Below are 288,358 nucleotides of genomic sequence, written 5' to 3'. Positions count from 1 at the left end.
TGCAGTAGCCCAACTATTGACATCAAATAATTTAAATACTTCATGGATTCATTGCGCACTCGATGACAGGAAGGGAAAGTTACTTCAGTCAGGATGTAAGTCGTATTCGGTTATGACGTTTTTTTTGGAAAAAAGACTTTATAGTTGGTTTTTGACGTTGAATACAGAAATAAACTTATAAAGAAAAATAAAGAAACATTGACAAATTTAACTTTGTATCGTTTCTTGTGTGGCTTTAATGCATAACTGTTTTTGAGTGACACGGTATTAACATAAATAACTCATGCTGATTACCATATTGTTAGTGTTTTGGAAGTCAAAGTCAGATTTAATTGTATCAGTCTGAGACATGATTTGTTTATTTCGCATCTTTTTCATTATGTTTTTGAGTGAATGTTGCCGTTCTGTAAAAATGTGTTCATAAATCACTCGGAGTTGCCTTGAAAAAAGTTGGATGTTTAAACAAAAAGGAGGATGTGGTATGATGCCAATAGGATAACTGTCCACAAGAGACCAAATAGCACAGAAATTAACTGTAGGCCACCTTACGGCAAAGCCCATACATACCGCATAGTCGTCTATAAAAGACACTAAATGGTAAACGTAAAACAATTCAGACTTGAAAACTAAGAGTCTAATTTATTAACACAAAATGAACGAAAAAAAATATTTTAACACATGAACAACAGAAGGGTAAATCATACCAGAGGGATAGTCAAATCATAGATCAAAAGAAACTGACAACGCCATGGCTAAAAATGAAAAAGACAAACAAAAAATTATTGTACACAAGACTCAACATAGACAACTATAGACTTAGCAACCCAAAACCCATCAATCACTGGGGGTGATCTCAGGTGCTCCGGAAGGGTAAGCAGATCCTGCTTCACAAGTGACACCCGTCGTGTTGCTTATGTTATTACAAAACCGTTAAGTAGTCTAATTTTACAACCACTGAATAACAGGTTCCTGACTAGGGACAGGCACATACATACAGAATGTGGCGGGGTTAAACATGTTAGCGGTGTTCACACCCTCACTTAACCTAGGACAGTGTTGTAACAATACAACATAAGAATGTACTATGAAAATAAGTTGAAAAAGGCTTAACTCATCAGATTGACACAAATATAAATACATCTAACAAAACCACAGAGTGAAAGTGACCGGGTACTTGTATATCCCAGCATAATAAATACACTATGTACTGATCTGAGAGTACTCACAGTTACTGACAGCCAGTTCAAAGCCACTAACAACAAATACAAGAAAATGCATATAAGACGTAATCATCAATCAGTACACATAGATCTAACATCCAAAGGATTTTGGGTAAAAACGTCATAAACAGTCACACAAAAACATGACCTTGTGCAATGCCAAGATACAGGAATCGACAGATTGTAGATCAAGGAATATGTATATGTATACAACAATAATATCTAGTTGACTTACTGTATAACTATGTTCTTCAATATTCATTGTTAAGATGACATGTTAAAACTGGATGTCAGTAATCATATTGATGTAGTGCTTTCTTTGAATAGACGAATAAACTATTTGAGGTGTCATTTTCAACAGGTATCTAATTAAAGTATACACATTTAACCCCCACATAGTCTTTCGTCAAGATACTGCCGAATCTAAATAGTAATTACAATACTGTAAACCAACTTATTTTCGCGAGCGATTTATTTTCGCGACTTTCGCGGGTAGAAAAATAGCGCGAATATAAATCGTCGCAAATACGTCAATCTTTGATCTTTCCTTAATAATCTTCATCAAATAAATCAGATAATCGCGAAATTAAATTGCCGCGAAGTGGTCAATAAAGGGTAAAACGCGAAATAAAGTATCCGCGAAAATAAGTTGGTTTACAGTATTGTAATGTACATATTAGACTATACTTAATTGTTCAGGGAGAATGTTCACTGCTGAATCAGCTGTTCCGTCTGAAAATTTGTATATTTTTTTTAATATTGTTGTAGCTCCTCATGTTTTTTTTAAGAACGATAAAAATTGTAATTTTGGCATAACATATGGAATCACTTATGTTAAGTCAACATTAGGACTGAAACAATTATCACCAGGAAGACCTTGTCTGTCCACATAAATGCGTATAATGTTCTGTGTTACTTGAATTTCCAATAATATCCGGTATACGCTTTCATTTGCCACAGTTCTCCTATATACCTATGCGGGTTGTAACTTTCAATTTTATCGTACTGAATGCGACGTCAACAATTGTTATGCATAATAATCGAAACCCACTAGTTCATGGTTAAGCAACTTCGAATTAATTATCAATGTTGCTGTTCACCCGATTGTCTTTTATTGAACCTTTATGCCGTTATGCGAGACATATTCCTGTGCCTACAGTTTATTTCACTCCTCCGAGATGTATTGCATGCAGAAACGTATGTGCAAGGGTTATTCGACAATTATATTCCATGTTTTGCAATTAAACTTCGTAGTGGGAATTCATATATAACAAAAGCATATATCTTATGGCCGTTAGTTTTCTCGTTTGGATTGTTTTACATTGTCTTATCGGGGCCTTTTATAGCTGACTATGCAGTTTGGGCTTTGCTCATTGATGAAGGCCATACGGTGACCTATAGTTGTTAATGTCTGTGTCATTTTGGTCTCTTGTGGACAGTTGTCTCATTGGCAACCATACAACATCTTCTTTTTTATATTGACAACATAGGTTAACATAGAAATGAGACAAAGCAAATGCGTATCTGCACAGATGAGCATATCCTGATGACAAAAACCCAAAATGGTGGGGGATAGAAAATTAATGGAAAACTCGATTGAAATCACTAGTTATACCAATTGTCTGGAAGCAGTGCATAAAATTAAAATAGAAAAATTCCTGAACTCCAAACAAATTTCAAAACGTAAAGTCCCTTAGCAAATGGCAAAATCAAACGCTCAAATATACAAAACGAATTGAAAACAACTGTCACACTACTGACCCGGCACAGTCATCCCAATATCATCAGCATAGAACAATACTAGGGAGATATGCCGACCTATTTAAGATGGAGCATTTTTCCCTGTTTGAAATTTAAAAGTATGTAAAATAGCAGAACCATGATTAACCAATTTCAGTGGAAGGCACTACACAACGTTAAAAACCCCTTGAGTGACTATTTGACTGTACTGTCGTTTGCTTGTTGAAGGCAAATGTTGGGCTCTTTATTCAACACAATCTCCTTTTCCAGTCATTATATATATTATGTTTGCATTCATCCCGGGTCATCCACTTTGCTGTAACTACATATACTACTTGAATGAGTGTTTCATTTTTTAATGTATGACCGTATGTTGACATCTCGATGTTTGTTTTTGTTTTTTTGGAGGTTGGGGGGGGGGGGGTCGTTGTTTATTCTGTCGTGAGATGCCGTCTCAATGTATAAACTTAATATAAGCATTAAATATTTGCCGCAACACAAAGAACAATCAATACATTTAAATGGTGTTTATCCTCAAGAAAAAGTAGTATAGAAGTAATTTATGAAACGCGCGTCTGGCGTATTAAATTATAATCCTGGTACATTTGATAACTATTTACTGATATCATTGTTCAAATTTAATAAATGATATGTTGGTTTTTCTAATTTTTATTATTCATGTTGTCAAATTGATCACATACTGGTCCCAACAACTAATGAGTCTTTCGATTGGTGTTCTTCGAACTTTATTAGAGATTAAAATAAAAAATAAATAACTATGTATAGATAAAAATACAACAATGAAATTTGCAAAACTATATAGATATAAAAAAAAAAGATAAACATATATTAAGTACTCCACTTTTTTATTCACAGTCTTTACCACCTATACCATACTGTTAGTCGTTTAGGTTTTACATATGGAATCAATATACTCTTGAGGTGCCGGTGATATGAAATAAACTTCAATATCACAATGCGCTATGTGGATTTTCTGTCTCGATCCTGGTATCTATGATGAGTTTATTTATATTGTTTAAGATTCACATGAGGAAAATAAACGAGTTCACATTATATAAAATGTTTTAAGCAACAAGAAATGATAAAAAATTTATATGCAAATATTTGGAATTTGGTTCAAATCGGAAACAAACGACATTTCGTGCATTTATATAAAGGTGTATATAAACCCACACAAGGATCTGAGAATCACAATTCACCTCCATGTTGTTCACATTCACCATCACAATAATCGAGAGGTTTGTCTTGTTCTTCTACGAAGTTAGGAACTTTAAAAGATACTTCTGGACAATCTTCTTTTAAATTTTGACAAAACAGTTTCTTTAATGTTGCTGTATTAACTATTTCCCAGCCTATATCTCCTCCAAAAGTAGAAGGTTTCCAATACTTAGGACTACATATTGGATTGGCCATCATTCCTTTAAGAGCATATGGCGCACCCATTTCAACTATTGTTTCGCCAAATACAGCTTTTGGGCGACGTTTCTCAGTTATAAGTCCAACATAAAACTCAACAGCATCGACATCTCCATAAATGTTTTCTAATACTTTGGCTAACTTTTTATTGCCTATGAATAGAAATCAATACTTACAATTGCATTAAATCTTAACACTTTCATAGCTACAAACGTACAATAGGGATGCATATATCAAGTAATGAAAAATTATACTTAATAAAAACATAAGGGAGTTTATATCATATACATTTTTATTGTTTAACTATTGTTATATAACATAGATACATAGATCTAAAAAAAAAAGTTTGGTTAGGGTGCTGTCTCATTGACGTATGTTATGCAATTATTTAGGAATTACTTTTAGCCAGGTAATTTACTCTAACGAAATACTTTTATCCTGTTTTTTTTTTTTAAATATACATATAAGTATTAACAAAAAGTAAAATCACAAAAATACTGAACTCAGAGGAAAATCAATTTGGAAAGTCCATAATCACATGGCAAAATCAAAAAACAAAACGCATCAAAAACGAATGGACAAGAACTGTCATATTCCTGACTTGGTACAGGCATTTTCAAATGTAGAAAATGGTGGATTAAACCTGGTTCTATAGCGCTAACCCTCTCTCTTTAATAACAGTCTCATCAAATTCCGCTACATTTACATGATGCGTTGAATAAACAGTCACAATTAATAAAATAGTCAAAATATGGGTACATCAGCCATCAAGCGGTTCAATTATTTGAGATCGTAAGTTTTCTTGATGAATTATATTTTTTATGCATTTACGATTAACTTAGTAACAAAATTTATTTAAGGATGTATACCTCTGAGAAGCCAAAAAGTTTTAGAATTAAACTTTTTTTAACCTGATTTTAAGATTTATATGACTGAAAAAAAATAATTGGTGAAGAAAAAATCATATCGTGGTGCAGTTCTTTTTTTGCTATGACCCTTTGAAAATACCTAATTTTGATAATTTTCCTATTTTTTTTATCAATTTTTACCTTTTTGTGGATATTATCGTGAAACAAATCACAGTTCCACAATTAAACTTTTTTCCTACTTTCAATAAAGATGAAGTAAACCAATCTGAATAAATCTATCTTTATAAAAAAAACTATCGGTCGGTGTTAATATAAGAAAGTTTTATCACATGTTGTTGATGTCTTTTTGTGTCAAATTTGCAGTGCTGTCAATTTTGTAAATGTGTGTTTTTTTTAAGTTTTAAGAACAAAATGCATATTATTTCATCTTTATTGTTATAAATGATTAAAAAAAAAACATATCTAAGAAATTTGATCAGACAAAAATGATATAACATGTACATGATTCTTGTAAAATTGTTTTTGTATCCATCACCCATTTTCAAAAATTTTGGCAAAAAGACTTACTTGATTGGTCGTAAAATTTGAAAACTTGATTACTCAAAAACCATTCATTCTACATAACACATGTTTTTCACAGAGTTATGTTTGATTATATTTGTTTTTTTAAATTTATTGATTTTTCACTAGTTTTGGAAATAATTCCAGAACGAAATTTCAATGAGCCTGAAAAGTCAGAAAAATATATCCTTAACTTATACCGAAATAAAATCATAGCTATCGAGATCTAAAATAATGTCAATCGTGTATATGTTACCCCCTTCGACAACTTGAAATAGGAACCAGCTCTAGTTCGCTACTAGCTCTAGTAATTCTTTCATTATTAAGTATCTTTTTTTTTACATATCATTTTATAAAAAACGTGTTTTTTTTATTACACGGTTTGAACCTTTAAATTATTTTCTGTTCTATATTTAATTTTGCTCACATTTACTTTCGGTATTGCACAAGTTTTTTATGTTGCTTTCAGTATTTTCAAATATTTATTAATGTGATATCATTCAGTCAAATCTTTTTAACTGTGTTGTACAGTGTGCAATATTGAAGAGACTATTGTTTTTCCGATATCTGATTTTTGACATAATTTTATTTGTTTGTTAATTTGTACAATTGTTTAAAAATCGAGATATAGTTGATACAGCCATTGCATTTTGGGTTTTTTTAACATGTTTTGGTGATATTTTATATATATTGGTGAAGGATACATCTTTAACTAGATAAATGAAAACTTACTTAACTTACCTTAATGTTTGGTATTATACTCAACAATAATTTATTATTAAGAAACACAAATAATAAAAATAAAAGATGTAAATTTTTAAACTGACCTGTTAATTCTTGAAAAGATTTATGCGCTGGTAAATTAAAACGTTTTCTATAATTATTAAAAGATTGCAAACGTAATGTTCGGCCATGTTTCAATAATTCCTTTGCAACAGCCAATGTATATTTCCCATGATTATTCACAGTGATCTACAATACAAAAATGTAATTAACTTAATTCAAGCAACAATCAGATAAAACACTTTCCAGTGATTTCGTCAAAAGTTGAATACACATGACCTTACCATTGAGTTTAATGCTCAATGAATGAATGAAATGAAAACCGTGTTACAAAATTTTGTATCTTACACAGTATAAAACATTAGCGTCCGTACGAATTGTCATGGAAATAATACAATACATTTACTTACCTTTTGAAGGGACGTGAAAATGGATTACATACGTAACGCATTCATTTTCGATTGGTATCCGTCTCTCGTCTCTCGTGCATTAAATTTTATGGGTTTATATTCACTAGGAACGATTACACTTAAACAGTCAAGAGTCTGCAGGGATGTATAAGTATATAGAAAAAGCAAGAGCACCTATCATCAGACAAACCGAATAAATGCAATCAAGTTTGTGTCGATATTTGGTTGACCGTTGTGGAATAACCGTTTCACAGATGTTATCTGATATGTTCCAAATGTTGTAACTTCAATCCCCTTCCTTTTCATAAATGTGACCTACCGAAGCAGACTATTTACCGGATTTGTTATAACTTGAGCAACAAGACGGTTGCCACATGTGGAGCAGAATCTGCTTATTTTTCCGAAGCACCTGAGATCACCCCAAGTTTTTGAAGGGATTCGTGTTGCTTATTCTTTAGTTTTATATGTTATGTCATGTGTACTATTGTTTGTCTGTATGTCTTTTTCATTTTCAGCCATGGCGTTGTCAGTTTATTTTCTATTTATGAGTTTCAATGTCCCTCTGGTATCTTTCGTCCCTCTTTGATACTGTTATCTGTGCACATAATACGTAATTATGATACGTTATGAAATTGAAATTATTCACACTTACAGATCCAGCATTTTGTTTCGACAAGGAGTCCACAAAGGTAGCCATTCCATGTTTTATAACAAGCTTCGGGTTGACCAAAAAGTCCTTTATAGTATAATTTGTCCCTCCAATATTAAAATCATCCGGCATCAATGGATGCCAATGATACAAGTGATTGAATTCCAATGCAATACGATTCTGATACTGGAATGGTTCTCCAAATAACAAGGTAGGATCGAAAAGAAGTTTGAAGTTGTAATTACTCAACTGTTGTACATATTCCTCAACCGTTATTCTTATCATTGACCCTACAAATCAAAAAGATTTATTAAAAATAGCTTCAGCAAACTTCTACATTTGTGGGAAAAAAATAAACAACACTTTCATATTGATATACATCAAATGGATATACATCTTTGCCATACATTTTTGCTCGAAAAACCTATCCTACATTCCGTCATCAGCGGCGTCCACAAATATTCACTATGTGGTTAAAGTTTTTGAATTCTTAAACTAGCGTGTAATTATACAAAACTGGGAAAGAAGCTTGTTTATTATCAAAACAAATCTTTCTTAAAATAAGTCTGCAGGATTTTTTTTAATTTTTCTTATTAGATTCATAAACCATTCTGGATGTTTACCAAACTTTTAAGGATACGTCTTCCTATCAAAAGATAATGTCTAGAGGCAAACTGTCACTATTTTTTTTTTCCATTTCTGTTAAGCCAGCGACTTTTGTCACAAAAACGTTCTGCTTAACTATTTGTTCATTTAATAAATTTATGTTTCAACTCTTTTATAAATCTATAAATTTTATTGCATTCTGTGTCCATTTATTACAAGCATAACTTTTTTCATACATTTCAATCGTGTTATTTAATTAACTGTAAATCTAGTATGTGCATTCCCCTATCAAACCAAAGAATAGACCACAGCAAAAGTAGTTGAGACATTGGGTTCCACTGAACCCTCACGCATTTTCACAAGCATTAAAATATGTAGCATATCCGGTTTTCATTAAAGAGGTCACGCTAATAATAGTAAAGTTGAGTTCGAACGTTTTAAGGACACCATCGTCAATTGCTATGCCTTAATACAATATGTATTTCACCATGAGTATATTTTTCATTTATTTAACCAAAATTGATAAGTTATAAACACTTATAATTTCATGGAATGCGACGAGTGACATTGGAAGAGCAGGTTTACATTTACGGGGCAACTGTCAACTCATATTCTGTTGGTATTCGTGTTGATAAAAATCAATAGTTTTTATGCAGTGTTTTGTAAATCAATGTTTATGCTTTCTTCATTCATTTTTAGTCCAGTCACGATGTCTTTCCCCCTCGATATATAATCATTTGCTCCCTTGCTATCGTTCTTTTTCTTTTTCACAGTATTGAACAACCAGTGTCAAGAGATATATTCGTTCATATAATTTATTTCATTCTTTATATCTGTTCTGTTGTGTGTTTCCTAATAAAGCATTCTTGATGTTGAACCATTTCTTATACTTTCGGTCAGTGTACAACCATCCATATAATGCTAGTTTTATTTATAGAATGATAACTTTTGAATTTGCCCAACATTTTGTTATGATAGATTATGAATAATGAAAAAATAGATAACTCCCATGTATAAAAACAGTATTTTTTTCCCCATCCAAGACCAAGTAATATTCCTGTCTATTACCTTTATCTTATCAATTTTTTGAAACACTCTTCATCACGATCCTTGTGAGCATATTGTTAGACAGACATGTTGTGTATCAGTTTTGTCGAGTCTGCGATTTTTGTCGCAAAAAGCAAGATATATATATATATAGCGATTTTAAATTTCGACGTCGTCGTTATCGACGGCGGCGGCGTCGACACATATTTACTTTGTAGTTCAAGTTTTTAAGTTTTAATAACTTGCTTTCACTATCCTGGATTTCTGCCAAACTTGTTTATGATCATAAGATAGTATCCAGAAGTAAAATCCTGTTATTATGTAGTTTACTTACAAATGGACTTTGTCAGTTAACATTATACATGTATTCACTGTGTTGTTGTTAATGTTTTAAAATATTTTAATATAACTTTCTTAAAATATCCGGATTTTTATTAGTTTTCTCGTTTGAATTGTTTAACATTTGTCATTTCGGGACTTTTTAGACCTGACTATGCGGTATGGGCTTTGCTCACTGTTGAAGGCCATTTGGTGACCTTTAGTTGGTCCCTAGTACCCAGAAGGAAATGTTGTGAAAAATGTATTTTCTGTTTTTCCGTATATCACATATGAATGAACTTAGTTTTTCTTCCCGTTACCATTCCATATAGTGTGCAGTTAAATCCTCTATAAGATTCATAAACCATCCGGTGTGTTTACCAAAATTGGAAAGAAGCTTCTTACCATGAAAAGATAGTATCTAGAGGATTGTTTTGTAATTAGTTTGCAACTAACAGGAAAAGTCATGGAAAGAGTTGTGTTTAAGCATTTATACAATCATTTACCTTCTTATAAATTAAGTAATGAGTATCAATGAGGATGTCTCCCTAAAAATTCAACTGCCAATTAACTATTTGAAGTATACAATTGCATATCAAAATCCTTGGAAAATAAAGATCTATTTGTAAAAAAATTGTTTTGTATTCTTTTACTTCTCTAAAGCTTTCGACAAAGTTTGGCATATGAGTCTTATATATAAAATGAAAGCTTATGGCATTGACGTTAACTTATTTAATTGGTTTCAGGATTATCTACACGACAAAAAACAGAGAGTAGTAATACAGAACTCGTCTCCTTCCCTTTGTAATGTTTCAGCTCGTGTTCCCCATGGATCAGTTCTGGGCCCTCTTCTCCTTGTCTTATATATTAATGATATTGCTGCTAAGCTTACTTCACTGTGTCGACTATTTGCTGACGACACATCATTCAATTATTCTGGTAACGACGGTGATCAGATTAAATCTGTTATCGATCGCGACCTGAAAGAGATGGGTGGTTGGTCTTCTAAATGGCTTACGTCATTTAACCCAGTTAAAACCGAAACTATGATTTTTTCAAATATTGAGATTCCAGACCTCAGCTTTTCCTTAAATGGTAAAAAAATATACCTTTAAGTACATCTCATAAGCACCTAGCTATGACTTAATCTTTAGCAGTGACGCAAAATGGAACAATCATATCGAAAGTATAATTACAAGTGTAAAGAAACACTTAAATTTTTACGTAAACTTAAATACCGATCTCGAAATAATTCAGAAAAATTATATACACTTATGTGCAGCATATTTGACTTTATGGTACAATGAAAGACTAAATTTTAATTGTATTCAGTCTTGTGTTTTCATGTGTTGTAAATTTTAGAAATATGTAGAAATTAGTTATGTACGGTACATATGTGATTATCTAACTTGAAACTCTTTGGAATTTTGTATTTGATAAGGGGGCGCTACTCCAAGCACATGTTTTAATATCCAGCCTCTTTTCCAAATTAGCTGCCAAAGGAAGAACACACAGAAATTTGGTGATATTAAAATTCATAAAATATTTAAATCCCCTCCCCCTTCCCCTTCTTCCACTTTGAAAAGAGGTTTGTTAATTGTTGAATGGAATCAGGACAATAAGAGTGGTATCCTGGGCGGTATCTGCGCCCAAAATTTGAAATGTTACACTATTATTAACAAATTTATAGTTAAGGGGAGATAACTCTAAATTGATTGACTTTTCAAAAAATTCTATTTCAATAATGGATGACATTTGTCTTTTCATTTCTTACAGAATATGCTCATTGGTTCAGGCCGTCATGAAAGTATTATATATCTAATTCATAATTGGTACTTATAATTGTAGTGTATGCAAATTTTATACATGTATCTTTTGATATGATTAATTTTGAAACATAAACTGTCACATCTGTGGCCTGCATTATCATAACATGTGTTAGTTGTTATTTTGACTTTAGCGGACCATAAACTTAGTTTTTATTCGACCCATTTTGTAATATGCCACGGAAGTGTGGGATAATTGTGGAATAGGCTACTCAAATCGATTAGAAAATTTGCACTTAGAGTTTTTAAGACTAGTAACCGGTCTACCAATATTTACTAAAACTGAAACTTTATATATTCTGAGGTTGGATGGGAATCTCTTTTTGAAAGAAGAAGGAGAAGAAAATTACAGACGTTTCATAACATAACCAAAAGCATGCACCAGAATCTTGTACCTCCTTGTGTACAAAGTACAACCAACTATCCGTTGCGAAATGACCATGATATTATTGTTCCATTTGTAGACTTTCCCTTACTACTGAATCGTTTGTTCCATCCACAACACGTGAGTGGAATATACTTGATCCAAAAGTATGAAGTGTCGACTCTATTTTTTAATTTAAGAAAGAATTAAAAAACGATAGGCCATTAAGTAAAATTGAAACGTCTTATTTGAACGGCTTAAGGAAACTGAATATCATCTTAAAGCAATCGAGATGTTCCGCTTCATTCTTAAACAATTACCTATTTAGAGCTAATATTATAAATTATCCTTCTTATATTTGTGGGTCAGATACTGAGGATATCTACTATTACTACTTTGTTTGTCTACCAGCCCAGTAGCCAGTACTTCGGTACTGGCATGAAAATACGGTTTATTTTGTTATTAAAATTTGCTGTTACAAAATATTAGAAATTATTGAAAAATTAAGGAATGTATCTCCCTCATGCAAAGCTCTGATTCCTTTCACGGATTTGGCTATACTTTTTGGACCTTTTGGATTATAACTCTTCATCTTTTATTTAAGCTTTGGATTGCAAATATTTTGGGCACGAGCATCACTGAAGAGACATGTATTGTCGAAATGCGCATCTGGTGCAAGAAAATTGGTACCGTTCATTTTAATACACATCATATAGAAAAAACTTATTTAATAATCTTAACTGGCTGTCATTAGATACAAAACTATTAATTTGCAGACACTTGGAACTTTCGAATGAACAATATTTTCAAACATGTTCACAATTTCATAAAAAAGTCAGACAGATTTGTAATGCCTTTATAGAGCGTTCTTGTTACTGACACGGAACGTCATCGTCATCATCAGTACACACGTCATCGTCACAGAATCTTATAACTTTTCAAATTTTGTTTTTCTCTATTTTTCTCTCTCTCCTCTTTTTACCTATGAAAGCTAGTATTATATTCTATGAACTGCTTTATATGCATGTCCATTATATTATTCTATTGTTGTAATTTTATATTGTATTATGGGGAAAACTTCATAAGTATGATTTCCTTGTGTCTAATCCATTTTGCTTTAATTCAGCAAATAAAATATGTCTAAACTAAACTAACAACAAAAGTAGATGAGATACTGATTTCCGTGGAAACCTTACGAATTTTTGTTATAACACTGACCAATAAATTCAGGCATGCTTCTTTTGTGTGACAACCAAACAAACCAAAAAGTTAAAATGAGTGGTCATGATAATAATTTTTAAAAAACTTTAGTTATTTGCTTACCTAATAATATCAGTTTTCCTGTCTGAAAGAGTCTTTCATCATCCCAATCTGGATGTTCCTTCCTCATAACATCACACACACGATTATGTTCTCTCATCCAAATTGTAGCATACATAAAAAGCCCGGGAAGGTTACCAAAAAATGAGTGACCGAGGGCAAAGTCATTGTCTTTTTGGACTGGCAGGATGTATTTCATTTCAACCCCGACATCCTTATTAAATTGTGGCCAATCTTCATCCTTTATAGTCTGCAATTTAAAACAGGTTTAACTATAAATAATTATCTATTTCAGCACTCACTTGTGTAACTAAATCTTTTACAAATAAAAAAAAAATTAAAGAGGACCCTCCTGCAGGTCCGGTTTTTTCGGGTTTTTTTCTGATTATGATTGGTTTCCATTATTTTCGAAAGTTTTAATATTGGAGATAAAAAGGTTATACAAAGTGTTAATAATTGTTTATTCATTATGTTCATCAATTAACAGCAAATTCAAACAACTGAAAATGATGAGATAATTTGATTTATCTGACAATATTCAATATTTTCAAAAGAATACTATGATAACTTTTAGTTAAGAAAACTGCAAAGGAAAAAGAAGTATATTTCATTTTTTGTGATTTTTTTTTATAATGAATTAGTATCACATTGTCATTGAGTAGATTTACTAGCATATTACATTTATAGTTGTCAAAAATGAATCATTATCATATTCATAAACATAATATTTTCATTTAAATGAATTTAATGTCTTCATTTTATAAATATCTTTATGTTTGTGAATTTGATATTTTTATTAATGTTATAATATATTTTACTAAATTTGATAATTTACATAAATAAGATTTTTTTCATTCTATGGAATTGATATCTTTTTGTTTATGAATAAGATATCTCAATTTTACAAATTTGATGTCTTTATTCTTTATTAATAAGATATCTTCATTTTTATTCAAACATATTTGCTTTTTCATTTATAGCATATCTTCATATTCGTAAATTAAATATCGTCATTGGTATTAATGAGATATATTCATTTTAATTAAATTGATATCTTTTTTATGCATGAGATAATTCATTTTTTTTATTGGAGTATTTTCTCTATAATGTTTAAGATATCTTTGTTAATAATGGATCTTCAGTTTTATGAGTCTAATATTTTCATTTTCATGATAGTGATAATACTCAAGGGGTAAATTCAGTAAATAAATATACGTCATCAGGGACCGCCCATTTAGAGGAGAGCTTTCTGTATAACACTGAAGTTATATGCTCTTCTGATTGGCAGATAATGTTTGTAATGAATATTTTTTGGTAGATGGATCAAAACTAGAGTGGAAAAAAAATCAAAAATAAATGCTGAATGTACTATTTTTTTTCCATTCAGGGTTGAAAAGTAATGGGGGTCAGTATAGACATTCAGTGCGAATCTACATTGTTTATAAACAAGGCCATGTGAATGTCCAAAAATGCCGCATGACCCTATGTTTTTATTGTTGCAAAAGATAGGCCTACATTTGTACTTTCATGAATGATATATGAAAGATTTTAATTTCTAAAGGTAAATCAGGTATAAATTTATTTCCACACATAGATTAGCATTAAAGTCAATGGGAGTTTTTCACTGAATTTACCCCTATATATACTCACTTGGAATTTCAATTTTCCATCTTTATGAGATCTCAGTAGATGTTCATCGTGTTTGTCTTTCCCGTACACATGTGTCATATCAACCTGTAAAACAGACAAAGTGGTTTCAAAGAAACTTATTTAACAAACAAATTACAAATTCTATGTGTTATACTTAACAGGCAAAAAGCTTCAAGTTGAACTTTATCACTCATAAGTCAAAGAGAAACTGGCTATAATCTCATGTGCACTATTACCTATTTACTGTTATTGATTGCATGTCAATACACACACCTCTAACTCTCTGTGCAGAAGCAAACCATATTATGTTGAAACTTTGAAAAATTGTTCAATTGAAACTGCACAAATTAAAAAAAAAAAAGATAGATTATTGATACATGTATTCCTTTTGAATATCTTTAACACCATTGTCACTTGTAAAATTGATAAGAGGCTGGATAAGAAAAAAACTACAGGCCCTAGTAGCAAATGGAAATTTTTAGAATATAATTACCCCATGACCTCCCCATTGATACTGTGGTCCACGTTCGATATCGGTTTTAAAAAACTGATGCGTGAAGTGTTGAGCATAGAAGCTAAACAAAGCACTTGTTCCGCGTGGTTCTGGCTTGAACTTCTCCCTGACAAATATTTTTTTAACCAGTTCATCAATGTCTGGTAATTTAATCATTCCTGCAACGCCCATTGGGGTTGGACATTCAATAGGGACTGGTGGTAAAGTTCTTGTAAAAAACGATAGGTTGTAATTTGCATCAACGGTGATGTACGAATGTTCGTTGTCATATGTAGGAGGACTATCAATTATGTCTGATCGAACTGAAACAAAGTTGCACAAAATTAGTTATGATTTGAAGATTTGTAATTCACACGTTTGTTAAAAATAATAAAAAGACTAAGACAGTTACAACAAACAATGGTTTGTGTGTACATTTCATTCAGTCACGGAAACCTAAACAATCGTTTGATTCAAATATAAAATCAGAGGTATACATTTGCCTTAATAAAAAGTCCTTGATATTTTGTTCTTTCAGTTATTTCAGTTGAAGTTATTGTTAGATATAACAGATAAAGATAACCATAAACTTAGCCTGTACCAAATTTGGTATAAACTGTCTTCTCGATAAATAAATATATACATTTATATAATTAACTTACTGGTATAAACTCTCTTCATGATAAATTTCCTCATGAAGGGTATACTATTGACAATGTTCCAGAACCATTTATTCCCTACCAACAGATTGTGTAATGTTGACGGCGAAGGCTTCAACCATAACTTTATCCTCTTTAAAAAGGTAGCTGAAAATGATAATTTAAATATAACGACACACAGATTTCCCTTCAGAATTACAGTAGATGAATAACAATCCTGATTACCATGCTCGTGGTATACATTACCCCAATTGTTATGGTCACGCTCGTTTTGCGAAAACATACCATATGTTCCATACGTCATTGGTATGTGATATGAATGGTGAACTTATATTCATCATTTAAGTTATTAAATTAATCATAAGATACGGAACCGAATACAATTGTACAAATAATGTTACTTGGAAGGTTATCCATCTTAGACTACCGATTTGACAGCTCCCATCCATCGGTAGACTGAATTGTAGAAATAACAAAAAACAAACTGAACACCTTAAAACGTTTTCCACATACACTATTTGAAATAATGATAAATTAAAAAGACACGCTATATGATACAGATTCGTATGCAGGTCAGTTCCAAATATATACTTCTTTTGACTGCTAAAGGGATATAAGATACTGACAGTGAGGGAGTTTGGCGATCAATGCATTTGAATAGGAATATATGGTTGGAATTCCCCTTTCATCCTTTTTTTAGAACTCCCTTTTTTAAATGGCTGGATCTGCGCCTGTGTCGGATCGTCAGGTTTCTAATCCGAACATACATAACCCTCGGTGTGTCCGAATATGCATATTTGTTTGTTTATTCTTGAGAAGAGGTTGGGAGGGGGGTTTATTATAAAACCGTAACATGTTAAATATATCAAATGATTAATTACCATCATCCCTTTGTATATTAAAACAAATGTTACTGTATCACGAGTTATGGAATTTTGCACTTAAAACTGCCTCTTAGTTTTAGATGATATTGTATTTGTTTATATCAACAGTTTGATTAGTCGTTCTTCTGTTAATGAACGCCTAGTATATCAACGAATAATAATGTAATGCCCTTTTAAATATGTATCTTTTTAAGTTTTAGTGAAACTCTTATAGTGGTTGCCCCTTTGATATTTTTATTAAGTGTTTGAATATGCTTTTTTAAAAGTTTGTTTGTCATATATACAGTGTCAAATGGCAACTCTTATCATTTGTGTCATATAAAATCCATGTCCATGTCAGATCTATGATGTAGTTTCTTTTTTAATCTATTTAAAACTTTTTTGAAATCGACTCGATTTTGAAAATGATATGTAAAAATAATTTGTCTATCGTTGGTTTCATAGATTTCATTCAGATTTCGTATCTTTCTGTTTGTCATTATCATACATTTATATCATATATGTTGTATAATATTATATCAGTGTGTAACAATCAGAACAAGGTTTGCACCCACATGCTACAATAACATAATGATACACCCACTTGCCAGATCACAAGTTTATATTGGTAGATAAAAGAAAGGAACGTACGAAACAACTCTTGCGACATGCTTCTTATCTAAAACTAGGAAAAACAAAATATTTAATATTTTTCATTGCATATGTTCAACATTAGAAATCAAGATAAAATATAGAACTTTGCACTCTAAACTGTCTATCAATTTAAGAATATACCGTATTTGTTCAACAGTTTGACCAATAGTTCTTCTGTTACTGAACTTCCTTGTATATCAGCGAATAATAATGTCCCGCCTTATTTAATATACTAGTATGTATCTCCCAAGTGTTTTAGTGAAACTCTTATAGTGGTTGCCCCCTTTGACATTTTTATTTAATGTATAAATATGCTTCTAGCGTTGTTTGCCTTATATACAGTGGCATATAAAACGTTTGATAATTTCTTTTATTGCCACAGTACCAAATTCAGTCCAAAATGTGACGTGTCGTCCCCGAGGGTATCACAAGTCCAGTTGTCAGCGCTTCGACGTTAACGTGAATATCAATTATGGGGTCATTTTTATTAATTTCCAGGCACCACTTTTTGGAATTTTGGGTCCTCAATGCTCTTTGTACTTGTTTGGCTTGATAATTATTTTGATATGAGCGTCACTGATGAGTCTAATGAAGTCGAAACGCGCGTCTGACGTATTTTAAAACCTATATGCATGTTACCTTTGGTTACTATTTACACATCAGTTAATACTTACGGTTTTCACAATATCTTCCAAAGAAGTCAGTGCTTGTACAATCACACTCATAATCATTAAATCCCTTTGTAAGACACACTCCACCATTTTGACACGGGTAAGAACAACATAGATTTTCTGTAATGAACATGAGAATTTTATCAAGTATAACAAATGAAAAAGAAATTTCATTGTAAATTCAAAAAGGGGAAAATCACAAAAATTGATAAATTTAAAAGTTAGACATTATCAACCAGCAAAACGAATGGAAAGCTACTGGGGTTATATTCCTGTGTTGATAAGCATTTTACGCAATGGTGGGTTTAACCTGATGTTATAGCTAGCTCAACCTTCCACCTGCATAACAGTTGTTAATAATTCCGTTATATTGACAAATTTCGATCAGCAAAAGTGCAATAAAAAAATCTTGAATATGTACACATGTTCATGTGTCATAATACAGACATTTTGTTCAGAGTCTTATAGACGACTGTCTCTGATGGAACTAATTTAAAAATATAATGATCGGGCTACGGTTTCTTATTATTGAAAAAAATATCAGTTGTTGAGTAAGAAAACGTCACGGAAAATTTCGACTTGCTACTTTTATGAAATGGAATGCGTTTAAAACATTACCATTATACGAGTGTAAAACATTATGAATAAATATAAATATATGTCAGATCTGCTTATATTTATATTTATTCATAGATAAGAAGTCGATTTGCATCATTTGATCTGATATATGCAATTTGACATAGTCGAACGCACCTTGATAAGCAAGGACGTTAATTTCAACAGGAAAACAAATCTCCAATATATGTAGGATTTCCAGGATTTCCAGGATCCGTATTCATATTTTGGCAGCAGAGCTTACTAGTTTAAAGTAAGTGGTGTTTCTGTGTTGAAAACTTTGATGTCCCTGTTTCACAAAGACATTTTAAGCCGATTAATTATAACTGTAACATCCACCTAGATATTAACCTTGAGCAGTTGAGCAGTTGAGATTTATTATCAATATGGATAAATTACCTGTTTATTTGATGAAGTCTATAGAAAATGCATGTAGTATATTTGACCATTTAACATTCACAATACACGGGGATGAAGGTAAAGCACGAATATCAATAATGTTCGGACAAAGTGATAATAAACAAAGTAAACGAACATCAAAATCTACGGAACACCGAAATAACAAAAGAATGGCTGAATATATTCAAAAAGTTACAAAAGTAGATGCAAGTCAAGATAGAAATAAAGGTATTTTACAAGAAACTGTCAATATCGATGATACTCAATTAATGGAAAATGAAAGCGCAAATATAAGGGGCGCAAAAAATAATACTAGAGTAGAGAATGGTAGCCTTACATTACAGGAAAAGAATGCACTTTTTTCAAACATACATTCCAAAAAAGTTGAATTGGAAAATTTAAACAAAGGAACAAAACAACAGGAAATTAGTGAGCATCAATTATTCGAAACTGTGAAAACAGATGATAACGATACAACAATACCAACTCGAAATGAACATGATGAAAATCCAGAGCAGTCAGATGAATCTGATAAAAATGATGATGGAGATGATGATGATGGTGATGACGACGACAATGATGCTGATAATTATGATGATGATGACGACGATGATGAAGACGATGATGATGATGATGAAGATGATGATGACGACGATGGTCATAATGATGATATAATTGCAGTTGAAATCGACGATATCATTTCTAAAGCGGTGATAAAGAAAAGTAGACTGTTTTCTGATAAATTCATCGCGAAATTGAAAGGAACCGGAAATATTATAAAATATGATCGAGGATCTGATGAAGTAGAACAAGTGAATCCAAACGATGTAGATTATCAAATATATAAGAAAAATGTAGAACATGACTTTATGGACGTGAGAACTTATGGATTCCGTCCGAATGATACTAACGATAAACTTTTGTTGATGGCTAAATTTGCTTTTGACAAAAACTATGATTGATGTTTATATTAGATAAATTTTAAATTTTGAGAATATTGATTTCCATGATTTCGAATAACTTTCTTTTCTGTAATATTTCCACTAACAAGTCTTTTAGTAAACGGCTTAGAATGTAAAAAATAAAGTTGATATGTGACGGAATTGGAAAACCATCTGCATATATATATACAATATTTATGTTCATGCTATAATAACCATTGTGACTGAGAGTAATGTTGTGAAATATAAATGCCATTGATTGTTGTTGTTTTTTAGATAGTTTTTTTTTATTTTACTTCATTTAAATTTAAAGATCAGAAAAAAAAGATACAAATTCTTAATGAAAATGATGTAATGTGTGAGAGTATGTATGTATGTAGTGTTGTTTGGACTATCTTCATAATATTGATAATATGATGTGTATAACGATTGTATCATGAGTATGTATAGATATGTAGTATGATGAATAAAAAAAAAATTTAAATTTTAATATTAAAATAGATATATTTTTTACATTTTAACCCCTTTCCTAAAATGTACAATATACGGTAAAAGGGATACAATATTGAAATACAATCAGAAGTTTCGGTAGAAGTTTAGCAGACACGAAATGTATTAAAAACAACTAAAACAGGAGTAATGCTTTGATTTGTATGGATGTAAATCATACAATCTAAACATCTTGCATTATTTATTTACATACCTGCATAAGAAACCGTTGCTAGAGATATAAGGAAAAATATCAATGTGCTCTTCATCGTCATTTCAAGATAACACAGGTGTTATTACATGTGTCTGTAAACGAAAATATTATAGTTGTTTTTTGTGATATGTTATACATCGCTTCCTCATCAATTACAAAAAAAAAATTGAAAAGCTGTCCTTCTGTTATGGACAGAACGAAAATAAACTTATAGTTGCCCTGAAGACAAAAGAATTAATGCACAGAGAAAGACCAACAACAGATGGGTAAGGCAGTTAAAAAACATTTTCACATAAACTTCCTAAAATTTTCAGTTTTCATTTTTAGCCAAAAAAAAAGACGATTATATCTCATTTGGTCAGATCCTTTCCGTTGTGAATTTCCTTCCAGTTTGGTATATTTTCTATGTAAATTTTGTACAACCACGTGGTCGATACCACTACTGGAAGAGGTTTCCTCCCCCAGGATATCACCAGACCAGTACTCGGCACTTCTGTGCTGACATGAATTATTATTGATAAAGTCATATCTATAAAAGAACTGTTTACAAAACTTTTAACTTTTTAAAATACTAATGGTTTTTCTTCCTCATGAATAGATTACCTTAGCTGTATTTGGCAAACATTTCGGAATGTTGGTCCATTTTGCTTTTCAACTGCGTACTTTATTTGGCTTTTTTTTACTTTTAGGATTCGAGCCTCACTCATGAGTCTTCTGTAGACGAAATGCACGTCTGGCGTAATACCAAATTTAATGCTTGTATCTATGATGAGTTTATTAACAAACGAAATACACGTCTAGCGATGATTTTTTTTAATCCTGGTAATTCTGTTGAGTGGATTCAGAGTACATTCAATCTGTTTCTTTTTTCTTTTAAAAGAGTAAAAAATTGAACTTTCTTCCGTCTACATTAATGTTACCCATCCTAAACATTCAACACTAATTGAAAAAAGCAAGTTTTGTTTTATTTCTATCTTGATTTAGGGAGGGATTATTCATACTTTGTATGGTTAGGGTTCCAAGTGGTAGAATTGAAGTCATCTTTTAAAAAGTTTCAAGCACTGCATTTTTATTTACCTTTAATGAATTACGGTTCAACAGATGACCACGGATATATTTCAATGGTCGATTTCCCGATCACGTTCACAGTTCCTCGATTTAACCACACTAAATGATTCTTTTCATCAAATGTGTTGTAACGATGGGTAACCTGGAAGGTGCCCCAGAGGAGCAGGATCTACTTAACCTTTTGAAGCACATGAGATATCACCCAGTTGTTTGTGAGGTTCGTGTCGTGTTTCTAAGTTTGCTATGAAGTATTGTTATGACTTTTTATATAGATATAAGAAGATGTGGTATCAGTGCCAATGAGACAACTCTCCATCCAAATAACAATTTAAAAAGTCAACCATTATAGGTAAAAGTACGGCCTTCAACATGGAGCCTTGGCTCACACCAAACAACAAGCTATAAAGGGCCCCAAAATTACTAGTGTAAAACCATTCAAACGGGAAAACCAACGGTCGTTGTCGTCGTTCGTCTTTTTGCCGCAGTGTTGTCAAATTTCTTTCTACTTTTGAGTTTGAATGTCCCCTTAGTATCGTCCGTGTCTTTTCCTATTGTCTATATATTTGCGTGAATAAGACAATATCCATAACACAAAAAATGAAATTGGTAAACATAGATTTTTAAGGTTATCTTTTATCTTTTTGATGGAAGGTAAATTTATAAAACTACATTGATCATAAGATGAATGTGGCTAATGTTAATTTCTCAAAAGACGTCGAATATCAAATGTGACAATAGCTGGCACTGTCTCTTTCAAAAAAATAAACTAAGGATTCATTATTCTGATAAATGTTATTATTGTGTGAATATATACCAATGTATCACTGTGTCTAAGAAACTAGTGCTTTATTTAGTACATTTGTGGATTATAAAATTAGATTTTATTGAATCATATTTAAGATGAAGTACGGGTCGAGGCTTAATACAGAATCATATAGGCACGTTAAATTCAACATTTACTATCCTTTAAATGAACTCATCATAGATACCAGGATTGAAATTCTATATTAACATTAACTTCATAGGTACATGGCAGTGTAACGTTAAAACAAGGATATAACGAGTTTAAACAAGCTTTACGGTTTGCTTTGTGTGTATTATCGGAATATCCCTTCGTGTTGAAATACTTAGTCATGTACAACAAACAAACATGCAGTAAATATAGCCGTGTCTTATCGTTTTGAGTTTTATTTAAAATAAATCAGTGGTTCATAAATCTTATCGACTTTTAACCAGAAGTTAGAACCATATGAAATGTACATGCAATTATAAACACTTGAATGAAACCCAATCCACTTGAATATAAAAAATATGGCCATCATTGGATACTTCCCGTCTTGCAGTAAAACAGTAAGGCTGTGCAGCATGTATAATTGTTATGTCTCAATCATCATTTCTATATAAAATAAGTAAACAATATTTTCACTTTTTTTCAATTGCAAGCGTTGAACTATTTGACCGATCATCGCTATGTGTCTGTTGTCTTTTACAAATTTCAAACTGAATATTGGTTAGCTGTGTCGTTCATTTCTTGGCATAACTTTGTGTCTATTGTCTCTTTCAATATAATAAGACACCTCGGAGTTCAGTATTTTTGTGATTTTTTTTCCCTTTTCCTACTGGTTATTCGTAAAATAGTAAATTTTTAATGTCCCCTCGAATACAACTATTGACCTCGGTTACGCCTCGGGGAATAGTTGCACCTTGGTAGACAATAAACTTACTGGACTCATACCCAGTTAATGGGTATACAATATACAGCTACGTAAAGTCAGAATGGGTTAAATAGTCAACCTTTTGTAATTTGTGATTCACGCTTTCTGCACATTGTCCATCAGCATTGATCCTTTTAACAGAAACTATGTTTTTCATATATTACTATTTTTAATTTGTTCTCTTCCGTAATTGGTATGCAATATTCGTCACGGGCCGTGAAGCACACGACTATTATCAATCAACGTTTTGAATGATCATACCTGTGGTCTAATGAAGTTAATATACAACAGATTATGAATAAATATCTACGTTTTAAAGTTTGAAACGAAATATAAATATCAACACATGTAAATAAATGATAAGTCAATACAGTTTTTACAATGTTTACAGCATATTCAATGGGATATATAAACCACTTCCGATATGAAGTGGTCGTTAATATTATTTTGACCGGTCCATAAGGAAACGTAAACATATTCTACGTAAGATATAGGTTTAACGTCTAGTGTCCAATAGTTCATACATATTCAGGGCGTGCAGAAATAAACAGTTAATACAAAAGCTATATTATCTTCAACATATACCAACCAGGATGAATGGCAAAAGATATTTGATAATAGGGGCTCGTTTAGCGAATATTTGTCTTTAATTTTATTTTTTTTCGTATTTTCTGTCTACTTGAACTTCATTATGAACGTTGGCAAAATATTTACAATTCATGTCTGTATGTTTATATCAATCTTTTTGCATTTTTTTCCCCAATATCTTGAATAAATTCAGGACATGTGTGATCTTGTTTTATATAGTTTTTTATGTTATGTAGAGTAAATTAAAGTTCATTCAACCATAACTGCCGCGACTTACCCTAACGAAAATATTAATGTCCTCTTCAGAAAATATTATATCAACACTACCTAGGTCTTGAAGAGGCAATCATATAGCATTGCAAATGTTTATATGATACCAAAATTAAGTATGAATTCAAGGATGATCAGTTAAACAATAATAACCAAAAAACACTTAGAGGTGGACATGCAAGATATGTTATTTAACGAATTATCTTAAATATTATTATGTCAACATTTTTCTTTTCGCTTGTTCAGATAATTTCGCTGCCCGAAGACTGGCGATGAAAGTTCAACAAAGAACTTTCGTTGTTTTCATTCACAATCTAATATGAATTTTAGATTGTTGCATACAAAATATGTACTTTTATACAAAAATAATGTCCACACATTTATGAATATAAGTTAACTTAAATATTATTACGTTTACCTTGTTTTCGTCTCCTCACTCTGCTGGTTTTAAAAGTTAGTAAAGCATCTCCGTTTATAAGGTATGCAACAAAAGATTTAAAAATAAATGTTAAACTTTCAGATTTATTGAGTCAAAAATTAAGTTAAATGGTTATGTATTTTTATGAGATGTACATGTACCAATAAAACCTACATACATTACATGAATGATGTATACGTTTAAAACACCCACATACATTAGACGAAGTTTGTAAGAATACAATTCCTATAAATACAATGTATTATAAATTTTCTATTCTATCATAAAAACAATACAGTTATAATTGTAAAGTGATAACGCTTGATTGTCTCACCTACTCCTTTTGTTTCCGTTTTTTTTTCATTTTTAACAAAACGATATATTCTTTTTGTTCTATCTCTGCCATTGTGCATTAGTTATATTCAACAGATGGGATAAATGGTGAAAACAAAGAAGATCCTAGTGGAATTTACTATTTAAGAAGCTATTATTTATATATTGATAATCTTAAAAACTTTATTCCTGTACCAAGTCAGGAAAATGGCCATTGTTATATTATAGTTCGTTTCTGTGTGTGTTACATTTTAATGTTTAGTTTCCGTTGTGTCGTAATTCTCCACTTATATCTGAGGCGTGCCCTAAGTTTTAGTTTGTAACACGGATTTGTTTGTTTTTTTCTCAATCAATATATTAATTTCGAACAGCGGTATACTACTGTTGCCTTTATTTATTTTGTTATTGATATATTTCTTTTGTATTAGATCTTTTAATAGGTAAAGCAAAGAAAATTGAATATGCGTTACAAAAAAAAACAACAATCATCATACATTATATGTCAAAACTCTTCTTCTCCATTTAAAAGCTGCTGCACCTAGATTTATTATCTTCTACGTGGTGCCGAATCAATACCCTCTCGAAACTGACTTAGAATAATTCTATTTTCTTTTAGAGAATTACTAGTATGGCATATTTGATAAGAATAGACAAATGCAAAACAAGAAAAGTCTGCTACATTATATAAAAATAATGATATAATCAAAATATGCTGTCTTATCTATTTGCTATTGCTAAAATAACCGATAAACTATTGCTGAAATCAAAACTATCGTATATTATGTATAAACTGTTTCTGAAATTAAAACTTTGCTTAAATAATTAAAAACTTATGCTGACATTAAAACTGTGCTTAATTATTTATATACTAGAAATTCATAATATTCAAAGAACCGTTTTTTTCTGATTACTAGTATATTTAAAGCATTTCCATTGAATTTGGTCTATCTTAAATAAAAAGCGTTCAATAGAATCTGGTTATAACAGAAAAGCAATAATAAATGCTGTTTATTACATTTTTGACATGCCATTCTTATCATATCATGATGTTAATCTCTTCGTTTTCAATATATTTTGACAAATATCTTTGATGGTAGATCCAACATTGCCGGTCCATTCTTGTAGAAGTTGGCCAATTCATAACGATAAAAAGGACACCGTTGATCACAATTATTTGACATTTCACAATTATGTAATGTGTTATTTTTCAAACAAAACCATTATACCGGTATATAAACTAAAACCAATAATCTCTCGAAACTATCATTATTCAATACACATTCAATAGATTATGTCTGTTTTTGTTCATTTATTGTTGATAATAAAATGGACTTTTATGCGACTGTCGAACAAGTGATTGGTTTAGCTAGCCATAAAATCAGGTTAAATCCACCATGTTCTACATAACAAAATGCCTGACTAGTCAGATTTATCATTATGAAAGTTGTTTTTAATTCGGAGGATGAATTTGAGCTTTTGGTTTTGCACTTTATAAAGGTCTTTCCAAATTGAATTGTCCTTGTTATTTGACGACAATGGGGTATAAAAATCATAAATTAATTGAGTGAAAACAGATCCGGTTACAAGCTAAATCCGAGGAAACACATCAACTATAAGCTTAAATGAACAGGAACACTTAAATGCAACAAAAAACAAACGCCAATATACATAGAAACGAACTATTTGGTTTTATTTATAACAACTGCCATATTCCGGACTTGGTACAGGACATTTTAAGAAAAACAAGAAGGGGTGAACCTGTTTTAGTGGCTATCCAAACATCCCGATTTATTAAAATGTCCCAAAAAAAAAGCACTGAAACGACAACACTATTTGAACTTAAATACAGCACAAGCACATACAACAACATTCATCACAGAGAAACGCACAAGCAAATAATATACCGGTAACAGTCGACACAACATGCAAACTGCAGAACAAAAACAGATATGTTCCACCAACAACAACAAACACCATAGGGTCTCAAATACAGTGACACGCCCACGTAGCTATCATGCAATCTCTAACTTTCCTCTTCCTTTTTTTTAATCATTTAAAAGAGAGGAGAGGTAAATTCTTTTTTCTATTTAAAGGCGAGGTCAACATTAAACAACTATTCGAACTTTTCAAGATATAAAGATGGGTTATCTACACAGGTTTCCAAATCCTGAAATTTCATAGTACATTTTATTTATAATAAAACAAATAAGATTAAAAAGAAATATATTGCATTCAAACCGTGTTTTTTTTAATTGAATGAATATTGTCATCTACTGATACCAATAGCTTAGTACCCCAGGAGTAGATTATCTTAGCCGTATTTGGCACAACTTTTTGGAATTTTGGGTCCTCAATGCTCTTCAACTTTGTATTTGTTTGGCTTTTTAACTATTTTGATGTGAGCGTCACTGATGAGTCTTATGTAGACGAAACGCGCGTCTGGCGTATACAATTATAATCCTGGTATTTTTGATAACTAATTAGTATGCAAAATAAAATCCTTTCTATCATTTATATAAATATATTGTTGGGCTTAGTTAAAGACGAATTATATAAATATAAGCATGACTGCACAACAAGCTGAATAACAAGCTTTAAAGGGAGGACTGCCTTAAAAATACGTATTAAACAGTGAAGACAGTTTATGTTTTTGTTGTTGAAAATGCTATGACTTTAATATATATATGTACGTGCAGACCTGGGGTAATGGTAATTTGTAATTGTAATGCATTGTAATATTACATTTTTTTGATGTAATGCAAAGTAATTTGTAATGCACATTTTCTGCATTACAATTACATGTAATGCAATGATTACTTTAGATAAAAATCGATGTAATGCCTCCATTACAATACATTACTTTTCATTACAAATTGGTAAAATATATAAAATTGAAGAATATTGTATAATATAAATAAAATATTGACAAAAACAAAAAAAAGTATGGAATAAATGTTTTATCACAGTTAATTACTGTATTAAATAAATTACATCAATCTTTAAAACACACATTAAGGTAAGAAATATAAAATGAATATAATTATTAAGTCTTGATCTTGGTTTCTGATATTTTTATAAAACGAGATTTGGAATATTTTGGTTTTTGGTGGTCAATGAAAAAACTTATACAAAAATTATCCAACCATCTATATAGATAAATGGAAAAATATGAAGATGAAATATTCATATTTCTATACACACCTTACATGTATTTCAATGAAAGATTGAATTTGTCAAACAACATTTGTAAACCAAACTGTGGGTTGGGTCCTGTCTGTGTTGTTATTATTTCACCTAATTAATATCACAATGTTTTTATTGCAATCAAATCTTCTCAACTTGTTTTTGTCCTCACAGAGCCCTTGGGCATTTCAGAAGATAATCCTTTAATGACACATTTATTATATCCCTTTGAAATCCCTTAATGATGTCTTAACGATTAAGTGATCAATGTTAGAAAATTATATGATATTTTTTTTATTTTTTACCACAACCTAAGAAACTTAAAAGTGACTTTTTCAGTTTCATGCCTCCTACTACCAATCAAATAGCATAGACACAGGTATGGTGCAGTACATGATGTTGACATCTACTTGTCTGAGCTATGTGAAGAAATTTCAATCAATGCACTGGAATAATGGTAGTCAAATTCAGTGTGCCTTTCTTCTTTGGCTACAACAGCTATCAAGTATTTAGCCATTTCCCACAAATCAGCTTTTGTAGAAAGATTGTTTAGTATAGTAGGAAAGATGTACAGAACTGATTGCTGTTCTCTTTGAACCACTTATGATGATAAAGTGCAATGGACATATTAATGAAGTCTATGCCACTAACACTGTATATATATATGTATATACCCCTGTAATATTTATCAATTTCTTATAAAAATATGTTTTTGAAATGTGTTTAGCTGTTATATTGAAAAAGTAATGTGTAATGTAATGCATTACAAAGGCAAAGTAATTGTAATGTAATGCATTACATGTGAGAAAAAATGTAATTGTAATTGTAATTGTAATGGAAGAATCACAAAGTAATTGTAATGTAATGCATTACATTGCAATGTAATGGCCCCAGGCCTGTGTACGTGGCGGAAGAATTTTATCGTATGATAATTCTATTTATACAACAATATAATTGTAACAGGTTTTATGAACTCGAGTGTATTTAAATACGGTGGACTCGATTTGAAATTATCGATATGGCGTTGACTATTCGCATGTACACACGTAGTTTTTGTTAGTTATACTTAAGCACATATATATTCGAAAACAGTATTAAATACTTTTTGTAACATTTTTTGTTTGGTTTTTTTTTTAGATTGTTGAGACAACCTTTTTTAGTTTATTTAAACAGATGACTTATTCTGAGATGTGGACTGTATTTGCACAATTACAAACCTTTGCAATTTGTTATCATTGGATAAACATGTATTGCAATTATTTGATATTATATAAAAGAGAATGGTCATCGTCATGATGATCGTGCCTGACAAGTTTTAAAACTAGTGTTTTAGTTATTTATATTATGAATGTGATAAAAAAAAAACAGATTGGGCCGAGGTATATAGAAATTATATCGTCTAGTATATAAATAATTTATGTTCGTTTGAACGAAGAGAATTTAGAAAATAAGTTTATTTTTTTCTATAGTATAGGTGGTTTTATTTTATCTATTGATCGTTTATTATTAATATATTTGAAAGGGTGAAACATTTCAAATTGATATTAATTGACTTCAACCCTCAAGATGTGTTAATGGTGCTTGACCTACGAAGATACATAAAGAACGATTACTTTAACTTGTATTAGAACTATGAATAAACAAAATAGGTGTTCATGGTCCGATTGCACTACTTCTTTTCAATTTATGAATCGAAAATATAAGACATGTTTTTGTGGAGGCGAACCGCTAACAAACAACATCAAATAACATTTAGAACAGTTTAAACATTTAAAAAAAAACAGCGTTTAACCTAAACAAACGTCAGTAACTTCACTGGGAGAAAGTGGCTGTTGCCCAACATTGCAAATCCAGATAAGATTGTATATTTCCTGAATACTCTTGATCTAAAGCCTTGTTAGTCGAAACAATTGGTAAAAGTCTGTATAATATGTAGGACAACACGAATATCAAGCGTTCTTGAGCTATAATATCGAAATAATGGATTTATACGACGATTAAAAAAAAACAGGAAGCCGTACGTAACTTTAAGTTATTCGTAAAGGATTGTACGGCCGTACGTCATATGCTCAAAATGTAATTGATTTGTCAACTATATACTTTTAAATATTTATCATTAGCCTGCCCACTGTCCCATCCCAATCCTTAAGTTATTGACATGTCAATTGAAAATGTGCATTTTTACATACTTCTGTGTTTTTTTATCGTTATTATGTTATACTGTTACACCACTGTCCCAAGTTAGGGAGGGTTTGGATCCTGCAAATATGTGTTTTAAATCAAACAAAAAAATACTGAACTCCAAGGAGAATTCAAAAAGAAGAATCTCTAATCAAATGGCATAATCAAAAGCTTAATCACATCTAACAAAAGTATAACAACTTCAATACCCTTGACTTGGTATAGACATGTTTCTATGTATGTAAACCTCTCACTTGTATGACAGTCTCCTCAAATTCCATTGTATTGATAGTGATATGTGAGCAAAACAAACAGACATGATAGGTAAAAATATCAAAATTGGAGTACAGCAGTCATTATTGTGTTATAATCTTATTCACTATAAAAATAAACAAATATGAAACAAAGAATCACAAAACGGCATATAGACTAAGCATATTTGCAAAAATTAATGATTATCAGAATACACAAAGTTACCATAGTACAATAACACAATGACGGAAGTATAGATTCACGTCGTATTATATGTATCATATATAAAGGCAACAGTAGAATACCGCTGTTCAAAATTCATAAATCGATATAGAAAAAAAAAATTGGGTTACAAACTAAAACTAAGGGAAACGTATCAAATATAAGAGAACTACGAGACAACACCGAAACGTAACTCACACAGAAACAAATTATAATGTAACAATGGCCATTTTTCTGACTTGGTACAGGGCATAACATAAAAATGCATTTATGTTAAGAAAAAAATGCATATAGACAAAGAACATTCTATATGCATATGTCTGTCCCTAAACAAGGGCCTGTAATTAAATGGTAGTCGTGTGTTACTGTGTTACATATTTGTTTTTCATTCATTTTTGTACATAAATTAGGCCGTCAGTTTTCTTGCTAGGGTACCGGTAATCAATGTGTCAAATAACAGATGTAAAATTTTCAACAAATATATAAAAAAAAAAAATTTAAAGTTTTCTCGCTTGAATTATTTTGCATTTGTCATTTTTAAGAGTTCTCTCATTGGTAATCGTTTTTTCATATTACATAATAAATAATATTATAAATAAAGCCCAATACGGTTGTATTTTTAGTTCATTTGTTATTTGTTACTTGTGATTTTTTAATCTATCCTAGTTATTTACTATGACATTTTGACTGAGCGAGGAGTAGTTATTGACTCTGACATTTTGGCTGAGCGCGGAGTAGTTATTGACTCTGACATTTTAACTGAGCGAGGAGTAGTTATTGACATTGAAATTTTGACTGAACAAGGAGTAGTAATTGACTCTGACATTTTGACTGAGCGAGGAGTAGTTATTGACATTGAAATTTTGACTGAACGAGGAGTAGTTATTGACTCTGACATTTTGACTGAGCGAGAAGTAGTTATTGTCTCTGAATTTTGGCTGAGCAAGGAGTAGTTATTGACTGTGACATTTTGACTGAGCGAGGAGTAGTTATTGACTCTGACATTTTAACTGAGCGAGGAGTAGTTATTGACATTGAAATTTTGACTGAACAAGGAGTAGTTATTGACTGTGACATTTTGACTGAGCGAGGAGTAGTTATTGACATTGAAATTTTGACTGAACAAGGAGTAGTTATTGACTGTGACATTTTGACTGAGCGAGGAGTAGTTATTGACATTGAGATTTTGACTGAACAAGGAGTAGTTATTGACTGTGACATTTTGACTGAGCGAGGAGTAGTTATTGACTCTGACATTTTGACTGAGCGAAGAGTAGTTATTGACTCTGACATTTTGACTGAGCGAGGAGTAGTTATTGACTCTGACATTTTGACTGTGCAAGGAGTAGTTATTGACTCTGTCATTTTGACTGAGCGAGGAGCAGTTATTGACTTTGACATTTTAACTGAGCAAAGAGTAGTTATTGACTTTGACATTTTGACTGAGCGAAGAGTAGTTATTGACTCTGACATTTTGACTGAGCGAGGAGTAGTTATTGACTCTGATATTTTGACTGTGCAAGGAGTAGTTATTGACTCTGTCATTTTGACTGAGCGAGGAGCAGTAAATGACTCTGAAATTTTGACTGAGTGGGGAGAAGTTATTGACTTTGACATTTTGACTCAACGAGGAGTAGTTGTTGACTCTGACATTTTGACTGAACGAGGAGAAGTTATTGACTTTTGACTGAGCGAAGAGTAGTTATTGACTTTGACATTTTGACTGAGCGAGGAGTAGTTATTGACTTTTGACTGAGCGAGGAGTAATTATTTACTCTGAAATTTTGACTGAGCAAGGAGTAGTTATTGTTTTTTGACTGAGCGAGGAGCAGTTATTGACTTTGACATTTTGACTGAGCGAGGAGTAGTTATTGACTTTTGACTGAGCGAGGAGTAGTTATTGACTTTGACATTTTGACTGAGCGAGGAGTAGCTATTGACTTTTGACTGAGCGAGGAGTAGTTATTGACTTTGACATTTTAACTGAGCGAGGAGTAGTAATTGATTTTTGAAATTTTGACTGAACAAGGAGTAGTAATTGACTCTGACATTTTGACTGAGCGAGGAGTAGTTATTGACATTGAAATTTTGACTGAACGAGGAGTAGTTATTGACTCTGATATTTTGACTGAGCGAGAAGTAGTTATTGTCTTTGAATTTTGGCTGAGCAAGGAGTAGTTATTGACTGTGACATTTTGACTGAGCGAGGAGTAGTTATTGTTTTTTGACTGAGCGAGGAGCAGTTATTGACTTTGACATTTTGACTGAGCGAGGAGTAGTTATTGACTTTTGACTGAGCGAGGAGTAGTTATTGACTTTGACATTTTGACTGAGCGAGGAGTAGTTATTGACTTTTGACTGAGCGAGGAGTAGTTATTGACTTTGACATTTTGACTGAGCGAGGAGTAGCTATTGACTTTTGACTGAGCGAGGAGTAGTTATTGACTTTGACATTTTAACTGAGCGAGGAGTAGTAATTGATTTTTGAAATTTTGACTGAACAAGGAGTAGTAATTGACTCTGACATTTTGACTGAGCGAGGAGTAGTTATTGACATTGAAATTTTGACTGAACGAGGAGTAGTTATTGACTCTGATATTTTGACTGAGCGAGAAGTAGTTATTGTCTTTGAATTTTGGCTGAGCAAGGAGTAGTTATTGACTGTGACATTTTGACTGAGCGAGGAGTAGTTATTGTTTTTTGACTGAGCGAGGAGCAGTTATTGACTTTGACATTTTGACTGAGCGAGGAGTAGTTATTGACTTTTGACTGAGCGAGGAGTAGTTATTGACTTTGACATTTTGACTGAGCGAGGAGTAGTTATTGACTTTTGACTGAGCGAGGAGTAGTTATTGACTTTGACATTTTGACTGAGCGAGGAGTAGCTATTGACTTTTGACTGAGCGAGGAGTAGTTATTGACTTTGACATTTTAACTGAGCGAGGAGTAGTAATTGATTTTTGAAATTTTGACTGAACAAGGAGTAGTAATTGACTCTGACATTTTGACTGAGCGAGGAGTAGTTATTGACATTGAAATTTTGACTGAACGAGGAGTAGTTATTGACTCTGATATTTTGACTGAGCGAGAAGTAGTTATTGTCTTTGAATTTTGGCTGAGCAAGGAGTAGTTATTGACTGTGACATTTTGACTGAGCGAGGAGTAGTTATTGTTTTTTGACTGAGCGAGGAGCAGTTATTGACTTTGACATTTTGACTGAGCGAGGAGTAGTTATTGACTTTTGACTGAGCGAGGAGTAGTTATTGACTTTGACATTTTGACTGAGCGAGGAGTAGTTATTGACTTTTGACTGAGCGAGGAGTAGTTATTGACTTTTGACTGAGCGAGGAGTAGTTATTGACTTTGACATTTTGACTGAGCGAGGAGCAGTTATTGACCTTGACATTTTGACTGAGCGAGGAGTAGTTATTGACTTTTGACTGAGCGAGGAGTAGTTATTGACTTTGACATTTTGACTGAGCGAGGAGTAGCTATTGACTTTTGACTGAGCGCGGAGTAGTTATTGACTTTGACATTTTGACTGAGCGAGGAGTAGTTATTGACTTTTGAAATTTTGACTGAACAAGGAGTAGTAATTGACTCTGACATTTTGACTGAGCGAGGAGTAGTTATTGACATTGAAATTTTGACTGAACGAGGAGTAGTTATTGACTCTGACATTTTGACTGAGCGAGAAGTAGTTATTGTCTCTGAATTTTGGCTGAGCAAGGAGTAGTTATTGACTGTGACATTTTGACTGAGCGAGGAGTAGTTATTGACTCTGACATTTTAACTGAGCGAGGAGTAGTTATTGACATTGAAATTTTGACTGAACAAGGAGTAGTTATTGACTGTGACATTTTGACTGAGCGAGGAGTAGTTATTGACATTGAAATTTTGACTGAACAAGGAGTAGTTATTGACTGTGACATTTTGACTGAGCGAGGAGTAGTTATTGACATTGAAATTTTGACTGAACAAGGAGTAGTTATTGACTGTGACATTTTGACTGAGCGAGGAGTAGTTATTGACTCTGACATTTTGACTGAGCGAAGAGTAGTTATTGACTCTGACATTTTGACTGAGCGAGGAGTAGTTATTGACTCTGACATTTTGACTGTGCAAGGAGTAGTTATTGACTCTGTCATTTTGACTGAGCGAGGAGCAGTTATTGACTGTGACATTTTAACTGAGCAAAGAGTAGTTATCGACTTTGACATTTTGACTGAGCGAAGAGTAGTTATTGACTCTGACATTTTGACTGAGCGAGGAGTAGTTATTGACTCTGACATTTTGACTGTGCAAGGAGTAGTTATTGACTCTGTCATTTTGACTGAGCGAGGAGCAGTAAATGACTCTGAAATTTTGACTGAGTGGGGAGAAGTTATTGACTTTGACATTTTGACTCAACGAGGAGTAGTTGTTGACTCTGACATTTTGACTGAACGAGGAGAAGTTATTGACTTTGAAATTTTGACTGAGCGAGGAGTAGTTATTGACTTTTGACTGAGCGAGAAGTAATTATTGACTCTGACATTTTGACTGAGCGAGGAGTAGTTATTGTTTTTTGACTGAGCGAGGAGCAGTTATTGACTTTGACATTTTGATTGAGCGAGGAGTAGTTATTGACTTTGACATTTTGACTGAGCGATGAGTAGTTATTGACTTTTGACTGAGCGAGGAGTAGTTATTGACTTTGACATTTTGACTGAGCGAGAAGTAGTTATTGACTTTTGACTGAGCGAGGAGTAGTTATTGACTTTGACATTTTGACTGAGCGAGCAGCAGTTATTGACCTTGACATTTTGACTGAGCGAGGAGTAGTTATTGACTTTGACATTTTGACTGAGCGAGGAGTAGTTATTGACTTTTGACTGAGCGAGGAGTAGTTATTGACTTTGATATTTTGACTGAGCGAGGAGCAGTAATTGACTTTGACATTTTGACTGAGCGAGGGGTAGTTATTGACTTTTGACTGAGCGAGGAGTAGTTATTGACTCTGACATTTTGACTGTGCAAGGAGTAGTTATTGACTCTGTCATTTTGACTGAGCGAGGAGCAGTTATTGACTTTGACATTTTAACTGAGCAAAGAGTAGTTATTAACTTTGACATTTTGACTGAGCGAGGAGTAGTTATTGACATTGAAATTTTGACTGAACGAGGAGTTGTTAGTAACTCTGACATTTTGACTGAACGAGGAGTAGTTATTGACTCTAAATTTTGACTGAGCAAGGAGTAATTATTGACTGTGACATTTTGACTGAGCGAGGAGTAGTTATTGACTCTGAAATTTTGACTGAGCAAGGAGTAGTTATTGACTGTGACATTTTAACTGAGCGAGGAGTAGTTATTGACATTGAAATTTTGACTGAACAAGGAGTAGTTATTGACTGTGACATTTTAACTGAGCGAGGAGTAGTTATTGACATTGAAATTTTGACTGAACAAGGAGTAGTTATTGGCTGTGACATTTTGACTGAGCGAGGAGTAGTTATTGACATTGAGATTTTGACTGAACAAGGATTAGTTATTGACTGTGATATTTTGACTGAGCGAGGAGTAGTTATTGACTCTGAATTTTGACTGAGCAAGGAGAAGTTATTGACTGTGACATTTTTACTGAGCGAGGAGTAGTTATTGACTCTGACATTTTGACTGTGCAAGGAGTAGTTATTGACTCTGTCATTTTGACTGAGCGAGGAGCAGTTATTGACTTTGACATTTTAACTGAGCAAAGAGTAGTTATTGACTTTGACATTTTGACTGAGCGAGGAGTAGTTATTGACATTGAAATTTTGACTGAACGAGGAGTTGTTAGTTACTCTGACATTTTGACTGAGCGAGGAGTAGTTATTGACTCTGAAATTTTGACTGAGCAAGGAGTAGTTATTGACTTTGACATTTTAACTGATCGAGGAGTAGTTATTGACTTTGGCATTTTGACTGAGGAAGGAGTAGTTATTGACTCTTGTTATTAAGTTTGACATTTGACTGAGCGAGGAGCAGTAATTGACTCTGAAATTTTGACTGAGTGTGGAGAAGTTATTGACTTTGACATTTTGACTCAGCGAGGAGTAGTTGTTGACTCTGACATTTTGACTGCACGAGGAGTAGTTATTGACTTTTGACTGAGCGAGGAGCAGTTATTGACTTTGACATTTTGACTGAGCGAGGAGTAGTTATTGACTTTTGACTGAGCGAGGAGTAGTTATTGACTTTGACATTTTGACTGAGCGAGGAGTAGTTATTGACTTTTAACTGAGCGAGGAGTAGTTATTGACCTTGACATTTTGACTGAGCGAGGAGTAGTTATTGACTTTTGACTGAGCGAGGAGTAGTTATTGACTTTGACATTTTGACTGAGCGAGGAGCAGTTATTGACTTTGACATTTTGACTGAGCGAGGAGTAGTTATTGACTTTTGACTGAGCGAGGAGTAGTCATTGACTTTTGACTGAGCGAGGAGTAGTTATTGACTCTGACATTTTGACTGAGCGAGGAGTTTTTATTGTCTTTGACATTTTGACTGAGCGAGGAGTTGAATAGCGTTGCATGTATGTATGTATGGTAGACGCACCAGTATTGTTCAGTTTTTGTTTAAGTGGCCTGTATTTTTTTTTTTTTTTAATCAATTCATGAGTTTTGAACATTGTTAAACTACGGCTGCCTATTATGCTTTCTGTTAATTTATTCTTGTTCTGTATTGCTTAAATAAATAGTGGTGTAACTTATGTCGTGGAGCCGTTGATGCTTCTGTTGTCATCTATTGTAAAAATAAATTAAAAAAAATATCCCAAAACGTATAGTTAATAAACAAATGGCTAAATCAAAAGCTCAAACACACCAAACTATCATATTTCTGACTGCGTACAGGCATTTTCTGATGTAGAAAATGTGGTTTTATGTATTCTTGTATGACATTCGCTTTATAGTCCATATTCAATCTTTATAAAGAAAAAGTTTGATGAAATTTAGACATAAAAGCAGCTACAATCAATTTATTAATCAAAACACACGTAAGTAATCAAAAGAAAAAGAAAACATTTGTTTGGATCAAAAACTTCTCATCAACTAAAAATGTGTGAATAATTGCAATATTTACAAAAGGACGTTCCTTTTTCAATGTTTCCTCTAGATTTGCTTCTGACCTTTTTTGGATTAACGTAACTGGTCGAAGGTGATTAAAATTGAAGATATATGTATAGATCGATATGTACATGATGTAAGTAAGGAGATAGTGAGATAAATTTTGTCACTGCGAGAACATGCAGAACATGCAGAAGAAATATAGGAAAACGAAGTAAGATATTACTTTTTATGACTTACCATATGATATTAAATGTTTAAATTATGCATGCTTACTACACGGTGAAATAAAACATATCACATGTAGCTAATGTAATTCGAGAAATTCATAAACTTTAAAACTAGCTGAAAAATTAGGAAATATATGTTTGAAACATTGTAGTTAAAATATATTAGATTTATATAATATTATTCAAACCAGGTTTAATCCTCCAGCTTCTACTTAATTGCGACAATAAAATACCACATAAAAAATTTACACATTGCAGTTGTTCTTTAAATCAAGGTGGTGTGACTTTCAGCGACTATTGAACTGCACTATGTTTAGCAAATATTCTCAAATTAAATAAATATTCACATTTAGAGATTGAATGACAAGGTTACATTACATGAATTTAATTCTCGGATTACTAGTTGTTATGAAACCAAACACCGCATATGCAATGTGATTATTTGGCAGTTTTATCAACAGAACACACAAAATATTCGAATTTATAAATTATTATAGATATATTGTTATAAGAAAACATTTCTTTTGGAAGAATTCTTAACACCAGGAGGCGGTTATATACAGAAATGTGTCTGAATGTACATGATGTAGTCAACAAGCATTTCGTACTTGAACGTGTGTAACAGTTGACCTATTATAACTAATATGATTGATTCCATGTTTCGCCCGAACTACACAGGAAAGCATGTATCCGTACACATTATTCACATGATACTTCGATGTCAATAACATTATCTTAAATCAATTACTAGTACATGTATATATTTACAGACAAAATGAATAACTTTGGAAAACCTGATTACACCATAACTTTAGATATATATCAACCACTATAATGTGATAGTAGTAGTTCAATATATGTACAAAGACATTTTCTACGCAGTTTGTTAAATTTGATATAAAGAATATTCTGCAATTTTTTTAATTCCAATAACATATACCTAAAGATATGTTCATTCATAGATAGCCTTTATTTAGACTGTTGAACCACAACAAAATTGTGTAAATGATAGTAATACTGTTTTTGGTAAATACATGCAACAGCAGTATACCGCTGTTCAATAAATCGATTGAGAGAAAACAAATCCGGGTTATAAAATAAAACCGAGGGAAACACATCATCTATAAGTGGGAAACAACGAAACAACAGAAAAACGGAAGTGCAACAACAAAAAAACGAGTATGCAACACACAGAAAAGGACTTTAAGATAACAACTACCATTTTCCTGATTTGGTATAGAACATTTTAAGAAAAAATAGTGGGTTTAAGCTAGTTTTGTGGCAACCCAAACCTCGCACTTTTTATGGCAATGTCAAATATAACGCTAAAATGACAACTTTACATGACAGGAATACAGTAGAAGGCAAGAACATTCAGGACAAAGATGTACACAAATAAACAATATAATAGTACATTTCGACATGCTAATGACCATGATGACTTAATAAAAACAAACACGTAAAATAACCTAGGACAGCACACAAAAACAGCACCACAAACTGTCGGTCACACGACTGATCAACACATCAAAAGTGGTGTTACCGGTTACATTCTAAAAAATTTATATAATTCAAGATTAGGTTTGTAATTATGTTATTTAATGTATTTCATAACAATTACAAGAATATTGGTATAGAATTGTATAAGTAATTGGATAATTAATTGCATTATCTGGCTATGTTTGTATTTTTTCTAAATCAAACTGAAAAACAAAAAGATTGCGAACATATAGTTGCTTTAAACATGTTAAACTAAAATCTTATTATATGAACTGACTGGTTAATTATCTTTACTTTGACATACGAATAGAAAATAAATATAAAAATTACAACTTCAAACGATTTCAAATTTAACAATATCCGATCAGAATTACATATACAACATCACAACTAAATACATGAATGTTGGATAAACAAATACCGTGACACGTCTTATATCAATGCGAATTCACACTCAGCAAACGGGTCATATTCGGAAAAGGCCATTATCGGTACTTAAAAGACCAGACGATGTAAATGGTAAACCACAATATAAGACTTGGTTAAAGAGTCCTTAGTTATTTTAGACGCAAACACTTCGTATGGATTAACCCATTCGTGATGGTGTCCATAACATATATGGAGTTTTATTTATAATCTTTCCTCCTCATAACTTTGTTGGAGCAGTTTCTGCGTAAGGTCACACTCTTGTATATATGAAATCAGTTTAGTGTGAACATGCACAATCATAACGTATCAACTGACATGTGTAAACACATTATAATGGGCAGAGGGTATGTTACTGCTGAAAAATGGGAAATTGATTATTGGGAAGTGGAAATCGTCCCGTTTGTCATAGATTTTAGTGTGAAGTCGTCCATCTGTATCAATATTGAGGAAAATATCAAGGTATGAATAAACTCATTATAAATACCAGGATTAATGAAGTAGTCCTTCTAGTATCAGTAGCATCTTTATTTTCAAGATCACTTTCGCAGGGTTCTTTTTCTTTTTGTCTTTTAGGAGGTTCTGAATAAATTCTGATTCACACGACTACACGAACATATCGTTTAGTAGGGTGGACAATTAGTATACATTAGAATACCGACTGTCTGTTGAAATATCAATCCTACAAACTCAACAAATGTATTGTCAATCAAAAAGTCCAGCGTTTTGTTAATATCATCTTCAGTATTTTTTGGTTGATTCAGTGTGGTTCTCAATTCGCATATATTATAGAAAAAGCTCCGTTTAAAGAGATGGTGAAGTCGATCTTTCAATTGAGCATCATGAGAAATAGTAGTGCAAAGCGTAGTTCTAAAATCAAAAGTCTCAATGTTGCTGCAAAATTGCAGAGACTGTGATCTAAGATTAAGCAATAAATTTTTGAAATTTTGAGAATCCACATCTGATTTATACCACTGGAAGAATATCTTTCATCACAATATTTTTGAAGGCCATCTTTTGTTGCGGAAAGAATTGTAGTCAGGTACTTTAGAAACAGTTTTATGATCCAGTAATTTATCGATCTTTATATGGAATTTTGTGAAGTTTCTGGTATCCAGTATAATTTATGACAGTAAATGTTCTTCGTTTTCTTTGATATATTGATACCAAAAGAAAGAACAGACTTCTAATTTTGTAAAATGTCATCCTTTAAAATTGATTATAAAGAAATTGAAGGATCACCACTTGTGCTGTTTATTCCAGGCTCTGTTGTGAGACATTTTAACTAATGGCTTTTTTAATGTCATACAATAAAGATAAAGCATCCACAACCTCCGGATTCTTGAAAGGGTTATACACCTTTTTGCTCATAGTATATCGTAGTTTCTGAATACATGATCCAATAGCTTTGAACCATTCAGACAAAGTGTCCAATTCCTGTCGTCTGGTTCGCGCTTGACCTTTTTTCTAGCATAGTCCTCAACTGCATCCTTCAGTAACCTGAAGTTCTTTTTCCAGTTGATGGGCTAGGAAATTGTATATGTTGGTGCCTTGTCTAACAACTCTTTTAGTTGTTCATTGGTACCCATGCCAAGATCGCCAGTAATAACATGACCAGCTGGACTATAGTTGAATTGTGACGATGCACAGTATTAACAGATGTTCTTCATAAATGAAAATTTCAATTTAAGAATTGTTTAATCAGCAGAATAGTCTGATTGATGTTTCTAATTCATGTACAAGTATGAAAGAAGTGAGTACTTTTAATGATTTTTTGTTGATGAAACCTATTTCATTTCAGGAAACAGTACATGCTTTTGAAAAATACAAAGGGGTTGACCTTCTAGCAGAATTCTTCTCTTATTTTATGCAATTCATTAAATGTTTGTTTTAGATATGGTAGTGTTACCGATCTATGGAATAGAATTATAATTATTAATACTATTCCTGATCTAAAATGGTAGACACAAGAGACCCCCTTTGTTATAGAGGGAGCCATTGCAGCAGTGTCTTACAAATTGTACTGTAATATACTGAGCGATAGATAAGATTACCGGGTAGATGATAACAATGTTCCGGTTGACGAACAGAATGGTTACCGGTAACAAAGTAGACCAACTATCTATTCATACTAATTTGATTGATGTTAGAAAAAAATCAACCTTTTGCGCTTTTTTAAATTTTAAAAAGGCTTACGACACTATACAAAGAAATATTTTATGGTATCAACTAATGAAATTGTTGTTGCACAGACATTTTGTTCTGTTATTACAAAGTAAAATCTTAAAAAAAACATAACTCCGAGGAACTGATGTCCCTAATCGAATGGAAAAATCAAAAGCTCAAACACATCAAACAAATAGACAATATTCCTGACTTGGAACAAGCATTTTCTTAAGTAGGAAATGGTGACTTAAGCCTAACCGTATAGCTAGCTTAACCTCTTTTTCGTATGACAGTCGCATAAAATTCAATTTTGTTGACAACGATGTGTGTAGAAAACAAACAGACATAAAAGAATAAAATGTAAAACAAAAGTAAATTTTTACAAATGTTTTATGTTCTGGAAGAATAAACGATCATTTCAGACTGCACATTGTGGCTTTAAACAAGGATGCCCCTTGTCGTTCAATTTTGTTCAACTTGTATATAATGATTTAGTTTATATTTCTTTAGTCATTTGACAGTGGAATTAAAATAAGCGATGATAAACTGTGTATTTCAATAGTATATGCTGATGACGTTGATGTTTTATTTTCCTGGTTTGAATATAAAAGGAAGATGTGGTATGATTGCCAATGAGTTGGCTCTCTACAAGAGATAAAATGACACAGAAATTAACAGCTACAGGTCACCGAACGTACTGCTTACAACAATGAGTTAAGCCCATACCGGTACCATAAGGTCCGCTTCCTGTATACATTCCATACATATTATCGGACCACAGATGAATTATCACGTTGTGATTGGTTAAACGCCGTCACGTGGTGACCCCCTATGAGACCGTATGGGGTTAGTATGTTTCATATGGGGTTCATGACGCGTTAATGGCCTCACCCCCTTTGGATTTTACTAACCCTCTATGGATCCGTATGGGGTCAGTAGCGAACCATATAACTTATAATAGGGCCTGTAGATTGTTTTCTTAGATTAGGAAAATTTGCACCAAATGCTGCTGTAACTCGAGACTTAGGTATAACACGTGTTTTTTATAAACAGTGGAGACATAGTTATCCCTTGTGGTGTACTTTATATAACATGAGACTAAATTATAATCATGGTACCTTTGATAACTGTTAAACCGGTTTAATGCAAAAATTTATACGTGAGCTGATAGTTGGAGTATTAAGTAATAGTTGCGTTAAAGATCGTTAAACACGGGAACATAAGGACATTATATATGTTGTTAAACTTGTTACGTCAACATTACACGATACAAATATCGATAATTGGCATGCTGTTTTAGGTGAGAGGGTTAGTGCTATAAAACCAGGTTTAATCCACCATTTTCTACATTCGAAAATACCTGTACCAAGTCAGGAATATGACAGTTTGTGTGCATTCGTTTTTGATGAGTTTTGTTATTTGATTTTGCCATGTGATAATGGACTTTCCGAATTGATTTTCCTCTTAGTTCAGTAATTTTGTGATTTTACTTTTTACATTTTGATAAATATGTGTCGGGTAAAGGTGGCATAAAGCTACGAATATAGCTTAACGAAAATTCTGAAGATGTGGTACACTAAGTGTAGTAACTGGGAGATATGAAAATATTGCATTATATTGGATATTATATATTATACGGACATCTGAGTGTCTGTCCGTGGGCAAATGTCCCCGAAATGGTATTATCGCACGACAACCAGTAGCGATGAGCCGATCTCGAACAGTTCTTGTTTAAAAGCTCATGAATGGTCATCATTTTCTTTTTAGGATTGTATTGTTTGCAATTGGTTTCCTTCTGACCAACCTTCAATATGCTTTATTTTCCCCAGCTGATGTTATAGGGGGTCTTCTTGACCTCAGAATGTTTTTTCACATCGTTTCTTGCCTTGATATTTATTCTCAAAACCACTTATAGTGGAATGGTGATGACCAACAATGCGTGCAATTATCACAGCGACTTACCTGCTTCCCTCATGCTGGATATCTGCCATCTTGCTGCAGTTATGAGTTGTGGATGACCAATTACAATGAGTCAATAACATAAATTTATAAACTTGGTTATTTTAAGTTTTGAAAACAATGAAAATAAAAACATCTGATTTAGTGTTGACGAATACAGTAGCTGCATGTGCAGATAAGAATTGATAGAGTCAATATTTATTGATTTAACTCAAGTGATATTTAAATAATATTTAACTATTTCTATTTCAACAAATTATTTAACCAAAAAAATTAAAGTGTTTTTTAATTTGAATTTCAGTTTGGTGTTGCAATACTTTTTTCCATGTGTATATTTACAAAATATAAGGGCCATCATATTGGTAGAAGTAGGGAATAGCAATTGGACTTTAACTTCAATGCAAATACATCATGTATTCATAAAAAAAGGGACGAAAGATATCAAAGGGACAGTCAAACTCATAAATCTAAAACAAACTGACAACGCAATGGCTAAAAATGAAAAAGACAAACAGACAAAAAATAGTACATACGACACAACATAAGAATTGTTTCAGATACCAGATATTTTTAGAAAACAACCTATTCTCATGTAAACAACTTGCAATATACAGGTATAGTCCTTGATTTGTATCAGTACTTTAGAAAATTAGTGGGCTGTATGTACCTGGTTTTACACAACACCAAATATCCAAATCATACGACCATTTCAATACGCCAGTGTCATTACCACGTATAAGATTTCAATTGCTATAGATAACATTGGAGAATATTTCTATCAGATTAGAGACAATCCTTAATGATTACTTGAGACTACACCCTGGCCATCGTAATGTTTTGTTATTGTACAAGATTGTGATTTTCTCAGATGATTAATGACGTATTTACTTTGTTTATTTATTTTGTGTGTGGTATGATATTATGATTCAAGTCCTGTTCAACTGATTTTTAAAACATGTCCAATGGAAACAAATTGTTCGCCTCTTTTTGCTGACTTGTTCCTTTATTATTATTAGGCTGACTTAATACAGGAACTTCTTAGGAAGAAAGACAATAAGTTAGATATATCCTTTAACTCTACTTTCTGCTATATAGATGATGTTCTTTCACTAAATTGTTCAAAATTTGGTGATGGAGTGAACGCATTTATCCCATCGAACTAGATATAAAGGATAAACAGATACAGTTAAGTCGGCCTCATATCTTGACTTGCATCTAGAAATTGACAATGAGGGTCGGTTGAAAACAAAACTTTACGACAAAAAAGATGATTTTAGCTTTCGAATTGTGAACTTTCCATTTTTAAGTAGCAAAATTCCAGCAACACCTGCATACGTTGTATATATCTCCCAATTGATACATTACCGTGCTTCCATTTCCTATCATGCTTTTCTTGAGAGGGTTGCTGTTCAAAAGGAACCTATTAAACCAAGAGTTCCAAATGGTCAAGTTGAAATCATCACTTCGTAAATTTTAAGGATGCCATCAAGAGTAGGTTTACCATTATTGAATAACCGTTTCACAGATGATATCGGATCCGATATGTTTTTTATGTCGTAACTACAATTCCCTTCCCTTTCATGAATGTGACCTAAGGAATTGGACCGGATTTTTTATCACACAAGCAAAACGAGTGCCACATGTGGAGCAGGATCTGCTTATCCTTCCGGAGCACCCGAGATCACCCCTAGTTTTTAATGGGGATTTTGTTGTTTAATCTTAAGTTTTATATGTTGTGTTATGTGCACTATTGTTTGATTGTCTTTTTCATTTTTAGCCATGTGGTTGTCAGTTTATTTTTGATTTATGAGTTTGACTGTCCCTGTGGTATCTTTCGTCCGTCTTTCATGTTGTACCTTTAACTCCATAATAATTGATAACATGTTTGAACCTGCCACATGTTTAGGTGTTTTTTTATTCAGTGGTTGTTGGCTGTCACTATCAAAGTTTTTGTTCATTATTATGTAAATAAACCAGGCTGTTCTTTCATGTGTTAAAATTGTTTTACATTTTGCCATGAAGTTAACTTTTCCAGCTTCCTATTTAACCATTGTTGAGAGTCATACAGTGACATATAGCTCCTTATATTTATCTCAATTGAATCTGTTAGAATGTTGTTTCAACAGCAATCAAACCCACTCCTGTTATTTTCAAATTTGTTTGGTTGTTGTCCATTCTTTTGATGTGTTTGTTTGATGTCCATTGTCCATCCTTTTGATGTGTTTGAACTTTTTATTTTGCGATTTGATTAGGGACTTTCTATTCTGAATTTTCCTCGGAATTCAGTTTTTTTGTGATTTTACTTATTTCTATGAGTATTGCATGGCAATACACAGCACCCTACCTGTCTTTCATTATACTTGAACAAAACGCTTAACTTGATGATTCCTTGATCTTTAAATTGTCAAGGTGTAAACTATAAAACAAATACAAAGTCAAAGTCTTCAGGCATGGCCAAAACAGGCTGGAAAACTGATTACTTTGGTGATATCTGTGTCTTGCCATGATAACATTATACCAATCTTCAAATCAATATCTTCCAAGCACAAACAAAAAAGTGCAGAATAGTAATATTTGAGTGAATTTATAAAGTACATGGACCATAACTCTGGACAAAATCATAAGAACAGAACAAATTTCAAACTTGGCATGATGAAAATACACCAATATCAAATCAATACTGTCAAGCAAAGTAAAAAGTGTGGAAAACTCATTTAACACTTTGGCAGACGGACGGATAGAAAGAGTGCAATCCTAAAGTCCCCTTAGACTTTGTTGGTAGGGACCTAGACTCCAGTACATTCAATAATAGAATTGTGTCACTGGCAACATTTACCAGTCTTAATTAATATATGGAATTTCAATATATAATGTATCTTATTCTAGAACTGTTTTGAAATTTATTGAATCCTCTCTGGAATGTTTTTGTCTGATGCTTGGTCCGTTTCTGTGTGTGTTACATTGTAGTGTTGTGTCGTTGTTCTCCTCTTTTATTTAATGTGTTTCCCTCAGTTTTAGTTTGTTACCCCGATTTTGTTTTTTGTCCATGGATTATTGAGTTTTGAACAGTGGTATACTACTGTTGCCTTTATTTGTTGATATGCTTAATGGATAAAATGATGGAAACACAAACAGGGTGACAAATGGGGTTCAGTAGAGAAATGGAAACCAGCTCAATTTTAACATGTGCTTAAGTTTAAACTTGTTTTATTCAAATGCATGATCTTCTGCATTTGGAATGCAAAATGAGAAACAAAAAATGCACAGCACCTTAAGTACAGAAATAGACTATTAACATATCAAACTTACAAACAATAACAAAATTGCTGTGTAAAAAGTATACCTTACTATGCAATAGTTTTATAAGTCTCTCTTATAACAATTCAAAATAAATACAAATTCACATGATCACATATAGTTTACATTGTAAAGATTAATAAATAGCAATAAATATCTTATTACTAGTTGGAAACAAGCAGTTTGAATATTATTTAAAACATTGTCTTTTTAAAATTGTCAAAAATAAAAAAGTTTTTTTTATAAATTTGCTCTAATGTAGAAAATATTTTAAACATCAAATATTTTGCACCAAAAGTGAATCTTAAAAACAATTCAATTTGAAATGTTGTATTCAAATTAAAACTAATTTGAAATATTGTATTCAAATTAAAACAAATGCAAATGTACAAAAACTCTGAGGTCAAAGTGCAAAATTACAACACAATTCCCCATTTTTATTCTCTATTTTACTGTCTTTACTTTCTTTGAACATTGTGTTCTTAAACATGAAAAAATCCTACATTTGTGTTAACATTAAATTTCTTGTTTCTTAACATTATTTGTATTATTGCCCTTTTGAAACTTTGCTCACTGTTTATGCATGTATACATTATTATTACAAAACAATGCTTTAAGAAAAGAATCACATATATGCTTGAAAGGTGGGATTTTTACAATACATTGTAATAGAATGAACATTTGTATGAAATCATAGACAAGACCTGACAAATAAATAGCTTCGGCAGTTTTACAGCCAAAATATATATATATCTTGAGATGTTAATATGATGAAATTGTGTGTTACAAAAATGAGTTAATGGATTTTGCTTATGTGAACGGAATTATCCTATTATCACTTATACCATACACCTTATCGCTATTTGACCGCCATTATTGGACATCAAACAGGTTCCTGTAAAATTTTGACGTCATAAAGCAAAATATCTGACGCCAAAATGGAGAAGTGATTGTTGTTTGAGTCCAAAAGTTCAAGCGGCCGGGTCAGCCGGGCTTAGCGATAAGTTGTATTGTATTCTTACAGTTTGAAGTTGCTTTATATATATACACCCAAAAAGTCAAATAGATAACTTATGACTGAATTAAGTCTGTTATCGCATAACATGTATCATATGAATATTTTAATCATCCCAAACAATTTTCCTGAAAAAGTTATGGTCACACTTAAAATCTAATTTAATAACAATGATTAAAAGTCTTCATCTCAAAGGAAATTTATTTTCCAAATTATCTATATTATTTTATTCTAAAATCTTGTCAAACTAAAATTTTGGAATGAAAAGAAATTTATAGTTTCTTTTTGGAAATGTGTGTCACTCATTGACATTCTTTGCGAAATATATCTAAATATAGTTTTCATCATGTTCATATGAAGTTGTGATTACTAGTGTATTTGTTCAGCCTTACACAGTACATTTATTTCTACAAAGCATAATATTAAAAACATTAGTTATGAAATTTTATGATCTTTTAAGATCATATAAATTAAAGGGTATACAATGTACATAAATCTAAAAAAAAATTCATATGATCAATATTTGATATAAATGGTCTTCTTACATTCTTAGGACAACGTTTATGATAAGTAATTGAAAAAGATTTTACCACATAAAAAGTAGACAGTTTTTATAAATGAGCAATATAGACGTCATAATACATCATTCAAGATAAACAAATTCAAAAAACATTAAAAAAAAAAGTAAAATAACAATGAATTGGAATGGTAAATTGAAATATTTACATGGTATTATCTAAATGATCTAAGTATCAACATGATCTTGGGAGCTTCAGGGCGGAAACAAGTATTAACTGTTTTCTCCATAAAAGCGCTTTTAGACGTCTCTTTTTATTATACATCAGTTAAAACGCTTTGATTAAGTAATCAAAATAAAAAGTATAAACTTGTGAATACTGGCGTAAATTTTCTTAATGAAAGAATTGTTCATAAACCTGGATAATAATTTCAAACATGTTATCTTTTTTTTAGAACTGTCTCTTTGATGACTTTTCAAACAGTTGAAATTGCAGTAATTACGATTTCTATTCCAAAAAGTACCAGTGTGTAAGAAAATTCATGGAGGAAAAGATTTACATGAGATTCCCTTATGTTCCGGGGGGTAAGAGAGATGGCAAAAAAATAATTTATCACCTAGGCCTGTATATCAATACTAGTTGATATTAACTATCAACATGACCAATGCATTACTTTAACATCAACTAATCTACAATATATTTGACATCACAATTTCTAAAGGCATTTTACAAGTAGTGAAAATAGACTTTTGAACACTTTGTTAATGTATGCAACAATAATAACAACATGTACAATATTCTTTGAATACTTTTAACCAAACATTAATATAAATGCTCAAAACTTTAGTGATTTTCTACACTGGAAGATAATTACAATAAACTTCCTGATATGAACATTGATACATGTAATTCCACTGGAAGCCAATGTCGGTCTTTAACAAATATTCAGACAGGCATACGGTATCAGCCATTCTAAAACATGACTTTCGTTTTTAAAAAATGTGAAAAAAAGGTTCTGTCCTCGTGGTCATATAATACATATATGTCGAAGGCGGAATCAGCCCCCCCTTTTAAAGTTTCATTGGAAAAATTGGATATTACTGAAGTATGACTGGAGCCCCTTGGGTCAGTCAGTGCATCAGCTTCACCCCACCCCCTCTTATAAAAAGTTCTGAGTCCGCCACTGTATGTTGTCTGAAAAAATAGTGCTTCTATAAATTCAGAAATTTTGTGATGTTCTTATCCACCGGATTAATGGACAGGGTGACCATCACATTAATTAACATTGAAACCTCTGTTCAACAGCCCTATTTCAACATTTGTATAATATTTAACGCAAATAATGAAAGCATCAATAAATATGTGCAATGATTTCAGAACTACATGTACAAAATGTACAGTAATAATAATATCAAAGTTTTAATCTGAACACAATTCAAACATGTATTTGTAAAAGATAAATAAAGTTACATGTACACATGTATCTCTTAGAGCACTTATATATAATTATGACACATATGTGTAATTTTGTTGCAAATCCTTGATAAAGTTCTTAGCCAATATATACCTAGTGATAATTTCAATTACATTTTTTTAACACTAAAGTAATTTCATGAATAAACGTTGTAAATGAACATAAAAAGACATGTGAAGTCAAGAAATTAAAATGGTTACAAAAAATAAAATGTCTTTCCCATTATTAAACATGCTTGAAGAGAATACTGGCATTTCATGTCATATCAGTCTGCTAGTATATGCTCTTAAAAAAAATTTCGGTGACAGTTATAGTTTTTACCAAAGTTTAAGGTGATATGAATTTTGTACATAGATATTTGGCCAAAACTGAGAAAATCAATTCTTTAAAAGTAAATATACAGAATGTAGTTGAACATATAAAATCATCCTGATTATGTAAAAGATATTTAAAAAAAACATGACCCCATTAAAACCAGAACAAGATACATGTATGCTCATGACGTTTGGCTGGGTAAAAACATTTAAACAAATGGTAACATGGTTAATATATAAACTTAATAAAATAAAACAACTTAAAAAAAATATACTTTTGGGTTCATTTTTATTAATTCATGACTGAATGTGTAAAAAAACCTGAAACTCTTTAAAAAAAATAATGATAAAACAACTCCAGTTTGATTGCTAGCTTATGACATTAGGGTAACTTTATCAGTCTTTTATCATTTAAACAGCTTCATATACATTTTGTACTTAATACATGTTATGATGTTACCAAAGTTGTCTCCCCTATACCATAAGTTATGATTATGAGGAGCTAGCTAGCTATAGAAAAATACTAGTATGTTTTAAATAAAAATTTAAATTCTTTAAAGAGAAGTTTTCTTTATAAAAGGTATATATATAAAGTAATTTTGAATCTTTATCAAAGTTTGGAAAATGTTGGATAAATCCCAATAGGTTTAAAGAAGGTCTTGTCAAATATTGAATAAATAATATATATATACTAGAAAATGACTGACAGCTGTCAATTTAATCATAATTAATTGAGTTATACAATGTAGTAGTATAAAAATTATATTAAGGTGTACATTAAATTACATTTATTTGTTGAAGCAATTGGTTGACATCCAGAAACAATTTGATTATTTTTATTAGATTAGTGTTTTGACACGCTTAGTGAACAAATCATGATATTTGCAAAAAATACATGTACATGAATTTGTAAATTTGTACATGTGGCACAAATTATTTACTTTAATAGTAGTAAGTAATTTTTCAAATTAAAGACCTGTTTACATTATCATGTACAGTATTAATGCATAGAAGTTAATTAGACATAAATAAACAAATGCCTAATTCTAATTAGAAATCACAATTCTTTCATTTTAAGATTATTTGACCCAAACACCCAAAAATCTTTGACAATAAAAAATCAGGATAATAATTACAGACATACATGACATAACTGTGCAACTCGTAATATCATTTACAGACAATACTGCGAAAAATCATTATAACATTTACTGACAGGACTCCCTATATATATAAAGTTTGAAAAAGACTTCGCTCTACAAATGTACATGTACATGATTTCATATCTTAAATGACAAACAATACTATAAACTATCACAAAAGCCATGACAGCACTTGAAATCTTAATTCAAATAATAACGGGCTTTAGATTAAAACCTCCCTTGTTTTGTAAAATATTACTTTTATGAAGATGTGAAAATCTATGAACAAATGCATCTACATGTATATAATCAATCACAACTAAGACAAGGACATGTACAGCTTAACATGTTTAACAATAAATATTGTTTAAGACCAAATCAAAAATGTATGTACTAACAAAATGTACTTAAAGCTACATGTACATCAATGGTGAAGACATTTACAAGATTTCTTTGTTTACATGTTCAGTTGTAACGAATACTTCATTTGTGTTTAATTCCAAATTTGTTAAATAAATAGACTGTTTACTGTACATTTTACTTAATAATTTTTTGAGTAAGAAAAAATAAATGGTTTTGAGATATTTCCTGTATCAATATTTTTCATTTGGCCTTAATACATTGTACATGTAATAAACATTTAGTAATGCCTATAAGTTATAACAATTATGAGAATGTACTACTTCTTGGTTTTCCTCTACCAAGATGAAATCCTATAGTTCCATCAGGTCCTTTAGGTTGACGTACCACACCTTCCATGTCATGCATGCGTTTTGGTCCATTACTTTCATTTGATGCTAGCGGACTCTTTTCTTGTGCAGCTTTTAACATCCTCCTACGGATCCATGGACTTGATGGACTACCCTCCCCACCTGAAGAGTAATCAGTGTATTGTTTGCGACTAGTTTCTGGACTACTCCTAGGACTATGTCTAGGGCTCAAGTTTGGACTGTTATCTGCCAATGGAGATTTACCATGCTGAAACTTACTCCGTTGCATCCTTGGACTAGTCATTGGACTTGACCTTGGACTAGATCTCGGAGAATTACCTGGACTTAGTTTATTAACGTCTAAATGATTTGGGCTCAGTGACTTTTGATGAGACTGACGACCACGTCCTGAACTTTCAACCTCTGAGCCACTACTGTAGCAAGATGAATCATTGTTTTTAGCAAGTTCATCAATTCTGTTTTTCTTTCGTCGTTCACGTCTCTTTTTTAGTTTTTTTGAATCTTCATCATCATCTTCTTTTCCAGTATCATTACCTTGACCATTCTGATCTTTTCTATCTTTCTTCTTTTGAGCAGAAAGGAGTACAACTCGCATCCCTTTTCTCCAATCATCAGTATTGTTCAATCTTTCCACAGCTAATTTTGCATGTTCATGTTTTTCAAATTCTATTACGGCACATGTTGTTGTTCCTATTTCAGGATGTTTATTTGCATGCTTCTTAACGTCTTGAGGAATTGTCTTTCCAGGACGTAGAATTCTAATCAATGAAACTTCTCCACATTTTGAAAAAACTTCTGCCACATTTTCAATAGTTGGATTTTCCATTGGTAGGTTTACAGCTACAATGGACCTTGATGGTATTGTTTCATCATACTCTGGAAGTGGATCTTTTCTGCGTACTTTTCTACCCTCTTCATTTACATCAAGCTTATCAGAGAGTCTTAAACTATATGCAACTACTCGGTAGTCTTTTGTTAATGATTTCATTTTTTTGAAAGATGTAATTAGTTTAATGCTAACATATCCTTGTTTATTTCTTCGAACATGTTTCAAAAGAAAAGCATCCTTCAGAATATTTGCATCTGAGAAATAAAACTCTACTTGTTTTACGATTTTGTCACGTAGTTCATCGTCTGGGGCGATAAATTCTGGCTCAGGTGATTTCGAACGATCATTTTCATCAGACGCATTTCTGCTACCACCTTCTTCTTCGCTCGTATAGACACTACTATTTGCTTCGTCATCAACTTTTAACTGGTCCAGTCGAATGTTTTGAATAGACGATAAGACCACGTTTTCGTCACCGTTCTGAACATCTGGAGAGGATGGAACAGTCTCCTCGCGGATTTCGGGGATAATTGAACTTACAGTACAGTCACTCATGATGAAATCTTGCTTAATTATCTTCGGGTGGATATTTTATACTTCACAACTTAAGCCAAGGTGGTAAAACTGTAGGAAATCCCACAGAACTGCCGACCTCAGTTCCTAACTTCTAAAATATCCTAAAATGACGTCGGTGGTATCGTCTTCCGCTTCCGGTTTACAAATATAAGGACGGTTTCAAAGTTTCCATTGGGAGAGTTTCATACACAGATAAGCATAAATGAAATCATATCGCAATGATGTTTGTGATACTTGCTGTCAAAATAAAAATCATAATAATTTAATGACAATTATAACAACAACAAACCCAGCCTTTTCCTTTCAAGCCACTGATTATATACTGAGACTACTATAACAGTAGTCTCAGTTATATACAATGGCACTTGTTTCTAAAGCATAACACTTTTAAAAGTAGTTAATTGTAACATTAGTAACATATTTGGGACTTTTATACTGATATATGAGTATAATAGTCCCAGAAAAAAGTAACATATTTAAAGTTGTTTTTTTAATTTGTATAATATGTGAAGTGTGTTACCATGGTGTGTTAGTGACTTGAAACATTATACTTTAAACTCTTGAGTGTAGTACATTTACTTTTGATAATAATTGTTTATGCAGAGACATATCATACAATTATATGTCTCTGGTTTATGTAAACATTAGTACCGGCGTCTCTGGTACCGGACTCCCCATAACAACTAATTAATCAGATACATTTGTTCTTTTCGATGGAGCCTTTTTGTCACAGTTTGTGGAAGGGGCTATAAAAAGATCGGATTTATGCCGGTAGTGATGGCCATGATGGGGCGTTAACATTGAAGTCCACCTTAGTTCAAATGAAGAGGACTTAATCAATTATACCAAGCATGGCAAAGAGGTCAACTTTATGTCATATTTTGATATCGTTTTAGGAGTTTTCCGCCGGTTTTTTTAACATGTTGAAGCTGTCAATTTTAAAAGGCGTTTAAACCTCAGCCCCCCCTCAAAATACTAGTACCGCTTCCATTAAGAATTAAAATTTGTAGCAACTATTTTGATCTGACAGATACAAGAGGATATGTCCCTAAAAACCTACACACAAATAACAAAAAAAAAACATTTCAGTGAACGGCTATTGACTCACTTGCTAGAACTTCTGTATATACTACAATGAATATTCGAGAAAGAATAATTAATATTTTCTCAAGGTCTTCGCTTATTTTGTTTTTAAATTATTATAAAAGAATTTAATCGTCTATTTCTACAGATTTATAAGATTAAATTTTGTTTTTAAAATATGCTTACCTGTTGTGATAAGAATTGTAAGAACCTTGACATTGCACGTACATAGTCTCCGGGCATAATCAGTCATAAAGTTGTTTTTCTTGTTTGTTTATATTCATAAAATCTTTCTGTTTAATATTTTATGAATGTGGCGTCACAAATAAACCACATTAGAAACACGGACCTAATTAGTATTTATAATTATCGGTTATTTTTAATATTAGGTATGAGTCATCAGTGTAAAAGTTTAAAACTTGGGCTGGACTGGATATGAAGAGACTGTCGGATCACTAACCTGGACTATATTAAAGGGAGCTACCATTTGATTTTTAGGGGGGCTAGGATGAAACATTTTGTCCTGCATTTTTTTTAGCTGTACTGATCTCTGTCCTGCCTTTTTATTTTTCACTCTGTTCGATCCTGCCGTTTTTTTTTAGTTTATGCTGACTTTTTTTTACCTAAATTGTCGTCCTGACTTTTTTTTTTGGCAAGTGTCTCATCCTGCCTTTTTTTTACTCAAAACTCCTGTCCTGCCTATTTTTTTTTTAATTTCATCCTAGCCCCCCTACAATGCGTGAAGTCAAGACACGGTTTTAATGTCACGGTACCTTTAAACTGGCAAGATTCACGGTAATAATTAAATACAACATAATTATGTATATAAATACATTCGTGGCAGATGTAAAAGTTAATATTTTCATATTAGTCTTACATACACAGCCTTCTATTATAAGGGGACGACCATTTGACTAATTTTCTGAATCTCAGTGGAAGTGGAAAAGGGGGGGGGCGAATTTTGTATAAGAAAAAAAACATACTTGGACAGGTCATGTATAGTATTGAAAATATATATTTTGCACAAGCCAGGATGAAAATGAATGTTCTGCAACACACAAATCAGGAAAGAGCAGAGAAACCCTCCCACTTCGACACTGCAGCGCAGAAATCCAAGCATGCATTTCTGGTTAGATGTATGTGGTATAATTCGCATTTCCTTTACAATTACTTTTTCAAAGTTGAAACTGTTTTCCCCGCCACATCCTTAACGTGTATTCGATCTTGTATTGTTTACATTATGCTATTGGATTTCTTATCTTTTTCTAAATTGTGACACCTTTTGTCATGCCAGACTCGGTCTTTTTAGCTTATTATACTGTATGGGCTAACCCCCCTGCTCATTGTTAGAGGCCCGTTGTTACAGGCAGAACGGTTTACAATAGTTATTTACATCCTTTGAGTCCTTTTGTCTCTGGTGGATAGCTTACTAATTCAGCCGACAATCAAACTACACCTCCTTATTTTAGTATAAATATTATAAAGCAAATGAAACTGCATGATTTATCATGTCTTTTGACTATATGTAAATTTCGTTTGACTCTGTAAAAGAGGGACGAAAGATACCAGAGGGAGAGTCAAACTCATATTATATAGAAAATAAACTGACAACGCTATGGCTAAAAATAACAAGACAAACAGACAAATAATGATACAAAAGACACAACATGGATGTAAATGTGGCATTCGGAGAATACGTTACATTTAAAAATAAAAGTATACATAACATAAGGACAACATACACATACAACTTTTTGTTTTCTTTACAGCTGAGGCTTATAAGTCTTGTAATGCATGTCAAAATACAAATAAGGTAAGTTAGTATGATTAGACAAATATCAACCGGAGCCCAAGTGACGGGGTTTGATGAACTGTAGGTCACCGTCTTCGACTAATCTCAGTGAAGGATTTGTATAGTGTACAGTTTACCAGTTATGTTCTAATTCGCCAGACTTAAACGAACATAAATTATTTATACAATAAAACTCAACACATGTATCAGAAATGAGCTCTCCTTGTGAGGGTAGCATACTAATTTTATTAACGAATGTATAATAAATTTATCAAATCAAACAGTTCGCTTCAAATGCCATTCAAGCACACTACTGCTTATTCTCATTATTGAGACACTAAAAAACAGTCATACTGGCTCAGTCACAGTCAGCCATCCATAATAAATGCAAAATATATACACCTATACACCAATCTACAAAACAAGAAATACAAGTTAAATAAATCATAGTAACTAAATTACTACTTTCGACATGAAAAACAATATATAGTCTTGTTGATAGTGGTTTGGGGGGGGGGGGGGTAATACAGGCAATGTAGTAGTACGGCGTATGCTATCCAGCGTAAGGCAGAACTTCGAATGATGACATTATAAATTCCATTTAATTTATATCAAACAACAAGCACGAGAAACACGGGCCAAAATCATACGATACCTAGAATACCTGTTTTTAAGTCGCAATGCGACAAAATATTGTCCAATGGAATATATTGTAAACATTACAGGTATTCTAAAAAACACGTGTTGATGTAAATAATAAACAAACACACGTGTTTTACCAAAACAAATACATGTGCTCCCGTACTATTAATAAATATATTTATGTTCTAATTCGCCAGACTTAAACGAACATAAATTATTTATACAATAAAACTCAACACATGTATCAGAAATGAGCTCTCCTTGTGAGGGTAGCAAACTTTCGAAAGTGACAAAGAAAGAAAAAAGGGGGGTCATATGCCAAGGTTTTTAGAAACTGTTAATTTTTCTGATATGTTTTCCTGAACATACCCATCTTTTGCAGTTTCAGAAGCCCATCTTCCATGTTTCTTGAATAACCTGTCATTTATACCAGCAGATGCTGCAGCCGTCGCACCACCTGCTCTCAAACTGTGTAGACCAAAATTAGATTTTTCTAGACCTAATGATCCAAGAGCGTCTAACAACAACTCTCTCGCCCTTGTATAAGATAGAGGAGCATTTCCCCTTAAAGCATAAGTGTTGGTTTTCTTACGAAAAGATACTGCTCTAAAAATGAATTCATTAGAATCGATTGCTATGTTAGCTTGTAATAAATACGTGTGTAACATAGATACCGGACATGTTATAGAACTAGTCTTCGCAATCAGTACTCTACTACCTTCTCTGTGTTGATCAGTCTTACTTTTTTCGATAAATAAAGACACATAAGTAGAATAAAACTGTATATCTGATCTTTTCAAATTAACAAGTTCGGAAAATCTTAAAAATCCTGCATAACTTGTAAGACACATACAAGCGATTCTTCTATGATTTAAAGTGCTAAATTTGTTACCGTATTTTTGTACAATCTGGTACAGAATTTCAGGTGTAATAGGCTCCTTCTTTTTTACAATGTAGTGACCGATTGACCTATGAACTCCCTCTTTAATAGAGGTACATAAAAAAGAATTACAAGGATCGGCAAAACCGGCTAGTTTATGTGACCAACTAATTGCATAGAAAGCTCCTTCAACAATAGATGCAGATTTATGTTTTTTACATAAATGAATCAGGTATAACGAAACATCGTAGTCTGATGCTGGTAAAGAGTTAATATTAAACGAGTTACACCATCTACAGAAATTATTAAAGGCGTACCTGTACTTCTTTCGCGTATTTTCAGCTCTGGATTGTAGACAAAACTCAGGAAGACACTTTGCTAAATTTTGTAAGTGCTGATGTTGTGTAAGAGTGTCCGATGACCACCTACCAACGCTGAAAATATCTGAAAAATGTAAAAATTCAAACAAATAGTAAATAAAAAAGTATATACATGGCAAATGCATTTCATAAATAATAATTTCTGACCTTGCTCTGTACTATAGCCTTGTCAGATTTCTAAAAAAGACCTCGCTATCTTTCTATAGCCTATCACAGAAAAACAAAAACAGTTATTTTCATATTGTCCTTAGCCTAACTGCTAAAACATCAGAATTAAATTTCTTAAAAAAAAAAATGGAATTCTTGTTGTTCCCTTGAAGAAATATGCATTGCTCACTTGAAAATTCAATGACTTCCAATACAAATTGACGAAATTCCATGTTTTTTCTAAATAATAAAGTCCAAAACGATGAGGACGGCCATTTTGGTACTATCAGGGTACCTTCTGCTTTACAGAGTATTAAATGGTTTATACTTTTAGAAACTAAATCAATTGGAGGTACTATCCAATTATTTTCATTTTTCCAATTTTGTGTAAAAGCATCAATAGCTTCACTCCCGGGATTCCAAAATTTTGAATTAAATCGCTTCAATTTTGTATTAGCAAAATTTGCAAATCTATCAACGGTATAAGGACCCCATAGATTATCCATGAATTCGAAAAACTCTGGAGATGTTTGCCAGTCATCTATATCGATCATTTTAGACAAAAAATCAGCTCTACTATTTTCTGATCTAGGTACCCATATTGGTTGTACAATGACTCGTTCATTCGAACAAAATTTAAAAATGTCATATGCGAAACACTGTTAATGCATTTTTGTGCTACCTCTATTGATTATTTTTACACAGTTTTGATTATCTGTGTGCCATTTAACAGTACTATTTTTTAAAACAGATTTACATGAATACAAAGCTAATTGAATAGCCCTTAGTTCTCGCCGAGTTGAACTCATGGTTTTCTCATATTCGCTCCATGTGGAATGAAAAACTTTTTCATTCACTTCTACAGTAAAAGCACCTGCGGCTACATTACTAGCATCTGAATACACCACTATGTTCGGTAAGGTGTCATTCACAAATTTCTTCTGATTAAGATTTGTCAAACTGTCTGACCAAAATCTCAACTCTGCTAATACACACTCAGTATAAGCAATATCTAAAATACTATCCCATGACTTTCTGTTCTCAATTGCAAAATATAAATGCCTCATCATCAGGCTCGTGACATTTCCCATAACTGGGGACATAGAAATAATTCTGCCTGTGAACTGTGCTAACTGACGAGCACTTATAATGGGAAATTTTTTCAAAATATCGTCAAGCGATTCTTTTGCATCATTTAATCTACGTTCGGACACTGCTAAACTAAAGTTTACCGAATCCCAAATTAATCCGAGCCATTCCAAGCGTTGAACTGGATCAAAGATAGATTTTTGTTCATTTATCAAAAACCCAGCTAATTCTAATGAGGACTTTATGAATTCAGATATATTTTGACATTCTGAATAACCTTCTGACATACCTAAACCATCATCTAGATAAAGCACTATATCTACACCATTTTCACGCCAGTATTTAACCATAGGTCGTAAACATTTTGTAAAAATGTAAGGCGCTGAACTTAAACCAAAAGCTAAAACTGAAAAACAATAAAACTTTCCGTTCCAAGAGAAACCTAAATATGTTTGTTGCTCTTTGCAGATATCCAAATGAAAATATCCAGATCTTAAATCAAATTTTATCAGGTATATATCTTTCTTAAAAAATTGCTGGGCGACTTTCCAATCTTCGAATTTTATTTTATTTTTCAAGACGTATACATTTAATTCAGATAGATCCAATATCAATCTCTTTTTCCCTGACTTTTGAATGGCAACACTCAATGGATTTACTACAAAAGGCTGGAATGGTACTTCGTGTACGCATCCGTTATTCGAAAGTTCGAGAACAGCTTCGTTTACAAAATCAGTATTATCAACTGCAGATTTATTATTGCGGAATTTCATAGGGGGTGGTAAACTCACAAAAGGAATCATATACCCTGATTTTATAGTATCAATAATAAATTTGCTTGCTCCAATGTGCTCCCAAAATGCTACATTTTTTGATAAACTACTTTTGACGCCTTTGGCCAATTTTGAAAAATCAACTTTATCAAAATACTTAACGTGCTCTAAAAGTATATTCATGTGCCCATGTAACAAATATTCATCTACTAAATTAAGATACTTATCTTTTATCTTATGTGGCTGGGTTGTTTCTTGTAAATGGCTTGTTGCTTCTATTGGGACAGTTTGTCCTCCAGTGACCAAACTGGTGGCATTCATAGCACATGTCATAGGAAGTCGCCTCACGGCGACTGTTCCTCCGAAAGGGCTGGTTGTATTGTTGATGAGACATATCTGTAGAATTAGTAGGAGGTCTGGAAACAGTAGCTGAAGGCTTAGTGTAAGGTTTTGTACGGCTCTTCTTCTCTTTGATGGTTTTGAGTGCTCTGCTTTCAGCTTGACGTAGTCTTTTCTCATCATCGGAATCTGATGCTATTTCGTCACTCTCATACTCACGAACTGTGGTCCAACCAGCGGGAGATTTATCGGCTATTCTGATTAGTTTATTACGTTTGTTTAACTTTAAGATAAGTCCAGAAATTAAATTGATAGAAACGAAATCTTCCTGCGAAAGGCGTTTTTGCAGCTTGTTTAGGTCAGAAAGGACTTCAGAATTGAAATTAAACTGGATTTGGTTACCTTCACTCTTTAGTTTCACCGAAGCTTCCTTCTTCAACTTGGTGGCTAGGGAGTCGTTGCCCGTCACTAACTCGTTCTTCAGTGCTGAAATCTTGGAATCAAAGTACGACGTAAACAGTTGAAATGTGCCGTCACTTATCTGTGGCTGTGGTGCTCTTTGTTGGTTTGCTGTCGACGGTACTTGTACTGGCAAACTAAAAGGTGCAGATTCTCTGTTAAGAACGGAAGGAGTTGAGGACTCGTGTAGTAACAATTCGTCTTCGTCTTCGGAACGGTGGTCTGTCATAGTGTTAATACAGGCAATGTAGTAGTACGGCGTATGCTATCCAGCGTAAGGCAGAACTTCGAATGATGACATTATAAATTCCATTTAATTTATATCAAACAACAAGCACGAGAAACACGGGCCAAAATCATACGATACCTAGAATACCTGTTTTTAAGTCGCAATGCGACAAAATATTGTCCAATGGAATATATTGTAAACATTACAGGTATTCTAAAACACGTGTTGATGTAAATAATAAACAAACACACGTGTTTTACCAAAACAAATACATGTGCTCCCGTACTATTAATAAATATATTGCATGTGAGCCAGTTATAAGGTAAAAACAATTAACGCCGCATATAAAGATTTCCCATGCAGCTTTTCACCACATGCATTGATAAAGTGACTGATATTACAATGTAATAGCATCCATCATTGTATATAGGCTATGTACTGAAAAAGCATCCTAAAAAAACTTTCCCGATATATATTTTTTTTGTTTGGGCTTTGTATCATATTTTCCCTCCGGTTTATATGATCCGTTCATCCCATATTGACTCTTTAAATTCAAGAGTTTATCTAAAAATGAGGGTACTTTTTCTAAAAATGAGGATACTCTTTATATGGCATTCCAAATACCGTTTCGATGATTCGCCAATGGCAGTCAGCAGGGTTAAAGAACATCATTTGTTCGACCTGTTAGTCAAATGCGTTTGTTTAAATATACTTTTTCACTTTTCTGGTCTTTTGGAAAATGTTGTTTGTGCTGTTTTTAGACCCTTCTACAACGAAATTTGTTTAACATGCACACGTATAAAAATTGCGGTTTTTATCCAACGCAATCAAAGGTTTGAACGTAGTTTTCAATTTAGACTCGTTTATATATATATATATATCTTTATTCACAATAAACCACATACATAGGTATAGAGAAGACATGCAATTATGTACAATATTTACAATAAGACAAAACAAACAAAATAGTTGCTAAGACAATATATGAAGTCCATTTTAGCCAGGAGCACATACGCCTGTGTTAATAATCTTTATGAATTAACATACTAGTAGTTTAATCAATACTGATTTGTTTTTTGAAGACATAATCTGTTTTGTCTCATTGGATATCATACCACATCTTCTTATATCTATTCATTGGTTTTAACTGTACATACATGACAGGTTTTAGTTATTCCTCACTGGACTTAATTTTTACTCAAAATGAGTCCACTCGTCGACGGAAAGTTTAACAGATATTCATGTAATTGTTTTAATCTTATGTATTAAATCAGAGACATATAATACAATGTATCCAGAGGCTGGCTTCAGCTGACCCCTAATCAAATACGTGTCCTAGCTCTGAAAAAATCATGCAAGTCAAACTGAACTCAGGAAAATGCAAATAAACCAAAATTTAAAAAAATCAACTTCAAGATTAATAAAAGAGCACTTAAGGCTTTTGAAATGGGACAGGCGCAAATTTGCTATTTTATGATTTCATCTACCCCCCCCCCCCCCCCCCCCAAAAAAAATCAATAAACAAACACTAGCAATACGTACAGTAAAATCAGTTTAAAAGAAAGTCCAAATCCAATTTGTTAGAATACTTAACAAGTTAACAGAAGAGAATACGCAAAATAATGATACATACATTGAAATTAACAACGAAAAGGACAATCAAGCTCCAGACCTCAGTTATTAAATTGACTGAAAGATTATGTTTTCGTCATATAAAAATGTTTTTTTTATAAATAAATATATATATTGCTTTGCTTTATATTTGTAGATATTTGAACACAGGCGCTTGGCCATGATACAATTTTTTGTTGTTGATTACAATATTCAATTTTCGATATTTATAATGCATATCTATCACTTCTGTGCATGTCTCATCTAGTTTCGAGTGATTTAAACGACTTAGTGAAAATACCAAATTTTACCATAAATACTGTTTCTTACACAGGCACTTGTCTAAAAAAAAAATCCTATATACCTTAATATTAAGGTATATAGGATTTTTTTTATAGAGACAAGTGCCTGTGTGTTTCTTAGTATGGATAGTAAAATTTGGTATTTTCACCAAGTTGTTTAAATCACTCGAAACTAGGTGAGACATGCACAGAAGTGATCGATATGCATTAAAAATAAAGAAAATTGAATATTTTAATAAAAAAAAAATGTATCATATACCCAAGCGCCTGTGTATTTGATGCTTTCAGTTGCGGATCCAGAACTTTTCATAAAGGGGGGCGCTGATTGCCTTCAGAGATTCCCTATATAATCCACCAAGTTTTTCCCACGAAAGGCACCCGGTCCCACTGGATCCGCCTATGGCTTTTATTGATTGTATATATGTGTATTCAACGATTGATCCTTTTATGTTATTACATAGATATAGGAAGATGTGGTGTGAGTGCCAATGAGACAACTCTCCATCCAAATAACAATTTAAAAATTAAACCATTATAGGTTAAAGTATGGCCTTCAACACGGAGCCTTGGCTCACACCGAACAACAAGCTATAAAGGGCCCCAAAATTACTAGTGTAAAACCATTCAAACGGGAAAACCAACGGTCTAATCTATATAAACAAAACGAGAAACGAGAAACACGTATATATTACATAAACAAACGACAACTACTGTACATCAGATTCCTGACTTAGGACAGGTGCAAACATTTGCAGCGGGATTAAACGTTTTAATGGACCCAAACCTTCTCCTTTTTTCTGAAACAATAGCATAACATCACAACATAGAAAAACATACGATAAAATATCAATTGGCAGACTTAACTCAATCAAAAAACGTATGATTACACAATGAACGAATAAATTTGATCTGCGATATCTGAATACAAATGCACAGTTAATTAAATATTAGAGACAAACATTCATGACCAAAAGGCTAACAAACAAATTCAAACACACTGAGAAATATTTAACCAATCAATGTTCACTTTAGAAAAAAACCGGTTTTTTATAATCTTGAAGTTTATACAAATGTTGTAAGAATAAGTGAAAAATTGAAGATATCACAAATAATCAAAGCTGGTATACAGACAAGATCCATATAAATAAAAAATGACAAAAAAGCATTATAAACAGTATCAACAGGTCGAATTAACAAGAAAATACGATTTGAGAGTACTCGCAGTTATGTATGTAATCAACTACGTAAACTACTTTGAGATGACCCATATTGTTACACGATGTCCATGTACAAATATGTTTTGGGGCATATAAGTGTTATGCCTCTACATAAATTATTTGATGGTAAAATAATTATCGATAATACAATTTGAAATTCTTGCCCTTGTCAGAACTTATTTGTCATAAGATATTTGGTTATCTAAATTTTTGTATCTAGAACATCTGTGAACAAGGAAAATGGCCGACGAAAATCTGGAAACTGTGGAAAAAAGAATTTCCTTACTTGAAAATCTTGTGTTTGGGACTTCTGAAAAAGATGCTCTCTATCCAAAAGTATGACTTCAAATAATGTTTCTTTCTATATGTTTAAGACAAGATCTTGATAGACATGAGATGTAAATAAGATGTGAACTTGAGGATAGACTTTAATATGAGGCAGGCATAACCTGTGAATGGGGACGAAGTCTCTATGTATTATTTTCATAATTCAATCATGTTGATAAAAGAAACCGAAATACCGTACGTAACGTTCCCGATTTTGGTTCTGTTGTTAGGGAATTAGCTGTGACGTTCTTTAAGTTATGACGTCATATTCGATGTAAACAAAAGAAACGCTTTCATCAGGAAACGTAACGTTTTTTTCATATCAAACAATTATTAAAATTGAATTTGTATTGAGATCCAATCTTATGTTTTACTAGACTGGTAAATATAAAAAAAAAAATCAAAGTCTCATGCAAACAAGACAGATTTCTGCGCAAATGCGGGAAAACCGGAACAGGAACTAGATCTGAAAAAAAACGTTAACGATTTTGAGTTCATTAGTACAATGAAAAATTCGGGAAATTTTCCTAGATTTTTTTTTTTTTTTTTTTTCATTGATTTTTCTACCGTAATTGGGGACGAAGTCCCCATATTATTTATAAATTTATAATTTGTTTTGACTTTTGTCAATACATGTAGGTCATTTCTGGAATCATGTCTTTCACCAGAAAAGATCGTCAATTTCGCACGCCTCTATGATGTCATTTACCAGAAAGAAGGCTGGCCCGTATCCCTGCTCTATTTAAAGTTTCCAGCACTTTCATAAGTAGTACTTCATTTGCCACAGCGGCTTAGCCCGGTTGACGCTTCCGGTATAGGCACAGTCGCTTCATTTGCTGTAAAATCAGCCGCCGGCGCAAATAGGCATACGCCGCTCTCGCCGGTGTACACTAACCGGCAAGCAATCAGCCGGTCATAAAAGTATGGCGGAAAGTGCAATTTTAGATAAATTAGCGGAAATTAAAAGGTGAATATTGATTTTTGTCAATCAGACTAGTATGATACATGATACTGAATTAGTCCACTACGACGATATTAAATTATGCTATATTTTATTTTCAAATTTATAAAATTATCTCGCAGAAACGTTTTTATTATGAATAAGGCCTCAGAAAAAAAGACTGCATCTTAAAAATATATATTTATTGTTAATAGGTTTATATTTTATATTCCCTAGCTAGCTTAGAAAGCAAAAAAGTATAAATTTGAACTTCTGTCGCCATCTTTAAATCAGCCGGTTCCACTTGTTTTATTTTCAGCCATATTTAACCTGGTCACGTGATAGGGCGCAGTGGCGGATTCAGAGGGGGGCGTAGAGGGCGTACGCCCCCCCTTTGCCCGGACTTTTTTTTTTTTTTTTTTGTAAAATGATTAATCAGACTAGACTTCGTGAACTTTGCCATTTCCCGAGTAATTAGTTTCTATACGACAATTTTTTACTTATAAAGGTATTTTTCGCTGGTATTTACTGATTGTCAAAGTCATGTGATTTGCTATGGTGGAGTTGAGCAGAACGTTGAAAAAACGGCACTCGGTCATTTTTAAATTCAAATTACAGTAATACACATTGCTTAGGCGGAGGATGTCATGACAATCAGGAAACCTTCAAGAGACACAGGATTGAGCAAGAACGTATTGACTTCTATTTCACTATTCCATCAAACAGAAATCAATAGTTAATACTCTATAGACTATTAAACTCTCATGAAAAAAAAAGTTCCACAATATTCATGATATTACTTACCTACGAAAACATGTTAAACACCAAATGCCCCAGCTTATTTTATAAATAACAAAGTTGAATAATGATCCCCTGTCACCCCGCCGCATTTTTGCCCATTTTTTTCCCAAGCCAGGAGCCTCTGGCCTTTGTTAGTCTTGTATTATTTTATTTTTAGTTTCTTGTGTACAATTTGAAAATTAGTATGGCGTTCATTATCACTGAACTAGTATATATTTGTTTAGGGGCCAGCTGAAGGATGCCTCCGAGTGCGGGATTTTCTCGCTACATTGAAGACCAGTCCTGTTCGTGACCTTCTGCTGTTATTTTTTCTATGGTCGGGTTGTTGTCTCTTTGACACATTCCCCATTTCCATTCTCAATTTTAGTATAAGCTCTAGAAAAATTTCAAGTCGCAGGTACGAACCATTTGATTTGAGAATGCAGTCTGAGATATTTGAGAGAGAAAAAATCGACTCTGATTCTTGCCTTAAACAAAATGTTCGCCGTATCTGGATTGACAGCAATAGTCTTGCCCACTTTTTTGCTATAAAAACGGAAATTTCCAACAAAATTATTTAGCATGAAATGAACATGATGAATAAAAACGGGCGTATTTTTTTGTGGCCGGAGTTTGCATGTCTGACTAGAATGTCTGTTTCGCCGGACTTATATATATTGAATACTTTTTTTCAAGACTAGACTGTAACCTGCCTGCTGGGTGTGACCTTTATATCTCCATTTGTTGACAGTCATTCATAACTTCATTGTCAATTCAGACACTTTTGTAGTCTTTGAAACCACAAACTTCGGTTTTCTTAGTTATGTTGGGTGAAACATATCAATCAAAAATTTTGATAATAACTGCTTGTTTGTCTTTTTTAACTCGTGTCGGTCGTATTGTAAATTTCATCGAATTTCCATGTCTATTTTTCACTGACGAGTCCTACATCAAATATATCAGTAGTACATAACTTTGGATCAATACTATCATTTTATGATAGACAATTAATAGGGAGAATACAGCATAAAAAATGTCCAACCCTTACACTTTACAGCAACTATAAAATATACATGCCCTAAGCCAGGAACCGTTTAAATAGTGCATATTACACTTATTTTATGTTTTTTAGCCTAAAAATGGTCCCTAAATTTTTTCGCCTCGCTGCTCTCGGCGAAATTTAAAATCTTCGCCCCCCCTTTCCAAAATCCTGGATCCGCCCCTGGGGCGAACCGGGCATAGCCCGACCTAAAACAAATGAAGCAGCCCCATTATCTTCATTCTGTAGGCTAGTGAGTTTAGGGTAGTAGTCCAAATAATTATGACGTCTGGCAAGGCTCTAGCCTGTTTCAGAAAGAAAAAAAAATAGCTTTGCTAGACGTCATTATTATTTGTACTAGGTTAGTACAGAAATATTAATTAAGGTTCATCATAAGGAATTGAAAAATATGGCTGTGTTTACACCTAAAAAATTACTATGAGTACAGACAAACTGGTACATCCAGGAAAAATTTAAGGCATGGCAGGAACTAGATTTTTTGGATGGAGAGTTGTCTCATTGGCACTCACACCACATCTTCCTATATCTATATAAAAGTTATACGAAGTCTACGTTTCAGAAAATGAAAAACTTACCTGGATTTTCATGTCCAGTTTTTTTCAGTCTGCAGAAGATAGCAAAATAAACATACACCCGAGTTTCATTTGATACGGTCCACTCAGTTACACAGTTTAAATCACCTATTGTTTACAGGTGTATATTGTCCATCCATTGTCCATTTAAATCAATACTACTCACAACATTGATTATATGAGGGGAGCTTCTTAATTGTTTTCACAACTTAGTTAATTTTTGCACCTTCTGCAGGAACGAAAAAACTGGAAGTCAAAATCTAGAAAAGTTTATAATTTTCTAAAACATAAAATGCATTTAAAATTTATATATCAAGTTCCTGCCATCCCTGAAAACTGTTGCAGGTGCATAGGTTAGTCTGTACTCAAGAGTGAAATTTGGGGTGTAAATACGGCCATATTACATGTATTAGCCAAAAGGTTATGATGAACCTTAATACACCTTATTGCTATTTGACGGCCATTGCAGGATGTCACACAGGTTCCATTAAAATTTTGATGTCATAAAACAAAATATCTTACGTATATACGCCACAAAGGAAAAGTGATTGTTGTATGTGTCATCATCGTGGTCGTCCGTCTTTGTTAAGTTTTATAAAAATCTTCTCCTCTGAAACTACTGGGTCAAATTAAACAAACTTGGCCACAATCATCATTGGGGTATCTAGTTTAAAAAATGTGTGGCGTGACCCGCCAAACCAACCAAGATGGCCACCATGGCTAAAAATAGAACATAGGGGTAAAATGCAGTTTTTGGCTTATACATGTAACTCAAAAACAAAAGCATTAAGAGCAAATCTGACAGGGGTTTAACTGTTTATCAGGTCAAGATCTATCTGCCCTGAAATTGTCAGATGAATCAGAGAACCCGTTGTTGGGTTGCTGCCCCTGAATTGGTAATTTTAAGGAAATTTTGCTGTTTTTGGTTATTATCTTGAATATTATAGATAGAGATAAACTGTAAACAGCAATAATGTTCAGCGAAGTAAGATTTACAAATAAGTCAACATGACCAAAATGTTCAGTTGACCCCTTTAGGAGTTATTGCCCTTTAAGTTAATTTTTAACCATTTTTCGCAAATTTTATATATCCTTTACAAAAATCTTCTCCTCTGAAACTGCTGGGCCAAATTAATCCAAACTTGGCCACAATCATCTTTGGGGTATCTAGTTTAAAAAAATGTGTGGCATGACCCCCCAATCCAATCAAGATGGCCGCCATGGCTAAAATAGAACATAGGGTAAAACGCAGTTTTTGGCTTATAACTCAAAAACCAAAGCATTTAGAGCAAATCTGACATGGGGTAAAATTGTTAATCAGGTTAAGATCTATCTGCCCTGAAATTTTCAGATGAATCAGAGAACCTGTTGTTGGGTTGCTGCCCCTGAATTGGTAATTTTAAGGAAATTTTGCTGTTTTTGGTTATTATCTTGAATATTAATATAGATAGAGATAAACAGTAAACAACAATAATGTTCAGCAAAGTAAGATTTACAAATAAGTCAACATGACCAAAATGGTCAATTGATCCCCTAAGGAGTTATTGTCCTTTATAGTCAATTTTAAACAATTTTCATAAAATTTGTAAATTTTTACTACCAGTAACATTTTCCACAGAAACTACTGGGCCAAGTTCATTATAGATAGTGATAATTGTAAGCAGCAAGAATGTTCAGTAAAGTAAGATGTACAAACATATCACCATCACCAAAACACAATTTTGTCATGAATCCATCTGCTTCCTTTGTTTAATATTCACATAGACCAAGGTGAGCGACACAGGCTCTTTAGAGCCTCTAGTTTAATATTTTTTAAATTTTTTTTAAGGAAACCCATGTACACATTTATAATATAAAGCATATATATTCATGATATATTTTATTTATAAAGTTGGACCCTTTCATAGCTGACTATATAGATTTTGACCATTGCTAAAGGCCATATGGTAACCTACAAAAACATGTATAGGCTTTACATGTAGTTGCCTACATCCATATCATTTTATAAATTAATTCAAATTTTGAATCAGCTACATAAAACATACATGTAACAAATTATATGAGAGTAAAGACCAACAGTATAAACTCATGAAACTTACAAGTATAAAAGTATGCACTGGAGCTGTTTCACCTGTCTGTCAGATTAAATGAAAAGTTTTTTTAGTGCAACAAGCAGATTTGTTAGCATGTTATATTAAGCTGTATGCTAGATCTCACAAAAGGATTAACTAAAATTCTCAAAATACATGAATGCATATAGATCAGCTTGCACAGTATTGGCATGATGAGCTTCATTTTTATGCCCCACCTAGGAAAGTAGAGGTGCATTATGTTTTTTGGTCTGTGTCTCCATTCGTTCTTTCATCTGTCTCTGTCCCACTTTAGGTCAAAGTTTTTGGTCAAAGTATTTTTTGATGGAGGTTGAAGTTCAATCAACTTGAAACTTAGTACAAATGTTCCCTATGATATGATCTTTCTAATTTAAATGCCAAATTTGATTTTTGACCCCAATGTCACTGTCCACTGAATATATGAAATGATAGTGTGAGTTATAGGTTAAATTTTTTGGTTAAAGTTTTTTTGGTCAAGGTAGTTGTTGATGAAGTTGAAGTCCAATCAACTTGACACTTAGTACACATTCAGATGGTCCCTAGGCTATGATATGATCTTTCTAATTTAAAAGCCAAATTATGACTTTTGACCCCATCTTCACGGTCCACTGAACCATGGTGAATATAGAAAATGATAGTGGGAGTGGGGCATCTGTATACTTTGGATGCATTCTTGTTTTCTATGCAATATTTTGAATATATATATATATTATGTGTATTAATTTTGTAAACATGTCCCAAACTGTTCTAACTTTAGCCAAGCTTTCCATTTATTAGAACAAAAAATAAAAAAAACAACTTCCATCATTTATTTTCACTTTGATATTAAAGGACAAGTTGGACAGCCAAAGAAAAAATAATAAAGAAAAATTAGGGTTTTAAATTTAAAATTCTGATTATTTTTTAAAGCAGAATGAAAGGGTGCACATGTAGAAATAAGATTTGACCAAAATAACCAAGCTGATAATCTTCTTTATCATTGTTTATCATGCTCTTATATATATGTTGTTTATCTATCACTTATTGTGCACATTCATGTACACATTATATTTTGAGCACATGAATGTTAGATGTTCTGCATGATGCATGTTGTGATTGAATGTTTGTCTTTCTATTTTCCACAGGACTCCAAATCTAAAGACCAGGTAAATAATATAACAAGAAGTTACAAATTATAATCAAAATATCTGGTGGCTGGTCAAATACCTTTACTGTAGCGGGTCAAACATATTTTATAATCTTGTTGAGTTATAACACATGTACATATTATGATAATCATTTGGTTTGGGTGAAAATTTTATATACTCATAGTTCAGTCTTTCCTATATTACATGTTATTAAGTATCATTTATAACCTGATAGACATGATAGAACATATATACATGTGACAATAAATATATGTGTAAAATGCAAAAGTGTAAACAATTATTTATGATGGTTGGCTAATGATGGTTGGTGAACTTGAATTAGTAATTCTTAGATTCTGCCACTACATGTAGTGCCATTAAAGAAACATGAATTAACAAACTTTTTGAATCTTTTGAATAGTTTTACAAATGTATATCGAGAGTTAAAAAAGGTACATGTATATGTACCACATTTTCAGTAAATCTAGATGGTTTATAATTTCATTGAACATTTTGAAATATATATAGATTCTACCACCATGACCACTGTATCAAGTGTGATACATATAGATTTTTACATTGATACCAGTGGATTATTGGATTTATCCAATCGAGATAGTTAAATTATCAATTTTAAAGTCCGAGCCGCCTCGGCGAGGACTTTAAAATTTATAATTTAACTATCGAGATTGGATAAATCCGATAATCCACGAGTAACTATGTAAGAATCTGTTTCTCTAATGATTAAAAAGACATTTTCTTTTTTTGTTAACCGAAAATCCCCTTCTAGTGCCTTTCACATTGCACGAAGTTGTCAATTTCATTTACACCTGTTATCATATTTTGATTCATTCAGTTAGGTAAAAAGGTCATGACCCTTAAAATCATCCAATGATCTTTTGAGATCACCAGCAACCACACTTTGATTAAAAAATTTTATACAATGGGTTGGGAAAGGGATAAATTTCCATAGAGTTAGAGAAATTGTATTATATTTATTCACTAGTGTGTAAGAATTAGAGAAATGTACTTTTTATCATTTATTCTTTATTTTGCCTATAAATACCATCTATTACTTTTAATTCCAGTCTGCACCAAAAACTTTTTCAACTGCTATTCCAAAACCAATATTCTGACATTTTTCTTATTGGTCCAAATAAAAAACTTACTAGTCCAAATTAAATTTTATTAGTCTGGGCCATCGGACTAGCGGCTTACTGTGCAGGCTGTAATTCTGATAAAAATGCAGAACAAACACAAACCCTACAGCTATCTATTCATGCAGCAAAAAATCGAATGAAGGGCCGCATGAGTGTCAGCAAGCCAAAGATAACATTTCATATTCTTTATGAGGTCCTAAAAATTGAGCTTTAAGAAATAAAGGTTATTATCTTTGAGGGGAAAACTGTCTCTTAATGTTTGTAAAATAGATAATACTGTGCACTCATTCATTTACCAGTTCCAATTTTCGTGGATTAAGTGAAACATGTTAGTGGCTATTTAATTTCAGGGCTTTGCTGAAGTCTGCATACAAGTACATGTATTTATATATAATTGTTTTCACTGAATATTTAATTTTGTGGTTCACCTGTACCCATGAAATCCATGAAAACTGGCATCTAACGAATAATAAATCCACAGCACATTTGTAGTTCATTTATAATCGGGTTCCAATTGAAAAGTGCATGTATTGTACTAAAATGAACTTCATTTTGTATTGATTTTAACTTCTAATTTATTCCTTATATACCACAACAATAAATATTATATATTTGTTTGAACCTATAGAAAACCACATACCAAATATAATATATATGATATTAAAACAAGTATGGTATGTTTATAAAAGAACACTTTGATAAATATACTAACCGATGACATGCACACATGTAGCTATTACTTAAAAACTTAATTAAACTGTCGTTTAAGTGGTTAAACATGTATTTTGATGTCATTAGCAATTAGTACATGCTTTGTTTAAATATATGTGTTAATGAAATCAAAAATTATGTTTTGTCAATTAAGCAAAGGTTAAAAATGTTGCTCTGTAAATATTTCTCAGCATGACAAGGACTGATACATATACATTACTTTTCTACATTGACTAGATGTATAGGGGGGAGGGGGGAGATCAAATAAACATGTTGAACCCCCCCCCCCCCCGCAGTTTTGCGCCTGTCCCAAGTCAGGAGCCTCTGGTCTTTGAAAGTCTTGTATTATTTTAATTTTAGTTTCTTGTGTACAATTTGGAAATAAGTATGGCGTACATTATCACTAAACTAGTATATATTAGTTTAGGGGCCAGCTAAAGGACACCTCCAGGTGCAGACATTGAAGACCTGTTGGTGACCTTCTGCTGTTGTTTTTTCTATGGTTGGGTAGTTGTCTCTTTGATACATTCCCCATTTCCATTCTCAATTTTATGATTTTGTAAACATTATTACCATTTACATGTAAGACTAAAGCTTTTGTTTTAAAAAAAAATAACCATCAACTTGGAACATAGAACATAATATTATGTTCATCATGTTTTATAATGTGAATAACTTAGCCAAATTATAGTTTTGACACAGAATTTTTGGTCCCTGAATATAGAAATGTGATAATGTGAGTATGTTATGGTGTCCTATAAGCACCTATTCTTGATTAATTTTTATTAATGTATATGCAATTTGTGATGGACTGGCCAATATATTCTGATGTGTTTTGTTTTGTTTTGTTGTCTTTTTTTTTTTTAACACGTTATGATTTTGAAAGCATCTATATCTCAACTTGTTCTAAGTTGGGTGACCATTGCCTTATGTGATTGATTAAAAAAACAATGGAATCTTTGAATCTCTAGGTATATTGACAGGGTAATATATGAATGTGTCTAATAAGATTAATTTTCTTCATTTTTCAGTGTATACACAGTCTACTGAATGCCAATGCCGAAGTTAAGAAAGCAACAGTAGGAAAGAAGGCTATTCCTAAAGTCTACAACAGATGTAAGATATGGGAAATACTAGTACATGTAGTAATATCGTAAGATGTGGGAAATACTAGTACATGTAGTAATATCGTAAGATATGGGAAATACTAGTACATGTAGTAATATCGTAAGATGTGGGAAATACTAGTACATGTAGTAATATCGTAAGATGTGGGAAATACTAGTACATGTAGTAATATCGTAAGATTTGGGAAATACTAGTACATATAGTAATATCGGTTTTGAAGAACTGCTACATACATTGTATACCTGGTTTACATTGCAAACATATGATTTTAAATTTTGACTTGCAATTCAGAGGTCACTACCTTCTCATACATCATTATAATTATGTGAAAACCGTATGTTTAAGAAAATATGGTATAGAAAAATCAGAATTTATTTATTTAACATTTTTCAAATCAGATTTTGTCTATCTTAGTTCCATTCTATGAAAGATGAATCTACATGTATGTCAACGTATAGTTACCTATAGCTACATAAAATATGATGTCAGTGATAACTCTTTAGGTATTGGTTGGAATGTAATCAAACTTTATAAACAAACAAAAATTGAGAGCAAAAAAAGAAAATCTCCATCTGCAGACCACCCTCTGATAAGAAGGACAATTTTCTGTAATAAATGACAGAATAATATTTAAACATTGTTTGATTTATAACCCAATTTACTATTCAACTAACATTGAAGGTTATTGAATTATTAATCAATGCAGTAATTAATGTGATTCAAGAAATATTACAAACATAAATTATTTATCACCAAAAACATTAAGTGGACTTCAATTATGAAGTTTAGTTCTTATGTAGATAATTATTTTTTAGTTTCATTTTTTAGTTTCATACATTGTATGAATACCACATCGTCTTATATCTATTGTAGTTCAAACTGTAGGGGAAATATATATGTATTGAAAAGTGAAAATGATAGATATAAAATGACACTGTATTGTTGCAAAAGGATACACAAAATGACACACAGAATTTTGCAAATTGATGCATAAAATGGTATTTATTGTTTCAAAAGGATACACAAAATCTAAATGACATACCGTATTGTTGCAAAATGATACACAAAATGACACACAGAATTTTTGCAAATTGACACATATAATGCCATATCATATTGCTGCATTTATATCATGCAATGACACATTTTTAAACTATCAGATGTTTACATTTTAGTGACAGAACTGAGGAAGTATTTAGATCCAGGTTACACAGATGAAATGACCTTGTCAGATGAAGCTGTTACAGATATTATATTAGCTGGTAAGTTTAGTTTCGATAGTGCAATGAAATTATTGATAATACATGTACCACCAAATCATAGAACCTCATATCCCATTTCATACAAAAAAAGTGATGAACAAAATATTCCCTTGTTTTTAACAGTAGTACTAAATAAACCTTGCATTTCATTGTAGAAAATATGTCTGAGTCTGACATACATATATATTTTGGGTGTTTAAAAGCATGATTCTGTTTCTCTTTGCTGTTTCTTTAAAACATATTTGAAAATTTAAGTAGCATCATGCCATGCTTCTTAAACAATAGCTTGTTAACAGGAAAAAAGGGGTGAAAATGTTATTTGTTTACTTCTGATGTGGTTATTATCTTATATGCATTGAAATGTTATGTGAAGTTTATACTGTAGTACTGGACAGGATAAAACTTAACCCATGCTAAGTATTTCTTAACAGAGATTAATTTTGTAAAATGTTTTGAAAAATGACAAACTAACAGAGACTAAATTAATAGTTGAAAATCAATGGTGGTATCACTTATTTGAAATAACAATTATTCATATGCCCTATGTTTTCTGGCCCGTGAGTCCGTTCATCTATCTGTTCATTTGTATGTCGTACTATTCATCTGTCTGTCCCGCTTCAGGTCAAAGTTTTTGGTCAAGGAAGTTTTTGATGAAGTTGAAGTCCTATCAACTTCAAACTTAGTACACATTTTCCTTATGACATGATCTTTCTTATTTTAATGTTAACAAGTTTTGACCACAATTTTACAGTCCACGGGAACATAGAAAATGATAGTGAGATTGAGGCATACATGTACTATGGACACATTCTTGTTTCATAACAGCTATGATCATATCATTTCAGAGGAAGATTTTCTGAATCAGCAAGCAAATAGATTGGAACAAATGGAAGGATTAAAAGAAATTTTAGACAGTGCTCATATAAAGGGTAAGGTAAACATATGACTATGCCGTATGGGCTTTGCTCATTGTTGAAGGCGGTACAGTGACCTATAGTTTTTAATGTCTGTGTCATTTTGGTCTTTTGTGGATAGTTGTCTCATTGGCAATCATATCATATCTTCTTTTTTATATAGTTTTTATGTTTAACTAATTGCTTTTTCAATAAATATCTCTTTTTTTGCATTATTATCAAAATATTTATTCTGCATATTGTAGGAAGATTGTCCACTTGAGGTAAAAACATCATACTATCCAACAATGACTATTTAATTATTCAATAATTTTAACCTTTGTTTACAGGCATGCCTTCACATTCATCAAAACTGCAAGAACTGAGTAAAATCCAGGTTGACCAACAGGTAGGTTTAGAGATTAATAACATTTCTTATTTATTTATTTTTTATTCAAGTATAAAAACAGAGTTAGATAATCACACTAGTCAGGTAGTATTTCAAAAGACTGCTAAAAAAAAATTATCAAACAAGTTCTAAGGGAATCACATTGAATTTAATGTTCTTGATCACTAGAAATACTCTTATTCAAATAATCAATGAGCTTACATGGATTTTATAAAAAAAATGTACTGGCTCTAAAAATAACACTGAAAAATCAAGAACAATATCTATGATATAAAAATGAGAAGATTTGATATGATTGTTACTTATATAACTATCCACAAAAGTTCAAATGAAGTGAATACAAACAATTGAAGACAACTCACTCACCACTGTACAACCAAACTTCCGAACCTAATTATTGAATCTTTAAAAGATACTTGTAAGTAAAAGATTTTTTTTAGTAATTTTTGTTAAAAAGAAATCTTTTACAAGATCTATACATACATTTATTACTTTAATTGAAATATCTAACAATACTACAGACATGGTCATAGCAAACAAGTTGGGATACTAACTCTGTAAGATGTAGTAAAAGTTTAGAGTAAATATGGACAACCTCTCTTCATCAGTTTATATTATAGACGATGTATATATGGATTCACTTATTTTCGTAGTTATCAATTTTTATGGTTTAAGGAAAACACATGTTCGTGGATATTTAATTTCATGGTTTTAATGAGGTTTAAATTAAATTGAGAATGGAAATGGGGAATGTATCAAAGAGCAACAACCCGACCATAGAAAAAACAACAGCAGAAGGTCACCAACAGGTCTTCAATGTAACGAGAAATTCCTGCTCCCGGAATACAAGCCACAGAAAATTTATCATTCGCTGAACACATTTTATATTGTAGTTCACCTATACACACGAAGTCCATAAAAATTGGTATCCAATGAATAATAATGAATCCACAGTAATCATAATGAACTTTCTGTCAAATTAATTCATTCTGTTAGTAATTATTGATTGTTAATTGCTAAACATTACATATTGATAGTAGATTGTGTTGTATTATACATTACATATTGATAGTAGATGGTGTTGTATTATACATTACATATTGATAGTAGATGGTGTTGTATTATACATTACATATTGATAGTAGATGGTGTTGTATTATACATTACATATTGATAGTAGATTGTGTTGTATTATACATTACATATTGATAGTAGATTGTGTTGTATTATACATTACATATTGATAGTAGATGGTGTTGTATTATACATTACATATTGATAGTAGATATTACATATTGATAGTAGATGGTGTTGTATTATACATTACATATTGATAGTAGATTGTGTTGTATTATTCATTACAGGATAAGACCGGACTATTTACAGATGATGTGAGAGGTCTGCTAGAGAATTATAATACTATTGTATCCTTTATAAACATCTACAAAAAATACCAGGCTTATAAATTTATATATCAGACAAGCAGTTTTGTTGACAAATTATCAACAATGCTCAGATCAAAAAAGTTAAACGGTTGAATAAAGTACAATGTTGATGTGCACTAAAATTTTCCAGAAATAACAGACTGAAATTTAAACTTACACTTAGTGTCCCTTGAAAGATTTGAACTTAAAAAGTCTTCATTTGACAAATATTTGCAAGTGTAAAAAGCCAACAGTTGTGTTGTTTTTATTCCCATTTAATCCAGTTTGATTAACAGTTTTGACTGTTAAAATTGACTGCTGTATCCAGGAGATTATTTAAAAGTTACAAACAATGAAGTATTTTTCTTAACTAGAAATCAGGTATCATTAGTTTCCAAACAACTTATACAATGGGACCAAATGGTTACTAAAGTAGAAAAGGCCAAACAGAAATCATAGGATGACTGAATCTCACAGATACATTTAATAGTGCAATATTTATTAATTTATCATGTATATTTTGACATTTTTGTGGAACAGGAATAATTGGGTTGTAAATGTGCTAACAATAAAGGATTAAAGCTATTTATAGTCTCTTGTTACTAGTATTATACTTCCTGATATTTGACATTCCCTTGCTTCATTGGAATGAATCTTATACAAATGGAAGGTATCTATTGAGAACAGGAAGACATCTAGTGATTTTGGTGTGAATAGGTCAATAGGCCAAAGGTCATGGTCATCATTACAACAAAGACATAAAAATGAATGAAAAAAAATTGATCCTCTAAGCTAGTTTTGTCTCGCCTGTGACAAAGTCTGAAGTATACAACACATAGGTTTTACTACACAGCTGTGGTGTAAACTATATATGTGTAAATCTTGATTGTCCAGCAGCTAGAAGATCTGAATGCTTCATAACTTGTAAACTATGCAGATACCTTATGTTCAGAAGTTTACATCTGTCATATGTCTGATGTCCTTGACCTCATTTTCATGGTTCAGTGACTGCTTGAAAAAAGAGCTTATTTTGCAATGTACATTTCTCACTTGTGACCAATTTTGCAGTCCATTGAACATAGAAAATAGAAAAGGCGTTTACTATGGACACATTCTTGTTTTTGCCAAATATAGATGTTGTCAGTCAACTGATGTTCAGTTCTTGGAGCATGATTTTTCAATGTCAGCTTTTTTTTTTAATTGTTTCAACACCATCTTTTCCCAAAATATATTTCTAGAGTTATGCCCCTTTACAAATGGAAAAAAAAATCTTTTCCGTTCTCTAACTTGAGTTTGCCTCAATTAAATTTTATGAAATTCATACACCATGCATATTACAACAAAACACAAATCAAGTTTGAATTTTGGTGGCATTCATTTTTGATTCTAGAGATGTGTGTGTCCTTTTACAAATGGAAAAATTGCTGAATATTCGTTTCTGTTCTTAAACTTTAGTTTGCCTCAACCAAATGGTATGAAACTTTTACACAATGCTTATTACCACAAAACACCGATCAAGGTTGAATTTTAGTGGTGTTACTTTTACGGTTCTAGAGTTGTGCTCGTTTATAAATAGAAAAAATGCTGAATTTTTCGTTTCTGTTCTCTTACATTAGTTTGCCTCAACTAAATGTTATGTAACTTATACACAATGCCTATTGTCACAAAACACAGAACAAGTTTGAATTTTGTTGAATCACTTTTACAGTTGTATAATTATGTCCCTCTACAAATGGAAAAAATGCTGAAATTGGCGTTTCAGTTTTCTAACTCAGTTTGCCTCTACCAAATGTTATGAAACTTGTTCACAATGCTAATTACCCTCAGATTTAGTATAAATTTTGTAGGCAGTGGCGGATCCAGAACTTTTCCTAAGGGCAGGCCGGCTGACTGACCTAAGAGGGGGCCCGCTTCAGTCATGCTTCAATGATTCCCTATATAATCAACCAAATTTTACCCACAAAACAATCCATATCGAGATACCACAAAACACAGATCAATTACAAATTTAGGAACCGTCAGTTTTACAGTTCTTGAGTTATGTCCCTTTATAACATATGCAAGCGAGGCATCATCTGTGTCTCATGGACACAGGGACACATTTCCCATTTATTTGTTTCTTATCTTTTGAACCAAATGTTTAATTTATATTGTGCATGGTTTGATAATGACCCATGCGACGAGAAGCTTCTTTAATGTTTACTGGCCATTAGGTTAAAGGTCGAGGTTGCAGCAACAATTGATATGCGGAAATCGAACAATACTCTGAATCTCACTGGGATATTTTCTTTTAAATCATATACATGTATTTAATTTCATAATTTGTCCAAACCTCTTTTGGAAAAAGATCTTTTTGCACTTGAGTAATTAGGTTCAAAGGTCAATGTCACAGGAATTTTTGATAACCTGAAATATAAGATTAGTTTTTGGTTCCGATTGATATCTCAGTTTTGGACCATATGTCCAAACTTTATCCTCGGATTTATCAGTTTAAGCTGTAAACTGTTAACATCTTAATTTATATTTTTCTCTGTGGAACAGTCATGGTGCAACTAAAAAAATGAGGTATTTATTGGCAGTTAAATTAAGTACCTGAAGTAAGATATCACAAAAATATCATTACATTCCATTTAGTTCAATTTCTTTTTTGTCGAACTATTGAGGAAAGATGTATTTTCATTCCTGGTGATTTATTTAAGAAATTGGTTTTGTTTGAATGTTATTTCAATTATTCATACCCACGACTGTTTAATATAATTTTAATGAACCAAAAAAGCTGCAGACATTGGGTTTATTCCAACATTGTCTCATTGTATTGTTTTGAGATGATAAAAATAGAGACAATGATACTACTTTTTCTTAAACCTTTGTATTAGCATCTGTACTGAAAGTTTGGAAGCTTACATTTTAAGATCATTTGAAATATGTAAATTTGAGCGAACATTTGATTGGAATAGATTTTGAATACGCTTTATCAAGTTACAAAGAATTTGGAATAAGGGAATTCGCTGATTGTGGTTACATTGATTTAATTGTTTCATGTTCTAAGAGCCAGATATTCTGAATCCAGTTTGATGGATGCAAAAGTCAGAAAGGGGTCCTTCTGACATATGTGACATTTTGGCCCTGATGATCGAATGACAGGAACCTATTTGTTTCTGCCATGCAAAAAGAGAGTTGGACGAAAACAAATTTTAACTATGTACAAGTAAATCATCAAGTTAGTTTTGCAGATTTTGAGATGAGGTTGCCTATACATACATTTCCAATTGACGCATTTTTACTTATTTTCCGATGCTAGATTTTTTAACAGGATATTGATATTTGTAAGTCAAAGGCTGCATTGGATACAAATACTTTGGTAATCACATATCCCAACACCCCAAAGTATTTCCACATGAGGTATACCAGATGGTGCTTATTTCCGTGTTTCGGCAGCTTAATTTGTACTGAATCATATATAATTATTAATAAATAAGTGGCCTGAACAAAAAATAAATTGTTGAATCTTCTGTAAAATCGCCTAGATTGATACTTTAGTCTGGGGAACCTGATTATCTATTGGTTGTAATTGACTTTTTCCTAATGCTTTCAGTGAGTACTGACTGTAACTGTGCGTACTCTTATGGTATTTTTTTGTGTATTGTTTTTATCTTGGATGTTTTAGTGCTTCGTACCGATCTATTGTGTTTAGCCATTTGCAGCTAATTTTTACAGTTTGTTGTCTCACCACTGTCACAAGATAAGGACAGGGTTTAACGCTCTGAAAAATGTTTGACCCCGCAATATGTTCAATGTGGTCTCTCGTTTATAATTCTACAAGGACATCAACACTTCCAAACCATATGTTTGTATCTAAGTAAGAATTTTTAAAACATCCCTAATGGTACATAATTTCTTACATCAACTTCGTCTGGAATCTGGGGGCTATTTTTCTCATTGGCAATCATACCACATCTCTTTATTTTTATAAGATAAGAAATCACGACATAGAAACAAACGTATTATCATTAGGATGTCAAGACACTATTCCCTTTCAGCTTTTGTTGACAGAATAATTTCTTTAAAAGCTATTGACCTTTTGTAGCAGACGTTCACACACATCTGTGACATATCTGCTATAAACAACTGTCAAAGTTTCACACAGTAGAAAGAATAAAATGTCGTACGAAGTCCATTCCTTATAATTGTTATATTTGGTAATATCTGTGTTCCATTAATCATATTGTCATGTATAGAATTTAGAAACAGAATAAGCAAGGACACTATTGTAATTTTGTCATACGTTCAAACTATCACTAAATGTTTTTGTAATCTTACTAATTTGATTAGAATTAAAACGTTCACTCTGTTGCTTCAGGTTTGTAATCTAACTGAGCAGAGTGAATGGTTTGTAATCTAACTGAGCAGAGTGAATGGTTTGTAATCTAACTGAGCAGTGTGAATGGTTTGTAATCTCACTGAGCAGAGTGAATGGTTTGTAATCTAACTGAGCAGAGTGAATGATTTGTAATCTAACTGAGCAGAGTGAATGGTTTATAATCTAACTGAGCACAGTGAATGGTTTGTAATCTAACTGAGCAGAGTGAATGGTTTGTAATCTAACTGAGCAGAGTGAATGGTTTGATTTTAATCAGACCGGTATCTATACAAACAGAAATGATATAGGCCATGGGCAACACTTCTAGACAATTTGATCATCAAAAAATAGTACACTCAATCTTTAAACACAACGTCATTTTTTTTGTATTTGGAAGCGGCGAAATCGCCACAGGAATTCCATGTACCATCAAAAAACAAATCTAAATGTAAAATAACATTTTTTCCAGGACAAACAGTTGATGTTAAATGGCCTTTAGCCGTAGGGTTCAATATATTAGTAGTACCTGGTCGATGGCTTCCTATTATTATTAGTAGTATTCAGTAACTTGGTATAACCTGTTTTAATGACTTATTCAGTAAATCGGCATTACATGTTTAATGACCTTCTAACCGTAGTATTCAGTAACTTGGTATGACCTGTTTAATGACTTTTTAACCGTAGTATTCAGTTACTTGGTATAACCTGTTTAATGACTTTCTATCCGTAGAATAATTCATTAACTTGTTATAACCTGTTTAATGACTTTCTAACCATAGTATAATCCATTAACTTAGTATAACCTGTTTAATGACTTTCTAACCGTAGTATTCATCAACTTGGTATGACCTGTTAAATGAATTTGTAACCGTAGTATTCAGTAACTTGGTATTACCTGTTTATTTGACTTTCTAACAGTAGCATTTAGAAACTTGGTATAATCTGTGTAATGACTTTCTAATCAATGTACTATGTATAACTTGTTTACTAACTTTCTAACTGTAGTTTTTTTAGTAACTTGGTATTAACTGTTAAATGAAATTTCTTACCGTATTTTTCACTCACTTGGTATTACATGTTTAATGACTTTTTTACCGTAGTATTCAGCAACTTGGTATAACCTGTTTAATGACTTTCTAACCGTTACTGTAGTATTCATCAACTTGGTATAATCTGTGTAATGACTTTGTAACCAAAGTACTATGTATAAAATGTTTAATAACTTTCTAACTGTAGTTTTTTTTAGTAACTTGGTATTAACTGTTAAATGAATTTCTAACCGTAGTGTTCATTCACTTGGTATTACATGTTTAATGACTTTTTAACCGTAGTATTCAGCAACTTGGTATAACCTGTTTAATGACTTTCTAACCGTAGTATTCAGCAACTTGGTATAACCTGTTTAATGGCTTTCTAACCGTAGTTTCAGCAACTTGGTATGACCTGTTTAATGGCTTTCTAATTGTAGTATTCAGTTACTTAGTATTACCTGTTTATTTAACTTTCTAACAGTAGTATTCAGTTACTTGGTATAACCTGTTTAATGACATTTTCACCGTTGTATTAAAGTAACTTGGTATTACCTGTTTAACGAATTTCTAACCGTAGTATTCAGTAACTTGTCCTTACCTGTTTAATGACTTTCCAACCGTAGTATTCAGTAACTTGTCATTACCAGTTTAATGACTTTCTTACCGCCGAGTTCTGTAACTTGGTATAACCTGTTTAATGACATTTTAACATAGTATCAAGTAACTTGGTATTAGTTTACCTGTTTAATGACTTTCTAACCCTAGTATTCACTCACTTGGTATTACCTGTTTAATGACTTTCTAACCGCAGTATTCAGTTACTTGGTATAACTTGTTTAAAGACTTTCTTACCGTAGTATTCAGTAGCTTAGTATAACCTGTTAAATGACTTTATTACCGTAGAATAATTCATTAACTTGGCATAACCTGTCTAATGACTTTCTAACTGTGTCGTATTCAGTATCTTGGTAAAACCTAATTTCCGGCTTTCTAGTCGTCGCGTGTATGCAGTATTTTGGTATGACATGTCTTATTGCTTTCTAGTCGTAGTATATTATACCTTTGTACTACTTGTTGTATTGCGTTCTAGCCGTAGTGTTCAGTATCTTAGAATTTACATTTTAATGAGTTTCCAACCGCGTAGAAACGTACAGACGAAACACGCGTCTGGCGCAAGTACTAGATTTCAATCTATGATGATTTTATAATGCCTTTTTAGTCGTCGTGTTCTGTCTCATTGTAGTTAAACTGTTTTGTGTCTTTGCCAATTTAACTGTTTACCAAGGCAGTAGAAAACAGAAATTAAGTTATATGATTTATTTAAAAATAAATAATAATATACATAACAAAGTATAAGAAATTGTAATATTAAATATTTCACATTAAAAATTATGGCTTTGTGAAACAATTAACGTCTGTGTTTGACCAACACATATCATGGGTATTTTTCTTGTTCTATGACTTACAAGTATTTTTTAAAAGTTAGTAGAAATTCGCCGTTTTTTTCCATATGTTTAATAGTATAGCATACGTAAATATATTGAAATAAAGTGACATTTTCCATAAAATCATGTACTTTGGCCCCTTTCATTTTTTTTTAGCTCGTCTTCATTTGTCTTTGAGTGACACTATTTTCATCCTCCCCAAATATAGTATGTATAAATTGGAGTATAATTCAGTTGACCTCTGGTATATTCGGGGTCGTCTTCTTCCTTTATATTAACACTTCCAAGGATATATTCTGCATTAACTGTTTGCACTATTAATTAAAATAAAACAATTTATATTGCAATAGTAAATTAATATCAGTTAACCTTGATGACATTTCTCACATAACGGTGAAATGATATTAGCATTACAAAGAGAGGTGAAATATACCAAAGGGACATTCAAACTCATTAGTAGAAAATAAACTGACAACGCCATGGAAAAATAAAAAAAAATAATACTAAATTTCAATTCTAATATATAATTTTCTTAGATGGTGTTATCGTGTATTTCAAATAATGATAGTTAATTTGATTTGTTAACGTCATGGATATCAATGCAATCTTTGTTATTGGATGTAGGACAACCACGTATAAAATGGTTTTACACTAGTAATTTTTGGGTCCTTTGTAGCTTATTGTTCTTATTGTTCGGTGTGAGCCAAGGCTCCGTGTTGAAGGCCTTACATTGACCTATAATGGTTTACTTTTATAGATTGTTATTTGGATGGAGAGTTGTCTCATTGGCACTCACACCACATCTTCCTATATATATACAAAGAATAGTTGGAAATTAAAGGATTAAGCGGTTTATACAATATATATACTGATTACAGACATAAACGTTGTACAGAATGAAAAAATAAAACATCTTGTTAAGGAATTAATATCAATTTAGTAAAATCCTGTTCATGAGAATTGTACAGAATTCGCGTTGACGCATGTTTTTGTTATTATATAAAATTAGAGAATACAGAAACAAACCTCCATCCGTACGTTTATGCTATTTATCTTTTACGTTGGGTGTTAGATAATCTGTGGGTTATCAATCTTTGCCATTAGAAGTCATAGAAGGCTTTCTTCTTTTTTTCAAATTCTGAATTGTTTTGTTTTTTAAAATCAAGTTATATTTCCTAAACGCAAAGCTAGACCTTAGACATTTTAAGGTTCTTCTTGTCTCGCTCTATGTACATTTTTGTTTGTATGATTGCTTTCCTTCTATGTTATTTTCTTTGTTTATACAATACAAAATGCGTGTAAGCTGTTGAAAAGCGTCCGTGACTTTTGATATTAATAAATAACTTGCTTATAACTATTTCCGTTGTTATGATCAGAGTGACAGATCTATGTAAACCTTTTGCTTTAACATTTTATCAAAACTAGTCCTGTATGTATAGTAAAAAAATCCATATATTATTCTACTTACAACTCAATCGATTCATTGGCATGTTATTAGTGGCACCATAACCATTTGACGAATGTGGCTGTTGAAATCTTAAATAATGGTTAACGGATGAACTAAGAGGTATTGTACCTATAATTATATTGACAGGAATGTATAATTCCAGTGCTGGTCCTATAGGGTCGACTCGAAACTGAAATAAAATGGAGACATTTTGTAGTACAAGTACAATAAGATTGTATAAGTCAATGAGGCAGCAAAACAAATTCATAGAAATCTAGATGTCAACATACTGTCTTAAAAAATAAACTAATATCTACACAAAAGTTCGTTTTCATAAGCTTTGATATCTCCACAAAAGTCCGTTTTCATAAGTTTTAATATCTACACAAAAGTCCGTTTTAATAAGCTAATATCAACACAAAAGTTCGTTTTCATAAGCTTTGATATCTCCACAAAAGTCCGTTTTCATAAGTTTTAATATCTACACAAAAGTCCGTTTTAATAAGCTAATATCAACACAAAAGTTCGTTTTCATAAGCTTTGATATCTCCACAAAAGTCCGTTTTCATAGGTTTTAATATCTACACAAAAGTTAATCCGTTTTCATAAGCTTTGATATCTATACAAAAGTCCGTTTTAATAAGCTAATATCTACACAAAAGTCCTTTTTAATAAGCTAATATCTACACAAAAGAACGTTTTCATAAGTTTTAATATCTGCACAAAAGTCCGTTTTAATAAGCTAATAACTACACAAAAGTCCGTTTTTATAAGTTTTAATAACTACACAAAAGTCCGTTTTCATAAGTTTTAATTTCTACACAAAAGTGTTTTCATAAGTTATAATATCTACACAAAAGTCCGTTTTCATAAGCTTTGATATCTACAAAAAAAGTCCGTTTTAATAAGCTAATATCTACACAAAAGACCGTGTTCATAAGTTTTATTATCTACACAAAAGACCGTTTTCATAAGCTAATATTTAGAGTTCGTTTTTATCTTCACATTCGTATCTCGTTTTGACTGCCGTTCAAACTTAACTTAATTAATGCTTTAATTAATATGTATTTGATATCTATAACGCAAAATGTGACACACACACACACAACAAACACATTATCAAGGTACATTAAGTGGTATAAAAAAAAATTGCTTGTTTTTATTACTAAACAGGCTTTTTAAGTAGCAGAAGACATGCTTTTCATAACTAGAGGCTCCAGATAGTCTGCGTCTTTTACCTGATATTTTGGTTTACAATTGATGCATGAAATAATCCTAATAAATGCAACCATTATACTTTATTTAAAGGAAACTAAAATATAATCTTTCTTATGGACGACGGACTACAAGTGATAAAACAATTGACAATAAAGGGTAATAACTCCTTAAGGGGTCAATTGACATGTTTAGTCATATTGTCTTGTTTGTAAATCGTAAAAGACAAATAAAACATTTACCACATCAAAAGCACAGGTGAAATAATTCGTTTTCAAAATTATAGGCAAACAAAAGTGATCGCATTATCATAAATATAACCAATACCTCTAAAACATAGTTGATTTCAATGATATTACAGCCTAATAGATAACTGGGAGGTATAGCGGGTACAAACATCTGTTCACCATTCCATGTGTCTGTTTGTCCCTTACCAATACAGCTATGTCTTAACTGGGTAATCACTGACGATGTAGTTCTTGTTTGTTGGGTTGTGTGGAAGGTTGTTTTCTAAAAGTAGAAAATAATGAAATTAATTTGCAAAAAAAATCGCAAAATGTAAAATTGAGATAAAAAGGGGAAAAATCAATTAACGCATCCAAATTTCAACCAATATGATAAAATATTATCGGGAAATAAATGATTTAACCAAGGATTGTGTCTTCTCTTGTAGTCTACAATTGCATGGTTTATATGCCGTTTTAGTAATTTTGAAATAAGTAGGTTTAACAAAGAGAACAAAAAAAAGACTCATTTTTAGATTTTATCTGGTATGTAAACATTCTTAGCGTTGGTATAATAGAAAACATACCATTTTAAGTGTGACAGATGAAGATCTTATTTTTCTCCCAGATAAATTTTCTATCTCAGCATTTATTGTGATTGGTTCTCCTGGCACGAAACCATGGCGATCAATAGAAAGGAATGTGGTGATTGGTCCACTCGAACAACACAAACAACATAACTGTTTTGTAGCACTTTTTTGAATGGATTTCTAAAAGAAATAATATTTAATACTTATATAGAATAGTAAATCAATGAAAACGGACCATCAAATTAAATTTGTCTAACAGTTATTATTTGTATTAAATTTGAATAAGAAAAAAAACCCGGATGATGATGGTGAAGACGTTGATGATTATGCTAAATATTCATTCAGTATGAGAAGAACATCTTATTGTGATATGAATATATGTGATACCTGCTCTGTGCAACATCAACATGCTGAGCCGGATGTTTTACGGCTTATAAAGTAAAAGTCCGCAGGAAGATATATATATCACCTACCCGTACACATTATCGGGACCCCGAGTCGACCAGTCTCTGGCAAATTGCCTTTACGCACAAAAAAAGTTGTAATACATATAACAATACAACATATAAGTTCTGTACAACTTTTAACCAACATACATATATATATAAGACAATTAATATTTCTGGCTAAGCAGAGAAGTGGCAATTACCAATTTTTAAGTCTTCGTTTCGACATGGCCTGGGAACGACCCAAAAACGTCTGCGTTCGAGGAAATATAGAAAGCTATCTTCCAAAAATAACTCATAGAAAACCTCATCATCCCCATCACTTTAGTTTTAATTTTAACATACCTTTACTTTTCTGCACACTCCATTTAAATTTTATGAGCAGTTAAGCATATACTCTACGTAATGTACTATAACATTAATTAACAATGCGTCTGCATTTTATTAAATACACTTACACTTGCTTGAGGCAAAGAATTCAAATCTAGAACACTTGAAACTGTGAAAGCGGTTTTCGTCACATGGTCCATTCTCCAGGGCTTCATTATGGCTGCTTTGATATAATATCTAACGTATCCATATTCCCCTTCATATGATGACGGAAGACTTGAGGGAAGTTGAAATCGGAAAGGATATGAATATTTCCCAGCTGGCAAAACAAACTTTTTTCCACATTTATCTACAAAATATTTTTTAATTGAGTCAGGTTACAGTCGTTAACAAGCTGACATATTAGTATATAAGAAGAAGATATAATAGTTTTGTTGCATAAGTTCCTTTTTACTAGGAAGTTTAGTTTTGCCTAACACCAATTTCTACATTTTGTTTACTCTCATGAATTTTATTTCTGAGTAAATCTCTTATAGATTGTATCATGTACAAGGAACACCATTGTTGTCATACAACTGCATGATACACATTGTCATCTAAATAGAAAGAACACCTGTGTCGCCTACAATTAAGAACACGTACATTGTCGACTACAAGGAACACCGTCGTCGTCAAACGAGGATCATATTGTCATCTATCAGGAACGCCATTTTCAACTTTAAGGAACACTATTTTCATGTTAAAGGAACACTTGACCTTAACAACACCGTTTTCGTCATGCAAGGAACACCAGTTTCGCAATATAATGACTATAACTGTCGGCAACTAGGAACATTATTTTCTTAAAGTCAAAGGAACACCATTGTCGTCAGACCAGGAACATCGTTGTTGTCATACAACATGTACAAGGAACATCACTGACGTCATTGATATCATACAGGGAACAGCTTTGTCTTCATGCAAGTTTAAACTTGCCATCTACAAGGAACATGAGCATTGTAGTCATAGCCAAAGCATATCACAAATATCTTCTTCTGACGTCTCAATATAGTCTGTAATTATACCACACGTTTTGTTTGTAACGCTAGCTTATCTAATAAAACTGTGTTTGTTTTGTTTTGCTTTCGTTTATTTTTTGTTATTATTTTCAATGTAATATAGTCTTCCACTGTGATTAATTTGATGAAATACGTCACTTTGAATGTTATTTGAATTATTCATAGAGAGCACTGCGTGTTAGCTGCGGGTATTGGACTAATGCCAACATTCTGTCACCGGTTTATACAGCATTAATCTTTGATACTTGACACAGAACTACATATTATCTTTGATACTCCCTGATGTTTGACATATAAAACTATTCTCTTGAACCGATGTTGAAAAACAATTTAAAAACAATTGTAGGAAGAAAACGTATGCTGAATGCTACAGATAGTATATATATATATATTGAAGAAGGATATCTGTTATCCGTAATATCTAATATTTGTTCATTTTATAGTTATTTAATGGTGATGTTGTACCCTTTTTGACTTCTTATATATTAAATTTTGTAGTGTACAGAATCATATTACATGATCCATCGCCCTGTATATTAATCGTTGACCATTTATTCAGTCATTTTATATATATTTTTTTTCGCATTTTCAACGTCTAATATACATATAAACACTAATGAAATGAGAGACAAAAATAATACCAGAATAGCATCATTTTATTGCCATTCAAATGATAAAATAATCTATTTTAAATGAGATTGTAATATTTTCATGTTTTAATTTCTTTGAAACATAATGATTGATTAAATTCTTGAGTTTCAGGTAAACGCAACTGCTTTGATTTTAACCTATAGATATAAGAAGATGTGGTTTGAGTGTCATTGCCTGAGACAACTCTCCTTCAAGTCACAATTTGTTAAAGTAAACAATTATAGGCCAAAGTACGGTCTTCAACACGGAGCATTGGCTAACACCGAACAGTAAGCTATAAAGGCCCCCAAAGTACTTTAAAAGAGTTTATTAAATAGAACGAAAAAAACCATCGCCCTCGTGTTTAACGTTACACTGCTTACTAGTAGATGATGGCCTCTCCCTAAATAATTCAGTTTGGTGAGTATACACAACGCATCTGTAGATAACTATCGAACTTGTTTAAATTATTCAATAAATACAGTTTATCTAAGACGTTGGTATGCAAGTCGAAGTATTCTTACCGTGATTTTTTAAGACGGTGGTATGGAAGTCAAAGTATTCTTCTGTTGCATGGTGATGTTTAATGTCTTTGTACCGAGATTGCCCTGGTCCCCTCATTTTCTGTTCTGTCCAGTGCACAAAAGCTTTTCCTTTGGCAAAAACCCGAATTGCTGTAATACAAAGAAAACTCACATTTAATAAACATGATTAAATTTTATACCAGACATAACTTCATAACATCTGTTTTAAGATTTTGAAAAGTTTCTTCTTTGTCCTCTTCTAAACCTTTTTTTTTTATTGTCTGTTTTCGTTTATTGTCTTTACTATTAATGTATCTTCAAGGCTTCAAAACGCTTTGTTTGAAATGCTCCTGTTGTACATGAGCCAGAATGTTAATAAAAGGAGAAGTGGTGGTGTCAGGTTTGCCCAGAATGTTAATAAAAGTAGAAGTGGTGGTGTGAGGTTTGCCCAGAATGTCAATAAAAGTAGAAGTGGTGGTGTGAGGTTTGCCCAGAATGTCAATAAAAGTAGAAGTGGTGGAGTGAGGTTTGCCCAGAATGTTAATAAAAGTAGAAGTGGTGGTGTGAGATTTGCCCAGACTGTCAATAAAAGGAGAAGTGTTGGTGTGAGGTTTGCCCAGAATGTCAATAAAAGGAGACGTGGTGGTGTGAGGTTTGCCCAGACTGTCAATAAAAGGAGAAGTGGTGGTGTCAGGTTTACCGAAACTGTCAATAAAAGGAGAAGTGGTGGTGTGAGGTTTGCCCAGAATGTCAATAAAAGGAGAAGTGGTGGTGTGAGATATGCCCAGACTGTCAATAAAAGGAGAAGTGGTGGTGTGAGGTTTGCAAGTCAAGGCGATAGCCAACAAACGACAAAGCTAAATCAAAGCATTTTCATGTTAATGAACGGATAATGTTTGGCAGATACTCATCCGTCCGCTCGCCGTACATCCCCAAATCAATAACTAATTTTCTTCCGAAAATCTGATTAAAAGGGAAACATCTATAGAGAGCAGCATGAATCTTGAACAAAACACCAATGCCTAACAATATATTATGCTGTAATTCGTCCCCAGTATAATACTGGTATATAACTTGATTTACTATTAGTATGCAAATTACTCTAGCAAGTTTAATTAAATGTAAATCTGGTTTGTTTCACTATTATTTTCTACCATGTGATATAACATATACAACCTAATGACTACGATTTTTAAAACTGTACAGCAAGTTGTGTCTACCCTATGAAACATTGGCATATAAAAGCAGTGTTGAAATGAAATGAAAAAACTGAAATAAAATAAGACACAAAATAATAAACAAAGAATTCGGAATGAAACTAGTCTGAATATTAGTATTATATTTAGTGTTCTTGAAACATGTACTAAGATGGTAATTCGGAGTGTTGATACTATTCAAGCTACTATGTAGTTTTAAGTAGAATGAGAATTATTAACGCTTTTGAAACAGCAACCGGAAACAATACGTTCTACTGGATATCAAATATAGCTTGTGATGTGAAGATTTTTTGCAGTTATTAAACTGTTAATAAGATAGACAAATCTGAATTGTGTATATTGCTTAATTTATGACATTTTAAAGTACAAAATAAGAAAGAAGTTGTATATATCTGCTTAATTTCTTTATAGCCTTACACGGGAAAAGCTTTCATTTTCATCCATTTTCTTAGAAATTTTCACCTATATCATCTTTAATTCATGTTTATATGTTACGCTACCCCTCACCCATTAAAATTTTGGATGAAAAGTGAAGAGTATGGTATCTTAAGAATAATTCAGCAAAAAGGAATTGTGCCGAATGCAATCAATATAATTGCATCAGTATTAGCGCAGGTCCATTCTAAAACATATCTTTCTTACGATCAAGTGGTGGTGTGTTTTTTGCGTCAGTTCACTGTTAAACTAAATTCATTGATTTATGGTTAATTGCAATCTAATTAGTTGACTCGAACGTTAATAGTTTGTGACAATGTCAGCTTTGGTTTTCTTCTTTTTCGTATGTCAAGCTCAAAAACAGTTACTACCATTCCGATATTGACTTTTTTCAAATCCCAAGACATTTTCATAACATATTGAAAACTTTATTATGTCCAGTCTAATATTCTTTATTACCATAATAACAAAGATAGAACTGAAGAAACATAATATAAAAAAACAAAAACTTTTGTATCTGAATAATGTGACGATCATAATAAATAAATGGGGAATGTGTCCATGGGCCACAGATGGATGATACCGCTTGCATATAAATTTATCAAGAGACATAACTCCAAAACGGTATAAGTGACGATAGCAAAATTCAAATTGGTCTGTGTTTTGTGGTAATATGCAGCATATGCATATATAAATTTGTTTGACATGCACACGTATAAAAATTGCGGTCTTTATCCAACGCAATCATAGGTTTGAACGTAGTTTTCAATTTAGACTCGTTTATAATATATATATATATATATAGATTAATAACATTGGTTGAGGCAAACTTAAGATACAGAACGGAAAACTATTTGTTAAGGGGCATGATTTGGGGATTACATTTTTTTGTCAGCATACAGTAAACTTTCTGAGGCAAGCAAGCATTGCCGAGCTTCATGTACATGTATTTGAAAAGTTTGAACAGACAAATGGACAATATTGATGTGAAAATTAAAATAATGTGGTGCCGCTTGTGTATACATAGAAGAACCAGTCCATATCTTACAGTATGCCTAACTATACCTCTGGACGACTGACGTCACGAGGACTCCCTTCTACTTCCGCTTACTATATTGAACACATGTATTATTGTATTATTGCTGTCTGCTGACTTATATATTCACCAGATGACAGAGATCAACAGATATTAAAGGTATTCTGTTTATCACACATACACTTTACTTATTTGTACCATATCGCCACAACATTGGCGTCGTCGACAAAGAACGAATTATTTTTAGCAAGTGAGGCGGACTCCACGAGGGCGCCTTTGCAGATTTGAAAACTTTTGGTGCTTCATTTTTTTTTGTAAATTTATTACGTAAGCATTACAATAAATTTACTTCATATTGATTGTAGATTAAATTGCATCAAATTTTTACAGTTTATCACGTATGAAATCTTCATATTTGATATTTTTCATCAGATAATACTAGGAGCTTCCGGTTATCGCCATTAGGTCCTTCTTCACGGAAGTCACTTGTCTGCATTACTCCATTGCGCAGACGCAAACCGGAAACAGTCTTGATTTCAGTAATTATTTTACACTGAATTTAGACTGATATTTTATATTAAAGAAGGTGTATACACTCATAAATATTTATGAACAAAATCTTATACACCGTATAATAAAGTACAGTGTGTCAACTGAGTCTCTGTTCCAGTTCTATCCTATTTTGTTGCCTGCATTTTTGAAATTGTAAAAGTAGTAGCTTTTATAAAAAAGCTGCATTGTTTATGTCTTGAGTCACACATAAAAGTTGTGATTTTGAGATTTCTTTGCCTTGAGTAATTACTCAGTGCATATCATATTGTTTTGAGTTGCAGAATATTGCAATTTGAAATATTTTATTGCAATTTGAAATATTTTATTGCAATTTGAGAATAAATTGTGATATTCTATTAACAAATTAAAGGACAAAATGGCAGGAATTGGGGATGATAATGAACTTAGTCAGAAGGAAAACCTTGATGATTTGACACAGGTAAAGATATTAAACAAAAAACAAATAGCTGACAACACTCTAACTGAACACAAAAACAACATGTCATTAGAGCAGCTTTACCAAGAATTTAAGGAAGAGAGAAAGGCAAACGAAAAAAGAGCTGCTGAGATTGATAGCAGGGTTAAACAAAGCGAGGAACGCATTAACCAAATATTCAATGGTTTGTTGAATTTCAAAGCAGAACAAAGGGAAGCAATGAAAACTTGCTCAGAAAATATTGGAGCAATATCCCAGCAAGTCCAACAGTCGGAACATAGAATTGACCGGAAGATAGATGACAACGCTAAGCATTTAGAAGAATTAACATCTGAAAAGTTTAATGCCTTAGCAAGAAAGTTGAACAAAATGGATCCATCGGAGGAGGCGAGTACAGTCCAATTTAAGAGTGCCTTTGAGCAAACAGGATCATTTCAAGAAATGACATCAGTGGTTAGTGATTTGGTTACCAAGAGGAACAAAGAAGTCAAACTCCCACCTATGGATACCCCAGTGAAACAAAAAGTTGAACCCAGTCAATATATTGCCAGGACACAATTAATGCAAAATAAGCCTCCTGCTTTTGGCTTCTCAACAAGCAGTTCAATTGACCATACAACTACACTGCCTGAATCCAAGGCAGGTGTACTTCCACTTTCAAGTGCCAAAGGTAATGTGTTAGGGCCCTCGGCACTACACAACACAGTGTTGTTTCCACAGCCTCATGGCAACGACATGCTAGAAAGTGTTGGTACTGAGAAGGAAACTTATCACATGCAAGGTTCGCTGTCACTACCTAGTAGCAAGGGTAACGTGCCAGGGCCCTCGGCTCTGCACGGGACTACCTCAGGTATGCTAACACAGCCTCCATTCAAAGGCACAGATGGAGCATCCACAGAATATAGACCGACATATTATACTACTCCAGCAATGGTTCCTTTAACATCGTCCTATGTTGGTACACCATATGTAGCTCAAGGTACACATGTTAGTAGTACACCATTACACATAAAACCAGCTGCAAGTAGCGAGTCACATACAGCTTCCTTGGTGCTGAATAGACCATCAATGTACACTAATATGGAATCAATAGTACAACAACCCCCATTCGCGTTCATGACCCCTGTGATGACTACAGACCAGTCACCAAAGCAAATTGATACAAGAAGGTCAAGATCGCACAGTAAAAAGGAACAGAAACGAAGCCATAGCTCTTCCTCAGATTCCTCTCTTGATAGGGAGTACTCAAGATGGCATGACAATTCTGGGGCTAGGGACAGAAGCAGAAGTCCTCAGCTTCCGAAGATGCAAGTCTTTACAGGAAGAGGATCCCTTAATTGGGAAGCATTTGTTTATCAATTTGAAAGGACTGCAGGCCGAAGACAGTGGGAGGATCGGAAGAAGGTTTGCAGACTGTTAGACTGTTTAGCAGATGTGGCATTAGAATATGCCCGCAAAGTTAATATCAGTGATGATTACAAGGCGCTACGAAAAGCCCTTAAGCAACGTTTTAGCCGAAAGGATGAACCAGTTTCAGCAAGACGTCAGTTACAGTATTTAAGGCAACAGGACAGTGAAACCCTGGAAGAGTTTGCCGAACGTGTCCATTTTATAGCCATGGACGGATACAATAAATGTGACAACTCGGTTATTGATCAGATCGGTACAGAGGCATTTCTCAGAGGTTGCAAAGATAAGGAATCTGCCCGTCACGTAATAGAAGGAAATCCAGAGTCTATCAACAAGGCATTGAAACATATGAAAACGTCTATTGCAAACCAAGAAGCTATATATGGGTCAAGAAGTCCGAATTTCGCCCATCGACAAGTTTCATTTGCTAGCAGTATCAATAACTTGACTGACATAGTACATGTCGATCACAGCCCATTGGAGGATGAAGTACAAAACTTGACAGAGCTTGTGTCTAAATTATCAGATGTAATGCTTTCCTCAGATCAATCTGCCTCTAGAAGATCCCCAAAGTTCAATGTATATCGAACAATTACACCCCTACACATTCAAAGGTCACATAGTCCTTCACAGCAACGATCACCATCACCAGGACCAAACTATAAGAATTCAGGATACTCCAGACAACAGTCTCCGTCATCCAATGGCAGTGTTAAGCATAGCCCTAATCCTTCAGCTGAGTCTTTAAACATCAGCGGGAAGAGTGGGTAGGTCAACGCTCGACCCTTAATTCTGGTGGCCAAAATGAAATGACATTTGACATATCAGAACAGAGGCCCACGGCCTCGTCTGATGTTGTTAGAAGTCGTGTTTTGACAGGAAGGGTTACATCGTTAGATCCAAATGAAAGTATAATTGTGAAGAATGCATCGACAATAACACTGATGAACAATACATTAAGGCCAGCAGAGATAGGCTATGAAACTGTTACAGTGATATTTGGCTTAAGCAAGAAACTGGTTATTAGCCAAGTTGGAATGAAAACACCCCTAAATATTGATAGAATACATATATATTTGTGCATGACATTACTGCTGTCACGCTGTGAGGTTGAGTATTCCTGGCACATGTACATATGGGACATAACAGTCACTCAGAGATGCAATCTGGGGCCTTTGGTCCCGTTTGAATGTTTATTTATATAGGAACATTTATTGTATGGACTTTGTAAATATATTTGTTTTTACCAGGACGGTACTGCAATTTGTAAAAACTTAATTGTTTGTATTTATATTCTGTTACTTGTGAATCTGCTTGAATGTTCAAGGATGTTTCTAGTGGCATCCTGCACTTTGGGGTGCAAATGTAGAGGGTAATGTACTTATGTTTTCGGTAGTGTTTTATCTTGTTTTTTAGGTTTATTTTATAGTTTAAATATGTGACTGATTCTACATGAAGGGGACGAATGTGGTGCCGCTTGTGTATACATAGAAGAACCAGTCCATATCTTACAGTATGCCTAACTATACCTCTGGACGACTGACGTCACGAGGACTCCCTTCTACTTCCGCTTACTATATTGAACACATGTATTATTGTATTATTGCTGTCTGCTGACTTATATATTCACCAGATGACAGAGATCAACAGATATTAAAGGTATTCTGTTTATCACACATACACTTTACTTATTTGTACCATATCGGCACAACAATATTTTACACGTTTCTCAAGCGTTTCTGATTTTCGAATGTTGAGCAGAACATGTATATTTACTGTAAAGAAAAAGAGCTTGAATTTGAAAAACCCGCTATCTAATGTCATTGCAGTTGTAACTGGTCGTTAATTATACAAACAATCAAACACATTTATCCTCAGTATTTATAAATTAATCAATCATTCTAAACAGTAAGCAATGAAGAATAAGAAACCGACAAAAATCTAAGTGCTCCGGAAGAATTATTTTTTTATATTGATGTTTTGGGAGGCGACTTTCCTGATATGGAACTTGCGCCCTGCGCTCCGGAAGAATGGACAGTCCCTGCTTTAAAAGCGGCATCCTATCAAGTGTCAGATGTGTAAGTGTCATAAAGGAGTAAACGAAAAAGAGGCAATGTCTTTGAGAAACGGAACATATCTGTGGCATATTATAATGATATGAATAACAGTAAACCAAGTCCCGATGGTGTCCTCGGAACTTTCGAAGAGATGACTCTATTGCAGGTAGCAACTCGCGTTCAAATCACGTTCTGATAGGAAATTTTAGACCAGGAATACCGTACAAACTGGGAGGATATAATCGCAATATGCAGGTGCTGCACCAATTTGATACTTTAAACATCTGGAGTAATCTCTTGTGTCATAAAGTCTAGTTCTAATTCGACTCTCTAGTTCTAATTCAACAAATACATTTAATCAATTAAAGATGTTTGAATATAATGGAAAGAAAATAAATAGACGAGATGTATATGCGATATCCTTAAGTTTATGACCAACCGGATAAGTGCGGTCATAGAAGTCATTAAATTTGAATTTGAATTATTCAATAACTTAGTTGATTGCATCATCTTTATAGGATCTTTATACTGTATAGATAATGTAAGCTTCTTTCATTTTTCCTGAGAAGCCCTTTGGTACGTATATGAGAAATTTTATCTATAGAATTACACAGACAAAAAGTGTTTGACGAATTTTAAATTATTAATATTTATTGTAATGTTAGCACAGAAATAGGCTAGTATGGACACAACATGCAAGCTTGAAACAGCTCTGAATTTGGACTGTGATTAAATATTTGACAAAGTAGAGGTTTCTGACGCAGAATGAATATGGCCCTAGAATTTCAAAATCTTGAAATCATATATTGTACATGTACCTATTACGGTTAAATATTTCAAAATCTAAATACATGGTTAGTTTCAGCATATCAAAGAACCACAACATTTATAACAGCGCTCCTTTTTTTTGGATTTAATCGAAAATATTAATGCATGGTAAGAGTCAGCAAATGATGAACCATAAGAAAACAAAGTTTAATTTTGAACTCTGTGGAACTAAATGTGAACCGATTTCATAAAGATATACCGGTAGTTTTTCACCTATTCTGAAATTATTGCCTGGAAACCAAATGTCTTCGGACAAATATATAAACATATTCATTGAAATATGATTAAAACATTGAGCAACTCTAAAGGCTTAATTGGTGTAGATTTGAGGGTTTTAGCAGGCCCACTAGTTTTCAAGTATTAGTACGATTTGGAAAAAACATATATATACATACATGTTTATACCAAAGAACTGTATATCCTTCCTGTAAAGTCTATTATTTCATTGTCATGTCAGATATATTGACATTAATTCCAGTCGTATTTAAGGCAGATGTTTCTCACACAGAAAAAAGAACAATTCATCAATATTCTTTTATCATACTATATTGGCTATGGAATTAGCATCAAAAGTTTTAAATGAATCCACAGATGTACTATTAATATTAATTTAGCAGGTGTTGTCTCATAAATTACATATAATTCAATTTAAATATGTGCTGTTCTGGCTATATTGCATGGGTAGTTCAGTCTTTTTGATAACGTGTGCGACTTTAAATTAGCGATACCGAGTATTTTCATACATCCTTGCTGATTTAATATGGCGAATGGATTCATGCAAAGTGCAGTCTTATCGACTTTAAATATGGCGATACCGAGTACATTCATATCGATTCTCAATATGGCGATAGCGAGCACATTCTTACCGACTAACTCACTTTAAATGTGACTATACCTAGAACATTCATATCGATTTAAATTTTCAATATACCGAAAGCGAGCACATTCTTATCGACTTTTAATAAATGTGTCGATACCGAGAACATTCATATCGATTTTCAATATACCGAAAGCAACCACATTCTTATCGACTAGAAATGTGTCGATACCGAGAACATATTCATATCGTTTGCAGTATGCCGATAGCGATGCCGATATGGAATATATTCATACCAACTTTTAATGTGCCGATACCGAGCAGATTCTTACTGACTTTTAATGTTTCGATATAGCGAGTACAACTTATTCGTCATAAAGTTCCTAGAATTGATTGAGATTTTTATGATCGATTTTTCAGGACAAACCCTAGAATCCATGTAGCAGTAGCCATTATGTCAACTTTGCAATGATTCTGGTACAAAAGCAGCGATAAACCTGGTGAAAATATTTGCTTTCAAATTTACGAGCAATAAAATGATGGAATTATCGATACTTTTACTAACTCAACTCTCTCTTTCTAAAAAAAAATGTGTAACCAAATAAAGAGGCAACCAAATATCTTTAATGATTGACATTAAGTTGAAAAACGCAAATGTAAAATCTTCCATGAGTGTGTGACAGTGTACTCCAGCCCTAAACTTTCATTATATCAGGAGTTTGTAAAATGGTGAAAAATATGTTTTTGTACAATAATAGCTGACAATCAGCAGAAAGTTTAATTTTTGAAGACCATTTTACTCTCCCTAAAATAATGAATTCGTTCTCGCTAAGCTAGTACGTTAACAATTGCTTAAGGAATTTTAATATATTGTGAACGAAAATAATATTAGGATGAGTGGTATGAGAGACCCACGTGTCATGCTTATTCAAGGTTACATCTGTAAAGATTGTTAAAACAGTGTCGGCTATCTGGAAAATTATCTAGATTAAATTTATTGGGTGGGCGAGGGAAGAGAACGTGTTGGCATTATTAAATTTGTATGAAATTTTTCTTTTATAAAGATAGTACTTCTGTTCAATCATTAAACTCTTAAGACAGAAAAATCAGATTGGAAATGAAAACACAGGCACTTGGTATATAGGAAAAAAAAATTCTGAGACAAGTGCCTGTGAATGAAAAGGATAAATTCATGTTCAAAATAATTATTCCTGTATTTTATTGGAAAAACCATGTCTTTGATTATAGCGAAACAACGTTTTGACCGAGAAGAAATAAAATGCCCCTCCGCTACTCGCACAGAACACACACGATGTATAGTCGGATGTGGCTACCAACTTGTGGTTTTCTTAAACTGAGGGTTTTGTTTTACAGAAAAATGTCCAGATGGTTGATCTACTTGTAAACGGTCAAAAAAAAATTGTTTGTTTACAAAAACACGTGTTTGACATATTAGCAATTCTCTCCTAGTTATATATATGAAAACAAAACAAAAATATCCTAATTGGTCAAATTCAATAAAATGAAAGTACACGCATCAGTACGGTATGACGGTTGGACTCTTACTCAAAATATTTTCTTGTGTAGATGTAAAATTGTACCTGGGTCATGTGGGTATACACCAATGGGAATGAAACCAATAATAAACAAGAGAGGGGGGTTAAATGTAGATGTAGAATGTTTGCTTATGATGGTAAAGTACAGTTTAAAAAGTGTCTTTCTTTGTGGAATGAAACCCAGGAAATTCGGGTTGGGTGACGAAACATAAATGACAAGACAGAGGGTCGTAGTAAAACATCACTGCTGCATGCCAAACAATAACCGGTTTAACAAAAATGTACATCATCTAAGACTACAGCCTCAAAATCAGAGATAAAGCTTTCTGTTCCTGTTCTTCTCCCACGAAATGTGATAAGTTAATTAAATCAAGAATAAACAAGGATTAATCTTGTAGGAGTATCTGTAGATCAAAAGAAATTGACAGTTTTGATTTAAATCAACAATATCGCGTGCTATGCACGTGTTGTATCTTGTTAACTGTCTTTAGACTATGTTTTTATTCAACTTTAACACAGTCATAAACCAACGCGTAGGGTAGAAAGTAAACATTTATCATAAATTATCAAACTCATCTTTACTTGATTTGAAAACTAAGGCATTCGCCTATTTGTATTTTTTTAATTCTAGTTTGGAGTTAAGGAGTTCCAAAGCGAAACCTTTAATATGGTACATGTTTATATCTTTTTTTATGTTATTGTATCTAGACAGCATCGACTTTTCGGCTTCATGGCTTCATGTCTAATAATTGAAAGCATATTTCCACCAACTAAAATATGTGTCAATTCATTTTTTTTGTAACCTGCTTGTTCATGTAAGGTTCATTTGTTCATTTAGATTTGTATAATATCACAGTAGTTCCTGACATTTTAACATAAAAAAAATAGATTTATAGTTCTGCGTTGATTATCACGATATGTAACATATGTATTTAAGAGAAGGTTCCCTGTCCGGCGTTGGTATATTTAACTGTATAAAACACAGCTTGAACGCTTAAGCAAAGACGGTAAATATGCATTTAATTGAAGCTATACGAAGCAAACCGAAATAAGTAATTTCTGGGTTAAAAGGTTTAAGTTGTTATGTCTAGATCTAGGAGAAGTAGTATTAATTGTAATTGGTAACGTAGTAGAGGAATTTATTGTTCTTCTCTTTTTCCTACTAGCAAAATTCGTTTTTAATACTTTACTGTTTTTTGTTGTCTTGTAACGTTATTTTATATATATATAGAACGCCTTTTACGAATAAACTCATTTGATTCACGAAAGGTATAGCTTTGATATACAGAAAATGAATGCGATATAAGCATTTCATATTTATTGTAAGTATAATATAAGTACGACCATGGGTGCATGCTCTATGGCGTGTTGATGCAAAGATGAGAAGAAGTGGTATAATTACCAATGAGATAACTCCAAACCAGAGACAAAAACATTTTGACTTTAACAACAAAAGTCATCGTTCGGGACTTCAGCAATGATCAAAACCTAAACAGAATATTTAGCCATTATTTTTTTAGGCCCCAAAATGACAAGTGTATTAAAATTCTAACCGGCCTAATATATTATGTTTTTTTTTGTGCCAGTCAGATTTTCTCTATTTATAACTTGCATTTTACCCCTATGTCCCTATGCACTTTTTTTTCAACTATTTCAGCTATCTTGGTTGCATGGAAAGCATTTTTAAATTAAATACACCAATATAGTGAGTGTGGCCAAGTTTAGTTAAATTTGACCCAGTAGTTTCAGGAAAGATTTAGTAAAAGGTGTCCTTAGCATGAGCAGTTAAATATAATTGTAAATTGCTCAACACGATCCTAGGTTTTTATGTTTAATGGGGACCAGAATTGTTTGAATGTAAATGATGTATGTGTGTTACAGCTAGACCAATTGAAAGAAATTTATGTGTTTAAAGCTAGACTAGTTGAATAAAATGTTATATGTTTAACAGCTAGACAATTGTATGAATTATTATACATTTAACAACTAGATCTATTGAATGAAATGTTATGTGTTTAGTAGCAAGATCCAATTGAATGAAATGTGTTTAATAGCTAGATACATTGAATTAAATGTCATGTGGTTAGTAGTTAGATCAGTTGAATGAAATGTTATGTGTTTAATAGCTAGATCAATTGAATAAAATGTTATGTGTTAGATAAATTGAAGGAAATGTAATGTGTTTAATAGCTAGATAAATTAAATGAAATTTTATGTGTTTAACAACTAGATCAATAACTTTGAAAATTAGTCAAATTAAAATCATTTTGAAGCCATTTTGAAACTTCATGCTACCGGTATAATAATTGACTTAAAAAGTGAGAATTCCAGGGCAATCTGACAAGAAATTAATGCATAAATCTATTTGACATTTCTGTCAATAATAAATAAATGTATTTACTAGTTTACAAGTCGTGATCACTCATTATAGTAAAAACTTTACTTGCATGAAAATATGGGACGAAATATATAACATTAAATTTTAATATATATCAACGAATAAAATAAGAAAGGATGGTTCAAAATTGTAGATTTCAGTTTTTGGTGAGTAAGGACCCTTAATCTAAGCTAGGGTTGTTGTGTTAGGTTTCTTGCAATTTTTAATTTATTCTTTTTTATTCTGAATTTTTTATTGAATATCTTGAGATTTTAAGTATGAACCTGCTCTAGAGTTTTACTTGATTTTGATGTTTTTGAGTTTTTTCCAGTATATAAAAAGTATGTGCTTTTGTATTCGTTTACATTTCTCTCCACCTTTTAACCCAACATTGATCCAGATCTCAGGTTTTACTGGAATTAAATTCCATCAACAGACTAACAGTATCAAGTGAATAAATATTTCAATATTTGTTCTGTTTAGTAAAACTCTAACGGCTATACCACCAGCGGGAATTTTATATACGATCTCGATATCTGACAAGACGTGTGTTGATAACATCATAGAACTTGTTTTCACTTAACATACTAAAATGTCTACTATGAAGATATTATGACTGTCAATTTTAATTTAGAAATATGGTTTTATTTACGATGTGGTCAAACGATAGCCCTTTGAGTAAGAGAAACTGTCAGTATTACTAAACGTGAAAGATCAACTAACGCGACCTATTATATAAATAATATCGTACAACCGTTTTCTTATCCCCCTTGTGATGAATTAATTTCTGGTCCAGACATTCTGCGTCAGGGTTAATTTTCATTGTTTTAAAACAGAAAGAAATTAACTTTGTTTTTCACGTACTAAAAATTCATGATGGCCTTTTACAATAGTATATGAGCAGCAGTGTAAGAAGATAAATATTGTAGATATTTTAGGGGGTTTAAAGGCGATTTTTTTTTTTAATATTCAATCATAAAATAAGGATTGTTTTATAAAAGTATCAATTTAGGTAAAACAATCACCATGATTGTAATAACAATCCGTTTCATTGTAAAGTTTGGATTCAAACCAAACGCAAATAAAAAAAAAATATAATAAACTTACCTTGCATTTTCATTGGGTATTTTAAGTCAACTGTCACATACCCCTGTAAAATTTCTCCCGCCATAAAAAATCCATCTGATGCCGAAAGAATAATTTCAAAAGTTTTTAACTTCACCATGGTCGCAAAGGCATGAAACCCTTCTTAAATCCTGGCAATCAATGTACTCCAATCACCAGATGCCCATCTCGGTAAGTGGGAATGCTAATCTAATTTTAACGATGTTTTCTTAAGAGGAGATTAAAGTATTTATCTTGCAGGTGTATAATGTTGCATATCCACTTTCCTTAGCCAATCACTGATCATCACTGGATATCGACTGCTGTTGGCTGCAGATGGCATATGCTTGTCGTCTGGATGTAAGGCTATGATAATAGTGATTACACTGGACACATTGATTGGAATAACAATTACCCATTAAAAATAGGAGGGAGGTTTATTTATTGTCTGTTTCGGTATAATTGATTATCAGGGGAATTAAGTTCTCGAATGGAAATTGAAGCTAATTTCTGGCGGGGAAAATATATTTTATCTTAATTATCCAGTTTAATGTTCCGTCATCAAATTATAAGATCATTTGTGAATTGATCAATCATATTTGGTATTTAGAGACCTATTTACTGAATGTATGGATAAATGAGTTGTAACTAAATGGGCCAATACACTACATGTGAATCCATGCATTCCTCTTTCAACGTTAAATTGAATTAGGTATATACCTTAGAAAAGTTCTTTTGGTTCAAGTGGTCTTTCGGGGATATTCGGCATGAAGTTGCGGTGTAGGACATTAAACACCGACTTTTCTTCTTCAGTGTATTGCCACAATCATGGTAAATGTTTAAATGGTTAATGACAAAAAATAAAATTTAATTGTTAATTTTTTTAACCATCATTCATGCCTGTGTTTTTTTCTTTGGATTGTTTCAAATTTGCCAAAATGAGTCCTGTGATACCATTGTGTGTTTCTTGTTAGCATTTTCACCGTTTGGATATTTCTTGCATGACATTTCAATATATCAAATCACGATTTTTAAAATTATCTTTTTGATGTTAACGATTACAAACTATAATTTGGTTATTCGAAAAAGTATTGACAATGGACTTCTATGAATCAAAGCGCGAAAGCGCTGTAAAGGCAGTTAATTACAGGTTGTGTGTATTTCTAGTCCAGTTATATCATTATCTTCCATAGAACAGAGGTGGTTTGTAGAATTTAAGATTTAGAGTTCTTTTGTACCTTAGTTCACCTATACATGTACATGTATCTATAGTCTACTGTTTACAGTATTTTTTCTGTGCCTCGCCATGAAATGCATTTTTAGCCATGGCCTTGTCAGTTTGCTTTAAATTTATGAGTTTGACTGTCCCTTTAGTGTCTTTCGTCCCTCTTCTTTAGACATATAAGAACTTTTCCTGTTCAATATAAATAGACTATTTTTAATTATTGATTGTATACGCATATTCTATGACTCCCATAAAAACCAGATGCTCCGCAGGGCGTAGCTTTATACGACCGCAGAGGTTGAACCCTGAACGGTTGGGGCAAGTATGGACACAACATTCAAGCTGGATTCCGCTCTAAATTTGGATTGTGATTAAATAGTTGACACAGCATAGGTTTCTGACACAGAATGAATGTATTCAAATGAACTTAAAATTTTTGTTTTCTCTTAGAGCAATTCACTATGCTGTTGAATATTAATCCTCTCAAAAAAATGTTTGAAGAAATTTTCTTTTTATTAATGAAATTTCAAATGAGAAAAATTGAACCCAATTTTTTATTCACATCCCCCTTTCCCTTATTCCAAAACTAATTTCAATTAAAATATTCTAACGGAGTTTGCAACAATTACTACTCATTTAAATACATCATAAAATATTAAGATGTAAAAAAACTGCTTGTTATCACTGAATGGTAAAGATTATTTAAATTTATCAGTTGGTAGTAAAAAGTGAATATACATTGTATATTGTATATATAACAAAGATTTAAGTTGATTCTGGACAAAGAAAGATAACTCCAAATAAAAAAAATTCTTACAATTAGATATTTCTTGCTTACTATACTGGACAAAGAAAGATAACTCTTAATTTAAAAAAAAATTTGCTATTTCACAATATTGTGAAATTAGATATTTCTTGCCATTGCACAATACTGTGCAATTGAAAAGACTTGCTATTGCACAATACTTAATATAATAATTTTAGATCCTGATTTGGACCAACTTGAAAACTGGGCCCATAATCAAAAATCTAAGTACATGTTTAGATTCAGCATATCAAAGAGGCCCAAGAATTTAATTTTTGTTAAAATCAAACTTAGTTTAATTTTGGACCCTTTGCACTTTAATTTAGACCAATTTTAAAACTGGGCCAAAAATTAAGAATCTACATACACAGTTAGATTTGGCATATCAAAGAACCCCAATTATTCAATTTTTGATGAAATCAAACAATGTTTAATTTTGGACCTCGATTTGGGCCAACTTGAAAACTGGGCCAATAATCAAAAATCTAAGTACATTTTTAGATTCAGCATATCAAAGAACCCCAAGGTTTCAATTTTTGTTAAAATCAAACTAAGTTTAATTTTGGACCCTTTGGACCTTAATAATGTAGACCAATTTGAAAACAAGACCAAAATTTAAGAATCTACATACACAGTTAGATTCGGCATATTAAAGAACCCCAATTATTCAATTTTGATGAAATCAAACAAAGTTTAATTTTGGACCCTTTGGGCCCCTTTTTCCTTAACTGTTGGGACCAAAACTCCCAAAATCAATACCAACCTTCCTTTTATAGTCATAAACCTTATGTTTAAATTTCATTGATTTCTATTCACTTTAACTAAAGTTATTGTGCGAAAACCAAGAATAATGCTTATTTGGGCCCTTTTTTGGCCCCTAATTCCTAAACTGTTGAAACCAAAACTCCCAAAATCATTCCCAACCTTTCTTTTGTGGTCATAAACCTTGTGTCAAAATTTCATAGATTTCTATTAACTTAAACTAAAGTTATAGTGCGAAAACCAAGAAAATGCTTATTTGGGCCCTTTTTGGCCCCTAATTCCTAAAATGTTGGGACCAAAACTCCAAAAAACAATACCAGCCTTCCTTTTATGGTCATAAACCTTGTGTTAAAATTTCATAGATTTCTATTCACTTTTACTAAAGTTAGAGTGCGAAAACCAAGAATAATGCTTATTTGGGCCCTTTTTTGGCCCCTAATTCCTAAACTGTTGAAACCAAAACTCCCAAAATCAATCCCAACCTTTCTTTTGTGGTCATAAACCTTGTGTCAAAATTTCATAGATTTCTATTAACTTAAACTAAAGTTATAGTGCGAAAACCAAGAAAATGCTTATTTGGGCCCTTTTTGGCCCCTAATTCCTAAAATGTTGGGACCAAAACTCCCAAAATCAATACCAGCCTTCCTTTTATGGTCATAAACCTTGTGTTAAAATTTCATAGATTTCTATTCACTTTTACTAAAGTTAGAGTGCGAAAACTAAAAGTATTCGGACGACGACGACGACGACGACGACGACGACGACGCCAACGTGATAGCAATATACGACGAAAATTTTTTCAAAATTTGCGGTCGTATAAAAATAGTTCACAAAGATTGACTAGTCTCTGTACTATGTGTATAGCAAGAACATCAAGTAACATAATGGTAAATGTACATAGTAACATGTCAACTTTTTTGATGACCATACCTGCCAACTGTCAGTATTTGCAGAGTATTTCCCCCATCGAGCTCGAGGCTCCCAAATGGAAATTTTGTAAGAGCAATTTTGTCGACTATTTAAAGAAAACAATTAATTCAACAATGGCTATAAGCTTGTTAATGCAAGAAGAAGCCAAAAACCACATTAGAATATATTTGAAGGGAATCCATGACAATCGCCCCATTAGCAAATAGCTCCACTTTTTCACTAACTCGCCCCACTTTAAAAAAAAACCTGCCCAACCTGGATTACCAAATCGCCCCACTTGTGAACTGTGTTAAATCCCGTTAATATTACTCCTGCCAACTCGCCCCACCTAATAGAAAACGATAATATCTAGATAAATATATTATTAACCAGGTAGAATTTAGTAATGCCAACTCGCCCCACTTATGTAAAAAGATGTTATCCCATTGTATATAAGTTAAATTCTGTTAATATAACTCTTGCCAACTGGTCCCACCTAATGGAAATCGGTGAAATCTAGATAAATATATTATTAACCAGGATGAATTTAGAAATGCCAACTCGCCCCACGTATGGAAAAAGATGTTATCCCATTGAATATAAGTTCAATTCCTTATATTGCATTATGATACAATTAACAGGTTTCTTTTCAATTGTTATGCAAATAACTAAGCTTCAAAACTTACATTTATTCTTCAGTATATATCAATAATAGTAATTAAATTAATTTTCGGTTTGTTTGTATTCTGTGTAGATTAGTTTTCATTAAAGTGGTGCGAGTTTTTATTTTTAATTATATATATACAGTGTATATATATTAATCTAAAAATTACCGTTTTTTATAAGTAGGGCGAGTTGGCAGGAGTAATATTAAACAGGGTTCTCGCTAAGGCGAGTCCATGAGTCCTGGACTCAACAAAATCTGTCTGGACTCACCATTTTCAAAACTGGTGAGTCCACAAATACATCAATATTGAAATATTTTGTATAAACTGAACACAGTTACCATGACTCACCGTGGCCAAAAATGACGAGTCCCTGGACTCGCCTTCAAAAATCCTTAGTGAGAACACTGATTTAAAATGATTTAACCAAGATGAGTCCCTGGACTCGCCTTCAAAAATCCTTAGTGAGAACACTGATTTAAAATGATTTAACCAATTTCACATGTGGGGCGAGTTGGCAAGAGTAATATTAAACATGATTTAACCAATTTCACATGTGGGTGATTTGATAAATCAGTTTGTGGTGTTTTTTTTAAAAGTGGGCCGATTAGCCAGTGGGGCGACTTGTCCTGCTTCCATTTGAAGGCCCCCTTGAAGGTTTTGTATGACTTTATGAACCATCTTTCACGTAAAACCCCCATGTGCATTTTGAAAAGTTGGCAGATATGTTTCTTACTCCAGGCAAAATCTACCGGTATGAATGAAAAAGAAGTTTTCAATTAAGGCTCTGTGGCCATAACAGCTGTCTCATTAGCATTTTAACCACTTCCCATATTTGCAATTAAAACAATAGAAGAAAATTATTCAACGCAAAAACAAAACTTACTTGTAAATATGAAATTCTCTTTACGGTATGAGTTTTTCTCCTTGTTTGAGATTGTACAGTAGTACCTGTAACTGCTTATACCTATTTCTTATTCACTTTTGCTTGATAAACTCACTAAATATCATATACATTGTACCACATCTCCTTATTTTTATATGCATTCCAATAACATGAACAATTGTAATTCAATTCTATATACCAAAGCAAAATGAACTGCACCACTTTCATTCACTAGTATGCATCTTTTGGCAAAATACAAGACTTTGTCCTTAGACATGTAATTAGATGACACAATTAATATAATATATATTTATTGATAAAAAAATAAAATTTGGTATACAACTCTTTAACGGTATAAAAAAAAGCACAGCTGTGTCATAAATTGTGAAATTTGTGCTGAAAACATAGACATTGATGGTATTTGAGTAATTCCATATGTGAAGCTCAACATTAGCTCGTCAGTTGGTGGTGGACAGTTATAGTTCCTTTCTGCAGGCTAGGATGAATGACTTTTCAGGAAAACCAATTTCACAAATCAAAACTTTCCTCTAGCATGTCTAGATTTCTCCTACAATATTCATCCAGTTTAGTTCTTTTGTTTTAATTGGACACCGTCCTGATTTTTAATTTTGCAAACCATTCAGTCTCTTGCTTGCAAATGGTGCATGAAAATAGGATGGGTATGGCAGTAGACAAGTCTCTTTAAAGTGTGTTTGTGCCCTGAAAAAAAGTTTTATAACTTAAGTTTAATTGAAACTTGTGCAACACATATACCTAAATAACTATATAACATAGAAGAGAGCATCATTCGTGTCAATGTTTTGTTCCTGTTTACATTGTCATTGATATTTTTTCAGAAAGCCTGAGGCATAGCTCATGAATTCCTGTCATTAGACATTACATCCTAAATTAACATAATTACTGCTAGAATGATTATCAGTATGATATACGTACACTATCATTGTACAGCCCAAGTCTTCAGTATATATAATTGTTGCATTCATTCACTCCTGTGTTCATTCGTTCAAAAATTTCTAAACATCAACAAATGAACTTTAATAACAACAAGGAAACACTAGAAAAGATACGTACATACAACCCGTGTTTAAGTGTATTTGAAAGAGAAATAAATCTGGTTAAACGATGTAAAAAGGAGAAATATATCTGGTTAAACGATGTATAAAGGAGTGAAAAATTGTAGATATTGCATTACGATGCGTTCTACCTAATAGCACGTGGATATGTGTTTACATATTTAGACTTGACCCAGTATGACCCGTACCTTGTAAGTCACCGCCGTCGTTTAAACACTTGACTACAGTCGTGTATAAGCTAGACAATAAAAAGCTTAAGCCTGTACTATTTGTGTGAAGTAAATGTGTTTGTTCTGTACATTTAAATTGTTTTACCTGATAGCAAGAACGTATATCTATCCGTTTCCTTCTCAATTCACTTTGTCAAATTCTTCGAGCTTCTTCAAAACATACGAATTACTGCGCCGGAAGTGAAAAAAATATGAGAAATCCTCGTAAAATAATGCTATTTTCAATTTTGTGGAATCCATTTTGTTATATTAATTATACAAAGATAAAAAAAGTTACGATTAATTATGAATTTGCATATCATTATACGGAACGTTTATGGACTATTTTTTAAGTCGGTCATTTTGGCGGTAAATCATGTACACATACACACGTAGATTGGCTGGTACCCGATTGTAATGTTACACATCAAATATATCAAATAGCTAATACCCGGAACGTAGTACCGGGAACCAGGATAATACGTAGTTAACATACATAACTAATACCGAAATTGAAAACGCTTAACGGTTTCTCGTTCATAAACCGAATTCCGCTTTGAATTATAGAAGATGCAATATTAATCATGTTCAGTCGACTTTTCATTGTTATATCAACGTCTGAACTAATTAAAGAATCTTTAGATGTCAGATAACACTTGAAATTGACCCGACCTCTTTCCACACGGAATATACAACTATTGATAGTTTGTAGTCAGGTTGACTGCTTATAATGCAAAATACACACTTATAACAAGTTCTATAAAACGAACAGTACACACTGATCGTTTCTTTAGTCCCCAATGTAAATGAAAGAAACAAAAACCATATCATACCATAAAAAGAAGAGGAGAAATTCGAACATTTCCGGATCTATTTCTGGCCAAAAGACCCCCAGCATGGATTGCGTATGAAAAGATGAACCTCATGACTTAAAAGTCAGGCCTTAAAGCACTGCCTTTAAAAAAACCGACTGAGTTTACTTAAAGAGAGATTGCAAATTCTGTCACAATATGCACCATCAAATTTCATTAAGTATGGAAGTGTACTTGAAGTGTCTTTCGTTATTATACTTTTGTCAATATGCATTGATTTACTTCAGAACTAATAAATCCTATCCTTGATACTAATTTCTATAAGATTTTATTGATGGTTGCCTTCCCGAGTGAAGATGACATTATTTTTTTTTATCCCATTTGCAAATAAATTAGAAATAAGAAGATGTGGCATGAGTGCCAATGTGACAACTCTGCATTCAAGTTTTTAACCATTATATGTCAAAGTAGGGTCTTCAACAGGGAGCCCACTCCAAACACCAAGTTTAATTGGACCCCAAAGATAACTAGTGTGAAACTATTCAAACGGGAAACTCTATAGTCTTCATAGAGTAACATGTATGACCACATCAACAAACAACAACCACTGAACATCAGATTCCTGACTATGGACAGGTGCAAACAAATACAGCGGATTTAAACTTTTGAATGTATGTTTATGTCTTATATTGTACTGTTAAACTACTTTCCAGAGTTAATGAGAGGGTTTGAAGCCAGTAAAACATGTTTAACCCTACCAGATTCTGTATTTGCGTATCCCAAGTCAGTTGCCTGTAATTCAGTGGTTGTCTGTCATATTTGTTTTTCGTACATTTACAGGGCCTTTTATACTTTACTATGTTGTATGGGTTTTACTCATTGTTGAAGACTGTACAGTGACCTCTAGTTGTTAACTTGCATTTTATGTTGTTTTATGGTAAAAGAAATGTATCATGGAACAATAAAAATTAGCTCAAGTTCATATAAACTCTGCCAGATATACATGTACATATTAGTCATTCAATACACCAAATTAATTATTATATTGCTTGTAGTATCTGAAAAATGAATGTTACCATGAAAACTCAAATTGACAAATGGACCACGAAAATGAGGTCAAGGTCAGACGAACTCTACCATATTTGTAGTACATACATCTTACAATCATTCCATTCACCAAATATAAATCCTACTGCTTATGGTATCACTGATCCATGAAATGAGATTGAAGTAAGTGAACCCTTTCTGATGAACAAGTAGACCTTGCAAGGATCCCATATACCAAATATAGTTATCCTATTACTCATTTTAAGTGGAAAATTCATGTGGCAACCATGGAAAAGAGGTCAGCTCAAGGATTGGGACATATCGACAGACAGAAACTTCATATTAGCATTTAACATTTGTATAAACAATCTGATGCATCCAGCTCTTCTATATCTTAAGATATTAAGGTTTATACAAATAATCAACAGATTGTTGAAGGAATTGGCTGGACAATCTATGTACCTTGTACACCTTATACAACAATAAAATGAGAAATTTCAGCAACCAGTCATTTGTGGTAATTTTGAGTCAATCCAAATCCTTGTACATATACACCATGAGTATATATGTACTTGCAATCTACATTATATTAAAGGTTGTGATTGAAATTTGCTGAAAAACTATGAGTAAGTAGAAAATACAATATAACATATGCCAGACAAATTGTTGAATGAATTATGTCCCCTTACATTTTATCACATTGGCATAAAAACAGAAGCCAAGACTGCAATTCCATGTCTTATAAACTTTTAACTGCCATTAAATAATCTTGATCACTTCTGTGGAGACATAGGTCTCCCCAAGTGGCCCTTATCAGATCCCCCCCCCCCCCAAAAAAAAAAATACTCATCAGGAATACTAAAGAAAACTATACTACAGATTTTTGTTTCTTCCCAGATTCAGAAGAAGATTTTTCTATAATATGATTAAATACAGACCAGATAAAAACATTGGACTTGGTATACTTTTAAAACTATAAACTGTACAAAAAATATAAAATGACTACTGTTCAGATTGAAATTATTTTATTTCCCATATGTACATGATTCTTTTTCTTACAAACTTAAAAGTTTACATTTTTAATTTCAGTCAACAGGAAATTTAAAGCAAAATAAGAAGCCCAATGTTCTTTATGTTGTACAAAACCAATAAGGCTATACTTATCCAATGTATAAAAGATCTAGCTAAGATTATATGCTGATTTAAACCATAATTTTATTTTACTTAAAATCCAGTATTTCAATGAAAAATTCTAGAGATTTTTTTTTTGCTTCTTTTATTTTCATGAAATCTGATTTCAACATTAATTTTTAAACACATAAAAATAAAATAGAAGATAATATATTCTATAATCAGCAGCAATGATTTAATTGTTTGCTACTTATTGTGCATTAAATAAGCTGACATATTTAGGGTTTTACATAATGTTCAAGGGCAATAACTCTCAAAAATCTATGTTTAAAACTTCAGTATTACAGCATTTCATTTATAACATACAAGTTTAATATACCCTGTTTTAAAATTGTCTGTTTTTGAAATCTGGTGGCTTATAAAATGTAAAAGAATTAAACAGTATTTTTTTAAATAATTATTGAAAACAACATTATTATTTGAAGTTTCAAAAGTGATCTTCTTTTTGATGGTATTTTTCTTTCATTTCAAAATAATGCCAATTAAATAATAATAAAAGTGTACAGGTAAAATGAATGAACTCAACTACTTAATATGTGACACAATGTTCAAATAAATTATTTATTATTTTATTATCTTTTGATACTTTAATGATGGAAGAAAACTAAGTATTTTGCCACCTGAAGATCTAACTTTAAAAAATTAATTACCAGTAACACTAATTTCTGAGAAAATGTAACAACAGAAGATTGATTACACGTCTTTCACACACATTCTCACAGCAATGTAAACAAAAGAAATCACAAATCTTTGACTTCTGGACTAGATGTATAGAATACTGTCTGTATCCAGTCAACAACAACCTTGTCATCTTAACTGGCAGGATAATCATTTATCTACTGTAAATTCAGAAATTATTGCGTGCATTTTTTATTGGGATTTTGTCATTTAAGACTTAAATGCGATTTTAATTATTACGATTTTGAGAAAAATCCTGTTTAATTCATATAAAATATTTCAAAATGCGAGTTAAAATTATTGCGTTTACAACTCAGTCGCATTTTTTGCAATAATAAAAACCTTGCATTAATTTCTGAATTTACAGTATATAGATTACCTACATATACCCAGGTTAGGAGAAAAAGACCATTAACTGGCAGGATAATCATTTATCTATATAGATTACCTACATATACCCAGGTTAGGAGAAAAAAGACCATTAACTGGCAGGATAATCATTTATCTATATAGATTACCTACATATACCCAAGTTAGGAGAAAAGACCACACTTTTTTCTTACATTTGTTTTAGAGAAATAAATGTATTTTTCACTAATCTTGTAGAACAAGACATGAATCACAGTATATTGAAAGCTTATTGATTATAATTGATAAAAAGATTAACCACAAAACAAATTATTTACCTAAATTATGCAATGTTGACACTACATATTACAGCAACTACCATACTTGTCTAGCATTTTTCATTGTAAGGCCCTCTAACTGATCAAAATTGCAATTTGTAGAATGGTATAGTAAATCTATGAAATCAAATATTTTTGTTTTATCTTTTATTTTTATTTTTAGGTAAGTTTTGTTCACTTTTTACTTTTCCTTAAGCACATGCATCTATTATTCTCCTGTCTTATCTTTAGTTTTTTACTTCTTACTTGCAATATGAAAAGGCAAACAATAAACATGTACTTATTCAATCACTAATATGAAGAAAAAAAATAATAAGCAAGCTAAAATACCTCATTTTAATAATAAAAAGAAAAAGTCTGCCTTTCACAATTTCAGACCTGCCAACTTTTGAAAATCTCCATGGGGGATTCAGCGCGCGACAAGATTTTAAAGGGTTACAATTTTAGCGACTTTTCTGTGAGCATTGTTTCTTACTCCTAAAATAGTCTAAGTTTTCTTCTTTTTTCTTTTGATATACTAGTGATGACCTTATAGGCCTTGATTTCTTTTATTTGCATGATTCTTGTACTTTTAAATTATAAAATTGACAAAATAACTAAAGAATAGAAAAAATGATTCAAAGGATTCAAAGTAGAGACCCCCCCCCTTTTCCCCCTCCAATGACCTTCTCATCTATGAACCTTGACTCAAAACACCTTAAACTAACTGTCCTAAAGTAAGAAGGATGAAGACAGATTTTGATTTAGTCTTACTCATGGCCTTATCAGTATCAATGAGAAAATGGATAAAAATTTGAGTTATCTTTCTTTGTATTCAGAGGTGCTCTTACCGGCGGAGGCTTATACAGTAACACAGTAGAGGTGTATACAAAATGGCGTCGATTTTAAATCAACAGACACACGGAGGATGTCTGGTTTCACAAATTAAACAGATTGTCATAATATGTCCCCAGGTAAAATGATTGATTTTTTAAAATTGATCAGAAAAACTTCAAAATCGGTAAACAATATTTTTTTCGGGTATATTTGTTGAAAATCGGGATTTTGACTAATTTTACGATCCCGATATCGGGATTCGGGTTGAGTGGTAAAAATCGGGATGATACCGCAAAAATTGGGATAGTTGGCAGGTCTGCAATTTTTTTTCTTCATGTCTGCTTCTTTCAATTAATATCAGTAAATTAACATGAATGTATAAAGTGTGTCCTTTGAGTAATAAAGGAGTTACTGAGGTGACCAAATAAATCTAGGAACTCCACCATACCAAAAAATAATTAAAAAAAAATAATTCAATTTTATAATAAAAACAATTATTATTTATTAAATATTGATGTGATCGGACTAGAAATAAAATTATCATGTAGACAAAATTACAGAAATGACAAAGGAAGAAACATGTCAAATACATAATGCTTTTTTTTTTAAATTACTGTTGAAGAACAAATGAACAAAATATGAGAAAATGTTAGGTGGGTTTAATTTTGATTTTGATGAAACGCTTTCTTTTATGTATTCAAACAATGCCATTTTTGCATGTAAATGTATCTGTTGGTTAATCATTACATTTGCGGTTTGTTTGAATATTCATAAGAAAATCTTTTAATGTTAAAAAAGTTATGCCCAGGTAGTGTTTACCAATCAAATGAGATAATGAAAAAACTATTACAAATGTAAGCAATGACTGAAAATAAGAAGGAAGTAAATGAACTCTTATTTTGATTTTTCCCCTGAATATTTTTATTTCTATGGTCAATTAATATCAAGAAAACCAGGCGTTGACTGTCAGATAAGGAAGATGATTTTCCAGGAAATAAGTATCAACACCATGTTACATTAATCACTTGTATTTTGCATTAAATATCAGGACAAAATCTAGTGACATGAATAACAAGGAATGAAAACTGAGCAAGGTTTTTTCAGCTAAAAAACTACTGTTTGTATGCTGTATTTACAATGAAGCAGTCAAAATATATACAAAATATACAATAAAAATAAAATTGCATTGCATTGTAGAAAATATTGGCTATGTACAAAAGTATAAACATATGATTAAATAAATATATTAATTTAATAATGTATATGGACCATCACAGTATAGCTACCACAATGAGTATAAATGGAACTTCAGACTACCATATACCGCCCTCCCCCCCCCCCCCCACCCCCTTTTTTTTAAAAGTAATTTTGCTTAAACAATCTTGTTCAATCATCATTTTGAAGAAATATTAAATATAATGCCACAATCTGAAAAAAATCTGTTTATTCAGTTCATAATTTTCCTTGTCTTTGAAAAATGATTCTTTTACAAAATTCCTTATAAAAAAAAATAATGTGTAGAATAACATGACTATTTTCAATCATGACTCAAGGACTGAGTTTCACCAAATATATATATTCTAGCATTGATTTGGTATATACCAGTCTGAAATCTTAATGATAAATGGTTTTATTTTTCATATTATGCAATAAAATCCTGACATTCTCATAACAAATAATTTCCATTATATGTCAGTCATATTTTTCCTGTAAAACTTAATGCCACCTCAAATTAAGGAATTCAAATAATGTACAAGATTGGAATAGCTAATAAAATTATGTATATACATTATCAAGTTCATATGCCGTCATTTGAATACACAAACCACACGTAAACATCCAATTATACATACACACACCTTCTTATAACACACAACTACACACATACTCATGTACACAACATCTCCAAACGCAGATCTCCTCCTATCATTAACAAATATCCATTAATAAACAAATCTTCTGCAATTTCACTCAATCAATTAATAGTACTAGCATTTTTATTGCACAATCACTGTTTCCATATGAATAACATTTATCCAGATTAACATGTATCCTGACCTAGAAGTACAACAGGGATCCAGATCTACATGTATGACATGTGACTGGATACACATGTTCATTCAGACAAAATGTGTGCTCTGCTTTTATAACTTAAAATCACAGTAAAAATATTAAAGCCATGTGTGCATTTGATAATATTAGTTACACAGTGTTCAATTGTCCTAATACGAGAATTTATTGGGTCAATAAAATTCATATTGGGTGAGGCGAAGCCAAACCCGATATGAATTTTATTGACCCGATAAATTCCGTATTAGGACAATTGAACACTGTGTCCTAATACGAGAATTTATCGGGTCAATAAAATTCATATTGGGTGAGGCGAAGCCAAACCCGATATGAATTTTATTGACCCGATAAATTCCGTATTAGGACAATTGAACACTGTGTAACGAATTTATCCTGATTTTGTTATATTACATATTATTATATTCAAATTCAATTTTAGGACAATATCAACCAAATATATTATAGATATTTAATCTGAAACTGTGAAAATTTTTAAATATTAAGACTATAAAGCAACTATTTTTTTTTATTATTTTCATTAGGTCAATGGTATAAGGGAGATAATTCCAATTGACGTAATAAATAAGGGAGATAATTCCAATTGACGTGATAAAAAATTGTACTGAAATTTATTAGGACAATATCAGCCAATCAAATTGCGAGAAATTACTCTAAATCAGGATAAAATAATTTAGCTGTCGAATATTATTACAATTTTTTTTCTTTTAATTTTTTGTAGTTATCAGTCTTCATATTCCTTAAATATTTAATAATAAACCCTAAAAGTAGAATATATGGCTGAAAAAATTCAACACAATTCAATATTTACCTTGAAATATAAACAATTTATTAGTTACTGTTGTATGAATTTCTAAAGTAAACTGAATTTAAAATCTAAAATTCATAAAATTAGGAATCTGCCACCTTCCATAACATGTAATCAGACTTTTTAACACAACATATTTCTCTACTGTAAAACCAGGAGTTACAAATTATGTCTTAAGTTACAATGATTGTTTTACTATGATTTAAGTAAATAGCTTGATTATCAACATATATACCGACACTGTATAAAAAATTGCACCAACATACCATACATTTCAACAATCTATCCAAACTCAAAAATGTAAAGTTTGGAAATGAACAAGAAATCATGTCAATATCAAATGATATATTCAACAACTAAAACTTTTAACCGGAACAGAAGGAATCATGTTAAAGCAAAAATACACTACTATGTATCTAAAATTTAAGGATTTCTAACAGGGAAAATAATACATAAAGTTAATTAATGATGATAACTCCATTTTAAGATTAACAATTTGTTTCATTGATAAAATTTAGACATTGTCCATAAAAATATATTCTCTAAAAAGGCACCAAACATGAAGGTGTAGTGGAATTAGAACATGATAGGCTTATTAGCTGTTGCTTTCTTTACATATTCTGTGAATGTCTTAAGAAATCTTGGATATTCTCTCTTGTATACTGCTCTTAATACAGAAGACGGTACCCAGCCACCTGGATTTACTGTAAAACAAAACAACATCATGATAATCCACATAATTTAAAGTGTTTCAACTACACAACAAAGAAATGTCTTTCATTCTAAAATAAAAGGTTCTTTTAAATGTCTTACAAAATAAAATCATAATAGTTATATCATTTTTTACTTCACAATAAAAAAAATGTCTTTGATTGTAAGACTAAAGGTACTTTAAAATTTATCCCCCAATTGTAGCTGAGAAACACCATCTCATTTGAAATATCATTAATGATCTATCAATTTGGGATCTTGTGTTAAACTAGTTAAATTTAGCATATTAAAGAACCCCATACATACATTTTTTGTTGAAATCAAACAAAGTTAAATTTTTGACCCTTTTGACCTAAATGTGGACCAATTTGAAAATAGGGTCCAAATTCAAAAAACTTAACACATGATTACATTCAGCATACCAAAGAACCCCATAAATTAAAATTTTATTGAAATCAAACAAAGTTTAATTTTGGACCCCGATTTGGACCAACTTGAAAATCTAAAAATCATAATAAACAAGAATGTGTCCATAGTACACGGATGCCCCACTCGCACTATCATTTTCTGTGTTCAGTGGACTGTGAAAATTGGGGTCAGAACTTTAATATGGAATTAAAATTAGAAAAATCATGTCATAGGGAACATGTGTACTAAGTTTCAAGTTGATGTAACTTTAACTTCATCAAAAACTACCTTGACCAATAACTTTAACCTACACTTCCCACTATCATTTTCTATGTTCAGTGGACCATGTAATTGGGGTCAAAACTATAATTTGGCATTAAAATTAGAAAGATCATATCATGGGGAACATGTGTACTAAGTTTCAAATTGATTGGACTTCAACTTCATCAAAAACTACCTTGACCAAAAATTCTAACCTGAAGCGGGACGAATGGACGCACAGACATACGAAGGAACGGAGGCACAGACCAGAAAACATAATGCCCCTCTACTATCATAGGTAGGGCATAAAAATCTAAATACATGTTTAGATTCAGCATATCAAAGAACTTCATAATTTTTTTATTTTTTTTAAATCAAACTAAGTTTAATTTGGATCCTTTGGACCTTAATGTAGATCCATACACTTACACACAAGTTATGTTCTGCAAACTAGAAAAATGCTTATTTGGACCCTTTTTTAGACCCTTAATTCCTAAACTGATGGGGCCATAACCCCCAAAAATAATCTCAACCTTTCTTTTGTGGTTTCAAACCTTTGGATTAAATTTCATAGAGATCAATTCACTTAAACTAAATTTAATGTCTGGAGACTTAGTGTCCTCAGACGACATGATACCAATATAGGACCGCAGAAATGGTTGTATAATAACTAAAAGAACTGAATAAAATTTTAAGGCGCATGTTGCTGAAACATTACAATTATACTAACCATCAGCTGTATAACTTATTTTACATGTAATATTATCTCTGGTTATCTCCCCTTCTGATGGTGGCTCTATAATGGTTTGACAAATCATTCCAACATTCATTGTAACTCGCACATATTTTCCATCCTAAAAATAGAAATGAAAATGAAGAAATCATATACATATCTATATATATAAACAAAAGTTAAATGATATTTTCTTTGGTTCACATCATCACAGCAAGGCTATAGTGAAATATTCTAATAGGAAGCAAATGGTGACATTTAGAGTGTACAACAAACACTGTTCTTTAAAATGTTTGAGAATTTAAAATTTGAAACCAGTATGTCCTTTGAAGCCTTGTTTACATCTTTTTTTGCTACATATTTTACATGTTGAATATGGTCTTTCACAGATTCAGATATTTTACTTGCAGTCAATTAAGCACTGTTTCAATATACAAACTGTTAATTAATTTATAGTTTTGCACAGGAAATAATATCCCCTGAACAGTCTGAAAAAAGATTAAACTGATCTTAATCGACCACAAGTCTGAACAGTACCTAATTAATACCTAATTAACGTGTACTGAGAGACTAAAAATGACAATTACATATTGTTTTGTCTAAAGATCAATTATTGGTGTTTTAGTATGTGTTTTACAGTATATGGTTCTTACAGGTGTTTTAGTATGTGTAAACAAAATGAAGAGAAATCTAAATTTTCTAAAATCTCTTTGATCCGAGTATAAACAATTTTGTCAACTTTCAACGACCTAAATAACTCTAAGATGGAAATTACTCTCTTGAATAAAAGCCAAAGGAAAAAATTGTAACTGAAAATTAAATAAGTAAAAATAATTTTATGATACCAGAATATGGATCCCCTTCCCATATTCATCCCAATTTATTTTAGCTTTACCAAGCTAAGCAAGAGTTGTGTCCCTTGGTCTATCAAACAGTCAGTTTTCGTTAAGAGTTGAACCATGTGTATCTTGAAATAATTCTCTGGCCCGACTGATTTTGCGATAACACTGTATGTGTTGAACTGTATATGATATGACAGGTAAATTAGAATGGGTTGAACTGTATGTTGACTGAAAGACATTTCAGAATGTACTGTACTGAATATTATTCTAGACTGTAGTATGTGTTAGACTTACAGATATTTTAGGATGTTTTGTACTGTAATTAACAACTATCCATCTATCTGGTGTTTCATCTGTTTGTCCAGGTAGGTGTCGTTTATGAGACCAGAATAATGCATCTCTTTGTGAGGCTGGCCACACCCGTTTAATAACATTGTGTAAAATAACTGTATCTTCTGAAGGCCATTCTACTGCTACAGTTGAGTCTAAGGTCACTGTAAATGTAAAATGGTCAAAAAGTTAACTCCATGTCTCCCTACATTCATACCATAAGTAATTATTTTACTAATAATGCTTAAGTCTTTCAATTCAAGATTTGTTTTATTTAATTTATTGGCTAAAATACTTCAAGAATCTTTACTAGTATATAGCTTACATTCCCAGTTGATGTCTTATTCTAATTCTGTCTAGTGTTTAAACCTGTTTGAACGATTGTGAAGAAACATACATTAGAATTTGTGTGTGCAGGACATGTTTCCAGAAAAACTTTCATCAGGTATGCTTTATAGATAATACCAAAAGTTTTCATAAAAAGAATTCAAACATTTTGACACTATGATGTGTAAATTTACATATTTTTCAAAATATTCCCTATAATTGTCAAGTATGTGGACAACTGATAAATAAGTGAATATTTGAATATAATATATTATTTTCTTTTCTGTAGCTAATTCTTTGTAATATAAACTTACAATCCCAGTGCATCTTGACATCAATGTCCCAGAAATGGTGACAGACTTCATGACCAGTAAATCCCTGAAATGAAAAATCAGGATTAACATTAACTTTTATGGTCATAAACCTTATGTTAAAATTTCATAGATTTCTGTTCACTTATACTAAAGTTATTGTGCGAAAACAAAGAAAAATGTTTATTTGGACCCTTTTTGGCCCCTAATTCCTAAACTGTTGGGACCAAAACTCCCAAAAATAATCTCAACCTTTCTTTTGTGGTTTCAAACCTTTGGATTAAATTTCATAGAGATCAATTCACTTAAACTAAATTTAATGTCTGGAGACTTAGTGTCAATCCCAACCTTCCTTTTATGGTCATAAACCTTGTGTTTAAATTTCATAGATTTCTATTTACTTTTACCTAAGTTATAGTACGAAAACCAAATGTCTTCAGATGACAGGGACGCCAACGTCATACCAATATACAACCAAAACATTTTCAATTTTTGCGGTCATATAAAAAGTAGAACTTTTGTCTTCACAGGTATTAATTAAACAGCTATATACTTAAACATGGGACTTCCATCGACATTACACTCAACATTCTTATGATAAATTCCCCTTTTACAGCATAGGCTATTTTATTTACAGATTAATTTAATGAGTGTATCATTTCTTTTTTACCAACATACCTTGACAGTATGACAAGCCTTCAGTGGATCGCACACTACACCATCTATTTCTATGGTATATACTATCAGTCCTCAGACTACATACCTTGACAGTATGACAAGCCTTCAGTGGATCACACACTACACCATCTATTTCTATAGTATATACTATCAGTCCTCAGACTACATACCTTGACAGTATGACAAGCCTTCAGTGGATCACACACTACACCATCTATTTCTATGGTATATACTATCAGTCCTCAGACTACATACCTTGACAGTATGACAAGCCTTCAGTGGATTACACACTACACCATCTATTTCTATAGTATATACTATCAGTCCTCAGACTACATACCTTGACAGTATGACAAGCCTTCAGTGGATCACACACTACACCATCTATTTCTATAGTATATACTATCAGTCCTCAGACTACATACCTTGACAGTATGACAAGCCTTCAGTGGATCACACACTACACCATCTATTTCTATAGTATATACTATCAGTCCTCAGACTACATACCTTGACAGTATGACAAGCCTTCAGTGGATCACACACTACACCATCTATTTCTATAGTATATACTATCAGTCCTCAGACTACATACCTTGACAGTATGACAAGCCTTCAGTGGATCGCACACTACATCATCTATTTCTCTGGTATGTACTATCAGTCCTCAGACTACATACCTTGACAGTATGACAAGCCTTCAGTGGATCACACACTATACCATCTATTTCTTTAGTATATACTATCAGTTCTCAGACTACATACCTTGACAGTATGACAAGCCTTCAGTGGATCACACACTACACCATCTATTTCTATAGTATATACTATCAGTCCTCAGACTACATACCTTGACAGTATGACAAGCCTTCAGTGGATCACACACTATACCATCTATTTCTTTAGTATATACTATTAGTCCTCAGACTACATACCTTGACAGTATGACAAGCCTTCAGTGGATCGCACACTACACCATCTATTTCTATAGTATATACTATCAGTCCTCAGACTACATACCTTGACAGTATGACAAGCCTTCAGTGGATCACACACTACACCATCTATTTCTATAGTATATACTATTAGTCCTCAGACTACATACCTTGACAGTATGACAAGCCTTTAGTGGATCACACACTACACCATCTATTTCTATAGTATATACTATCAGTCCTCAGATTACATACCTTGACAGTATGACAAGCCTTCAGTGGATCACACACTACACCATCTATTTCTATGGTATATACTATTAGTCCTCAGACTACATACCTTGACAGTATGACAAGCCTTCAGTGGATCGCACACTACACCATCTATTTCTATTTCTCTGGTATATACTTTGAGTTCTCCGTCCTCTGCTATACATCTCCATAGACTGTCTCCGTCTGATGATTGATCAGACATTCTAGCTATATGTTCATTTGTTATCTTATTAATCTGAAAAATACCAGACACAAGAAATATATAAAAGTCGGAACTTATTGAAATGTTTTTGAAAGATTTACTGAAACAGCTGAATAAATAACATGTAATAATTAATATGTCCTTAATTTCTAACATCAAGCTTAAATGATACACTCAGGTTTCTTAATAAAATACTTTTGTAATATTCGCGAATGTTATTTCAAAAATATAAAATTTAACTTTAAAAAACTTTACTCAGGCCCTGTGTCTATTTCCACACTTGAAACATAGGTACATTAAAAAAAATAAAAAATTCATTAACAACTGAAAAATATTTTAATTAAAAAAAATAAACTCTGTTTGTTGAACGCCTGTGTGCATCCTTTGGTAGAGCAGATGAATTTTATAACATTAAACTCAGAACAAGAAATCTAATAAACTTTTGCCTTTGATTTCCTGTATTAATATTGGTACATACCTCATCATACAGTCTGTGACTTGGAGCTAACAATATCTTTGGTTGACTGACCAGTCCTATCTGTACCTTCAAAATATCAACAATGTCTAAAATAAGATGACAAGAGGAATCAAGTGCAATCCTAAACTTGTTAGGCATAAGTATGAAATAGTAATATTTTTTTGTTTTTTGTGGGTAAATTAAAAAGAAATTCAATGAATTTCCCAGCTAATTATTTTTTCATAGTAATAGTTTCTTAACCATATTTAGCTTTTATTACTAATTATTATCATCAATGTCATAGATTGATTTTTTCAGATAAAATTTTAGAATATTTAATTCTATTTGATTTTTTTTTCTCTGCCTGCCAATAAAATATACAAGGTATACAGAATCTTTTCTCAAAGCTCTAATTACAGATGCTTAAACAACACTTTAATAACTGTGAATAAAATGACTTATTGTTACAGCTGATATTTAAATATAATACAAGTTTGTATTCTTTAGACAGAACAACTAGTGTACCTTCTCATCATCTTTCTGTTCTAGTTTATCAAGACTAGCATCAACAGCATCATAAAATTCATCTTCTTTTATCTGACAGTGTGGTCCTTCCTGTAATTAGTGACAATATATTTATCGTACCTATATAGAGTTGACAAATACGCTAAACTTATATCCACAATTCAGGTTAAAATTCCTGTAGACAAGAATGTACTTCTCAAATGCATTTATTTATATTGTATTAAAATACTATCAAATAACATATTATATCAAGTATACTCAGTTGAAATATAGACAATAAAACCATATAAGAAGGGTTGCAATCCAAAATTGCAGTGTCTATTTGGAAACTACAATAAACTATGTACAAGGACTTATTTTATGACTAAAGTGAAAAAAATATTTTCAAAGGGGCATTATTCCTGTGAATAGATATTAACCAATGTGATAGTGGTTTTATATCCTGATCTTTTTTCTTACAAAGTTTAAAGGATATTGAACAAAACATCAAAGAAGATTGTCCAGATAAACAGCTGATATGTATATAGTTTGAAGGGTGTATTAAGCATTATTGAAAGACTATTTTCAGAGTATCTGAGTAAATAGAAAATATCATGGATTATCTCTCTTTGTTTTGTAAAAATTAATGCGTACTTCAAAATCTGGTCCCCCTATTACAAGTCTTGGTGGCTGTTTCATTTGCTCTGCTGAGAGTTCCTTAAATTTTTCTTCAGTTTTCTTCCGTCTTTCATTTTCCTGTAATATAAAACAAAATACTAATTATTTTATAATCAATTATGTTTTAAAATTTGTTTATTCATTTTTCTTCTGTACTTCATTTTCCTGTAATATTTACCACTACTTATAAATCTATATTTTACAATACTTGAAGCACAAGTAAAAGTCACTTTTGCATTAAGTTATTTGCTATGTTCTGCTTTAAAATACACTGTAAATTTTGGCAGTTTTGAATGTTAAGTAAAAAGTCTCATAACCTGTTGTTTTTAATAGCAGTTTGCCTATAAATAAATAATTCACAAACTAATGTAATCAAATACCATTTATTAGAAACAGGGTCTTCAAGTGATTTCACGATGAAGATTAAGAAATTAATATTTAACAAACAGAAAAACTATGTTACCGATGAGAGATCTTAACAGAAAGTAACAAGTCCTAAAATAATACTATGTTGAGTTTGTTTGGTTCATTTTTACTTCTTTTATATATCTGTTCCTAGTCATTAGGGTTTTTCATACTGGACAACTAAATGACCATGGTTATCCACCAAATTTTGGCTGACAAACAAATTCTAATAAACAATAGATCTAGTCAACCTTGCAATTTCTTCTGATTACTGTGACAAGACTTAACCAGTTTCATTGTTGTGATAAGCTGGGAACCTGTCAAAGTAAAAGATGACAATCTACAGGGTCTGACTGACCACATTTTCATCTGAGGTTGGAGAATATATTAATTTTGATGCCTTGCCTTGTCAAGTTTTTTCTTCCACGCTTCCTCTCTCTGTCCCATGAGATCAATACAGTGAGATAAAGTAGCGATGATTCCAGCCGTCGTGGCTTTAAATGTGAAGGCTTCTCCTTTAAAATCCACAGAATGGCCTCCATGCTGCTGTAATATGGAAGCTGAAATCAAATTAATACAAACAATTTATTTTGCTATAATTTGAGCAGTGGTAATTTTAAATGAAACTATTGTGGATTCATTTATTTTCGTGGGTATCAATTTTCGTGGATAAAGGAAAACTTGCATTTTTGTGGGTATTTGATTTCGTGGCTTAGAAAATCTATGAATAGAAAGCCTTTAGAAAATGTGTGATTCGTTGAACATTTGAATTTGTGTTTCATCTGTAACCACGAAAAAATTGATATCCAACAAATAATAATGAATCCACAGTATTCTTTTTCTTCAAAATGATTCAAGATCATACATTGACCTCTAAATGCCGTTTATATTTCATTTGTGAGTTGTGCCTTGCTGTTTAATTTCAGTATACCAATAAGTTTCCTTTTTTTTGTATTTTTATTAAGTTTTCAAAGAGAAATGCATATCATGGATTGTTAATTAGCTGAACAAATCTTGCCGACATCTGCCAAATTGGTACTTTAAGGGGTTGTGGATGCTTACTAGTTAGACCAAGGTCTTGCATAATTCTGCAGCTGTACAATGTTGGTCCATTGAAGCAATGTTGATAATAATCTAGTGGATCTGAACCTTAACTAACCTATACCCATGTCTATTAAAATAAAGGCAATACTTTTTTGTTAGCAATGTTACCTAAATCTGTGCCTGTTGGTCCGTTAAAATGATGTGGATGATGATGGCTAGGTGGATGTTCAGAGGAAGTGTCACTGATGTCATCTGGGTCACCAATGTCTTCTTCTGATACTATAAATGTATTGAAACATTTTAAATCTTACATTCTAACAGTATTTAATTAATTCGTTTTGTTTTTCTTTCTCATTCAAACACATTATATAATGATTATGTTCATTGCAACTATCAGATTGGGCATGGTTTTGAACAAAACAAAGGATTTTTTAATTTGTTGGTTTACGGATCCGCCGACCCGATTTTGACGATTTTCACAATAAAAATAAAATTGACTTTTCGGTCTTTTTTTTATTCCCGCCGACCCTAACAAATACATTAACACTGAAAAATAATTAAAATGATCTTTTTTTATGAATGAAATGCATTAATCACTAACAGAATTGATAACACTTTCTGTTGTGAAAAAATAAAACTTCCAGTTTACGTTTCTCAAATCAATTAAAACTGACCTTGAAATGTCGTTTGAGCAAATAATTTTGCGGAACGAAACCTGTGTTTAAAACCAATTACACAATAACTTTGTTTCCCTCATTTGTCATAATTATGCAAGATGCATAATCCTATGGAAATAGACTAGTCCAAATGTGGACAGGTGGAAGTTCAAGTTAAAATACTGAATAGTAACCAATTATTTGAAATTTTGTTGTTTCATAGAAAATTAAAAAAAATATCGTCCATGTGGATAAAACACGGAAATGCATGACAACAGATTAATCCGATATTCTCGTTTTTCCAGTGGACGAGTCTATTACGTTTTTGACACGTGTGTTGGAACATATTTTCGTACGACGTTTTTACATTTTTCCTTTATCAGTTTTCGTGCTTGAAGATCATTTTTAACCAAGTTTTCTGAAATTGATTAAGAGCTACGCGAATCTGTTTTTCTTGTTTGTGAAATGACGATTTAATTTCGTCTTTGTCCGTGCACCCCCTTTTTTTTACGGGAAATTATTAGACAATGTCATGCGATGTTTATGACAGCTGACCAATAATATTTCATCGAACTAAAATTTAAGAAATGATGACAAAATAGTATAACAAACATATTATTAGAAAGGTGAAATATATATTTCATTTTGCATTTTTTTCAGTCTTGAAAGATTTTTTTTTTTTTTTTCCCGACCGACCGACCCGACTTTTTCATGGAAAAAAGCTGTAAACCAACAAATTAAAAAACTGTGGCCTTACATGATAAAATAAACATTTAACATATAGGGAATGGTTTGGTGTTTTAAAATAATATTACAATAGATGATATATTCATTTGGCCGAAATCCAATTAGGTGGAGTCTTCTGAATATCATTTTTTTAAATATTTTCCACACTCGATTATTTTCTTATAACTAATACCACCCTTTTAAGTTATATTTCTACTATAACGACAGTCATATAAAATTGGCTAAAATTATAAATAAATTTCTGTTTATGTGAATTTATATATGGATATTTGAGTAAAATTTATAGCAACACTTCTGATCTATGTGTAAAATTAATCCACATTTCCTACATCCTTTGAAGTTATCCCATCTAAATGCCTGGAATCATATTTAACCATTTGCATTGAATTGAATTTGCTTGAATCAAAAACACATATGGAGCATTGCCATTTGTAACACATGTAATTCCAAAGATATTTACAGTCATGTACAACATTATGTGTCACTGCAGATGCACAAGTATCAAAGTAACTCTGTAACGTATCTATCTGTCGACAAAGTATATCACGGAACGTTTCCATTTCAGCCAATTTTTCTTTTAAACCTCTTCCTCGCTGCAAAATAAAGTATAAAGATTCTCAAAACAAATCATTACAAGATGTGTACAGTAAAAGTGGATATTTATGCAGTTTATTATTTTTAGGATTTGTATGTTTTATCATTTGGCTTCAGTTAACATTAGATTTTCAAACAATAAGTCATGTAAGTGCGACTTCATTAATTTTGTTGTTATCCTGAACAAACTTTTCATGCTGTGGATATTTTTCTGCACTTCAAGTGATTGTGAAATAAATAGAATTATCTCCCTTGAAAACCTTTATAATTAACAATATAAAAACCTTCAGTGAATTTTCTTTTTTTTATTACACTACCAGTAATTATATTTTAATGTTTTCTATGTTTCCCCAACCTCTTTTAGACAGGTTTCCCTTTCATGACTGTAGACGGTTTCTTATTCCTATTAAACCTAATTTAATACAAGAACATTTGAATTGCCATAGATAGCAATTTTTTGAACAACTTCGTTTAGCATCATGTGGAAGTTTCTCAACAAAATTCATAATGGGAATATGTTTATCGCATACAAAGTAACTGTAAAATTCATACATAGTTTTATAGTCTCAAGGTATCTAGAATTCAGTATATACTGTTGATGAAGTGTGTATTTTTAACTCCAGACGTCCCTGTATTCATATATACCTTCTTTCATATACTGACAGCTTGAACCAGATTTTTGTGTTAGCTAATAAGCTGATAAGGAATTAACAAAAACATTTGTGTCTCTTCCAGGACATATTTTCATTTTTGTCGAGCCTTCGACTTTAGTCGAAAAAGCGAGACTAAGCGATCCTACTTTCCGTCGGCGTCGTCGTCGGCCGCGTCCACAAATATTCACTCTGTGGTTAAAGTTTTTGAAATTTTAATAACTTTCTTAAACTATACTGGATTTCTACCAAACTTGGTCAGAAGCCTGTATATGATCATAAGATAGTATCCAGAAGTAAATTTTGTAAAAATAAAATTCTATTTTTTCTGTATTTTACTTATAAATGGACTTAGTTTTTTCTGCGGGGAAACATTACATTCACTCTGAGGTTAAAGTTTTTAGAATTTTAATAACTTTCTTAAACTATCCTTGGTTTGTTCCAAACTTGGACAGAAACTTGTTTATGATCATAAGATAGTATCCAGAAGTAAATTTTGTAAACAAATAAATCCATTTTTTCTGTATTTTACTTTTAAATGGACTTAGTTTTTCTGCGGGAAACATAACATTCACTCTGTGGTAAAAGTTTTTAAAATTTTACTAACTTTCTTAAACTATCCTGGGTTTGTACTAAACTTGGACAAAAGCTTATTTATGATCATTAGATAGTATCCAGAAGTAAATTTTGTAAAAAGACAACTCCATTTTTTCTGTATTTTACTTTTAAATGGACTTAGATTTTCTTCCAGTGAACATTACATACAGTCTGCAGTTAAAGTTTTCAAAACATTTATTAGATTCATTAATTATTCTAGATTTTTACCAAACTTGGACAGAAGCTTCTTACAATCATAAGATAGTATCAAGAGGAATATTTTTATTGATTTTTTTCCTCATTTTTGTTTAGCCTGTGATTTACAGCAAAAGTAGGCGAGACACTGGGTTCCGCGGAACCCTTACAAATTTTTTAAAGATGATGTTGTTTTATCTTTACTATTTGTTTGGATCATTGATATTCTAGTAAAAAAAATCATTTTGCTTTATTGGAATGATGGCATGGGTTGCTGTCTTGGTAATGTTTAAACCACTTTTTGTTCAATTTACACCAAGAATGTTTTAATTTTGAAAACATACCTTAAAAGATGATGCTGATAAAGTAGATAAACTGGTACCAGATTGTAAAGACAGCAGGGAACCATGTCTTCGTAGATTGTTTTCACTACCATAACCAGATTCAGCTTGCTGGGAAAAAAGACAAAATTTACTGAAAAATGATCTCTCACAACATTTCGAGAAATTTAAATGACATGAGATGAAAAACATAATAAAAAGCCACAAAATGGTAAATGATGGTGTATGTGTTTGTTTATTGAGAATTAAATATACAGGAGGTACATTTAAATGTTTTTCAGAGGTTAACAATTTATTTCAACTCATTTGACATATTTGATATGCCCTGACTGTAGAGTTGATATTGTTTCAATGAAAGTAATAAACGTATAACTGGTAAATAATTAAGTCAGGCATTGATATTCTTGCTAGCTGGGAAAGCATAAATTGTTTATCATTTGAAATCATAAGTATTTCTATAGCAGTACTTCGAGTAATTTTTGTTTTGTTGTGCTTCGTGTTGATCTGATTTATAAGTCAAGTCATTTCGTACTGATTTTTACAGGTTTTTTCTTATGTTGTGCTGTTATTAAATTGAGGTGAACACAGCTTCATCTAAACAACTTTAAACCAAGTCTATACTAAGAAAGATTCATGCACAGTTTGGAAAACATATTGCTTAATGTCAGTTGTTTTTGTGATTCCTGTTATCCTTTCAATATCTGATCAATTGATTGACAAATTGTACAAAAAAACAAACAAATACGAATATAAATAAGTACTGTTGTATTAGGAACAAAGACAGTAAAAGGTAGGGAAATGGTTGTCAATTTAAAAAAGCATTGGATTGTGAAATTAAAGCCTCTTACAATTTAGTTTTTATTGGTATGTTTTACTACAGGGTTTAGCCTGTTATGTCCAAACTAGAGGTTTTTCTCATAACTAAACAACCAGTTAATTGTCCAAATGTCCTAATCTTCAATTATACAAAGAAGTAGAAAAATCAAATATTTCTTTTTTACTAATATGTATATGAAGCTTCAGGCAGAAATCTTGAGGATTAAAATCGACCTTATGGTAACAGATTCCACTTTTAAATGAAATTCAATATTGCCTCATATTTAAAAATAACTTAAAAGTCCATAATGAACTTAAAATCATTTCCTTAGTAAAGATAATGGTTCATTTATACTTCCTTATGTTTTGAAAAGTCTTAAATAAGATTTTAATATAATAATCAATAAAATATATTTGGAATGAGTCCAGTTAAATACTTTTTTTACAAACTTTTAAATATTCTGTACACAAAGCATCAGTTTTGTTGTTTCGTCAAATTGAAAGATCAATTAACATGATACTTAAATGAGAATTGATTCGAAACTTAAGTTAACAAGCATACAATTTGAAGATTCCTTTAGAGATTTGATTATGTATTGTCCACAGGGAACAAATTTCATAAATAATTAATTATTTATTATCCCTTTATCTCATTAAATTTCCATTTTAACCTTCAATAATATATATCTCAATCAGTTGAAATTGGGGTCAAAACTTTAAGTTGGCATTAAAAATTAATAGACAGATCATAGCATGAGCAACAGATGTTTCAAGTTGATTGGACTTCAAACTTTATCATGTTTTGCAAAAACGACTTTGACCAAAAACTTAAATTTGAAGTGGGACAGACAGACAAACAAACAGACGAACGGATAAACTATAAAATTTAATGCCCCTAAGTGGGACATAAAAAATCAACAGTAATGTTCTTACAGGATCTTATTTTCCGGAATACTCTTTTATTCAATGAGTAAAAATGTCAGAAATGTTCCTGTAAACACAGAAAAGACTATTTACTTCTTTTAAAAAAAGATTGCTTGCAGGAAACAAACAAGTGATTTTTATACAATCAAAGCACATTAGTTGCACATCTATATGTTAAGTTTTCCTTTTACAGTGGAGTCCCCATTATAATACCTCAGTACTACAAAATACCCTATGTAATTCAATAGCGCTGATCCATCGATTACGGTCATCTTCACTGGCAGCTCGGAGGTACCACATACAATCATTTACACTAACATCGAATCTACACTCGTCAAACTGGTGAGGCTGAAAAAGTAAGGAGAATTTGACTAAATAAACATCTCATAACAGGTGATTTCTGTATACAGAATCTACTTCTAACATGTCTTATATATACAAATGTTTTTAAGAGAGCTAACAGTCATTTATTACAAAAAAACAGATCAATGTAGAATTTTGTGCTGGTGTATGTTATAATGTGTTATTTGTTCAATTATGAGCACATTACAAACCAGGTGCTTTGCAGGGCGCAGCTTTATAAGACAGCAGACGTCAACCCCTGAACAATTGGGGCAAGTATGGACACAACATTCAAGCGTGTTACAGCTTTGTATTTTGATTGTGATCACAATTTTAACATAATATGAGTTTCTGACACAAAACAAATGTCAAGATCTTACAAATCTATTGCGCAATATTGTACAATACAGGTTTCTTCTTCCAACTTTTCAAAAATTTGAAAAAAAATGAAAACTACTACTACCAACCCCCTTTTTTGCAATTAGTCCAAAACCTGACAATCCTTTTACATAATTTACAAGAAGTGTAAGGGAGGTATATCTGAACTTAACCCAACATTGTATGTTAAATGTTATTGAATTACCTTTCTTAAACTGCTTTTAAATTGTCTAAAATTGTCCATAAACCAGAAAAACCTAGTTTTCCCCCCTTTTTTGCCCCTAATTCCAAAACGTTTTGAGCCTTTATCCCCTGAGGCAATACTAACCATCTCTTTATGGTATGGAAACTTGTTGAATAATTTCAGAGAGATTCATACACTTAAACACAAGTTATTGTTTGAAAACTGCAAAAATGCTCATTTTTGGCCCCTAATAACTTAACTATTGGGACCATAACCAATAAAATCAATCCCTACCTTCCTTTAGTGGTATTGAACCTTCTAGCAAAAATTTATAGAGATCCATTTACTAAAACTTAAGTTATTGTCCGGAAACTAAATGCGTCTTCGGACGACGATGACGCAGACGACGTGATAGCCATATGCGACTCCAAAAAATTTTTGCGGTCGTATGATAAAAGATTTTTCAATCCTACACAAGAATACTATGGTGAGAGTTGCCTCATTAGCAATTAATAATATAGGCTAGGGTTATTGCATGAATATTGGGGAATATTGTCACGAGTAGAACTTTATATTGCCTGAGCTTGCGAGTAGAATATATATTCTACGAGGGACAATTTTCCCCAAAATTCATGCAATAACCCTTTTATTGTATATATATTTATAGCAATATAATATTTGAAAGTAAAAAATTGTTTAAACTAAGATTTTGTCGTTGATGACGTCATGAATTTTGCACTAGTGCAATATTAGAATTTATTGCACGCTAACTTTTGGTTACTTTCTGTGGGGAATATTATATTGCTATACAATAATACCACATCTTCTCTTTTATATAATAAATAGGTTAAAAGAAAGATTTGTCAAACATATACAAAAATACCAGGTAAAATTTGTCAATCATACACAAAACTACTAGGTCAAAAGAAATATTTGTCTATCATATACAAAAATACTAGGTCATCAGAAAGATTTGTCAATCATTCACAAAAATTCTAGGTCAAATAACAGATCTGTCAAGCATACCCCAAAATACTAGTTTGAAAATACAGACTTGTCATGCATCCACAAAATACTGTTGAAAAAAAATTTGTCAATCATACAGTAAAACAAAAATACAAGTTCATTCTTTTACATTTTCTACATGTTAGTTTTAATTGTTTGTTTACAATGTATTATAACTTTGTTAAAATTTTACAATTTCATCCAACCATGACTTTGTGACATCATTATACATGTACTGCTTGAGACAATTTGAGTGGGTTAAAACAATATATAATACCTATTGTAGGATGAAAAGCCTAATAAAACATAACTTATTTTGTAAAATATGATTCACAAGACAACGCTTTTGAGGAAATTTGTAATGTTAATAAATCCACCTACAACTGTAATATCAAATTAAAGTCCCTTAAATTATACCAAACCATTTGTTAAAAGTTCAGACTTGCTATTTTTTTCAATTCAGATAACAAAAAAAATATAAAATCTATTCTGAACTGCCTTCTTCACTCCTATTTATAAACAAATTCATATCAAGTACATTGTACATGGTCATCATTCTATGCATGTAAATGTATTTTTAAATGATTAAAATGTTATTTTGTTTGTACAAGATGTAATAACTTATCAAGTGCATGTAATCTGACATATAAGATCATATGCATCTACATGTATATATCTTATTCAGTTTTCTCCTTAAAATATTACTCCTGAGCATATTATAAATACTTTTGGAGCAATCACGTACAAAGATTCATACTGTGAGGTTTAGTCTGTGTTGAGTGGCTGACATTTTACAACATCTTTTTCATCAATTATTAAATGATAATCTGTTGAAGTTTGTTCCTCTGTGAGTGTTATCTTCATTCACAAAGAAGATGTTTCAAAGGTTTTGAAGCTTGAAGTCATACTGTGTAGTCAGTTTGACATAGTAGCTGATAATACAGATTAAATATAGTTTGAGCAAGCTTTTACAATGTTCGGTGTTTGACATTTTACTTTTTACAAGCGTCATAAGGACACTTAAACCTTGAAAGTCTTGTAAGTTGTAAGTTGCCAGTTGGGATTTTCATAATCTCTGATTAAAAAATATTAATCAAAGCAGATTGAAATAGGGAAATACAATGCAAGTTGTTAAATATGACTTGTCAATATTGCCAAAATTATTATATATGGGGAATAAAAGGCCCTTGTCAACATAACAATTTCAATGATTAATTAAGAACCCATGTAAATCAATTTGTTGACAGAATTTATGAAATCATCAAAGGAAGAAAGTATGTGTGTAGGTTCATTGTATGTGTAACTTAAGAAAACCCAACAGATACTATCATAGTTTTCCATCAATCATTGAATCAAACATAAGGTAAATTACAATGTACATTCAAATTCATTGAGATAAAAAAAATTGCTTATCAAACTCAAGTGTGACTCAGAATCTCCTACACAAAAACATCTGTAATGATAAGAGGTTAACCTCAAGTTCAATGACATTAGAATAAATTGAACAATGTATCCTATTAAAACTTACTTATATTATAAGTATATCTTCATGTGACAAAACAAAATAATCTATTTATAAATCACCATTAATAAAGTAAATGTTAAGACTTCTTTTATAAAACCTACATACATGTTGATAGACTTTAAACTAGCACCTTTTCAGATTTTGATTATATAATAGGTCTATTAGGATCAGCATCTCAATTTAACTTTACTGAATTTACAACAAGAAGTTGTTAAATAAATTTGTTACCCTGCCTTTTATCATGCTTTTCAATGTCATATGGTAAAATCACTGAAAGACCCCCCTTCTCAGCCCCAGATCCAGAGGGGGGGGGGGGGGGGGGGGGTTCCGGGGGTTAGAACTCCCCTTTTTTTTGGACGATCAAAGCATTTGAATGGGGACATGTAATTGGAACCCACCCTTTGTCCTGGGGTAGGACCTCCCCCCTTTTTAAAATTGCTGGATAAGCCCCTGCTTCTTAATTATTGAAAACTATCATTCTGCACTGACAATAATATATCTTGCAATTGGTGTTAATAAGAAACACCCCTTCAGGCTAACACACTCAAGGTGAATCTAATACTTAAATCATAATGTTGTCTTTTAATTTTATTTGTGTGGGATTTGATTTAAAATACAAAAGGTACATAGATACATGTAGTGTATCAAGTCTTTAAAGTTAAACTTACTGAACTGGTAACAATAATATTGTTCCAGCTTGAATCTCAGGGCAGAAGGGTGCTACTTGTCTGAAAGGGCACTTTAGCGCAATAACCCAAATTGTAAGGGCACTGTTTGGCAGTGTATTAATAACCTTGAATACATGTATATATATTGCTAGGCTCAGCGGCAGAACATTACTTGTATTTTAACCTTATACAGAAATTAATGTGTTCCAAGTGTTGGTTCCAGTAAGATTTTTTTATTATCAAATTATCATACCATGACACAAAGCATATCATTTTAATTGATGTTAATTTATGCAAACTGTGCATTTTGATCAGGAAAAAAATCCTTAGAAAAATCTTTATAATTTATATAACTTAATTATACAAGTCTATAAAAATAAACAAGTAGTTCTGAAAGATGGAGCTAAACAAAATTGAATTTGTTATGTAATTAAATTATCTACATTAAAATTACTTGTTTAGACATCCATGTATAGTATTTGTGTTATCATGGTTATTGAAAGTTACCTAACTTGTAATCCTTTAAATTGTTACAAAAAAGTATTAAGAAGTGCACACCAAAATATTATATTTTTGAGTGGGTTTAAGTTTATATCTGTGCTATTTATCATGCTCATAGTTTTATTCGATAGGTGTTTTGCTAAATGAGCTCGAGTAATTTCATACATGTTTTACAATTTATTAGCATGCTCAAATGATGCTGTTGTAAAGCTTCTTTCTTGACTTTTGCAGAGCCTATTTAAACCAAACAGTTGATCAGACAAAACAGATGGGTGCAACTTCATGTCTCTTAATAAGCATAATATCTGCAGAACAATTTGGTATTCAATAACATTGAAAATTATACAAACAATTAGAAAAGGTTCAACCTATCAACAAGTAACATGATCAAACTTTCCTAATTTTATACATTGTACATTATATATATTTCTTTAATCATGATTATTTCCAATTTTTAATCATGTAATAAACCATTAGTATCTATGAAGTTTCACAATAATCATTTACCCTAATTTACATACATGACCTACATGTATGGTATACATGCATGTATGACATTCTATAAATTTTTTAACATGTTTGCATTTTTCAATAACAATACATGTACATGTATTTAATGTTTTTATGGTGATGGATTTACTGTGATCATTTTCTTGTAATTGACAATGCTGATATAAAATGACACCAATATATCTGTTATCTGTCCATTAAATATTTATAATCACACATGAATTATTAATGTGACAAAATGTATACAGCTCTAACAGCAAATATACAAGTACATGTACAATATAAATTTTGTACATGTACAAATGTATATATTGAATGAGTTGAGAGATCAGCTTTTCACATGAACCAGAGATTACCAAACCTTATCAACTACATGTACATACATGATACATGTAATGGGCAGTGTTAGAAAGAACAAACATTTTATCTGATATATCTATTTTTTTCTTTATAAAATTAAAGATATATACATGTACAAAAATGTAGATGTACAATGTACATATGTGTAGATGAACATATAAATATGGTATGGGTAATGCATATTATTGAAGCTCTGTGTTGATTCATAGGAGAGTTACATACAATGTACTACATATAAATGTTGCAAGACTTCCCTTAAAGGACTTTCCATCTGCAGTCTTTTGGTTGTTGTACAGGTAACATAATTGAGTCAGTTACATATACATGTACTTGAGGTGAAAAATCTTTTTTTACAAAAAAAAATGAAAAAGCACCATATTAGGACAAAGTCCAAGTACATGTATTTATAACGAATATCTGCAAAATTAACATGCATGACAACAATTACATGTATTCAGTTCTCAGTAAGAAATAGCAAGCATTTGGGAATAAAACAATTATTATTTCAAACAAAAACAAGAATGTGTCCCCAGTACAGGGATGCCGCACTTGCACTATCTTTCTCTATGTACAGTGGACCGTGAAATTGGGGTCAGAACTCTAATTTGACATTAAAACTAGAAAGATCATATCAAAAGGAAAATATATACTAAGTTTCAGGAAATTCAGGTTGATTGGACTACAACTTCATCAAAAACTACCTCGACCAAAAACTTTAACCTGAAACTGGACAGATGAAAGAATGAACTAACAGACAAACAAACGAACACACAGACCAGAAAACATAATGCCCCTCTACTATCGTAGGTGGGGCATAAAAATAACAAAATACATACATAAAATTGATAAAGGAAATAGGGAATGTGTCAAGTATATTAAATGTTCTATATAAATAAACATGTACCACTGTCATGCAGCAGTATATTAAAAGTATTTTCAATATTTCAACTGAAAGCAGCCTTCACACTAAACCACAGACCAACATGACCAAGCCACCCAAGCATGTGAAACACATTCATAAAATCATCTCTACAGGTCAACAGAATCAAACTAAAATTAAAAAAAAAAAAATAGCTTCAGGGACTAAAAATAAAATATTCTTTCAAGGAAATAAATTTCATTTTTTTAAGAATATATTCTTGCTGATTAAGATTGATCATATATTTTGTCTAGCCCAAAGTATTCGTTTTTTTTTTAATCAAATGTGGTATTTCAGCATGTTTAGCGTGAGACAATTTTTAGATTCAACTGATCATTTATAAAATATAGCTGATCATGATCAATTGTTAGTTATAAGGCAAAAATAATAATTATGCATTTGTTTCCATTAACACTACCTACATGTACCCTAACACTTCTAAATTTTTAATGCCATTTTGGAACAAGCACAGTAAAATTCAGACTGATAGCAACCAGCTTAAAAATGTTTGTAAAATAACAGTATTGCCTAGATGTTGTAAATGCACCTACATGTACATGTACAACAATGCACAGTATCCTATTTATTTCAGTACATAATAGCATAAACATATGTATAATCTTTTTTGGGTCTCACTAATTAGCGACAACAAGCGTCAAGAAGCGACAACAAGAATTATTTTTAGCGACAACAAGCGACAAGAAGACTATTTAGCGACAAGAAAACATTCTTTTTTATTAGACATAAAGAAATTTGTATGTAATGGTTTTTTTTTTTAAATTTGAGATCAGATGTCTAATTAAAATGTTTTATTATATAGATAGATGAAGAAATGAAACATTTGTGAGGAAGAAAAAGTTTGTGAAGTTTATATTAGTATATTGGTAGATGAAGATATTAAACATTTGTGTAGAAGAAAAAGATTGAGCTTCTTTTTTTTATTTTTGAAATATGAAGACTATATGTATAAGATAATGTATCGTCGCTGTTATGCAAAAACCTCGTATCTCAATTTTTTGCGGAAATCTTTTTATCGATTATTAAGAATTAAATATGTATGTTCCACTGAATGCGAAAATATCTGATCTTCTAACCAATCATTAACCCGAATTCTGACAAGTGACGAAAAAGTGTAGTCGGATTGGTGAGACATTTTGTTGTGCGAAAATATCATATCTCAAAAGAAAAAAAAGATGTCACTAGCAGCTGAGATTATAACAGGTACAGTTTTGTCAATTTTTTGTCTAATATATATTATGTATAGCTTAGAAATAATGAAAAGCTTTGAAAATACAATATAGGTGCAGAAATTTTTGCTCGCCTTGGTAATTGATTGGTTAGAAGATACGATATTTTTGCATACATTGGAACATAAATATTTAATTCTAAATAATCGATAAAAAAAAATCAGTTTTTATTGCCTGGTGTAAAATTATGAAAACCTTAGATACGAGGTTTTTGCATAACAGCGACGGTATGTTTCTGTTTTCATCAAAGTCAAAGTATAAATAAACGAATGGAGATATATATGGAGTGTAAGGAAAAGTGATCTCACAATACAATAATTAAACGTTATACTGGCTGTTATACATAATAGATGATAAAATAAATATGTAAATAATATTTCATTTTTTCTATCAAATTAACTTTCTTGTCACTAAAATCGTTTTCTTTTGCATATTCTTTTAATATTTATTGCAATAATTAATCCTATGTTTTCTTGTCGCTAAATAGCTTATTGTCGCTTGTTGTCGCTAAAATAATTCTTGTTGTCGCTTCTTGTCGCTTGTTGACGCTTGTTGTCGCTAAAATTCTTGTTGTCGCTAATTAGTGAGACCGATCTTTTTTCATGTTTTTGGTCTTACTTGTCATCTTAAAAAGAACATCTGTAATGCAACAATTAACAGAAAAATGGTACAGAGTATGAAATAGGAACAAAAACTTGAACTTTACATACATGTATAAAGCAAAAATTAATTGCAGCCGAAAAGTCAACTATCATTTTTATGATTTAATTTTTAATATAATAATAATTTGCCTCTTTTTTTATATAAATTATCTTGTTTTAATCAAATGTAAACTTTCTCTTTGCTTAATTTTTACATTTGTCTGAAATAAATGTAACTGCAAACACATGTATCCAGAGTAAGTGTGATAACAAATTGTGACTGATATAATATGTTATACCCCCTTTTAATTTTTAGCAGGGTCAGAAGGACAAATAACAGTCTATACATGTATGTCTATGATTAACTGCTTCAAAACTGGATAACCCTTGCACATATTTTTCAGCCTGTGCACTATGTGCATTAATGAGTGATTTGCGTCTGATGTGTCGAACAGGTCAAAGACCTCCAAATGAAAATAAAGTTCAGTTCTTTTGTGTATTCGTCATGTAAACAAACCAAATCGACAAATGACAACATGTCTTGTGATCAAGAAGTTTATTAACCTACCGTGACATTAGCCTTTGACAGACTGACAGCACCTCTACAACCAAATGCAGTATCATTTTCAGATTTATAATAACTTAAAGTTCCTTCTTTTAGCACAATATAACGGTCTTGCCAACCATGTAAATAGTTAGTCCACTTTGACAGAACACCCTGCAACTCGGGTAAGCCAGGTTCGTAGTCCGAATCTTCGTTTTCTTCATCGTCTGTTAAGCTGAGAAGGTCTAACTTCTCTTCTACCATTCCTGTAGAAACTGACATTTTCTTAAAACCAACAAAAACTTCTTTTCTAAGCCGGTCTTCATGTGCCGTAGGTGGTTACGGGTTGTAACTTGACTAATCAGACGCCATAATGATGTCATGAAGGAAGTGGATTTAGAAGCGCCCTCTCGTGAACAGGGGAAGCTACTATACAATTATTATCATAAACATGAGGCCTACGTTAGTTCTTCTTCTAAAACGGGTTTTAGAAGTCCTTCACTATCTGAAAATTATATACTGGTTTGCGCTGCGTGGCCTATATATATATTTACAAAAACACAAAAATAATTGAAAATGAGTTTGGAGTGCTAAAAAAAAAAATTGAAATTGTGATTAACACTATGCACCGTGATAGGTTAATAATGAGTTTAATAAATGAATTTGTGGAGAACATTTCAATGGCGTAAGCTGTTCTCTGAATGTGTCGACTTTGGTTACAGCGACTGTGTGGACTTGTAGTAAATTCCACTGAGTAATGGTGTACGGAAAAATGAAAATTTATATGTATCTTTTTTTGGTAGAAATGTGTCTGAAAGTGAAACTATGATTTTTGCGGGTTCTACTGTCTGATGGTATGAGGATAGCAGATGTGATTGCTACGATTTGATGTACTATTTTGTTGAACATTTATCAATCTTGTGCATCATCTTCTTTCATGTAGTGTTGGTCAGTTTAGTGAGTTTATCATGTCTGTAGGACTGCAGATGTTATGGTACCTGTTACAGACATATCTTGCAGCTCATCTTTTGACCATCTCAATTTTAGAGGTTTGTTCAACTGTGTGAGGGTCCCATATACTGAACATGAACATTCAAGCTTAGGACGAACTAGTGCCAGATATGCCTGGGTTTTGATGTCAGTCTGGCATGATGTTTTTAAATATCTTTTTAAGAAGTCCAAAGATTTGTTACCATTAGCTATGATGTCTGTATGTTTTGACCATTTTAGGTTTGCTTGTAGTGTAATGCCCAGATATTTAGCAGCTATATCCTGTTGAACTAACTTTAAATAAAGCTAATACTAACAATGACCACTGCCCTTTCCCCGATCTTGATATCTATATCACTAACGGAAAGCTAAGTACTAAAATTTATGATAAAAGAGATCATTTTTCATTTCCTATCGCTAATTATCCATTTTTAGATGGTGATGTTCCCTTGTCACCATTTACGGTGTCTATATATATCTCAACTTGTACGATTCGCTCGTGTATGTAACAATGTTATAGATTTTAACGAGAGAAAAATTATTACACCAGGGTTTTCGATATCACAAACTAGTCAAAACATTTACTTAATTTTATCATCGGTATAAGGACATCATTCGTAAATATAGCTCAACATGCAGACTTCATATACGTTTAGGTATTTCACATCCAATTTTTTTTGGTAATATTCTTTATAAAGCACAAAAATGTCAGTATTCACCGCAGAAACTAACAAAACCTTTCCATAGACTTATTAAGAAAAGATATAGTTACGATATTGTTGTCAGGTCATTAAAGATTGCATATTTTGGCGTTTATATTGATTCGCTTATAGGGTCTTTGCATCGGAACTAAACACATTTATTCGAAAACCAGTTGTTGGCATGACACGGATTATGTTCTGCTCATATATGTTATGATGGTAATATGATACTATACCCCTTACGGGAAGGATTGTGCCTGATGTTCATATGATGAAATCATAATCTTTCAATCAGTTTAATTGAAGTCTGGAGCTGGCATGTCAGTTAACTACTAGTCGTCTGTTATTATTTATGTATAAATGTCATTTTTTTCATTTTCTTTGGTTACATCTTCTGACATCAGACTCGGACTTCTCTTGAACTGAATTTTAATGTGCGTATTGTTATGCGTTTATTTTTCTACATTGGTTAGAGGTATAGGGGGAGGGTTGAGATCTCATAAACATGTTTAACCCCGCCGCATTTTTCGCCTGTCCCAAGTCAGGAGCCTCTGGTCTTGTTAGTCTTGTATTATTTTAATTTTAGTTTCTTGTGTACAATTTGGAAATTAGTATGGCGTTTATTATCACTGAACTAATATATATTTGTTTAGGGGCCAGCTGAAGGACGCCTCCGGGTGCGAGAATTTCTCGTTACATTGAAGACCTGTTGGTGACCTTCTGTTGTTGTTTTTTCTATGGTCGGGTTGTTGTCTCTTTGATACATTCCCCATTTCCATTCTCAATTTTATGTAAAGAACACATATATGCAGTCGTATATAATTGTTCATTAGCATTCACACAACGTAAGTGATCTTTTATTTTTCTCATTTTTGGGGGGTTTGGGATTGATGTTGATTGGCAACACTCTGGCGCACATTTCCAATCTATGAAAAATTAAGATTCGAGAATTAATCTTAATTTCCAATAATTAGGCTAGTTTCTCCAGCTTTAAATTGAGGCAGGTTTTCATTAAAACAAACCACCGAATAGCTGACAGAATCGTTTGGTAATCTTCGAGTTTTAAATTCAGTATGCTTGTTACTATACTTCAACTTAAATTAAAGGTGTTTAACCAAAAGTCATGAAAACATTATAACTGAATGAAGTATAAGTCATGTGCATAAAAGGATATGTCGCAGGGAAGAATAACACAATTAGAACGCTAACTCTGTTGATGAACATAGCTCAAAATGTATAATTCTATAGTTTCATAGTTATTACCTCATATTTTATTTATTCAGGTTTATTTTACAAACCACTATTTGTTCGTTCCTAAAACAAGATATTTGTAGTTGTTTTTAAACAAAGTTTGACCAATCTGTCAATATTCTCTTCTAGGCAATGGAATATTAAAAATTGTATTTGGCTTTATTTTTACATAAACCTTCAATTTCATAACCTAACAATAATGTCCAACTGCTTCATTCTGTTAAATACTGATCAAAACTAACTGCATGCAGTCAGACAAGCTTAACTCTAACGAAATGGAAACTGTTAAAGCTCTTCTTTAACCTGTATGTAAAAACAACTCCTACTCTATTCTCAGAACTGTCTTACTTCTTAAGGTAAAGTTCTATGCAATGGTCGAAGAGAAAGGAGACAATAATACATAGAAGTTTACAACTCTGATTGAATTCAATTCAATCAGAGTTGTAAAATTCTATGTAATTTGTTCTCTGTTGAAGAGTTGTCTCATTGGCAATCATACCACATCATTTTTGTAGACAAAGCTCAGTTTCATATTTCAATGTCTTTATCGAACTAACAACAAAACAAAACAGGATAGAATGCCGAAGACAGGATAGAAATGCTGGACAAAGCCTCTGCCTTCTACCTGTTTATGTAACAGTAAATTTGGTCCGGTAGTAAAATTTGTCCGTCAGACTTTTTTTCCTAGTTAATCAAGTCCATGTTCATGATTTTACTAGGAATATAAGTCCTAGGACAAACGTTCCTAGGAAACTTAGTCCATAGCTAGTAAAATGTGTCTGGCACTTGTTTTCCTAGGAAAAATTGTCCCAAGACTTGATTTTCTTTAAGTTTTATTATATCATAAAAATATTCAAAATAGTAGGAAATTAAATCTTAGTTAAGATTGGAAAGTTTCCTTAGTTTTTTCAATTAACACAACGGACATTTCCTTTCTAACCTAATTAAAATATAAATATTGAGTTTCCATTGCTTATAACATTTTCTTTTTATAATTAAAGACATGGATATGATTTCCTAGGAAAATTAGTCTGGAGACAAATTTTATTAAAAATAGTGATACACAACTCTTTTATTCTGTCTTTAACAATATTAAAACACATTCATTTTCATTTTAAAAATTAAGGGCATGGACATTTTAACATAGGACTATTAATGACATGGACATGATTTCCTAGGGAAATTAGTCTGGGAACATACATTTTATCAAAAATATAAATATGCAACTATTAAACATCATTAAAACATAACATTTAAAATCCATGGTTTAAATGTAATTGAATTTATTATAGGATTTTATAGGACATGATTACCTAGGAAAATAAGTCTGGGGACATAAATTACTAACATCGTACTAAATATACTAGTAAATTCTGTAACCATGGACTTTTTATACTAGTAATATTTGTCCGCCCAGACATATTTTACCAGGACAAATTTATCACTTACATTTACACATCAGACTGAATATAACACAAGACAGAATAAAATGCTGGACAAAGCCTCTGCATTCTACCTGTTTACACATCAGACTGAATACATTACACAAAACAGAATAAAATGCTGGACAAAGCCTCTGCATTCTACCTGTTTACACATCAGACTGAATACATTACACAAAACAGAATAAAATGCTGGACAAAGCCTCTGCATTCTACCTGTTAACACATCAGACTGAATACAACAGAAAACAGAATAGAATGATGGACAAAACCTCTGCATTCTACCTGTTAACACATCAGGCTGAATACAACACAAAGCAGGATAGAATACTGGAAAAAGCCTCTACCTTCTACCTGTTAACACATCAGACTGAATACAATACAAAACAGAATAAAATGCTGGACAAAGCCTCTGCATTCTACCTGTTAACACATCAGACTGAATACATTACACAAAACAGAATAAAATGCTGGACAAAGCCTCTGCATTACACATCAGACTGAATACATTACACAAAACAGAATAAAATACTGGACAAAGCCTCTGCCTTCTACCTGTTTACACATCAGACTGAATACATTACACAAAACAGAATAAAATGCTGGACAAAGCCTCTGCCTTCTACCTGTTTACACATCAGACTGAATACATTACACAAAACAGAATAAAATGCTGGACAAAGCCTCTGCATTCTACCTGTTAACACATCAGACTGAATACAACAGAAAACAGAATAGAATGATGGACAAAGCCTCTGTATTCTACCTGTTAACACATCAGACTGAATACAACAGAAAACAGAATAGAATGATGGCCAAAACCTCTGCATTCTACCTGTTAACACATCAGGCTGAATAGAACACAAAGCAGGATAGAATACTGGAAAAAGCCTCTACCTTCTACCTGTTAACACATCAGACTGAATACAATACAAAACAGAATAAAATGCTGGACAAAACCTCTGCATTCTACCTGTTAACACATCAGGCTGAATACAACACAAAACAGAATAAAATGCGGGACAAGGCCTCTGCCTTCTACCGGTTAACACATCAGACTATATACAATACAAAACAGAATAAATGCTGGACAAAACCTCTGCCTTCTACCTGTTAACACATAAGACTGAATACAATACAAAACAGAATAAAATGCTGGACGAAGCCTCTGCATTCTACCGGTTAACACATCAGACTGAATACAATACAAAACAGAATAAAATGCTGGACAAAGCCTCTGCCTTCTACCTGTCAACACATCAGGCTAAATACAACACAAAACAGAATATAATGCTGGACAAAGCCTCTGCCTTCTACCGGTTAACACATCAGACTGGATACAACACAAAACAGAATAGAATACTGGACAAAGCCTCTGCATTCTACCTGTTAACACATTGGACTGAATATAATACAAAACAAAATAGAATACTGAAAAAAGCCTCTGCCTTCTACCTGTTAACACATCGGGCTGAATACAACACAAAACAAAATAGAATACTGGACAAAGCCTCTGCATTCTACCGGTTAACATCGGACTGAAAACACCACACAGCAGGATAGAATGCTGGACAAAGCCTCTGCCTTCTACCTGTTAACACATCGGACTGGATACAATAAAAAACAAACCTGATGCTCCGCAGGGCGCAGCTTTATACGACCGCAGAGGTTGAACCCTGAACGGTTGGGGAAAGTATGGACACAACATTCAAGCTGGATTCAGCTCTAAATTTGGATTGTGATTAAATAGTTGACACAGCATAGGTTTCTGACACAGAATGAATGTGGTCTAATGAACTTTAAAAAAAATATTTGCCTTTGAGCAATTCACTATGCTGTTGAATATTAATCCTCTCAAAAAAATGTTTGAAGAGATTTTCTTTTTATTTATGAAATCTGAAATGAGAAAAATTGACCCCCCCCCCCACCCATAATTTTGTTTTCACATCCCCCTTTCCCTTACTCCAAAACTGATTTCAATTCAAATTTCTAAAGTAGTTTGCAACAATAACTGCTCATTTAAATACATCATAAAATATTAAAATGTTAAAAAAAGTGCTTGTTTTCACTAAATGGTAAAGATTGTTTTAATTTATCAGTTGGTAGTAAAAGTGAAAATACAATGTATATTGTATAAAACAATGATTTAAGTTGATTCAACTACTATTCTGGACAAAGAAAGATAACTCAAATTTTCAAAGAATATTGAAAATATCTTGCTATTGCAAAAATATCTATTCTGGACAAAGAAAGATAACCCCAATTGAAAATTGATTGCTATCAATTAGATATTTCTTGCTATTGTGCAATACTGTCAATTGAAGATTTCTTGCTATTGAACTATTCTGTGCAATTGAAAATTTCTTGCTATTGCACAATATTGTACAATTGAATATTTCATGCTATTGCTGAATACTGTGCAATTGAAAATTTCTTGCTATTGCACAATACTTAATATAATAATTTTGAATCCTGATTTGGACCAACTTGAAAACTGGGCCCATAATCAAAAATCTAAGTACATGTTTAACTACAGCATATAAAAAAGTCAAAGAATTCATTTTTTGTTTAAATCAAACTTAGTTTAATTTTGGACCCTTTGGACCTTAATGAAGACCAATTTGAAAACGGGACCAAAAATTAAGAATCTACTAACACAGTTAGATTTGGCATATCAAAGAACCCCAATTATTCAATTTTTGATGAAATCAAACAAAAAGTTTAATTTTGGACCCCGATCTGGACCAACTTGAAAACTGGGCAAATAATCAAAAATCTCAGTACATTTTTAGATTCAGCATATCAAAGAACCCCAAGGATTCAATTTTTGTTAAAATCAAACTAAGTTTAATTTTGGACCTTTTGGACCTTAATGTAGACCAATTTGAAAACGGGACTGAAAATTAAGAATCTACATACACAATTGGATTCGGCATATCAAAGAACCCCAATTATTCAATTTTTGATGAAATCAAACAAATAAAATTGAGAATGGAAATGGGGAATGTGTCAAAGAGACAACAACCCGACCAAATAAAATCAAAGCGCGAAAGCGCTGTAAAGGCAGTTAATTACAGGTTGTGTGTATTTCTAGTCCAGTTATATCATTATCTTCCATAGAACAGAGGTGGTTTGTAGAATTTAAGATTTAGAGTTCTTTTGTACCTAGTTCACCTATATCTATAGTCTACTGTTTACAGTATATTTTCTGTGCCTCCCATGAAATGCATTTTTAGCCATGGCCTTGTCAGTATGCTTTAAATTTATGAGTTTGACTGTCCCTTTGGTGTCTTTCGTCCCTCTTCTTTAGACATATAAGAACTTTTCCTTTTCAATATAAATAAACTATTTTTAATTATTGATTGTATACGCATATTCTATGACTCCCATAAAAAATAGTTCACAAAGATTGACTAGTCTCTGTACTGTGTGTATAGCAAGAACATCAAGTAACATAATGGTAAATGTACATAGTAACATGTCAACTTTTTTGATGACCATACCTGTCAACTGTCAGTATTTGCAGAGTATTTCCCCCATCGAGCTCGAGGCTCCCAAATGGAAATTTTGTAAGAGCAATTTTGTCGACTATTTTAAAGAAAACAATTAATTCAACAATGGCTATGAGCTTGTTAATGCACGAAGAAGCCAAAAACCACATTAGAATATATTAATTTGAAGGGAATCCATGACATATCGCCCCACTTTTTCACTAACTCGCCCCACTTTAAAAACAAGAGTGCACACACTGAAATGTCTCGCCTTCTTTACTAATCATTGATATTATGTTGATAGTCCTAATAATAAAGCTTTATTACAACTGTCACATAATCTTAATATAAACCAAGAAAACTAAACATTGACCTTTGAACCATGAAAATGAGGTCAAGGTCAAATAAACCATGCCAGGTAGGCATGTACAGCTTACAATTCTTCCATACAACAAATAAAATTGACTAATGGCTCATAGTTTAAGAAAAACAGACCAAAACACAAAAGCTTAACACTGAGCAATGAACCGTAAAAAATGAGATCAAGGTCAAATAAAACCTGCGCAACTGACATGTAGATCATGAAATATTTCCATACACCAAATATAGTTGACCTATTGCATATAGTATTAGAAAAAAAGGCCAAAACTCAAAAACTTAACTTTGACCACTGAACCATGAAAATGAGGTCAAGGTCATATGACACCTGCCAGGTAGACCTGTACACCTTACAACCATTCCATACACAAAATATAGAAGACCTATTGCAAACAGTATAAGAACCAGATGCTCCACAGGGCGTAGCTTTATACGACCGCAGAGGTTGAACCCTGAACGGTTGGGGCAAGTATGGACACAACATTCAAGCTGGATTCAGCTCTAAATTTGGATTGTGATTTAATAGTTGACACAGCATAGGTTTCTGACACAGAATAAATGTGTTCTAATGAACTTAAAATTTTTGTTTTCTCTTAAGAGCAATTCACTATGCTGTTGAATATTAATCCTCTCAAAAAAATGTTTGAAGAAATTTTCTTTTTATTTATGAAATTTCAAATGACAAAAATTGAACCCAATTTTTTAATCACATCCCCCTTTCCCTTATTCCAAAACTAATCTCCATTAACATATTCTAATGGAGTTTGCAACAATAACTACTCATTTAAATACATCATAAAATATTAAGATGTAAAAAAAACTGCTTGTTATCACTGAATGGTAAAGATTATTTAAATTTATCAGTTGGTAGTAAAAAGTGAATATACATTGTATATTGTATATAACAAAGATTTAAGTTGATTCTGGACAAAGAAAGATAACTCCAATTAAAAAAAAATCTTGCAATAAGATATTTCTTGCTTACTATTCTGGACAAAGAAAGATAACTCTAATTAAAAAAAAAATTGCTATTTCACAATATTGTGAAATTAGATATTTCTTGCCATTGCACAATACTGTGCAATTGAAAAGACTTGCTATTGCACAATACTTAATATAATAATTTTAGATCCTGATTTGGACCAACTTGAAAACTGGGCCCATAATCAAAAATCTAAGTACATGTTTAGATTCAGCATATCAAAGAGGCCCAAGAATTTAATTTTTGTTAATATCAAACTTAGTTTAATTTTGGACCCTTTGGACCTTAATGTAGGCCAATTTGAAAACGGGACCAAAAATGAAGAATCTACATACACAGTTAGATTTGGCATATCAAAGAACCCCATTTATTCAATTTTTGATGAAATCAAATAAAGTTTAATTTTGGACCCAGATTTGGACCAACTTGAAAACTGGGCCAATAATCAAGAATCTAAGTACATTTTTAGATTCAACATATCAAAGAACCCAACCGATTCATTTTTTGTCAAAATCAAACTAAGTTTAATTTTGGACCCTTTGGACCTTAATGTAGACCAATTTGAAAACATGACAAAAAGTTAAGAATCTACATACACAGTTAGATTCGGCATATCAATGAACCCCAATTATTCAATTTTGATGAAATCAAACAAAGTTTAATTTTGGACCCTTTGGGCCCCTTTTTCTTAACTGTTGGGACCAAAACTTCCAAAATCAATACCAACCTTTCTTTTGTGGTCATAAACATTGTGTTTAAATTTCATTGATTTCTATTTACTTAAACTAAAGTTATTGTGCAAAAACCAAGAATAATGCTTATTTGTGCCCTTTTTTGGCCCCTAATTCCTAAACTGTTGAAACCAAAACTCCCAAAATCAATCCCAACCTTTCTTTTGTGGTCATAAACATTGTGTTTAAATTTCATTGATTTCTATTTACTTAAACTAAAGTTATTGTGCAAAAACCAAGAATAATGCTTATTTGTGCCCTTTTTTGGCCCCTAATTCCTAAACTGTTTAAACCAAAACTCCCAAAATCAATCCCAACCTTTCTTTTGTGGTCATAAACCTTGTGTCAAAATTTCATAGATTTCTATCAACTTAAACTAAAGTTATAGTGCGAAAACCAAGAAAATGCTTAATTGGGCCCTTTTTGGCCCCTAATTCCTAAAATGTTGGGACCAAAACTCCCAAAATCAATACCAACCTTCCTTTTATGGTCATAAACCTTGTTTTAAAATTTCATAGATTTCTATTCACTTTTACTAAAGTTAGAGTGCGAAAACTAAAAGTATTCGGACGACGACGACGACGACAACGACGACGACGACGACGACGACGACGCAGACGACGACGCCAACGTGATAGCAATATACGACGAAATTTTTTTCAAAATTTGCGGTCGTATAAAAACAGACCAAAACACAAAACTTAACCACTAAACCATGAAAATGAGGTCAAGGTCAGATTACACCTGCCAGTTGGACATGTACACCTTACAGTGCTTCCATTCACCATATATACTAGACCTATTGCTTATAGTATCTCAGATATGGACTTGACCACCAAAACTTAACCTTGTTTGCTGATCCATGAAATGAGGTCAAGGTCAAGTGAAAACTGTCTGACGGGCAACAGGACCTTGCAAGGTACACACATACCAAATATAGTTATCCTATTACTTATAATAAGAGAGAATTTAACATTACAAACATTTTTAACTTTTTTTTCAAGTAGTCACTGAACCATGAAAATGAGGTCAATGACATTGGACATGTGACTGACGGAAACTTCGTAACATGAGGCAACCATATACAAAGTATGAAGCATCCAGGTCTCCCACCTTCTAAAGTATAAAGCTTTTAAGAACTGAGCTAACATCGCCGCCGCCGTAGCTGCCGCCGCCGGATCACTATCCTTATGTCGAGCTTTCTGCTACAAAAGTCGCAGACTCGACAAAAAAACTGCCCCAACCTGGATTACCAAATCGCCCCACTTGTGAACTGTGTTAAATCCCGTTGATATTACTCCTGCTAACTGGTCCCACCTAATGGAAATCGGTGAAATCTAGATAAATATATTATTAACCAGGATGAATTTAGTAATGCCAACTCGCCCCACTTATGGGAAAAGATGTTATCCCATTGAATATAAGTTCAATTCCTTATATTGCATTTTAATACATTTAACTGGTTTCTTTTCAATTGTTATGCAAATAACTAAGCTTCAAAACTTATAGGTATTCTTCAACAATTAGGTTTTTTTTTAGAATTATAATTTCAGTATATATATATATATATATCAATAATAGTAATTACATTAATTTTCGGTTTGTTTGTATTCTGTGTAGATTAGTTTTCATTAAAGTGGTGCGAGTTTATATTTTTAATTATATATATATTAATCTAAATATTACTGTTTTTTTATAAGTAGGGCGAGTTGGCAGGAGTAATATTAAACATGATTTAACCAATTTCACATGTGGGGCGATTTGATAAATCAGTTTGTGGCGGTTTTTTTAAAAGTGGGGCGATTAGCCAGTGGGGCAACTTGTCCTGCTTCCATTTGAAGGCCCCCTTGAAGGTTTTGTATGACTATATGAACCACCCCCATGTGCATTTTGAAAAGTTGGCAGATATGTTTCTAACTCCAGGCAAAATCTACCGGTATGAATGAAAAAGAAGTTTTCAATTAAGGCTCTGTGGCCATAACAGCTGTCTCATTAGCATTTTAACAACTTCCCATATTTGCAATTAAAACAATAGAAGAAAATTATTCGACGCAAAAACAAAACTTACTTGTAAATATGAAATTCTCTTTACGGTATGAGTTTTTCTCATTGTTTGAGATTGTACAGTAGTACCTGTAACTGCTTATACCTATTTCTTTTCACTTTTGCTTGATAAACTCACTAAATATCATATACATTGTACCACATCTCCTTATTTTTATAAGCATTCCAATAACATGAACAATTGTAATTCAATTCTATATACCAAAGCAAAATGAACTGCACCACTTTCATTCACTAGTATGCATCTTTTGGCAAAATACAAGTTCTTAAATGACACAATATATATTTATTGATAAAAAAATAAAATTTAGTATACAACACTTTAACAGGTATAAAAAAAGCACAGCTGAGTCATAACTTGTGAAATCTGTGCTGAAAACATAGACATTGATGGTATTTGAGTAATTCCATATGTGAAGCTCAACATTAGCTCGTCAGTTGGTGGTGGACAGTTATAGTTCCTTTCTGCAGGCTAGGATGAATGACTTTTCAGGAAAACCAATTTCACAAATCAAAACTTTCCTCTAGATTTCTCCTACAATATTCATCCAGTTTAGTTCTTTTGTTTTAATTGGACACCGTCCTGATTTTTAATTTTGCAAACCATTCAGTCTCTTGCTTGCAAATGGTGCATGAAAATAGGATGGGTATGGCAGTAGACAAGTCTCTTTAAAGTGGGTTTGTGCCCTGAAAAAAAGTTTTATAACTTAAGTTTTTTTGAAACTTGTGCAACACACATACCTAAATAACTATAACATAGAAGAGAGCATCATTCGTGTCAATGTTTTGTTCCTGTTTACATTGTCATTGATATTTTTTTCAGAAAGCCTGAGGCATAGCTCATGAATTCCTGTCATTTCATCCTAAATTAACATAATTACTGCTAGAATAATTATCAGTATGATATACGTACACTATCATTGTACAGCCCAAGTCTTCAGTATATATAATTGTTGCATTCATTCACTCCTGTGTTCAGTCGTTAAAAAATATTTAAACATCAACAAATGAACTTTAATAAGGACAAGAAAACACTAGAAAAGATACGTACATACAACCCGTGTTTAAGTGTATTTGAAAGAGAAATATATCTGGTTAAACGATGTATAAAGGAGAAATATATCTGGTTAAACGATGTATAAAGGTGGAAAAATTGTAGATATTGCATTACGATGCTTTCTACCTAATAGCACGTAGAACTACCGACCAATATCTCTGACTTGTATATGCTGCAAACTCATAGAGCACATAATCGCAAGCCATATCATGAACCATGCAGATCGCCACCAAATTCTATACCCATTACAACATGGCTTTCGCTCCAAACGTTCTTGTGAAACCCAGCTAATTGAATTTGTGGACGACATCACTAAAAACATGAGTGCAGGTAAACAGACAGACGTACTAATTGTGGATTTCTCTAAGGCTTTCGACAAAGTTGGTCACAGTCTACTCGTCCATAAACTCGAACACTACGGAATCAGAGGAAATGTCAATAGGTGGATTGCTAGCTTCCTATCACATCGGACACAAGCAGTAGTAGTGGATGGAGAGAGCTCATCACATATTGATGTAGAATCTGGGGTACCCCAAGGCTCAGTCCTTGGGCCTTCGCTATTCCTGTTTTACATCAACGACATGCCTGATGGAATTAAATCTACTATTCGCCTATTTGCTGATGACACCATAGCCGACCTTACAATATCAAACGACAAAGATTCCAACGACCTACAAAAAGATCTAGATAAACTGGCAATATGGGAAACCAAATGGAAAATGGCCTTCCACCCAGACAAGTGCAATGTACTCACCATCAGCCGGAAAAACAACACCATTGCAACATCATACAAACTACATGGTCACACTTTAGAACCTGTAAAAAGCGCAAAATACCTGGGCTGCACATTCACGTCAGAAATGAAATGGAATGACCATGTTAACAACATCTGCAACAAAGCCAATAGAACAATCGGCTTCCTAAAACGAAACCTGAACATCGGATCAACGTCTGTAAAGGAAAGTGCGTACAAAACACTTGTTAGACCGATAACAGAATACGCCAGTCCTGTATGGGATCCATACAACAAAACAGAAATAGACCGACTAGAGATGGTCCAGAGACGTGCAGCACGTTATGTGATGAATAAACACCAAAATCACTCAAGTGTAAACAAGATGCTAAACCACCTAGAATGGAGATCACTAGAACAAAGACGAAAAGATGCAAGACTAACCATGCTCTTTAAAATAGTAAACGAGAAAGTTGCTGTGACAAAGGAAGATCGTTTGATTCCACCTAAACGACTGTCAAGAAATATGCATGACAGAAGCTTCCAAATTCCAGCAGCATCAAATGATTACCGGAAATTTTCATTCTTTCCACGAACCATCAAAGATTGGAACAGTCTCCCTCCTGGAGTAGTGTCAGCGCCGTCAGTCGAGGCTTTTAAAGCCTCGGTGACAAAGCTGAACTAAATTCAACAATATGGGGGGAGGGGGGAGGGTCCGTATGCGCACCGAAGACATGGCAAAATATTCAGTTTGTTGATTGTGGCCATTATCCGGTAGAAGTTATCCGGTAGAAGATATGTTTACATATTTAGACTTGACCCAGTATGACCCGTACCTTGTAGGTCACCGCCGTCGTTTAACACTAGACTACAGTCGTGTATAAGACAATAAAAAGCTGAAGCCTGTATTATTTGTGTGAAGTAAATGTGTTTGTTCTGTACATTTAAATTGTTTTACCTGATAGCAAGGACGTATTTCTATCCGTTTCCTTCTCAATTCACTTTGTCAAATTCTTCGAGCTTCTTCAAAACATACGTATTACTGCGCCCGGAAGTGAGAAAAATATGAGAAATCCTCGTAAAATAGCCATGCTATTTTCAATTTTGTGGAATCCATTTTGTTATATTTATTATACAAAGATAAAAAAAAGTTACGATTAATTATGAATTTGCATATCATTATACGGAACATTTATGGACTATTTTTCCATAGCTGTAAGTCACTCATTTTGGCGGGAAATCATGTACATATACACACGTAGATTGGCTGGTACCCGATCGTAATGTTACACATCACATATATCAAATAGCTAATACCCGGAACGTAGTACCGGGAACCAGAATAATACGTAGACAACATACATAACTAATACCGAAATTGAAAACGCTTTACGGTTTCTCGTTCATAAACCGAATTCCGCTTTGAATTATAGAAGATGCAATATTAATCATGTTCAGTCGACTTTTCATTGTTATATCAACGTCTGAACTAATTAAAGAATCTTTAGATGTCAGATAACACTCGAAATTGACCCGACCTCTTTCCACACGGAATACACATAATGATAGTTTGTAGTCAGGTTGACTGCTTATAATGCAAAATACACACTAATAACAAGTTCTATAAAAAGAACAATACACACTGATCGTTTCTTTAGTCCCCAATGTAAATGAAAGAAACAAAAACCATATTATACCATAAAAAGAAGAGGAGAAATTCGAACATTTCCGGATCTATTTCTGGCCAAAAGACCCCCTGCATAGATTGCGTATGAAAAGATGAACCTCATGACTTAAAAGTCAGGCCTTAAAGCACTGCCTTTAAAAACAACAGCAGAAGGTCAAGTTTAGTTTTGGACCCTTTGGGCCCCTTATTCCCAAACTGTTGGGACCAAAACTCCCAAAATCAATCTTGACCTTCCTTTTATGGTCATAAACCTTGTATTTAAATTTCATAGATTTCTATTTACTTATACTAAAGTTATGGTGCGAAAACCCAGAAAAATGCTTATTTGGGCCCTTTTTGGCCCCTAATTCTAAAACTGTTGGGATCTCAACTCCCAAAATCAATCCCAACCTTTTTTTTGTGTTCATAAACCTTGTGTTTGAATTTCATTGATTTCTATTCACTTATACTAAATTATTGTGCAAAAACCAAGAATAATGCTTATTTGGGCCCTTTTTGACAATAACTGCTCATTTTAAAATACATCATACAATATTAAAATGTAAGAAAAAGAACATGTTATCACTGAATGGTAAAGATTGTTTTAATTTATCAGTTGGTACTAAAAACGATAATACATTGTATATTATATAAAACAATGATTAAAGTTGATTCAACTACTATTCTATACAAAGAAAGATAACTCCAATTGATTTCTATTTACTTAAACTAAAGTCATTGAACCAAGAATAATGCTTATTTAGGCCCTTTTTTAACCCCTAATTCCTAAACTGTTAGAACCAAAACTACGAAAATCAATCCCAACCTTTTTATTGTGGTCATAAACCTTGATTCAAAATTTCATAGATTTCTATTTACTTAAACTTAAGTAATTGTGCGAAAACCAAGAAAATGCTTATTTGGGCCTTTTTTGACCCATTATTCCTAAAATGTTGGGATAAAAACTTCTAAAATCAATCCCAACCTTCCTTTTGTGGTTATAAACCTTGTGGTAAAATTTCATAAATTTCTATTCACTTTTACTAAAGTTAGAGTGCGAAAATTAAAAGTATTTGGACAATGACGACGACGACGCCAACGTGATAGCAATATACGACGAAAAATTAAAATTTTTGCGGTCGTATAAAAAGAATACTGAAAAAAGCCTCTGCCTTCAACCTGTTAACACATTGGACTGAATTCAACACACAGCAGGATAAAATGCTGGACAAAGCATCTGCCGTCTACCTGTTAATAAATCTGACTGAATACAACACAAAACAAGATAAAATGACAGACATAGCCTCTGCATTCTACCGGTTAACACAGAGGAATGAATACAACACAAAACAAGATAAAATGACAGACATAGCCTCTGCATTCTACCGATTAACACAGAGGAATGAATACAAAACAAAACAGAATAGAATGCTGGGCAAAGCCTCTGCATTCTACCTGTTAACACATTCAGCTGAATCAACACATAGCAGGATAGAATGCTGGACAAAGCCTCTGCATTTTACCAGTTTACACATCGGACTGAATACTAGTACAACACAAAACAGAATAGAATGCTGGACAAAGCCTCTGCATTCTACCTGTTAACACATCGGGCTGAATACAGCACATATCAGGATAGAATGCTGGACAAAGCCTCTGCATTCTACCTGTTAACACATCGGGCTGAATACAGCACATATCAGGATAGAATGCTGGACAAAGCCTCTGCATTCTACCTGTTAACACATCGGGCTGAATACAGCACATATCAGGATAGAATGCTGGACAAAGCCTCTGCATTCTACCTGTTAACACATCGGGCTGAATACAGCACATATCAGGATAGAATACTGGACAAAGCCTCTGCATTCTACCTGTTAACACATCGGGCTGAATACAGCACATATCAGGATAGAATGCTGGACAAAGCCTCTGCATTCTACCAGGTTACACATTGGACTGAATACAACACAAAACAGAATAGAATGCTGGACAAAACCTCTGCATTCTACCTGGTAACAAATCGGATTGAATGCAACACAAAAATCAAGATATAATGCCGGATAGAAATTCTGGACAAAGCCACATCTGACTGAATATAAAAACACAAAACAGGATAGAATGCTGAATAAAGACTTGCCTTCTACATGTTAATGCTTTACAAAGCTTGGTCTTCTACCCATTACAGTTGGACAAAGCCTTGTCGTTTACCTGTTAATGCTGGACAAAGCCATTCCTTCTTCCTGTTAACACATATTCTCATGTTTATATAATGTAGGTTTATTTAGACAGATGTTTTACCTGTCATTAGTTACATGAATGGTGACGCTAGATAATCAATAAACAGCTGCGTCATGAGTGGATGATACGCCCTTCGTCTTGTGTGTGAAGTTTCATGCAATAATTATAAAGAGTTTCTGAGATACAATACTAGTGAGACATGTGAACCCCCCCCCTTTTTTTTTTAATAAAAAACTCAATAGCACCAAATTAAATTTTGAATCATTACCAAAAGTATACAGATCTTTAGATTAATATAACTAAGAAGTGATTAAAGTTTAAAGCAATAATCATAAATCGTTTTTTGAGATACTGCGCGACATGTGAACCCCCCTTTTTTTATATAAAAAAAATCAATAACACTAAAAAAAAAATTGAATCATTACCAAAAAGTATACAGATTTTAAGATTGATATAACTTAGAAGTGTGTAAAGTTTTATGTAATAATCATAAATTGTTTTTGAGATACAGTGTGACATTCGAAAAACAAGAGGCTCTCAAGAGCCTGAATCGCTCACCTTAATTCTTTTGGTTAAATCTCTCATCAATGATTATTTTGGCTTTTCAATTTATTTAAATGTTCTTTGGATCGTCCTATTTTCTTCAAAAGCCAAAAAAAATCATTTTCTCCTGTGTTCTATTTTAGCAATAAGAGCTATGTTTCTTTACATACAAGGAAATAAAATTTATACTAGATACTCTGAAACTCATTTAGCCTAAGTTTAGCTGAAATTGATACAGCAGTTTCAAAGGAGAAGATTTTTTAAAGTTAGTCAACATGATGAACAAATTGTGAGAAAAGTCTTTAAAGAGCAATAACTCCTTAAGGGGTCAATTGACAATTTTGGTCAAATTGACTTATTTGTAGATATTACTTTGCTGAACATTATTGCTGTTTACAGTTTATCTCTATCTATAATAATATAATATATAATTCACTATGCTGTTGAATATTAATCCTCTCAAAAAAATGTTTGAAGAGATTTTCTTTTTATTTATGAAATCTGAAATGAGAAAAATTGACCCCCCCCCACCCATAATTTTGTTTTCACATCCCCCTTTCCCTTACTCCAAAACTGATTTCAATTCAAATTTCTAAAGTAGTTTGCAACAATAACTGCTCATTTAAATACATCATAAAATATTAAAATGTTAAAATAAGTGCTTGTTTTCACTAAATGGTAAAGATTGTTTTAATTCATCAGTTGGTAGTAAAAGTGAAAATACAATGTATATTGTATAAAACAATGATTTAAGTTGATTCAACTACTATTCTGGACAAAGAAAGATAACTCAAATTTTCAAAGAATATTGAAAATATCTTGCTATTGCAAAAATATCTATTCTGGACAAAGAAAGATAACTTCAATTGAAAATTGATTGCTATCAATTAGATATTTCTTGCTATTGTGCAATACTGTCAATTGAAGATTTCTTGCTATTGAACTATTCTGTGCAATTGAAAATTTCTTGCTATTGCACAATATTGTACAATTGAAGATTTCATGCTATTGCTGAATACTGTGCAATTGAAAATTTCTTGCTATTGCACAATACTTAATATAATAATTTTGAATCCTGATTTGGACCAACTTGAAAACTGGGCCCATAATCAAAAATCTAAGTACATGTTTAACTACAGCATATAAAAAGCCAAAGAATTCATTTTTTGTTTAAATCAAACTTAGTTTAATTTTGGACCCTTTGGACCTTAATGAAGACCAATTTGAAAACGGGACCAAAAATTAAGAATCTACTAACACAGTTAGATTTGGCATATCAAAGAACCCCAATTATTCAATTTTTGATGAAATCAAACAAAAAGTTTAATTTTGGACCCCGATCTGGACCAACTTGAAAACTGGGCAAATAATCAAAAATCTCAGTACATTTTTAGATTCAGCATATCAAAGAACCCCAAGGATTCAATTTTTGTTAAAATCAAACTAAGTTTAATTTTGGACCTTTTGGACCTTAATGTAGACCAATTTGAAAACGGGACTGAAAATTAAGAATCTTCATACACAATTGGATTCGGCATATCAAAGAACCCTAATTATTCAATTTTTGATGAAATCAAACAAATAAAATTGAGAATGGAAATGGGGAATGTGTCAAAGAGACAACAACCCGACCAAATAAAATCAAAGCGCGAAAGCGCTGTAAAGGCAGTTAATTACAGGTTGTGTGTATTTCTAGTCCAGTAATATCATTATCTTCCATAGAACAGAGGTGGTTTGTAGAATTTAAAATTTAGAGTTCTTTTGTACCTAGTTCACCTATATCTATAGTCTACTGTTTACAGTATATTTTCTGTGCCTCCCATGAAATGCATTTTTAGCCATGGCCTTGTCAGTATGTTTTAAATTTATGAGTTTGACTGTCCCTTTGGTGTCTTTCGTCCCTCTTCTTTAGACATATAAGAACTTTTCCTTTTCAATATAAATAAACTATTTTTAATTATTGATTGTATACGCATATTCTATGACTCCCATAAAAAATAGTTCACAAAGATTGACTAGTCTCTGTACTGTGTGTATAGCAAGAACATCAAGTAACATAATGGTAAATGTACATAGTAACATGTCAACTTTTTTGATGACCATACCTGTCAACTGTCAGTATTTGCAGAGTATTTCCCCCATCGAGCTCGAGGCTCCCAAATGGAAATTTTGTAAGAGCAATTTTGTCGACTATTTTAAAGAAAACAATTAATTCAACAATGGCTATGAGCTTGTTAATGCACGAAGAAGCCAAAAACCACATTAGAATATATTAATTTGAAGGGAATCCATGACATATCGCCCCACTTTTTCACTAACTCGCCCCACTTTAAAAACAAGAGTGCACAGACTGAAATGTCTCGCCTTCTTTACTAATCATTGATATTATGTTGATAGTCCTAATAATAAAGCTTTATTACAACTGTCACATAATCTTAATATAAACCAAGAAAACTAAACATTGACCTTTGAACCATGAAAATGAGGTCAAGGTCAAATAAACCATGCCAGGTAGGCATGTACAGCTTACAATTCTTCCATACAACAAATAAAATTGACTAATGGCTCATAGTTTAAGAAAAACAGACCAAAACACAAAAGCTTAACACTGAGCAATGAACCGTAAAAAATGAGATCAAGGTCAAATAAAACCTGCGCAACTGACATGTAGATCATGAAATATTTCCATACACCAAATATAGTTGACCTATTGCATATAGTATTAGAAAAAAAGGCCAAAACTCAAAAACTTAACTTTGACCACTGAACCATGAAAATGAGGTCAAGGTCATATGACACCTGCCAGGTAGACCTGTACACCTTACAACCATTCCATACACAAAATATAGAAGACCTATTGCAAACAGTATAAGAACCAGATGCTCCACAGGGCGTAGCTTTATACGACCGCAGAGGTTGAACCCTGAACGGTTGGGGCAAGTATGGACACAACATTCAAGCTGGATTCAGCTCTAAATTTGGATTGTGATTTAATAGTTGACACAGCATAGGTTTCTGACACAGAATAAATGTGTTCTAATGAACTTAAAATTTTTGTTTTCTCTTAAGAGCAATTCACTATGCTGTTGAATATTAATCCTCTCAAAAAAATGTTTGAAGAAATTTTCTTTTTATTTATGAAATTTCAAATGACAAAAATTGAACCCAATTTTTTAATCACATCCCCCTTTCCCTTATTCCAAAACTAATCTCCATTAACATATTCTAATGGAGTTTGCAACAATAACTACTCATTTAAATACATCATAAAATATTAAGATGTAAAAAAAAACTGCTTGTTATCACTGAATGGTAAAGATTATTTAAATTTATCAGTTGGTAGTAAAAAGTGAATATACATTGTATATTGTATATAACAAAGATTTAAGTTGATTCTGGACAAAGAAAGATAACTCCAATTAAAAAAAATCTTGCAATAAGATATTTCTTGCTTACTATTCTGGACAAAGAAAGATAACTCTAATAAAAAAAAAATTGCTATTTCATATTTCTTGCCATTGCACAATACTGTGCAATTGAAAAGACTTGCTATTGCACAATACTTAATATAATAATTTTAGATCCTGATTTGGACCAACTTGAAAACTGGGCCCATAATCAAAAATCTAAGTACATGTTTAGATTCAGCATATCAAAGAGGCCCAAGAAATTAATTTTTGTTAATATCAAACTTAGTTTAATTTTGGACCCTTTGGACCTTAATGTAGGCCAATTTGAAAACGGGACCAAAAATGAAGAATCTACATACACAGTTAGATTTGGCATATCAAAGAACCCCATTTATTCAATTTTTGATGAAATCAAATAAAGTTTAATTTTGGACCCAGATTTGGACCAACTTGAAAACTGGGCCAATAATCAAGAATCTAAGTACATTTTTAGATTCAACATATCAAAGAACCCAAACGATTCATTTTTTGTCAAAATCAAACTAAGTTTAATTTGGGACCCTTTGGACCTTAATGTAGACCAATTTGAAAACATGACCAAAAGTTAAGAATCTACATACACAGTTAGATTCGGCATATCAATGAACCCCAATTATTCAATTTTGATGAAATCAAACAAAGTTTATTTTGGACCCTTTGGGCCCCTTTTTCTTAACTGTTGGGACCAAAACTCCCAAAATCAATCCCAACCTTTCTTTTGTGGTCATAAACCTTGTGTCAAAATTTCATAGATTTCTATTAACTTAAACTAAAGTTATAGTGCGAAAACCAAGAAAATGCTTAATTGGACCCTTTTTGGCCCCTAATTCCTAAAATGTTGGGACCAAAACTCCCAAAATCAATACCAACCTTCCTTTTATGGTCATAAACCTTGTGTTAACATTTTATAGATTTCTATTCACTTTTACTAAAGTTAGAGTGCGAAAACTAAAAGTATTCGGACGACGACGACGACGACAACGACGACGACGACGACGACGACGACGACGCAGACGACGACGCCAACGTGATAGCAATATACGACGAAATTTTTTTCAAAATTTGCGGTCGTATAAAAACAGACCAAAACACAAAACTTAACCACTAAACCATGAAAATGAGGTCAAGGTCAGATTACACCTGCCAGTTGGACATGTACACCTTACAGTGCTTCCATTCACCATATATACTAGACCTATTGCTTATAGTATCTCAGATATGGACTTGACCACCAAAACTTAACCTTGTTTGCTGATCCATGAAATGAGGTCAAGGTCAAGTGAAAACTGTCTGACGGGCAACAGGACCTTGCAAGGTACACACATACCAAATATAGTTATCCTATTACTTATAATAAGAGAGAATTTAACATTACAAAAATTTTTAACTTTTTTTTCAAGTAGTCACTAAACCATGAAAATGAGGTCAATGACATTGGACATGTGACTGACGGAAACTTCGTAACATGAGGCAACCATATACAAAGTATGAAGCATCCAGGTCTCCCACCTTCTAAAGTATAAAGCTTTTAAGAACTGAGCTAACATCGCCGCCGCCGGATCACTATCCTTATGTCGAGCTTTCTGCTACAAAAGTCGCAGACTCGACAAAAAAACTGCCCCAACCTGGATTACCAAATCGCCCCACTTGTGAACTGTGTTAAATCCCGTTGATATTACTCCTGCTAACTGGTCCCACTTAATGGAAATCGGTGAAATCCAGATAAATATATTATTAACCAGGATGAATTTAGTAATGCCAACTCGCCCCACTTATGGGAAAAGATGTTATCCCATTGAATATAAGTTCAATTCCTTATATTGCATTTTAATACATTTAACTGGTTTCTTTTCAATTGTTATGGAAATAACTAAGCTTCAAAACTTATAGGTATTCTTCAACAATTAGGTTTTTGTTTTAGAATTATAATTTCAGTATATATATATATATATTTTTATATATGATTTAACCAATTTCACATGTGGGGCGATTTGATAAATCAGTTTGTGGCGGTTTTTTTAAAAGTGGGGCGATTAGCCAGTGGGGCAACTTGTCCTGCTTCCATTTGAAGGCCCCCTTGAAGGTTGTGTATGACTATATGAACCACCCCCATGTGCATTTTGAAAAGTTGGCAGATATGTTTCTAACTCCAGGCAAAATCTACCGGTATGAATGAAAAAGAAGTTTTCAATTAAGGCTCTGTGGCCATAACAGCTGTCTCATTAGCATTTTAACAACTTCCCATATTTGCAATTAAAACAATAGAAGAAAATTATTCGACGCAAAAACAAAACTTACTTGTAAATATGAAATTCTCTTTACGGTATGAGTTTTTCTCATTGTTTGAGATTGTACAGTAGTACCTGTAACTGCTTATACCTATTTCTTATTCACTTTTGCTTGATAAACTCACTAAATATCATCTACATTGTACCACATCTCCTTATTTTTATAAGCATTCCAATAACATGAACAATTGTAATTCAATTCTATATACCAAAGCAAAATGAACTGCACCACTTTCATTCACTAGTATGCATCTTTTGGCAAAATACAAGTTCTTAAATGACACAATATATATTTATTGATAAAAAAATAAAATTTAGTATACAACACTTTAACAGGTATAAAAAAAGCACAGCTGAGTCATAACTTGTGAAATCTGTGCTGAAAACGTAGACATTGATGGTATTTGAGTAATTCCATATGTGAAGCTCAACATTAGCTCGTCAGTTGGTGGTGGACAGTTATAGTTCCTTTCTGCAGGCTAGGATGAATGACTTTTCAGGAAAACCAATTTCACAAATCAAAACTTTCCTCTAGATTTCTCCTACAATATTCATCCAGTTAAGTTCTTTTGTTTTAATTGGACACCGTCCTGATTTTTAATTTTGCAAACCATTCAGTCTCTTGCTTGCAAATGGTGCATGAAAATAGGATGGGTATGGCAGTAGACAAGTCTCTTTAAAGTGGGTTTGTGCCCTGAAAAAAAGTTTTATAACTTAAGTTTTTTTGAAACTTGTGCAACACACATACCTAAATAACTATAACATAGAAGAGAGCATCAATCGTGTCAATGTTTTGTTCCTGTTTACATTGTCATTGATATTTTTTTCAGAAAGCCTGAGGCATAGCTCATGAATTCCTGTCATTTCATCCTAAATTAACATAATTACTGCTAGAATAATTATCAGTATGATATACGTACACTATCATTGTACAGCCCAAGTCTTCAGTATATATAATTGTTGCATTCATTCACTCCTGTGTTCAGTCGTTAAAAAATATTTAAACATCAACAAATGAACTTTAATAAGGACAAGAAAACACTAGAAAAGATACGTACATACAACCCGTGTTTAAGTGTATTTGAAAGAGAAATATATCTGGTTAAACGATGTATAAAGGAGAAATATATCTGGTTAAACGATGTATAAAGGTGGAAAAATTGTAGATATTGCATTACGATGCTTTCTACCTAATAGCACGTAGAACTACCGACCAATATCTCTGACTTGTATATGCTGCAAACTCATAGAGAACATAATCACAAGCCATATCATGAACCATGCAGATCGCCACCAAATTCTATACCCATTACAACATGGCTTTCGCTCCAAACGTTCTTGTGAAACCCAGCTAATTGATTTTTGTGGACGACATCACTAAAACATGAGTGCAGGTAAACAGACAGACGTACTAATTGTGGATTTCTCTAAGGCTTTCGACAAAGTTGGTCACAGTCTACTCGTCCATAAACTCGAACACTACGGAATCAGAGGAAATGTCAATAGGTGGATTGCTAGCTTCCTATCACATCGGACACAAGCAGTAGTAGTGGATGGAGAGAGCTCATCACATCGAGGGGTTATTGCCACAACCCAGTAACAGAAAAAATAAAAAAAAATGATTTTGTTTGCAACATATTTGCCATCGCGATTCTTGAATTCTCTCAATTTCTTGTTTGATTTGGCCAATTAAAAGTATTTTTAATTACTAAAATTTCTGGGAAAAAGAGGGTGTTTGAGATTTGAGATTGGACCATAGAGGTAGCGTCACTATCGGAGAATGGGAAAGCCCCGAAGAGCATGACGTGGAGCATAACTCCCATACTCCACATATCGGCTTTCATGGTGCTGTGTTCCATTCCCATAATAACTTCTGGGGCAGCGTATGGGAGGGTTCCACAAAATTCTTCAGATTCGGCAACAATATCGGACGACTTGGCAAATCCAAAGTCGGCCAATTTGACACAACCATTAGACAACAAGACGTTTTCTAATTTAATGTCATTGTGGGCGATTCCAATTGAGTGGCAGTATTCGATTGCTTTGACAACCTGAGAGAAAAGAGAGAGGGTGGCTTCAACGGACATGAGACCGTTGTTCATTATGTATTCAAAAACATCTCCGAATTCAGCAAATTCCATCAAAACGAAGGCAAATTCTTCGGCTTCGATGATTTCAATGGCTTCGACGATGTTTTCGTGTTTGAGGCTGAGAAAAGCTTCAAACTCAGTTGAGGTTTTGATGACTTTCTTTATTGCAACTTTAACGAATATTTCGCTAGAGGCAGAGAAAACTTCTTCAGTAAGAGCTACAACATTTGAGAGTCCACTGTTCATTAAAAAATCCATTTTAAACTGGCGTGGATGTGATGTGATAAAGATCCCAAATAGTGAAATGCAAGCCTTATATAGTAAATCGGCCGATATGGCCTCTTCCATGTCTTGATGTTCAAGGGGAGACAAGTCTTAATAAATGCTTCCTTACATAATTAAATAGTACATTTTTGGAAATAGCTCCCCTTTTCATTAATGGTACCTACTCTTGCAAACGGTTAACATTTCTAAGTCATTTTTCTTATATGTTTACCGTTACCATAAACTTTTCCATAGCTTGTGACTGCAATGTTTACCGTAACCATAAAAATTCTATTAAAGGTTTACCGTAGCTCAACTAGTATAAGTATACTCTGCAGTTTACCGTTTCTTCGCACGCTGAAGGTTAACCACAACAAACTAAACGAAATTAAATCACTGTCTGAATGTTCAAGGGGATATTTGCTTCCAATTTATTCAATGAGTTTCGGATTAGAAATGAATTCCACAGAAGACAAAAAAAACTGTATGCTGATACGGTAAACTGGACTATAAAGTATAATACTGGGTCCTTTTATTTTGGTATTGCATCTTTGTTTACCGTACCCTCATACAATTAGTTTACCTAGAAATGTCTTTGCTCTGAGCAGATAATATCAGCAACGTCATAGTGTTTGAGAAGTTATCAGCGACGTCACAAGACGTTGTCAGGCCTACGTTTGTCTAGCACAAACATAGTGAAAGAACGAATAAGAGATTATGGGTGTTCAGTCGCTCGACACAAGGTGAAACTCTCTGGCTCGCGGCTGATATGTTTCGATTTCAATGGACAGAAACCCTGAAATCTTTACCTATCAATATCCTTATCTTGTTTCTCAAACATTTAATACAAAGAAACGGGAAACTGAAATGTTAAAGGATTGTTTGGTGGTACGGTAAACTAGACTAACAAATAGTCTTAATCACTTAGCAGTGTCTCATTGATAAAACAAGAAGTACCATTCCTAAAGAAGGAATGTAGACCAAACGTTAACATGTGTTTACCGTAACCGCAATACGTAACCGTATTTGATCAAGTAACATTAAAAGAAGGTCCGCACGGTTTACCGTAACAACAGCTCAGACAAAAAAAAAGGCATCCTTGAAACAAGGATGCTTAATTATGTGTTTAAAACTGGCTCAAGGCAAGAAGGACTGAGCTTGCATTAGCGCGTTTTTCAATAGAGGGTTCAAGCATAGAGGAGATGAGAGACTTTAACGTTTCGTTAGTGTTTTCTGGGAAAAAGAGGGTGTTTGAGATTTGAGATTGGACCATAGAGGTAGCGTCACTATCGGAGAATGGGAAAGCTCCGAAGAGCATGACGTAGAGCATAACTCCCATACTCCACATATCGGCTTTCATGGTGCTGTGTTCCATTCCCATAATAACTTCTGGGGCAGCGTATGGGAGGGTTCCACAAAATTCTTCAGATTCGGCAACAATATCGGACGACTTGGCAAATCCAAAGTCGGCCAATTTGACACAACCATTAGACAACAAGACGTTTTCTAATTTAATGTCATTGTGGGCGATTCCAATTGAGTGGCAGTATTCGATTGCTTTGACAACCTGAGAGAAAAGAGAGAGGGTGGCTTCAACGGACATGAGACCGTTGTTCATTATGTATTCAAAAACATCTCCGAATTCAGCAAATTCCATCAAAACGAAGGCAAATTCTTCGGCTTCGATGATTTCAATGGCTTCGACGATGTTTTCGTGTTTGAGGCTGAGAAAAGCTTCAAACTCAGTTGAGGTTTTGATGACTTTCTTTATTGCAACTTTACCGAATATTTCGCTAGAGGCAGAGAAAACTTCTTCAGTAAGAGCTACAACATTTGAGAGTCCACTGTTCATTAAAAAATCCATTTTAAACTGGCGTGGATGTGATGTGATAAAGATCCCAAATAGTGAAATGCAAGCCTTATATAGTAAATCGGCCGATATGGCCTCTTCCATGTCTTGATGTTCAAGGGGAGACAAGTCTTCATAAATGCTTCCTTACATAATTAAATAGTACATTTTTGGAAATAGCTCCCCTTTTCATTAATGGTACCTACTCTTGCAAACGGTTAACATTTCTAAGTCATTTTTCTTATATGTTTACCGTTACCATAAACTTTTCCATAGCTTGTGACTGCAATGTTTACCGTAACCATAAAAATTCTATTAAAGGTTTACCGTAGCTCAACTAGTATAAGTATACTCTGCAGTTTACCGTTTCTTCGCACGCTGAAGGTTAACCACAACAAACTAAACGAAATTAAATCACTGTCTGAATGTTCAAGGGGATATTTGCTTCCAATTTATTCAATGAGTTTCGGATTAGAAATGAATTCCACAGAAGACAAAAAAAAATGTATGCTGATACGGTAAACTGGACTATAAAGTATAATACTGGGTCCTTTTATTTTGGTATTGCATCTTTGTTTACCGTACCCTCATACAATTAGTTTACCTAGAAATGTCTTTGCTCTGAGCAGATAATATCAGCAACGTCATAGTGTTTGAGAAGTTATCAGCGACGTCACAAGACGTTGTCAGGCCTACGTTTGTCTAGCACAAACATAGTGAAAGAACGAATAAGAGATTATGGGTGTTCAGTCGCTCGACACAAGGTGAAACTCTCTGGCTCGCGGCTGATATGTTTCGATATCAATGGACAGAAACCCTGAAATCTTTACCTATCAATATCCTTATCTTGTTTCTCAAACATTTAATACAAAGAAACGGGAAACTGAAATGTTAAAGGATTGTTTGGTGGTACGGTAAACTAGACTAACAAATAGTCTTAATCACTTAGCAGTGTCTCATTGATAAAACAAGAAGTACCATTCCTAAAGAAGGAATGTAGACCAAACGTTAACATGTGTTTACCGTAACCGCAATACGTAACCGTATTTGATCAAGTAACATTAAAAGAAGGTCCGCACGGTTTACCGTAACAACAGCTCAGACAAAAAAAAGGCATCCTTGAAATCACAACATATTGTGATTTCAAGGATGCTTAATTATGTGTTTAAAACTGGCTCAAGGCAAGAAGGACTGAGCTTGCATTAGCGCGTTTTTCAATAGAGGGTTCAAGCATAGAGGAGATGAGAGACTTTAACGTTTCGTTAGTGTTTTCTGGGAAAAAGAGGGTGTTTGAGATTTGAGATTGGACCATAGAGGTAGCGTCACTATCGGAGAATGGGAAAGCTCCGAAGAGCATGACGTAGAGCATAACTCCCATACTCCACATATCGGCTTTCATGGTGCTGTGTTCCATTCCCATAATAACTTCTGGGGCAGCGTATGGGAGGGTTCCACAAAATTCTTCAGATTCGGCAACAATATCGGACGACTTGGCAAATCCAAAGTCGGCCAATTTGACACAACCATTAGACAACAAGACGTTTTCTAATTTAATGTCATTGTGGGCGATTCCAATTGAGTGGCAGTATTCGATTGCTTTGACAACCTGAGAGAAAAGAGAGAGGGTGGCTTCAACGGACATGAGACCGTTGTTCATTATGTATTCAAAAACATCTCCGAATTCAGCAAATTCCATCAAAACGAAGGCAAATTCTTCGGCTTCGATGATTTCAATGGCTTCGACGATGTTTTCGTGTTTGAGGCTGAGAAAAGCTTCAAACTCAGTTGAGGTTTTGATGACTTTCTTTATTGCAACTTTACCGAATATTTCGCTAGAGGCAGAGAAAACTTCTTCAGTAAGAGCTACAACATTTGAGAGTCCACTGTTCATTAAAAAATCCATTTTAAACTGGCGTGGATGTGATGTGATAAAGATCCCAAATAGTGAAATGCAAGCCTTATATAGTAAATCGGCCGATATGGCCTCTTCCATGTCTTGATGTTCAAGGGGAGACAAGTCTTAATAAATGCTTCCTTACATAATTAAATAGTACATTTTTGGAAATAGCTCCCCTTTTCATTAATGGTACCTACTCTTGCAAACGGTTAACATTTCTAAGTCATTTTTCTTATATGTTTACCGTTACCATAAACTTTTCCATAGCTTGTGACTGCAATGTTTACCGTAACCATAAAAATTCTATTAAAGGTTTACCGTAGCTCAACTAGTATAAGTATACTCTGCAGTTTACCGTTTCTTCGCACGCTGAAGGTTAACCACAACAAACTAAACGAAATTAAATCACTGTCTGAATGTTCAAGGGGATATTTGCTTCCAATTTATTCAATGAGTTTCGGATTAGAAATGAATTCCACAGAAGACAAAAAAAACTGTATGCTGATACGGTAAACTGGACTATAAAGTATAATACTGGGTCCTTTTATTTTGGTATTGCATCTTTGTTTACCGTACCCTCATACAATTAGTTTACCTAGAAATGTCTTTGCTCTGAGCAGATAATATCAGCAACGTCATAGTGTTTGAGAAGTTATCAGCGACGTCACAAGACGTTGTCAGGCCTACGTTTGTCTAGCACAAACATAGTGAAAGAACGAATAAGAGATTATGGGTGTTCAGTCGCTCGACACAAGGTGAAACTCTCTGGCTCGCGGCTGATATGTTTCGATATCAATGGACAGAAACCCTGAAATCTTTACCTATCAATATCCTTATCTTGTTTCTCAAACATTTAATACAAAGAAACGGGAAACTGAAATGTTAAAGGATTGTTTGGTGGTACGGTAAACTAGACTAACAAATAGTCTTAATCACTTAGCAGTGTCTCATTGATAAAACAAGAAGTACCATTCCTAAAGAAGGAATGTAGACCAAACGTTAACATGTGTTTACCGTAACCGCAATACGTAACCGTATTTGATCAAGTAACATTAAAAGAAGGTCCGCACGGTTTACCGTAACAACAGCTCAGACAAAAAAAAAGGCATCCTTGAAATCACAACATATTGTGATTTCAAGGATGCTTAATTATGTGTTTAAAACTGGCTCAAGGCAAGAAGGACTGAGCTTGCATTAGCGCGTTTTTCAATAGAGGGTTCAAGCATAGAGGAGATGAGAGACTTTAACGTTTCGTTAGTGTTTTCTGGGAAAAAGAGGGTGTTTGAGATTTGAGATTGGACCATAGAGGTAGCGTCACTATCGGAGAATGGGAAAGCTCCGAAGAGCATGACGTAGAGCATTACTCCCATACTCCACATATCGGCTTTCATGGTGCTGTGTTCCATTCCCATAATAACTTCTGGGGCAGCGTATGGGAGGGTTCCACAAAATTCTTCAGATTCGGCAACAATATCGGACGACTTGGCAAATCCAAAGTCGGCCAATTTGACACAACCATTAGACAACAAGACGTTTTCTAATTTAATGTCATTGTGGGCGATTCCAATTGAGTGGCAGTATTCGATTGCTTTGACAACCTGAGAGAAAAGAGAGAGGGTGGCTTCAACGGACATGAGACCGTTGTTCATTATGTATTCAAAAACATCTCCGAATTCAGCAAATTCCATCAAAACGAAGGCAAATTCTTCGGCTTCAATGATTTCAATGGCTTCGACGATGTTTTCGTGTTTGAGGCTGAGAAAAGCTTCAAACTCAGTTGAGGTTTTGATGACTTTCTTTATTGCAACTTTACCGAATATTTCGCTAGAGGCAGAGAAAACTTCTTCAGTAAGAGCTACAACATTTGAGAGTCCACTGTTCATTAAAAAATCCATTTTAAACTGGCGTGGATGTGATGTGATAAAGATCCCAAATAGTGAAATGCAAGCCTTATATAGTAAATCGGCCGATATGGCCTCTTCCATGTCTTGATGTTCAAGGGGAGACAAGTCTTAATAAATGCTTCCTTACATAATTAAATAGTACATTTTTGGAAATAGCTCCCCTTTTCATTAATGGTACCTACTCTTGCAAACGGTTAACATTTCTAAGTCATTTTTCTTATATGTTTACCGTTACCATAAACTTTTCCATAGCTTGTGACTGCAATGTTTACCGTAACCATAAAAATTCTATTAAAGGTTTACCGTAGCTCAACTAGTATAAGTATACTCTGCAGTTTACCGTTTCTTCGCACGCTGAAGGTTAACCACAACAAACTAAACGAAATTAAATCACTGTCTGAATGTTCAAGGGGATATTTGCTTCCAATTTATTCAATGAGTTTCGGATTAGAAATGAATTCCACAGAAGACAAAAAAAACTGTATGCTGATACGGTAAACTGGACTATAAAGTATAATACTGGGTCCTTTTATTTTGGTATTGCATCTTTGTTTACCGTACCCTCATACAATTAGTTTACCTAGAAATGTCTTTGCTCTGAGCAGATAATATCAGCAACGTCATAGTGTTTGAGAAGTTATCAGCGACGTCACAAGACGTTGTCAGGCCTACGTTTGTCTAGCACAAACATAGTGAAAGAACGAATAAGAGATTATGGGTGTTCAGTCGCTCGACACAAGGTGAAACTCTCTGGCTCGCGGCTGATATGTTTCGATATCAATGGACAGAAACCCTGAAATCTTTACCTATCAATATCCTTATCTTGTTTCTCAAACATTTAATACAAAGAAACGGGAAACTGAAATGTTAAAGGATTGTTTGGTGGTACGGTAAACTAGACTAACAAATAGTCTTAATCACTTAGCAGTGTCTCATTGATAAAACAAGAAGTACCATTCCTAAAGAAGGAATGTAGACCAAACGTTAACATGTGTTTACCGTAACCGCAATACGTAACCGTATTTGATCAAGTAACATTAAAAGAAGGTCCGCACGGTTTACCGTAACAACAGCTCAGACAAAAAAAAAGGCATCCTTGAAATCACAACATATTGTGATTTCAAGGATGCTTAATTATGTGTTTAAAACTGGCTCAAGGCAAGAAGGACTGAGCTTGCATTAGCGCGTTTTTCAATAGAGGGTTCAAGCATAGAGGAGATGAGAGACTTTAACGTTTCGTTAGTGTTTTCTGGGAAAAAGAGGGTGTTTGAGATTTGAGATTGGACCATAGAGGTAGCGTCACTATCGGAGAATGGGAAAGCTCCGAAGAGCATGACGTAGAGCATAACTCCCATACTCCACATATCGGCTTTCATGGTGCTGTGTTCCATTCTCATAATAACTTCTGGGGCAGCGTATGGGAGGGTTCCACAAAATTCTTCAGATTCGGCAACAATATCGGACGACTTGGCAAATCCAAAGTCGGCCAATTTGACACAACCATTAGACAACAAGACGTTTTCTAATTTAATGTCATTGTGGGCGATTCCAATTGAGTGGCAGTATTCGATTGCTTTGACAACCTGAGAGAAAAGAGAGAGGGTGGCTTCAACGGACATGAGACCGTTGTTCATTATGTATTCAAAAACATCTCCGAATTCAGCAAATTCCATCAAAACGAAGGCAAATTCTTCGGCTTCGATGATTTCAATGGCTTCGACGATGTTTTCGTGTTTGAGGCTGAGAAAAGCTTCAAACTCAGTTGAGGTTTTGATGACTTTCTTTATTGCAACTTTACCGAATATTTCGCTAGAGGCAGAGAAAACTTCTTCAGTAAGAGCTACAACATTTGAGAGTCCACTGTTCATTAAAAAATCCATTTTAAACTGGCGTGGATGTGATGTGATAAAGATCCCAAATAGTGAAATGCAAGCCTTATATAGTAAATCGGCCGATATGGCCTCTTCCATGTCTTGATGTTCAAGGGGAGACAAGTCTTAATAAATGCTTCCTTACATAATTAAATAGTACATTTTTGGAAATAGCCCCCCTTTTCATTAATGGTACCTACTCTGGCAAACGGTTAACATTTCTAAGTCATTTTTCTTATATGTTTACCGTTACCATAAACTTTTCCATAGCTTGTGACTGCAATGTTTACCGTAACCATAAAAATTCTATTAAAGGTTTACCGTAGCTCAACTAGTATAAGTATACTCTGCAGTTTACCGTTTCTTCGCACGCTGAAGGTTAACCACAACAAACTAAACGAAATTAAATCACTGTCTGAATGTTCAAGGGGATATTTGCTTCCAATTTATTCAATGAGTTTCGGATTAGAAATGAATTCCACAGAAGACAAAAAAAACTGTATGCTGATACGGTAAACTGGACTATAAAGTATAATACTGGGTCCTTTTATTTTGGTATTGCATCTTTGTTTACCGTACCCTCATACAATTAGTTTACCTAGAAATGTCTTTGCTCTGAGCAGATAATATCAGCAACGTCATAGTGTTTGAGAAGTTATCAGCGACGTCACAAGACGTTGTCAGGCCTACGTTTGTCTAGCACAAACATAGTGAAAGAACGAATAAGAGATTATGGGTGTTCAGTCGCTCGACACAAGGTGAAACTCTCTGGCTCGCGGCTGATATGTTTCGATATCAATGGACAGAAACCCTGAAATCTTTACCTATCAATATCCTTATCTTGTTTCTCAAACATTTAATACAAAGAAACGGGAAACTGAAATGTTAAAGGATTGTTTGGTGGTACGGTAAACTAGACTAACAAATAGTCTTAATCACTTAGCAGTGTCTCATTGATAAAACAAGAAGTACCATTCCTAAAGAAGGAATGTAGACCAAACGTTAACATGTGTTTACCGTAACCGCAATACGTAACCGTATTTGATCAAGTAACATTAAAAGAAGGTCCGCACGGTTTACCGTAACAACAGCTCAGACAAAAAAAAAGGCATCCTTGAAATCACAACATATTGTGATTTCAAGGATGCTTAATTATGTGTTTAAAACTGGCTCAAGGCAAGAAGGACTGAGCTTGCATTAGCGCGTTTTTCAATAGAGGGTTCAAGCATAGAGGAGATGAGAGACTTTAACGTTTCGTTAGTGTTTTCTGGGAAAAAGAGGGTGTTTGAGATTTGAGATTGGACCATAGAGGTAGCGTCACTATCGGAGAATGGGAAAGCTCCGAAGAGCATGACGTAGAGCATAACTCCCATACTCCACATATCGGCTTTCATGGTGCTGTGTTCCATTCCCATAATAACTTCTGGGGCAGCGTATGGGAGGGTTCCACAAAATTCTTCAGATTCGGCAACAATATCGGACGACTTGGCAAATCCAAAGTCGGCCAATTTGACACAACCATTAGACAACAAGACGTTTTCTAATTTAATGTCATTGTGGGCGATTCCAATTGAGTGGCAGTATTCGATTGCTTTGACAACCTGAGAGAAAAGAGAGAGGGTGGCTTCAACGGACATGAGACCGTTGTTCATTATGTATTCAAAAACATCTCCGAATTCAGCAAATTCCATCAAAACGAAGGCAAATTCTTCGGCTTCGATGATTTCAATGGCTTCGACGATGTTTTCGTGTTTGAGGCTGAGAAAAGCTTCAAACTCAGTTGAGGTTTTGATGACTTTCTTTATTGCAACTTTACCGAATATTTCGCTAGAGGCAGAGAAAACTTCTTCAGTAAGAGCTACAACATTTGAGAGTCCACTGTTCATTAAAAAATCCATTTTAAACTGGCGTGGATGTGATGTGATAAAGATCCCAAATAGTGAAATGCAAGCCTTATATAGTAAATCGGCCGATATGGCCTCTTCCATGTCTTGATGTTCAAGGGGAGACAAGTCTTAATAAATGCTTCCTTACATAATTAAATAGTACATTTTTGGAAATAGCTCCCCTTTTCATTAATGGTACCTACTCTTGCAAACGGTTAACATTTCTAAGTCATTTTTCTTATATGTTTACCGTTACCATAAACTTTTCCATAGCTTGTGACTGCAATGTTTACCGTAACCATAAAAATTCTATTAAAGGTTTACCGTAGCTCAACTAGTATAAGTATACTCTGCAGTTTACCGTTTCTTCGCACGCTGAAGGTTAACCACAACAAACTAAACGAAATTAAATCACTGTCTGAATGTTCAAGGGGATATTTGCTTCCAATTTATTCAATGAGTTTCGGATTAGACATGAATTCCACAGAAGACAAAAAAAACTGTATGCTGATACGGTAAACTGGGCTATAAAGTATAATACTGGGTCCTTTTATTTTGGTATTGCATCTTTGTTTACCGTACCCTCATACAATTAGTTTACCTAGAAATGTCTTTGCTCTGAGCAGATAATATCAGCAACGTCATAGTGTTTGAGAAGTTATCAGCGACGTCACAAGACGTTGTCAGGCCTACGTTTGTCTAGCACAAACATAGTGAAAGAACGAATAAGAGATTATGGGTGTTCAGTCGCTCGACACAAGGTGAAACTCTCTGGCTCGCGGCTGATATGTTTCGATATCAATGGACAGAAACCCTGAAATCTTTACCTATCAATATCCTTATCTTGTTTCTCAAACATTTAATACAAAGAAACGGGAAACTGAAATGTTAAAGGATTGTTTGGTGGTACGGTAAACTAGACTAACAAATAGTCTTAATCACTTAGCAGTGTCTCATTGATAAAACAAGAAGTACCATTCCTAAAGAAGGAATGTAGACCACACGTTAACATGTGTTTACCGTAACCGCAATACGTAACCGTATTTGATCAAGTAACATTAAAAGAAGGTCCGCACGGTTTACCGTAACAACAGCTCAGACAAAAAAAAAGGCATCCTTGAAATCACAACATATTGTGATTTCAAGGATGCTTAATTATGTGTTTAAAACTGGCTCAAGGCAAGAAGGACTGAGCTTGCATTAGCGCGTTTTTCAATAGAGGGTTCAAGCATAGAGGAGATGAGAGACTTTAACGTTTCGTTAGTGTTTTCTGGGAAAAAGAGGGTGTTTGAGATTTGAGATTGGACCATAGAGGTAGCGTCACTATCGGAGAATGGGAAAGCTCCGAAGAGCATGACGTAGAGCATAACTCCCATACTCCACATATCGGCTTTCATGGTGCTGTGTTCCATTCCCATAATAACTTCTGGGGCAGCGTATGGGAGGGTTCCACAAAATTCTTCAGATTCGGCAACAATATCGGACGACTTGGCAAATCCAAAGTCGGCCAATTTGACACAACCATTAGACAACAAGACGTTTTCTAATTTAATGTCATTGTGGGCGATTCCAATTGAGTGGCAGTATTCGATTGCTTTGACAACCTGAGAGAAAAGAGAGAGGGTGGCTTCAACGGACATGAGACCGTTGTTCATTATGTATTCAAAAACATCTCCGAATTCAGCAAATTCCATCAAAACGAAGGCAAATTCTTCGGCTTCGATGATTTCAATGGCTTCGACGATGTTTTCGTGTTTGAGGCTGAGAAAAGCTTCAAACTCAGTTGAGGTTTTGATGACTTTCTTTATTGCAACTTTACCGAATATTTCGCTAGAGGCAGAGAAAACTTCTTCAGTAAGAGCTACAACATTTGAGAGTCCACTGTTCATTAAAAAATCCATTTTAAACTGGCGTGGATGTGATGTGATAAAGATCCCAAATAGTGAAATGCAAGCCTTATATAGTAAATCGGCCGATATGGCCTCTTCCATGTCTTGATGTTCAAGGGGAGACAAGTCTTAATAAATGCTTCCTTACATAATTAAATAGTACATTTTTGGAAATAGCCCCCCTTTTCATTAATGGTACCTACTCTGGCAAACGGTTAACATTTCTAAGTCATTTTTCTTATATGTTTACCGTTACCATAAACTTTTCCATAGCTTGTGACTGCAATGTTTACCGTAACCATAAAAATTCTATTAAAGGTTTACCGTAGCTCAACTAGTATAAGTATACTCTGCAGTTTACCGTTTCTTCGCACGCTGAAGGTTAACCACAACAAACTAAACGAAATTAAATCACTGTCTGAATGTTCAAGGGGATATTTGCTTCCAATTTATTCAATGAGTTTCGGATTAGAAATGAATTCCACAGAAGACAAAAAAAACTGTATGCTGATACGGTAAACTGGACTATAAAGTGGGTCCTTTTATTTTGGTATTGCATCTTTGTTTACCGTACCCTCATACAATTAGTTTACCTAGAAATGTCTTTGCTCTGAGCAGATAATATCAGCAACGTCATAGTGTTTGAGAAGTTATCAGCGACGTCACAAGACGTTGTCAGGCCTACGTTTGTCTAGCACAAACATAGTGAAAGAACGAATAAGAGATTATGGGTGTTCAGTCGCTCGACACAAGGTGAAACTCTCTGGCTCGCGGCTGATATGTTTCGATATCAATGGACAGAAACCCTGAAATCTTTACCTATCAATATCCTTATCTTGTTTCTCAAACATTTAATACAAAGAAACGGGAAACTGAAATGTTAAAGGATTGTTTGGTGGTACGGTAAACTAGACTAACAAATAGTCTTAATCACTTAGCAGTGTCTCATTGATAAAACAAGAAGTACCATTCCTAAAGAAGGAATGTAGACCAAACGTTAACATGTGTTTACCGTAACCGCAATACGTAACCGTATTTGATCAAGTAACATTAAAAGAAGGTCCGCACGGTTTACCGTAACAACAGCTCAGACAAAAAAAAAGGCATCCTTGAAATCACAACATATTGTGATTTCAAGGATGCTTAATTATGTGTTTAAAACTGGCTCAAGGCAAGAAGGACTGAGCTTGCATTAGCGCGTTTTTCAATAGAGGGTTCAAGCATAGAGGAGATGAGAGACTTTAACGTTTCGTTAGTGTTTTCTGGGAAAAAGAGGGTGTTTGAGATTTGAGATTGGACCATAGAGGTAGCGTCACTATCGGAGAATGGGAAAGCTCCGAAGAGCATGACGTAGAGCATAACTCCCATACTCCACATATCGGCTTTCATGGTGCTGTGTTCCATTCCCATAATAACTTCTGGGGCAGCGTATGGGAGGGTTCCACAAAATTCTTCAGATTCGGCAACAATATCGGACGACTTGGCAAATCCAAAGTCGGCCAATTTGACACAACCATTAGACAACAAGACGTTTTCTAATTTAATGTCATTGTGGGCGATTCCAATTGAGTGGCAGTATTCGATTGCTTTGACAACCTGAGAGAAAAGAGAGAGGGTGGCTTCAACGGACATGAGACCGTTGTTCATTATGTATTCAAAAACATCTCCGAATTCAGCAAATTCCATCAAAACGAAGGCAAATTCTTCGGCTTCGATGATTTCAATGGCTTCGACGATGTTTTCGTGTTTGAGGCTGAGAAAAGCTTCAAACTCAGTTGAGGTTTTGATGACTTTCTTTATTGCAACTTTACCGAATATTTCGCTAGAGGCAGAGAAAACTTCTTCAGTAAGAGCTACAACATTTGAGAGTCCACTGTTCATTAAAAAATCCATTTTAAACTGGCGTGGATGTGATGTGATAAAGATCCCAAATAGTGAAATGCAAGCCTTATATAGTAAATCGGCCGATATGGCCTCTTCCATGTCTTGATGTTCAAGGGGAGACAAGTCTTAATAAATGCTTCCTTACATAATTAAATAGTACATTTTTGGAAATAGCTCCCCTTTTCATTAATGGTACCTACTCTTGCAAACGGTTAACATTTCTAAGTCATTTTTCTTATATGTTTACCGTTACCATAAACTTTTCCATAGCTTGTGACTGCAATGTTTACCGTAACCATAAAAATTCTATTAAAGGTTTACCGTAGCTCAACTAGTATAAGTATACTCTGCAGTTTACCGTTTCTTCGCACGCTGAAGGTTAACCACAACAAACTAAACGAAATTAAATCACTGTCTGAATGTTCAAGGGGATATTTGCTTCCAATTTATTCAATGAGTTTCGGATTAGAAATGAATTCCACAGAAGACAAAAAAAACTGTATGCTGATACGGTAAACTGGACTATAAAGTATAATACTGGGTCCTTTTATTTTGGTATTGCATCTTTGTTTACCGTACCCTCATACAATTAGTTTACCTAGAAATGTCTTTGCTCTGAGCAGATAATATCAGCAACGTCATAGTGTTTGAGAAGTTATCAGCGACGTCACAAGACGTTGTCAGGCCTACGTTTGTCTAGCACAAACATAGTGAAAGAACAAATAAGAGATTATGGGTGTTCAGTCGCTCGACACAAGGTGAAACTCTCTGGCTCGCGGCTGATATGTTTCGATATCAATGGACAGAAACCCTGAAATCTTTACCTATCAATATCCTTATCTTGTTTCTCAAACATTTAATACAAAGAAACGGGAAACTGAAATGTTAAAGGATTGTTTGGTGGTACGGTAAACTAGACTAACAAATAGTCTTAATCACTTAGCAGTGTCTCATTGATAAAACAAGAAGTACCATTCCTAAAGAAGGAATGTAGACCAAACGTTAACATGTGTTTACCGTAACCGCAATACGTAACCGTATTTGATCAAGTAACATTAAAAGAAGGTCCGCACGGTTTACCGTAACAACAGCTCAGACAAAAAAAAAGGCATCCTTGAAATCACAACATATTGTGATTTCAAGGATGCTTAATTATGTGTTTAAAACTGGCTCAAGGCAAGAAGGACTGAGCTTGCATTAGCGCGTTTTTCAATAGAGGGTTCAAGCATAGAGGAGATGAGAGACTTTAACGTTTCGTTAGTGTTTTCTGGGAAAAAGAGGGTGTTTGAGATTTGAGATTGGACCATAGAGGTAGCGTCACTATCGGAGAATGGGAAAGCTCCGAAGAGCATGACGTAGAGCATAACTCCCATACTCCACATATCGGCTTTCATGGTGCTGTGTTCCATTCCCATAATAACTTCTGGGGCAGCGTATGGGAGGGTTCCACAAAATTCTTCAGATTCGGCAACAATATCGGACGACTTGGCAAATCCAAAGTCGGCCAATTTGACACAACCATTAGACAACAAGACGTTTTCTAATTTAATGTCATTGTGGGCGATTCCAATTGAGTGGCAGTATTCGATTGCTTTGACAACCTGAGAGAAAAGAGAGAGGGTGGCTTCAACGGACATGAGACCGTTGTTCATTATGTATTCAAAAACATCTCCGAATTCAGCAAATTCCATCAAAACGAAGGCAAATTCTTCGGCTTCGATGATTTCAATGGCTTCGACGATGTTTTCGTGTTTGAGGCTGAGAAAAGCTTCAAACTCAGTTGAGGTTTTGATGACTTTCTTTATTGCAACTTTACCGAATATTTCGCTAGAGGCAGAGAAAACTTCTTCAGTAAGAGCTACAACATTTGAGAGTCCACTGTTCATTAAAAAATGCATTTTAAACTGGCGTGGATGTGATGTGATAAAGATCCCAAATAGTGAAATGCAAGCCTTATATAGTAAATCGGCCGATATGGCCTCTTCCATGTCTTGATGTTCAAGGGGAGACAAGTCTTAATAAATGCTTCCTTACATAATTAAATAGTACATTTTTGGAAATAGCTCCCCTTTTCATTAATGGTACCTACTCTTGCAAACGGTTAACATTTCTAAGTCATTTTTCTTATATGTTTACCGTTACCATAAACTTTTCCATAGCTTGTGACTGCAATGTTTACCGTAACCATAAAAATTCTATTAAAGGTTTACCGTAGCTCAACTAGTATAAGTATACTCTGCAGTTTACCGTTTCTTCGCACGCTGAAGGTTAACCACAACAAACTAAACGAAATTAAATCACTGTCTGAATGTTCAAGGGGATATTTGCTTCCAATTTATTCAATGAGTTTCGGATTAGAAATGAATTCCACAGAAGACAAAAAAAACTGTATGCTGATACGGTAAACTGGACTATAAAGTATAATACTGGGTCCTTTTATTTTGGTATTGCATCTTTGTTTACCGTACCCTCATACAATTAGTTTACCTAGAAATGTCTTTGCTCTGAGCAGATAATATCAGCAACGTCATAGTGTTTGATAAGTTATCAGCGACGTCACAAGACGTTGTCAGGCCTACGTTTGTCTAGCACAAACATAGTGAAAGAACGAATAAGAGATTATGGGTGTTCAGTCGCTCGACACGAGGTGAAACTCTCTGGCTCGCGGCTGATATGTTTCGATATCAATGGACAGAAACCCTGAAATCTTTACCTATCAATATCCTTATCTTGTTTCTCAAACATTTAATACAAAGAAACGGGAAACTGAAATGTTAAAGGATTGTTTGGTGGTACGGTAAACTAGACTAACAAATAGTCTTAATCACTTAGCAGTGTCTCATTGATAAAACAAGAAGTACCATTCCTAAAGAAGGAATGTAGACCAAACGTTAACATGTGTTTACCGTAACCGCAATACGTAACCGTATTTGATCAAGTAACATTAAAAGAAGGTCCGCACGGTTTACCGTAACAACAGCTCAGACAAAAAAAAGGCATCCTTGAAATCACAACATATTGTGATTTCAAGGATGCTTAATTATGTGTTTAAAACTGGCTCAAGGCAAGAAGGACTGAGCTTGCATTAGCGCGTTTTTCAATAGAGGGTTCAAGCATAGAGGAGATGAGAGACTTTAAAACGTTTCGTTAGTGTTTTCTGGGAAAAAGAGGGTGTTTGAGATTTGAGATTGGACCATAGAGGTAGCGTCACTATCGGAGAATGGGAAAGCTCCGAAGAGCATGACGTAGAGCATAACTCCCATACTCCACATATCGGCTTTCATGGTGCTGTGTTCCATTCCCATAATAACTTCTGGGGCAGCGTATGGGAGTGTTCCACAAAATTCTTCAGATTCGGCAACAATATCGGACGACTTGGCAAATCCAAAGTCGGCCAATTTGACACAACCATTAGACAACAAGACGTTTTCTAATTTAATGTCATTGTGGGCGATTCCAATTGAGTGGCAGTATTCGATTGCTTTGACAACCTGAGAGAAAAGAGAGAGGGTGGCTTCAACGGACATGAGACCGTTGTTCATTATGTATTCAAAAACATCTCCGAATTCAGCAAATTCCATCAAAACGAAGGCAAATTCTTCGGCTTCGATGATTTCAATGGCTTCGACGATGTTTTCGTGTTTGAGGCTGAGAAAAGCTTCAAACTCAGTTGAGGTTTTGATGACTTTCTTTATTGCAACTTTACCGAATATTTCGCTAGAGGCAGAGAAAACTTCTTCAGTAAGAGCTACAACATTTGAGAGTCCACTGTTCATTAAAAAATCCATTTTAAACTGGCGTGGATGTAATGTGATAAAGATCCCAAATAGTGAAATGCAAGCCTTATATAGTAAATCGGCCGATATGGCCTCTTCCATGTCTTGATGTTCAAGGGGAGACAAGTCTTAATAAATGCTTCCTTACATAATTAAATAGTACATTTTTGGAAATAGCTCCCCTTTTCATTAATGGTACCTACTCTTGCAAACGGTTAACATTTCTAAGTCATTTTTCTTATATGTTTACCGTTACCATAAACTTTTCCATAGCTTGTGACTGCAATGTTTACCGTAACCATAAACATTCTATTAAAGGTTTACCGTAGCTCAACTAGTATAAGTATACTCTGCAGTTTACCGTTTCTTCGCACGCTGAAGGTTAACCACAACAAACTAAACGAAATTAAATCACTGTCTGAATGTTCAAGGGGATATTTGCTTCCAATTTATTCAATGAGTTTCGGATTAGAAATGAATTCCACAGAAGACAAAAAAAAATGTATGCTGATACGGTAAACTGGACTATAAAGTATAATACTGGGTCCTTTTATTTTGGTATTGCATCTTTGTTTACCGTACCCTCATACAATTAGTTTACCTAGAAATGTCTTTGCTCTGAGCAGATAATATCAGCAACGTCATAGTGTTTGAGAAGTTATCAGCGACGTCACAAGACGTTGTCAGGCCTACGTTTGTCTAGCACAAACATAGTGAAAGAACAAATAAGAGATTATGGGTGTTCAGTCGCTCGACACAAGGTGAAACTCTCTGGCTCGCGGCTGATATGTTTCGATATCAATGGACAGAAACCCTGAAATCTTTACCTATCAATATCCTTATCTTGTTTCTCAAACATTTAATACAAAGAAACGGGAAACTGAAATGTTAAAGGATTGTTTGGTGGTACGGTAAACTAGACTAACAAATAGTCTTAATCACTTAGCAGTGTCTCATTGATAAAACAAGAAGTACCATTCCTAAAGAAGGAATGTAGACCAAACGTTAACATGTGTTTACCGTAACCGCAATACGTAACCGTATTTGATCAAGTAACATTAAAAGAAGGTCCGCACGGTTTACCGTAACAACAGCTCAGACAAAAAAAAAGGCATCCTTGAAATCACAACATATTGTGATTTCAAGGATGCTTAATTATGTGTTTAAAACTGGCTCAAGGCAAGAAGGACTGAGCTTGCATTAGCGCGTTTTTCAATAGAGGGTTCAAGCATAGAGGAGATGAGAGACTTTAACGTTTCGTTAGTGTTTTCTGGGAAAAAGAGGGTGTTTGAGATTTGAGATTGGACCATAGAGGTAGCGTCACTATCGGAGAATGGGAAAGCTCCGAAGAGCATGACGTAGAGCATAACTCCCATACTCCACATATCGGCTTTCATGGTGCTGTGTTCCATTCCCATAATAACTTCTGGGGCAGCGTATGGGAGGGTTCCACAAAATTCTTCAGATTCGGCAACAATATCGGACGACTTGGCAAATCCAAAGTCGGCCAATTTGACACAACCATTAGACAACAAGACGTTTTCTAATTTAATGTCATTGTGGGCGATTCCAATTGAGTGGCAGTATTCGATTGCTTTGACAACCTGAGAGAAAAGAGAGAGGGTGGCTTCAACGGACACGAGACCGTTCGTTGTTCATTATGTATTCAAAAACATCTCCGAATTCAGCAAATTCCATCAAAACGAAGGCAAATTCTTCGGCTTCGATGATTTCAATGGCTTCGACGATGTTTTCGTGTTTGAGGCTGAGAAAAGCTTCAAACTCAGTTGAGGTTTTGATGACTTTCTTTATTGCAACTTTACCGAATATTTCGCTAGAGGCAGAGAAAACTTCTTCAGTAAGAGCTACAACATTTGAGAGTCCATTGTTCATTAAAAAATCCATTTTAAACTGGCGTGGATGTGATGTGATAAAGATCCCAAATAGTGAAATGCAAGCCTTATATAGTAAATCGACCGATATGGCCTCTTCCATGTCTTGATGTTCAAGGGGAGACAAGTCTTAATAAATGCTTCCTTACATAATTAAATAGTACATTTTTGGAAATAGCTCCCCTTTTCATTAATAGTACCTACTCTTGCAAACGGTTAACATTTCTAAGTCATTTTTCTTATATGTTTACCGTTACCATAAACTTTTCCATAGCTTGTGACTGCAATGTTTACCGTAACCATAAAAATTCTATTAAAGGTTTACCGTAGCTCAACTAGTATAAGTATACTCTGCAGTTTACCGTTTCTTCGCACGCTGAAGGTTAACCACAACAAACTAAACGAAATTAAATCACTGTCTGAATGTTCAAGGGGATATTTGCTTCCAATTTATTCAATGAGTTTCGGATTAGAAATGAATTCCACAGAAGACAAAAAAAAATGTATGCTGATACGGTAAACTGGACTATAAAGTATAATACTGGGTCCTTTTATTTTGGTATTGCATCTTTGTTTACCGTACCCTCATACAATTAGTTTACCTAGAAATGTCTTTGCTCTGAGCAGATAATATCAGCAACGTCATAGTGTTTGAGAAGTTATCAGCGACGTCACAAGACGTTGTCAGGCCTACGTTTGTCTAGCACAAACATAGTGAAAGAACGAATAAGAGATTATGGGTGTTCAGTCGCTCGACACAAGGTGAAACTCTCTGGCTCGCGGCTGATATGTTTCGATATCAATGGACAGAAACCCTGAAATCTTTACCTATCAATATCCTTATCTTGTTTCTCAAACATTTAATACAAAGAAACGGGAAACTGAAATGTTAAAGGATTGTTTGGTGGTACGGTAAACTAGACTAACAAATAGTCTTAATCACTTAGCAGTGTCTCATTGATAAAACAAGAAGTACCATTCCTAAAGAAGGAATGTAGACCAAACGTTAACATGTGTTTACCGTAACCGCAATACGTAACCGTATTTGATCAAGTAACATTAAAAGAAGGTCCGCACGGTTTACCGTAACAACAGCTCAGACAAAAAAAAAGGCATCCTTGAAATCACAACATATTGTGATTTCAAGGATGCTTAATTATGTGTTTAAAACTGGCTCAAGGCAAGAAGGACTGAGCTTGCATTAGCGCGTTTTTCAATAGAGGGTTCAAGCATAGAGGAGATGAGAGACTTTAACGTTTCGTTAGTGTTTTCTGGGAAAAAGAGGGTGTTTGAGATTTGAGATTGGACCATAGAGGTAGCGTCACTATCGGAGAATGGGAAAGCTCCGAAGAGCATGACGTAGAGCATAACTCCCATACTCCACATATCTGCTTTCATGGTGCTGTGTTCCATTCCCATAATAACTTCTGGGGCAGCGTATGGGAGGAGGGTTCCACAAAATTCTTCAGATTCGGCAACAATATCGGACGACTTGGCAAATCCAAAGTCGGCCAATTTGACACAACCATTAGACAACAAGACGTTTTCTAATTGGCACTGGCTACGGTTACATGGAAATGTAACAATAATAAAAATATTATTGTTACATAGGAGACTAAATGACGGAATGCAAGGTCGGGTAAGGAACCGATTAATTACGAATGTAACAATAATTACTGAGGCTACGGTTACATGGCGTTATTGTTACATGAAAAACAGCAATATACAATGGGTCTATTAAAATGTACTAGATAATAAAAATTAAAGACATTTATTTTATATTTACAATACATACAATTATTAAATATAAATTCTTTAATTATTTATTTGCAATGACATTTTCTACATATCCAGTAAGTGGTTTTTGGAGCATTTCTGAGTCCGACACATTTTTGGTGAAACCACTCCAAGCAGCCATCACACACCAGTGATGCCGCACTGTGAACGTCCGTATCACATACTGTACAGTTCCATTCTGCGATATCCCTTTTTGATGATAATGCGACCTTTAATGTTTGCCATGCTTCCGGTGGAAATACTTTTTCACTCGAGCAATGTTTATGTTCTCATCTAATATTTTGGTTGGAAGCATGTGATGTAGTTTTATGTCATCTTTCAGTATGGTCACATTGCCGTCCGTTAATTTTTTTTAGAACTGCGTTTGTATAGCTGAATGAAATTTGTGTCTTGATATTGTTTCAGTTTTGTTTCAAACGAATCCCAAGTTTTAAATTTTTCACCCACAACAAAATTGGTCACAAGAATCTCTTCATCCATTGTGCATTGTATAATGACAGTAATACGAGTAGATGTGCAGTTTTAAAATACTTAAAGTGAACACTTTTCTCAGCCCGAGTTCTCAACAACAAACCATTGGTCTATATTTTCGCCTTTGGCACTACTTATCTTAAGGATGTCTGCTTGTCATGTTTCGGAATTTTTGTCAGATTTTTGGAATCCTCTGGTTTTATCCATTTGAATAATTAAAAAAAAATCCCCATGAACCCCCATTTTTCTTTTTATAAATCTTTTACATGTATAATTATAAGTCATTTGTTAAAGTCTTATAAAATTTTATTTATTTTATAATAGTATTTGAGAACTTTAACTGGTCAATGATAAAGCTATGAAAAATCAAGAGAGAACATTTTCCCGCCAAAATTCCAATGGCTAATATCTCGAAAACAAGCACATGGACCCCTATATTTTATTTTGCTATTTTGATCCCTAAATTTATTCCCTACCAATACATACAAGTTTTATGAAAAGTTATTTATTATGAAACTGAGCAGCGAACATCCTTAAGTAGTATCTTTAAAACACCAAAACCATTTATACGTTAGAAAAAAAATTTAAACACCATTCGTTAACGATAATATTTATTATTTATCATTGTTACAAGTATTATTTCGTACATATGCAAGATTAAGGCAACAAAACTATACCGGCAAGATTTAAGTTTAATGATTGCTGTTTTTCATGTAACAATAACGCCATGTAACCGTAGCCTCAGTAATTATTGTTACATTCGTAATTAATCGGTTCCTTATCCGCCTTTGCATTCCGGCATTTAGTCTCCTATGTAACAATAATATTTTTATTATTGTTACATTTCCATGTAATCGTAGCCAGTGCCTTTCTAATTTAATGTCATTGTGGGCGATTCCAATTGAGTGGCAGTATTCGATTGCTTTGACAACCTGAGAGAAAAGAGAGAGGGTGGCTTCAACGGACATGAGACCGTTGTTCATTATGTATTCAAAAACATCTCCGAATTGGGCTATTCCAGAAATAATCCATACCCCCCCCCCCTATAGAAGGTTTAGGAATTCCAGATAAAAAATCTGTAAAAATATCAGATTTTCCAGAAAATATTCTCTTAGTTGGCAATAATTTCCAGAATTTTTCAACAATTTGTAAGAATTATTCCAGGAAAAAAATGAGAATAATACTAAAACTTCCAAGAAAATATCTGGTTCAATTAAATATTTCCAGGCAAATTTAACTTCCAAAAGAAAATTTCCAGGCAAATTTAACTTCCAACAGAAATTTTCCAACTAAATATTTACATGAAACATATAAGTTTTAATATTGTTTATATTGATTATTGTGTCATACATGTAGATAGTTGAGGAACCGTAGCTCTTAGATCCTTATGTTATTTCTTGACTATTTGCAGATCTATGGTCAAATGATAAATAACATAAGGACCTAAGAGCTAAGGTTCCGCAGCTCACATGTAGATGATTAAATCAAACTGGCATTCATTCAGTGTATGCATAAATGGCAGCTGTATGCTTAATACTAGTTCTTGTTAAAATTTCTTTGTGATCAAGTTCATCCATTTCAATTGATAATTTATAGTGGGTCTTTTTATAATGTAATGTTACATTACAGTCTCAAGTGGAGGTGAAGATTGGCTCCTGTTATATTATGTTTAAAATGCTGCATTTTTTGTATGCACCTGTCCTTGATCAGATGCCATTGTTAAATGGTTGTCATTTGTTGGTGTAGTAACATGTCCATAGGTGTTTCTGGTTTCTGTTTTTTCATATTGATTCAACAGTTGGGTTTTCAGTTATTTTTAGGGCCCTTTATAACTTGTTGTTTGGTGTGAGCCAAGGCTCCATGTTTTTGATCTATGATTGTTAACTTTGTATACGCTGTGATTTGGGTTGTGAGTAGTCTCATTGATACTCTTACCACATCTTCTTGTTTACACCAACTCATTCATGACATTGTTTTAAAGTTGAGGGGTTGACTTAAAAGATCATAACTTAAAGAGCTTGTGTTTTTGTATGCTTATATCATCTTAAACGGTATTAATGATTATTTCTCATCTTTAACAGTCAATAAACCTTATTGCTATTTGGGAATGCAACACAAGCTGTCTGCTGTTTTGATCACGTTACAAACTGTTACTACACCATTTACAAGGGAATTCTAAAGTTGGATAGTTTGTTTTCTATTTTAGTGTAATTTAAAGCATATTACAAACACAGTTGAGATATATGAATAAATAAGGCATAAATGACAATATTAATTGATTTTTTTTACAAATTTTCATTTCTTTTAATTATTTTTGTTTGTGTACTGGAATCACAAAAAAAGAAATCATCAAGTTTGATATATTTTTCTAATAAAATTGAGAATGGAAATGGGGAATGGGTCAAAGAGACAACACACCGACCAAATAAAAAAACAACAGCAGAAGGTCACCAACAGGTCTTCAATGTAGCGAGAAATTCCGGCACCCGGAGGCGTCCTTCAGCTGGCCCCTAAACAAATATATACTAGTTCAGTGATAATGAACGCCATACTAATTTCCAAAAAGGAGCAAAGATTGGCGTCCAGAATATGAACCAGCATACAATAATTTAAGTTATGTAAAATTGATAAATTTGTTCAGCTGAAAATGTCAAACGCTATCAGTATAAATTACCCGAAAAAGATAGTGTATATCAGGGTAGGTAAACATATTTTGAAAATCAATTCTTAAACATGATAGTTCTCAATTCAGATATTTGAAATGCAAATTTACATACTTGTACATGTAAACTTGACTTCATAAAAGAAAAAGAAAACTTTTCCAAGAATGAAACAAAGCCTTTTAAAAATTGAAAAGGTATTTACATCTCAAAATAATTCCATTATGACCAAATGTTTTACATTGGCTTAAAGTAAGGAGATATTTTTTTCTTCTTATAGTTTTATTGTGAATTCACTATCATATTTATAACGATGATTTAAATCATTATTGGTGCCTATAATGACATTGAACTTATCATTTTTCTAATATCTATTGTTAGGATAAAATGCTATCTGCTCTGATTTTCAAGCTATAAACATGATAAACACCAGATTTTGAGTTCCTTCAGTATCAATAACCAATTAACGTCTTATTGACAAATCATTAATTTCAAACACTTGTTTATTTGTCATCACTGCATGAAATCTTCCGATTACCACAATAGATCTTAGATGACTGACCAGAAATGACCACATGTGTTCTACATAGTGTAAAAGTATTGTTCCACATAAATACATTCATATCAAAATCAGCTAGTGGCAAAATCTTCTGAGGTTTGAATTTAATAAGCTCCAGACATCCCCCCTTTTTTTTTCCTTTTTTTTTTCGAAAAATAAAATTTGTGTTTAGTTTGTATTTTGTCTTTATATCTATATTATAAAATGTTCAATATAAATTTGCATAAGAAATGGCTGAATTTCTAAAATAAAATTGTATACTGGAATGAAATTTGAGAAGTTATCAAATTTAATGTTCTTGTATCACTGCCACACTTTGAAAAAGTTTTCTCCAAATATAAATGAACCATCAAAAATTCAACACAAGTTTTAAAAAAATATAAAGTAGTTCACAATTCATTACAAATGTGTCTCTAATCTCATATAAAGTTCTTGCTCTAACCAAAATTTGACATTTTTAATATTTCCTGTACATAGTTTTATGATTTGCTATTTGTCGCCTGCAACTAGTCACCAAATCTAGACATAACACTCCTTCATTGGGTAACGTATTTATACAAATTCTTATTGTTTCCAAATCCCTGTATTTCTTTACATTTTAAAACATCATGAAATTAAAGAAAATTTCAAAACTTTTAAACAATTGTTAAATTCTAAATTTGTATAATAATGACATTTTTATTTTTTACATGTTTAAAGTTGAAAAAAGTTATAATGGAAATGAAAGATGATACATTATGTTTATAATCAAAACATATTCAAATAATAGATGTTATCATGTTAATCCACTTCAACAATTTGTAATGATCATCAAATGACAATATAGAGTCAATGTATAATAATAATTGATAAATAAATGAAACAACTTTAATATTAATAAACAAATAAACTTTTATAATTTTAAAACTGAGACTTAATATTTATTTTTGCAGAGCAAGGGATTGTGGATACATAATTCCTAGTTTTAATCTCATTTGTCTTATAACATGTAGTTCAAATAATTACATGTAGTATATATATCATTTTATAATTAATTAAAATCCACAGAAATGGCCATGTGGTCACAGTGGGATTTCATCAAGCTTGTACTACTGATTGTTAGTCAACTGAATGGCTAGATAAAATAATCTTCAACCTCAACAACTAAGAAAAGCAGTAGGTCCTGCAGTGTCCTGGTGTGTGGTTTCTCACAAATTTCAATACAAACATCTTGTAGAGAACATAAATAAAACCCTGTAAATCCAGATAATGAACTATGTTATTTTTTTTAAACACTGACTTGTAAATAGTTGCAAAAATCTTGATTTGATATTTAACATCCAGTATATTTACTATGTCATTTCTTTTGATTCTTCATTTCTTGGTATCAGAGGCGGATTTAGGGGGGGCAGGGGGCAATGCCCTCCCCCTTTTGGGAAAATATTGTTTGCTTATAAAGGGAATCACTGAAGCGTGACTGGAGCGGGTCCCTTCTTAGGCAGTCAGTGGACCCCCACTTATGAAAATATTTGGACCCGCCACTGAGTATGGTTGTTTTTTTATCATTACCCTTATAGCTGCATTGAATTATGACTCCTTTATGATAAAAAAAACCCATAAAACATGAAAATTTTAAGTATTATAAGTGAAATTTGGATGTTAGAACCATTTATCATGTTGATAAAAAAAAAATATTATTTAGATAAATTAAAACATATCCTCAATCCTGAAACAAAACAGGACACTTGCAAATTAGGCTCCTTTTTAAAAAAAAAAGTCACTAAGACTGAGGGCAGGGAGTCCTTGATATAATTTGAATCTCTTATATATATATATATATTGATTTGAAAAAAGACAAATTATAGTTCAAAGTGTCTCCATTGTTTATTTTCATTGTTTTATGTAAACTGTATAATGTTTTAAGCCATTGGTCCATATGGGCATAAAGTGCTTTTCAATAAAGAATTATTAAAATTATTATTTTTGTCATGAATGAATTATAAAATACACAGTAATGACAGTATTCATATCAATTTAAATTCACTTGAAGATCTATTAAACTTCCATGGTAAAAGAAAAGATGGGAAAATATTTATTATCTCTCCAATAAGTACTTAAGAAATGCCCCAATAAACTATCAAACATGTCATGTGGTGTTGGAAGTAGGCATCTCTTTGAAGTATTATCACTATCAACATCTACATGTTTATCCCCTGAATGTTATGTTAGTATCTGAGGTACACGTACATAACAAATGTTCACATTTCACTTCTTTTTAGGTCCTTTTGCAAACGATTTCAAATTTACAAATCTCAGACTGAAGTTCAGTACTGGTAACTCTGGCTTACAACATGTATGGATGTAGTATGAAAATAATAAAAGGTGGTATCATTTCCAAATTGCCAATAAGACAACTCTTCACTATAGGTCCAGATAATCATGCCGTCTCCTGTGGGTATTTTTCAATTTTCACTTCTTTTGATCTTACTTTGATGTGTGGGGAGGCGTCAAAGCAAAAACTTAAAATAGCTCTCCTAGACATCAAAATTATTTGGACTAACTCCCCAACAGAGATCAAAAGATATATTTTAACAACTTAAGAATATCATACAGCCTTCAACAATGTGCAAAAAGCTATACCACATACTGATACATTGTTTGTAAAGATACATATTGGACTTTATTATTACCTAATGAACTACAGATATACATACAAGCTCAAAAATTAGATTTTACTGAAAGTGACAAAATCCAGATTTTCCATGGAATTTTTAAACTTTTATAGTTGCCTTCTATAGGATGGCTCTGGATTTCCAGAAATTTTTTAATAACAAGATCATAATTTTCCATGGAATATTTTTATTTATCTATTTGCCTTCTATAGGACTGACATGGAATTCCAGATTTTTTTCTGAACCACATCAAAAATTTTCCATGGATTTTTTTCCAAACCACATGTACCTTCTATAGGGGGGGTATGGATTATTTCTGGAATAGCCCATTCAGCAAATTCCATCAAAACGAAGGCAAATTCTTCGGCTTCGATGATTTCAATGGCTTCGACGATGTTTTCGTGTTTGAGGCTGAGAAAAGCTTCAAACTCAGTTGAGGTTTTGATGACTTTCTTTATTGCAACTTTACCGAATATTTCGCTAGAGGCAGAGAAAACTTCTTCAGTAAGAGCTACAACATTTGAGAGTCCACTGTTCATTAAAAAATCCATTTTAAACTGGCGTGGATGTGATGTGATAAAGATCCCAAATAGTGAAATGCAAGCCTTATATAGTAAATCGGCCTATATGGCCTCTTCCATGTCTTGATGTTCAAGGGGAGACAAGTCTTAATAAATGCTTCCTTACATAATTAAATAGTACATTTTTGGAAATAGCTCCCCTTTTCATTAATGGTACCTACTCTTGCAAACGGTTAACATTTCTAAGTCATTTTTCTTATATGTTTACCGTTACCATAAACTTTTCCATAGCTTGTGACTGCAATGTTTACCGTAACCATAAAAATTCTATTAAAGGTTTACCGTAGCTCAACTAGTATAAGTATACTCTGCAGTTTACCGTTTCTTCGCACGCTGAAGGTTAACCACAACAAACTAAACGAAATTAAATCACTGTCTGAATGTTCAAGGGGATATTTGCTTCCAATTTATTCAATGAGTTTCGGATTAGAAATGAATTCCACAGAAGACAAAAAAAAATGTATGCTGATACGGTAAACTGGACTATAAAGTATAATACTGGGTCCTTTTATTTTGGTATTGCATCTTTGTTTACCGTACCCTCATACAATTAGTTTACCTAGAAATGTCTTTGCTCTGAGCAGATAATATCAGCAACGTCATAGTGTTTGAGAAGTTATCAGCGACGTCACAAGACGTTGTCAGGCCTACGTTTGTCTAGCACAAACATAGTGAAAGAACAAATAAGAGATTTTGGGTGTTCAGTCGCTCGACACAAGGTGAAACTCTCTGGCTCGCGGCTGATATGTTTCGATATCAATGGACAGAAACCCTGAAATCTTTACCTATCAATATCCTTATCTTGTTTCTCAAACATTTAATACAAAGAAACGGGAAACTGAAATGTTAAAGGATTGTTTGGTGGTACGGTAAACTAGACTAACAAATAGTCTTAATCACTTAGCAGTGTCTCATTGATAAAACAAGAAGTACCATTCCTAAAGAAGGAATGTAGACCAAACGTTAACATGTGTTTACCGTAACCGCAATACGTAACCGTATTTGATCAAGTAACATTAAAAGAAGGTCCGCACGGTTTACCGTAACAACAGCTCAGACAAAAAAAAAGGCATCCTTGAAATCACAACATATTGTGATTTCAAGGATGCTTAATTATGTGTTTAAAACTGGCCCAAGGCAAGAAGGACTGAGCTTGCATTAGCGCGTTTTTCAATAGAGGGTTTTTCCTCTTGATTGATTTCAGTTCTTAATTTGTATTTCACTATTTGTGTGTGTATTTTCTGGACAATTATGCACAAATAATGCATTTTGCAAGTTAAGTATATATTGTACAAAAATAGTTTTAAAAACAAATAAAAAGACAAAATATATTATTGTTCTAAAACACAAGTAAAAGTAATACCATAAAACGACTGGGTAAAGGTAATACTTCCTGTGATACCTTATAAAATATCATGTAAATAAATGTAGCAACTGAATTTCATTTTTTCCCCTATCAAAATCAACTTTCCTGTCGTTGAAATTGTTTTCTTTTGCATATGTTTTTAATATTTATGCGAATAAGTAATATAAATAAAAAAATGTTTTCTTGTCGCTAAATAGTTTCTTGTTGCTAATATTATTCTTCTTGTCGCTTCTTGACGCTTTTTGTCTCTACAATTCTTTTTGTCTCTAATTAGTGAGACCACGCATGGGCATTAATACATAAACAATCCGCGACTTGCGATTTGGAACAAGAACGTTTATTAAATGATATGATGAATGGTTCTGCATTTCTTTATGAGAGTACAGTATCAAATATCAGTTTCTTAACGGTAAAATATAGAAATACTCCTCTTCAGTTCTTGTGACAGAAATAGAATTATCGATCGGCTTTCAGAGAACTCTCGCAAGTTATCAAAATTTGGGAATTCCCTCTGACGTGTTTCTAAATTTATAAAAATACTAAATATAAATACTGTTTAATTCTGATTTTCCGTATTGTTACAAACACGCATATAAGTCAAGGAAAATATCACACATGAAGATTATGAGTAAAACATTACAGGAAAGTTGTTTATGTTCAATTGTTTTGCTTGTTTTTACCTTTTAAAGCAAGACAATCATAAGAATCTGAGATGTTGCTGAATGTTTAGAATCAAAGAGCTGAAAGCTCGGAAGAAAAATGACGCCACTGTCTCTAATATTGGGATAGTTTTTATGCAAGCCTTGATTTTCACATACCGTAATTAGTTTAACAATGCAACATGTCTCGTAAGCATATAATTGATATTCGTATATGTGTGTGTGTGAAGTGAAGGTGCCAACTGGCTGGTTTTTTTTTAAGACAAATGAATAGGTCAAGACTACCTGAATTGTACAAATAAATACCGTAGAAAGGCTTCTATATTTCTCACTGGTACATAGGCTGAATCCGGGTCCGTTCGCGCCCATTCACGTTTGCGCCAACTCATGTTCGCCCCCTTTCACTTTCACACCCTACATGTTCGCAACTAATCTTAATTGGTTTTGTGTTTAATAACTCTGTAAGCAAGTGTTTTCTTATAAGTATAATTGTTGTCATTGTCTCAAAATAAAGTGAGACAGCATTTTTTTTTTGTGTTGAATAAATCTTAATCATGTTTTGGATAGCGTATTGTTAAAGATAATAACAATCCTTTCTAAATAAAGTGGTATTTTGTCAACGTTTTATTTAGCGTTGAATAACTCTTAATCATGTTTTGGTTAGTGTATTGCTATACTTTGTTTCATTGACCTCTTTCATAATGAAGTGAGATTCTGACTATTTATTTTTCTGTGTGTTGAATAAATTTTATCATGTTTTGGTTATAATAGTGGATTGCTATATTTTGATTCCTATATTTTATTGTTTCGTTGTTTCAGATCAAAGGGCTTAAAAACAATTATCTTTTGTGTTTTTCCTTTAAAATCTTCAATGTTTTACTCATACCATACTATAAATACATTCAGAATTTACACCAAAGCAATTTAAAACAACAATCATGATTTTCCAATTATTCAACTTGAATTTGAATTAAAATTGGGCGCGAATTTGAGAGTGCGAACGGACCTTGGGTGTGAACGTGCGAGGTGCGAAAGTGTATTGGCCGCAAACAGAACTGATACCACATAGTCTGAACCCCCTTCTCCCACAAAATATGAAGTAAATTAAAAACAAATTGTTCAGAGAACAATTGAAGTCTTTCCACTAGAAAAGATCTATTTTTATATTGAAATATGAAAAATCAGTTTAAAATGTTAGTTCCTATGGCTTTATGACGTCCTATTAACCTCTGACCTTGACCTCAATTTCAAGGTCACAAACCATGGACCTTGAATCAAAATATCCTAGGTCTTTAATATGTTTGGTTAATGAGTACTACCACTTGACGCGTAATTTTAAATGTAAGATGGACAAAAACTCCCTTTTATTGTATGCGCAGCCTTTCAACCCAAATATACAAGTAAGGACATGTCGCAACTAATAATTTATGAAAAATTATTTGTCAAAATGTCATACAGTATTTGAAAAGAAGTGAAAATAAGCCAAAATCAAAATTTATAATATGACCTTGACCTTTGACATTGACCTCATTTTCATTTTTAGTACCAATGACCTCATGAAGACCCTAGGTCTCTATCAGTTATGGTTTACCAGTTGAAAATGCATATCGCTTGAATCAAATGAAAAAGGGGGAATAACTCTCATATGGAGTCCCCATAGAGCTATGGTTCAAACGAATATTCTTATCCTAAATATGTAACGAGCAATTTGGTAAAATAAAATCTTTTACTGTTACGAAGGAGAGGTGGCCACAAGAAAAACAGTGTTTGGGGAGATAACTCTTACAACGTAATATATTTTGTTATAATTACATTTGATATATGTTTCATTATAATACTTTATTCTGATTGGCTAACTGCACATCACATGTTATTCCTCAAGCAATTGCATCACTCAATAAAACTCTTCATTCATGATAACACGTGGTCCCACAATAAAGTGCACAGATGAATTGAATAAAAAAGTTATAAAATTCGTGTTTTCATGATCCTAGCTAAAAAAAGTAATTATAAGTATTGAATGTTTCTTTTTGTAACCTCATAGGGTTGCAAAAGCGTTGACCGTGTGCACATTTTTAGAATGAAGCGCTTACACGCTTCATACAAAAAGTACTTCGGTCAACGCTTTTACACCTCAATGAATTAACAAAAAAAAAGCATACAATACTTAAATGCAGTTGTAAATTTTTAAAGCAAAAAGAGTTAATACTAACTTTCACTTTTTTGGATGTTCATGTACATTTTGTATGTATTTATTTTTCTCAACTACATGAATTTTTTGGTGTATATTTAATGATATATATGAGTAGTCCAAATAATTATTACGTCTGGCAAGGCTTTTTAAATTTTATTCTGGGACACCTTCCTATGATCACAAGGCTATGTTAATTTTTTTCTGGGACGCCTTCTTAGGTAGCCTTCCTACGAACGTCTTAGGAAGGCGTCCCAGAAAAAAATAAAATAGCCTTGTCAGACGTCATTATTATTTGGACTAATACATGAGATATTGGATATTTTTATGCATTATTTAACCAGTTGAGTCTTTTACAGGATTGTTTGTTTAATGCTGTTTAAACATTACTGAAAAAAAAACCACCTTAAATTTGATAATTATTTGGCATGAAAGTTTGATTTATTGAAAGGGACTCATAGTTTTCCATTTAATTTTAATAATTGTCTAATGGTTAAAACAATAGCTTCGTTGTTTACTTTTATACACAACAACATATTCACTTTGGTTTCGTTGTTTACCTAATATTCACTATGTACTTGGTAACAGTTATTAATTAATTGAATAGAAAATATTATAATAAATATTATTGGAAGCCGAATTGACGTCAAATAGGTGCCGATTTGACTAGATGCCAATTTAACCAGGTGCCGACTTGACTTGTACGTTTCAATTCCTCTGCGATCGTTTGCGGTATTTTCTTGAGAAAACCTATTTTCCTTCATCAAAGAGAAGAAGAAACTGCTTGAAATGATTCCCGAACGCTTCGTGATTGTTAAAATAAGTTTAATTCACTCAAAAAACAATTTTAAAACTTGCGATGTTTAAACAGGAAGTTTCAAAAGCACGTGTAAAAGAAGAAATTAACCGGTGAGAGTGGAAATCCGTACATAACATATATCACTTTAGTACGACTTTTAAAGCAAAACAGTTTCATCCTTTTGTAAAACAGTCTTTAATATACCTATCACATTAATGTTTGAAGGGTCTTAAGCTTATTCAAACCATATAAGTCGGTATGAAACAACAAAACGGAATGATAATAACCGATTACGTTTTGTAGTTTACACAATTCTGGACTGGTTCCTGTCAAACTACAACACTTTGTTCGACTGTAGTGGAATACAAACAGAAACCAGTTAGTTTGTAAACTGGTTCCTGGCTGATTACTACACAATGCTCATGCATAATGATAACACAAGCACATTCCAGTTTGTATTGAAATTAGTAAATACGAAACCAAGCGCGGTAGGCAGAGAAATCAGGTCGGCAGTTATGGAACAATGACTGCGTCATTTTCCAATAAAACGAATGACGTGAGGGAGTGTATCATAGGGTCAACGGTAAAAGTCTACAGATTGCTTGACAGCAATCGTATCCCAAAAAATCACTGAAATAGGTGATTATGAAATCACATGTTTAAGTAGCACCCCTGACTGATATATCCCAGTATTTGTTGATCCTGTTTATATTAAAGAACACCAGTCTTTTCATAGAGGAAAGTTCTGACAGGAAAAGACAAATATCCTTGATTTTTTTTTTACTGTATACATTTACTATTTTTGTAAAAATATATTTGTTTTATAAACGTTATATCATGAATAGTTACGATGCAATATATAAATGGAATGTTTAAATTTTAAAGAAAGACTCAATGGTTCGAATGTCAGTTTTGGTCTTTTGTCGCTTATTTCCTTGTTTTCCTGTCGGTGAATCCAATGATCTGTAAAATAATTTGAATCATTATATAACATAATAGAATATAAAGATCTTTCAATCTTTCTGGTATGGCAGAATTTTATTTCCATGTATAACAGCTTGTCATACCTATATGTTTAATTGATTGTAGAAGTATACTGATTGTCATTATCAAATATTACCGTTTTAATGATTTCAGGCATGCAATACACGTCTCAATCAAGCAGCATTTTTTTTGTAATTTGGGGACCTTTAGTTAAAAAGCAGTTTTCAAATTCTTATTATTTTTTTCAAATATTTTCATATGCCTTGGCTTTAGTTTGATACTTTTAAAAGCAGATTGGTTAGTATGCTGTAAATATGTCATGTTCTTCAATGACAATTCACAGTCTAAGGGAAATAACTTATAATGAATCACTTACTAATTAGCATCTCACAAAATTCCTTTCATTATAATATAATGATATATTAATATTTGTGATTAGGGCAGTAGGTTAAAACATGCCAAGTTCTGTTTTGTATCCTATATGGCATGTATGGTGTGAGATATCTAAAATTGTACCTAGGGAAATCGTTGAATACTGTACCTATTGTATTTTGTATGTATGCTGGGTTTTCTTTAAAGAAAACAGTATTAATGTATCAGAATATTTGTTTCAAAATAGTTGCATCACTTTTTCTGCCAAATTTAATTGTGACATCAATTTAAACACAGCTTTGTTACCAACGCAAAAGAAAAATGACATATTCTAGTTTTTAAATTTGCCTTTCATTTAAAAATGGCAAACACATATAATGAGTATTTTTTAAGTTTGTTTTCAAATTCCTTCCCTCCTTAGATGATATCTCCCCTGAAACTATATGTATAGACTCCCTGTAACACATACCTTTTTTGTGATTTAACCATGATTTTTTTGTCAATTTTCTGTGGTTTTGAAGGTGCACTGTTCTCAATTTTAACAACTTTAGTAATCTCATCTTTAGATAAACATGTATCTACATGTTCATTGAAAATATCCAAATCACATCCTTTCTGTTCCATAAAACATACTGGACAAATCAAATATTTAGATGAATTTAAGTTCTCCATCTCATCATTGGTTGATTGAGAATTGCTAATTTTCACAGATAACATTGAGTCTGTATCTTCAGAAGGCAAACATGGTCCATCACTGCGATCTGTGTATGATTTATGACTTGACACTTCTTTGTCAAATATTTCTGAATTTTCTCCTTTGGTTTCTATGTGAGAACTGCCACCGTTAGACAGAGTGTTGTCTTTCCTTAATTGTTTTCCCTTAGTTTTTTGTCTGATACTTCCAGTTTTTATTATTTTACCTAACTCAGGTTTTTCTGAATCTCTTTCAGAATCAGAATCAATATCAACAATCATTCCTTCGGAATTTTTAAACTCTTTCTCTTCGTCTGGAACTTCCTCTCTTTTTTCAATATTTTGTTTACAAAACTGTGACACTAAGGATGATGAAATTGGAGTAAATTGTAAAGTTTTTTTCTTGGGTTTTGATTTTGGCAAAGATTTAGATTTCTTTCTTGGGGATAATGATTTTTTCAAAGATTTATCCTCATCATTTGCAATCTTTGTACAATCCATTACAACCTTCTTGTTCAAGCAGACATCAATGTGCTGATTAAACATTGTAAGGTCTTTACATTCAATATTATCCTGACACACAGGACAAACATAACTGTCCAATGCAGTATTTGTAGAAGTTGTACATTCCTGATTATCACAGCTCCCATTACTCAAGTCTTTACTTTCATGAATGCCATTTTTCAATTCTTTTGCATTCAGTTTCACAGTTGCAATGTCTTCCCTAATTCCTTGAATTAATATATTAGTTTCCTTTAGTTTAATATCATCTTCCCTGTCAGATGTTAATTTAGGAGGTATGGCATTCTTTTTAATGACGTCTAAATCTTTCTCTTTGGTACACTTTAACATATTTATATCAAAATCAATAGGTCTCTCATCATTTTGTTCACTGTCCGAGGATTCATCTTTGATGAGTACATTTTCAACTTCTTTGGAAAAATAGACATGTGACTTTTTCAAATTTTGTTCTGTGACCACACAAACATGAGACTTTTCTAAGGTTTGTTCCTGAAACACAGTGCTCTCTGCATTTTTACTTTCACTTTCACCTTCAGACATAGCACTGTCACTGTATTCCTGTTGTTTCTGTTTGACTGTTCCCATACGTTTGATAAATCCAGTTATAGTATTCTGTTTCTTTTTACACAGGTTTTGATGTAACAAACTTGACATTCTCACTCCTAAAATGATTATTTTAATTAGTAAAAGTAAATAAGACAATCTCTATTATCAGTGTAAGGGTACAACACACAGCCTAAGGCATATTTATCAATGCATGTTTAATATATAAAAGATCAAAACAAATGTGTGAATTATTATGTTGGGTATAAGACATGATAGGGTAAACCTATACAGCAATTGTTTAATTTCCCCCAAAATGAAATAAAAACATCAAACACCTACCCACAGAACAATTCAGTTCATATAATAAGCAGAAGTGCAACTCATAATCTGTGAAAAATTGGGAAATTTGCATAACTTTTAACATGAAAAATAGCATGGTGATCCACATTTCTTATTTCAGTTTGAAAAAAAAGCATGGTAAATCTACATTTTAAAAAGGTGTAAAAAGAAATATATAGTGATGATCAACTTGAAACTTTAGACTGCAGACTCTATGTCAATAAACAAATGAAACTTCTTGTGTAAGAGATTTCAAAGATGTTTTTGCAACAGTCCATAAATATATCAAAAGTTTGTTTTATACATGTTATAGGTAGTTTGGCTATATTTCTACTATATGAACATTAAAATAATGAGGAGCTTAAGTGCAACACATTATATTTCTACAGGATCAATACATGTATACTTGTAAAATATCTAAGCCTGATAGGTTTTAAGATGCTACATTTTGTATTGTACTCTATAAATAACATATATTACCCATAAGTCTATATTACCCATAAGTCTAAGCCTGAGAGGTTTAGATGCTACACTTTGTATTGTACTCTATAAATAACATATATTACCCATAAGTCTTAACCTAAGAGGGTTAGGTGCTATAGCCTGTATTTCAACCCTCAGTAACTCCTTTGCTGCAGCATAAATTAAATCACTATCACTTGTGTAGTCTTTTAAAGTGTGTGCTCTTGTCTTCACTTCAAATTCAACTGTCTTTATCTTTATAGAAACTGTTTTACCCTACAAATTGATAAAAGAAAACATTTGTTTCAAGGCAGAGGACAGAGTTTTCACAAAATCAATTTTATAAAAAACTTTAGTGTCTAAAATGTTTACTTGATTTGCATCATTTGTCATACCTGTCAACTGACCCGTATTCTGCGGGTGTGACCCGAGATTTTCACAATTCTGAGGGATCACCCGGGACACCCGCTGGGTCATTGAAATAACCCGGGAATTCCGAAAATGACCCGATTTTACCCGTATTTCTTAGCCTTGAGATTTATTTCATAAGTAATATTCTTTTCAAATTAAAATACAGGCAAATTCGTAATTTTTCCATGAACAGGAAGTTCATCTAGCTATGTAAACTGTCAAATTAAGTGACCCAATAAGTGCATGGCTTCACTTGACAGCTTCGGTGTCAAACACACTGTTAATTAACACCAATTACCTTAGCTTTAGGTCGTAAATAAATTGCACTATCAGTTGCCTATTGGTTTACAAACATATTTCAACTAGTTACTTCCCCTAATTTGTCACCATTAAAAATTATTCCTTATATTTACGTTTTATGGGTGAAAAAGATTAAATCATAAAAATATAAAATTCAAATACATATTGAAAAATAACTTTTCATTATTTTTATACCTTTATACAATTTTTGAAAAAAAGTTGAAAATTATTTTTTACATTTATACTTCCTTTAACTGTATTACTATATTTTATCATAGTCTAATTTCCATCTCAATTAAATTGGTATGTTTATAGCCAAATTACATATGAAAAATAAATTCTGGAATTTGATGATGACAAAAAGTAAAGAACATGTGTCACACAAATTTATAAAAATCTTTAAAAGTGCAATGAAATAATACTTAATAAGATTTAATATGACCTAACCAAGTGAACATGCATTGATAATTTGGTATCTTCGATATACATTATAAGAAAATGTACCATAAATACTAAAATTCAGCTCGAAAAAGTTCGTACGCGCTATGACCTGAGATTTGATTCTTCAATGCAGGTCATGACCTGCATTTTCATCGTCACAGGTTGACAGGAATGCATTTGTAAAAGCTGTAAAGCAGAAATAATGGCAAAGTTCAATTGTGTGTGTGTTTGCAATCTTTTTTGTGATGGAATGGTTGATAGTTGTGTCATTTGTAGCAATGTAGGTTTTGAAAAAGAGCAAACTAATGCAGCTCTATACTGCAGCACTTGCACCCGCAAAGTGGAAAGGGATTAATATAAGCTGCAAAACTTGTTTCCCAATCCACTATAAATAAATATGTTTAAACTAAAAAAAAATTGTATCATAAGTCATTGGCCAATTTTATAGTGACACAATCATCAATCTTCATCGTTCTGAATGTCTGAGATCTAAGTCATTTATGTCCAGTTTTTTGCCATAACTTTGAAATATGACTGTTTATAAACCATTGTGAGTAATTCAAACATTATAAACACATGCCTGTCAAAAGAAAGGTACCATTGTATTATATGGTCTCTATTTTTTGTAAATCTTTCAAAATTTGTGTATTTGCATTATGCTTTTGATAATCTCTATCTAAGGAATTGCAGATTTTGCGTTTCCCATTTAGTTTTGACACTTGTTCATTATTGGAGACTCATATCTGTTCTGTTTACCTCGTGTTGTGTGGTTGCTGTCTCATTGAACTTAACCCAATATCTACTTTTATTCATCTATGTTAACAAATAATTATGAATTGACCTTTAACTCTTCATCTTTTAAATCTTCAGACAAGGCTTCACTCAGTTCTTCACATTTACTGTATAACTCTACTGGTTTACTGATCTCATTGAATGTTCTGTAAAAAAATATAATACTGATGAACCATATAAGAGGATGGTGAAGGGGGGTGCTTGCACGAAAAAAAGGTGAAATAAGAATAATTTCACGTTGAACATGCAATATTTTCTGTAACGAACATTGCACGAAAAATAAATACTTTTATGTGAACCTTTTGTGACTGAGTCACTGTCTTCTTTTATATATTATTTCTTTGTTCTACTTGATATACTCGATTTAGTATACACATTTATGATATAATTGGTTTACAGCTTTTAAAAAAGTATTTCTTGACGATCCCTGCCAAGTGTTTGAATTTTATTTGAAAAATACAGAGCACACAAAATAAGTCTTTGAAAATCAAGATGCACATAAAATTAAATAAGCAGAACACGTTGAAAGAGGCACCGATCTTGCATGACTGAACATCAAATAAAAAAGTAAAAACATGTTGCACGAAAATAACCCTTTACCACCCTCATATAACTCAACTGGTTTACCTACCTCATTGAATATACTTTGAAATAAATAGTACTGATTTCCTATATAACTCAACTGTTTTCTTAAGTTTATGTGAAACTTTTAATCAATACTTTGGTTCTGATAAGATTGATAAACTGTTAATTGAATAATGATATTACATGGAGAACAAGAAATGAAGAACTGGAAAATACACATGAAACAACAGGCAACAATCTCAAGGCATGCTAGGACATTTATTTAAAGAACCAGTAGGTAAACTTATACTGTATTAAATACAGTCATACCTGCCAACTTTCACGATTTAGGCGTGTACTACACGATTTTGACCCTTTGTCACGATTGCACGATCGTGTTCCTGAAAAACCCTCTAAAACATGATTTGGTGAAAATCTACATGAAAAATTTTGTTGTTCCCGATTTTGAACTGTGTCCAATGGCGGACAATTGTGTTCAGCCAATCAAATTGTATTTTTCTCATGATCAAATTAATCAGCCAATCAAAAACGTTTTCTCTCAAGATTATTCTTACATGCTAGATATTGAACTTGTGTTGTATTCTTCTGTTTGTTGGTGGTCAGAATAGCAAAAACGTGAACATGGCAAATGATTTTTCAACTGCAAGGAGGTTCTTAAACAGAATAAGAATAAAAGCATGGCTGATTGACAAATTTCAATGATGGAGTACTACCATGAAGATAATAAATAGTAGTTTATTCACTAATAAATTTATTGACATTACACTTGCTGTAACATAATATTTAATCATTTAAAGTATAATGTACTATTCATTATTTTTCACATGAATCCCCCCCTCAACATCAATATGAGGAATCACTTAAATGAAGGACTACCCTTAGTCAAGGGGTCACTCTTGTAAAAATTAATAAAATAGAAAAATGAAGATTTATTAACTTAAAAATGGGAAATTCAGACATTATATTTGGAACAGCTTTTCTAAATGAAGGGTCCTATTATTTTGAATTATAAAGAAGATATAAGGCAAAGAACATATGGGGCAATATGCGCAATTGTTATTCCATAGGCCGTAATGGTAACGTTTTCTTCTGTTGCTCAGCCCATATCGTAAACTTGTATATGTATGATGGCTTGTTTCGAAGCTGAGACATTTTTACATATGTGGTTAAATTTTCGGGGTACGAAGTGTGATTCATTTTTCCGTAATTTAGCAAACCCCGAGTATCCTTTTGCGATGTCGCTCCTCATGGTAAAAAATCCCAATTTTAACACAATAAGTTCTTTGAAATTTTAATACTTTGAACACATTTCATAGCTCCATGGTTTTTACACATTTATTCTGTGTTCCCTTATTTTCTAAATTAACACTAATGGTTCAGCTCAGTTATTTGTTTATCATAGAAATGTGTCAAATATCACTACACAGAGATTTTTTGTTTACACATGACTTTTGTGTTCCTCATTTCAAGGCGCATTAGGGGTATTGTCCCATATTGAAATCCATAGTTCTGATTTTTCCAAATATTTTTAGGTGATCTTCATCGGTATGACATTCTGAATAAATCTGTGTATTTTTGTCCATTTCTGAAAAAAAATAAAGTCATTTCAGCACTATATGGCAATGACACATTTATCGCTATATTCATTTATTTTTAATACAACGTGCATGTATAATTAATTTCTTCCAGTATACCTTTACTAGTCAAAACAAGGACAAAACTTCTGATGATAACCCTAAATAACAATACACAGACCCTATTAAAGCATTCTATAACATTTTCTTGTGTCTTAAAGTGCATTTTGACAGAGAAATTATGCAAAAATGTAGATTTCATAAAAAAAAACCCAGCAAAATAACTATTCTTACTAGTGGACATCTGGTATATAATGCTGTGGAAACCCCTCAAAACTACTGGGAAAGTCATTCTTATCATGTAATTAGAATGCAATGAAGTGCAAATTTTCAAAACTTGTCCATTCACATAATTCTATTTGAGAAAAAAAGGCTTTTTACATGTATTTCAGTGAAAACCCTTTATCAGTGAGAAATCCACATGAGGTATTAAAGGAAACATTGTGACATCACACATATTATGGCGTCATTAAATAATGACAGATCAAAATAGTGCTAAATAGAGTTTGCAGTGTTACATGAGAATCAGTTGACGCAAGATTTAACTCGAAATGTTGAGTCGAAAAGACCAGTAACCAAGCCTTTTCATTTAATAGCAAGACCATAGCAACAGTTTTCATATAAGCATATTTTTAACATACCGACTGTAATTTCATTTGCACAAATACCATAAATAAATAATTTAGAGCTTACCTAATAAATCAAAATGCTTACCAGTTATTCAGGACTTTTTAAAACCTTTAGTTTGTCATCTCATATTTAAAAGTAATGATATGTCTGGAACTGAAATAAGACAAAAAAAAATAACTCAAACTGTGTTATCATTTAATTTAAATACATAAGTATTATTGAGAGAGAAAAATCTAATTCTTGAAAATTTTATCACAAAGAAAGAAAAATGCTTCTCCCTTGTGGCTTAGCCACCTTCATTTAAACTGTTTATATTAGAAGCAATGAGTAGTAGCTAACTAGCTTAATACATGTAGTTGAATAGCAATATTGTGTTCAAGAAGGTTTGACCCTCCCCCTTTTTCACTGAGAAATGACAATATCTTGTGTTTTGCTCGTGTGCATTAACAATAGTAATTTGTGATTTACATGTACATGTTTTTTTTCTGTTTATTTGCATATGATATCTACTGACCAGGGTCAAATCATTGGATAAAAGCACATGTATGATGTATCTCACTTTACTCGTGTGAAGTGTGTTATCTCCCTTGATTATAAGCTATTCCTGTAGACCAGAGTGATAATTGCATAATAAAGACTATATTGTGTCATGTTTACTTACAATTTATTTATATTACATGTAAGTTTTTTCTTGCCTTTTTCAATTGAATAAACAATTCATTTCGGATCTCTCGGGGGGTAAACAAAGTTATGACTGTGCCTAAAAAAAGTGTTCAGCCCCGTGCCAGTAATGCATTTAAAAGTGAAAATTTTATTGAATTTTTGCTGTTCTTTATCAATAATATTTATCTGAAATCATTTATGATAACTAGGTATAAATAAAAAACTACTAACCATCATTTTAACAATTTTCTGTGGTGTACAAGGTGAAATTAGCTTAAGACATCTCTGGATTCTTTCTCACAAGATGGGGCAATATGCGCAATTGTTATTCCATAGGCCGTAATGGTAACGTTTTCTTCTGTTGCTCAGCCCATATCGTAAACTTGTATATGTATGATGGCTTGTTTCGAAGCTGAGACATTTTTACATATGTGGTTAAATTTTCGGGGTACGAAGTGTGATTCATTTTTCCGTAATTTAGCAAACCCCGAGTATCCTTTTGCGATGTCGCTCCTCATGGTAAAAAATCCCAATTTTAACACAATAAGTTCTTTGAAATTTTAATACTTTGAACACATTTCATAGCTCCATGGTTTTTACACATTTATTCTGTGTTCCCTTATTTTCTAAATTAACACTAATGGTTCAGCTCAGTTATTTGTTTATCATAGAAATGTGTCAAATATCACTACACAGAGATTTTTTGTTTACACGTGACTTTTGTGTTCCTCATTTCAAGGCGCATTAGGGGTATTGTCCCATATCTAAATTCATGTGTTGACCATATAATACCAGATAGAGCATAAGATTTATAGTTCTTTGGGAAAAGTTTCTTCAAATAATGTGAATGCGTGCTCATCTGTACTAAAAAGTGGTTTTTAATGTCCTTACATTGAGGGGGTATCCATAGGTGTTATTACCAACCTGATAAAGGTCCTTCTTTGTGTATAATTTTGAATTGTAAAAGTCAACAACTATTTGTATCCTTGCACATAAAAATAATTCCTGGTCTTACAGCTTCTTGTTCATATTTTCTGCTGATATTATAACCATAATCATGCAAATAAACTTAGAAAAAGGCATGTTAGCTCATCTTACAAATATGTCACTTTTTCTAGACCACAAAACAGCACGCGCAAAATAGTCGTCGCAAAGAATTGTTACCTTTGAAATTGTTGTCACGCGCTAAAACCCCCATGGGCATTTTCAAAAGTTGGCAGGTATGTACAGTGTTATTGTGATGTTGTAATGAATGAGAAAAAAATATATTAGTATCAGGTTCACAATAATTAAATCTGGCATTCATGAATGCAAAGAGTGATTATCTTTCACATTTTCTTTGTAAATTACATTGATAAGATCAAAACATTTCCACCAGTGATTTTCAATAATAGTAAAAGCACCTATTAATTTTGGAATTTACAGTTACAGAATGTGCAAAGTGAAGAAGTATACACTAAAGAGACATAGAGGGATATGTAGATTTTGTTCAAAATACCAGACAGTATAATGACCCGGAGTCAATTTACAGCATTGTATTTTGACCCAGGGTTAACTTTTTAGGGGGTTCAAAATACCATATAACACCAGGGAACGTGCTAAAGAGAGAGCAACCCAAACAAAGAGAAGAAACATCCTAAGGCCACCAATGCCTGGAGGCGGACTTCATCAGACTTAATTTACAATATTATCATAAAGTGTTCATGCTATTCAAATAATGTGTACTAACCTTTCAGTACTAATGCTTTTTCTTTCACTGTCCCTGAAATAAACAATACATATCATTTAAAATATTTCATTTTGATAGTCAATGTGCTACCTCAAAAGGCATAAATAAAAAAGATAAACCTGTAACCCTATTTAGAAACATTCACTTTGCTCTTACTCATTGATGCTGCATAGTTAGTGGAGAGGCAGGAATAGCAATTGGAAGTCTTTGGTTTGACTCAGGCAGTAATTTAACACAGTATTTCCCATACTTGTGTAAAACGCCAAATCACAACACTGCACGTACACATTGGTTCAAGAATACACATAAGTTTGGAGTTATATTTTGAAATAGACTAATAATTTTCATTTATTTCCAACCATCTACTTGGAAAAAACAATAAGTCAATCTAATAAATAAAATTGAAAATGGAAATTGGGAATGTGTCAAAGAGACAACAACCCGACCATAGAAAAAACATTTGTTTAAATTAAAATTTAGTCAGATATTTATTTTGCTAGATAATAAGAACTCTATAACCTGACAATATAGGAAATTTCTAACAAATCTGAATTCTACAACTGGGACTTTGAATTATGAACAAGTTTAAGTAACAAAACAACTGTGACTTTTTTTGCAAAATTAATATTACCTTTCAACAAATGTAGAGCCTATACCCAGACATATTCTCATAAAGTAGTTAAATGATATTGATGAGTACAAGTGATATAGCAGTGCCCTCTGCTCATACAAATCTTTACATGTGTAAACACCTAGGGCATTAAGCATGGTCTCACTCACTTTACCAATACCACTTATCTGAAAATATAAAAAAAAACAAGGATATGTATTTCTCAGACTGTTGATGACATCTCACTAAATATGTTGGAAGTGTTCTTATTAATAAGGAAGACAAAAGAACCATATAAATGTGTCAAAGATCAGATGAGCCATGGCAGAAAGAAATGCACACCTAACAATCAATCTATATCAATTTTCTAACTGAATCTCTGTATTGTTGTAAAAAACATTTTGAAAAGGATTCATAATGTTTAGCCTAGGTAAAGTCAAGATAAAGAACAGAAACGAAAAAATTCAGCAATTTTCACAATTGTAAAGAGGCATAACTCTAGAATGGAAAAATTGACCCGTAACTAAAGTAAAGGAAGATGTACCAACTTAAGTATGTACTTATGGACAGTAATGGGTCTAACTTAGTGCCCCATTCCCCAAGTTGGGGGCATAATAAATTTAACCATGTAAACTTCTTTAAATTCTAATAGGACACGCAGTAGAAAAATCAAGGGAAGACATCTCATATGATGAAATCATAATCTTTCAGTCAGTTTAATTGAAGTCTGGAGCTGGCATGTCAGTTAACTACTAGTAGTCTGTTGTTATTTATGTATTATTGTCATTTTGTTTATTTTCTTTGGTTACATCTTCTGACATCAGACTCGGACTTCTCTTGAACTGAATTTTAATGTGCGTATTGTTATGCGTTTACTTTTCTACATTAGTTAGAGGTATAGGGGGAGGGTTGAGATCTCACAAACATGTTTAACCCCACCGCATTTTTGCGCCTGTCCCAAGTCAGGAGCACCTGGCCTTTGTTAGTCTTGTATTATTTTAATTTAAGTTTCTTGTGTAAAATTTGGAAATTAGTATGGCGTTCATTATCACTGAACTAGTATATATTTGTTTAGGGGCCAGCTGAAGGACAAATCAGGGTGCGGGAATTTCTCGCTACATTGAAGACCTGTTGGTGACCTTCTGCTGTTGTTTTTTTATTTGGTCAGGTTGTTGTCTCTTTGACACATTCCCTATTTCCATTCTCAATTTTATCTACAGATATTACAAAATATTGACAAGAAATGATCTATATTTACCTTCCTTGTTGGTAGATCTGTAATAAATTCCATAACTGTGTCTCTATTAGGTAATATTCTGTACTGACCATTTGGCTTGTTTTTATCAGAACAAACTTTAGCCAACATCGTATTTGGTGCAATACCTATACAATACAGAATAAAAATGTATTTAGTATATATGAAGATGAATACCAATTTTTATCATCCCTTATTCTTGAACTAGAGGCTCTAAAGAGCCTGTGTCGCTTACCTTGGTCTATGTGCATATTAAACAAAGGACACAGATGGATTCATGACAAACTTGTGTTTTGGTGATGGTAATATGTGTTTGAAGTTCTTACTTTACTGAACGTTCTTGCTACTTATGTCTATCTGTATTGAATTTTGACCATAAGTAACTGAGGAAATTATTTTAAAAATTCCAAATTAATGAAAATTGTTAAAAATTGACTATAAAGGGCAATAACTCCTTAAGGGGTCACATGTTGACTTATTTGTAGATCTTACTTTGCTGAACATTATTGCTGTTTACAGTTTATCTCTATCTATGATAGTATTTAAGATAATAACCAAAAACAGCAAAACTTGTTTAAAATTACCAATCGGACCGCAACAACCCAACAACTGATTGTTCAATTCATCTGAAAATTTCAGGGCAGAATTTTTATGAAAAGAACTGATATATTTAGCATTTAGACTTTTGCAATTGATCCATTTACGAACCAAATTGAGACCTTTTTGGTGTTTTATGATAAAGTTAATAATTTAGCCCACTTTGTGCCATAAGTGAACCTTGTCCTTTAGCTATTATGTTGATATTGGTATCATCAAATTTTATCCTGAGATTAAATATGTGTTGCAAAACATTCTGCAAACAGACCTCAAATTTTAATAAAAATTACTTCTGTGGATTCATTTATTTTTATGGGTACTAATTTTCGTGGATTGAGGAAAACTTACATTTTCGTGGATAGAGGAAAACTAAACATTTTTCGTGGATAAAAAATTTCATGGTTTTGTCAATTTCTGCATACAAAGCATAAAGAAAATTAATAGTTAATTGATCATTTAAATTTGTTCTTCACCTGTTCCCATGAATCCAATTAAAATTGGTATCCAACGAATAATGATGAATCCACAGTATATATCTTTTAATAACTTGACTATAGTTTTGCTACTACAGATTTCAATTACAATTTTACGTAATGACAAACACTTATCACTTAAAAACTTATGCTATTCACCTGCACTGGCTGTCAAACCAGTTTTCTGCTCTATTTTTGCTCTCATCTCATTCACAGAATCATCAGGTGACATGCCAAAGGCCACAAGGTCATACTCTGGATAAGGTCGGCCACAAAGAGGACACATTGTTGTTGACTGTTTTTCACTTTTAAGTTCAGTTTCACCTGCAGTATCATTTGACGGAGAGCTGTTATGTTTACTAAGTTCATTATACAATAGTAAGGCTTTTAATTTCAGGTTTAAATCACAATTACATAAAGTTTTACTGCAACCGTCTGTTTTTCTGCATACAACTGTCCTTTCATATTCTGACAGATGAAATCGCTTCTCAAAATGCTCGGTCATATCTAAGTAGGCTTCATCTAAACTCATTGGAGAGAAATTTGGATCATATTCCGCCAACACTTCTCGTACTTGCTTACTGATGTCCGTGTATCTATCAAAGTGTGTTGGTACAATAATAAGTTCTGGACACAACTTTTTACCAATAAAACCTGGCATGGCTGCCCTCACTCCAAACTTCCTTGCATGGTAGTTAGAAGTGGACTGCAATGACACATACATAGTTAGGTATGGGAAATGGTAAAACTGTAAAACGGTCTAACTAGGTAGTGGCAAAATAGAATGTTATTTTTATATGGTGTGTATTATTTGATTTTTTTTTAAATGTTTTTTTCCTGTCAGATTTCAAGCTCTAAACAAATGTTTTTTTCTCTCTTTAGTTTCATATCAAACAAACAAAATAAAGGAGACATGAAATCTTTTTTTTTAACTGGAAATGTTAAAAGTGCTTGTTTTCTCTCCGACACTACAAAAATTGCTAGAACAACTTTACATTATTATTTTTTTGCCATTTGTAAATGTTCTGTATATTTTTGTTTTTGTTTTATATTGCATTTATTCAATATCATTTATAATGCCATTGATAATGATACTTAATATTACATTTTTCTATTTTTGACGCTTCAGACTAAGAGAATAAAGTTACCAACCAACATAGACATGCCACCGACAGCCATTGGTTTATCTTTCAGTGCTGGGTTGTCTTTCATCTCAACTGCTGCATAGAATGCATCCATATCAATGTGAACGATGGTTTTACTCAAATCTCTGGTGTTCTCAAATTCCTCCAGAAGTTTATCTGCCTAATAAAGAACAATACCATTCATGTTAATTTTTTTCCTAAGCTTTTGTTCTTTCTATCTGATCCAGAAGCTTCTCTGCCTAAACAATGATAATATTAGTTAGTTCTAGTTAGATAAAAAAATATCAACAACAAATCTGTGTACTAGTTTTCCTTAAATCTGTCAGATTTTCATATTTCAGAAAACTCCTTTTGATTGATTTATTGATTGATTGGGTAATTGTATTTTTAGGCCACTTTCAATGCTTTTGTGCTATTTTGTGTTGGTCCGTTTTTATTGGTGGAGGAAGCCTGTGCTATTTTGTGTTGGTCAGTTTTTATTTGTGGCGGAAGCCTGTGCTATTTTGTTTAGGTCAGTTTTAATGATGGAGGAAGCCAAAGTACCCAGAAGAATCTCTGACCTTTGGTAAGAAAACTAGCAATTCTAAAATAAAGATTCGAGGTGAGTGCACCTGCTCCAAGCAGGATTTGAACTCACAACCTCAGTGTTGATATGCTAGTACATGTAGTTGTTAATGTTTGTGTTATTTTGGTCTTTTGTGGATAGTTGTCTCATTGGCAATCATACCCCATCTTTTTTATATAGTGATACAATAGTTCAACTTCTAAGACCAATTGGCCACCAAGTCCTCTACACTCCTTTTGAATATAATAAAGTGTCTTTAAATTTCAAATATAAGTCCATCCGTTGTTGTACACATAATCATAATCTACAATGTATCATTTGATTATTTTCACATATTTTTGTATTGAAGAAAATTAGTTTTAATATGTTCACATACTTCAATTATTCCCTGTTTAAGCTGACTTTCTGTTATCTGTTGTAACTTCATTTTCTGCTCTTCAATTCTTTTATTCATCTGTTGTTCTTTCTTTCTTTCATTTTCAAAAAATCTTGATCCTATCATGACAAATATAATAACATTTTGCATAAATTTAATGCTTTGATATCAAATACAAATGGATGAATAATATACCCAATGTTTTTTTATTTATATGTTCTGTTACTAGTATTAATGCATTTATATCATTTATATATGCATGTTCAAATTAATTTGTATATTGAATCATAATTGTGATGATCGTTATCTTCTAAAATAGTTTCTCTAATTCTTCGTCAATTTATCCCTTTCTGGACCCATAGTATAAAAAAAATTTAATCATCGTGTGGTTTGTTTGATCTCAGTACTTCATTGGTTAAAATCTGATTATGCATACCCGTAGCCAGAAAACAAATAAGCACTGTTAAAGTCAATGTTCTGTTCGAATTGTGACTGTTAAAGTCGAGTTTGTGAGTCCAACGAACCCCCCTTTGGAAATTCCTGGCTACGGGCCTGATATGATGTCGAATTTTCTTGCTTTCCTCTGAATTTTCTATTGTGACGGTATGAAGAAAGGCGACCATGCCTGATGATGTCACATAAAAAGAACACATCTTTTTGCAGATCATTCAAAAAGAAGGAATAAGTTTGCCAGCATAATGTTAGAAAATCATTAGAGAAACAGATTCCACTGAATCCACCACCAAATCTCATGAATACGATATTTATCCACTCTCAACAGTTAAATTTAAAATATTTAAAAGGATCGGGCAAGCCTCACATTTTAAATTTGAAAATTTAACTGCCTGGGTGGGTATATATCATATTACACTCGATGCAGTGGTAGAATCTATATGTATCATAAAGGTACTCATTTCTATTTAATTACTGTTAGAAATAATTAGATAGAAATCTTCAATAAAGGATTGCGTGATTTTGAGAAAAGTATCCCCTATTTGATATATTCAAGGTTTAAAAAGAAGTGAATTTCCATTTATAGTTAACAGTCTAATGTGTCTGTTTTACCCTCAAGTCTTAATAAATTTACAACACAATCACTGTTTATAGGCGAAGCCTACATAGGAAAAATTGGGACATATGTTTTCATATGTTTAACATATGTTTTCCATATGTTTGAAAACATATATGATAAACATATGTTGCAATTTTTCCTGTGTAGGGCTTTTAAATCTTTATTATACATAACCAAGTATTGTCTGACTGATTTAGAACATATACACACTTTCTAGTGACCTTACAAAATTAGCCTTTCCCATGAAGCCTAGGGCTTAAATCTTCATAAAACATGACCAAGTATTGTGTGACCAATTTAGAACATATTCACACTTTCTAGTGACCTTACAAAATTAGCCTTTCCCATGGAGCCTAGGGCTTAACCCTTTAACATTCAAGGATTTTTTACCTTTTCTTCCCGAATAAAGGATATCTGTTTTCAATCAATTGCACATTTCGATAAAAAGCTCACTCAAAGGACAAGTTAGACTCATCTGATAGATAATTGACCAAGGTTTCAAGAAAACTTGATTTAAGGAAAATAATTTCTTACGTTGGTCACGTGATATCCCTCAAAAGTCACGTGACATGCTGAATTAAAGTGACAAAAATGTACAATTCAAGCGGAAAAGCGGTTTTACAGTCATTTAGTGACAAAAATAGAACATAGTTTTAGAGTTAGATTAATGCATGAAGACTTTCGGAAACGTTATCGGTGAAAACTTTATACAGAAAGATGCAAAACTTGTCTGATTGGTAGAAATATCAAGACTCGAAACACTGAAAAATAGTGGATTTTTTGAGAATTTTTGTCATAGTCAAATAAATGGCCCAAGTTTATGTTAAAGATGAACTATTCATAACCGCTTACAGAATAAGCCTTTAGGAAATAATTTTGAGTAAATATTGAATGAAAATCTGGTATTTTTGAGTGCCCAGGCTAAGAATGTAACAAAAAAGAGAGATGGGAGAAAAAAGGGGGGGATTTTTTTTTTTATGTAAATCATGTATTTCAGTTGTCTTAATTGAAATTGAAAGTAAAGTTAAGTTAAGTTACATTTAATATAGGAATTTATTTTTTTCATCCTCCGGCAGTGAGGTTTGAACACGCGATCATCCGGGTGTATGACTGTGCATCTTTCCACTGAGCCACAGAAACCATTGGAAAACTTATGAAATTTAAGCATATAAGTCACCTTCTCTGTAAGACTAGAAATTAATTTTGGGAGAATATAATCAAACTTCGTTTTCTTAAGAAGCTATTTTTTGAAAATTATTATTTTTGAAGCAAATTTGTAAGAAAGTTATTCAGAAATGTTCGTTTTTTCGTCTATATGTCACTATTTCTATACCTTAGCGATATGATATCCAACACCCTCATAACCAGACACTAAAGAAACAAAGATTTGTTATTGCTATTCCGACTTGGCTAACAATTTTTAACACATTTTAGATGTTCTCATCTCTTTTGCTATAAAAACTGACAAAACAAAACATGAAAATTCCTTGTAATTTGAGTTTGTTTCAGTGTTGATACTCTATGAATCAGATTTTTTGTATGTGTATGAGTTTTACTTACAGTTTTGATAGTATTCTTGTAAATGATCACGGCACAGTTATCAAAATTGTCATTTTAAAACAAAAAACAGCAACAATTTGTCTTGTGACATTTTGTGAAAATATTCTATTTAAAAATAGAAATAAAACAGTTTTTGCCCCAAAAAATCTTATCAATATAGGGCAAATTGACATAATGCATTGCATTTTGTTGGTTTCAGACACCAAAAATCAAGTTGGTGGTATACTGATCTTCAATTTGAGCCCACAACCACATATGTACGTCAAAAATTGTCAACGATACAAAACTTCATGCAAACTACTCCGCCACAAATTTTGCCTACCGGTCAAATTGACCGGTAGGAACGTTAAAGGGTTAAATCTTCATAAAACATGACCAAGTATTGTGTGACCAATTTAGAACATATTCACACTTTCTAGTGACCTTACAAAATTAGCCTTTCCCATGGAGCCTAGGGCTTAAATCTTCATAAAACATGACCAAGTATTGTATGACCAATTTAGAACATATTCACACTTTCTAGTGACCTTAAAAAATTAGCCTTTACCATTGTAAAATACAAACCTTAATAAGAGTTCACTTTTTATAATGAACCAAATGTAAAACAGAGGTAATCATCATTTAAATGGATGGAATGAAATAGCACTGACATGGTTTGTGAGGGCTGAATGGATAAATTCGTTTTTCTTCTGTTTCAGGTAAAATTTAATACTTATTATCTTGAAATTATTTTTTATTTTAAATAGCATCACAATAGTTATATAAATCCTGTTTTTGAAATTTGATTTTTTTTCATGAATATAAAACTCTCTGCATAAGCATTTAAATTCAGACTTTTCAACATTTAATGCTCACTTTTTATTTATAATTTTATTTGTATTGTGTTTCTCCGAAAAAAATGAAAGTCAGATTTTTCCCCTCTATTTTTCATAGTACATTGCTTTCCATGCACTATTAAATGATATACATGAATGACTTTTCATTGTCAGTCAATTATGAAAGTGAAGTCTTATTAACTGCACCAAGGACGTGTACAATCCTCTAAGGCATTTTCTTTGGAAAATAGCCTACTGATTAAAGATGAAAGAGCAAAGATTGAAATAAAAACATTTTGAATTTTGGAAAATTTGATGCATTTTCTAATGGTACACATATATCGAATACACAAAAAAAATTGGTTAGGATAAATAAAATATTTATTTAATTTGTATACCTTACATTTGAGGGAATTATTTTTATTTTTCTTTAAAAAAAAAAACCACAATGTCAGACTGCTGATATATAAAGCAAAGGATAGTTTTCGGAGAAACACAATACATTTGAATTTATCAATAAAAAGTAAGAATTTAATGTTGAATGGTCTGAAAATACAGAGTTTTATATTTATCAAAAAGGGGATTTTTATAATATTGTGTTGTTTTTTAAAATTAAAAAATCTAAAGATATATAAGTATTAAATTTTACCTGAAGCAGAATAAAAACAATTTATCCATCACAAACTATGTCAGTGCTATTTCATTTCATCCATTGAAATGATCATTACCTATGTTAACTTTTATATTTAGTTCATTATAAAAAGTGAACTCTTATTTAGGTTTCAATATAACAATGGGAAAGGATAATTTTGTAAGGTCACTCGAAAGTGTGAATATGTTCTAAATTGGTCAGACAATACTTGGTCATGTTTTATGAAGATTTAAGCCCTCGGCTTCGCCTTGGGCTTAAATCTTCATAAAACATGACCAAGTATAGTCTAACCTATAAATAAAACATCAAGGGTGTGTAAAACCCAGATAGGGTATGCAGGTCACAACACTTGATTAGTGCTCACTGTTACTAACCAATGCAATTATTGATTTTTTCTGAACAGTGAAAATTAAGATCAGTTTTATTGTTTTATCCAGTATTGTCAATTATAAAGTTACTTTTACATAATTGTTTTCTAAACTTAAAAACCACGAAAATTAATCCCCACGAACTTACTTTTGGATGCAAAACCATGAAATTTTAACCCCACGAAAATTAATGTTTATACAGTATATATACCTTTTGATGCTTCAAGGATGACTTGATTGATCTTTTCTTTGTCCAATCCATCCATGCCAGCTTTGTTATCATTTAATCTCATACGATTCATAAGACCAGAATTTTCTGAGGCCTTGCTGTCACTTTCTGAAAAGTTTTGGTTGTCTTCTACCTGATTTTTTTGTATTGGCTGCATTTTCACTTTATCTTTGCCTAAATTAAAATAGGCAATAGTCATGGTGCCATTTATAAATAAAATAAATTTCCTGTGAAGTGTGCAAAGGTCAAATTGTAATACTTTTACATTTAAAGTTAGCCCTGACTTTTTAAATCTCCAAAATACAAAGTATTGAACAAAAAAATTTGCTTCCTATTAAACAAAAAGAACTTTTTTTTCACTTAAAACATAACAGATTCTTTGAACAGATCAGAAAGTGATATCAATTTAATGTCTAAATGCTATTTGGTTACTGTGGATTTATTGTTATTCATGGGATACCAATTTTCATGTAATTTTTGGTACAGGTCTGTTAACTACAAATTTAACTACCGGCGGTATTATCGTATTTATAATCTTTTTTGCAAACTTTGGTGAAACCACAGAATCCAATATTCTCCAAAATATATATATTCTTTATTCACTAAAAATAAATGAATCCACAGTATTGGTGTCTTGTGTTGCTGTCTAATCGATGTTGATCTCCTTTCTGCTTTCATTCAAATTGACTGTGCATATTCATAAGGCTACCAAATTCTTATAGAAATTTTCATTTTGTACATGGGAAATATGTACCCACCTGTGACATTCAGAACAGATCCTATTGCATCCATCTTATTTTTGTTTGGACTTTTATCATAAGGATCCGCCCACTTGGTGTCTTCCCAGTCTTCATCATTATCCTCTTGTGAATCAATATCACTCATCTGAAAAATTCAATTAACAGGCAGTTAAAGCACATGTAAGTCAAACGCATAAGAGATCATTTGGACAGTAAAAAGACCTTTTGCAACTTTCAAACAGATATTTACCTATCAATATGATGCAACCTAGAACATAAGATTCCTCTTTTTAAGTCTGCAGATGGTGATAAAAAAAACCTCACAGGAGTTTCATTTACACAGTTTAAATCACTTCTTGTTGTCCAGATATTAATTGTCCATCTATTGTCCTGTTTATCAACACAATTCACTACAATTATTAAAATAGGGGAACATTTTACCAAAGTCATTATGACAAGGTACACAGAATTATTTTGAACGGAGTTTTACTGTGTGTATTGCTGTGTGTTTCTTTATTCTACATTGGCTTGAGGTATAGCAGGTGGATTGAGATCGTATTAAACATGATAAACCTCACCTCATGTGCATCTATCCCAAGGATATTCTTGTATATGTTTTTTAATTTTAGTTCATTTAAATTGTTTGGGGTTTAGTATGATGTTCAACTTTAGTAGGTTTATTTTATTTACTCTTTATACAGCTGTTCAATAACATTGGTAACATTTTGTGCTGGGAACCATATTTAGAGTTAAGCCTTGATTTCAATTGATTCCATTTGTTTGAGTGAAAGATTTTAACTGATTTAGTCATTAAAAACGCGCTGATTTAGGCTTAAATATATATGAAAAATCTGTCAAATATGCCAAAAATCGTCACTTTTCAAACGGTGTTTGTCAAAAATGAACGAGGCTTCATCCATGTTCATCCTCAACCTTTATATATATGTTTTGTATTATCATCAAATACAACTAACATTTCAATATTATGAATGAACACAAATGCTGTCACTTTCATTTCAGACAGAAACCGTCTTAAAATTAACCAAAATGCTAAAAGGAGTAGGTCCGGTAAGGACAGATTTTGGCCTCAAATTTTGGGTTCATCTGACGAAACATTTTGACCACATTTTACACACTTAAGTGTCTATTTGATTTGATTCAATAAGTTTATGTGAAAGATTTTAACTGATTCAGTCATTAAATACGACCTGATTCAAGCTAAAATATGAAAAATCTACCAAATATACCGAAAAATGTCACTTTTCAGATGGTTTTTGTCAAAAATGAAAGTGGCTGCATCCGTGTTCATCCTCAACCTTTATATATGTTATGTATTATCATCAAATACAACTTACTTTTCAATATTAAGGATGAACACGAATGGGGCCACTTTCGTTTTAAACGGAAACCGGCTGAAATTTAACTAAAATGCTAGAATTGTGAAGATTTCAGTAGATTAGCAGGACTTAATGGAGCTAGTTCCCGATATATGTGCATTGTATTGTCAAAAACAGCCCATATCTATGTAGCAGAAGCATTCTACTGTCCAATATATAACTTATAGTTTACATTTTAACAATTTTATAAAACTGCTATATTTCGGGGCCAAAAAGGGGTCTTACTGAACCTACTCCTTTTGAAGATTTCAGTAATTTAGCATGACTGAATGTTGCTAGAAAGCAATATTTGTGCATTGTATTGTCAACCAGATGCTCCGCAGGGCGCAGCTTTATATGACCGCAGAGGTTGAACCCTGAACGGTTGGGGCAAGTATGGACACACCATTCAAGCTGGATTCAGCTCTAAATTTGGATTGTGATTAAATAGATGACACAGCATAGGTTTCTGACACAGAATGAATGTGGTCTATTGCACTTAAAATTTGTGTTTTGCCTTTGAGCAATTCACTATGCTGTTTAATATTAATCCTCTCAAAAAAATGCTTGAAGAAATTTTCTTTTTATTTATGAAATCTGAAATAAGAAAAATGCCCCCCCCCCAAATTTTTTTTTTCACATCCCCCTTTCCCTTTTTCCATAGCTGATCTCAATTCAAATTTCTAATGGAGTTTGCAACAATAACTACTCATTTAAATACAGCATAAAATATAAAAATGTAAAAAAAGTGCTTGTTATCACTGAATGGTAAAGATTGTTTTAATTTATCAGTTGGAAGTAAAAGTGAATTTACATTGTATATTGTATAAAACAATGATTTAAGTTGATTCAACTACTATTCTGGACAAAGAAAGATAACTCCAATTGAAAATTTCTTGCTATTGCACAATATTGTGCAATTAGATATTTCTTGCTATTGTGCAATACTGTGCAATTGTAAATATTTGCTATTGCACAATACTGTGCAATGAATATTTCTTGCTATTGCTGAATACTGTGCAACTGAAAATTTCTTGCTATTTAATGAATGGCTATCATTTATTTTGAATTTATTGAACCATAAAATTAATTTTTGGCTCTTCACATTGAATGATCCGCGAAGCAGATTATGTAAAATGTGAAGAGTCAAAAATTAATTTTATGATTCAATAAATTCAAAATAAATTATTGCCATTCATTATAAATAAATTTCTATCAAAAATAAGGCTCAAAGAACATTTTATGTTATTTATATTAACAAAAACAACGTACACACATGTTGGCGTATGAATATACAACGTCAGAGTGGGCGTGTCGCCATAAAAATTGACAACATTGAAAATAAAAGTAATACTTTTAACCAATCAGAAGACAGTAAATACACCAATTTTATTTATTGCACAATACTTAAGTTTAATAATTTTGGATCCTGATTTGGACAAACTTAAAAACTGGGCCCATAATCAAAAATCTTAAGTACATGTTTAGATTCACTATATCAAAGAAGCCCAAGAATTCAATTTTTGTTAAAAATTAAACTTAGTTTGATTTTGGACCCTTTGGACTTTAATGTAGACCAATTTGAAAACGGGACCAAAAATTAAGAATCTTGGCATATCAAAGAACCCTAATTATTCAATTTTTGATGAAATCAAACAAAGTTTTTTTTTGGAACCTGATTTGGACCAACTTGAAAACTGGGCCCATAATAAAAAATCTAAGTACATTTTTAGATTCAGCATATCAAAGAACCCCAATGGCTCAATTTTTGTTAAAATCAAACTAAGTTTAATTTTGGACCCTATGAAACTTAATGTATACCAATTTGAAAACGGGACCAAAAATTAAGAATCTACATACACCATAAGATTCAGCATATCAAAGAACCCCAATTATTCATTTTTTGATAAAATCAAACAAAGTTTAATTTTGGACCCTTTGGGCTTCTTATTCCTTAACTGTTGGGACCAAAACTCCCAAAATCAATCCCAACCTTTCTTTAATGGACATAAACCTTGTGTTTAAATTTCATAGATTTCTATTTACTTATACTAAAGAAATGGTGCGAAAACCAAGAAAAATGCTTATTTGGGCCCCTTTTTGGCCCTTAGTACCTAAACTGTTGGGACCTCAACTCCCAAAATCAATCCCAACCTTCCTTTTGTGGTCATAAACCTTGTGTTTAAATTTCATTGATTTCTATTTTCTTATTTCAAAGTTATTGTGCGAAAACCAAGAATAATGCTTACTTGGGCCCTTTTTTGGCCCCTAATTCCTAAACTGTTGGAACAAAAACTCCCAAAATCAATCCCAACCTTCCTTTTTCGGTCATAAACATTGTGTAAAAATTTCATAGATTTCTATTCACTTTTAGAAACTAAAGTTATAGTGCAAAAACCAAGAAAATGCTTATTTAGGTCCTTTTTGGCCCCTAATTCCTAAAATGTTGGGACCAAAACTCCAAATATCATTCCCAACCTTCCTTTTGTGATCATAAACCTTGTGTTTAAATTTCATAGATTTCTATTCATTTTTACTAAAGTTAGAGTGCGAAAACTAAAAGTAATCGGACGATGACGCCAAAGTGATACCAATATACAACCAATTTTTTTTTTAATTATTGCGGTCGTTTAAAAACAGCTCATATTTATGTGGCAGAAGCATTTTACCAAAATAAAGCTTACTGAACCTACTCCTTTCTTTAAAAGAGCAAGCAGTTTATGAAGAAGTAAGGAAGCAGAAATGAATCATACCCACTGACTAGGAGGTAAATGAAAATTTGATGAATCAGTTTTGGGATTCTCTCAAGAATTCACATAAAAAAAATGTTTAGATGTGAGATACTTTCTCTCTATACAATATATCAGTGACTGCTGTGGATAGTAAACTTGGATCAGAATTGACAGTAAACAGCAAATACAAGTTATTGGTAGTATATTCATTTGTTCTCATTATACAGAAAAAAGTAAAAATAATTAAAATTTGTAGAAGATTTTTTTAAAAACAAATTTTGGAAAAATGGAGGTTGTCCTGTCCCCAAGAATCTATAGCAGTAATACTTGTTAATATTATAGTGTTATTAACTGGCTGTTTCTGTATTGGCACTGGTATAGATTCAAGGTTTGTTGTATTGGCCTCGAGACCCGTAGGGTCGAGGGCCAATACAGCTGACCGAGAATCTATACCAGTGCCAATACAGAAACAGCCAGTTCATAACACTTTTATTAAATGATAACAAGAGAATTAAAAACCGGAAGTGAACGTCCTGTATTAGCCCATGGGCCAATACAGCTTTTTTCCCGCTTTTTTCTGTATTGGCCCTGTTTTTTCTGTTTCAAAACTTTAAGACGTTACAAAACATTGCACATCATTTAACCTGTTTATTTTATGACTTTAATTTAAAAAATATTATACAAATGTTTTTATGCATAACGATACTTCCAAAGTTAAGTAATGGCGTAAGAAAATTGAAAACCGGAAGTGAACGTGGCTAATACAGCTTTTTTCCCCGCTTTTTTCTGTATTGGCCCTGTTCGAAGAGCAATATTAAATCTTGATTTATATCGACAGTGGAACGTTTTTAGTATTGCACATGCTGATTTATACGTATTAGGGCTTATTTGCTCATATCATTTAATAAATGTTGATATTGGGTCTTCCCATGGATACAACCAACAAGTGCCTGTGCTTTAAAAATTTGCTCATTTGTTATGATGAGGGTGGTAAAGGGTTATTTTCTTCCTATGATTGCTCACAGGAGTTTGAAATCCTATCAAGAGAAGCTCTACTGTGATAGTTGACTTTGGTAAATTTTGACCCCCTTATTGATAGGATTTCAAACTCCTGTGGATCGGTGTATTTTATTTCATGTTCGACATGTTTTTCCTTTTTAATTTGACGTTCAGTCGTGCAAGACGAGTGCCTCTTTCAACGTGTTCTGCTTATTTAATTGTATGTGCATCTTGATTTTCAAAGTCTTATTTTGACTGCTTGGTATTTTTCAAATAAAATTCAAACACTTGGCAGGGATCGTCAAGAAATCATTTTTTAAAGCTGTAAGCCAATTATATCATAAATGTGCGGTAGGTCTTTTCACCACCGAACACCACCGCACACCGTCGAACACCACCGAACACCCCAAAAGTTTATTATTTTGACTTTTATCGTTATTAATGGTACTTAAATATAATATTCAAGTTATTAATTCAACAAATTAGAAGACTAAGAGTCCAAATATCTACCGATAACAGAAAAGAAGAGTCTATAACACCCCTCTTTTTGAACTCTGCAGACCCTCATGGACACCTCAAATATATGTTTTTCCATATTTTTTTTAAATAGTTGTACCAATAATAAGAAAAGAGACAAATATCAAAATATAACCCATGCACAGAGAACGAGGATACTTGAATTGTTTACTATTTATGAAAATACTTGAATTTTATTACACACATGTATAATGTTATCCGGAAAGTGATAAATCCGGAGACGTTTTTCCTTATATTGATTATCGATTTTAACATAAAAATGATGCCCATCAAAATCTAAAAATTGATTATATTATATGTAATTTAATTTATTTTATCGTTTTATTGTATAATATCACAGTTTTTCTTAGTGGTTGTTGGTTTTTGGGGTGTTCGGTGGTGTGCGGTGGTGTTCGGTGGTGAAAAGACCCACCCATAAATGTGTATACTTAATCGGGAATATTAAGTAAAACTAAGAGTTAATATGTAAAAGAAGACAGTGACTCAGTCACAAAAGGTTCATATAAAAGTATTTATTTATCGTGCAACGTTCATTACAGATATTATTTCACGTTCACGTTGTTTTTTTTTCGTGTCTGCACCCCCCTTTACCACCCTCTATGATGAACGTTGTACTTTTAACATTCAAAATTTAATAAAGGGTTCGCCGTTTACCACTGCGATGCACTTGCTGTATTGGAAAGTTGCTGTTGTTGAGGATAGTAGACCAGTGACTGCAATGTTTACCACATTAATTTTTTTTTGGCTGAGTTAACAATTCCCGCAATTTTTTACCAAAGAGTAACAGAAAGGGAAGTAACTATCCCACACGTTCTGTTCTGGTATGTACAATGCACCTCCGTTTATATTAGGAGCACTCCACTAACCAGGATGAAATTTTTTGTCCTGCATTTTTTTTAGCTGTAATCTCTGTCCTGCCTTTTTATTTTTCACTCTTTTCGGTCCTGCCTTTTTTTTTTTTCTAGTTTATCCTGACTTTTTTTTTTACCTAAATTGTTGTCCTGACGGCTTTTTTTTTGCAAGTGTCTCATCCTGCCTTTTTTCACTCAAAACTCCTGTCCTGACATTTTTTTCAAATTTCATCCTAGACCCCCATAAAAATCAAATGGTGGCTCCCTTAGTTGAAATGATAGGACTTTTTTCGACTGGGAACTCACTTTTGTCCAATGACTGTAGTTAAAGTTTTCGAAATTTTCCGGCCATTATCTAACTGATTTCGTTACGTGAGAATCGAGTAAGCACTCAACAATCAAACCCCCTCTCCCCCCCTCATATTCCCACACTTTTCACTTTTCCAAAATAAATGCTTTCTGTCAAGATATGGTTACAATCTCAATTCATTCATATTTCATGGAGTTTGCAACCACAATAACCCTTTCAAATACATTGTCTTTAAATGTGATTGAATTACATCCCTTACACTGCTATTAAATTGTCTTTATAATTGTATTGTTTGTCCACCTTTTTGCCCAAAAATTCCTAAATGGTTTGAGCCATACCCACCCCCCTTTCCCACAGTCATTCTTAACCATTCCTTTGTGGTATGGGAACTGGTGGCATAACACAAGTCAGTATTGTCTGGATTCTACTAAAATATAAAAAAGAAGATTTGGTATGATTGCCAATGAGACAACTCTCCACAATAGACCAAAATAACACAGAAATTAAAAACTATATGTCACCCTGAGGCCTTCAACAATGAGCAAAGCCCATTACGCATAGTCGGCTATAAAAGGCCCCGAAATGACAACGTAAAACAATTCAAACGAGAAAACTAATGGCCTAATTTATGTACAAAAATTGAACGAAAAACAAATCAACGCAGCGAGAAAATCCCGAACCCGGAGGCGTACTTCAGCCAGTCACTATACACAAATGTGTTCAAGTTTAGTGATAATGGAGACCATACAAATTCCCATAAGCAATCCCAACCTTCCTTCGCGGTTATATAACTTGCGTATAAATTTCATAGATTTCTATTTACTAAAGTTAATGACCGGAAACAAACTGTATTCGGACGACGACAACGTGATACCAATATACGACCACAAATTATTTTTTCGTCGTATAAATATTGCTTATTTTTTTGTTTCCCGAAGGTTCTCTAACTTTATGTTGTCTCATTCAAATGGTAACATGTTTGCGTTTTGGTGGCATCACTTTAATTGTTCTAGAGTTATGCCCCTTTACAAATGGAAAAAAAATGCAGATTTTTTTGTTTTGTTTAAGCAAACTTTATGATAAAATTGAGAATGGAAATGGAGAATGTGTCAAAGAGACAACAACCCGACCGTAGACAAAAACAACAACAGAAGGTCACCAACAGGTCTTCAATGTAGCGAACAATTCCCGCACCCGGAGGCGTCCTTCAGCTGACCCCTAAACAAATATATACTAGTTCAGTGATAATGAACGCCATACTAATTTTCAAATTGTACACAAGAAACTAAAATTGAAACAATACAAGACTAACAAAGGCCAGAGGCTCCTTACTTGGGACAGGCACAAAAATGCGGCGGGGTTAATCATGTTTGTGAGATCTCAACCCTCCCCCTATACCTCTAGCCAATGTAGAAAAGTAAACGCATAACAATACGCACATTAACATTCAGTTCAAGAGAAGTCCAAGTCTGATGTCAGAAGATGTCACCAAAGAAAATAAACAAAATGACAATATTAATGCAGAAATAACAACAGACTACTAGGAGTTAACTGACATGCCAGCCCCAGACTTCAATTAAACTGACTGAAAGATTATGATTTCATCATATGAACATCAGGCACAATCCTTTCCGTTAGGAGTTTAGTATCATACCATCATAACATATATGAGAAGAACATAACCCGTGGCATACCAACAACTGGTTTTTGGATAAATTTGTTTAGTTCCGACGCAAAGACCCTATAAGTGAATCAATATTAACGCCAAAATATACAATCTTTAATGACCTGACAACAGTATCGTAACTATATCCCTTCTTATTAAGTCTATTCAAAGGTTTTGTTAGTTTTTGAGGTGAATACTGACACCTTTGTGCTTTATAAAGAATATTTCCATAAAAAATTGTAAGTGAAATACCTGAACGTATTAGAAGTCTGCATAAGTTGAGCTATATTTACGAACGATGTCCTTATACCGATGATAAAATTTAGTAAATGTGTTGACTAGTTTGTGATATCGAAAACCCTGGTGTAATAATTTTCAGTAATAAATAAATTTCTCCCGTTAAAATCTAAAACATTGTTATATACACGAGCGAATCGTACAAGTTGAGATATATAAACACCGTAAGATGGTGACAAGGGAACGTCACCATCTAATAATGGATAATTAACGATAGGAAATGAAAAATCATCTCTTTTATCATAAATTTTATTATTCAGCTTTCCGTTAGTGATATATAGATATCAAGATCGAGAAAAGGGCAGTGGTCATTGTTAGTATTAGCTTTATTTAAAGTAAGTTCAACAGGATAAATTTCTTTAATATACATACTGAAGTCGTCATTATTGAGAGCCAAAATATCATCCAAATATCTAAAAGTATTATTAAATTTGTGTATCAGATGTTGTTTCGATGGGTCTTTGCTTATTTTTGTCATAAACTGTAACTCATAGCAATACAAAAACAGGTCCGCAGTAAGTGGTGCACAGTTAGTCCACATTAGAATTCCGATAACCTGACGATATACGGAATCCCCAAAGCGAACAAAAATGGACACAGATGATGATCCTGCTTGGATATAGCCAAACCTGTCAGATAATTGATAATCTTAATTGCAAATTTTATCCGTAATATATGAATTAACTTTTGACTGAAATGCTCATTGTCCAGTTGCAAATATATTTTTTTTTCAATCGGTCATTGTCGTTGTGAAAATATGATAGGTAATTAAAGTTCGTGTTGCAAAGCCGAAGTTTAACGATTGTCACCTGTTTGTCAACAATCGACAAAAATCAACAAAAAAGCATGGAAATTGAGCACGTGTTTAACATGTAAATTCAGATACTAATTTATTTTAAGGACATCCATGCGTATTGTGATCACCGGGTTTTTACGAGATGGGTCACACTGAGGTCACATTGCACACGGAATATATGTCGGGGGAATTGCTTCTTTTACAGGAAGCAATTAAAATACAGAATATGAATAAATTAAAGAATTTTCTTTAAAAAAAAAGTATATGTACATAAGTTTTATAATGAAAACTATCCATTGAGTTATAAAAAAACATATGCATTATTTTTTTGGATTTGAGGTTTATTATGGCTTTAAATGTAAAATTTTAAACCATTCTACTTACTAATGAATCCGCACTGGGATTTCAAAGACGCACTTAAAACAAAATTGTAACAGCGGGACACCCGTAAAATGACTTTATAGGCATCGAAATGAGCAAAGTTTTTCATTAAAAAATTGACAAGCACAAAATCATCTATGTTATTGATTTCTATGGTTTATTTCCTTTCGAATGATATGCATAACATGGATAAATATTGTATAGGATAAGAGCTTGAATTTGAATAATCCGCCTTCTAACCAACATTTCCAAAGGGACACAAAAATCCTTGTGTAGACATATCATATACGTTCAGGTATTTCACATCGAATCATTTATGGTAATATTCTCCCATCATTGTAAATATAACGGAATTTGATGAGACTGTCATCAAAGTGAGAGGGTTAGCGCTAGAGAACCAGGTTTAATCCACCAGTTTCTATATTTGAAAATGCCTGTACAAAGTCATGAATATGACAGTTCTTGTCCATTCGTTTTTGATGCGTTATGTATTTTAATTTTGCCATCATGTCATTATGGACTTTCCGAATTTATATTCCTCTAAGTTCATTATTTTTGAGATTTTACTTTTTACAAAGCACAAAACAGTCGACATTCACACCAAAAGCCAACCAAACCTTTAAACGGACTTATTTAGAAGGGGTATAGTTACGATATACTGTTTTCAGCTTATTAAAGATGACATATCTTGGTCTTAATATTGATTCACGTATAGGGTATTTGCATCGGAATTAAACACACTTATTCTAAAACTAGTTGTTGACTGGATACGGGTTATTTTCTTCTAATATATTTTATGATGGTATGATATCAAACCACTAACGGGAGGGATTGTGCTTTATTTTCATACAATGAAGACACAATCTGTCAATCAATTTAATTGAGGTCTGGAGCTGGCATGACATTTAACATGTATAACTGTTAGTAGTCCTTTCTAAATTAATATATTATTGAAATTTTGCTTAGTTGCTTTAGTTACCTATTCCTGACCTCGGACTGGAACTTAATTTAAACCGAGTATTACAGTATGTATTGGTGTGTGTTTGTTTTTCTACCATTGGCTAGAGGTAAAGGAGGGTTGAAATCTCACAAAATATGTTTAACCCCGCTGCATTTTCATGCGTGTTTCAAGTCAGGAGCCTCTAGCCTTTGCTATTCTTGTATGGTTTTTAATTTTATTTCATTTATATGTTTTTGAGTTAGTATGGTCTCCATTATCACTGAACTTGTACACATTTGTGTATAGTGGCTGGCTGAAGCTTTGAAACTTTGGTAGGAATGTTGACGCTTTGACACATTTCCCATTTCCATTCTCAATATCGAATGAGTTAGGAAAGGTATATCCCATATGCAAACTATATGTAATAGTAGTATACTCATATTTATACTTTTGACTCGAAATTGACATGAGTGGTCCTCTCATTATCACTGACAATCCAAGATAATGAGACGAATCTAATTTTGAAAGTATAAATCCACCCCAACTTAGCAACAATACTATATGTTGTTTCAGTTAAATCGATGTATGACTATTGATCATTGGTATACTACTATTGCATATAGTTTGCATATGGGATATACCTTTCCTAACTCATTCGATATTCAAGAGCTTGCAGCTCAGAAGTTCATTCAACGTCAGCAGTGTCTGAGCAGAAAGTTGGTGAGCCAAGGTTATGTCAAAGAAAGTCTAGTCGACTCTTTTCCTTTAAATTACGATTGAAAGATATGAAGACCTTTTTGGTAAATATTTCGAATCAACTTTACAAATTATGTATCATAGTCTTGAAGTAAAGATTCTAGGTACTGAAGTTGTTTATCATCCTAATTATGTGTCACTATTATTTTTATATGTCCTCGTACATTCATAACCCTTACTACTTAGTCTATTTTTTTGTAATATACTTTTGTCATAGCTCGGTACTTAAACATCCCGCTAATATGTTATTGTACTATGGTTAATTTTGTATTTTTGTCTTCCGTTTTTTGCTTATGTACTTTGTCTAAAGATTATCTTTATGCCATATTGTTGTCTTAGTTGAAATAGAGATTTGCTGTTTAAGTTTATATTACCATGTTGACTGCTGTACCACAATTTTTGTCATTTATACCACTTATGTCTGTTTGTTTTGCTCAGTCATTGTTGTCAGCATAATGGAATTCCATATATAAGTGAGAGATGTTTAGCTAGCTATAAAACCAGGTTTAATTCGCCATTTCTACATAATGAAATGTCTGTACCTATAGTCGGGGATATGACCGTTGTTTACTATTCGTTTAGTTTAATGTTAAACGAAGCATATTATAGTTTGTTGATAATACTATGTTTCCGAGGTTGATTGCCCCATCAGTTCTCATTACCAAGAACAGCACATTTTTGTCATTTATTATACCCCCGCTTTAAAAAAAAAAAGGGGGGCTACTGGTTTATCTCTGTCTGTCAGTCCGTCCCATGAATATTTTTCGTCGTATTTTTCTCAGGACTACAATACAAGGATTTCTGAAATTTGGTTTCTGGGTTTATCTAAGTCAGCTATACCGTGTGATGCGTTTTCAGATTGATCACTTGACAACTTCCTGTTTACCGAACACTTGCATGAATTTTCACATGATAGCCAAGTTGAAAATTTTCGTCACATTTTTCTCAGGAACTACAATACAAGGATTTCTGAAATTTGGTTTCAGGATTTATATAAGTTAGCTATACCGTGTGATGCGTTTTCAGATTCATCACTCGACAACTTCCTGTTTACCGAACATTTGCATATTTTTACACTATTAATATTATCCACTTGCGGCGGGGGTATCATCAGTGAGCAGTAGCTCGCAGTTACTTGTTTTAATTATTCATTTCTGTGGCTTTTGTTTTCCTTTTTATTGCTTTTTTTTAGAACTCCCACATCTGATTCCGATTGCAAAACTTCCACCTCATTACTGTGAGTTAGGATATGTTGATTACAAGAATACTTAATTTCGCAAATTTTAATTTAGTTTGTCGGTTAAAAGTATATATCAAATGAAATATCCAAATAGAGAACTTTTCATAATTTGCTATATAATAAAGTTTTGTTTTCCGAAATTAATTGTGCAATATGTTATTGCTCGATTTGTATTTGAACATACGTTTTATGTAATAAGGATGAATGGAATTTTCTGTGTGTTATTGTTCATATTCTAAATTTACTTGGACATATTTTCCCCTACATGGAACGAAATTTAGCTATTGGTCAAATTCTTTATCGAATCAGCATCAGCTAACATTAATGTATTGTATTATCATATATTGATATTTTATAGGTTCGTAATGAAAATCACGAATTAATGAATATTTTAAAGTGTTTCATGCCGACGGGTTCCATTATATCCCATTATCTGTGTAATAACGATTGTAGTGCTAAAATCTGTTGCTTTTCACATTTAAACAATGTTCAAAAGGGACGTCGTTAGCAAGTATTTCAGCTCTATCATAATTAAAACTTATCAGTCAATAGTGGACACAACAAGTGGATAGTTAACTTTCAGGTTTGTTTTATGAAAACGCGATTTAATTTCTTTTTTTTTTCAGTGAAAAACTATTCATAAATGTGTTAATATAAAAAAGAAGATGTGGTATGATTGCCAATGAGACATTTATCCACAAAAGACAAAAATGACACGAACATTAACAATTATAGGTCACCGTACGGCCTTCAAGAATGAGCAAAGCCCATACTGCATATAGCCATCTATAAAAGGCCCCGAAAAGACAATGTAAAACAATTCAAACGAGAAACCTTTTTTCAAACTAATTGGCAAATTATAGTTAAGTCAATGATTTTGTTACTACAAATTACTGTACATTTTCAGATATTATTGCAAGCATTTGGTTTTTTTTTTTATATGACTAACACTAATTTGAGATTAATTATTGCGATTTCAGGAAATATTTGTAACCCGGAACTGCTTTCTCTCAATCGATTTATGACTTTCGAACAGCGGAATACTACTGATGCCCCTTTTCTATAATAGGTGTATATATTCATCACTATTCTTTGCTTTTTTCCTTTGATCCTTTTTTTTGGTGATAATTTTCATACCATGCTACTTGCTTGAGATAGAAAATTATCGCTAGAAATTAAGGAGGCACGTGACGTGACATGCAATTGACATCGTCGTCATAGTTAAAATAGCGATAAACAGATTATCATTGGTCAATGATCAAAGTATATATTTCTGATACCATAATGTAAGTTCATATTTCATGATACTTAGTCGCATTATAATGAAAAAGGTTCATTTATGGTACAATATGAAATAAAATATCAACTTTATCTTAAACACTTAAAGGTCACAATTTGGTTCGTAAATGGGTCTATTTCAAAAGAGTTAATGCTAAATAAATCTGTTCTTTTAAAAAAAATTAATTACATTATATGCTTCAAAATAAGCCCATTTTGATGATTTTGTCAAAATATGATGATTTTGTGCAATTTACAAAGTTAAGCGCTTAAGGAAAACATTGTCACAGACCTTCGATCCAAAATGAATTGTAACCAAAATATTTCAATTTAGTTATAAAATTCATCAGTATAAAAGGTTTTTTTTTATCGTTCATTGCTGCCAAGGTAAGTATGTCAAACTAATTGAAATTATGAAAAATATACTAAAAATTGACGTTACAATACATATGTTTATTTAAGGACCATAGCTTCACAAATATTCAAGGAAGATGCCAAATAATGTAATTTTGTCTTCATAGTATTATCACAAGTATTTCTATGTGAAATGTGAAGTATTTTGATTTGATTATACAAAAATCAAAAATCTAAGGGCCAATTATAACTCTTCGTGAAATCATTAATTCAATAGATATCAAGGCTGCAATAGTTTGAAAATTTACTGTACTAAAGAACGTTAAACAAATTCTTGTAGAGATGATTCTCTATTTCTAGAATTTTAATCTATATTAGTCTACTGTAAATTAAATACTGTTATACTCAAACATTAATTGTCGTTTTAAAGTAAAGAAAACGATACATCCTGATTTTCAATTGTTCATGAATCACGATATAATTGAGTAGATACGCATTTTTCTCATTTGTGAAAGCATTGATCGCTTTGTATTAGAAATGATTTTTTTCATAAAATAAATAAAATAAATGTATGTGTGTTAGTTTTTAAGTTTTATTGTTAATTAGAAAATAAATGAATACTTTTTGTAATACAGCTATGAAAATTTATGATGCTATACATCCTATCGATATTGTTCACTTATATTTTAATATTGCAGAATGCTTGTTTCATACTGATTATAACGTGTTTACACTTAATCTGTTAGATGTATACTGATTGACTCATGTTGTCTTTTGGTGACCTTCTGCTGTTGTCTGTTCTATGGTCGGGTTGTTGTCTCTTTACACATTCCCCATTTCCATTCTCAATTTTATGTTAAAGAGAATAAGATTTATTTATGACTATTTTGGTTTCAGTAACTACATTGTACTTAGATCGTTACCTGGTGTCTTTTGTCATTATGTATAGTAGATACAATGGATAAGCTTTGGTTTGTAAAAAAGATTTGTTGAGTCTATTATTTAAACTATCCTTAATACGTCTTTTACAAAAACACTTCTTTCAGTAATTCACTAAGAAAGTTATCTTGTACAGTTAAATTACGATAAAGATGACACTGTCTACCCAAATCGTTAAATGTTTTTAGAAAAAGTTACAAGACACTTACATGGTGTTTCCCACATAAAAGAGGTTATAAAGATATAATATTACTGCTATCTTGTATTATTTAGATACAGAGTTGACAAAGACAAAATGTGGAAATATTTCAGCATTATCTTTTTGTTTGGTGAAAATACTTTTGGAAAAATACTGATAGACTCACAGATAGAGAATGTGCTCGAACAATATCATTATATATGTGGGACTCATTCCTGTTTATCGAATGGTACTCTCAATGACGATGAGTCTTCTTCCATGATTTGTGGACACTGTTCCTGTAACAACAATTGCATAAAGGATTCAAACTGTTGCCCAGAAATTATGCTTCATCAACCAAAGAGAATTTGCTTTGATGGAATAATTTATCGCCCAGCTATGCAATATGTCAAGGCAAAAACATATAACAAATACAAAACCGTGAGAGAATGTCCTCATTATTCTCCTGCTGATATCCACATTAAGTGTACGAAGAGAAGGGACGTCACGGAGAGAATTATGACAACCCCTATGACGTCACTTAACACACATCTAACGTATGACAATATTTACTGTGCTCAGTGTAACAATGATGCGCAAAATTTGGAATCATGGTATTTTGATTTCCAATGTAAAATGAAAATTAACTTTAACATTCTTAGCTCAGTTAATGAGATCGCTAACCTGGCTATTCAAAACAACTGTACAATTATAACAAGCCCTGTGGATAACCACAAATCTTTCATCGACTCATGTGAAGATGATCCAAAAGGGATGATATCTGAATGTAACAAAACTGGTACCTGGTTAAATGGAGACAATGCTATACTTAAAGCATGTCAATCAGTAGATCAACCGTTTGGAATGTTTAAAAACGTATTCTGTTATATCTGCAATCCACCGATTGTTCACAAAGAAATCATTACGTCATGTCCTTCCAACAATCACAATACCAGTCTTTTTCAACTATGTAACAATTCGTTGCCTAATGCAAGCTTGTATCCATACAAAAATAAGTTTTGTTATCAGTGCAATTTTAATCAGTCTTTAAATAGTGCCATCGATATACTGTATAAACATTCAGGTCTTGTTCATGTTTATTATGTTCTACCTCGCTACTGTAACGGACAGTCACAAATGGCGATGTATGGTAATACAACAGGTGTTGTTGTCGACACTCTACAGATGAATTTTACTGATGTACATAATTTAGATGAAGATATTCCTTTCACAAGGCAGTGGCAATATATGATAACCTGTCCAAGACAGGAAATATTTAGTATATTTTCCAGTGCCAATGATATAATACAGGAATCTTTATCACGCGGATGCAACAATGCTGAACCAGTTTCAAAGTACAAAATGCAATGTGTCAGTAAGCCACGACTTATACGTGAATGCAGTGAACCTTTGTATACATCTGAAACGTTTGTTATTTTGAAATCCGCATGCCTGTCATTAGAAGATAATAATTTAGTTGCATATAAAGGGTATTATAATATTTTTTGTTACATTTGCAACTTGGAATCTGTGTTCAAGGAACGTCTTTTATGTACAGACGAATACTTTCTTTCACTGTTTAACATTAAAGACGAAAAATGCTATAATTTTACACATTATAACTGGAACATCCAATTGCTTTATTGTCACTTGTGTTACCCTAGTGATCAGATAGGTGCAGGTAGAGCTGGTGGATATCGTTCAATGTTATTGTTATCATCATATGATCAATCTATAGGTAGCTCATTATCTCACAGTTGTTCAAGTCAACAAATCTTTGATTCCTCATTGGTGAGTAAAATATAATGTTGACGGGCAAAAATTTAAATCATACCGTTATTACAGAAAACATTAATATATATAATAATGGCATTTCCAGTGAAAAAATATTTTTTCGACATTATTGAATTCAGCGTTAAAGTTGGAGGGTATACTAATTAAGAAATTATATCTGTCTTTATTTGAGACATTAAATTTACAATGATTGAAAAGGTAAAGACCAGCTATATCAATTTTTCATTGTATTTTATGAATTGTTCTATAGTAACAAAACTTCAGTTGTAACGCCCTAAATAGTTGTTTATTCCGAGATGGTTTTCACTGTTTTGTGCTGACCTTAATAGTTTGTTTCTGTTAAATATATTAAGATTTCAAAACAAATAATATCTAGAGCAAACCAGAAAACGCAGGGTAATTATTGAAAAGTTTTAATCAATGCGAATAATGTGACTAGGTAAGTATCGCAATAATGAGAACTAATATGATAACTTTACGCTGATTTTTTTAAATCGCAATTGTTTACTCACTTTTTTTGTTCATTCTTGAAAAATCGTCATGCAAATTAATGAAAAATCTTTTGTTCAATACAAGACAAATGAAAAAAACGAAATGTACAAATAGAAACAACTGCCTTTTCTGAAAATTAAACTTTAGAATTAAAACTCTTATAACATCGTTTGCAACAGCAAAAGTGAATTATATAAACAAAATGTTCAAATTGAACGATTACTTTTGCTTAAATGTTAAAGTGTGTTTTTGTCTTATAACCATACAACTCGATTTTATAATAACAATTTTGATAATAATATTATTTAGTTTTATTTTACCGCATCTACGATAGTTGAGGGCATTATGATTTCTTGTCTGTGTTCGTCTGTTCGTCCGTCCATTCGTTCGAAAGTCCGTCTGTCCGCTTCAGGTTATAGTTTTTACAAGACAGTTTTGATGAAGTTGAAATCGAATCAACTTGAAACTTATGTTCCCTATCATATGATGTTTATACTAAAACGCCAAACCAGATTTTTTGACCCGAATTCCACGGACCACTGAACATAAAAAAGGATAGTGCCACTTTCAGGTTAAAGAATTTTATCAAGGTAGATTTTGATGAATATCAAAAAGAAGATGTGGTATTATTTCCAATGAGACAACTGTCCACAAGACACCAAAAGTTACACAGAAATTAACAACTGTAGGGCACCGTACGGGCCTTCAACAATGAGCAAAGCCCATACCACATAGTCAGATATAAAAGGCCCCGAAATGATAATGTTAAAACAAATCTCTATAAATGATCTTTCTAATTTAACTACCAAATAAGATTTTTGACCCCAAAATCACGGTCCACTGAACATAGAAAATGATAGTGCGAGTGGGCCATCCGTGTACTATGGACACATTCTTGTTAACTCTGATGTGTATTGAATAAAACAAATGTTCGTAGGTTTTAAATCGAAAGAAAATCTTAATATTCAAATGTTATGTATATCAACATTAATCATAATTTTCTTTCTTTTTTTCAGAATATTTGTAGAAATTTGAAGTGTATACCTGGAAAGGTCTTAGTAAACAACACATGTATTCCACTTCTACAAATGACAGCAGATTTATGCTATATTTTTGCAGTTCATTTTGACGCTATAATTTCTGAAAACGCCCGTGAGACAGTGGGTATTGATTTGATAGGAAAACTAGCCGATGAAGCATTTGATGATTTGAATACAAGGTTAAATACACCATTACATGTTAATATGAAATATGTAATTGCGAACATCTCGTGCAATAACATTCACATTAAAACTTCATTTTCTGGGTACCTATACTTCGATTTCTGTACTTTTGGAATAGTATCAAGACATGACATTGATTCAAATTTGCTACACCTGCTAAATTCAACAGTAACCCTTAATCAAAGTGATCTTATAGTAAGGGTAAAATATGAAATGGATTCGGAGGCGTTTGATGTACCTTCATTGGTAGAAAATATAGCTGTTGCAGACTTGTGCACATATCAAAGCGTGTATTCAATACATGTTCCTGGCAAACTTGCTATGTATTACCGTGTAAATAATCTACTACTGTGTACTCAGGTTGAATTCACCACACAAGAATATGCAAAACAAAGAAATCGGGAAATTAAGCTTCATAGCAGTGGCCATCTCTTAGGGCGGAATGACTATCTTACAGTAAAGAATAATTCTATTAGAGTGTGTTCTGATAGGTACCTTCAGCTCATTTCCGAAGTACCAGATGAAAATATTAATATTTCTATGTTTATTGTCAGGGTCATTTGTAATGTTGTATCACTTATTTGTTTAACTCTCACATTTATAACATATATGTTATTCAAAAGTTTGAGAACAGTTCCTGGTCAAAATAATATGACACTAGTCTTATGTATGATTTTGAACGAGCTTCTTTTCCATGTTCGATTATACAGTTTAGAAAACATAAATGTATGTCAGGCAATAGGTGTCCTTCAGCATTATTCCTTTTTGACTGTATTTACATCATTTAACGTGTGTACATTTCATATTTACAGGGTTTTCACCACAAGTTTTTCAACCACAGCAAACTCAAATATTCATGTTTTATTCAAATACAAGGCTTACATTTTTGGATTTCCCGCTGTCATAGTTACAAGCAATATTCTTGTAACTTTTATTTACAATGATTATCAGTCTATTGGATATGGAGGTGATTTGTGCTTTATTGTTTTTAAATTGGCAGCAATTGTCACATTTTTATGTCCAGTTGGTATTATCTTAATGACAAATGTTTTCATGTTTGCCGCAGCAATCTTTAACATTTGTACTTCTCCACACGTGTCGTCAGAGAATGTATCACATGACAAAAAAGACAACATGGTGATATACTTTAAGTTGTTTGCCATAACTGGGTGTACTTGGATATTACAGTTCATTGAAGCTTTATTCCCGGAATCAATGTTCACTGTTTTAATTTCAATGTGTAATTTGTTAACGGGAACATTTATTTTCATGTCATACATTTGTAACAAGCGTGTTTTGGAATTGTACAAATCCAAATTTAAAGGTGGCAAAAAGTATCTCTTTTCCTTTAATTCGGCAACAAACCAAACAACATTACACTCCTGACTGATATTAATTTTGTTTTGATCGCAAAAAAAAAATCAAAAAGATATACCACAAGCACATATTAAAACAAGTAAAATATCAAACGCAGTAAACAAATCCTTTTGTGATAACTAAAGCACATTGTTATAATATCATATATCATAATCAGATAAAAAGTCATAACCGGAAGAAAAACGACGAAAAGATAAAACTAACAGAGAGGGATAAAATGTTCTTCTTTCACTGGTGGTACCCTTTGTGAAGAAGCTAATGGCCAGTCCAATTTCCGGGATAAATAGCATTCGATGAAATCATAATCTCAGAAAATAAAACGCAATTGTATTTACTACATATTAAACAGATCCATGTGAATCTGTGATTCACGATTTCCAAGACGCTTAATCGATCAAGAATGCGTTGGTACAACGTTCGAAGTAATACTTCAACTGAACCATCTAGAAAAATTTTTCTAAAAGTTTGCTCAATTTACCATTTTCAATTTCTGTATCAAAGCCGATAACTGAAGGATTTTATTTGTACCTTTGTGTCTACAACTGTTAGCACTTAGTAATTTATCAAACTTAGAATGGAAATAGGGAATGTGTCAAAGATACAACAAACCGACCAAAGGGCAGGAAACATTCGAAGGACGCCAATGGGGGAACACAGAATAGTGACTTTTCTTCAGTATAGTTGTATGCAGAAGAAAAGAATTGAGATACTTCAAAATCAAAGGCGATTATAATATCTCCTTCTTCCTTTAAAGGTAGAAATAGAGTCCTTTGCCAACTTGAATCTTAAATGACACTGATTGACAGGTCAATGTTATTTATTAGATCAGTTAGTTTTATTGAAAAAAATTATTTGCTAGAACTTTATATTTTAATGAAATTTTTTTTACTCTTTCTTATTAACAGTTAATTTGGCAGAAACATATGATTTTGATATATTTCTGTGTAAAAGTTATTGTGAAAATGAATGTTGATGTGGAATAAATGTCTTACTAGTCCGTGGCTTGTCTTCTGATATATAATAATAAGATATATAATTTATATGAAGAGTAATAATAAAGGAAAATTATCATATTGTTTTGTATCTTGAAAACATTTGTTAGGATATTAGTGTTAATTATTGTAAAGACTTAACTAGATGCAAAACCCACCATATTCGAAAAAAAAGGTGAAATATCCAAAAAAAGAGGTCAAACTCAAGAGTCAAATGACAACGACAGCACTAACATATAAAAAGGACCAACAGGCATACAACAATACCCAAAATATAACATGTAAAACTACAGACAGAACAACACAGACCCCACCAAAACTACCCTGCTCTACATGTGGCGCCAGCGTACCAAAAGATACAAAAGCTAGTTTGATTATTTGTTTAAATGATAACGAACCTTTAACCTTTTATTGCCAAATTATTAACCAATATTAAAGATCGTCAAATTAGTATTAAGTTAGCCCTATAGATATGTTCAATGATGGCATTAATCCTCTTTAGATTGTAGCTAATTCATTCAATGTTTTTTTTACGTGGTTGGTTTGGTATTTTGTACTTATAAATCTAAGCAATTTTAATTGGCGTACAAGTCAACACGTTTATCGACCATTTTGGACCTAATCAACCAAGTCAAAAATATGACAGTTGTTATCCATCCGTTTGATGTGATTGAACTTTTGATTTTACCTTTCAATTTGTGACTTTTCGATGATCACAATTTTATGATTTTACTTTTAACTACGAATAACCTGACCGAAAGGCCATGCCATGTGACATTATCAGTCAAACAAACTCCTATTTTCAATTTTATTTATTAAATCAACTCTTTAGGAAACAATTGCTGCCATTGGTCAATTCAAACCTTCGACATTAAATAGAATTTCAAGCCCCACCCAAGCGAACCTGCGTAGAAGAAATGCGTTATGTAAACTATCAAAAGTTGAATGAACTGGTCACATACAGAACTGTGTTAGCAATTCTGTCGTATTACCATGTACATGATATATTTTTTAATATTATACATGATTATAACTTTGTGCAATAATTCTTATATTGTTTAAATCTTTAAATTTGATGTCAAAAACTCTAAATGTTTTTCACGGAGGAATATTGAATCCAATACTGTGTTCTCTCAAATAAATAGTTTTGGACTAACCAGAGTATCTTTTTTTAAGGGAGACATCATTAGGAAATATGAATGAAGAGACTTCATGATGTATATCAAGGGACATTCAGACTCATATGTCGAAAATGAACTGGCACCACCGTTGCTAAAAAAATTAAAAAAAGACAAACAAACAAATAACAGTACTGTAGACAAAACACAAGATAAAAAATATAGGCTGAGTAAGACGAACCCGTCATGTTAGTACAAACCCGGTAATTAGTCTAACTCGTTTAATAGGTCACATTTGGGGAAAAGGGGACGGGATTGTAGTAACAAAAATTTCAACATATCTACTGTCATCTTTTAAGCATATCAATAAAAGACAAGTCTTCCCTTGAACATGTGTTGTGTCAACCCCAATTTCGTTATTTTGTATTTAACATAATATTATTATACATGTATAATTATGTATTTTATTTTAAATAACCTTCTGAATTGTTTTACCTTCTAATTATTGTATTTCAATAATATTGTATGTTTCTTGGTAAAATTAGTCTTGTTTTTGGAGAGTAAAATATCTTTCTATATTAACTACCAGTATCCTACATCTGTATCTGCTATTGAAACTTTTCTCTTGAACATATTGTGACATGAACATGTTGACCACAACACATCAAAGTAATTTTATTTTACTAAGTAATAAAATCGAGAATGGAAATGGGGAATGTGTCAAAGAGACAACAACACACACCAATACGCACAGTGAAACTCAGTTCAAAGAACTTCTTAGAGATACTAGAAGACAATGTGGATTTTTATATTAATAATTTTATTTTATTCTTAACCAATTGTGTATCTATTTGCACAAACCAACACAGGCTCTAAAAAGGTAGTCAAAATTGTTATCGTCTGGTTGTTTCATCTTAATATGAAAAGACAAATTTGAAACCCATCAAAATGTAAAATAACATAAATACAATACTCAAAGAAAAAATCCAATCAGAAAGCACCTTATCAAAAGCTCAAAAACATGAAACGAATAAGAAAACAACTGTTTTTTTCCTAACATTTTGCATGCATTTCTTTATGTAGAAAATAGTTGATAAAACCAGGATTTTGAGCTAGCTTAACCTCTCACTTGTATGACAGTCTCATAAATTCAAGTATATTGACAACAATGTATGAACAAAACAAACAGACACACTAAGATAAATAAAAGTCAACAAGAAAGGTACATCATTTTGTTATATTCATAATCTCAATATAAACAATCAAATATGTTAACAAGTAAAATAAAAATGACATGTAAACAAAGCACATTAGAATGATCACATCACTTCTCATTGGCATCGGATGCATAAGTACCAAACCACGCCTAAAAGATACCACAAAATGAACTAAACAGTAAAGTTAAATAATTTACAAACACAAATAAAAGAACACTATAACACGTGATAAACTACGTTCTTTGACATGAGCATAGTTCATCATATTTCTGCTAAGACACTAATGACGCTTATGAAGTCTGGGTAGAAGCGATATGCTCTAAAATGCCGAATGAGTTGGGAAATATATTTTCAATATGTATTGAAACATCACCTTTATAATGTTCTTCCTGTACTACTAAAATTTAGTACTTCAGTTTCACCAAAAATATCCGCCAGTGTAACATGCCAACCCTTGGTATACACAAACAGGGGGTAGAATAGTGCTGGTCCGGTGGTCCTGGACCAGTAGAATTTGAGTCGGACCAGTATATTTTGTCACTTGGTAGTCCGGCAGATCAGTAGAAATTTTTCGATAAAAGTCCTGCTTGAATCGCAATTTCGGCTTTTTTACAAAACAATTAACCTGCGAACTCAATTACACGGTATTTGAGTTACTAAGTATTACAATTGATTAAGTTTTTATTAATATTGAGGTTGAGCGACCTTCCCAACAACACAAAATGAGGAAATTTTTTGGAATGAGTCAAATCGACGGACCAAAAAAATTTAGTCAAGTTCAAATGATAGATCTGAATAAAGTTTATGAAATTGACAAAAAGAAACGTAAATATCAAATCTTAGGTAAAAAACGCGAAAGGTTTATTATATTTGATTGCAATTTAGTTAATTGTATTATGTATATCATGTGAACAATTTGCAATGACATCCCTAGATAAGAAATGTATTTTTGTAACGAGTTCTTCAAATTTAAAGTTAGATTCTGTACTTGCTGCATGTAATGAACAATCAGAACAGCACTAAAAAACTACGAGAATAAAGGGGAGGAAAAAAAGGAAGGGAAAATCATGAAAATAAACGTTAACATCTGTCATTTATATAAGTGTTTGTCAAATGAATTTCATCTGTGCAGGACCAGTAGATTTGGAGCCGGATCAGTGGATTTTCAGTCGACTGGTCCGGCTGGCCAGTACACAAAAAAGCTTAAATTCGACCCCTGTTAACACAAACATGCCGTGCATTTTTATGTTTTCGTTATAACCTTGATAAAACCTTCCATAAAACGCCAGTTGTTTGCATTCAATTTGTACAATACGAATATTTTTGTTTTTTTTTCATATTCTTTGGGTGAATGAATTGGTCAATTTCTTTCGTTTGTGATATTTTCAAAAGGAAAGTCAGGCTCAAACACGTCAAACGAATGGATAAACACTGTCAGTCATATTTCTGACTTGGTACAGTAATTTTCGTATGTACAAAATGGTGGATTAAACATTTGTTTTAAAGCTATCTAAACCTCTCACTTGTATGACAGTCGGATCAAATATCATAAAATTGACAACGAAGATGAATTAAACAAACAGACATAATATATAAAGTTTTTTCAACGTTTGATAACCTGTAGTGTAAGAATAAAATTAAAAAAATAAACATGTTCACATGGATTGTCTTCATATTATCGAGCTCTTTAAATAAACCTTTAAAAATCTATTTGATGTTGCGTTTGTAACAAACACTCTAAATGCTTGTCAAACTGCAAAACGAAAACGAACTCAATGACTTGATGATTTACCAATTATACATACATTATATAAATATAAGATGATGTGGTGTGAGTGCCAATGAGACAACTCTCCATCCAAATAACAATTTAAAAAGTAAACCATTATAGGTTAAAGTACGGCCTTCAATATTATTATATTCACTAATATCTAAAACGTCACTAAAGTCACTCAAGTTACGAACATAGCAAACTAGCCAAAAGAAAAAAAAAATCAATCTAATTTAAGTATACGTACAGCTTCAGTTTCAAAGCTTTTGTAAAAGATCTTGCGACTGACCTTAAGAAACGAATTTTTGAAGGTACATGTATGTATCATTACGACAAACCAGGTGGAACTGAAACGGCCTTTCAAACCAATAAAACAAATAAAATAAAATAATTGAATGTTGCAAGAAATCTTATAAGTGTTGCATGAACACACTGTATTCAAATTGAATTGCTAATAATAGAGAAAAAAGAAAAAAAAGGGTTATATTGACAAAAGAACGAACCTTCCAAAATAGTATCGTTTTAGTACTACACTTTTAAACAGTTTTGAAAATAGAAAACAAATTCATTAAAATAAAAAATCCATACACGTATTATAAATCAAACCTAAAAGTTAATTTCTTGTTTTGTCCACCATTGACGGATAAACTTTAATTCTGAAAGAGTTGAAATAACGGCTAACGACGTCCCTTTGGTACTTTATTTTAACATTAAAAGCAATTAATTTCAGCAATTCAAGCATGATTTCACAAATGAGAAAATATACAGTTGGGATGAAATACTTAGAAGATTATATGAATTCGTAGTATTCATAACAGATTTATATCATGTGTAATAATACAATATATTGACACCAACTGATACTTCGATAAATATCTGACCAATAGCTCAATTTCGTTGATGAAGGGCAAAATAATTTCACATTAAATCAAAATATGAACAATGTAAAAACATTTTGTTTTTTTTATAATATACAAATATCTACCTACAAATAGAGCAACTTTAAAACCTGGTTTATTATGATTGTCTCAAGTCATATGATGCTTACCAAAAAAATGTTCTTTTTGAACAAAGCCGACGTGTCATTGTCCCTGAGAAAAAAATATAACATAGAATAGTCATTTATTTCGGTCAAGGTTAAATTTCCGGCAAACACTATTAAATTATACTGGGATTTATGAAATGTTGTAAATTTCATTTCTACAACATTTCACAAATTGAAATATATTAGTATGAACAGCAGACTTAAGGTTTACAATCTTGATTGGATTTGCCCTTCATTAAACCGGTCCACTCAACGCTACTTGTATTTCAGCTAGTGAATAACAATTACTTGCAAAGTATTTTATACCGCCTTCAGTTGTATATTACGCTATAATTTTTATAAATGAAGAAGCCGTTTCCAATTATTTGTTATTCACTTGCTGAAATTGAAAAAAAGTTGATTGAACCATACTATGTAAGACTAAAGTGATTTAATTAAGTGATAACATGAAGAGTTAATACATAATTGTGTACACTTCCTAAATGGTATGATGCTGTTACATGAAGCAAACATTAAATTATTAACACAATACTGACTGCTGTTTCTCTATTTTTGACATTTTTACCTATTATGTATGATTGTTTTGTTCACACATCGTTGTCAATACAATGTAATGTTATGCTACTGTCATACACTTGAGGTTTAGCTAGCTTTAAAACCAGGTTTAATCGACCATTTACTACATAAGAACATGGCTGTATAGATGTGATTGAGCTTGTAATTTTGCAATTTGATCAGGGACTTTCCGTTTTGAAGTTTCTTCGGAGTTTAGTATTTTTGTGATTTAACTTTTTTGTAACATGAAAATAAAACATTCAAGAATGTTTCAACAAGAACATGAAACTTCATATATCCCCTTAAGATAATACAAAACATTGGTCAATTACTTTTAATTTACCGATAATTCACTTTTCTTATTATATATTTCTTGTATAACTAGATAATTTAATTTTGAATATAACGCGTCTTCTGATTGGCTGACAGTGTTTTGTCTATCAGCTCATAGAAATAACCCGACTTAAACATAGAATTTAGAATTGAATTATAAGGAATGACTGTTATATTTTTTTTCTGTCTATTGGCGTGTTATTCAGTGTACCACATTTGTTCTGTTATTCCTTCATAGACAGAAAAAATAGTACAGTCATTATTTATATAGATATTATTAATATACGATGCAATAACGTAAATTCTTTCATCAAAATGCATTGTAACACTCACCAATCATTCATCTATATTTTCTTGTTTCGTTTGAATTAAATCCGGTCGGCTTTGAAATATTAAAATATGGGGAAAATCTTTCCGAAGCTTTTCTTTGCAAATAAAGGTGTCGAAGCCATACGTTTAGCCAAAATCTTTTATCATTGATAAGTCCATTATAAGATATGCCCTTTCTTTAAGGATTAGTCTGTTCCAATCATATCTAACACATAACCACACCTATTGAATCTTATTTTTTTTAAAACTAAAACGCGGTATACAGAATGTCAATATTACCAACTTCAAGTTTAGACCTCCTTACTGCAAACAAAGCAACTATAACTGTTGATCATAACATTATGAACACCATTTATGTACGAAATATAATATTCAAAAGGTTATTTATTTACTCCACCAGTCTTCCACTGGAATCATAACTTCAAAGTACAAATAAATTCTTTAATGCATTATGACAGACAACAGCCAACACGTGAACATAAAGACATATGCACTCTTTATGAAAGTGTCAAAGATGTGAGGTCCTCGATACAACTCAGAAAAAGAAACTTAATGGGTCGCCTATGTACTGTACATGTCTATGCAACGAAATATCATCTCTAGTGTCATAAATTGTATACGAAGATTCTTTCCAATCTGATCAGCTTAGAAAGACAGAGTACGGAATGCAAAGGAACAAAAGGACCAACATGTTATAGTTGAAAATTTGTAAAACAAAAAGTTTGTTAATTAAAAAACAGAACTTTTACACGTAATATAAAACCTGAATGTTGTCAGTTTATCTTCGCCCTACGAGTTTAATCGTCCCTATGGTACTATTCGACCCTCTTTTAATTGTTTAGTCATCTGTTGACTGGTAAGTTTCATTACTTAAATATTTGAACTTATAACTATTGACGTCCCTTTAGTACGTCTTTTTAGAATGAAAACCATACAATTTTACCAAATTAATTGTAGTTACACAGATAAGGCAATATTAAGGAACCTGTGGGCTTGAATTGATATCAAATATTCATGAATTGTTTGTATTCCTTACAATACAATATCAATATATAATATTATATTATAATGCTATCAGTTGATCATTAGATATTGTATTTGACCATTAGCCAAATTTCATTTGTAAAATAAAAATCAAAAGATTTATACTGAATATAGGTTGTTTACAAAATTATCATATATATATAGCGTAAGTATTTGTTTTATGAAGAAACAAAACATATTTATACATATACATTGAGAAACGCTTTGCAACCGTGTTTAATATGCCTGTCCTTTCTTATTTAAGGTGTATGAAAAAGAGGCACACGTAACACGTCAGAAGCAGACTTGTTATATTTTAAAGGCAGTGAGGAACAATTGTAAATAAAAATAATGTATTTTACATTCCGTAGAATGAGAAAAGTAAAATAGCAAAAATAACGAACTCCAAGGAAAATTCAAAACGGTCAGTCCCTTATAAAATGGCGAAATCAAAAGCTCACAAACATCAAACGAATGGAAAACTGTCATATAATCTGGAATTGATATAGACATTTCCTTATGTAGAAAATGTTTTTATAGCCTGTATATAAACTTCTCACTTGTATGACAGTCGCTCAAAATTTATAATTCTTACAACAATACATGAGCAAAACAAACATAAAAGATGAAAATATGAAATCTTTTGGGTACAACAGTTGGACGCAAGAAATTATTAAACCTGTTGTTTTCATTTTTTTACATCACTGGGTCAATACCTCTGCTAGTGGACTATCAGACCCCGAGGGTATCATCAGCCCAATAGTCAGTACTTCGGTAACAAACTTTACTAAAATTGTCTGTTTATAAAATTTGAAATTATTAAGAAACTAAGGTTTCAACTCCCTCAGGCAAAGTTGGCTTTAGATGAATTTGGCTGTTTACTTTAGGTATGTTTGACATAAAGATCGTCAATGGTTTTGTTACTTGTATATCTTTAGATTTCAAAAGTTTGGCTTTGAGCGTTCCTGATGAAGATAAATCCAGAAAAGCGCTTCGGACGCAAGAAATTATTAAACGTGTTGTTTTTAATTTTTAAACGTTGTTTTATAATTGAAATCACCACAAAAACAAACAAATATTTCAACAAAGAACAAATGGGTATACAAACGTTGTATTAAAAAAGCACACCAGCAAAAATTAAAGATAAGAACGCAAAAAAAAAAATTACCATAGCACAAAAACATAAAAGCGCAATGTGTACATGTAAATACTGAGCCACGCCAAAAGAATATTTACTTACTGTAAATAGACTGAGCAGTAAAGATTAAAACATACCAAGACAAGTTATTAAGATGATAAACAAGGTCAGTGCCGAGAATCTATACTTCAAGACCATCATGTATTGATTATGAAGTTGATACGGAATGTTTATCAACAAGGTATTGTTATCTTCCGATGATTTTTGTTTGTTTGGAAAAAGTACGAGTCGTTCTGTTCAGACACTTATGACGTTTTATAAAGTCTGAGTAGCAAACTAATTGAACTTTAAATGTAAAACCAAATTATATAATGCACAAAATTTAAATTTTCATTAAGAGGGTAAAATATAAGTAATAACAACAAAAGAAGCTAAGCAAAAACATATACGATGACCTAACATGGTAGTACGTGAAGTTGAGTTGCAACTTCTTGAAAGTTATTGAGATCTTTTTAATTTGAAAGCCAATTTTCAGTTGCACATTTAGTAACAGCTTAAAACGCTGAAGTTACCAGAAAAGGCTTATCATGCTTGTAGTACCATTGTCAGACAGACGTATACACCTTTCAATTCACCAACGATAGTTGACCTATTGATTCTAAATTCAGAGAAAAGGACTTAAACGCAACCAGTTAGCATTGAGCAATTAACTTTTAAAAAATGAGACCAAATTCAAGGTAAAATTTACTCTGCCAGAAAGACATTCAGACCTTGTAATCGTTCAAGACACCTAATATAGTTGACCTTCTTCATATAGCGTCTTAGGTACTGACTTGTTTACGAAAACAAAACATTGATCATTGAGTTATGAAATTAGGTGGATGTCAGGTTAACGCCTCAGCTATCAGCTGACAGACATGAACACATTGCAAAGAATTGGTACATCAATAAAAATAGTTGTCAAAGGCTCAGGCTTAGAATTTGATACGCGCGTTTCGTCTACATAAGACATACCAGTGACGTTCAGATCAAAATAGTTAGAAAGCCGAAACAAGTACAAAGATGAAAAGACGTGAGTACCCAAAATTCCAAACAGTTGTGCCAAATACGGCTAAAGTAATCTATGCATATACTGTGACAGATATAATAAAACATCAAATCTACCAAAAAACTCTTGCAGAATATATGAACTTCCCTTTTCAAAAACCATTGGTGACCTTTCATATTTTTTATATTTCTTCTCTCAAATGTATGTTCCCTCAACCTACATACTTTTATTTCACTCATAACTTATGCCAAATATTAGATAAATGCATTGTAAGATTTTTCAAGTGTTAAGACTATGTTTTTTTGGGGCTAAAGTACAGATATAGTAGTTATCAAAATATGTCACAATCTCATTTTTTTAATTAAATAAATTCTAAATAAGCATTAAAATTAATGTAAAAGTAGAAAAAAACGTGTGACATGATAAAATGTTTAAATAAGTTTGAATGATAATCGTTCAGTATTAAAACCATGAAATCAGAACATTTCTGCTGATATTAAGTGGTGTGCTAGGAATCTGGAGACAGACTTCTGTTGTCGTATGTATGTCCTGTTTTTTCTACAAAAAAAAATGGGTTTCAATTTAATGCCGCTTAGTGATAAGTTATAATTTTACAGATTGAAATCTTATTACGGACGTTTATTACAGACGCTTATATATACCATTCCGGAGCACCTGAAATCACCCCAAGTTTTGGTGGGGTTCGTTTTGTTTATTTGTAAATTTTTGATTAAAAATGATTAATTAATGAAGAATCAGAAAAACAATTTAGTGAACTGGTAAATGGACAATTGGTCTCACTTCATTTAACAGTGAGCACATATCTGGTCAAGGTTTAGTTGCTCTGCTTTCTAAATTAAATTAAACTCGTTTTTTATTGGTCACGCAGTACAGTAATTTATATTGGATAAAAAATTCAATTTAAAAGTAGATCTCACTTTTGAATTTCACTTTTCAGAAACACCAGAAAACAGGTAGTCAACATTTTAATAATTTAGAATTTTTATGTTTAAATATGTCTTAGTTTGTCGTTGAAACTTCTATCAGCGTAGCCAATTTGTTAAAGAACATTGTGTTTCGTCGTTTGTTCTTTTTTCAACATCAATCTTCTGAAATCACCCCAAGTTTTGGTGGGGTTCGTTTTGTTTATTCTTTGGTTTTCTATGTTGTGTCATGTGTACTATTGTTTGTCAGTTTGTCTTTTTCATTTGAACCATGGCGTTGTCAGTTTGTTTCAAATTTATGAGTTTGACTGTCACTTTGGTATCTTTCGTCCCTCTTTTATATTCTGTCACCAACCGACAGCTTACCGAACTTTCATTGTTTTATATTCCTCCAACTGATTCCTAATACTATAAAATCAATACCACTGATGCTGATGGCGGAATGTTGAAGGTCATGCATTGACCTATAGTTGCGTCATCTGGCCAATAATAGTGTCTTCAAATAAACAAGCATACTCTTTTGATCGTAATATTGTATTTTCAGCGGTAAGTTCCATCCGAAAATTATGAAATCATACGTAGTTACTTATACCTATACTTATATGAATGAGGTGCGGTATGCTCAATCATTCGTCTCAACTCGGCCGATTCCGTACCATGATAGAAGGAGAGTAGCGGATTCTACCTAGGATTGCCGAATGGCTTGCCAATGAGACAATTATTCACCAAAGTTCAAAGAAAGTGGATGTAAGCACTTAAAGGCAATCGTACGGCCTTCAACAATGGAAAAACATCGTACCATGTAGACGGCTATAAAAGACATATATAGAGAACATATTCAACCAAACAAACAATTATATTGAATATGATTCAAAACATTTTTTTTAAATAAGATTATGCATGAAAAGGTTTTCTATAGAAATAACCTTACCTTCTACAACTGTGTTTTTAATCTCTTTGATTGGTATATCACCAGTAATCTCAACCACTTCTGACCAATGGAATCCTATCAAAAACTGATATAAAAAGGCCCCCAATATGGCTCCTACGTGTGGACCCAAAACCGGTATCCAAAAATATTTGTAATCATTGTAGCTGCAATAAGTAAAAATATTTATAAATACGTGTTCATCTCAATCCGTGTCAATTTGTCAATGAATGAACGCGATTTTATTGATAAGACGGAACAACTGTTCCAGTGTATTGTATGGCGCGTAAACGAACTTTTGTCACTGCATTCATCAATTCAAATATCAGCTCATCCAACATACGCTCGATTCATATTCTTGCTGAGTCAGTTTCAAAAACAAAAGTGCCACTATTCTATATATCACGTTTCAATAGCGTACCATATAGTATATACGAACTTTTGTTTCGCCCGAAATATTAAAAAGTAGGATTATATCTTTTTTCAGTAGGTTTAAAAATGCTTGAGAATACATTGCTGATACATTTAGTTAAATGGTTGATTACTGAACCTACGTTATAACTCAGAGAGTTAAAATACCTTTCTTTAGATAGCGAGTCGGAAAAAAACTTATTTCTATTTTGGTGATAATCGGTTTTATACCATCGACTAGAATATTAAACAAAAAAAGAAGAAACATTGATATTTACCTAAATACTTCAATACCCCATCCTGCAATAGCAGTAAATATTCTAGGACCTAAATCACGTGCAGGATTAATGGCATATCCACAGTTAAGATGGTAGGTCATTCCTATGACAACAACTATCAACCCAATAGAGAACGGTATTAATCCTTTATGTGTTTCCATGTTTCTGTCATCTGTCACTGCAAGTACACAACACAGAAGCATCGCTGTTCCGAGTAGCTGGTAAAAAAGTGTGAGCAATTATTGTGTTGTGGTTTTTTGTAAGTCAATTTCAATTTTATGATTTGTCTATTATTTTTACTTGTTTAGAAGAAACAAACTATAGATTCAGGTAATACGAAATACGAAATATTTTACGTAAAGAAAGCTCAATTATGAACATAAGCACAGATACACCAAAGAATAACATTTGAAGAATCTCACTACACCGATTGTGTTTTAATATATATCATAATTATGCTGCTTTTACATTTTAGTTAAAATTTTGAATAGTTTTTAGTTGATATAACGTTTAACTGAAATTGTACACAAGGTCTGCACGTACACTTATAAAGCTAAAACATATGTACAAAATTATATAACTATGATTGTCAATTAAATAAACATTTACGGCTCACAAGGAAGCTATTAAACCAAGAGTTCTAAATGGTGAAGTTGAAATCATCCCATCGTAAATTTTACGTACGCCATCACGAGTTGGTTGACCGTTATGAAATTTAACCGTTTCACAACTAATATCGGATATGTTGCTTACGTCGTAACTACAATCCCCTTCCCTTTCATGAATGTGACCTACCGAATTAGACTATTTACCGGATTTGTTATCACATAAGCAACACGACGGGTGCCACATGTGGCACACGACGGGGGAGCAGGATCTGCTTATCCTTCCGGAGCACCTGAGGTCACCCCTAGTTTTGGTGGAGTTCGTGTTAATTATTCTTTAGTTTTCTATGTTGTGTCATGTGAACTATTGTTTGTCTGTTTGTCTTTTTCATTTTTAGCCATGTAGTTGTCAGTTTGTTTTAGATTTATGAGTTTGACAGTCCCTTTGGTATCTTTCGTCCCTCTTTTAGCTATCAATCAAAACCAAAAGATAATATAAAGAGTTTAAATACCTGATCGCCTATACATGTAGCTACTGAGGCAAAATCCTGTGGATATGTTGCCCAGATCCCCGCTGTGCCATTTGGTCCCGCTACCATCCTGTTTCCTCCATCAAAACTATTTAGAGCATCTAAAATTATAGTGAATTATATATAATATATAATACACTGTCAGATTGATTGTTGCCAAACTAATTTCATTCATGTTCATGTCTTACACAATCAAATTGATAAGAAGCTTCTCAAAGCAGGTCGCCATTGATAATTGTAATGACAATAGTGAATGCCGCTTGAAAACGCGTTTACCTGGAACATAAACATTTTGCATTAAAGATCATCGTCTATCATAGTCTCTTGAAAAAGATACATAAAACGTTTATATATTTGTTTAGGGGCCAGCTGAAGGACGCCTCCGGGTGCGGGAATTTCTCGCTACATTGAAGACCTGTTGGTGACCTTCTGCTGTTGTGTGTTTTTTATTTTGGTCGGGTTGTTGTCTCTTTGACACATTCCCCATTTCCATTCTCAATTTTATTTAACATAAACTAAGAGTGGATATAAAATCAATTTTAAGATCATAAAGAGGTAAACGATAACCCTTAAGTTTTTATCGGTTAAATATTGATTTTGTTATCAGTAAATTAAAAATCAAACTTAATATTTATTGTAATACACATTTGTTCATTCACGATTCTGCAATCTGTCGGGACATGTTAATATTGTTGTCCAACTGTTGTTAATGTCTTTGAACTAGCATCAGTAACTGCGAATACTCTCGGATATGTTATTTTGTGTCTTGTGTGTTTATGTTTGGGTTTTTATGTGCTTTGTATTGATTCAAAGCGCTTTCGACGGATTTTTATAGTTGTTCTTACGTTGTACTGTTACACCATTGTTTAAAGTTAGGGAGAGGATTTAGCGGCAGCAGACATGTTTAGCCCAGTACATTCTGCGTGTGCAGGTGTCAAGTTAGAATAAAATCGAGAATGGAAATGGGGAATGGCGTCAAAGAGACAATAACCCGACCATAGAAAAAAACAACAGCAGAAGGCTACCAACAGTCTTTAATGTAGCGAGAAATTCCCGCACCCGGAGGCGTCCTAGCTTCAGCTGGCCCCTAGCAGTTAACTGACATCCCAGCTCCAGACTTATACTATTCTGACACCTTGGTTATTTTCCAAATATTTTGTTTCATTCCTCAACTAAATGACTTTATTCAGAAAGTCCAATTTTGAGAACTGTATATGACTTTTTACGTACCGTAATACACAAAATATATCGTTACCGAGGCAACGAAAGCTCCCAAGTACTGGCCTAACATATAGAATGGTACCTTCTTCCATGGGACTTTCTTGATACAGGCTAGGGCCACGGTAACAGCTGGATTTAAATGTCCTCCTGAAATGAAATGTACTCATTTCGAACTAACTGACTGATCTGGTTCTTGTATATAACGGTGGGCTTAAAACACCGACAATTATAGAAGATGTGGGGTACGTAGCCCGAATACATTCATTTACCTATCCTCCCAGAAAAAAAATCTTTTTTGCCCCATAGAATAGTCCACGACTATCGTTTAATATTTAAACATGATATAGATTATCGCTTTCTAGAAGCAACCATGTAGATAAACTATATGCGTTTTTTGTGTCGACGGCTTGTCATCTCCGATACACATCTTCTTTTTGTTTCATCTTCAAAGGATTTTAAAAGAAAGAAATATTTATAAGTATTCAATTATACTACTTTTTCTGTTAAGTCTGTTTTTTATGATATGTGAAACTGTACTTATGTATCAGGTCATACTTTGAACCACACAATTATTTTATTTATAATTATTACTTTTACTGTTAAGTCTGTTTTTTTTGTTATATCTACTTTTACGTGACTCTGCATTTATGTAAGCCGTCATACTTTGAACAACAAAATTATTTTATGTCTACCTGTGCGAATTTTAAACGCACATTTTTACACCAGTACTGAAAACCTTCCATCCTTTACGGGTAGACTTCTCATCGATGAATAAAGTCGTACAAGATAAGCAAAATGAGTATGTTAAATTTAATGTATGCCTTTTTGTCCTTCTTCGTTAGATTTGTTGTTTTTAAAGTGATTAAGATGATAACACAATTATATTGACTGCTGTATCCCTATTTGTTTTGTTCATGCATCGTTGACAATGTAATAGAATTTGATACGACTGCCATACAAGTGAGAGGTTTAGCTAGCTATAAAACCAGGTTCAATCCACCATTTTCTACATTAGAAAATGCCTGTACCAAGTCAGGAATATGACAGTTGTTATCCATTCGTTTGATGCGTTTGGACTTTTGATTTTGCCTTTTGATTTTGGACTTTGCTTTCGGAGTTCAGTTTTTTTGTGTTTTTACTTTTTAAAACATGAAAAAAACTTAAAACAAAATTGTATTTGAAAGACACGTCACTATATCTTTGCATTTGTACCTACGCAATAGTACGTTGATCTTATTTTACCTGATATGCCACCAGCTATGTAAACTCCCATTGTAACTCCTATACCCCATGACCAATGTATGGACATGTGATTTCCCACCGTATTCCGACTTAAAACAGCTTGTGCAACAGATCCATCTCCAAATATCTAAATTTTGAAAAGAAACAACAGCTTTTATAGTTTGTTCTTATGTTGTTCTGTTACATCACTGTGCAATGTTAGGGTGAGGGTCGCCCGCTATCACGTTTTACCCTGCCACGTTCTGTATGTGTTGTCCCAAATCAGAATGCTGTTCTTCTGTGGTGGTAGTTTTTTTTACATCCCCTTTATTTTATTATAAAGAATTCAGAAAAAAATATTCGTGGTGGGCAATTATTTGTTAACATATAATTATATATATAGTTAACATTGTCCTTTTTTTGTTGTTGTTGTTTTTATAGAACTTGGTTTGTTGACAAATCATTAGCAGAATGACGATAAGGCATTTGGTTATACTACATGGACTTGGAGACCCTACTTAATTATAGTATCACGATTTGCTATCAATATACAATAATTATAATCATGTTTCAAACAGGGCCTAAGTTCTCAAGAAATGACGTGGTAAATGAAAACATGTGCAGTTGTATAATATTATTATTTATGACGTTATAAAAATAAGTAGATGTGGTATGATATTATCTCTATAAATATTTCATATCATGGAGACAAAAATTGGGAATGTAATAATAGAAACAGGAAGATGGGCATTGAGTTTCAATGATACAACTCTCCATCCAAGTAACAATGTGTAAAAGTAAACAATTATAGGTCAAAGTATGGTCATCAACACAGAGCCTTGGCTTACACCAAAAAAGCAAGCTATAAAGGGCTCTAAAAATAACTAGTGTAAAACAATTAAAATGGGAAAATCATCGGTCTAATCTATTTAAAAAACGAGAAACACTTATGATGAACCACATCAACTACTGAATATCAGTGTACCGCCGTTAACACGGAGCCTTGGTCTACACAGCATGCTATAAAGGGTTAAAAAAAGACAAGTATAAAATAATTCATACAGGAAAACCAACGGTCCAATCAATATAAAAAACGAGAATGACATGGACAGCGACCGAATTGAATTCTGAGGAAGTACTTTAATTTGTCCCTGTTTCTATGGTAATTACAAAACAGTCCTGTTACTGATTTCGTGAAATCATCCAACAATTTTTTGTCACCATCTGCCATTTCCCGGCAACATTATATGTTATTCATGTCTTAGACAAGATATAGTGGGACATTCCCGGCTTTCATTTTGCATTCCCTGAGCCGAAGGTGATCGTTTTATTTTGAACCCATCAATCTTTTTATACACCCTTAAAGCATGTATTGAAATGGTGTCTAGTAATGGATTAAAATGCATTTCACAGAAGTCTAGAATCAAATAAAAGCATTAGTTCTTTGATAGTATGAATAAAAGATTAAAATGGCGAATAGCAATTTATCGGATGAAATGTAGAACTAATCTTTATTCATTAGTCGCACTGTAACATGTGTAATTGACAGAAAACCAGTGTGTTTTCATGATTGAATGATGCATGCGCGTTTCGTCTACATATAAGACTCATCGGGGACGCTCAAATCAAAATAGTTATATAAAAGCCAAACAAGTACAAAGTTAAAGAGCATTGAGTACCCAAAATTCCAAAAAGTTGTTCCAAATAGGGCCAAGGTAATCTATTCTTGGATAAGAAAATCCTTAGTTTTTCGTAAAATTCAAAGTTTTGTAACAGGAAATTAATAAAAATGACCATATAATTGATATTCATGTCAACATTCTTATAAAAAGGGTCTTACCCGGCCTACTCCATATACTCCTCATTTCGTTAGTGTTCTCGTGTGATATTTTGTCGAGTCCTTGAAGACAAATAGTATTTGATTTCTAATCGTTTCAAACCGTACGATGATATATAATTGCTTATTTCCATAAATATATCCAAATCAATTGAACTCTGGTTGATAGTTGTCTCATCAGTTGTTTTACCACATCTTATATTTCATATCAATAGTAAGTCGATAAAGTTTGGAGAACGGTTATGTATAGTCCTTAAAGTTTCTAAAGCTATTAATAGATACATATAACTGAAGTGTCGTCAAACAGTCGTTATATCGACTATTTGTTGTATTATCCGTCGAAATAAATTTAGAAATCATTGCATACCTGACAACATCACAGGAAACAGGAACATTTATTAACATCTTCACGAGGAGAAACACTAATCAGAAACTATAACATGTATAACAATACATGTAATACGTTTTTTTTGTATATAAAATGATTAATTGGTTTTACCTACTATTAGAGTGAAGGTTCCTAAAAATTCAGCAAACGTTTCACGAATAATATTATTTCTTATTCTAACTTTACTGGCAAATGCCTCCATTTTGTTGCAGTTTCGAAGTTTTACACATGCACTACACTGGCTTTATCATATCGCCAGAACTGGGTCATGTAAATACATAAACGAGATAAAATAAACCATTTTATTCACACACATATACAAGCTTTCAATCATATCTTAGCTGGTAGCCAATCTAAAATCACACTTTCGAGTAGTAGACTTATCAAGTTGACCTATGTTATCTTTACTCTAGGTGAAGTTCTTAACCTTGTCGTTGTAAATTCATTCATAAGATTTACTATAGTTACTATTCACATAAATTATGCACAAAAGGTATAACAAGATGACTATTGGACGGAAAATGCCTTCTTTCGGTTCATCATTCTACATTTCAAGACAGAATTAATGTAAATGTTATGAATAATAATTTAAAAAAACAACAACAAAAAAAAAAAAAAAAAAAAAATAATTAAAGAAATGTGTCCATAGTACACGGATGCCCCACTCGCACTATAACTTTCCAATGTTCAATGGGCCGTGAAATTGGGGTCAAAACTTTAATTTGAAATTAAAATTATAAAGATCATATCATAGGGAACATGTGTACTAAGTTTCAAGTAGATGTGACTTTAACTTCATCAAAAACTACCTAGACCAAAAACTTTAACCTGAACTTCGCACTTCTTATTTTCTATGTTTAGTGGACAATGGAATTGGGGTCAAAACTATAATTTGGCATTAAAATTAGAAAGATCACACCATGGGGAACATGTGTACTAAGTTTCAAGTGGATTGGACTACAACTTCATCAAAAACTACCTTGATCAAAAACTTTAACCTGAAGTGGGACGAACGGACGCACGATACGAAGAACGAACGGACGGACGAACAGAGGCACAGACCAGAAAACATAATGCCCCCTTCTATCGTAGGTGGGGCAAAAAAAAAAAAAAAAAAAAAAATGCGATTACCGAAATGTAATGTATATCATCTTATTATTTTATTACAATTTCAAAGTTCCTCACGGACTACAATACTACAATAGTTTGCAGCAATCTTTTTAGAGCATCTGAAGAATATCTTTGAATATTAGAAGACCTTATATAGGACACATTCACAACACCCTCAGATCTTATGGATGATATGGTTTCTTTCTGTTCTTGACAGCACAATTGATGCCTTGTCAAATTGCTTACATTTCATTTAGCGAAAACACATTTTGAATGTCATTCGAAGATGCATTAATTAAGAATTTTAACAACAAGTGCACCTACTTTTTAATTTTGTGATAAATAGTGATAATTCGCACACACATATAAATATAAAGATAACAAAAATAACCACTTAAAGTATATACATTTATTTACATGATTTATTTTGTGGATATTATACATTATGTAATAATAGTTTAAATATGCTGAACATTATTGTACTTTATGAATCTTGTGAAATGCCTCTGTTGGTGTATACTTCTTTCTCTTTTTCTATAATAGAAATAATATTTTCTTTGATAGAGTAGAAACATATAGCCATGATGATAACATAAAACATCATCTTCAAACAACACACAGGCACTTGTCTTAAAATACCCCCTTATTTACCTTGATAAAAGATATATAGGAATTTTTTTTATGAGACAAGTGCCTATGGAACAACCCTGAAAAATAACTTTTATTTTTGTATACAACATGTACAATTCCATGAGCTTGCCTTTGTTGGCTATTTGTCTCATATCTTATCAGACTTCGTTTCCTTTCAATTACAGGGGTATTGTAAATGTTAATAATGTTTTGTTTTACGGGTTTTCGTTGGCACGTAAATGATATTTTTTACTGCACTATTCATGTATATATTTTGTCTGTCACTGCATTATACGAACCATAAAATAAAAAAAAAACCCGTTAAAGTCATATGAAACGAGTGACCGGTGAAAAATAATGTTCTTCCAATTCTTGAACCAATGCATACAAACATCATAAACTTAATTAGTCTTCTGTGCACGAATTTATCATTTTTTTCGCATACATTTCGTATAATCGTCAATTTTTTTTCAATCGGTCAGTGTTGTTGTGAAAATATGGCAGGTACGTTAAGTTCGTGTTTTGAAGCCGAAGTTTAACGATTGTCACCTGTTTGTCAACAATCAACAAAAAATCAACAAAAAAGCATGGAAATTGAGCACGTGTTTACATGTAAATTCAGTTAATTATAGTTTATTTTAAGGACATCCACGCGTAATGCGATCACGGATATTTACGAGATGGGTCACACTGAGGTCACTGTGCATACGGAAAATAATGTCGGGGGGGGGGGGGGGGGGGGTGGGGGGGGGGGGGGGTGGTGGTATAGTAAATCTCTTCTAAATACGAATATATTAAAGAATTTCTTTAGAAAAAAGTACATGTACATGAGTTTTATAATGAAAACTAACCATTGAGTTATAAAAAAACATATGCAATATTTTTTTTAATTTGAGGTTTCTTATGACTTTAAGTTTTAGTTAATTGTTTTATAGATACAACACGGGTCTGATGAGAGAGATCAATCTTACCTGAGAATTTATCATTCAATTCTTGAATCTGTATATCGCTACTTATTTCAACAACTTCCGGCCAGTGAAATCTTATCAAAAACTGGTACAAAAAAGCCCCAAGTATGGCTCCTACGTGTGGACCCAAAACAGGAATCCAAAAATATTTGTAATCATTGTAACTGAAAATAATTAAATGAACTTCAATGTATGTTATCAGCGCTGAATATTTTTACAGACGTTTAGTTTTACGATTGCTTTAAAATCATTTCTTAGATTGGAGTATAGTTATTTTTCTGGGAACGGGTTTACAACTATCCAATATACTAGTATCTTATTTTATCTCGCTCAATTTAATTCATATTTAGTAACGGAGGGTTCTTCTATAAATGAACTGTATAATATGAGGTTTGCTCATTGCTCAAGGTTGAATGGTGACATACACGCTATTAGGACTCTGGTTGATATTTTTCTCATTGTCAATCATAAAACTCCTTACTTTTACATTATTATATTAAAAAAAAACTAAGATGTGGTATGACAGCCCATTAAGACAACTCTCCACAAGAGACCAAATGACAAAGACATTAACAACTATAGGTCACCGTACGCGGGTACGGTCTTAAACAATCAGCATTTTCATATTATTGTAAGCTTTTATCATTGTTTGTGTACTGAGTAAATCAATCTAAAGTATTTTGTTAAAGATGGACATATCAGGCAGATTATGATCATAAACAACGTCTTTACATTTTTTTTTGAATCACCAAGATTTTCTGTGATACTGATTCGACTGATGCTGTTTAGTTCAAATCTATACAGTATTTGACATTTATTTCCATTGTCGGATGTGAATTTATCTAACTAAAGACAGTTCAGAAATTGTATAATTCCACGAGTCATCATGGTTAATATTGTCTTTTGACAGTTTTAACAAAGTTATATAAAAAGAGCGATTAACGCAACAAAAAAAATCGGTGTTAATTTGATAGTTTTTTTCATGTTTCTTTTTTTTATTTCGCGTATATTTACAACACAATTATTATTAAAATATGTATCCATTATGTATTATTTTTTATTATAAAATGGAAGCATTAAACCAATTTCAAAGTTAACTCAACTCTGATCTTGCTTTCATTAAGCTGAACCAGAGATATGTATTGTATTATGTGTCTCTGGCTGAATAGTGAAGTCATTATTAGGTTAGATATATTACATATAAAAAAGAAGATGTGGTATGATTGCCAATGAGACAACTATCCACAAAAGACCAAAATGACACAGACATTAACAACTATAGGTCACCGTACGGCCTTCAACAAAGCCCGTAGCGCATAGTCAGCTATAAAAGACCCCGATAAGACAATGTAAAACAATTCAAACGAGAAAACTAACGGCCTTACTTATGTAAAAAAATGAACGAAAAACAAATATGTAACTCATAAACAAACGACAACCTCTGAATATACAAGCTCCTGACTTGTGACAGGCATACCTCATTTACGAGTACTAGACTAGTCCGACAGATAAACAATCTATCTGTCTGTAGGACTAAACTACTCCGAGATGAGGATAGTATACCTTACCTGATAATGACTTCACATTATAAGCAAACTAACCAAAGATTCTACCTTTACCTACACACTCAATGCATTCTGTTGTAAATGTGAGCTTTTGTTTGATACGGTATTTTGTGTTTATCACTGTTGTCTTTTGTTGTATTTGTTGTCGTAATAACAATATCACTGTACTTAAACGGCCGTGGGTAACTTAAGTTACCCACAGCCCAAGATGGAGCCGCCTGGCTTCGGTTAGGAAGTTTGCTCCTGTATACTTACAATACCATGAATTCAAAAGAAATGTTCAGTTATTAAAAAGTTTTAAAAACTTTTAGGGAAACTCTGCAATGTAAAACGTGGTTTGTTACTACAAAATAAACGATTACAGCACGATTTGCCAAAACACTTATGATGTCCGTAACTTCAAAACAACTTGTCCGTAACTTTTTTCCTTGTACCAAAAGGGATGTCCGTAACTTTAGCATGATGTCAGTAACTTATAAAGAATCTTTATTTGTGGATGTAATTATCTTAAAAAAGAAATGATAAATAACAAAAATACCGAACTCCTAGGAATATTCAAACGGGAAGTCCTTAATGGAATGGCAAAGCCAAAAGCTCAATTTAACACATCACACGAATGGAAAACAACGGTCATATTCCTGTCTTGGTACAGGCATTAAAAAGTAAAATTACAAAAAAACTTAACTCTGAAGAAAATTCAAAAAGGAAAGTCCCTTATCAAATAGAAAAATCCAAAGCTCAACCGAATGGATAACAACTGCCATTTCCCTGACTTGGTACAGACATTTTCTTATGTAGAAAATTGTACGGCAAAATTAATGTATCTTACATTCAACTGACTTTATAGATTGTTAACTGCTTAAGGTCACAAATCTCACCATTTCCAGCTGTAGAAATTACATTAATAGTGAACATATGTAAATCACGTTAGGAGAACAAGTTTGGAGGTCAATCATTAGCAGAAATACATAGATGAATTCGATAGTTCAAACCTCCAAAGAAGAAATGCATGATTTGATACCCGATCTTATTAAATCCCTGAGGTCAATGAAACTTTTAGAAAATTTTAAATCTACCTTTATTGCTATAATAAAAATTGACACCAGTTCAACAATATATATAGCCTTCCATCTACTCCTTGAAATTGGCATTTTTTTTTCTCACAATCAACAACACATCACACTAGATATAGCGAAGAGACCATACTTTTTTGGCTAACAATTCAGAAATTATTTAAAGGAAATAAAATTTTTTTTTCTGCGGCTACACAGGCCAAGGACTCATCAGTGAACAATCTATAAAGCTAGAAAATGTTAGATAAATTTCGCCGTACCGTCAGATCCCGTTTTATCCCGGGAATATTTAAAAAAAAAATTAACGGAAAATCCGTTACACTCTGGTTTGCCTTTTTCTCTTGTTTATTTTGAACAATATCGTTATTGTATAAATCTATGTAATAATTAATGGGTTTGATAGTGTTTATTGTCCTTTGAGTGTTGAAATTGGCGTTGAAATTGTTAATCTTATAATATTGAAAAAAACGTTACCCACATCCGAAAATAAAGTTACGGACAGTCTGATTATTTTTGACTTAAAAGTTACGGACATCTTATGCATTTTTTAAAAGTTGGCTTTGCACTAAAGTGAAGTCAAAATTAACAAATTTATAGTGATGGTAAGTGATTTCTTTATTCAAAAATCCTATCAATATTTACATAGATCATGAAAAACGTTGCAAAAAGTAGATTTCGTATCAACTATCATCTCATCTAGTTTAGAGTCCGCCATCTTGGGCTGTGAGTAACTTAAGTTACCCACGACCGTTTAAGCACAGTGAATATGAAAGATGTGGTTGTTTCTTCTGAACTGCTGTTCATACAACCTCTGGGATTTAAAACAGAATCTTCGAAATTCCATCGCAAAACAAACAAAAAATGTCAGCAAACACGTTCCAAGATGAAAATAAATTCAGAACATGTTTTTAATTATATTGTTTTAGCTCTTGGTCATATACTTAGTTATATCTAAAATATTTGACGATTTAAACAACAAAGTTATGCAAAAAAACGGATGTCCAACGTTACATTTTCAAACAACTTTTATGTATAGTGATGCTATTTCTTATTCTCTGATCTTCCCGAAACTTGGCGGGAACAACGACGTGTGTTGGTTCTTTGTGACATTAAAGCCGTTTTTTTGTCCAATTTTTTTTTGACTCGGTGACAGCAGATTAAGCTTAAACAAGAAATATGTCCAACGACGTTTTTCGTTGACTTAACGACAAAAAGTGAATTCTATGAGTATATATAGAAGAAAATGTCTTAAAAAGGTAAGATAATAATAACATCTTCCGATAGAACAAATATTTGCCTCCTTGTTCGTGAGTTCAAAAATTGTAGATTTTAAAAAATCTTCTCTACGCAGTCGTTTTTCAACCGGTAGCCGTTTTGTCCCACTTGATATTTCATTTGTCAAAGCTCTAAATGTGTTTTTTTTACCTGATATTTCAATAAGTTGTTTATAATTTATTAAAACAAAAGTTAGATACACGAAGAGAACAAAATCACAAGAATCTTTTTTTATTTACTACATATTTGAGTCTAAAAGTTATAAAATGATACGAACATTTACAAAACGGTAGCCATTTTGTCCCAACGTCGGAAAACGTCAAAAATCCGAAAAAGCTTATTTCCGACGTAACAAGTTTGTGCTAAAAAAATTTCAATTAAATGTTCCAGATAATGAAAACAAATCCTGTGTTGAAATTTATAAAAAAAAGATATTGATGGTAGTCGGAAAAAGGAAGAGCTGTGCCTTGTGAAGGTGAACACAAAACCGGGAGAAAGGTTCAAGTACTTTCTTGAATTGATATCAAAGTTTTCAGCACACGTTTTTCGTGCAAAATGGCAAACAGAACAACTGAAATCAATTAAGAGCAACTTGAAAAAAAGAAGCTATTTGCATTCATGAATTTTCTGAAAACTATTCGTGTAAAGATAAAATTGAAATTAAATCATGCTATTTTCAGAAAACGGAAGTTTCGATACATGTATCCGTGATTTATAGGCATCCAATTGCAAATCTAGACGGTCCGTCCGATCCTGAAGTTAATGCTGGATTAGTTGAAGAACAGTTTTTGTTATAAGTCCTGATCAAGTTCATGATCATAATTTTTCACATGAGGCGCAACGGCAAATAGCGGATTACCTAAAGAGGATTAACTATGATATGAAAACCATGCACAAATGTACAGACGGGTGTGCCACACCATATAAATCAAGGCACTGTTCCGGAGATATAAGCTATGCAAAACAAGATTTTGGTTTCAATATAGTTAGAAACTATTTTTAAACATCACATGCCAAAGGAGTACAAAATTCGGCAGGGGGGTTAATAAAAAATCAAGCTGATTTTGCAGTGGCGAGAGGAAAATTGTTTATTCAAAATGCAAATGATTTTTATAACTTTTTTAAGGACAATTTAGAGACTCCAAGGCAGTCCGCTATATGCAAACGTCGAATTTTTAGATATGTTGAGGAAGTTCCCTGAAATAGAACAAGATCTTTTAAAGTCGTTCCGTCAGTAAGGTGTATTCATCAAATCAGAAGTACAAGTCCTCGAACTGGTTTAATTCGAGACTTGTCCTGCTAGGACTGTTCCAACTGTCCCGATGAATATAATGCTTGTACTAGCGAAGCCGGAATTTTTCGTAAATATAAACTTTGTCATGAAACAGAGTTAACCGAAAGACTTATCGCAAATAGCAATGAAAATACTTTCATTGAATTGATTCAACCCGGAATTATTTTAGCTGTTTTTACGGACGATCCAGGAGAGAACTATTATATTTTAAAGTGTTTATCCGACGTTAAAAAACTAAACCAATCAACTTTTGATGACTGGGGAAACACTTTTCAAGCTGGGGTTCAATTAATTGAAGGGTTGTATTTTGATAAATTATGTGTTAATGGAAACAATATTCAGTTCAAATTAATCAAGGGAAAAAAGTCTTTAATTTACTTGAACAGTGTTATATATATTTGTATTGGGGTGGAATCAAGGTATGGAAAATTTATAATGACAGATGATATGCACCATGACATTTTAGCAGCATGTGATTAAAAAGTTTTGTACATATATACATGTAGTTTTGTTTTAATTTATTTATGGAAAAACTTTCCGTCTTATTTTCCCTTCTAAAAAAAAAAATAATATAGACAAAAATAACCAACAACACAAAACAACCCGAATGAAACTTACAAATTCGACGTTAAAATTTCGAAAAATCCTCTTTGACGTCGCATTTTCAGTGTAACGTTAAGTTGTAGGAACATCGTGCACAACGTTTGTGTTCTTGGAATTTATATCGACAACTATATGGTATGGTTTTACTCCTTCTTGATGCCATACAGTTGCATGCTTACATCCACTAGTTTGTCATTTGAACATCTGGTTTGAAACATGAATGGTCTCTGTTTTTTCGTAGTATATGGTTGCTTTCTAATAGACCACTTTCGAGTTCATCCGTCACCGGAAAAAACTCGTCAATTATACGCGCCTTTATCACCGTCATTTGTGCGTTTAGGGGCGTCGTCACTTCCTTCCAAAGTTGAGCGAGTGGTTGGAAAACTATTATTTCTATATTGTACGAATTATTCGGCAAATTGAATTCTCAAAATTGACAATCAACACTGCTGTCATTAGGGATTTGTCAGTAAGTACCTACAGAGCAACCATTATTTCTAGTTTATCCTGCACAAAGACGATCACTAAGACGCTTGATGAACGTAAATAGTGCAGGGATACAGGCGAGCCCCTCTATCTGGTAAATGACGTCATAAAGGCGTGCATAATTGACGAGTTTTTGCCGGTGACGGATGAACTCGAAAGTGGTCTATTGCCGTGTATGTAAAATCTTTTTTGTTCGTGAAACATTTGCTGAATTTTTATGAACCAAAGTGTTTAAAAAAAATTCGCTGCTGGTCGAATATAGTCCCTAGTGTGGGGCAGTGTGTTACTTGCCATTTTTTTTTATACCCCTTCCAAATGTATTTCTCAATGTTTTATGCCTCAATTAGCAAGTCGAGGGATGAAATGACACTGTCGAAAAATTTGGGTCATGAATTTTAAAGTAAAGTTGTGATTTGGTCAAGTTGAAAAAGGTTAAGAATTAAGGAACCTGTCAAAAGATTTCAAGACCCCTTTAACATACAATTGTCCATATTTTGAGTTAGAGCCGATGAAGTTCTCTATAATTTTTATATAATTTGTCCCAAAAGTAGTACAAAACACTGTAAAAATTTTATTGAGAAAGCGCAGGTGGGATTTTTTTTTTAAATTTTCACTTATTGTCTAAAAGAAATGCACTTCGAAATAAAAGTGGTCTCGATCCTGCTGATGGTCATACCTGAATACTCCAACTCCCCATCCAGCAATAGACGTGAATATTCTTGGCGCCAAAGTACGTGCAGGATTGATGGCGTATCCACAGTTGAAATGGTAGGTCATTCCAATCAAAGTCACTATTAAACCAATGGCGATTGGCATCAACCCTTTAGGTGTTTCCATGTTTGTTTCATCTGTTATTGCTAATATACAGATTAGTAGCATGCCTGTTGCGAGAAGCTAGATACAAAGAAAGTTGTACAATTTATTTGTGTAAACTTCATAATTGATACTAGTATACTTAATGTGTAAATAGTTTCATTCTTTTACTACACAAAGTGCTCTCATCTTCCTCCTTTAGAGAGTCTTTCGATTTTGTTGTCAATAAATATAAATAATTATATTTATCATAAAGTTAAATTTGTCTATACAAGGGCTATTATACAAAGTTGAAAAGTTAAGGATGAACTTATCTGAAATTTTGAAATCAAGTTTAAAAGGGCTTTTCATATTTATGTCGACACATTTCATTTTATTATTTATGTATTTTGTAATATGTATACATACCACTTTACACAATTATATTGTTTTTGTTTTTTTTGAAAAAAACCTATCATTTTGATCAAATTCATTGTTTACAGTACCTGGTCTCCAAAACAAGTAGCTACGGAAGCAAAATGTTGTGGATAAGTTGACCAGATACCAGCTGTTGCGTTTGGTCCAGATACCATTCTGGTCCCTCCGTCATATTCGTTTAAAGCATCTGAAAATAGATACTCTTTGTACATCAAGATAATATAACGAGTAATAAAGCAGTTCATTAAAATGAATCTTGAAATTACAAAGTACTTATAATAATGTTTCAATGTGATCAACTAGCTGAAAACATCAGAAATGCAAATACGTCCAAATATTCAAAACACAAATGAGAATGAAAATGAGGAATATGTGAAAGAGACAACATTCCGATTCACTGAAGGCCACAAATAGGACGTCAACGCAGCGAGTAAATCCGGCTCCCGGAGGTGGGCTTCAGCTAGCCCCTAAATGTGTACTATAGTTCTGTGAAATGGACGTCATACAAAACTCTAAAACCTACAAATGAACTAAAACTAAATAAACAAAAAATATTAACAAAGGCTCCTGATCGACTTCGGACAGGCGCCAAAATGCAGCGGGGTTAAACATGAATTTTCAAATCTCAACCCTCAAAAGTCTATTTTATTTAATTGTTGTAAAAGGTAAAGATGGAACAAGAGACAGCAATTAATTTAAAAAAAAAAGTCCTCGATACTCTTCAAATTAGTACTAATTTGGCATTTTCAACTTTTATTGACTTTTATAGCGACACTGGTGAGTCTTTTGTAGACAAATACAAAATTTTAATCCTAATATTTGTGATGAGTTTGTTCACTTACTGATAATACAAAATCTGCATACAATATGTTTATTTAATTAGTTATCAAAAGTACCAGGATTATAATTTTATAAAACCTACCATAATATACAAAATAAATAACAGCTGATGCTAAAAAAGATCCTAAATATTGGCCTAACATATAAAATGGTACTTTCTTCCATGGGACTTTCTTGATGCAGGCCATGGCTACAGTCACAGCTGGATTCAGATGACCACCTGCAAATAAAAAAAAAATCAATCAATTTTGATGTCTTTCCTAACACACATAGGTTTACTGTGTCGTTTACTGTCGCAGAAGTTATGCTATTTATTGCTATCACATGTTTGTGAGTTATTAAATCTTGCTGCTACCGACGAATATAGAATAGTGTGAAGGGTGATGCATGCATAAAACAATCCTTAGGTCTGGTGTGCATATAATTGTAGTCCATACACTGTATGTTGCTCTTTGGATATCATATGAAGGTGAAAAACGAGTCGTTTCCTATTCTTTACAGCGCATTTGTTGTATTATTAATTATTAAATATTTTAATATCATAATTACAAACCTGGTTTCGAACCATGGTAAACGTTTCGAAAATTATCTGTGACGTCACTTTTACCTTTAATTTAGATGTCATTTTGTAGCTTTTTCTAGTCGGTGACAATTCATGTTTTTTTGTGCTGTTTAATGTGCTGTCCCATTTTGTTTTACTTGGTTTTTTTGTGTGGTTAGTCACCTCTTCAGTGTTGACATGGGCATTTGAAACATAGATTACCTAAGCCGTATTTAGCAAAACTTTTTAGAATCAATGCTCGTCGACTTTGTACTTATTTGGCTTTCTTAACTTTTCTGATCTGAGTGTCACTGGTGGGGACTTATGTAGATAGTTATCAAAGGTAGAAGGATTATAATCTAATAAACAAGACGCGCGTTTCGCCTTCATAAGACTCATCAGTGACGCGCAGATCAAAATAGTTATAAAGCCAAACTAGTACAAAGTGGAAGAACATCACGGACCAAAATTTTATTAAGGAGCGCCAAATACGGCTAAGGCAATCCATGCTGGGATAAGAAAATCCTTAGTTTTTTGAAAAGTTCAAAGTTTTGTAACAGGAAATTTATAAAAATTACCATACAATTGATATTCATGTCAACACTGAAGTGCTGACTGGACGAAACGCATATTTGGTGCATCAAATTATAAGCCTGATAACTTTGATAACTATAAGCATGTCGAAATGACCTGTTGTGTTTTTCTCTGTTCTAAATGTTCTTGTATTTATTTGTACTGTAATCCTGTCATGAAATGTTGTCATTATAGGGTTATATATAACATTGCCATTTAAGCGCGGGGTTTAGCTAGCTGCAAAACTAGGGTTAACCCACCATTTTTACTTAAAATGACCTGTACCAGGTCAGAACAATAGCAGTTGTTAGTTATAGTTCGTTAATGTGTGTGTGGTGCATTGTCGTTATGGTTTTTTGTTGCAATACAGTGTTCTTGTTGTTTCGTTGTTTTCTTCTTATAGTTATGTGTTTACCTCAGTCTAAGTTATTAACATGGATAAGTTTTCTCTGAATCGATTTATGACTTTCGAACAGCGGTATACTACTGTTGCCTTTATTTACAGACATATCAGTATTGACTGTTTTTATTATCAATGTACGTGTGTCAAATGGACAGCCAAAGAAACCAAATCTGTCACAATGTATTCTATTTATAATAGTTTTACCCGAGATACCACCAGATATGTAAACTCCCATTGTCACTGCCAGTCCCCATGACCAGTGTATAGAGGAATGGTTACCAACGCCATTCCGACTTAGAACTGCTTGAGCGACCGAACCATCTCCAAATACCTAAAAAAAATCAATAAATACAGAGTTATTGATTAAAAGATCATTCAGTGAGTAAGGCAGACACAATGCTTTGTTTTTGGTTGTCTTGGAGTATATAAAACACGATAATCTCTAATGAAACAGTAATTAGCCCAATTTCTCCGCTAGTCGTTTAAGTCATAGGGTCAAAACTTGTCACATCTTACTAAAAAAAAAATATTTTAGAGTCTTATATTTTTTCACAAACATTAAAACATTGTTGTGACGTCATTCTATTATTGTACCCGTTCTTAATTTCAGTGATTGGACTACCATTTACCTGTAAGAAACTGTTATGTTAGACTTTAGCTGTCCGATATTTTTAAGAATAACCCTCTTCTTTCTTAAAAATATTGGACAGCTTACGGTAGCATAACTGATTCTTACAGGTAAATGATAGTTCAATCACTGAAATAAAAAAAAAAACACTATTAATTACCCCAATTGTTTTCATCATGTAAACAAAAAACAAACAAAGAACAAATGACAATTAAAAATAACCATATTTTATTTAAGTCACAATAATTATGTCACTCATCAACATGGTTTCTTGAGGCAAATATCGCCTTTCAATTGATTGTTAACACTACCATTACTTATATCACAGCCTCTTTTTCATGATTTTTGGTTTTCTCTTTTAGCACTAAATCCAATAATTTGATTATGCTCGTTGTAAGTCTTGTTTTGTGTTGCCTTTATGAATTTCCTTTTTCAAAATATTTATCTCGTCCGTCTGTTGGTAATCAAAATCAACCTCTGGTATTGCTCTTATTCTTCTTAAATCATTTTCAACTTAACTTAAGGTTCATCATAACAAATGGACAAATATGGCCATATGTTCACCTCTAAAACTATTCAGTGTACAGACTTACCCGTAAAGTTTGGAAAGTTTTCAGAGCTGGCATCCACTAGATATAGTGAAATTTTCAAAATTTTGTAAACAGGCAATTTACAAAAATGACAACATTATTGATATTCATGTCAACACCGAAGTGTTGACTACTGGGCTGGTGATACCCTCGTTGACGAAACGTTTACCAGCAGTGGCATCGACCCAGTGGTTTAAATAGTTATCAAAGGTACCAGGATTAATTTAGTACGCCAGACGCGCGTTTCGTCTACATAGGACTTATCAGTGACGCTCATATCAAAATATTTATAAGACCAAATAAGTACAGAGTTGAAGAGCATTGAGGATCCGAAATTCCAAAAAGTTATGTCAAATACAGCTAAGGTAATCTATGACTGGGATCAGAAAATCCTTAGTTTTTTTTAAAATTCTAAATTTTGTTAACAGGAAATTTACAAAAATGACTTCATTATTGATATTCATGTCAACACCGAAGTGTTGACTACTGGGCTATTCCCTCGGTCATCGAAACGTCAACCAGCAGTGGCATCGACCCAGTGGTGTAAATAGTTACCAAAGGTACCAGGATTATAAAAGTTTGTGCTTCAAAAAGAAAAAAAATCATTTTTGGATTTTAATGGGCATTTTTTTCCCTTTCTGCCAAAGGTGTAAAAATAAACAAACACCTGAATTATTTTGATACTGTCCACTCAGAAAAAACCTCTTTAACTCACCTGTCAATGTGTAGATACCTATTGTTCGTGCCAATCAAGGACAAACCAGTTCTTACCTGAGAGGGAGCATCTCATAGTTATATCCCAACTTAGTTTATTTTTACACCTTCTACAGGAAGCGGAAAAAATGCCCAGTAAAATGAAAAAAAAAAGATTTAATTTTTCTGATATGCAAAATACATTTAACTTTTATATATCTAGTGGATGCTAGGCCTTAAAACTTTCCAAACTGCACAGGTAATTCTGCACACAAAGTAATTTTTGAGTTGAAAATACGGCCATATTTGTCCATTTGTTATGATGAACCTTAAAATAAAAAAAATGCATAACGTAATGCTTCTTAAATTTGAAAGATCATATCAGAGATCAGAGATTTCTGATACATGCGAGGCATGGCCATTAGATCATTAGTTCAATCATATATTGTTTATAATTAAACCACAATAATTGTTAGAACTATTAATTGACAGTTGTACAATAGTACCGATTGAAAATTGGTTATTTTAAATGAGCACTTTCCTCAAATAAACTTGTAAGAATATAAACAGGATATTTTAAGAAAAAATAGTTTAATCTGCTAGGGCCACGAACCAAAATGGATAAATCAGGCCTACCGCTAACTAGTAGCACAAGAAAGACCATCCTTTGTCGGCGAAGTCAGTTTGAAAGTTACTATCCATTAAAGGAAAGTAACCTTCTTTTAATTATTTTAGTGTTACATGACGTATAAAAAAAATTCTGAAGTCAGACACTCAAATCAATCAATGTGTTCGTAGATAGTAGATGTTTTTGTGTTATGTTAAATTGTTCCTTTTAAAACTGTTATACGATGATGACTGATGTGCCCGTATTTTGACTATTTTATTTATTGTGTCTGTTTATTTAAAGCATTAATGTAAATATAACGGAATTTGATGATACTATCATTAAAGTGAGAGGGTTAGCGCTATAAAACCAGGTTTACTCCACCATTTTCTACATTTGAAAATGCCTGTACCAAGTCAGGAGTATGACGGTTCTTGTCCATTCGTTTTTGCCATGTGATTATGGACTTTCCGAATTGATTTTCCTCTAAGTTCAGTATTTTTGTGATTTTTTACAACATATTTCGTATTACTTCATAATTTAATATCAGATGACTTATCTGTATATATCAGAAACATAGTCTGATGTGGTGATTTTTTTTCAATATTTAACCATTGATATGAATTAGGTGAATAAAAGGTTGACGCTGATCACATACATGAATTGGGGTATGTTTTTGCATTGTTAACGACACTCCTATACCAAAGATAGGTTCCCAAATGTAGTATCTGACAACATACCTCTTTAAATGACGTATGTGTCCACAATACGAACGCAATGTGTACATAACATTGTCCTATGCAACCGAAGTCGAAAAACAGTTTACTTTTGTATTCCAGAGATCAATCAAGACGAAACGGGCGACTGGCGTACAAAATTATAAGCCTTGTACATTTGATAACTATATGCAATAAATGACCGTGTAATTTGATATATAGTGAAATCCATATGGAAGAGGGTATATAGATATAGTGGAAAACAGAAGGAAATCATTCAATGTTGAATATATTGAAATCGAATATTGAATATTGAAAATTGGGTTGCAGTATTAGTTTGAATTTTTATTCAAATACGCCCTTTTCTGAAATAAAGTAAAGGAACATGGATCTTCCTCACAGTTCACGACTCTTAAGGTTTAAACTTAAAGGGGAGTCCGTAAAAAACGACCAAAATCAAATGTTGTCAAACTGTTTGGTACAGCTAGTTTTAGAAGAATGCGAAGAGTTTAACCTAGTTTTATAGCCAGACAAACATCTCACTTGTGTGAGAGTTGTTTATAGTTCTGTGTCATATAGATTTAACCCATTTCTCTGACGTCAGTATATTGTTCTATCAGTGGATTATTTTTCAAGAATCCACTGACCACCATGTAAACTTAAGATAACTTATTTTATCACTTTAAACTTTTAACCTACGATATATTTTCTTCTCAAAAAGGAATAACTGATGAAAGGTTCGAACTCGCGCGTATTTTCGACAGTAAAGTCTGTAGTCTATGCATGATATAAACATTATAAAATCAAGGAATAGTAAATATTACTTATTAGAACAATTTCTTGATAAAATAAACAAATGTTATGACTTTTGACATGACTCAATACGATAAGTATGTTTCCCGCTATGTTTTTTTTTACTTTGAAAGATTCTAGGACAGGTGGTTTCTGATGTGCATTCTGTCGCAATATGTATTCAAAGTGTTGTTTCAAATTTTTTTTCACATGGCCATTAAAGAGGGAGGTTTGGCCTGCCACAATACCAGGTTCAACCCACCATTTTTTCCTTTAAAAATGTCTTTTACCAAGTCAGAAATATGGCCCTTGTTATATGATAGTTCGTTTCTGTGTGTGTTACATTTTAACGTTGTGTTTCCCTTGTGTCGTTTGTTTTCTCTTATTTTTGAGTGTGAATTCACACTACTATACGACGTGTCACGGTACATATCTATCCCTAATTCATGTATTTGGTTTTGATGTTATATTTGTTATTCTCATAGAATTTTGTCTAATGCTTAGTCTGTTTCTGTGTGTGTTACATTTTAATGTTGTGCCGTTGTTCTCCTCTTATATTTTATGCGTTTCCCTCAGTTTTGGTTTGTTACCCCGATTTTGTTTTTTGTCAATGGATTTATGAGTTTTGAATATCGGTATACTACTGTTGCCTTTTTTTAACCTGAATATTTTCAAACAGATTTTTAAAAGTTTGTTCATGAGAGAATTTCAAGTTATAAGAAATAAAAGCAGTCTAAATGCGTTATACAGATTTAACCTTGCGTCTGGTAGACAGCCTTATTTATCAAACTTGCTCGATTTTAAGTCTACAAGGTAATAATTGTTAGCACGAACAAATTGTTTACACATGAATCAAGTTTTGTATAAAATGAATATGTGCGAGACTCCCCATTTGTCAAATGTGAGGAGTCCGTGGAACACTTCGTTCTCGAATGTTCTGAATATTATCTTATACGAAATAATTATTTTACCGATATAAATGAGTACCTAAGTACTAACTTCCCTGACTTTTGCACAGAGTTACCGTCCTACGAAAAGATGAACATATGGCTAGGTGAATATTTTTAAAAGATTGATCCAAATGTTTGTAAATATGTTGACACTTTTAGTAAAAAGATGTTGAGTAAAATGTACACTTACAGATCCCAATTTTAGAAAATTAAGCTAAGATTTTATATGAATATATAATACTATTATGTTTTGCATGAATGTTGACTTATTTAAAAAAAAAAATTATCTTTGACATTGTCATATGTATATTTTATTTCATTGTACATTATTCATTGTATACTCTTACAAATCTATGCATTTGTAAATATCCTGCTTGTAAGTGCCCCCGTTGTAAAAGGGTAATTTCTTAATAAATAAATAAATATATATATATGGTAAAGAACATCAGTTGTTCGACCTGTTAGTCAAATACGTTTTGTTTAAATATACTTTTTCACTTTTTTTGGTCTTTTGGAAAATGTTGTTTGTGCTGTATTCGGACCGTTCTACAACGAAATTTCTTTTACATGCACACGTCCAACGCAATCATAGGTCTGAACGTAGTTTTCAATTAAGACTTATATTTTTTCGTTTGGGCTTGTATCATATTTTCCCTCCGGTTTGTATGATCCGTTCATCCTATATTGACTCTTAAAATTCAAGAGTCTATCTGAAATTGAGGGTAAATTATATGGCCTTCCAAATACCGTTTCGATCCCTAACATCACTGAAGAGACATTTATTGTCGTAATCTGGATCTGGTGTACAACAACATATTGACACCTTGTGTTTGTTGCATAACATCTTGGCCACAAGTTTATCGTTTTCTGTTTAATATTATATTTATATTAAGATCCATTTTGTTACATCTCGTGATCGATTTCATTTGGCAATCGCCAATGGCAGTCAGCAGGGTTTAAAACACCAGTTGTTCGAGCTTTTAGTCAAATGCGTTTTGTTTAAATATTCTGTTTCACTTTTTTGGTCTTTTGAAAATGTTGTTTGTGCTGTATTTAGACCCTTCTACAACGAAATTTGTTTTACATGCACACGTACAAAAATTGCGGTTTTTATCGAACGCAATCATAGGTTTGAAGGTAGTTTTCAATTTAGACTCGTATATATATATTACATACAACTCGTTTAAACATCAACCCAACAATGTAAGATCTGTAAATTTGCTTTCGCAATTTTGTTGTTCTTCCCATGCGGGATTTGATCCCATGCTACTGAGATATCGTGACACCAAAGGCATGCGCTGTAGCCGTCCCGCTAGACCAAACGACCACGTGGACTTCATAAAAAAGAAGCTTTCAGAGGCCGGATATATATCATGCCATGGTCTCTTTTGTACATTTTGGTCTTCACTTGTTTCGGTACTTGTATAGGTAGCACTCCACAGTTAGGTGTGTAGTTTCGCATTTTGGTACCTGTGGTTTTTTTTTTAAATATGAGAGCTAGTGTGCAATAAAGTTCATTTTTGGATAGCTGAGTATTAAAATAGCCTTTGTATTGGGTTTATATGAACATCAAGGTTATGTAATGTATGTAATATAGGCCGTTTTTTGTATGAATGTCCGTATTTGCATGTCCATACCATACATTGGTTCGGCAATTATTGTAATGTTTTTTTCCATCTTTTTATAGCACGAATTTTGAGATTGAATTTTACGAAAAAATTAGACGAAAGACACCCATTTTTTTATTTCATCATTAGGATGATTGATTAAAGCAGTTTCTAAAAAGGTATCACTCAAAGGCATTGAAATTCTAGTATGGAAGATACTGATTACATACATATGCACATGTATAACACAAACAGTTAGGTTAATGTATTAGAAATACAGGAATAGAAGATGATAAAACATTTTGTGGCTAATCTTAATTTTTTTTTCTAACTGTAGAGTGCTACCATATTCATCCTTGACTTTTTTGGGATTTGAGCGTCCCCGATAGAGGTAAATCAAAGAAAGCGTTTCTAACTTATATACAATTTTAAAAGTGTTATTTTCATAATTTATATAATACTTACTATCAATGTGAAAGTCCCTAAAAATTCCGCTAAAGTTTCTCGAGCAATATTATTTCTAATCCTTACTTTGCTGCTGAAATGCTTCATTTTGTCACTTATATTGATAATGCGACTATTAAATACCAATACAGCACATCACTGTTCGAACGAACACAGTTAACTTGTAAGAACTAGGTTATGTATACACTAGAGGTATTAAACATTAATATTCAGGCTATTCAAGACCAAAGGTTTTCAACTGTATATTGTCTGGCTGAATACATTAGGCCACTGTTGAGTAGATATAATGTTATATTTCTAAGTACTTAACCTTGTAATAAATGTGTATTATGTCACGAAGAAAGATGGAAATAATAATAATAATAATAATAATAATAATAATAATAATTAAAAACCAATTGTTCAGAGAACAATTGAAGGTCTTTCCATCAAAACAATGTATTTTGATATGAAAAGTTGTGAAACTAAGTTTAAAATGTCATTTCAATCGTCAAATGATAGCTCCTAGTAAGCTGATTCCAAAAATATATTGTTTCCATACATTTTTTTTAAATAAGGGAGATAATTTGTTACTTCCAGTTTGAAAAATGTTACTTCCGATTATATTTGAATATTTACTTGACACTGATTCCAAAAATATCTGGTTCTATATACTTTTATATTGATAAAGTACAAAAAAATAGCTATTTCCGGTTTACAAAAGGTCACTTCCGGTTGTTTTTTACAAGGTTAAATGGTTTAATACCTTTTTCTAAAAGTTGAATATCTTGATCATGTATACATATAGAATAAAAGCAAAGGTCAAAATCTAGAACGTCAAATTAAGCTATGACCTTGAAATCAATTTCAAGGTCATAAACCAAGGACCTCAAATCAAAAGACCTATATCAAAAGACCATAGGTCTTTATTATATTATGTTAATGAGTTATATCACCAAACGCGTATTTTTAAATACAAGAGGGGAGAAAACTCCCTTTTACATTCAACGTACGCTTGCAATCAAAATTTACATCTTACGACATGTCGCAACCAACAATTTAGTAAAAATAATTTGTTGATATCTTATACAGTCTATGGATATAAGTGAAAATAAGCCAAATTCAAATATTAGAATATGACCTTGACCTTTGACCTTGACCTAATTTTCATTTTTTGGGACCAAGGACCTCAAATCAAAAGATCCTAGGTCTCTATCACTTATGATTTATAAGATAGAAATTCATATCACTTATATTAGATGCATAAGGGGAAATAACTCTCATATGGAGCGGTCATATCGCTTCGGTCAAAATAGGACAAATCATGCGAAGGATATAACGAGCAATTTTGTAAAATAAATTTGTCATAATCTTTTACGGTTGCGAAGGAGATGCGCTAACAAGGAAAACAGTGTTTGGGGAGATAACTCCTACAAAGAAAAGTATTCGTTTACGCAGGGTAAATTTCAAAAGCGCATAAACTGTTTGATATCATATACCAAATATCTAAGCGACATATTGCGAAACAAATGTTTATCACAAGAACAAAATTAGGCGGAAGAAAAAAATAAATAAATAAATAATCAGAAGAAAAACAATAGGTCTTTCCACAGAAAAGTGGAAAGACCTAATAATAATAATAATAATAATAATAATAATAATAATAATAATAATAATAATAATATTAATAATGATGATATATGAAAATTAATACTTTTGAACTGACAAAAGTTGCATAAAATCACGTTAATACCAGTGTCTTATAGTCAGTATCTCTCCTGCCTGTATTTCACCTCAATGTAATGGAGGAGACCTCCCCTAGTAGGTTAAAAAGCTCATCCCGAATTATTGGCGACGTCAATTGGAAAAAGATTATCCTGTAAAGTTAAGAAACCTTCTTTTAATTAGGTAAGCGTTACAAACTCATCTTCGTATCACTGTACCTTAAATATCAAATAATCGTTATAAAGTATATTCAAATGTGCTGATCACTTCCATTCTGCTCCATAAACCATTTGCATGTATTACATAACATAAATATGAAACAAAAATGCTAACGCTGGTCCTATATATGAGTGAAATACATATTTTTTTTTTACCGAAACGGCACCCCTGTAAGAAAATATAAGATCTCAACCCTACTACCTGACCCAGATCTTTTAAATAACACGTGTGTCGACAAGACGAAACCAAAGTAGAAAAAATATATTGTTTTTGCATTCCAGAGATCACTCAGTTTCTGAGAAAATATGAAAACCATATGTAATAGATTTTCGGGCACTATTCATACATATTTAAAAAACTTAAAATGGTTGAAAAATTTAGACACGACGGAAGATGACGGTATGTAAAGTTATTGTCAATCTTTTGCAGGGAAAGTATTGCAATGATCCAACACTTGCCCAGCGGAAAATTGCATGAGGTGTAGTTGCTACGATCGGCCTAGATTGGTGAAGTAGTACGAACTGTGTTGCGGCAAGTCCTAAGTCAGGAGCGTGTACTTGTCCGTGACTGCCGTTAATTGCTGCCTGGTATTTTCATTCTTTGTTTTTATGTTAATCATAAATCAGGCTTTTAGAATCTTTTGTTTGGATTGTTTTAAAAATTTTGACTTAGGTGCATGTGAAAACTTACAACATAATATTGGTTTTGCTTATTGTTAAAGGTGATCTACATTTGCATGAATCCTTGATATTTGGATATTGGTCTCATTGAAAATCAATTTGATAAAAGTTTATTTCTGGTTTTGCAAGTGAAAATAAAAAGGTATTGCAAGTGCGAATAAATATATCAACATAAAATTTAGTAATTATAATCATGAATGAGTTGTATTAGAATTCTAATATCGATTTTCACGTCAATTGTAAAACTCAGTATGCAAATGACAAGCGCAGTATAATACATGGCGTAGTTAAATTCATTTCGTTTTTGTGTCGTAAATATGAATTGTTTGTAGAGTATCCTACACCGATGAAACGTATAATCTTCGTTAACAGTACACTATTTACTTGATATGAAATGAGATATATATTAAGTTATGTTTTTAACGAACTTTAAAATCTTGACATTTAATTTTCTAAATCAAATAAAGTTGTACCTTGAGCAAACTGGGAGAATTGTGATTTGATAATAATTTCATTGTTAATTGTGTTTATTTAACCCCAAAAAAGTTATGACTATGCCAATCTATAAAAAAGTGTCATAGTGGATATTGTGAACTTGCATTTATCTGCAGAAAAAATAACTTGCACGAGTTTTTCCTCCTAGAAAGGATACCTGTACCGTTTTCAGAAACTAAGTAATGTAGTCAACATCATGAAAATCCTGCTGGCCATATAGTAAATGGAGATCTTTGCAAGATCTTTGAACATCTTATGGAGTATATATGTCTCAATTTATACATTATACGTTAGCTCAAAAAGCATTGATGTTGTTGAACGAGGAATGCTGCTTTCTCAAAAGTTGCTTAGACAGGGCTATGAATCAATCAAATTAAGTAAATAATTCAAGACATTTTACGGTCGCCATCCTGACCTGATTGGCCATAATGACAAAATATGTCAGAAATCATATCTGATATTCTTCCTCAGTCTTAATAACCTTCCATCATTACCGAACTGTACAAAGAAATAAAATTACGGGTGCCGTATACGGTGCAGGAAATGCTAACCCTTCCGCTCTTGATTTCACTCCCGGTTTTTAGTGGAGTTCGTGTTGTTTCTTATTTATAACAGTTGATGTAAGTGTCCTTTGGTTTTGTGAGTCTTTGTTTGCTCCTTAGTTTTGATTGTTATTGTCTTTGCATTGTTTACAAATGAGTAGCTCTAACAATTTGAAGTAATATTGAATCTTTCAATTTTTCTACAACTAATTAAATATTAGAATCTCAATTAAAAACAAATGAATACGTTATACATTGTACAGAGCTAAAGCTGTCCACTAAAATAAGATACGTAAATACAAATCAATGTGGTCATAAGCAATTTGTTTTTGTAGCACTGAACTATATTAAATGGCAAATAAACCGAAGGTTCTAAGCCCAAAATGCTGGACTTTTAATCAGCAGCATATTTGTGAAGTTTGGTTGATTGGTATATTTACAAACATTAGGTATTTGAATGAATGCTTAATGTGCACCCATACTGTGCAACTTGATCTCTTATCCTTATCTGATGTACAATGTATACAGGACTCTTTCACAAACAAAACATCGTACACAATTCTTTATTTCCCCCTCAGAAACCTCTATTTTTTTAATGGTATCAAAGCCTCACAAACCCATATTTAAGTGAGTTCTTTCATGTCATATTCTATTTAAATTAAGATTTTGGATGCTATCGACACTAGAGGGTCTACTATATATGATGATCTATTAATCGATATTGACTCAGTTTGACGAT

The 288,358-nt window shown here is 32.6% G+C and overlaps 21 protein-coding genes and 3 long non-coding RNA genes across 30 annotated transcripts; 3 read left to right on the top strand and 21 right to left on the bottom strand.

Moving 5' to 3' along the window:
* Positions 1–3,705: 3,705 nt before the first annotated feature.
* On the bottom strand, positions 3,706–24,982 carry LOC134714853 (prostaglandin G/H synthase 2-like). Its single transcript, XM_063576490.1, has 10 exons — positions 24,858–24,982; positions 20,799–20,890; positions 18,144–18,260; positions 15,956–16,099; positions 15,294–15,616; positions 14,801–14,884; positions 13,154–13,400; positions 7,673–7,959; positions 6,655–6,799; positions 3,706–4,549 (listed from the first exon to the last, which is right to left on the bottom strand). The coding sequence occupies exons 2-10, from the start codon at positions 20,857–20,859 to the stop codon at positions 4,170–4,172; spliced, it is 1,788 nt and encodes a 595-aa protein (XP_063432560.1). The 5' UTR covers positions 20,860–20,890; positions 24,858–24,982; the 3' UTR covers positions 3,706–4,169.
* Positions 22,000–35,534, top strand: LOC134716485 (cysteine-rich, acidic integral membrane protein-like). Its single transcript, XM_063579489.1, has 3 exons — positions 22,000–22,083; positions 32,008–32,700; positions 34,791–35,534. The coding sequence occupies exons 1-3, from the start codon at positions 22,000–22,002 to the stop codon at positions 35,532–35,534; spliced, it is 1,521 nt and encodes a 506-aa protein (XP_063435559.1).
* A 12,035-nt stretch (positions 35,535–47,569) lies between these two features.
* LOC134714852 (la-related protein 6-like) lies at positions 47,570–55,578 on the bottom strand. Its single transcript, XM_063576489.1, has 2 exons — positions 55,562–55,578; positions 47,570–54,529 (listed from the first exon to the last, which is right to left on the bottom strand). Exon 2 carries the CDS (start codon positions 54,269–54,271, stop codon positions 52,823–52,825), a length of 1,449 nt encoding a protein of 482 aa, XP_063432559.1. The 5' UTR covers positions 54,272–54,529; positions 55,562–55,578; the 3' UTR covers positions 47,570–52,822.
* Positions 55,579–57,373: 1,795 nt separating this feature from the next.
* LOC134714851 (CAP-Gly domain-containing linker protein 1-like) lies at positions 57,374–62,305 on the bottom strand. The gene is made up of 3 exons (XM_063576488.1): positions 61,306–62,305; positions 59,007–59,142; positions 57,374–57,581 (listed from the first exon to the last, which is right to left on the bottom strand). Exon 1 carries the CDS (start codon positions 62,103–62,105, stop codon positions 61,314–61,316), a length of 792 nt encoding a protein of 263 aa, XP_063432558.1. The 5' UTR covers positions 62,106–62,305; the 3' UTR covers positions 57,374–57,581; positions 59,007–59,142; positions 61,306–61,313.
* Positions 62,306–65,432: 3,127 nt separating this feature from the next.
* Positions 65,433–79,724, top strand: LOC134714850 (dynactin subunit 3-like). 2 transcript variants are annotated; one of them, XM_063576485.1, is made up of 8 exons: positions 65,436–65,571; positions 72,150–72,170; positions 75,055–75,139; positions 76,327–76,413; positions 77,259–77,342; positions 77,657–77,715; positions 79,080–79,139; positions 79,521–79,724. In XM_063576485.1, the coding sequence occupies exons 1-8, from the start codon at positions 65,476–65,478 to the stop codon at positions 79,596–79,598; spliced, it is 570 nt and encodes a 189-aa protein (XP_063432555.1). In that variant the 5' UTR covers positions 65,436–65,475; the 3' UTR covers positions 79,599–79,724. The 2 variants fall into 2 exon arrangements, with proteins under 2 accessions (XP_063432556.1, XP_063432555.1); XM_063576486.1 differs by lacking the exon at positions 72,150–72,170 and having other exon boundaries at positions 65,433–65,571.
* A 6,185-nt stretch (positions 79,725–85,909) lies between these two features.
* Positions 85,910–106,649, bottom strand: LOC134714849 (arrestin domain-containing protein 3-like). The gene is made up of 7 exons (XM_063576484.1): positions 106,268–106,649; positions 92,440–92,589; positions 90,356–90,576; positions 89,449–89,631; positions 88,965–89,147; positions 87,444–87,612; positions 85,910–86,289 (listed from the first exon to the last, which is right to left on the bottom strand). Exons 1-7 carry the CDS (start codon positions 106,383–106,385, stop codon positions 86,165–86,167), a joined length of 1,149 nt encoding a protein of 382 aa, XP_063432554.1. The 5' UTR covers positions 106,386–106,649; the 3' UTR covers positions 85,910–86,164.
* Positions 106,650–111,810: 5,161 nt separating this feature from the next.
* LOC134714848 (uncharacterized) lies at positions 111,811–113,780 on the bottom strand. Its single transcript, XR_010106585.1, has 2 exons — positions 112,926–113,780; positions 111,811–112,236 (listed from the first exon to the last, which is right to left on the bottom strand). It is a non-coding gene; the product is annotated as an uncharacterized LOC134714848 (long non-coding RNA).
* Positions 113,781–115,686: 1,906 nt separating this feature from the next.
* On the bottom strand, positions 115,687–117,186 carry LOC134714847 (uncharacterized). Its single transcript, XR_010106584.1, has 2 exons — positions 117,066–117,186; positions 115,687–116,995 (listed from the first exon to the last, which is right to left on the bottom strand). It is a non-coding gene; the product is annotated as an uncharacterized LOC134714847 (long non-coding RNA).
* A 3,619-nt stretch (positions 117,187–120,805) lies between these two features.
* LOC134714846 (ceramide transfer protein-like) lies at positions 120,806–144,795 on the bottom strand. 3 transcript variants are annotated; one of them, XM_063576481.1, is made up of 14 exons: positions 144,413–144,795; positions 135,778–135,912; positions 133,828–133,935; positions 131,908–132,040; positions 130,213–130,323; positions 129,406–129,560; positions 128,572–128,673; positions 127,939–128,028; positions 127,435–127,500; positions 126,822–126,989; positions 124,872–124,935; positions 124,195–124,394; positions 123,056–123,179; positions 120,806–121,649 (listed from the first exon to the last, which is right to left on the bottom strand). In XM_063576481.1, the coding sequence occupies exons 1-14, from the start codon at positions 144,668–144,670 to the stop codon at positions 121,522–121,524; spliced, it is 1,842 nt and encodes a 613-aa protein (XP_063432551.1). In that variant the 5' UTR covers positions 144,671–144,795; the 3' UTR covers positions 120,806–121,521. The 3 variants fall into 3 exon arrangements, with proteins under 3 accessions (XP_063432551.1, XP_063432552.1, XP_063432553.1); XM_063576482.1 differs by having other exon boundaries at positions 127,435–127,494; XM_063576483.1 differs by having other exon boundaries at positions 135,796–135,912.
* Positions 144,796–170,059: 25,264 nt separating this feature from the next.
* On the bottom strand, positions 170,060–170,743 carry LOC134716484 (testis-specific serine/threonine-protein kinase 3-like). The gene has a single exon (XM_063579488.1). It carries the CDS (start codon positions 170,741–170,743, stop codon positions 170,060–170,062), a length of 684 nt encoding a protein of 227 aa, XP_063435558.1.
* A 1,132-nt stretch (positions 170,744–171,875) lies between these two features.
* LOC134716483 (testis-specific serine/threonine-protein kinase 3-like) lies at positions 171,876–172,613 on the bottom strand. The gene has a single exon (XM_063579486.1). The coding sequence runs from the start codon at positions 172,611–172,613 to the stop codon at positions 171,876–171,878; it is 738 nt and encodes a 245-aa protein (XP_063435556.1).
* A 1,150-nt stretch (positions 172,614–173,763) lies between these two features.
* LOC134716482 (testis-specific serine/threonine-protein kinase 3-like) lies at positions 173,764–174,501 on the bottom strand. The gene has a single exon (XM_063579485.1). It carries the CDS (start codon positions 174,499–174,501, stop codon positions 173,764–173,766), a length of 738 nt encoding a protein of 245 aa, XP_063435555.1.
* Positions 174,502–175,652: 1,151 nt separating this feature from the next.
* Positions 175,653–176,390, bottom strand: LOC134716481 (testis-specific serine/threonine-protein kinase 3-like). Its single transcript, XM_063579484.1, has one exon. The coding sequence runs from the start codon at positions 176,388–176,390 to the stop codon at positions 175,653–175,655; it is 738 nt and encodes a 245-aa protein (XP_063435554.1).
* A 1,151-nt stretch (positions 176,391–177,541) lies between these two features.
* On the bottom strand, positions 177,542–178,279 carry LOC134716480 (testis-specific serine/threonine-protein kinase 3-like). Its single transcript, XM_063579483.1, has one exon. It carries the CDS (start codon positions 178,277–178,279, stop codon positions 177,542–177,544), a length of 738 nt encoding a protein of 245 aa, XP_063435553.1.
* A 1,151-nt stretch (positions 178,280–179,430) lies between these two features.
* On the bottom strand, positions 179,431–180,168 carry LOC134716479 (testis-specific serine/threonine-protein kinase 3-like). The gene has a single exon (XM_063579482.1). It carries the CDS (start codon positions 180,166–180,168, stop codon positions 179,431–179,433), a length of 738 nt encoding a protein of 245 aa, XP_063435552.1.
* A 1,151-nt stretch (positions 180,169–181,319) lies between these two features.
* LOC134716478 (testis-specific serine/threonine-protein kinase 3-like) lies at positions 181,320–182,057 on the bottom strand. The gene has a single exon (XM_063579481.1). It carries the CDS (start codon positions 182,055–182,057, stop codon positions 181,320–181,322), a length of 738 nt encoding a protein of 245 aa, XP_063435551.1.
* A 1,143-nt stretch (positions 182,058–183,200) lies between these two features.
* Positions 183,201–183,938, bottom strand: LOC134716477 (testis-specific serine/threonine-protein kinase 3-like). Its single transcript, XM_063579480.1, has one exon. The coding sequence runs from the start codon at positions 183,936–183,938 to the stop codon at positions 183,201–183,203; it is 738 nt and encodes a 245-aa protein (XP_063435550.1).
* A 1,151-nt stretch (positions 183,939–185,089) lies between these two features.
* LOC134716476 (testis-specific serine/threonine-protein kinase 3-like) lies at positions 185,090–185,827 on the bottom strand. The gene has a single exon (XM_063579478.1). The coding sequence runs from the start codon at positions 185,825–185,827 to the stop codon at positions 185,090–185,092; it is 738 nt and encodes a 245-aa protein (XP_063435548.1).
* A 1,236-nt stretch (positions 185,828–187,063) lies between these two features.
* LOC134716475 (testis-specific serine/threonine-protein kinase 3-like) lies at positions 187,064–187,717 on the bottom strand. The gene has a single exon (XM_063579477.1). The coding sequence runs from the start codon at positions 187,715–187,717 to the stop codon at positions 187,064–187,066; it is 654 nt and encodes a 217-aa protein (XP_063435547.1).
* A 15,055-nt stretch (positions 187,718–202,772) lies between these two features.
* Positions 202,773–240,820, bottom strand: LOC134714845 (DNA polymerase kappa-like). Of its 3 annotated transcripts, none has more exons than XM_063576480.1 (14): positions 240,709–240,820; positions 224,910–225,036; positions 224,134–224,325; positions 219,456–219,574; positions 218,522–218,674; positions 217,529–218,075; positions 216,303–216,427; positions 215,066–215,232; positions 214,435–214,467; positions 209,243–209,339; positions 207,368–207,525; positions 207,285–207,298; positions 205,157–206,564; positions 202,773–204,294 (listed from the first exon to the last, which is right to left on the bottom strand). In XM_063576480.1, exons 2-14 carry the CDS (start codon positions 225,034–225,036, stop codon positions 204,204–204,206), a joined length of 3,231 nt encoding a protein of 1,076 aa, XP_063432550.1. In that variant the 5' UTR covers positions 240,709–240,820; the 3' UTR covers positions 202,773–204,203. The 3 variants fall into 3 exon arrangements, with proteins under 3 accessions (XP_063432550.1, XP_063432548.1, XP_063432547.1); XM_063576478.1 differs by lacking the exon at positions 240,709–240,820 and adding an exon at positions 231,190–231,308; XM_063576477.1 differs by lacking the exons at positions 207,285–207,298; positions 240,709–240,820 and adding an exon at positions 231,190–231,308 and having other exon boundaries at positions 207,354–207,525.
* LOC134714844 (uncharacterized) lies at positions 210,816–213,458 on the bottom strand. The gene is made up of 3 exons (XR_010106583.1): positions 212,937–213,458; positions 212,127–212,195; positions 210,816–211,363 (listed from the first exon to the last, which is right to left on the bottom strand). It is a non-coding gene; the product is annotated as an uncharacterized LOC134714844 (long non-coding RNA).
* On the top strand, positions 238,252–246,402 carry LOC134716474 (uncharacterized). Its single transcript, XM_063579476.1, has 4 exons — positions 238,252–238,355; positions 240,617–241,948; positions 242,186–242,312; positions 243,824–246,402. Exons 2-4 carry the CDS (start codon positions 240,639–240,641, stop codon positions 245,414–245,416), a joined length of 3,030 nt encoding a protein of 1,009 aa, XP_063435546.1. The 5' UTR covers positions 238,252–238,355; positions 240,617–240,638; the 3' UTR covers positions 245,417–246,402.
* A 9,880-nt stretch (positions 246,403–256,282) lies between these two features.
* On the bottom strand, positions 256,283–264,679 carry LOC134713797 (aquaporin-10-like). Of its 2 annotated transcripts, none has more exons than XM_063575080.1 (7): positions 264,452–264,679; positions 262,137–262,263; positions 260,904–261,041; positions 259,656–259,774; positions 258,539–258,756; positions 257,853–258,016; positions 256,283–256,535 (listed from the first exon to the last, which is right to left on the bottom strand). In XM_063575080.1, exons 2-7 carry the CDS (start codon positions 262,201–262,203, stop codon positions 256,486–256,488), a joined length of 756 nt encoding a protein of 251 aa, XP_063431150.1. In that variant the 5' UTR covers positions 262,204–262,263; positions 264,452–264,679; the 3' UTR covers positions 256,283–256,485. The 2 variants fall into 2 exon arrangements, with proteins under 2 accessions (XP_063431150.1, XP_063431149.1); XM_063575079.1 differs by having other exon boundaries at positions 264,456–264,679.
* Positions 264,680–265,934: 1,255 nt separating this feature from the next.
* Positions 265,935–284,066, bottom strand: LOC134716473 (aquaporin-10-like). The gene is made up of 7 exons (XM_063579475.1): positions 283,980–284,066; positions 277,136–277,262; positions 275,497–275,634; positions 274,643–274,761; positions 274,021–274,238; positions 267,052–267,212; positions 265,935–265,984 (listed from the first exon to the last, which is right to left on the bottom strand). The coding sequence occupies exons 1-7, from the start codon at positions 284,064–284,066 to the stop codon at positions 265,935–265,937; spliced, it is 900 nt and encodes a 299-aa protein (XP_063435545.1).
* Positions 284,067–288,358: the final 4,292 nt, after the last annotated feature.

This window comes from Mytilus trossulus, chromosome 4 (genome assembly GCF_036588685.1).
Source record: "Mytilus trossulus isolate FHL-02 chromosome 4, PNRI_Mtr1.1.1.hap1, whole genome shotgun sequence".
NCBI classification, from domain to species: Eukaryota; Metazoa; Mollusca; class Bivalvia; order Mytilida; family Mytilidae; genus Mytilus; species Mytilus trossulus.
This window is presented reverse-complemented; position numbering and strand designations above follow the sequence as displayed.

Bases quoted from the DNA above. Each gene is read 5' to 3' on its own strand.
- LOC134713797 (XM_063575079.1), bottom strand. From the start codon at position 264,542: ATGGAGGCATTTGCCAGTAAAGTTAGAATAAGAAATAATATTATTCGT. The intron at 261,042-262,136 runs GTAAAATAAGAT...ATTTCATTTCAG, and splicing joins CATAGCTGGTGGCATATCAG to GAGGACATTTAAATCCAGCT. The intron at 256,536-257,852 runs GTAAGGTTATTT...TTTTTTTTGTAG, and splicing joins TAAAAACACAGTTGTAGAAG to AAAAAACAGGACATACATAC.
- LOC134714849 (XM_063576484.1), bottom strand. From the start codon at position 106,385: ATGGTGAAGTTAAAAACTTTTGAAATTATTCTTTCGGCATCAGATGGA. The intron at 87,613-88,964 runs GTATTGGTTATA...ATTTTATTTCAG, and splicing joins AAATCAACTATGTTTTAGAG to TTTCGAGTCGACCCTATAGG. The intron at 86,290-87,443 runs GTAAGTAGAATA...TTTAATTAATAG, and splicing joins GCCAATGAATCGATTGAGTT to TGCAAACAGTTAATGCAGAA.
- LOC134716484 (XM_063579488.1), bottom strand. From the start codon at position 170,743: ATGGATTTTTTAATGAACAGTGGACTCTCAAATGTTGTAGCTCTTACT.
- LOC134716482 (XM_063579485.1), bottom strand. From the start codon at position 174,501: ATGGATTTTTTAATGAACAGTGGACTCTCAAATGTTGTAGCTCTTACT.
- LOC134716476 (XM_063579478.1), bottom strand. From the start codon at position 185,827: ATGCATTTTTTAATGAACAGTGGACTCTCAAATGTTGTAGCTCTTACT.
- LOC134716479 (XM_063579482.1), bottom strand. From the start codon at position 180,168: ATGGATTTTTTAATGAACAGTGGACTCTCAAATGTTGTAGCTCTTACT.
- LOC134716480 (XM_063579483.1), bottom strand. From the start codon at position 178,279: ATGGATTTTTTAATGAACAGTGGACTCTCAAATGTTGTAGCTCTTACT.
- LOC134716485 (XM_063579489.1), top strand. From the start codon at position 22,000: ATGGGTAACCTGGAAGGTGCCCCAGAGGAGCAGGATCTACTTAACCTT. The intron at 22,084-32,007 runs GTTCGTGTCGTG...ATTTTGACTGAG, and splicing joins ATCACCCAGTTGTTTGTGAG to CGAGGAGTAGTTATTGACTC. The intron at 32,701-34,790 runs GTTATTGACTTT...ATTTTGACTGAG, and splicing joins TTTTGACTGAACGAGGAGAA to CGAGGAGTAGTTATTGACTC.
- LOC134714846 (XM_063576481.1), bottom strand. From the start codon at position 144,670: ATGTCAGTTTCTACAGGAATGGTAGAAGAGAAGTTAGACCTTCTCAGC. The intron at 130,324-131,907 runs GTAAATATCTTT...ATACATTTATAG, and splicing joins ACATAATGTTGTACATGACT to TATCAGAAGAAGACATTGGT. The intron at 124,395-124,871 runs GTAAGTTTATAT...TTACATTTACAG, and splicing joins TGTCAAGATGCACTGGGATT to TGACCTTAGACTCAACTGTA.
- LOC134716477 (XM_063579480.1), bottom strand. From the start codon at position 183,938: ATGGATTTTTTAATGAACAGTGGACTCTCAAATGTTGTAGCTCTTACT.
- LOC134716475 (XM_063579477.1), bottom strand. From the start codon at position 187,717: ATGGATTTTTTAATGAACAGTGGACTCTCAAATGTTGTAGCTCTTACT.
- LOC134716473 (XM_063579475.1), bottom strand. From the start codon at position 284,066: ATGAAGCATTTCAGCAGCAAAGTAAGGATTAGAAATAATATTGCTCGA. The intron at 274,762-275,496 runs GTAGGTTTTATA...ATCTATTTTCAG, and splicing joins TATTTATTTTGTATATTATG to ATGCTTTAAACGAATATGAC. The intron at 274,239-274,642 runs GTACTGTAAACA...CTTTGTATCTAG, and splicing joins CTACTTGTTTTGGAGACCAG to CTTCTCGCAACAGGCATGCT.
- LOC134716478 (XM_063579481.1), bottom strand. From the start codon at position 182,057: ATGGATTTTTTAATGAACAGTGGACTCTCAAATGTTGTAGCTCTTACT.
- LOC134716483 (XM_063579486.1), bottom strand. From the start codon at position 172,613: ATGGATTTTTTAATGAACAGTGGACTCTCAAATGTTGTAGCTCTTACT.
- LOC134714851 (XM_063576488.1), bottom strand. From the start codon at position 62,105: ATGACAGACCACCGTTCCGAAGACGAAGACGAATTGTTACTACACGAG.
- LOC134714852 (XM_063576489.1), bottom strand. From the start codon at position 54,271: ATGAGTGACTGTACTGTAAGTTCAATTATCCCCGAAATCCGCGAGGAG.
- LOC134716481 (XM_063579484.1), bottom strand. From the start codon at position 176,390: ATGGATTTTTTAATGAACAGTGGACTCTCAAATGTTGTAGCTCTTACT.
- LOC134716474 (XM_063579476.1), top strand. From the start codon at position 240,639: ATGTGGAAATATTTCAGCATTATCTTTTTGTTTGGTGAAAATACTTTT. The intron at 241,949-242,185 runs GTTTGTTATTTT...GTGTTACCCTAG, and splicing joins CCTTTGTATACATCTGAAAC to TGATCAGATAGGTGCAGGTA. The intron at 242,313-243,823 runs GTGAGTAAAATA...TCTTTTTTTCAG, and splicing joins AAATCTTTGATTCCTCATTG to AATATTTGTAGAAATTTGAA.
- LOC134714853 (XM_063576490.1), bottom strand. From the start codon at position 20,859: ATGACGATGAAGAGCACATTGATATTTTTCCTTATATCTCTAGCAACG. The intron at 7,960-13,153 runs GTAAGCAAATAA...TTTGATTTGTAG, and splicing joins AGGAAAACTGATATTATTAG to GGTCAATGATAAGAATAACG. The intron at 6,800-7,672 runs GTAAGTGTGAAT...TTTGTATTGTAG, and splicing joins CGAAACAAAATGCTGGATCT to ATCACTGTGAATAATCATGG.
- LOC134714850 (XM_063576485.1), top strand. From the start codon at position 65,476: ATGGCCGACGAAAATCTGGAAACTGTGGAAAAAAGAATTTCCTTACTT. The intron at 72,171-75,054 runs GTAAATAATATA...TTCATTTTTCAG, and splicing joins ACTCCAAATCTAAAGACCAG to TGTATACACAGTCTACTGAA. The intron at 77,343-77,656 runs GTAAGGTAAACA...CTTTGTTTACAG, and splicing joins AGACAGTGCTCATATAAAGG to GCATGCCTTCACATTCATCA.
- LOC134714845 (XM_063576480.1), bottom strand. From the start codon at position 225,036: ATGAGTGATATTGATTCACAAGAGGATAATGATGAAGACTGGGAAGAC. The intron at 218,076-218,521 runs GTTGGTAACTTT...GTGTCATTGCAG, and splicing joins TCGGTGGCATGTCTATGTTG to TCCACTTCTAACTACCATGC. The intron at 209,340-214,434 runs GTTAGTACACAT...ATTTTTTTACAG, and splicing joins AAAAGCATTAGTACTGAAAG to AACATTCAATGAGATCAGTA.